The 288358-nt window shown below is 43.6% G+C and overlaps 8 protein-coding genes across 62 annotated transcripts; 6 read left to right on the top strand and 2 right to left on the bottom strand.

The window, feature by feature from the left end:
• Nucleotides 1-37647: 37647 nt before the first annotated feature.
• LOC117049911 (cytosolic 5'-nucleotidase 1A-like) lies at nucleotides 37648-52762 on the bottom strand. Of its 3 annotated transcripts, none has more exons than XM_033155026.1 (7): nucleotides 52702-52762; nucleotides 50308-50361; nucleotides 45206-45373; nucleotides 44431-44560; nucleotides 40005-40127; nucleotides 39055-39233; nucleotides 37648-38268 (listed from the first exon to the last, which is right to left on the bottom strand). In XM_033155026.1, the coding sequence occupies exons 2-7, from the start codon at nucleotides 50350-50352 to the stop codon at nucleotides 37966-37968; spliced, it is 948 nt and encodes a 315-aa protein (XP_033010917.1). In that variant the 5' UTR covers nucleotides 50353-50361; nucleotides 52702-52762; the 3' UTR covers nucleotides 37648-37965. The 3 variants fall into 3 exon arrangements, with proteins under 3 accessions (XP_033010917.1, XP_033010928.1, XP_033010936.1); XM_033155037.1 differs by having other exon boundaries at nucleotides 50308-50366; nucleotides 52702-52739; XM_033155045.1 differs by lacking the exon at nucleotides 52702-52762 and adding an exon at nucleotides 52388-52413.
• A 6384-nt stretch (nucleotides 52763-59146) lies between these two features.
• On the top strand, nucleotides 59147-78643 carry SYT8 (synaptotagmin 8). Its single transcript, XM_033155013.1, has 9 exons — nucleotides 59147-59359; nucleotides 64972-65102; nucleotides 67250-67410; nucleotides 67814-67909; nucleotides 69022-69189; nucleotides 70128-70295; nucleotides 75982-76099; nucleotides 77027-77160; nucleotides 78215-78643. The coding sequence occupies exons 2-9, from the start codon at nucleotides 64994-64996 to the stop codon at nucleotides 78446-78448; spliced, it is 1188 nt and encodes a 395-aa protein (XP_033010904.1). The 5' UTR covers nucleotides 59147-59359; nucleotides 64972-64993; the 3' UTR covers nucleotides 78449-78643.
• Nucleotides 78644-82045: 3402 nt separating this feature from the next.
• LOC117049900 lies at nucleotides 82046-88292 on the top strand. The gene is made up of 5 exons (XM_033155000.1): nucleotides 82046-82249; nucleotides 83798-83872; nucleotides 84907-84978; nucleotides 86909-87090; nucleotides 87243-88292. Exons 2-5 carry the CDS (start codon nucleotides 83809-83811, stop codon nucleotides 88080-88082), a joined length of 1158 nt encoding a protein of 385 aa, XP_033010891.1. The 5' UTR covers nucleotides 82046-82249; nucleotides 83798-83808; the 3' UTR covers nucleotides 88083-88292.
• Nucleotides 88293-94336: 6044 nt separating this feature from the next.
• TNNI2 (troponin I2, fast skeletal type) lies at nucleotides 94337-106466 on the top strand. 2 transcript variants are annotated; one of them, XM_033154986.1, is made up of 8 exons: nucleotides 94337-94454; nucleotides 96269-96297; nucleotides 96750-96760; nucleotides 99451-99492; nucleotides 100684-100812; nucleotides 102913-103002; nucleotides 104087-104263; nucleotides 106030-106166. In XM_033154986.1, the coding sequence occupies exons 5-8, from the start codon at nucleotides 100690-100692 to the stop codon at nucleotides 106123-106125; spliced, it is 486 nt and encodes a 161-aa protein (XP_033010877.1). In that variant the 5' UTR covers nucleotides 94337-94454; nucleotides 96269-96297; nucleotides 96750-96760; nucleotides 99451-99492; nucleotides 100684-100689; the 3' UTR covers nucleotides 106126-106166. The 2 variants fall into 2 exon arrangements, with proteins under 2 accessions (XP_033010877.1, XP_033010869.1); XM_033154978.1 differs by having other exon boundaries at nucleotides 94338-94454; nucleotides 96750-96756; nucleotides 106030-106466.
• Nucleotides 106467-113678: 7212 nt separating this feature from the next.
• LSP1 (lymphocyte specific protein 1) lies at nucleotides 113679-193138 on the top strand. 2 transcript variants are annotated; one of them, XM_033154955.1, is made up of 11 exons: nucleotides 113679-113785; nucleotides 164540-164692; nucleotides 171139-171321; nucleotides 174866-175199; nucleotides 175878-175991; nucleotides 176273-176316; nucleotides 177686-177767; nucleotides 178824-178961; nucleotides 179805-179885; nucleotides 180469-180592; nucleotides 191736-193138. In XM_033154955.1, exons 1-10 carry the CDS (start codon nucleotides 113709-113711, stop codon nucleotides 180565-180567), a joined length of 1305 nt encoding a protein of 434 aa, XP_033010846.1. In that variant the 5' UTR covers nucleotides 113679-113708; the 3' UTR covers nucleotides 180568-180592; nucleotides 191736-193138. The 2 variants fall into 2 exon arrangements, with proteins under 2 accessions (XP_033010846.1, XP_033010856.1); XM_033154965.1 differs by lacking the exon at nucleotides 113679-113785 and adding an exon at nucleotides 141602-142040.
• On the bottom strand, nucleotides 184153-205978 carry LOC117049879 (proline-rich protein 33-like). Its single transcript, XM_033154939.1, has 2 exons — nucleotides 205640-205978; nucleotides 184153-186692 (listed from the first exon to the last, which is right to left on the bottom strand). Exon 2 carries the CDS (start codon nucleotides 186681-186683, stop codon nucleotides 185103-185105), a length of 1581 nt encoding a protein of 526 aa, XP_033010830.1. The 5' UTR covers nucleotides 186684-186692; nucleotides 205640-205978; the 3' UTR covers nucleotides 184153-185102.
• A 2695-nt stretch (nucleotides 205979-208673) lies between these two features.
• On the top strand, nucleotides 208674-260577 carry TNNT3 (troponin T3, fast skeletal type). 50 transcript variants are annotated; one of them, XM_033154492.1, is made up of 20 exons: nucleotides 208674-208826; nucleotides 220578-220609; nucleotides 222092-222105; nucleotides 224849-224866; nucleotides 227562-227579; nucleotides 228355-228372; nucleotides 230392-230403; nucleotides 232531-232542; nucleotides 234023-234034; nucleotides 234418-234429; nucleotides 243660-243684; nucleotides 245291-245336; nucleotides 245595-245711; nucleotides 246394-246471; nucleotides 246909-247022; nucleotides 247560-247669; nucleotides 248861-248951; nucleotides 249955-249995; nucleotides 257522-257562; nucleotides 260186-260577. In XM_033154492.1, the coding sequence occupies exons 2-20, from the start codon at nucleotides 220590-220592 to the stop codon at nucleotides 260281-260283; spliced, it is 897 nt and encodes a 298-aa protein (XP_033010383.1). In that variant the 5' UTR covers nucleotides 208674-208826; nucleotides 220578-220589; the 3' UTR covers nucleotides 260284-260577. The 50 variants fall into 50 exon arrangements, with proteins under 50 accessions (XP_033010383.1, XP_033010454.1, XP_033010463.1 ...); XM_033154563.1 differs by lacking the exon at nucleotides 224849-224866; XM_033154572.1 differs by lacking the exon at nucleotides 227562-227579 and having other exon boundaries at nucleotides 228358-228372.
• Nucleotides 260578-264507: 3930 nt separating this feature from the next.
• Nucleotides 264508-275941, top strand: MRPL23 (mitochondrial ribosomal protein L23). 2 transcript variants are annotated; one of them, XM_033154472.1, is made up of 5 exons: nucleotides 264508-264582; nucleotides 265416-265538; nucleotides 267114-267196; nucleotides 268753-268826; nucleotides 275022-275941. In XM_033154472.1, the coding sequence occupies exons 1-5, from the start codon at nucleotides 264566-264568 to the stop codon at nucleotides 275184-275186; spliced, it is 462 nt and encodes a 153-aa protein (XP_033010363.1). In that variant the 5' UTR covers nucleotides 264508-264565; the 3' UTR covers nucleotides 275187-275941. The 2 variants fall into 2 exon arrangements, with proteins under 2 accessions (XP_033010363.1, XP_033010371.1); XM_033154480.1 differs by lacking the exon at nucleotides 275022-275941 and adding an exon at nucleotides 271208-271340.
• Nucleotides 275942-288358: the final 12417 nt, after the last annotated feature.

Below are 288358 nucleotides of genomic sequence, written 5' to 3'. Positions count from 1 at the left end.
GACAGCTATGGTGGGGAGACTTGGCCACTTCATCTATAAAGTGAGGTATACCCCCTTCATTTCTTAGAAAAATGCCCACCAGCAGCATGAGATACCAAAAAAGAAAAGAAAAAAGTATTTGGCTTATCTCTAGAGAATACACTAACTAAGCCATTCATTAATTGGTAGTGGTGGTAGGTATAGTTACTAGCGAAATAGATGAACCAAAAACAAGATGATATTGATTTCAGTATAGAGACTGTCTGTGGCAACTGATGATGGTGATGAAGAGCTGCAAGAAGCATCATGAGACTCCGGTCTAATGCTTTCAAAAGATAGTTAGGTTATTTCATTATAAGTGCCATTAATTCACGAATTTGCACTGAAAAGGGCCAGGTAAAAAGAGAATGCTTTAAAGTGAATTTATAAAATGCTTGCAGCTATGTTTGTCTATTATAATAAAAAAATTAAACACATCAAAAGAACTATATGTTTCTTAGGACCAACCAAAAAGTGACAATACAGCCAGCAAACTTTGTAAGACTCTTCTTCAGGCCGAATGTTATGTTAACAACAACAGCCTAAAAGTGCTAGGTAGTTTGGAACATGAAAGAAAAGCCCAGGTGTGATTTTGAAAATGTAGAAAATGAAATTTCAAAACGAAAAGAGAACATTTTCTTTCACAACAAAATCGAAAATTCTTTCTAGTAGCACCTTAGAGACCAACTGAGTTTGTTCCTGGTATGAGCTTTCGTGTGCATGCACACTTCTTCAGATACCTGAAGAAGTGTGCATGCACACGAAAGCTCATACCAGGAACAAACTCAGTTGGTCTCTAAGGTGCTACTAGAAAGAATTTTCGATTTTGTTTTGACTATGGCAGACCAACACGGCTACCCACCTGTAACATTTTCTTTCACATGTTTGTATGAATGGAATTCCATGTATGTGTCTAGGAGAAGGTATGTGGTACATGTTTTTACCTGGCCTTGAAAATAACGCTTGGGCCCACCCCAGATACCATGGAAGCAAATTCTGAAAGCCATTCCTTCTCCAGTACTCTACTGTATATGAAAATAATCTGAATGGCTCAATGCTGGAAGGCTTCCCTAAGGATTTCAAAACATCAGGATCATATTATTCTTCATAGTAATGGTGCTCAATGGAGCATATTGTTCATCTTCTGATAATAGGTGATTAAGCCTTGCTAATTGTCCAAGGGATGACACACCATGCCTATGGGGCATTCTGTAAACATCCGAGCTATAATTTGGGTGCAGTGTGTGCTCACAATAAGGCAGGTCACCCAGGATATTGCAAAGACTTCCCTTAAACAGAGACCCAGTTACTTGATTGAGCACCTTCTCTCATACAGACCTGCCTGCATGTGAAAATCTATCAGAGAAGAGTAGTAGTATTTGGCTGATATTTGATCGACTGCTACACAAGAGAGGTGGTAGCAGATGCTGAGTTGGGGTGGCAACACTTACCTGATCTGGCAGCGGAGTCGCTGTGGCTTGCTGGGAGAAAGGATGGGAGGGAAAGGCGGCAGGGTGGTTAGCACTGTTAGCACCAGCAGGAGCACCGTATTGGCTCCTTGTCCACTCTTGGAGAGAGGGTCTTCTCTGTGTTGGCCCCCTGAATGTTGAATTCCTTTCAGATATGGTTGGCATCAACTTCTTTGAGTTTTCAAAGAACAGAGGCCAGTTGAGGGACACCTCCTATTCATCCAAACTCATTCTACCCCATTGAATTGGGGGTTTGGACTGCTGCTCTGTGTGTTATATGGGCAGTATACAAATGCAATAAGTAAAAAAAAAAATACCTGAAAGTAAGTACTACTGAATTCAATGGTTTTAGACGACTTTAGACAAACTATTATCTCAGTGTGTCGTCTCCCCACCCCGACCGCCCACCCACCATCAGCAATATAGGGAATAATAATACTGACTTAACTTACAGGGTTGTTTAAAGGCTTAAAACTAAATAATGCACGTTAAGTGTTATGAATATTTGAAAGCAGTATGCAAATGTTTATTATTATTAATTGATAGTTAAGGCATAACTGTACTCCACGCTCTGGTAACTTCCAGATTGGGCAATTGCAATGCGCTTTACTCGGAGCTGTCCTTGAAGAAGACTTGGAAACTGCAATTGGTACAAAATGCAGCAGTTAGTTTTCGTTCAGGCTCCATACAATTCCTGTTTTGAAAAAGCTGCATTGGTTGCCAGTTCATTTCCAGCCCAGTTTGAGCTGCTCATGTTAATGTTTAAAGCCCTCAACAACTCAGGCCTAAAACATCTGAAAGACGACCTCCTTCCCTACAGACCTTCTTGGGTACTGAGATCAACAGAGGGGCCCCCCCTTAGTAGTTCCTCTGCCCTCAGAGGTTGGGGGTACCTTTTCTATGATGGCCCCTAAGCTGTGGAACACCCTCCTCACAGAGGTGCATCTGGCACCTTCATTGTACAGCTTTTGGTGAATGCTGAAGGCACATCTCTAAACTCTGGGTTTTGACACTTGATGTGTACATTTATATGACCCACCTTATTTTTGTGATTGTTTTGAACTGTTTTTAGCATTGTGGTGTAATGTTGTAACTTGCTCTGGAACCTTAGGGCAAAGGGAAGGTAATTCATCACCATCGCCATCTATGCTAATGATACCAAGTATGCACTTCTGCTTAAAAACACAAGAAGGCCCATAGCTCAATGTTAGATTACATTTTCTGCTGGCAAATGAAAATGATCGAATATATGGAGCTCGCAGGACTGACCAGGAAACTCCGAGACCAGAGGGACGAAGCGGTACAGAAAGATCAGAAGAAATTTAAAGATTGTTTGAAAATTTATGCTAAGATTAATATTTGAGAATTGAATTAGAAGATATGTTAGGCTACAGTCATAGAAAATAGATAAGATTAAGAAAGATAGAGGATTGATAAGGAAATTAGATTGTGAATAAGATAAGGTGTTATTAATGATTTACAATGTTAAGAATTTACTAACAATGTTATACAATGAACACAGAAGAAGAGGACGTGAGGAAGTCAGTTAACAATGTTAAGAAATGAATGATTATAGTTATAATAGTTGTTTTGTGGTTATTGTTATTTTTTGTATTTTTGTCAATTTTTGTTATATTATGTAGTGTTAGTTTTTATGTAGGTGTAATATTGTTGAAAATTCAATAAAATTTTATTTTTTAAAAAATAGATTACATTTTCTGCATTAAAAGCTCTCAAGTGGTGCCAGGAAAAGAATTCTTGCCCAAGACTCTGGAGAACTTCCTCCAGTAGACAACATTGAGGTATATGGGCCAAGGGTCTGAATTGGTAAAAGACAAGAAGTACAAAGGTCCACTTCATCCAACAGCAGGTAGTAGGTGGTCCATCGCCCTGCTCTATCTTTTACCTATCTCTGCTGCAGACATGCCTTCTCTTGGCAGGTATCCCACATTCTGTAAATGAGTAGAGCGCTATGTGTCAACTGTGCCAATCACCTTGCAAAAACTCACAGGATGTAGCTTTTATGAAACCCAGCTCTTACACACTTTGCCTTTCGATATTCGGACTACTCCCAGCTCTTTTGCTATCAGTGTTGCTAGTGAATCAGCAAAACACCTACCTACATATCCCTTTCTGAGCTTAATTAACAAATGCTAAGGGCTGTTTCAGGCATACAATGCCATCTCTTGTGATGATCCTGTTTCTGCATGCTCACCCCAATTGAACCTCCTGCTCATGGGCACACCTGCCCTCCTCTCTGTGATCATTCAAAAGAAACTTCTATTCCATCAGCTGAAACTACCCATCTATCCATTGCCCATGGCTGCAAGCATTTCTCAGCATTATGTAAAGAAAAACCCCAAAACAACAACAACAAGTTATTTATATGCCACCCATCTGACTGGGTTGCCCCAACCACTCTGGGCAGCTTCCATCAAATTAAAACACAGTATGACATAAAACATTAAAAACTCGAAAATGGCACCCCCTCCCTGCAAGAACAAGGGAGGAACATCAGGAATAAGTAGTGGGGGTGGAAGATCGACATTGGTGTCTGCTGCCACCTGAGGTGGTCACCTTACCTTGACTCATGCGTTGGCCGGCTCTGGGACCATTCTTGGTAGCTGCCATTTCCTATTCCCCAGAATCCCTAGACAAAGTGTAACCCCAGGGCATTTTGCAGGGGCAAAGAGTGGATGCTGGATAAAACAGAGGTTCCCCCAATGCTGCCTGCAGATGTCTGCTGTGCTGCCACCACAGACACCAGCAGAGAGGAGAGACCAAAAATGAATGCAAGTACTGAAATGAAACAAAGGTAAATGAGTAAAACATAATGCAAATGCAAATGAATGAACCATGAAACAAACAGTTTTCAGCAATGAAAATGAACAGAATAATCCTGAAACAAAAGGCAATTTATTGTAAACCTCTACTGGGAAATGGACTGAGAATTATTTTCCATAGAGCATTCAGGTTGTCAACTTTTTTTTACTGGACTCTGCTCATGATCCTTCTACTGAACTGCAGGCGTTAGTAGCTGATGCGCAGAATGAGTAGCTCATTTGGAGACAAAATGCTGGACTAGATATCTTTTGTCTGATTTGGTACAGCAATATTTAGGTTGTACTCCTACAGTCACATCCTCGAGGTGTGAACTGAATCTAATTTCTTCCTCATCACTTCTTCTGATTGGACATGTGCACTGATAGGTTCTTAAAATGTATTTAGTCCTACAGAACTCCTTTTCGAAAGAAACTGAGCAGTCTCTTGGAGATGTTTAGCTTCTGCAGGCAAGCCAAATCATATTGTTCATATTTAGCTAGGACTCCTTCAACACTAGGTGTACTGTCCTATACATTTTTTTAAGCAGATGGATCCCCCTGTCCTGTGCACAGTGCCTATCTTATTCTGCTCCTGTTTAATATGTGGGCCATATTTCATGCTACTGAGGACTTGCAGAGGCATCATATTATTGATAACTTCAGTTCAATGCACCAATCATCCAGATAAGGATAAGCCATTCAAAGGAAACCCAGATAGCAGACTAGAAACCGTTGGTGTTGGTTACCACAAATTGATAGATCTTAAATCTGAAAAGTCAGTCATTTGCTTCAGTCACAAGACTGAGATATGCAGGTTTCACCAAAATATAAAGTTTCTAGCCCTGTTTGATGTAAAGACTAAAAATGAGAGCAAATTGTGCCCTAAGGGCTCAAAAATATGAGTCAAACAATAATAACCCCAACTTCCTTTTTTTATTGTTCCCTGACACTGTTCCCAGCAATCTTCACAAAGTTAGCTGTCAGATACACCTGTGAATCATCTTTGATGCAGCCTTGTGAGCTAGGTGTGCTTGGTATCTGATTTCTCAGGATTAAAAACATCTGGGTCAGTCAAGCCTAAGATTGCCACCTTTTTTCCTGGCAGAGACTCTGTGCATTAAAAGCTTCACACCAGGCAAAAATGTAACAGGTGTCGTTTTCATGTTTCCCGCCTGAGGTAACATCAGATGAAATGAAGGCTCTGCTGATAGTTTTTGATCTATGATGGCAGCTTCATGCGTGCAAGCTGCTATTGCTGAAGATGAATTCAGCCTCTAAGTAACTTCTCTCAAGGCTTCCCAAAGGTCAAGAAATAAGACTGAGAGAGGAGTCTGAAGGGGAAACAAGAAGTGAGGAATATGGTAATAAAACACCAGTCTGAATATGGTACCTTCAGACTGGTGTTTTATTCCAGGTGTATTCTGCAACATGTTATTGACACATAGTGCATCAGCAGTAGACTTACTTTACTCTTTCTGTTGTTGTGCAACGTTTTCACCAGGCTACCACATCACTGCTGATGTACAACAAAAGTGTCACAACAAAACAAAACCCAGAACATTTGTGGTATGAAAAGTTGCAGAGCTTCAGCAGGAAATTATACACTATGCACTGTTGGAAATGAAGCAGTATGAACATCCCAAAACGTTTGCAGGTTCAAACAGTATCATCATGAATGTGGAATAAGAAGAGTGGGGTGTGTTTGTAAAAATACAGGGAGAGGCAAGGAGAGAACAGTGGGCTCCATAACTGCTCTGTATGAAATGATATTAATGCAGCGTGAGGTTCCTTTGATGACACAAACACTGTTGCATGAAACACTTCATATAAGAAACAGGAATGCTACTAGCATGTCCTTATTTTCATCTGAAATGTTGGTCAAGGTTACCATAGCCATAGGAACCAGAGAACATTGAAGGTGACAACTGAACTGTCATCAAGTAATTTCTGGGAAGGCACTGGAAGTGAGAACAGCAAACCAAGAAGGGATTGGTGGCAATCCATGATAAAGATGCATGGACTGCAAGTTGGATCTTCTTTGAGTGGCTTACAATGGGCTGAGCAGCATTTACGAATGGTGCAAGTCATCAGCTGCATGAAATATTGTCCAAATGTTATAGAGCAGGGGTCTGCAACCTTTAAGACAAAAAGAGCCACTTGGACCCGTTTCCGAAGGAAAAAAACAACAACTGGGAGCCGCAAAACCATTGCGACATTTAAAACAAATATAACACTGCACATATTGTTTCTTATCTTAATGCTATATATACAGGATTATATGAAGAATGAAATTTGAATTTGTTTATTTATTTATTTTAAATTGTGAAAACAAGTCATGAAACAATTTCTGATTTATTTTCTCAAACAGAACACAGTGCTAGAGTCAGGATTTAGGAAGCTCAGTTGCTCCCAATCACTGACATCATGGTGACTAGCGCTACGTGCCTCAGAAAAGCCACAATGAAGAACCTACTTCCAGCTTCTTACTTTCTGTGAGGATTCTGTGTCACTGGGTTTTACAGATCACCTTTAACACCAGCAACATCTCTGGCCTTTAGCTGTTATATCAATGAAAAATATGAGCATGTCTGATCTGTGACTTTTGATGGCTAGTCCCAGTTATTATTCTCTAATGAGGGGGGAGAGATGCACCCCATATGGTCCCAAATGCATGTATGCTTTGCTGCTTTTGATGCCCCACATACAAAACCCTCTCATATTCAGAGCAAGCTTGGGCTTGCTCTCCTGGGTGTTGAATCAAGTCAAGGTGTGCATGTGTGTGTTTGTAGGGGTGTGTGTGTGTTTGTTTTGAATCAAATAAAGGGGGTGTTGAATAAACTCAGGGGGTGTGTATGTGTGTTGAATCAAGTCAAGGTGTGCATGTGTGTACAGGGGTGTTGAATCAAAGGGGCGGGGGTGTTGAATAAACTCAAGAGCTGTGCTGTGTGTGTATGTTCAATCAAGTCAAGGGCTGTGTGTGTGTGTGTGTGTGTGTGTGTGTTGAATCAAGCCAGAGGGTGTTTTTGTGTGTGTGTGTGTGGGCCAGTAAAGGGGTGTTGAAGAGAAGCTCAAGGGCTCTGCCTGCGTGTGTGTGTTGGGGTTGGGGCAGCCCTCTGCCCCTTGCCGACGTCGCGTTCTGCTCTTTGCTCTCCCCCCCCCTACGGAAAAGCGGAGCGCTCTGGCAGCAGCTTCAGAGGAGGAAGAGCAGCCCTCTTTCCTCCCCCCCCATGGAAAAGTGGAGCGCTCTGGCTGCAGCTTCAGAGGAGGAAGAGCAGCCCTCTTTCCTCCCCCCCCCGGAAAAGTGGAGCGCTCTGGCTGCAGCTTCAGAGGAGGAAGAGCAGCCCTCTTTCCTCCCCCCCCACGGAAAACTGGAGCGCTCTGGCTGCAGCTTCAGAGGAGGAAGAGCAGCCCTCTTTCCTCCCCCCCCCCACGGAAAAGCGGAGCGCTCTGACAGCAGCTTCGGAGGAGAAAGAGCAGCTCAGGCTGCTCTTTCCTCCCCCCCCCCACGGAAAAGCGGAGCGCTCTGGCAGCAGCCCGTCCACTTCTGCGCTGGCAGACGCATGAGCAGAGCAGCACACCAGCAGCCCCTCAGCCTCTGGAGGGCGGGCGCCGGCCAGCTGGAGAAGTGGACGGGCGCAGGCGGGCCACGGGCGCAGTGCCCCCACCATTTCCCCGCCCCGGAGCCGCGGCAAAGGCATTAAAGAGCCACATGCGGCTCCGGAGCCGCGGGTTGCCGACCCCCGTTATAGAGGAACATAAGATATGCACTGTAGGTGGGACGTCCATGTTACTGAAGGTAAAGGGACCCCTGACCATTAGGTCCAGTCGCAGACGACTCTGGGGTTGCGGCGCTCATCTCGCTTTACTGGCCGAGGGTGTTGGAATGATGCTCTCTCGGAGACAGTGAACTCCAAGACCCCTGAGCATCTCCCAGGAGGCCCCCTCTGGAATGGCATGTCCCCTTCACTCCAGAGTGCCTATCTGCGACACTTCTCTTATGAAAAGTGCACACAAGTCTTCTAGCATCACGCAGCTAGAAGAGAGACACATCCGTAGATCTAAACTACATTTTATTTACAGTCTATACAGAGAATCCACAATCCATGTCTGTGTTCTCCAAGCTCTGGCAGAACAAGCAATGCACACAGCAGAAGTGAAAGTAACTTACAATAACACTCTCAGGCGGAAGAGCCAAGATGATGCAGCAGAGGCTACGCAAAATCCTAACAACCTCCCCCATTTTAGGTAACCGATGCTGTGTAAGTGAGGGCAGCATTAAGTGACACAAACAAACAGTTGTCATACACATAGTATACCCCTGTTGTACCAGTTCCACATTTGGAACTAGCTGCAACTGGATTGACCAGTTCATACCTCTGGTTACTTTTCTTCCATGGGACTAGAGTTTGGTTTTGTGTCCCTTGTGGACAAACCCTGTACCTCCTTCAAGACCTCAGGTTCTGAAACCTGGTTTGAGATGCAAGCCACAGCTATATTCACAACAGCTCTGTTAGCAAACTCCTGAGAATACCTTTTGGGTGGTATTCCCTTTGTGACTCTCTCAGATCTGTGTATCAGGTGCAGGTCTTCCTTACTGGCTGGTTCCTCTTTGGGAGAACAACGACCTACAGTGAACAGTGGCTCCTGCAATTCCAGTTCAGCCTCAAGTGATGGTCTGAACATAGCTTGTGCACCCATTTCAATAACTGTGTCACCTGTATCAGAACTCTCAGTGGTGCTTTCACTAGTACCTTCCCTGTCACTTTCAATGCCAAAATCTACAACTGAAGTGGCATTAATGGGATAACTGTGAAGAATCTCTCTCTCATGTCTAGCAGTGCGTTCTACTTCCCTAGTAAGAATTACTGTGTTAGTATCAGAGAATAGTACTCTGTACTGACCTTTCTCATAACCCATAAAAATGCCTCATGCACCTCGTGTGCTTTGTGGTGTCTCCACCCACATGTCAGACCCCCAAACCCCAAGGTGTTTGACATAAGGTTTTCTCTGAAACAGCTTCTCATAGGGTGTACGTTTCATATCTGTGGAGATCCTTCTATTCCAAGAATAAAAAAAAAAACATTCAGCGAATCAGCCCAAAGCTCTTTTGGCAAACCTGCACTTAACAGTTGTGCTTTCATGCCCTTTTGCAACTCCACGCTTACCTTCACACATACATCATTGTTCCATGAAGACTCCTGGACCTTGTGCTTTATCACTTGTTCACCTAGGAAATGCTGAAATTCCTGTGAAACAAAAACCTGCTTCTCATCAGTGAAAAGACACTAAATTTTCACATCATGAACAAATTGCACCCTATCACAAAATTCTCTGAACTTTGTGAAAGCCTGATGCTGTTTTTCTAGCATATAGACCCATGCAGACTGGGGGGGAAACCAACCATAATCAGGTAATACTTCTGGTGATGGATGTTGTACATATATGGTTACTTTTTGATAAAATTGCTACTACATTACTACTACACTGAATCTGGAGCATTGTGTTGAAGACAACACTTAACACAGTGTAAAGTACCTTCCATTAAAAAAACAACAACTCACTACCGTACTTTCTTCCTCTCAGTGACCCTCCCTTCTCTCTCCCATGTCACAGCCACTGCCTTTGGTTCCCTTACCCTGCCCTGACCTCATGCAAATTGAGGATTGTGATCAGGTGCAACAAATCCTCCAACACAGATTGCATGATGACACTCTTACATTTTTATTATATATAAGATATACACCAGTGTTGAAGGAGGCATAGCAAAATGAGAATTACCAGTAACTGGCTTGCCTCCAGCAGCTAAATGATCTTCAACAGTGGACAGTCTTGTAAGAGCCTGAGTCCAATTTGAATTAGGGAAGACACAGCCCATCTGAAGACAACAGTACCTTTGGAATTTGACTGAGGGCCAGCCAAATTGTAACATGCGACTAAAACAGCATTTAAACATTGACATATTTAAATAACGAGTTTGTATCTCATTTAATATGTAGGTTTTAAAAGAATGAAATAGCAGCAGTTGGGGGTGCTGATAGACGGATTGGATCATAGCAGGCATGGTGGGAGTATTTAACCCTTTCATCCTCTTCCAGTCCTGAGGAAAAGCCTTCTCTTGAATCTGGATGTTGTTTTATGGGAAACTGCTTCTGGTTGTTTGTCTCCACAGAAAGGATAGAGGCTAAATTGTTTGCTGCACTCTGAGCAAGTGGAATGTGTATTGTAGGGGTGGATTGATGAGTGATTAACTTAAGCAGCAATTAAATAGCAATTGTTAATTTACTGCCACCCATGATGAAGGAATGTCATGGTCACATTTGTTGTCAGTCACATGAACATCAGCAGAGTAGTTATTTTTGGTTTATGCAAGTGGGAAATAACTACAATTCAAACACTACAATGCTAACATCCATAGTACTTTTCACTGGGTCATATTCTTCTCTCCAGTGTGGTGTAGTGGTTAAGAGCGGTACACTTGTAATCTGGGGAACCAGGTTTACGTCTCCACTCCTCCACATGCAGCTGCTGGGTGACCTTGGGCTAGTCACACTTCTTTGAAGTCTCTCAGCCCCACTCACCTCACGGAGTGTTTGTTGTGGGGGAGGAAGGGAAAGGACAATGTTAGCTGCTTTGAGACTCTTTCAGGTAGTGATAAAGCGGGATATCAAATCCAAATTCTTCTTCCTCCTCCTCCTCCTCCTCTTCTTCTTCTTCTTCTTCTTCTTCTTCTTCTTCTTCTTCTTCTTCTTCTTCTTCTCCCCCCCCAAAAAAGACAATGAATCTTTAACAATTGTGTGACAGGCAGAAATTCAACACAACCTTTTCCTAACTGATAACAAGTGGTGTCTCTTAAATCAGTTGTTAAAAGACACAGAGCCCCTAAGGCAGGAAAATGTGGCAACAGTAACTTTAAAATAATTGAACAGAGCCCCACATTATTTTGGTAACTCTTCTTAAATATTTGCTCCATGCCTCTAAAACTACAGTCCTACACATCTGTAACTCAGAATAAAAGAACACACTAGTAAGAAACCATGCCTAGTGCTGATTTTAGTTCAAGAGGAATATTGCAGTGACATACAGTATCTTGGATGCGCAGTTGTGAGCTGCAATCAACAGCAGCCTTCATTGAGCAGCAGCTGTGGAAGGGGACACAGGGCTTTTCATCAAGCTAGAACAGGGGTTGGCAAGATTTACCTCGCCTAGGCCGGTTCACTCCAGCGGAGATCCCTCCGTGGACCGGATCACACATGCGCCTGCGATTTCCGGCATCTGCATCTGCGCAGATGCGATTTCCGGTGCCGCAGAAGAGAGTCCCCACGCCATGCTGTGTTGGTTTAGCGCAGCTCGCGGGGACTTGCCAAGTGGGCGGCTCAGTTCAGGGGTGGCTTGTGGGCCGGTAAAACGACCCCCCTGGGCTGCTTGTGGCCCATGGGCCTTAGGTTGCCAACCCCTGAGCTAGAACAGTGTTCTATCTTGCCCAATATTGTCTACATCACATGTCCTAACCTAGTGTCCTTCAGATGTTAGGAAGTAGAGCTCCCATCATCCCTGGCTATTGGCAATGCTAGCTGGGGCAGACAGGAGTGGTAGTCCAAAACACCTGGAGGACATTAAGTTGGGGAAGGCTGGTCTGCACAGGCTACCTTCAGCAATTCTTTGTTTCAGACAGACATTTGTTACCTTGAAATTATTATTTGTCCAGATGGCCAGATTATTATTTGTCCTGCCCTTTCTCCAATGGGTCAAAACAACAACAACAACAACAACAACAACAACATACATGCCTTGCCCCATTTTATCCTTACATTGCAAGGCTTACAACAACTGTGCAAGGTAGGTTAGGCTGAGAGATAGCATCTAGCCCAGTTAGCTTCATAGATGAGTAAGGAATGTGAACCTAGGTCTTCCTGATCCAAATCCTACATACTAACTGGTACACCACACTGGTGTTCAATGTCCTGTATTATTTTGTGACTGGTAATGTGGCAATCTAGCTTGTGTGTGTGTGTGTGTGTGTGTGTATGAGAGAGGGAGGGAGGGAATATACATATTCAAATATCAGTGTTTGTACAGTAAACAAAACTGTACATTGTATTGAAGCAGAATTGTTAAATATTTGGAATGGCTTCAGGCTAGTATGGGGCATAAAAATGAAAACTAGCACATTTACACTCAAGCAACAACAACAACAACAACAACAACAACAACAACAATTTTCTTATTTATAACACACACACACACACACACCCAATCCGGTTGCATTTCCCTAGCCACTCTGGGCAACTTACAGAATATATAAAACATAATAAAGCATCAAACATTAAAAACTTCTTGATACAGGGCTGCCTTCAGATGTCTTCAAAAGAGGTGTGTGTGTGTGTGTGTGTGTGTGTGTGTGTGCGCTTTGTCACAGTTGCAATCTCAGGAATTATAAGATAATTGTATATGTCAGGAAGATACATTGCAGAGTATTCTTGGGAGTTCTGAATTAACAAGGTTCTTATGGGATCAGCCAGGAACAGAATTAAGGTGCAACCAGCAGATACCGGTATTTGTTTCAGTAGATATTTACAAGAAAAACATCAATGGGGAACTAGTGGAATCGAGGACCACCAGCTGACCAAAAAGAAACAAGCAAACCATGGTCTGGCCTGCTCTTTGGACCAGATTCAGCTACCCTCTTATACTAGTGGAAGCCAGTGGAAGGACTTTGGCAGTAAAACAGGACTACCCCACTCCCCAAAATGCTTTCTGGAAGGTTGGGAGACCTCCCCCCCCCCTCGGAGAAGAGGAGAGGTTGTTCCATCAGTGGAAGCATTTATGTTTGCCTGATGGAACAATCTCCTTAGCACTACATTGAATTCCATCCAGTGCCTTTCATAGTACCTTCATCTGTTGAAATCAGCCCTGGCAACTTCTCACAGCCTAAAGGTAAAGGTAAAGGGACCCCTGACCATTAGGCCCAGTCGTGGACGACTCTTGGGTTGCGGCACTCATCTCGCTTTATTGGCCAGCTGCTTCTGGGTCTTGTGGCCAGCATGACTAAGCTGTTTCTGACGAACCAGAGCAACTCACGGAAACGCTGTTTACCATCCCGCCAGAGCAGTACCTATTTATCTACTTGCACTTTGACGTGCTTTCGAACTGCTAGGTTGGCAGGAGCTGGGACCGAGCAACGGGAGCTCACCCCGTCGTGGGGATTCAAACCACCAACATGATCAGCAAGCCCTAGGCTCTGTGGTTTAGACCACATCGCCACCTATGTCCCTAGTTCTCACAGCCTACAGATGTGCTAATGTCTGCAGGTCTGGCAACTGTTAAAAACTTGGGAGCAGAAGCAGCCCTAATGGAACTACTCCAGTGTACATATGGTCTGATTGCGAAGTAGCTAAAAAAATTGTCAAAGTGTTTTAGGATAAAAGTGTGGGTAACTTTAATCCTTTACTCACTGGTACTCACATCATTCACACACCTCTCCATACGCACGCACCCCCTGCACATTGCACCCTCTCACAGAAGATTTCTCTGTCCAATTTTAGGTCATTCGGAGGACCTTTCCTGACTCTCTCAGGAAGTTTTACAGGCGTCAGAGGAGGAAACAAGAAATATTGATTGTGCAGGTGACCTTAGATGCAACCTAATGAGAGGTACAACAACGTTAAGGGAATAATATTAAATAATTTCTGGGCATGTGACTACAAAGCAGCTGGCTTTGGACCTCTACTCTGTTGAATACTGAGTGCACATGTGCAGAATCTCTTTTAACCTTTTGAGAAGAACTTCTCACCAGATGATTTGTAATTATCATTCATTCTTTTGATGATTATTTATACTCCACTTTTAAAAAGGTATGTTTTCCTGAAGATGGCTGACTGGATGAAAGCAACAACACAATCATAAAAAACATTTAGAATATGCAACCACAAGCAGTTAAAACTTATTAGCATAGGGAAAAAATATTCTAAACAATAATACAGCCAAGTATTATGAGTTGGACAAATTTGTATGCCCAACTAATTATGAACTTTGGCGCCATCATTAATTATAATGAGTAAACCATGTGCTTTTTTTTGTTTGTTTTTCTAAGCTGCGATGCCAAAAAGTAACACAGTCCTTTTCAAAGTGTGGAAAGAGACAATCATTTCCAGACTCATGATTTCAGCAAGTTTGATCCTGGGACAATCTGTTTGTTAAAGGTCTATCTCAGGGGTCCCTAAACTAAGGCCTGCGGGCCGGATATGGCCCATGCAAGCCAATTATCCGGCCCCCCGCCACCCACCCTTACCGGCGTGGCGTGACGCAGCTGCCCATCTCTGGGTTGGTGTGGCACTGGAAATAGCTTGTGTGCATGCACAAGTGTCATTTCTGGTGTGGCCCAGCACAAGAAATAGCTTTTGCGCATGCGCAAAGCGTCATTTCTGGTGCACTTCCGGGTTTGTGGAGGCCCGTGTGCACTTGCACACGCTATTTCCAGTGCTGTGCCACACCAGAAGTGCACCGGAAATGACGCTTGCGCATGCGCAAAAGCTATTTCCGGTGCCGTGCTGGCCTGGAAAAAGTGAGCGTGCGCGCATATGGGCGCACGCTCCCCCACCCTCTGGCCCACCGTGCGATCGGCGCCAGAGGAACCAGCCCAAGGCCAGGTAAGTTTTGGGACCCCTGGTCTATCTGAATCAATGCTACACTTTTATTTGGTGCAAAACAACACACACACACACATAGGGATGCCAAGTTTAGCAATGTCTCTCTTTCCTAATTCTAGTTGCAATTAAAGTTAGGATGCTGCATTTGCTGCTACTTGTGGAATAGCCAACAAAGTGAGCAGATAAAGCGGACTTCTGTGTTAAAAACCATTCTCCTGTTCATCCGTCTGCTGAGGATGATAATACTGATCCTCTGGCCCATGGCAGCACATTCACATTCATATGCTTCTTGATGGCTCTATTTTACCTGCCCATTAAGCAGGGGAGCGGGACCATCTGCATAGCGGATACTCAGATTAAGACTATTGTTTGAGGAATAATGATGAGCTCTTTCTTCAGAGTTTCCTGTGCTGTCAGAAAGATTTATTTCACCAGAGCAAATGGGAAGGCTATGCTAATATGCACAACTGGTGCCAACAGGTTGGATATGCTATGCCTGATGTGTTGACTGGATCAATTTTAATAGAAGCCAAGTGATGTTTAATGCAGTGGTGGTGGGAAACCTCTGGGTCATGGACCAAGAGTGGTTCCCCAGGCCTCTTTACCGGGACTCTCTCCAAGCCACTCTCCCCACCTCACCAGTTCTGTTCTGTATCCTACTTGAATGCTTTTCATGTCCTTGGAACTGTGATAACCCCTGCCCCCTGCTTGCCTGGATGAGTGTGTGGGCATGTAGAATGAAGTCTACTATAGAAAAGGCAAGAGTTCCGTCATTTACTCCATCCACTTCTACCTTTGGCCCTGTTATGTGATTCCCTCTCACCCCAAAGGTTGTCCACAATCTATATACTGTGTGATACTGTAGTTGCCAAGTGGTGTTCACTGAGGTTACAAAACAGATACAACAGAGTTAAAATCATTAAACATAATATCAGAGAAGCTAGTTTAAAATGCCTGGTTGGTTGGTTTTTTTTTTTTTTTTTAAGTCTTCACCAAGTGCCTGAACAACAGAACCGGGCTATGTTATTAAGTTCACAGCTCCTGTTGGCACAAGCTATGTGTCTAAGCCATTTGGGGGGACCAGGACCATTAATCATGACCCCCCCCCCCGAGGACCTCAATGATCGAACATGGATATAAGGAATCAGGCAGTTCTTACGGTATCCCGGTCCCAAGTTGTTAACAGCCTTTTAAATTAATACAGTGGTACCTCGGTTCTCAAACGTAATCCATTCTGGAAGACTGTTCAACTTCCAAAACTTTCAAAAACCGAGGCACAAAGGGCTGGCTGCAAGTTCAATTGGAAAAATGGAAAAACATGCAGTGGAAGCTGTTCGACTTCTGAGGCACGTTCAAAAACGGAAGGAATTACTTCCAGGTTTTCGGTGTTCAAAAACCGAAACATTCGGCTTCCGAGATGCTCGAAAACCGAGGTACCACTGTACAAGAATTAATTTAGAATCCTGCAGCTCCTGCACCTTCTATTCAGAGTGCGGAGAGAGCTTCTATTGGTGCCAGCTTGTATTAACATAACTGGATATTCATTTTAAACCGTTCTTTGAAAACATTATTAGTTTGGCTTTCTGAATTACCACCCGCAGGGTGTTACACATTTTCGATGGGGCTGCTGTCATCTGTTTGGCAGAAGTGGTCTGTTCATTTAAAGCAAAGCAAAATAAACACCAGAGCAGAGACTAGTTCTTTTCTGTTGCGTGTGTCCAAGTGAGTTGGCTGTGACATATGAAGTGTGCATGCACACGAAAGCTCATACCAAGAACAAACTTAGTTGGTCTCTAAGGTGCTACTGGAAGGAATTATTTTATTTTATTTTGTTTTTACCTGTGATAAAGGCACTGATAGTACAAGACGGATAGCACAAAAGAAGATACTGAGAGCACCCAAGAGGGACTAGAACAAGCTGCAGAGCGGAGTGCTAGAGATTCAGGGCTGGTTTATGCGACAGTAGCAAGTTTGAGCAAAGTCTGTAGATATGTTACTCCCTCCAACGCAGCCCACCAGGGACTTCAAGTGCATAGAATCAGTGTTGTGTGTCACAAAGCTTAGGCCAGCATGCAGGATTCCAGCTGCATGCTGTTGCCTCCAGCAAGTTAAGCAGCTGTCAGGAAGGTGGATAATCCAGATACAGGTAATAACATTTTGTAGCAAAACCACATCTGCCAATGAATTTAGGTGAGCGAATTGTGCTTTTGGAAAAGTGCTAGAGAATCACTTCTCATCTTTCTTACTTTTTTTTTTTATCAAATCAAGTGTGGAGAGAGAGAAATGCAAAACAGCAAGCAAAGAATAACATCCAACCATCAGTTCTTCAGCTTGTACGTTAAAGAAGTTATGCTGATTTCTACTAACAGAAAAGCTGCTCCTTGAAATGTTGTCACCTGTTTATAGTTCCCTTGTGAAAAAAAGATCCCATTAAGCAGACTGCACAGCCATACAGACACATTAATTGCACAGAGAGCAAGCTGAGACACGTGTAGGAATGCTGAGCAACATGTGCAGCAGCAAGCACCAAGCTGAAGGCACAACATAGATCTCATGATAGATTTTCAGGGTGAGGTTAAGAAGCAGCACATAAAATTGAGTTGATGCTACTAGGCAATTTAATGCCGTTGAACGTTTACACCAATGTTTTAATGCAGAACCCAAATTCAGCTAAAGAAAGAAAAGGTGGAGGGGTCTTGACAGTCATCTTTCTTCAGCATCTCTCTTCTTCCAATTCCATGGTTCTTCAAAACAAAACATATCAGGACTGAGGCCCTCTGGCCTAGAAGCTCTTTCCCTTAAGCCTAGGTGTGTGAGAGAGGTGTGTGGTCTGTTAGTCCAAACATGCACAAACTCTCACTTCTTAATATTGGCCCATACATTCAAGAGCTGAAAATCTGAATTCAAGGTAATATGTGGAACTGAGCCCTATCTCCAATTAAGCTTTGGAATAATTTGCTATGAAATATAATGTTCCTGTTTAATAACTGACCAGTTAAAGCAGTCGTTTCCATCAAATGCTTCCTCCAATTCAATATGTGTTACTCAACAGTTGTTTTACTACAGAATCCTGTTATGGATAAATATTATGAATTAGGGCTGCAATATTTTCATTGTTTGGAGATCGTTTTCAAAGGAAGCATTAAATAGTTGTACCGGTATTTCCATTGCAGGGGATGTCTTGCAGCTGAGCTGTAGCTGTTTTTACAATGCAGTAATGACATGACTCCAATGATTGACTGAAACGTCTAAGCTCTACTATGGCAAAATAAATGACACACTTTTGCAATGATGTGACATGACAGCATCTACATGATATTGACACTACTCATTTGTTGTTGTCGTTCAGTCGTGTCCGACTCTTCATGACCCCATGGAACAGAGCACGCCAGATACTACTCATAGTCTACCCATTTGACAGCATCCAAGCTGCCATCACCTGTGTAATGTTGATATACTGTACCAGAGAGCAGGGGCGTACCCAGGATGAAAACTGGGGGGGGGCAAGCCATGGTTCCCCCCCCCCCCCAGTTTCAGGAGCCGATTACAGCAAGGGAGAGCCGCTTTAGAATTAGGCTACGGTCCTCCCCTCCCTGGCTTGCGTGCTCAGCCCTCAGAGCGCAACAGGGTCCTAGCGCCTCCAGAGAGGCGCTGGAGGCGCGAAGGCACCAAACCCCTCCTCCGCCTCACTTACCTCCCCGCTCTCCCCTCCCCAGACTCTGCTTCTAGGGGGGGCAGCTGCCCCCCTGCCCCACCCTGGGTACGCCCATGCCAGAGAGCGGATTGAAAATTCTATTGTCAAAACTTGTTGCCAGAAACTAAATTTTAAAAGTAACCAGAACTGTGTTGCAAAACAAATTCCTTCCTCACAGTCCTATTTACACCTGATTCTAAGTCATGCAGATAGACCATTTGTATTGATCATAAAAGTTCTGAGTTCAAATCTTTGTTGAGCCACAGAATCACTAAATAGCCTATATGGGAATTTTACCCACCTTCTTTGAGCAGCATCAGCAAATGAGTGTTTTGTAAGGTGGCTAGTGAAGTTCCTCCTAATTATAAATTACAATTACGGTAGATGTATTCCTGCAGAACCCGCAGGCCCTTCGCTGTCCTATCCACATCTAGGCACACAGGTATTTTTGTACCTGTGCTTGTGCACCTTTAAAAAATCCCATCCAAATTATGCAATAACAAATGTTATCAGACCTTAGTTATCATATTTTACAATGCGCTCATGATAGGATTTTAGGGTGAGTGAGGCTCACATGCATTTCCATTTGGTATTGCTTTTAAAAATAAATAAATACTACTGCACAGTTTTTAACACGGAAATCCTGCACATGGAAATCTTGTATTAAAGAGGTCTTTTAAAGTCCCAACTTATATACTAGAAATATAAAGGTAAAGGTAAATGACCCCTGGACGGTTAAGTCCAATCAAAGCCAACTGTGGGATTGTGGCGTTCATCTTGCTTTCAGGCCAAGGGAGCCAGTGTTTGTCCACAGACAGCTTTCCAGGTCATGTGGCCAGCATTACTAAACCACTTTTGGCACAATGGAACACCGTGATGGAAACCAGAGCGCACGGAAACGCCATTTACCTTCCTGCCGCAGCTGTACCTATTTATCTACTTGCACTGATGTGCCTTCAAACTGTTAGGTTGGCAGGAGCTGGGACAGAGCAATGGGAGCTCACCCCATCACAGGGATTCGAACCACCGACCTGAGCAAGCCCAAGAAACTCAGTGGTTTAGACCACAGCGCCACCCGCATCCCACTAGAAATATAGGCTCTGGGGGAATCCCCCACATGTAATGTGCAGAGAGATCTTGAGATCATAATTCCTCGGAACTGTGTTGCTGAAATTCGGACATGCCTTCAGTATGCCGCAATTAGTTAACATTGGCACACTGCATCACTGGGGTTCCCAGAAGCAAAATGGCAAGGTTGTGCTCATGTGATGTGAGGAGCAAACGGAAGTAGGGGTGTGGTAATAGAGGCCACCCACCAAAATATCCCCACACACCTGTCAAACCACCCACTGCAAAAATGTGCTAATGAGCTTCCATGTTGGCAGTGACCCTGGATGTGTAATGGGTTATTTTTACTTCTTGGTGGTTGTTGTTGTTTTTGCAGGAAGGGGAAATCCAAGTTAAATGGGAGATGATATGGGTTGGTTGGTGTGTTGTTGTTTTTATGCCAAGCATGAGAAAACTTGCACCAATTTCAGAATATGCTCTTCTCTGGAAGCATCCTCTAGTTAAGACCCTTTTCTAATGACACAAGGAAGGCACCTCAATCTCATTTAGAGTGACCAGGTGCAAGAACCACGACTGGGTTCAGAATAGTTGGGCAGTTTTGGTGGGTGCAGCTTGTTGTCATGCAAGGTTGCAAAAAGCAGCAGTTGCTGAAATTTCTTCTTTTACCCAGTTAGTAAAGATACAAGAATAGTCAGTGACATAGGAAGGGCGGGACATAGGGGGAGGGCCGCCCCATGTTCCAGGGGAGGGGGGTAACATTCCCCGGTCCCTCCCGCCACTCCCCCACCGCCTGGCACCCTGTCCGTGCTTCTTTATGGACGGACGGGGCAGCCCCACTCGCTGGCTCACTGCAGGAGCAACAGCGCTGGCCCGGATGCACTACGCATGCCCGGAAATTCCGGGCATGCGCAGTGCATCCGATGTGCGTCGTGACGCCCCGCCCCCAGGGGGGTGCCTCCGCTCCGCTGCCCCGGGCAGTGAAGAGGCTTCCTCCGCCACTGACAATTGTGAAGTTAATTTTAGAGTCCCCCTGCTTGCTTCTTCTTCCTGTTAAATTCAGTGTAGAATATGATGAAACTCTTCTCACTAGTCGACAAGATGCTAAAGGCAACCAGCTTGCTAAGTAGGTACAGGCAGTGTATGTGAAAAAGTCTGTTTTCACTTAGCCTTTGCATATAGAAGGGAACTTCATCATCCTTCTGGTGAAACATGAACAGGACAAGTTTATCATAGGGTATAGGAAGGAATGGATGTATAAGCTGCAAAATTAAACACATTTTAAACTAGTTCAAGAGCCATGACTGCTAAAAAAAACAACAGTAATGCTGGGAGCTAAGCAGTTTCTATGGAGACACTCCCACATTTGCTAAAGATCCCTCCCCTCATCTCACAGATCTACAATTCCTAAGATTCCTTGGGACAATGGAGTCAGTCTGCTTGTAAAAATAGTACATTGTGCTCTTTGGGTGCATGTCATTTGATCACCTTTCTTGTAATCTCCAAGAAGCCACTAGGTACTTCTGGAAGTATTGCAACACACACCCTGAATGTAACAATGCCCTCACTTATCTGCACATGTTATGGGCAACTCATTTCTGCACTTAAGCTTGCAACACCCAACTCTAATTAAGTCTGAAATTAATTCAAATTGCATGTAGTCATATTATTCCAGTTTTAAGGCTCTCAGGGGCTTCACTCATCTCCCTGAAACAGGCCCAATGCACTTTCTTCCCCAGTTCTATAACAGCTGTCCGAGATCTAGATACTGCCTTAATAGGAATACACCGGGAGTTTTAAAAGGATGGTATTTGAGAGGGTTCTAGTTCATGGATCATTTTGTCATGAAATCACTCTGTAGTTTAGGCTCCATTGTATCATCTGCATATTCACGTCTTCTCCCATTAACTTACATGTCTTTCCATATATATTATTCCAAGGGAATTGTATCTCCTGATATGACCCCAGCTGTTCATTAAATTGTGATCTGATGGTTCTTTCTAAAAAAATAATAATTACATCCTACATGGCTTGCCCAAAGGTATGCTGATCATTTGTGTTTGTTTGGTTGTTCAGGATTAATCACTCAAGAATAAATCTTGTTATGCTCTCCCCACTTCCCTAAATTCGAAGAACTTCTGAGGCAACACTACAGGATTTAGGCTCTAGTCCTGGCCCCATCTACCTGGGAGTAAGACCCACTTAATTCAGTGGGATTTACTTCTGAATAAACATAATTAGATTGCTGACTTAGTATACTAGCTATAAAAAAGCAGTGGAGAGTTTTGTGAAGTCCATGCTAGGCTAGTAAGAAGATGGATGGCAGGAGTGAAACCACTGCTCCTACAAATATCTTAGAAATAGTATGTTTATGTTAATATTAAAGGCATGGGTGATATACTCTGGGTCAATGACTGGTGCCCCACTTTTGATTAAATTTAATTACTGCAGATTAAGAGTCTCATGTTCTACCAACTGAGCCATCCCAGTGTTTTATGTCGGAAAATAAATGACAACTCTTGCTAAAACGCTTGGCCTCTCTCCCTTTGTGCTTTCCAACATGGGGCAGGTTAGGGGTGATCCTAATCAGGAATATGGCATGGGGGAAAGGCACATAACAGCTTTTACCAGCACTATTATCCTGAACTGATTTGCCATCCGTGCAATGGCTACTGTTAACTTTTAAATAAATCACAGGACATCCTGATCCTGGTTCACTTGACCCTTAGACCAGTGTTTTTCAACCTTTTTTGGGCAAAGGCACACTTGTTTCATGAAAAAAATCACGAGGCACACCACCATTAGAAAATGTTAAAAAATTTAACTCTGTGCCTATATTGACTATATATAAAGTAATTCTCTTGAATAGGAATCAAATAAACACAAAGAAAGTATTTTATAATTACTTTATTATGAAATAGTAAGTAAACAGAAATATGAAAAATTATAAAATACTTTATTCAGTGCGCAACCAGGGCCTGTTTGGCTGAACACAAAGCTGATATTCTGGCTGGAATTTTTCCCACGGCACACCAGGCAACATCTCGCGGCACACTAGTGTGCCGCGGAACAGTGGTTGAAAAACACTGCCTTAGACCCTTAGACTGAGGCTCCTCTGACATCCCTTGCTTACTCTTGAACATTGTTTTATACCGTGGTACAGAGTTGGGGATTGGAGGTGGGAATATGTCCCATCCTTTTGGTTCTCTGTCCATTGTGGGCTAACAACAACAACAACAACAACAACAACAACAACAACAACAACAACACTCATATGCATTTTGACACCTCCATATTCACTCTTCATTCTTGGAGGTTATGGATACAGAACCAAGCCTACCTGTATAATAAATCTTGGGATTTTTATTTTATTTTATTTTTTTGCAAAAGACCCAGTTATCCCATAGAGGCCAGGGTATGGGACCTAATGGCACGATCCCATTTCTTTTCTCCACATTTTTATCCTCCATGTTTGCTATGTGAAAAGGGTCAGAGTTTTGGTTTTCTGAAGGTCTAGAGTTCTCACTCTGTTGAGCATTATTGGCAAATCTGCACTTAAAAATGCAGAGTCATAGAACAGCCGAAAACAGAATCTAAGCATTTCCAACTTCCTCATGATGGTGTTCCATTCTTTATTCTTCTTCTGCTGTGTCATGCTTCTTAAAGAGCTGCCATGCAATTTTTGTCATGTGTTTTTACTTTGGTAATAGGAACAAAAATGACAAAGCGGCTTGACTGTAGGTCTGAATCATGTTTTTTTTTCTAAAGCAAGTTCATGGAAGAGAGTAAAACCATCAAAAAGAAAGTGGGTTATAGTGAACCAGGGAGTGGGTGGCTGTGTGTGGGGGGGGGGATAGTGCTGTTGGTTAGGACTTAATTATTGATTTGCATAACAATTCACTAGCCAAATCTGCAGAGACTACAAACTAAAAATGTGCTAAAAGCTCAAAATTATCACCTGATAAAAAGCAGTATTATTGGGCTAGGAATAGAACTGACTTTCAACATAATCAGATTTCACAGAGCAAGTTGTATGTTCAAAGAGTTTCACCTGTGCAAAGGAATCAATGCAAGGTGAAAGCTAAGAGGCTGGATGCCAGCATTGCTGACTGTGGTTAGAGGTAAATATGGCAGAATAATTATTTATTTACCATATTTATAGATCACCTTTTACCTGATGGTCCCATGGCTAAAATACATAAAATTAAAAATAAAAGTTAAACTATAATATTAAATATAATATTAAAACAAGCCAACATAAATTCCACTTAAAACAGCAACAGCAGTACAAATATGATCCAATGTCTATCCTTTTCCAAAAGCCTGAGCAAAGAGCTGTATCTTCATCCAATAATGAAACAACAGCAATGTCATTTCAATATGTGAGGTCGAGGCACAAAAGGCCAAAGTGATACCTGAAGGCAGCCCTTTTTAGGGAAGTTTTTAATGTGTGATATTTTTGTATCTGATTTTTGTTGGAAGCCGCCCAGAGTGGCTGGGGAAATCCAGCCAGATGGGTGGGGTACAAATAATAATAATAATAATAATAATTATTATTATTATTATTTCATATTAAATTCTGTTATTCATTGAGACATTATGCAGAAGTGAGAATATTTCTCCAGCAGCCTTTTTATACACACCTTTCCTGTACATTGATTCCACAATTGAGATTGCAACCTAACCTAAGACACAAGGCTTAAAAAATAACCTATGACCTACCCAGGGTAGAATCATAGGGTAAAGTCACAGAACTGTAGAGTTGGACCCACGAGGGTAGCTCAACCCCCTACCCAAGGTGGGACTCGCACCCACAACCCTGACCCACATTCCCATGCTCTACAGACTGAGCTATCCCAGGTACTTCTGTGTATTTATATTTATATTATTTAAATTCATATTGTTACATTGGAGGCCTTAATCAACTGAGACCTTCATAAAGTTGGGATAAAGTTACATGGCCTATAATTTTCTCTTACAAAAGATCAAAGACCAGAAGCTGGGGAATAATGGACATAATTATTACTAACACCAACGTAGGCTCCATAATCCAACACAGGCTTAAGTCCATTGAAATTGGTGCTTTTAATTAGATTTAATTCAGCATGGAATTATGACCATGTATAACTTCTGAGCAGGGAGCTAATGAAAATCTTCCTTAATAAATACCTGATTTTGTCCCCTCAAAGTCTGGTGTTTACATTTTCTGGTATAATAAAGCATTTTCTGGTATAATAAAGCATTGAGTCATGTGTTATTTATATTACTATTATTATGGCACAAAACCATCAGGTGGGCATGGTTTTGGGGAACTGCCCTCATGGGCCAAGTTGAGACCCATGCTGGGCCTAGTTCGGCTCACAGACTGGCAGCTTCCCACCTCTGCTCTATCTTAAGGCTGCCTATTCTGACTGGCAGCAGCTCTTCAGTGTCCAAGGAGGGTAAAACATTCTTGGATGATGGAGATGGTTTAGATCCATTCCAATCTGGGTTCAGGCCTGGCCGTGGGACTGAGCTGCCCTTGGTTCCCCTTGGCTGCTCTGATGGAGGACATCTGCAGAGAGTGGGAATTTGGGGGAACCATGTCACAGTGGTGCCATGCCTACCTCGGGGCCAGTGTTCAGAGAGTAGCATTGGGATTGGTTATGTTATGCTCACCTCCAATGGCGCAATCAGTATGCTGATGACACTTGGTTCTGATTCTCTATAACATCTGAATTAGGAGAGGCTGTGCAGTCCCTGGACTGGTGCCTGGACACAGTGGTGAAATGGACGAGGAAAAACAAGCTGAGTGTGAATCCTGGCAAGATTGTGAGTGAGCTAAATCCCTTGAATGGGGTTGCAGTCTCTCTGAAGGAGCAGGTTCTCAGCCTAGGGGTGCTTCTCAATCCTGTTTTGTCACTGGAAGCCCAAATGTTAAGAAATGAATGGACTAAAGAATTGGAGGTTTCTAATATTGCCTAGAGTCTAGACAATGGGATCGTGTTTTCACTTCTATAGCAAGGGTGTCAGTGGACCTTAATTTACGACTTAGACGATAGAAAAAAATATTTAGAATTTATTGGAAAAGTAATAAGAACAATGCTTCTTTAAGCACACGTTTTTACCTATACTTAACTAAGTTTCGCGAGAAAGTAGTAGATTATATAAATATGATTGTGTGAAAAAAGGTAAGATTTTCAGAGGGTAATAATATTATAATAAACATACCTACTGTATGGAATTTGACAGCTGGACAGTTGGTGCAGAATGCTGTGGCACAACTGCTGACAGGAGTGAGACCTTGTCAGCATATGACAACTCTGTTCAGAGAGCTGGTTGCCGGTTTTCTACTGGGCCAAGTTCAGGGTGTTACTATTGGTACAGTGGTGCCTCGCAAGACGAAATTAATTCGTTCTGCGAGTGCTGTCGTATAGCGAAAATTTCGTCTTGCAAAGCACCAACAGGGGAAGAGCAGTTTGACGGGGGGGGGGGGAATCAGAATTTTTTTCGTCTTGCGAGATAAGCCCATTGACAAATTCGTCTTGCGAGACAGCCTTCCGCTAGCGAATGCCTTTCGTCTAGCGAGTTTTTCGTCTAGCGAGGCATTCGTCTATCGGGGTACCACTGTATATGAAGTCTTTGACAGCTTGGGACCAGTTTACTTACGAGATCACCATATATGCCCACTCAACCTCTTTGCTCAGCAGGACTGGCACTGTTATGCTTGCCACATAATACTTGCTCTGCATTTATAAGAAATTGATCTTTTAGTGTGACAACACCCCCATTTTGGAACTCCCTGCCTATGGCCATCAAGCAGGCACCTTCACTGTGCTCTTTTTGGTGCCTGTTTAAAACTTTTTTTGCTTAGAAAAGTATATCCAGACATGTGTTTTAATCTGGTTCTTAGCTTATCGCTAATTTCAATTATTTTAAAATGTTTTAAATGGTTGGTTTTAACTGCTTTTTACTGTTAATTTTACTGCTTTTCGTAAACCACATTATTATTGTTATTGTTATGTCATTTTATACCCTGCCTTGTTTCCTAATGGGACTCAAGGCAGCATACAGATAAAAACAAGAACTGCAAAAAACATAGAAAAATTAATCATTAAAAAACAATTAAACATTGATAGAATTACAACTATATACACATATAAAATCTGTTTAAAACATACCAATCATAGAATCATAGAGTTGGAAGAGACCACAAGGGCCATCCAGTCCAACCCCCTGCCAAGCAGGAAACACCATCAAAGCATTCCTGACAGATGGCTGTCAAGCCTCCGCTTAAAGACCTCCAAAGAAGGAGACTCCACCACACTCCTTGGCAGCAAATTCCACTGTTCCAATCATTACAATTCCAATCATTACAATAAAAATAGCACGGCTTTGAGGTCTTATTACAATCAAGTGGTATATAAATATTGTGAAATATATATATTTTAAATTACCCTCTGTTACTCTAATTCTGGCCCTGGTTGTCAGTTTTTGGGAGATTACAGAGAAAGGGGCTGCTTTGGGCTTGCCAGGCTTCTCATCCTCTCTTGAGAGGTGTAGTTTCTGTCCAAGGTTGACTCATCGAGGCATGATTGGTATGGGATTGACTCCAGCAAGTTCTCCTTACACAAGAAGAGCAATGCTTGAAACCCCTGGTACAAATGGCCCTGCTGAACTTCCTGCTTGAACACCTTAACCGGGATACTAGCCAACTACTAATTACTAGTACGCTGGGAAACAACATTGACTGAGGAATACACAGCCCTGAAGATGTTGTGTAACAAAGGCTGTGTACACATTGCAGACTTAAAACGCAGCAAGGTTGTATTTTCTCGATTCAGATCGAAGCTGGCTTGGGAGGAAAGACCTCAAAATGTAGTATTTCATAAGAAACAACAAGATAAATACAGGATCATCATCATCGTTTTATTTGTATGCCGCCTTTCCATAGTTGAAACTATGCTCAAGGCGGCTTACAACATGACAAGATTTACATAACTGCAAACATAGCAGAAGTCATAAACAGTAAATAAAACACTTCAAAACGCGCACAACCAAATGTAAACAATTTCCACGTAAATCATAATATCTAAGACTAAAGATACAGCAATAATATCAATAACAGCAAAAAGCTCTCTCAACTCCCCATAAACAATACTGCAGCCCAAGAATCTGTTCAACAGCCTCAGTTTTTGTAGCTGGAGTCAGTCAGCACTCCACTCTCCCAGGCCAGATGAGAAAAGGCCAGCAAGGCAGGGTGCAGGATAGAAATGGATTATAGTTGATGTCATGTGTACACTACTTCCTGAAACAGCATCAGAGTTAAATGGCAGTTTGTACACAGCCCTAGTGTCGGGAAACGCTGGATCTGAATGCAGCTGCCCCATGTGGTGAACTACTGAACTGCAGCTGGCAACCATCTTGATGAAGAACCTTCTGTCCTTGGACCAGTTCCACCCACCCAGGCTGGCCCTTGGCTCCTCCCAGGCAGGAAGGATGATAAAGAGGTTCCTGTTGCAGCTCTGCTTGGCTTGAGCAATGCTGTGATGCGTTCCTGTATCTCTTGTTGTTCTTTGGTCTTGCATTCCTGTGTGCTTCTTGACCCGGTCTTCTCTTTGGGTTTATTCTCTGGTGTGAACTATGGAAAAATGCCAGACTTTTCTTATCTCAGGCTACCAGAAGGCACAATAGAGTTTACTCCACACTGTTGTAAAGAGAGTACTAGAAGGATGACTTAAAGTTGTTGTTACAAAGACAATTAGGTGCAGGCCAGTTTGTGAGAGACCGGAGCCACAACATTTGGCCCTGGTTTGCCCTTTGGTCTTTACTTCTCCTTCAGTCCTGACTACTGCCTTGTCCTGTGGCCTCTGGCTTGCTTCCGACTGCTGCCTGTGGTCCAGCCTTGATACCTAACTCCCAAGTTTGTGCTTTCACTTTCCATGGGAAATTCAGGGAGGTGTGTGGACAGAGAAGAGAGACCAGGGAATTGCCCTTGACCTTTTCTATAAAGTAGGCTTTAGGCCAGGAGTGGGGAACTCATGGTTTTTCAGAAGTTGTTGGACTCCCAACTCCCATCAGCCCCAGCTACTGCATATAATGCATGTGCTCTACCACTGAGCTATGCGCCTTCCCTATAGGAGGCAGCTGTAGCCTTCACACTAGAGATATTTTGCTAGAAATTGTTGGAGAGACAATACTGAACCAGACCTATCCTGTGTGATACAGCAGCAACCTCATGTTCTTATGAATTGACTGAAAAATATTGTGTTTGAGGAAGAAGAAGAAGAAGAAGAAGAAGAAGAAGAAGAGGAGGAGGTTTGGATTTGATATCCCGCTTTTCACTACCCGAAGGAGTCTCAAAGCGGCTAACATTCTCCTTTCCCTTCCTCCCCCACAACAAACACTCTGACGTGAGTGGGGCTGAGAGACTTCAGAGAAGTGTGACTAGCCCAAGGTCACCCAGCAGCTGCATGTGGAGGAGCGGAGACGCGAACCCGGTTCCCCAGATAACGAGTCTACCACTCTTAACCACTACACCACACTGGCTCTCGCCAGGAAATAATACAATTTCTGTCTGTGACATTAGATGACCTATTTGCATTTGCAAGTTACCATTTCATGTTATGATAATCATCTGTTGAATATCTGTGTGACTGCTTCATTCTCAACTGAGCTTTCTTCATTCCAGCTCACACCACATTGGTTTTCTTCTCTGCTGAATAAATTCCATTGTGTAACTATTCCTGCCTCCTTCATTTCTGAGTTTGTCACCAGGAACCACCCTGCCATGCTACTCCATTCTCAACTACACATGAGCATACATGTCCACACACATACAAGCACCCACTGCTTCTTTGATGGGGATTGCCATCAAAGAATGACGTGGGCCAGAAAATGGCCTTTAGGCACATGACACAGTTCTACAGAACAGGTCTGGCATGAATGGGAGAGACTGCCTGGAAGCTGTAGGCGAGCTGCTCATTGATGAAGAGCTGGGAATCAATGGGAAAAGTTAGTAAGGAACAAAACAAGTTTCACCGGAACTGCAACACTGTTTTCTGGGATGCCAGATTTTGCCATACTCTGTACCTGTCCTTTCTTGCCCATTTTCGACACTGCTCTTTTTACATGGCAGAATTACATTCGATTGTTGCTGACAATGGTATAACATGTAGTAAATGGTGTAGTAAAACTTACCTGCACCCTGACACCATCGGGAAATTGCCCCAGGAAGAAGAGGGGGGATTGCAGGGACTAAGGAGGACTTTTAAAAAAAATGGGGGAATCCTCTCTTGTTCCTGAAGAAAGGGAGAAAGCTCTTGCATGCATGAAAAACACATCTTCCCATCCCATTCCATCCCTGGCGCGCGCACACACTCTGTCATTCTCATCTCCCACCCTGCCAGTTTTCAAAATAGTCGCAAGTTTCTGCCAAAAGTTAATAAAGCAAACATATTTTGGACAGCATCTATATTGCTATCATTGACCATAAAAATACTTGGTGCATTGCCAAGCCCCCACAGCACTGCAGGGATTTTTTTTCTTTCAGTATGTGATTCTGGAAAGACAACAATCCTTCTTTGGCATTAACTTTTCCATAGTCCTGGCATTTCTTCGTGATTCCTGACCTGCTGTCCAATAGATAGATAGACAGACAGACAGACAGACCTAACCCCAGACCTAAATCCAGAACATACTATGAAAGTTGCATGCATTTGGGGGGTGCCCTGTCCAGTGCTCCATATTTTAAGGAGGACACAGACAAACTGTTCTTACTCGTGAGGAAGGCAACAAGAATGACAAAGGGTTTTGGAAAGCAAGTCCTTTGAGAAACAGGTAAAAGAAGTGGGTGTGTTTAACCTGGAGAAGACTTTGTGTGAAACAAACACTCTTTGTAGAGATAATGAAGAACTTTGTTAACTTCTCAACCTGTCTCCTAGAATCACTATTGGTCTTACACTACCAGTAAATCACTCCCAGCCCCTTCTAGGATCTTTACCTTCCCCTCAGGGAAACAATGTAGGTTGCCTTGCCTAGCTAACCACTAATTTGGCCCTAACTGGGCTCTAAATTGATTCTTATCTAGGTACTTTTCAAGCCCTAACTAACACTTACTGACAAACAAGCCCTATCACACAGTTTGACTGCCAGTTTCTAACTTTTTTAATATTTCTCTCTCTCTCCTGATTGGATAACACTCCATACGGCTCTGATTGGTTACTGGGTCACCAGGAGGCTGACCCAGGGTCTGTCCATCACACCCCCAGTTAAAAGAATTCTAAGTAGCAAGGGTGTGTTACTAACAATCTGTTGTGTGCTGGGCTACATGAATGAAAAAAACAGCAAGTGTTACAAGAAATCATGAAATTGGTAGTACTGAATTGGAAAAGGATTGATGTTATGAAGTTATGCAAAATTAATATTAAGGCCCCTGCTATGTACTGAGTTGAATAGGATCCAAAATGCAGCAGTCTGATTGGTCCTAGAACAATAGGATTGAGATTGCAGCAGTCTGACTGGTCCCAGAACAATAGGATTGAGATTGCAGCAGTCTGATTGGTCCCAGAACAATAGGATTGAGATTGCAGCAGTCTGATTGGTCCCAGAACAATAGGACTGAGATTGCAGCAGTCTGATTGGTCCACAGGAGCCACCCAATCCAGCTCGATTGGCATACAGGAGTATCCCGGAATTAGCCAATCACATGGGGCCCATTGTGTAAATAGTGTATATAAAGCAAACGTTTTGGGGAAACTGCATTCCTCACTACTATGAGCTGAATAAAGAGCATGAAATTCACACTTGACTCTGAGTATATTTCAGCCCCCACTTTCAAATATTTTGTCTAAAGCAACTTCCTCTGGGTTATATGCAATGAAGTCATCCCATTCATGCAAGGACTTCTACTTGTGCAACAAAACTCTACCCCCGCCCTCTTTCCCCAACATACCCCTCCAAAATCCATTCTGGAAGGTTTCCTCCCCAATCCTCTAGAGCAGATTGTGAAGGTAGGCAAGGGGAAAGGGAGAGGAAGTTCTGCTGCAGAAGTCCTTGCCTGAACAGGGCAAGTGCATTGGATGCAACCCACTGACTTTAATTGGACAACTTTGACAAAAAATAAATAAATGTCATGGGCTTTTATGGATTTATTTTTTTTAAAAAACGGTCTAAAGCTCAAAAGACTGGGTTTTTAAAAGGCATCTGATTCAGCTCAGGAAGGAAGCCACAGCACAACACAGCAAACATTTTACTGGAGCATTCCATCCATCATTTTCAGGACCTTCCTAAGCTTTTGACGATAAGGAGATTCAATCTTGTAGGGTGACTTAATCCTCCCCAGTACAAAGCTTCAAGGAGAGAAAATGTCAGCTTGTAGACAATGTAAGCAGAGCAAGGAACCAATGGCGAGACTATACTGGGACCATGGCTCCGGTGTGGCAGCTATGTGGGTCTTGCCATCTGCTTGTGAGTGTAATAAGCGGCTGTAGGGTGGAAAGAACCGAGCCTCTGATTCCGCCCTAGGAAGAATGCCAGGTTCACTTGTGGTGAGGCAATGGACCATACTTGTTACAACTGTCTTTAATTTAGGCACCTGGCTGGTAGCCATCGGTGATAAGGGATTCTGTGCAGGTGGGCATGGATGCTGCCAGGGGAGGGATCACTCGGTTCCCCCTCTTTGCCCAGCATGGCAACCAAGAGAGCTGCCAGAGGAGGGAATCCTCTTTCTTTACACCAAGTCTCGGAGCTCATCATTTTCTTTGCCAGCCCACAGTAGGCATTTTTTTTTTAAAGCCACGTTAGTAACTTTTGTGGACTTCTTTCAAAGTCTGTCTTTAAAAAACAATCCCACACTCTTGGACTCTTGTCAATAATGGAAAGGAAATGCCAAAACGGTTGACAAAAATCGGGAGATGCAGGGCAATTGTGCTCAGAGTGGCAACTTGAATGACATAATGAAAAGGACTCTATTCCAGTCTTTAATGACTTCATAAACCTATTCAGTAACGCTAGCTTTTCTACGTTCTCCTCAGGGCAAGGTGCCCAGCTGGTGTGCATCAAACCCACAGCTTCAGCAAGTCCAGTCAAGCTACGCCGGTGACATCTGCTGGGGATCTATCCTTGTACTTGGAAACAGTTCAGTTCTACTTTGGTCTTGGTCAGCTTCCCAGGGCTTGTCAGGCAGCTGGATAATAAGGTCTCAGCTGCACCACAAAACAGCTTTAGCCAGAAAGCTCGCCGTTTCCTTTCAAAGTGTATTACAACCCTTTCGGTTCGTTACTAGTGGCCAGCAACCTCGGCGGTCCAAAGGCCCGCTCTGCCATCCATTCATGAAGCGCGAAAATTCACCTCATGCGGCTGCTTGTTCAAACAACAGCACTTACAGAAAGATAATTTCGCTTGAGCCCTAGAGGAAACTGCATAGCTGAGTCACATTGGGGAGGAGATGGTTGAGGACAGTGCTCTGGAAAAAAAAAATATCTGGGGAAATCTGGAAGAGGAAGCCAGAAGCCCAAATACTGCACTGAATAGAGCTGGGGAGGTATAGACTCACATCTCTACTTGCCTATTCAGTTCCCAAGGTGACCTTGGGAAAGGCACAGGTGCTACCAGCGTAATTTACCTACTTTTATTCTTAGGCAATTCTGTGAGAGAAGAGCTGTATATATACCAGCTGGAGCTGTTTGGTGGAAGAGCAAGCTATAAACGCAATTAATAATAATTTTGGAGTTACTGGTAAGAACGAGACAAACCCTTCCCTTTCTCTCTTTAGGCAGATTTTGCATAGTGTGTGATTACCTTATATGCTGATGGAACTTGATGGCACAGAGACGGCTCATTATTTCCTCAGCAATTACACACTTGAGCATTCCTGTTTGTCCAGGTGACAGAGACACCCTAGGCCTGTGGGTGGTTGTTTCCCTCTTCCCATCATGCATCTGGATAATCTCATCATGTCTTTCCCACCTGCAAGTCTTTCATTTCTGCACCACTTTTTTTTTGGCCTTGCTTAATCCCCTTTCGCTCAGATATTTGACTGAGTCAGCCTTTAACGTGACTGTCAGGAAAGCCAAGGGAATAGGTCTTAATTAAGAGAGTTCATTTGATGTCGCTATGCTGGCTTATTTCCTGCAGTGGATTCTCTCCCAGATCCAGAGCAGAGCCATTGAATTGGCAATGTTGATGTAGCTACGATGGGATGGTCTCAGGTTAGCTTCCTCCTTGAAAATTGTGTGTGTGTCAAATTCATGAATCACCATGGTTGCAAATGGTTCTACGTTAAAGGGAAGGACCGTGATGTTACACCTTGTTTTCTAACCCAGTCTGCAATGTTTTCTATGGCTTCTTAATTGATTCCAAAGAGTAGCTGCCACCACAATAAAGCCCCCCCCCCCGACCCTGCATTGTGCAGAAGGGACCTCATTATAAGATGGTATCTGCAGGAAGCCCTCACCTGCAGAGCACAATGATTGTTGGGTTTATAAAGGGGTGAGACAATCTTTCAGGTGTCCTGGTCCCAAGCTCTATGCAGCATGGCAACAAGGATTCAGCTGATATAAATGTGATGGTTGTGCAGCAAGTGGCAGGTAACTAATTTGAACAAAATAGTGCGTCGCAGCCAAATGCAAACTCTGATTTCTGCAGGCTAATCAAGAAATAACTCAGGTCGGCTAAAGCTGATAAGAATATTAAGCTGAAACCTGTTTGACTGCTTCCTGAGAGGAAACAAAAATTTAAAAAAAACAACCCTTGATGATGCCAAGGAAAACTGCTTTAGCCAAGATTCCTCCCTGGTGTGTTAGCTTCATTCACGCAGAATGAATCGGATTCCAGCAAGCAGTTGCCCCACCTGCCTTCTAAAGTGCTGCACCATCCAGTTTGCAGGTTCCCTAGCTCAGTGGTAGAGCACATGGTTTATATGCAAAAAGTCCTGGGTTCAATTTCCTGCATCTTAAGGTTGGACTGAGAAAGACTCCTGTCTGAAACTCTGGATAGCTGCTGAGAATCGCTGTTGACAATACCCCAATGGGTTGGGCCAATGGTCTGATGCTGGTATAAGCTAGTTTTCTGTGTTCTTTGTTCTTTTTGTGTGTGTGTGAGTGGAAAGTCTAAGGAGTAGTCAAACTTGCAAATGCTAAAATATATACTGTAACTGAAACAGAAATCCAATGCACTCCACCATAGGGGAAGAAACTGTGATCAGGTAATCTGAATGCCTGCTGAGCCTGCTGTCCAGGTGTTCATAGGAACTTCAGGGCACCTGCTCTCCCTTCTTTCGGAAGGGTTCTTTATATGAACAAATCCTTTTATTTGAAGGGCTGTCCAGTTTAAAGATAAAGAACTGCCCTCTGTAAAGGTGGACGCATTGTCCTGTAATGTTCTGTGAGCTGGGTCTCAGGCTGTTACCCATGGAGAGTCACCCCAAGCACACTCCTCTTCTCCGATGGCTACTATGTCATGCTGCCGTCTGTAGACTCAAATCTGATCTGGTCCTACATCACACTAAATGGGGAGACCATGTTGGAGGGGCAGATGATACACTTGCTCTGCCTTCCCACACAGCAACTGAACAGGAAGTGACTACATGCTCTGCCCATTTCACAGCGTTCTTCTGCTTTGCCAGTTAATAGTACAGCAGAGTACTGTACTATTGTGCAGGTGTAGAACAATTCACTCCATCCTTAAAATTCATAACATAATGCCGATTTCGAGCTCCGCAGGAGAAACCCATGATGTCCGTATTGTCAGGGTCGAGTCAGATGAGGAGGAGTGGTGGCAAGCCCCCCCTGACAAGGCAGCACCCACAGAGGAATCTGGGGAAAGACTGGTGGCGGCATTCCTCAGAAGAGGAGGAATCTGACAGGGAGGAGGGAAGACCAGAGCTAGAGGAAGAAGTGGGGCCAGGAGCAGGTCCCAGTCAGGAGGGGAATCAGCCGATCCCCTCTCCTCTTCCCTTCTCAGCTGTAGAACGCCGAGCTGAGAAGCGAAGGCGGCAATTAGAGACAGCTGTAGCTCATAGGAAGCGTGGGAGTGAACCGGCTTCTTAAACAAAGCTAGCTGCCCTATTCCACAGCGTCTGCAACGATTGTGCTGGGCGCGTGGTTGCTTTTGCTCATCTTGTTCCTGTGTTCCTGGTTCGTACCTGACTGACTTGGTTTGTTCTGACTTGGACTGTCTCTGACTTCGGCTTCTCTTGACCCCAATACTGACACCTGACTTCGGCTGGCTTCTGACCTGGACTGTTGACCTTGGCTTATCTCATCCTGACTGCTGCGCTGCAGCACACCAACTTGTTGGCGCCCTAACACGTATTACATATGAATAGTAGCATACTTCTTTTTAGTAAAGATTCCATACAGGGTATTTTTTTAATTAAAAAAAATAGACCTATCACAGACATTGACATGTTGTTTTGAGGTCAGAGGGGGAAAAGGAGTGTTATATTCACAAGCAAGCAAGCAAAGAATAATCTTGACTGTACTAGAAAGAGCAGGGATAGGCTATACCAGTGGTTTTCAACCAGTGTGCCGTGGCACCCTGGGGTGCACTGAATGATAGTCTGGGGTGCCGCAGGCAACACTGGCCTCTGTCCCTCTTTCCTTCCCTCCCTCCTCTGATGCCTCTGCCTCCCAAAGGCTTGCACAGCTGTTTATTGCAGTAACCCTGGCTATAAGCTCTGCAAGCAGCACCTCTCTTTGGAGCGGGGAGGGGGGCAGCTTAGAGACCAGGGATGGCAGCAGCAGCTGCCCAAAGGACTCCCAAGGAGAGAGGAGAGAGGAGAGGAGGCTGAGGAAACACTCCACAAGGGAGAGTGTTCGAGAAAGGGCGAGAGGCTGCCAGCTCTGCAGGCGAGGGGTGACATAACTGGGCTCCTGAGCCCCACAGGGGTGCCGCAGAAAGAATGTAGTTGGTGAAGGGAGCCGTGGACTCAAAAAGGTTGAAAACCTCTGGGCTAAACCATGCCTGCTTTGGTAGAGAGCTCTGTGCTGCCCTCGTGTGGATACCATTGGTATAAACAGGTTGGCCAGTTTTACATTCTGTATTCTAGCAGGGCATCAGTTGCCCCACTTAAAGTCAACATTCCAATGACCTCAGCAGAATTCTGGACATGGCTGAAATAGGCACTCATGTACGCACTCTCTAATTGATGAACCTTTGATGCTTCTGTTTGTAGTTCCTTCTAGGCTGTAATAATAAACCTAATGTAATACTTGGTAATATTTTATTTGTCCCTAGGGGCAAACAGCTTCTTTCCCCCCATTAAAGCTGCATTGGAGGCTTTGTACCATTGCATGTTATTGAGCTTTTTAGGCCCTTAATAACCCTAATGTATTTATTTTTAAAAATCTATTTCCATGTGCACTAACAGAAACTTTCTTCCCAGGATAAATAGCAGGTGCTTTTTTGGGAGGTGGGTGGATTTTCACTGGGACGGTAGTGTGGAACTGCCTTGTCGCCTCCGCCTCTGTGCACCCAGAAAATCTGCTCCAGATGTTTGAAGAACCTTCTGGATCTTGGGGAGAGGCGAGGGGGAGGTCCTATTGCATGAGTGGAAGCAGAAAATTCAACATTTTAGGAAAGAGTGCAACAATCACCACAAGTGTAGACTACCTTAGAGCCACCCTTCCCTCCTTTCTCAGAGGTGTGGTTCCGATGGTAGTTATTATTGTTTTTGCTGTGTTATTATGAATTTGGTTTTGTGGAAAAGTGGCATACAAATAAAATGAATGAATAAAGGATGAGTTCAGTGAAATTCTGGGGAGATTAGCTTATCTCCTGCATCTATACCTTAGGACAACTTCACCATTATGTTTCTGATCAGTGCTATTTTAGCTTTGTATTTTTAAAAACCCAATATTTTTATTTCTGCTTTTTTGTATACACATATATAAAACATTAGAGGAACAGCATTAAAATGAAAAGTGCAATAAAAAAGGCTTTAAAAAAACCCAGCAATCACTCTGGTTTTTTTTCTAGTCACCATTTTCTCAAGGTGTTCATTTAGCTATCAAGTCAATTAGTTATACTTCAGTCGTTGTTCCTTTATGAGCTTTCTGCTGATCAAGTTAAATGGGTCCATATATTTGGATTTGTTCACAATATATCGCAGCAAAGCAGCCAACACTGTGTTTTCATGCAACAGTTTTGTTCCCTTGGTCCCTAAATGTAGTCAATGCCGTTTCAACTTTGTCTTGTCAGTCTGAAGATTTGCCCAGCCATCCTTCAATTCGTTCAACCACCACAATACTGGGGCCATGATGTGGTCCCTGTTAGCAGTCACAAGGAACCAAGGCAGAAGGTATGCCAACATCCTGGGCACCCTGGATATTGTGAAGACCATCGTCAAAGAAGATGTGGGGCTGAATCTTGGAGAGTATGGGGCCTTTAGGTGCTCCATCCATGAAGAAGGCCTCATCAATTGCCAGGCCCCATTCCCGAAGCGTTTTTATGGCCCGGATGCCCATGTCACGGCCACTGCGGGCAGTTACCAAGTAAATGCGGATGGGAGAGTCCTCTTTGCCAAATTTTTGGCGCATCTTGCCAAGATGCAAAGCAAATGCTTTCAGTGGGCCCTATAAAATACAGTAGGCAAAAGAGGGAGGCATTATATTATTCCATAGAACAGTAAATTATAAACCAAACAATTCTATTCAGAGGGGGACAATAGGATTCTTGGGAACTTGTTTTTTATTTTATTTTTAAAGCATAATGTAAACCACATGGGTTTATCTTACTTTATCCAAGTGACAACATTCAAGGAGTGATTATTAAAACGGCAAGTTTTTAAAGAAGTCACTATATATGTGATCATTTCATCAGGGCATGGGAGAAGAGTTTTAAAGTGTACGCCGTCTGTCTGACTTTAGCATTCACTAGATCAAAGTACAGAAACCAGAGAAGATTTGCTTTGTAAAGATCGATCAATGCAGCAAAGCCCCATCAAAAGAATCGCCTTCCTGGCCACTTCAATCCTTTGAATTGGGTGGGGGACTGTGGCATTTCAAAGGGTCCACTGACAGGTGAATATGTGCCATTTGATGACTTGCAGTTGAACATATTCATCGCCTCCATTGAAAAGAATCAGGTTTGAGATAATGCCAGGTGATAGGAAAACTGTCAGACACATCACCCGTAGTCATCAGGTGATGAACATGCCTGTGTGAATTCATCCGTCATCTCTCAGGCCTCTGCCAGTCATGACCCATCATGCCTCTAATGCAGCCTCCCCACTTCCACTAGCCATACAGATATGAGCCTTGCTGCTCTTATCCACACTCTGGTAACCTGGTAGTTGAATTACTGCAATGCATTACATACATGAAGCTGCTTTAGGGAATGGTTTGGAAACTTCACCTCACCTCTCCCATGGGCACACTTTCCATCTTTTTCTCATACTCTACAGCCCCCTCCAGCCCCTTCTCACGAAAGACCCGCTCCGTCTCGTCTGAAAAGAGTACAGCATCACCATCAAAGACGACGCGCAGCTGGGTGCTGGGAGCCTGTATCTCCTGCTGGAAGATGAGTGCTGCTGAAACTCCTGTATGACAGAGAGGTGGTTACATTGCCTGTTTGGGAATGGTTCAGCAGAGGATGCATGACAGACACAGCTTGGGCTGAGGCCCAATTTAAATATCCTATTCTCTGGCATGAAATGATCTCCCGAGGTTAAGCAGACACAGATGTGGTGTATCTCTGGAAGCGACAGATGTGGTTTGAGGCATGCTCTGTTGGTTCGCAGCCTGCTCATGACTATTAAAGCTTTTAGATGTCACAACTGACTGTTTTATTTTTTGTTTTATTTTGCTGTCAGCCTTCAAAGGGAGGAGGACAGGTTGTCTTTGATGCAGCTGCCTTGTCACAACAACAGGCTCCAGGGGAAAGCAGAAGAGACGAAGCAGTCTTGCTTAGGGTTGAAGCCTCTCCCCCACTTTCCCCGTGCACTAGCTGAACAGGTCAGTGTTTCCTCAAGATGTCTGTTCAGAAGTGTGAGGAACATGGCAGGAAAACGCTATTCCTCTTCAGCAGCGAATGCGACTTTCCTCACAATCACGCTGGTAGAGGAACTTTTATCCCACTAAACAATGACACCAACCGGGATTTATCCTGGGTACAAACCCACAAACAGCATTTCGGAGTGAGAGAGCAAGCACATTTCTCTGTTGTTTGAACTTAATGATGCACAGATGAATTTGAGAGGGCATATGGAAGGAGAGATGGTAGGCCCAGGACATACCGTAAAATCAAAGCAATGTCAACAAACTGTAACAGGAAATATTTAGGCGAAAGAAATGAAGAACCAGAAACAAACCTCTCTGAAGCGCATTGCACACATCTGTCATGTCAGCTGAGAGGAAAAGCATCACATTGTGGGTTTTCAAGTACTGGGTAGAATCTTCATCACTGACAAAACAAAACTTGGAGATCTCCAGACCTTTAATCCAGGGACAAATAAATATTGTGCAGTCAGTTGTAAAGGGGGGACTACAAGCAGTTTAAGCACATTAGAAGAAAATATACCATACTACAAGGTCTGATTTGCAGGGCTGAACTAGGCAACCTCTTCTTAATCTTGGTTGTGTAACACTTAGAAATTGTCACCAGGTGTCACTACAGCGCTATTTGCACAGCTAGAACAAAAAGTATCAAGTCTTTCATTCTGGACCAAACTGGATACAATGTCAATGGCATGTAGGCAATTCATGGGCACAGTGTTCTTTTTAAAATGCCAATGTGGGGAGGCCCAAGCAGGATCAGGACTGTGATGCACAGGGAGGGGCATCATCAATCATTTCCCCGGTCACCACCTTGACAAAAATCACCCCTGAAGTTGGCATTAGCCTTTGGAAGGAAGCTCCCATTGGTGCCCTAGAGCCGACACCTCACAGACTCAGTCAAATCTATGCCCAGTCACAGCACCAGTGTTGGAGTGCAACTCTGATGGGGTAAACATATGGGTTTTTTTAGCCCCATCCTAATATTAAGCAGTTTTGACTCTCTGTTGTAATAGAAATGAAGAAAATCATAGGCATTGACCTAGCATTCAATCAGTTGCTTATCCTGTTTAGATATATGAAGGTTAAAATGCCAGATTAGAATGTGGAAATGGTCTCTTTTAATAGCAACTCAATTGATTATTGATTGTTGATTAGTCAGCATTGCAAAAAGATTACCCCACTTTCTATAGAAGGCCAGTGTCTGCAGGTATGAGATATGGCTTACTCAATCCAACTTTGTAAGAGTCGGAGAAGGGAGGTGCCAAAATAATATAATTATTGAGAAATTGAACTTCTTCACACAGTATTGGAACAATAGAGTACAGGACACAATACAGCCTTGCTCTGTTTTGGGATGGATATAAGCAACAGTACTAATTACAAAAACAGAACAGCAGCACTGTTAGAATCTATGATTATATTATTCTAACAGCGCTGCTGTTCTGTTTTTATAAACACTGCCAAGCATAGCATAACAATTAAAGTAGCCATACACCCGCAAACTATTCTGCATCTTTTATTGTTGTAAGGTTCTCGGTTAGTTGCTCATGAGTAAGCAGCCAGGACTCCGCTGTTTCCTTTATTGATTTTATTGTGCAAACTATATACAGTGCAGAGCAAAAAAATTCATGTCTGTATCAAGCAGTGTCAGAATCCGGGAATTGGCCTCTTCCGGTTCTGACCCCAACAAGAGAGTTTCGTTATGCGAAAACCCCGCCTTCCATCCTTTCTTTTCACCCCACAACGTCTCTGGGGCAACGGAAATTGCGTTCCCCCTGTATCGCCCTTGGGACTTGGGGGAGTGCTGGGTCTCTCTTGCATCCCCAGAGCCTCTACTCCTTTTCCCCTGTGAACTCTGCCCCTCCTCGCTGGACGTCTCGCCGCTCTTTTCACTACCAGAGGAGGTGCTGTTGGCAAGGTGGGACTGGGGCTCTCTGTAGCATCCGGAGAGCCCTTCCACCACCTTGCGCTGCATCGGGGACAGTTCCCTGACAATTGTTTTTTTTCTTTCATTCTTTCATTTTCACTAATAAAGAAAGAGGAAGGAACTACAGAAAGTTGTGGTCTTCAAAAGGTGGGTTTTTCTACATTTGATGCACTTACAGGGATGGGAGTGTTCTTGGTATGAGCTTTCGTGTGCATGCACACTTCTTCAGATAGTGGTTATCTAAAGCACATACCCAGGCCCTGAGATAAGGGGTTGGGGCCCAAGGGCAAGACAGTATTTAGGGTCCACAGCCATGTCTGACTCCTCATATCCACACCTATCAGCTGATCACCCATTCCCACCACCCTTCTGAGCAATACCCCTCCCCACTCCCTCACTATATTTAAGGATCTGGTGACTTCTGTTTCAGTGTATCTGAAGAAGTGTGCATGCACACGAAAGCTCATACCAGGAACAAACTCAGTTGGTCTCTAAGGTGCTACTAGAAAGAATTTTCGATTTTGTTTTCCTCATATCGTTAGTTCTCATATTAAGCACTGCAGTAGTAAAAACTGCATTGAAGAGAATGGTGCTCCTGCTGTTGGAATTCCATGAGACATGCTGATAGTTTGAGGCAGTCTCAGGCTCACATGCCCTTGCATTGTGAATCTGAAAGTCCCTGTCTTGGTTCCAGGCACCTTCCTCCCTCAGTACTCGCACTGTGGTATGCCCTCAAGGGTACCTGTTCCACCCATACAAGTCTTGGGAAATAAGTACAGCTGGTTAAACTGTACCTAGGTGAGTCAGAGCTTGAGACCACACCTTGGCTGCTTCCAGGTAGCCTTGTGTTTCTTCTCACATACCTTCACAGTGTCCCCAGCTCACATCATCCTCGCACAATGGGGAATAAGCACCACAGGAAAAGCAATAACCTTGCCAACATGCAAATACGGCACTTGCTCTCTGCTCTTCCCCATTGCATCCTTTGTGGAAATTTCCCTCCATACTTTTAAGCTTGTAGCATGTACCCTTTGCTTGCAAGTTGTGGGGAGGCTGCAAAGTCTCAGAGCTCATATTCACAGCTATAACCCAGATGATTCTTAAATGTGTCATCTCCTTCTTGGAGTACATCATAGCTGTCAACTTTCCCCTTTTTTGCGGGAAATTCCCTTATTCCAGCGCCATTTCCCACTGCAAAAAAGTGAAGGTTCACAGCTATGGATTACATGCCTGGTTCTGATTTTTTTTTTGGAATGTGGACCTACCACAGGCAGATTGGGCTGCATGGAAACCATCTCCCTCCCACAGTGGTGAAGCAGGGGTACATATAGACACTAGCCTTCAAGGAAGCCAGTTAACATGTGGGATAAGTATAGACTGAACTATTTGCAATACGAGACACTGCCATGTGTGTTCATTCATGAGTCTGTTCCATCCCATCTCCACATTTACCTGTGTGTGTGTTTTTAAAAGCCTGAAAATTCATAGTTAAATGTGGATTTAAGCACATATTTTATCACAAACAATGCATTTCAGTACATATTTCATTGCAATGTGGGCAGTCCTAAACATACTTTATATAATGCACAAATTTCAACAGATTTTTATACATTCTTTGAGCCAACGCAATGACTGTTTCGCAACATTTGGAGAGGTGTGAAATCCAAAAGATAATTTCAGTGCAGACTTGGTCAGCGCACTGAAATATGTGGACCAAACAATATTATCCTCCGTCCTGTCACTAAATTTTGGAGCCAAACAATATTGTCCTGTTCATATATATCATGATCATAAAACCAAGTTGGTGTCTTAGGCTGCAGTCCAAACCATATTTATTCAGAAGTAAGTCCCCCACTGAATGCAATGGGCTTACTCCCAGTCCCTGGTGGGATTCCACCATAAGTTACTTACTAGTGCTATTTGTTCCTCCCCCACTCCCTGGCATGTATATTGTTGTTGGTTTCCCGTCCCTCTTGGACAATTGTAGTGAGTTGTTTCACACTTAAAGTGACCTCCATGTGTGCACAGGGACTATTTGTGCTCTAAGATCAGCAGGATGAACTGTGTGTGTGAGGGCCCAGGGAAGTGCATTTTCATTGGTGATTCTATGGAACTTCCTTCTCTTTCAAGGTGTGTACAGTCCTGCCTTTATGTAGTGTTAGGTGGTTGGTCAAAATGCACCTTTTTGGTGTGCATTTGGAAGACAGACTTGACTAGAAAAAAGGTCTAATTTGCTGGTGGTGGTACCGTTAGTAAATTGCTACATAAATCAAATCATTATGAGCTGCTGTGCTTTACATTTTAAATGAGTGTGTGTGGTTTTCTAAAGAGTTTACTTCTTTTTAATTCTTTGACCTTTTACCAAAGTGCCCTGTGGCTTCTGCAAAGGGCAGGATATATATCACTGAAACAAACTAATAAATGAAACCACATCTATGGAGGAGCTTTGCCAGTGACTGCCTGATTTGTGCAAATGCATGAGCCTTTTTCTAGATGACTACACCAGTTATGGGTCTCCCAAGACACTCAGAAGTGGTCCTCTGTAAGCATGAACTAGCCTCCTATTCCATACTAAGTGCTGCCTTCCTAGCTCAGGGTTGGATGGCTTTGTATCCTGTCCAGTGTCCTTACCTCTTTTAGTTTCTCGATTCACAATACATATGGACTCGTCATTGTAATGTGCATAAATGCAAACGAGGTCAAGAGGAAATCAAAATTACCCCCAGAAAGAATGAAATTTACAATGAATGGAAAAAATGAAATCTAGAGGTTCCTGGAAAATAACTTAACAATCTTATGTCTAGGACACCTACCGTGTTGCTTAGCACTGTTGATGACCCGTACACCACTCTCTGGACTGTTATTGGAGAGGACAATCATGTCAAAGAGCTCCTTCTCCTCTGGGTCTCTTTCAAGAAGTTTCTTGTTCACAAACTGTGCTGCCTGGGAGAGAGGGGGAAGTGTCCAGAGGTGTATTACCATTCATTACTATAAACTCTGGCCTTTAAGGCTGTAAGTGGTGAAGGCAGGTGTGTTAGCATTTTAAATATAGCTCAGGTGGTTTGAAAGCATCTTCACTACTCTGAAAGCATAGGTGCATATTACTGTGTGAGAGGGAGTTGTGAAGAAGAAAAACCAGACCCACAAGTTTCCAGTAGCTTCAGGGAACTGCTTCTGTCACAGGCAGAACTGTGATTGTATTTGCACTGCTTATGATGCTCTTACACACCCACTCCCCAGTTGTGGAACAGAGCAATTTTACAACCATATATATGTGTGTGTGTGTGTGTGTGTGTGTGTGTGATTATTTTTTTTTTGCAAGGCAAAGTATGAAGGTGCATGCAAAAGAACACTTATACATTCATTTAAAACATTTTTACAGTCTGATTGAAACACGAGGGGGGCAAGATTGTCTATTTACATACGCATGGGTGTAAAGCATATTGCAACGCCAGATTAACACTGCAAGTGAAAAATCCACTGCCACCCATTTCAACAGCAAAAGTTAATTCTGAGATGAGAATTCTAAAAGACACAGAGGGTCTGTATTTCACACATGCCTTGACCAAGCTGTTCTGGGCACTTTACCTGGATAAAAGCAAAGGCTGTCCCTGGCTCCAAAGGGTTGTTCTCGTTCGTTTGCTGATGCTTCACGTACTCCTCCTTTCCCTTTGTCAAAAAGATCTCGTGCTCCTTTTCCAGGTTGAAAATAGCCCTTGTTGTCACAGCAATGACCAGAGCTTCCTTGGGATCTTTCTGAAGAGGAGAAGCCCGAGAACAAGGTCGAGGTTTGGCAACCAATATTGGTCAAGAGGGAAAACTGTGCTTAAGGAAACCTGAACCAACATTTGCGTCCCTCCTGTACATTTGCAACTTCTCCCCACTCAAAGCCACACTATTTGCATTTAAGGCATTTAAGACTATTTCACTGCTATATGTTTTGGCCACCTCTCCCTACATAAACTGACTTGGACACAGTAATCATCATCCAAGCCCTTCTTCATGAGCCCCTTTCATAAGAGGTCTGAAGGGTGGCATCCCTGCTTGTACAATGCTCTCTCCAGGAAGGCTTCCCTGGCACCATCTCCATCTATCTTTAGATCAAACAACAAAACAAAACATGGTTTTAATATTTAAGATTTGGATTGCTTTTGTGAATATAAAGAACAGCAGCAGCAATAACAACAACAATATGCTTATAGCACATACCTCTACCTTCTTGGGAAACTAATTCTCAGAAACATGTATATCCTGGCAAGCTTAAGGCAAGCTATCCCTGCAGAGAGCACAGATGTGATGAAGCAGAACTTGAACTCCAGTGTCAGGACTCCAGCCCATGACTTCAATCTGTGCACTGGCAAAGGAACTACAGAAAGCAGCCAGACTAGTTTGAGGCATGTTTGAACAGCAATAGGCCAGATTACATCTTCTGGTACCCATCCAGCAGCTTGCATGTTAGGCTTGCTCATTTGACTTGAGTAACGAGAGGACTATTATTAGTCCTTGTGAGGTAAGTGCAAGTCCGCAACCTTGTGGTGGTAAAAGCAGCTGTGGGTGTAGTTTTAGGAACCAAATTACTGAAAGGATAAAGGCAGCATTCCTTCTCGTTGTCATCCTTGGATAGAAACCCCTCACCAATAATTCACAACAGAGAAATGACCTTTAGGATTCCCAGGGAGCATTCTGCCTTTGAGTTAGAGCCTAATGGGAAGCACCCTGCTTTGTTTCGGAGGAACTTTCTGATCATTCCAGACCCAGAAAGGGTTCAGTGCTAGAGAACATGCTTTTTCATGAAAAGCACCCCAGGTTCAAACCCTGATATCTCCAGATAGGGGAGAGACAATGACAATCAGTGTTGACAGTATTGAGCTAGATGGACCGATGGTCTGACTCGGTATCTTCTTCTTTTTTGGGTAAATAAATTTGTATTAGTTTTCCAATATTCCCCCAATAATAGCCAGATTATAACAATATGAATATCTGACTCAGTATCCAAGGCAACTTCCTATATTCCCATGGTCTCTGAATCACAGAATATGCCCAACCAATCTGGTGTTCTAAGTTTGGGACCAAATTTTGAATCACTTGGTTTTCATTTGCCCATAACAGGCATAGGCAAACTCGGCCCTCCAGATGTTTTGGGACTACAACTCCCATCATCCCTAGCCAACAGGACCAGTGGTCAGGGATGATGGGAATTGTAGTCCCAAAACATCTGGAGGGCCACGTTTGCCTATGCCTGGCCCATAACAGTGGCACTGTACTGTTCACATATCTCCAGACTGTATTTGTCTGGAAAACAAGACTCCTCAGTGTCTTAGTGTATACTGAAGGGGAAACCAGTTTCATTATGTTTAGAACCCTATTGCGCTTAATTGAAAGAAAGCAAAATATAGTTCCTCCTTTAATATGCTGACTATAAACTACTATATGCCTGTTGTCTTTGTCCATGGAGTTTTCTTGGCAGGGATACTGGAGTGGCTTGCCAGTTCCTACTCCAGGTGGATCACGTTTGGTCCAAACTCTCCACTATGACCTGTCCATCTTGACCTGTCCATAGCTTCCTGAGTAATTCAAGCCCCTTCGCCACGACAAGGCAGTGATCCATGAAGGGGCAGTGATCCATGAAGGGGAGGCATATAAAAGATATGACGCTGGAAGATGAGCCCCTCAGGTCGGAAGGCGTCCAACATGCTACTGGGGAAGAGCGGAGGACAAGTACAAGTAGATCCAGAGCTGATGAAACGGCTGGGCCAAAGCCGAAAGGACGCACAGTTGCTGATATGCCTGGAAGCGAAAGGAAAGTCCAATGCTGTAAAGAAAAGTATTGCATAGGAACCTGGAATGTAAGAACCATGAACCTTGGAAAGCTGGATGTGGTAAAAAATGAGATGGCAAGAATAAACATTGACATCCTAGGCATCAGTGAACTAAAATGGACAGGAATGGGCGAATTCAGTTCGGATGACTATCATATCTACTACTGTGGGCAGGAATCCCGTAAAAGAAATGGAGTGGCCCTCATAGTCAACAAAAGAGTGGCGAAAGCTGTACTGGGATGCAATTTCAAAAATGATAGAATGATCTCGATACGAATCCAAGGCAGACCTTTTAACATCACAGTAATCCAAGTTTATGCACCAACTACCAGTGCTGAAGAAACTGAAATTGATCAATTCTATGAAGACTTACAACACCTTATAGAAATGACAGCAAAGAAGGATGTTCTTCTCATTATAGGGGATTGGAATGCTAAAGTAGGGAGTCAAGAGATAAAAGGAACAACTGGCAAGTTTGGCCTTGGAGTTCAAAATGAAGCAGGGCAAAGGCTAATAGAGTTCTGTCAAGAGAACAAGCTGGTCATCACAAACACTCTTTTCCAACAACACAAGAGACGACTCTACACATGGACATCACCAGATGGGCAACATCGAAACCAGATTGATTATATTCTCTGCAGCCAAAGATGGAGAAGCTCTATACACTCAGCAAAAACAAGACCTGGAGCTGACTGTGGCTCAGATCATCAGCTTCTTATAGCAAAATTCCAGCTTAAACTGAAGAAAGTAGGAAAAACCACTGGGCCAGTAAGATACAATCTAAATCAAATTCCTTATGAATACACAGTTGAAGTGAAGAACAGGTTTAAGGATTTAGATTTGGTGGATAGAGTGCCTGAAGAACTGTGGATGGAGGCTCGTAACATTATACAGGAGACAGCAACGAAAACCATCCCAATGAAAAAGAAATGCAAGAAAGCAAAGTGGCTGTCCAATGAGGCCTTACAAATAGCGGGGGAGAGAAGGCAAGCAAAATGCGAGGGAGATCGTGAAAGATACAGGAAATTGAATGCAGATTTCCAAAGAATAGCAAGGAGAGACAAGAGGGCCTTTCTAAACGAGCAATGCAAAGAAATAGAGGAAAATAACAGAATGGGAAAAACCAGAGATTTGTTCAAGAAAATTGGAGATATGAAAGGAAGATTTCGTACAAAGATTACCACAATTAAGGACAAAAGTGGAAAGGACCTAACAGAAGCAGAAGACATCAAGAAGAGGTGGCAAGAATACACAGAGGAATTATACCAGAAAGATATGGAGGTCTCATACACCCCATGTAATGTGGTTGCTGACCTTGAGCCAGACATCCTGGAGAGGGAAGTCAAATGGGCCTTAGAAAGCCTCGCTAACAACAAGGCCAGTGGAAGTGATGATATTCCAGCTGAACTATTTAAAATTTTAAAAGATGATGCTGTTAAGGTGCTACACTCAATATGCCAGCAAATTTGGAAAACTCAGCAGTGGCCAGAGGATTGGAGAAGATCAGTCTATATCCCAATCCCAAAGAAGGGCAGTGCCAAAGAATGCTCCAACCACCGCACAATTGCACTCATTTCACACGCTAGCAAGGTTATGCTTAAAATTCTACAAGGCAGGCTTAAGCAGTATGTGGACCGAGAACTCCCAGAAGTGCAAGCTGGATTTCGAAGGGGCAGAGGAACCAGAGACCAAATTGCAAACATGCGCTGGATTATGGAGAAAGCTAGAGAGTTCCAGAAAAACATCTACTTCTGCTTCATTGATTACGCAAAAGCATTTGACTGTGTCGACCACAGCAAACTATGGCAAGTTCTTAAAGAAATGGGAGTGCCGGATCACCTCATTTGTCTCCTGAGAAATCTCTATGTGGGACAAGAAGCTACAGTTAGAACTGGATATGGAGCAACTGATTGGTTCAAAATTGGGAAAGGAGTACGACAAGGCTGTATATTGTCTCCCTGCTTATTTAACTTATATGCAGAATTCATCATGCGAAAGGCTGGACTGGATGAATCCCAAACCGGAATTAAGATTGCCGGAAAAAATATCAACAACCTCAGATATGCTGATGATACTACCCTGATGGCAGAAAGTGAGGAGGAATTAAAGAACCTTTTAATGAGGGTGAAAGAGGAGAGCGCTAAATATGGTCTGAAGCTCAACATCAAAAAACTAAGATCATGGCCACTGGTCCCATCACCTCCTGGCAAATAGAAGGGGAAGAAATGGAGGCAGTGAGAGATTTCACTTTCTTGGGTTCCATGATCACTGCAGATGGTGACAGCAGTCACGAAATTAGAAGACGCCTGCTTCTTGGGAGAAAAGCAATGACAAACCTAGATAACATCTTAAAAAGCAAAGACATCACCTTGCCGACAAAGGTCCGTATAGTTAAAGCTATGGTTTTCCCAGTAGTAATGTATGGAAGTGAGAGCTGGACCATAAAGAAGGCTGATCGCCGAAGAATTGATGCTTTTGAATTATGGTGCTGGAGGAGACTCTTGAGAGTCCCATGGACTGCAAGAAGATCAAACCTATCCATTCTCAAAGAAATCAGCCCTGAGTGCTCACTAGAAGGACAGATCCTGAAGTTGAGGCTCCAGTACTTTGGCCACCTCATGAGAAGAGAAGACTCCCTAGAAAAGACCCTGATGTTGGGAAAGATGGAGGGCACAAGGAGAAGGGGACGACAGAGGATGAGATGGTTGGACAGTGTTCTCGAAGCTACTAACATGAGTTTGGCCAAACTGCGGGAGGCAGTGAAAGATAGGCATGCCTGGCGTGCTCTGGTCCATGGGGTCACGAAGAGTCGGACACGACTGAACGACTGAACAACAACAAAATAAACTACTATAGCTATGAATGCCATACCTGGGTCACACTGGTGTTTATGACTGTGCTTTCGAGGTCTGCCATCTTCCACTTCTGACCTTGAAGGAGGAGAAATAGCTGAGGCACCAAGCATCACATTACATTCTATCTACTGGCAGGAAAGGGAGCATTTATCAACCGTGAGAAAGATTGCATATGACACCTATGCCACACTATCTCTTTCCATAATTTGTGGGAACAGACCTGCAAACCTCTGTGGTACAAACATAACTTTTCAGAGGTTTATGCAAAACATTGTCAGAGCCAAACTGAAGATAACACAAAAGCCAGGAAATAGCAACAGATTAGTCACTGAGACAAACAATATAAAACACAGAACAATATAAAAGCACCCGCAGAGAGAGCAACAGAGAGAATCAGAAATGAAAGGCTACCCTGCTAGCATTCTCTCCAAACTGATCTCACCTCCAGGGAGCGCACCACAGCCATCGTTGCCACCACAGCAGCAGCAGGTGATGCATTCTTTGGAGGCAAGATCTGGTGCCCCTGTGGATTTTGCCGCCTGAGGCAGTTTTCTCAGTTTGCCTCTGGGTGGGCAGGCCCTGCATATGAGGATTTTTTAAAAAAGCAACTAAGCAGCCACTCATGAAAGAGAGAGCCTCTGATCACCTCCAGGTTAGACTTTTGCAATGCATTGTGGGGCTGGCAGGGGTTGCCTCTAGAGACTGCATAGTTAACAACAGCCACTTGGCTACTAAAATAGCAGTCCTAACCCCACTTTCATAAGAGTAAGCTGCACTGAATTCAACATGGCTTGCTTCTTCTGAGAAGACATGGTTACAGAAGACTGTTTACAGAAAAATCCTACAGTCTACTTAAGTTATCTGCATGAAAGGAAGACCAACTGGAATTAATGGGAGATACTTCTAGGTAAGCAAGACTAGTGGTCTTGAATGCAAAACATTGTTTCTTTGCTTGATTGTAAAATGAAACAAAACCCTGAAAGCGGTTTACAGAAAAGATAAAACTAGTAAGAAGATTTAACCATAATAATTTATGACTTTTGAAAAGTTAAAATAACAAACTTAAAATGGATTAAAACTCATATCAACTTTCTAAATATCTGGGTAGCCTTGTCTAAACAAAAATGTTTTCAGCAGGTGCTGAAAAGAGTGAAGGCGTCTGTCTGATATCAATAGGCAGGGAGTTCCAAAGTGTAGGGTGCTGCCACACTAAACTATCAAGTTCTTACACATGTAGAACAGGTATTATGTGGCACCTTTAACAGTGCCAGTTCTGCAGATCAAAGCAGCCGAGTGGGTGTATATGAGGTAAGGTGATCTCACAGGTAAACTGGTCCCAAGTTGTTAAGGGCTTTATATACTAACACCTTGAACTTGGCCCGGTAGCAAATCAGCAACCAGTGCAGATACCTGAGCACAGGTGCTTAATCCTGTCAGCAATTGTGCTGCAGTATTCTGCACTAACTTCAGCTTCCGGATCAAGAACAAGGGAAGCTCCACATAGAATCCAGTCTTGAAGTAGCCAATGCACAAACTACCCTGACAAGGAATTCCCAGCCCAGGAATGGCTGTAGTTGTTGAACAAATCGCCACTGGTAAAAGGTACTTCTTGCCACTGTGGTTACCTGAGCCTCCAGTGACAGAGCCGGATCCAAAAGCACGTCCCCAAATTTCTTGGACACGGGAACAACTCGCCCACAGTGTCTCTGTCTTGCCAGGATTCAAGCTCATATTACAGATCTCTTTTTCTAAACGCCTGCTTGGTTGGTGGTAGGTACCAGTAGTTAGGAAGTTACCCAACAACTTCCTGTTTTGTTTCTAAATTCTGGTAAACTTCTGCACATTCTTTTCTAACTCCTGGCCTGGCTCGTCAAAGATCAAATGTGTGCAAAGGTGGGAAGTTTTGTTAGCATATCTGATGGGTTCAACACACAGGAGCCCGAGAAGACCTGGTAGTCATTGGCTCCAAATCCCGTTGTTCATAGCAGACCCCTACAAGCTCAGAGGTAAGCCAGAGCTATAAACTAACATTTTGACCTGTGATCCCATCATTGTACCTACAATCACGCGCAACTCCGGTGTGGAGCCGAGCTCACCCCAGCGGATCTCCTTCTTTTAGCACGTCCCAAAGTTTGATAGGGAATGCTTGGCTAAAGAGCAGCGGCAGCAGGGCGGCGGGGATCATCTCTGATTCCTTTCTGCAGGATCCCTGCACCTCCTTTTAAGGTCTGAGTCCGAAAAGAAAAAGAGAACGGGAAGGATCGTCCCCGGGGGGGGGGGGGGATAGCAACTTCGGCAGCTTCCCGCCTGACTTCTAAAAAGTGAGCGAACAGCAAGGATGTCGTGGGTTCCTTTTCACTATCTGCAACACACACCCATACACAATAAATTCAAAAAGACAGAAACTCACCAATCGCAAATGCAACTTGTCTCAACACAACACAGGCATCCAAAACACCCAGTATTTGAAAAAGATGCTGCCTCTATCCGGCAGAAGTAGAGGCGCCAGGCATCCTGGGACTTGTAGTCTACGCCGCTGCCTTTCTTCCCTCTTCCGACGACGACAAAGAAGGCGGCAGACTCGCTTTCCCAGCGTGCTTTGCGCTAGCGCACTGTCAAAATACCAGAGCGGTGGGGTGAGGATGAGGAAGAGTCTGGCGATGGGTGGAACCATCACGGCAATGACAGGGCATCTCTGAGCAGCGCTGCTAAGGGGCAAAGAGAGACAAGCCCAGAATTAAATTTCAGGGTTGCCCTAGGCTAGGCTTTCATTTTGGGATAGGCTGCGCATTCACCAGCCGTAAGCCTACCAAAAGCACTTTTCTTCTCACTGCTTATAATTTTACTACAACCCTTTAATTTTATGGGCTGTAAAAGGCAGCTGTTAAATATAGTCCTGCCACAAACCTCATGAAATTACAGGCTACTTAGAATTTGTAAAAACTGATTTCTTTACCAAGTGCTTGTCTTTGCTCTCTCCTTCATTTCTGTTTTATTTTATTTATATATTTCAAGATAGATTTAGGGTTGATATTATTATTATTATTATTATTATTATTATTATTATTATTATTATTAATTCAGATGCCTCTGTACATGTGCAGAGCACCTTTGCCCTGAACAAAGCAATTTATTTTTTTAAAAAAAATCAAAACAAAAACCTAAGGAGGGGAAATGCACTCCACTGAATTTCCTCTTTTGACAAGAAACTGCTTTAAAAATACTAACATGCAAATATCAAAAGCATTGGCCACAATGTTTCCATTCTGCTTTTTATGACAACTGGTCAGGAGGACAGAATTCTGGTAGGCCAGTAAAATTCAGGCTGGTTGGTAATGGTATTTAAACTGTTTACCGAAGGCTGTGCTCAACTCTCACCCTGTTTATATTTCCTGTAAATTCCAGAGCAGCTGAAATGGATAGGAACTTTGACATGGCAATGCCACCCAACTCAATGAGCTGTTCAGTTTCCGCCAAATGAGTTAGAGTTATTTAATTTTAAAATGTCTAGGCTTCATGCTGATGAAATCAGTGTGAAAGAAAGCACACTTGTAAGAAAGCCCCACCTCAGCATCATGCATACTTCATACACTTCAGACACTTTAAGATCTAATTCACAGGGAAAGGCTGTAGCTCAGTAGTGTGTATGCTTTGTATGCAGATAGTCCCAAGTTCAATCACTGGCTTCTCCACACAACTCTCACTATAGCAAAGGACACAATGGCTGGGGAGAGAACCACATTTTCCCAGTAAGAGGACACTGTCCTTTGAAGCCTTGGGAAACACAATACCCCTGCAACAGAGGTACAGTGTTACCTCGGTTTTTGAAAGTAATCTGTTCCGGAAGACTGTCCAAGTTCTGAAATGTTCAAAAACTGAGGTGCAACAGGGAAATTGAGAAAAATAACATATACACTCAGCAGAAGCCGTTCGACTTCTGAGGCGTGTTCGAAAATGGAAGCATTTACAGCGTTCGAGTTCTGAAACGTTCATCAATGGAGATGTTCGAAAACCGAAGTACCACTGTACTGTGTTTTAAGGAGAATATATTTGAGCAGCACACAACAAAGGCACAACAGCTGCACAAGGAATGAGTATTACAGTACAAATTGTCTGGTCAGTGAACACCTCTGACTTTTTGAAAAAGGATGTGGTACAAATATCTCTCACTAAGGTACAGTGGTACCTCTGGTTACGAACTTAATTCGTTCCAGAGGTCCGTTCTTAACCTGAGGTACCACTTTAGCTAATGGGGCTTCCCGCTTCCACCATGCCGCTGCCAGCACATGATTTCTGTTCTCATCCTGAGGTAAAGTTCTTAACCCAAGGTACTACTTCCGGGTTGGCAGAGTCTATAACCTGAAGTGTTTATAACCCGAGGTGTTTGTAACCTGAGGTACCACTGTATTGCTCAGCTACTCTGGAGCTTGCCAAGCTTTGTTTGAGCTGCTGTTGCTATGCCCAAGCAAAACAAAACCCGGAGGCCTTTAACCTGCAATGCCGTTTGCGTGACACACTCCGTTCATTGCCAAACAAACAGGGCAGACCTGCTCCTGAGGAGATGGGACACCGTCAGAGAACACTCTGATTGACAGCCTTCATAAACATGGCAGCCCTTCAGGCATGCTTGTTGCTTCTTAGGAATTTATTACTTCTTCCTTACAGGGTGGAGTGAAAAAGTATCTCAATTTAGGTGAGATCAAAAATATACAACCATAGTGTATGCGAGATGTATTGGGTTTCTGTAACCCTTTGCTGTGGCACATTTCAGTGCATCAAGGTAGACCTGTTCCCACGCAGACCTGTTTTATAAAGGGTATGTGATTCCATTTTTATTTTTCAAAGTTAATCTCCAAAAGCTCCCTGTTGACTAGTTCATTTTATTGTATATACATATTTTCTTAGACTATTACCTCTTGTGTTCTGGTATCTCTGTTAGAGGAGAGACATGTAAACTGTTTTACTCCAGATGAAGATTGGGCTGTATATATGACACATGCACTCCTCATTTCAATGTCCCTTTGATTAGTAATGGTTGAGAACTCTATCCCTCCCCTCCCCAGATATTATGGATTACTGTACATTTGGGATGGGGGATAAATTTGTTTCAGTTCACATTTAAAGACAAACCTGCCTAAATTGCACTTTCTGAAGCAATATGCATGCAGAAACACAGAATTCACATTTTCCCAAATTTTGCAGTGCAGCTCTCCAGCTGTGTAATGTGTTTAAAACTGCCTAGAGCCTGTCACCTCGCCTGTATGCCAGCTGTATGTCATCTATCCCTCCCTCTGAACTGGATTTAAGCCAGGTTCCTTGGCATGCAGCAGCACCAGTAGCAGAAACTTATTGTTGCTTAACTTGCACATTTGCTTTGTATGTATGTTCTTATTCTTAGAGTGGGCTTTTTTGTAATGTAGAATTTATTCTGTGTTTGCTAAATTGTTGATTTTTGTTATTTTGAATTTACTGTCATATTCTGTATTTTATATATTTGTTTTTCCAATGTTCTCTGTTTTGATGTTTTGAATGTTCCACAGCTCATTGTGGAAAAGCAGTATGTAAGTGAAATCAACCAATGAATCAATATACTGAGGTAAAGTGTGCACAGAAAGCATTATTAAGTGAAAACAACACACAAAACGAATTCCAAAAATGTGTATATTAGAAAAAAAAGTTGCATTAAGATATGGATAAATTTTCATGAATACTTTTTTATTGCAAACTGATGTGGAAAGTGGAGAACTAAACTTAATATTACAAAAATGAGAAACCAAGTGAAACCAAAATTGTCAGATTCTCCCTATCCCTACTGTAAATTCACACAAACAGGTGTCCCCCCCCCCCCACATAAATACTTTAAGATTGATAATGAAACCACTGTTTTCAGGCAGTTATTAGGGGATCACGTTGGGAATATTGCAGAACAGCATCGTGGAATCATATAAGACTGATTTGATTGTGAAGTTGGGTTCATACAGATACATTTGCAAATATGTTTGTATTAGATAATTCTACAGGAATTACCCTGAGATCTTCCAGATGGAAAACACACACACTACCAATGAACTATAGTCCCTCTTCCTTGAAATCTTGGCTGTACCAAAAGGTAAAAAAGAAGAAAATAAAAGAAAGCATGCTAAGGACATAGCCGTTGTTTGAATCCAGTGCAGAAATGTATATGTGTACTTAGATTCATTCATTCATTTCAATATTTATAAACAAGCTTTGTTTATATAACATAACACTTGGTTCACATGAGAGGGTCCACACTTAGGAATGCCTGAGCGTGAGGACAATTGCATGGAGGGAACTCGGTGGCACTACCAAATGGGTGAATTCATCCATCCATCATTCTGCTTCTCTCAGATGAGTTTTATTTCTTATTGATTTTCTATTCTCCAGAAGAATGAATTTCAATTAGAATTGTCCTGGCCACAGCACAAGCATCACGGAAGATAGATTTATTTATTTATTTATTGCGGCTATAAGCCCATATAAACATATAAACATAAAAACGGAAGTAAACATTCTGCACCTGACTGTGGCTCGCGGCTGGCTTTCAACTGTTGAAGGGTATGTCTCATGCAAAGCAAACCATGGCATGGAGTTAATGATTAAACTGCCTATCCCTGAGCTCTGCATATGGAAATAGAAGATTGGGTGGAGCATTACACAGAGCAAATCTCGGAGAGGCAAGAGACTGACTGGCATGTATACACCATTCCACCAGATTACTGATTTGGGTGTTGTGATCTTTATTCAGCATTAATTTTGCTTGAAAGGAGCACCTCACTAGTCAGAACATGGGTAGGCAAACTAAGGCCCAGGGGCCAGATCCGGCCCAATCGCCTTCTAAATCCGGCCCGTGGACGGTCTGGTAATCAGCATGTTTTTACATGAGTAGAATGTGTGCTTTTATTTAAAATGCATCTCTGGGTTATTTGTGGGGCATAGGAATTTGTTCATATATATTTTTTCAAAATATAGTCTGGCCCCCAACAAGGTCTGAGGGACAGTAGACCGGCCCCCTGCTGAAAACATTTGCTGACCCCTGAGTCAGAAACTTGCTATGAGTATGAGTGCACACATGCATGTATATTATTTAGTGAATATGCAACATCAGATGATTATGATTATGATTTATTAAATATGTATACCACCCTTCATCTGTAGATCATAGGGCGGTTCACAACATAAAGCTACAAAATGAAAAGGCAAAATAGATAAGACAAAAGCAAACCAACCAACCAACCAACCAATGACTCCCTCCCACAGACACATTTTAAAAGGCCCTAGAATGTTAATCAGCCAAATGCCTGGTTGAAGAGAAATGTTTTCACCTGGTGCATATAGATAGGTAATGAATGTGGGAGAACATTCCACAAATGGGGAGCCACCACAGAAAAGGCCCGTTCTTCTTTTACCACTTTTGTGGAGTAGGCCCATGAAAAAGGGCCTCAAATGGTGATCGTAGTCTCTGGGTTGGTTCAAATGGGGCGGTCCTTGAGGTATTGTGGTCCCGAGTCATTAAAGACTTTAAAGGGTAAAATCAGCACTTTTAATTGGACCTGGAAACTAATTGGCAGCTAGTGCAGTCTGGGCAGGATCGATGCCTTATACTCAAACTATCTTGCCCTGTGAGCAACCTGGCTGTTGAGTTCTGTACCAGCTGAATTTTCCAAGCTGTCTTCAGAGGCACATTTCAGTAATATAACCAAGAGTATCAGAGCATAGAGAAAGTAGTTGGGCTATCCTTGCCCATATAGGGACACAACTGGGGCACCATCCAAAGCTGATGGAAGGCACTCTCTGCCACCGAGGCCACCTGAGCCTCAAACAACAGTAAAGGATCCAGAAGTACATACCCACTCCTTCAACTGATGGAAATGTAAACCCCTCAAGAGCAGGCAATCTCCCATCCATCTGGTGTAGGGAACCATCCAATAACAGTGCCTCAGTCTTATCTGGATTGAGCTTCAGTTTGTTGGCTCTCATTCAGTCCATTGCCAAGGCAACACGATGGTCCAGCACATCTATTACTATGCCTGCAGATGTAAAGGAGAAGTAGAGTTGTGTGTCATCAGCATATTGCTGAAAACATACTCTTAGCCTCCAGATAACCCCACTCAGCAGTTTCATGTAGATGTTAAACAGCACAGGTGATAAAACTGAACCCAGGGGAACCCCACATGGAAGGCTCCATGGGGCTGAAGTGCATTCCCCAAGCATCACCCTCTGGAAACAAACATCCAAGTAGGACTGGAACCACCGCAAAGCGCTGCTACCCACCACCAGCTCAGACAGCTGCTCCAGAAGAATACCATGGTCAATGCTATTGAAAGCTGCTGAGATGATGACTTGCATATCTCAAACATATCTCTCAGTCTGTTAGAGTGGAATACAATGAAATTAATTTAAGGTGAGTCTTTCCTGTCTGGAACTGTCTGGGTATTTCCTTCCACATGGGTATTTATTGTGGGATTGGTGCTCCTTATGTATGCAACTTTTTATTCTATCTGACATGTCCACACAACATTTCCCTCAGAATACCAGCCTGTTCCTTCTCCCATCCAATCTGCAATCAGTTTCAAAAAAGACCTGTAACAGAAAGCAGTGGAAACTCAAGAAAATATTAAACTCTAAAGACTAACTTTCCCCCTCCAGCAGGTCCTTTTCCATTGATGCAAACTAACACATGAATGCAGATGCCCATTAACTCAAGTTTATGCAGTATGTTATAATATTAACATCTCACTGGGGAGTGCCCAGAGTTCCTGTGTAAAGGTACATACCGGTAGTTTAACAACTGAGGTGGAGCTGACCAGAGCCATTCCTATCAGCTTTCTGGTTTCTCAGCTAACAAAGAAGAATTTCTGGTTTAGCTTCTGCTTTACACAGAAAAGGTAGCCAATTCCTGCGGTTGGGGATTAAATTCAGTGCATTGAGTTGAGGGTCAACAAGTTTTGCCACAATGTGCTCCATTCAAGCTCGGAGATAGGAAGAGGAATGGCTAAACACCAGGAAGAAGGATTCTGTTAAGCTATGATGAAGAGAAACTTAAAAAAGTAAGTGGTCTTGCTTCTGTTTCCAATTAATACTTGCATTAAAAAAAAATCAAAGCTGTCTGCCTTACCTTGATGGCTGTAAAGTTATTGCACACAGGGTTGGGGGTATTTTTTTAAAGGAATTATATATTACAAATTATTTTTGAAAAACAAAATACCGGTACACCAAGAAATGTATTCTGAGGATTTAAGATATGCGTTACATACCGGCCCCCTTTCTGGATTTCAGAAGTGAAGCTCAAATTGGCATTGTTGTATGAATGCAACCAATATTGCAAAGGAATTAAGTGGATGTGAAGATGATTTCCCATGTATTTGTTAATTATTTGGTGGCTTAGGCAGATGTGTGACTCCCCAGCCTCCTAAAATGTCATCATCTGTATGCTTAGGAGCTGCCTATGGTTGTTGTTTTGTTTTGTTTTTTGAAAAAAATGGATTTCTGCAGCAGCTCGTTTCTAATTCCCTTGAGATCTCTGATCGGTTTTCGTACAAGAGTAACTGTAACTGTTTCAACTTGTAATAGTTTCCTGCCTTTTAAGACTGAAGGTGATTTGTGGTGAAGCCAACTGAAGGAAATGTAATCCCAGGTGTTTTTTAAGGGTCCATAGGTGGGAGGATCCAGGAAATTATAGCCCAGTTATCTGCTATGAAAAAAACTCTAAATTTTTAGAGTTAAAATTACCAAGTAAAGGGTAAAGGGACCCATGACCATTAGGTCCAGTCACAGATGACTCTGGGGTTGCGGCGCTCATCTCGCTTTACTGGCTGAGGGAGCCAGCGTACAGCTTCCGGGTCATGTGGCCAGCATGACAAAGCTGCTTCTGGCGAACCAGAGCAGTGCATGGAAATGCCGTTTACCTTCCTGCTGGAGTGGTACATATTTATCTACTTGCACTTTGACATGCTTTCGAACTGCTAGGTTGGCAGGAGCAGGGACCGAGCAACAGGAGCTCACCCCGTCGCGGGGATTCGAACCGCCAACCTTCTGATCGGCAAGCCCCAGGCTCTGTGGATTAACCCACAGCTCCACCCGCGTCCCAAAATTACCAAGTACAGAAGCACAATTCTTCCTGAAGAAACATCATCATGGCTTCTGCAAAAGTAACCCTCCTGTCCTCACCAAACTTTTAGCATTCTGAGAGTGTCAAGAAACATTTGGAACAGGAATGGAAGATACTGCATCTCAGAAAAGTCTCCTGAGTCAGCTTAGTTGCCATGGCATAAGAGTAGGGGGTCCTCTTATAGAAGTGTAACTGGCTACAGGAAGCAGGAAGTAGAAATAAATTGTTAGTTTTCAGAATGGTGGTATGTAAGAAGTAGGGCTCCAAAGGATCAGTGGAACCAGTGCTTTCTAACTTGTTCATAAACCTAGAGTTAGACTTGAACAGTGAGGTGGCCAACTTTGCTGACAACATCAAGTTATTTCTATGGAATTTGGAGAATGAGGGCAGTTCACAGTCAAGTGAAATCTGTTTGAACCAAAACGAATGAGTGTGCATACTATCAAAAATGATGCATCTGTCATACCACCTTCAGCACTCTCTTAGAAATTAATGTCTTCTTCCAGCCTGTGCATCTTCTCCAGGCCTGGGAGGAGAATTATATTAGAAAACAATTTTCTGCTTTGTTTAATAGTGGCATGTTTAATGGGGGCACATTCATTTCTGATCTTTCACAGCGCCTCATAGAGTAATGTGCAATCAATATTTCATTGGAAAGGACATTTTCATGCACTTGTTACCCACCGTCAGATGTAAACGCTCTTACATTTCAGTACTACCCAGAGATAGAATCACTGAAGCAAAAGCTTCTGTTTGAGCTTCAGCAGCTAAAGCTACAGCCTATTCAAGCAAGTGGGTTTGGGCTAGCCAGAGCTGTATGTTGCTGTTCCCCTACGGAATTGGCAACCTGCACCTGCAACTGCCGTCATCCATGACCATGCTGGCTCGGGCTGATGGAATTGGAGTTCAAAAGCACCTGGTGGGCTTCACCATCCCTGCCCTAGAATGCCCTACTCACACCTGTTATTGCTCTTCCATTATAGTGACACTGTTTCTAGAGACCTCACAATGTCAGAGCAGGAGCTGCAGAGGCTGGCTTCCTCTCCATTCTTGTTCTCATCTCAACCACCAAAAGTCTACGGCGAGGTGCTCTTGGGACATGTTAAGGAATTTCCACCAAGCTGGTGCAGCAGGGCTGATGGCTGCTGCTGCTGCCTTGCCACCGGATGAAAGGCAACAGCAGAGGGACAAAAATTGCCCTTAAGGCAGTACGGGGATGCCAGAGTATAAAATGGAGAGCAGAAGATTAGGTAGATAATAGATTCAAAAAGTGAGAACTGCCACAAAACATTTCAGTGAGGAGTTGTCCAGTTTGGGGTTCTAACCAGACAGTAGCATTTGCGCAGGTGTGGCTGTGTTGCTTGACTCATTTTGCAATTCTGCAAGTCACTGCCAGTTACTGGGAGGGCATGGGGTAAGGCAGGGCAAGGCAGGGAGCCCAGCTCAGCATGGTGCAGGGCACAGTGTGGGGAGCACTGGAATGACTCTGCTGCTGCATTGCCCCCCCCTCCCTCTCAGTAACTGGCAGTGATGTGCGGTACTAAGAAGTCAGTAAAGCGATGCAGCCTGCACAGCCCCGCCAGCTACTACTGCAATTAACTCGCAAGCCCTTTCCAAGGATACTCCTTTCTGCCCACTCCTGCAACAATTAGTCAGCATTCTGTGGCTATTGAACATGTTCAGTACCCATTGGGTGTTTTGGGGGTCTGCCCATCCCCTGCCTTAGGGTTTTCCATTTTTTATACTTCCTTAAGGTTTCTCTGAGCCTCCTGATACCTCCCTCTGCTGCCATTTAGGTTACATAGGAATCCACCCTTCTCTGAGTTTGCTATTATTGCATAGGATATTATTAGTATTATATGGCTATTATTATATAGGCTGTATTATTTAGGAGTATAGCGTGCCTTATCTTGGGGAATCACAATACATATAAAAATGTGCATTCTTGGTGCATTTTTGTTCTGGTTGCTATCTGCTCTTGTTAACACTAAAAGTTGTTTATTTTGGTTCTTCACAGTGTACAATATCCTTTGAGAGTTTCCCCTATTCCCCAGGGATGGAGAGGTACAAATATGTGTTGGGAGTTGTGCCCTTTGTTGTTGTTGTTCAGTCGTGTCCGACTCTTCATGACCCTGTGGACCAGAGCACTCCAGGCACGCCTATCTTTCACTGCCTCCCACAGTTTGTGCCCTTACAGATCATTATTTCCAACTACCTCCACCAGAGCAAAACACACAGTTCAGTTTCAAAGATGTGCTTTGTTACATAGTCAGAGGGGAAACAAGTCACATTTTCTTATAGTGGAAGTGGTGAACAGCACTGTCCCAAAGGCCCAAGTATTTTTTTCAAGGGGGAGGGACAGGGCCCAGGGACCAACTACCACTTCTGTCTGTGGTGGAGTGGCAGTAAAGGTATCTGCTGTAGTGGTGAGAATAATGATCCAAACAGAGCTGCATCCAAGTCGCATTACTGGGAAACTTGGGGGACAGACTTAGATCTATATGCATATGCATATATTATATTATATTGGCTTGGATAGTGAAATACTGCAGCTAAGAACTAGGAATCAAGACACTGCCTATCCTGGAGTGTGCCTGAAATGCAAGAAGACTGGATAGGGTTTGGGGAAATAAAATTCAGCCCACAACTGAAGTGAGTGGAAAGATGGGTGAGAGGCAGGGGAGCAGTGGTCTGAAGTCATGGGTGAAGAGAAAAAACCCTTTACACACTTATGCACCTCAGGAAGGCATTAGTGAATGGGGCCAGGTTTCTGCAGCTGATGGTTCCAGAGGCAGCCCCACAGCCTTTGGGACTGATTTAAAAGCCTGTGAGTTATGGTGTGTATTTGCCTCCACTAGTATGAAAGGAATAGGTTTAAGCCACCCACTGGTCCTTTTTTCCTTCTCTTAACACATCCTGGCTGATTTTTAGCACTTGGTCCCTACTTATTTTAGTGGATGATGCTTTGGAAACAAACCCAGCTGCTAGAATACATTGTAGTCTGTGGATCAGATGAGCTAAGACTGTGTATCCAGACTCTGGCAAAAGAAACCCCTTTGCTTATATTAGGTCAAACCTGGGTCAGCACAGTTCTTTTCTGAACCCCCCCCCCCCTCCCATCCTGGCCAAAAGTGGAAGCCAATGCAGTCTGTGGCTGCTGGGCTTAAATGAATCACATGTAATGCGTAGTCTCTTGTGATTTGGCTTCTTTCCCTTCTGTTTTTTAACCTTCTGGATGTCTAATACATTTCAAGGGGAGGAAGCACCATCTTGTTCTATGCCTCAGGCAACAAAATGTCTTGGGCTGGGCCTGTCAAGGATAGTCCCTGTGTACTTAGTAATGTTATGCTAGCGAGAAGCCTGGAAACATCAGCTTTTCACTATCATGAGTGAAGCTGAACTTGCTGATGATCATGTCTGTTTCATGCAGTTATGAATACGTAGGAGCATTCTGGAGGCCATACTGCAGGGGCAGCTAACCTGTGGCCCTCCAGGTGTTGTTGGACTCCAGCTCCCATCAGCCCTAGCCAGCATAGACAATGGATAATGGAAGTTGTAGTCCAGCAACGTTCAGAGGGCTACAGGGTCTCCAACCCTAGCACAGAGCATCTATCAAGAAAAAGGTGTCAACCTTAGACATAGGGCAAGCCCAAATGGATGGTGTGTACAATGCTCACGATCTGTGTTTACAATTTTTTAAAATCTTCACCTGCTGAAAAGAAAGTTGAAGAGGCAATCTCCAGTAAGGAATGTTGTTTTTAAAAACCATCTTTCCATTGATTGGAAAGCATGGCTTGCTATTTCCAGCTGTGTTTCTTGCTCGCTTACAGAAATGTTAACTCTCAGTATGAGTGGGTGCGGGACAGGAGCCAAGATAAATAAGCAAATACATTGACTCATCTGCCGCCCTGATTTGACGTGCCTCTTGTGAGTGTGTTCCCAGGGCGGAGTTTGAGTTTCACACCTTGTTCTGATTACAGAATAGGTAACAGGCAATATGCAGGCAGGTAGAAGGGAAGGGAAAAGTCCATGTGTCTTACTCGTTCCTTGTGTATTATTAGCTAGAACTTGGCTAAGTAATGTGAAAATAATGAAAAAACCCATATTTTAAAAGTCCCCTTCTCAAATTTGGAAATATTCCCACTTCCATCAATATACCGTAATTTACCAGTTAAATCAGTTCAAAGAAATACATACATTCTGTTGGGGTGTGCCATTTTGGGGTGCATCAGGAAAGGGGACAAATGAGTCTTCCACAAGAGATAATCTGCTTATTCCTCCCTTACTGGATCTTAGGATGGCGCCCCTCCACTCTGCACATGCTCAGAGGAGGAGATTTCTATGATTACTTCACACTTTAGAAAGCTAGGTGTAGCTACAAAATGATTGTTTGTGGTACTTGTTTTTTTCTTTTCTTAAGGAGGTGGTATTAAAAATGCCTTCTGAATTCTGGTTCAAATTAGGCCCTTGTTATGAACTGTAACCTGCATAGGTGAGGTTGGAAGACCATAAACTTTTTTAAGGAAATAACTATTCCATTTGTTTTTCCAGCTTGCTTTCCTGAGCCAGAACAATGTCTAATACCAGCACTACACCCAGCAGCCCCAGTAACCTTACGGCAACCACTGCCGTGGCAACTACTCAGCCGAGCATCATTGAAGAATTTCTTAACAAAATTCCATGTGAGTGCATGAAAGGGTGGATGGAGTGGATTCAAATGTGATGTTTAAAGGATTGCTGAAAGCCCTTGTCATGGGCCTCACTTTGACTTTATAAGTTAGAGTCGTTGTTTCCTCTGTTTTAGCTTCCAAAGTATGTGTACATGCTTTATCTGAAATTCACTTGACTTTTTCCAGAACTTCTGCACGTTGTACAGCTCATTAAGGAAATTCACTGTAGCCCATAAGGACAGTAATTCCGTTGGCTAGTTCAAACCAACTCAGCATCGGCAAATCCACCCCATTCCTCTCTACATTGACTTGCTATATTTGCTCTCGAGGCACTTAACAATGGAGTACCATTTTGTGTAGGTCTGCACACAATACAAGAATACAAGAAGAGGAAAATCTTCTCCACAAGCTCAATTGAAATGAATAGGAGTTACTCAATGTGTTCTTGAGCAGCTTCTGTTCACTTCAATGGTTGTTGTGCAGCTGATCATTGTGTAACATTTTGCCTCAGGAGTTATTGACAACTTGAACCCTTCAGATGGTCAGATTCCTGCCTCATCTTCACTCTTTTCACTTCTCTTCCCTCATGCCTTCTCCCCATTTCCCTGAAAGTATGTGAGGTACCAAATAAGAATAATAAAGAGAATTGTGATGTTATCATCTAAAAAGAAAAAAAATAGAAGATGTTTGGCAAGAAGAGACACAGGTGTTATCCACACTTACCTTTTGCCCTGCCTTTCCAGACACAGGTCCATACTTTAAAGCTCTCTCTTTTTTCTTTTTCTTTTTTTTGGTCCCAGAGCTTTCCCTGCAAAAACCCACTATTTAAAGCTGAGGGCATCAAATGGCAATTTGGATTTTCTGTGGATTGCCATTTGCTCCAATTCAGCTTTAGAGAGTGAGTTTTAACAGGGAAAGCTACAGAGCGAAAAAAAATCCCCAATGCTTGGACACAGAACTTTAAATTGTGGACCTTGCCTGGAAAGAGCAGAGGAAAGATACCGGTAAATGTGACTAAGCTCACAGTAAAGTTGAACATACAAATCACTGATAGCCATTAATAAGCTATGGCCACCACTGTGTTCCCATTGGTTGGTTTCTTTCCATTTCCTTTTCAGTCTCTTACAAACTGACTTTGACAACATAAAGTGGGAGAAGAAATTATTTGGCTGTTTTCGTGAGGGAGACTGCATTACACATTTTGCACAAATGAATTTCCTCTACTTCTCCCAGAACAGTTTCCTCTAAGGGGAACTAGCATGGGGAGTAACTATGCCACCTGGTGGTTATCATTACAAGAATTAAAAACAAAAGGGATTAGCTCAGGAACTGGGTTTTCCCCCCCTTGAAGAAGTGCAGAAATTAAAAGGATACACAAAAGCACCATAAAAAATAGTTTCTATTTTCCTGGTGGCTATATGGATAGGACTGTAAAGGCTTGGCTTTCAACATTCCTATCTGATCAATTTATAATTTGCCATTTTATATTGATTATTCTGATAAATTGTGTTAATTGAGTTGTTTGCTAGTTGCTGCTTTTTGCAGGACCTAAAAGCAGAAGGATATAAGCCAGTAAGTGAAATGAAATGAATGAAATAATTTGCTTGCTGTTAGGAGGTGATACTAGAATTCCCAAAGATATTGACTGCATTTGGATGAGCATATCTTGGCTTAATAAACAAAGGTATGAAAAAGCCTGTTGTTTGTGCACAATTAAACCAGGAAGTCTCTTAATCATACTTTCCCATTTTGTCCTGATTTGGAAACCATGGTTATCAGTTTTGGAACAAGCTAACATATTAAGTCAACTTCAAACCATGGTTCAACATCCTGGCTTGTTCTGAATGAGGAAGCTATGGTTTCCAGCTTCAGATGAAACAGTAAACCATGGTTAATTTAAGACTTCCTGGCTTGTTTGCTCATGATGTGAAGGAAAGGGCAAAGAGGCTGCTTGCTAATCTAAGATGTGAATGCAAATATTGCTTTTGGGCAAGGATGCTATATTAATGTGCATTACACAGAAAGTAAGAGAGCACCTTTCTTTCTTTCTTTCTTTCTTTCTTTCTTTCTTTTCTTTTCTTTCTTTCTTTTCTTCTTTCTTTCTTTCTTCTTTCTTTCTTTCTTTCTTTCTTTCTTTCTTTCTCCCAATGCTGGAACAGTACCCAGATGGGCTCTCATAGCTATTGCTGTTGCAGTGGGCCTGGTCCTCCTCCTCTTACTCATCTGCATCATCAAGTGCTGTTGTTGTAGGAAGAAACGCAAGAAGAAAGAGAAAGTCGCCTTTCCCAGCACCAATGGCTCACCCACCCAAGCCACTCTGGTAGGTCTTATTGCTGCCCCATTGTTCCCTGGTGGGCTATGCTAGGCACAAAGCAGAGGCAAGTTGGTGTGGGGCGAATTAAGAAAACTTAAGAGATCTTGTCAGAGCTTGATATTTGGGGAAAGCCAACTTGAAAGAGCAGTCTACTTGTTTGGTTTGTTTGCGTTTGCTATTGCTATTGCCACTCTAGTTTTCACTACTTGGTTCCAAAATGGCTGTTCCTTAATGCTCACTCACAGCAACTACGGTATATTTTTGATTGGTACCATTAATGTATAAACTATGGATTTTAAACTGATATTTTGCCTCCAAGTGAATATAGAGAGGTACAATGTGCTTAGCAAACTGCCTCTTCTGTCTTAAAATTGTCCATAAAGAGAGGGTGCTGCTGTCTTGACAATAGATCCAACCTGATATCGACGACCTGGAGGGTGGACTGCAGAATGAGAAACGAGGACAGCTGCAATATTCTCTGGAGTATGACTTCCGTAGCCAGGAGGTATGATTCTCAAATCCCAGGGTGAAATATTTGTGACCCTCTTTTATTATAAAGCTGTATTATCACAACCTCTTCCTTTCCCCCTCCTTCCAGCATTCAAAATCTTTCATTTTCACATAACCAGATTTATATCCCCCCCCACTCCACAACAGAGCAATCCTAAAATGGTAGTAGGGAGATTTCATGCTAGAGAAACACCCTAATGGCACTGCTCCTCAGCTGCCTTTCCTGGGAGTCCCAGCCATTGTCAGTATAGCTGACCTTCTTTCATTCTCACCCAGCCCATATGTTCAAAGCTGGAGTCCGGAACTCAGCAATAAAACAATAAGCACTTGATGTCAGTGAGGTTAACTCCTTATTCAAAACAACCCAATCCTAGTGGTCATAGCAACCCTTCCCAGTAGGTCTTTTCCCAATGAAGCAGTTGTGAGGATTGAAGGTCCCCACCTGCCCACCACTCTCTAAGTCTCTTCCTCTCCTGGTTCCTTCCGCAGCAGCCTAAGGCTCCATCATCTTGTCTCTCTTTGCTCCACCCTCTTCATACCTCTTCAGGTTCTGGGAGTCCAGAAGGGAGGGGAGCTGGTTGCAGCAGGAGGGGGAGACTCCATGTCTTCTTTAGCAGCCTGCCTCATCTCTGCCTCTTGGCTGCCTCCACTTCTGCCTCTGATTCTGGGTTGCCATCTGCCACAGCCTCTTCCTGCTCACTAAACCCTGTTTTCTTTTCAGCTTCTGACACCTCTTCCTCTTCCCAGTCTGCTCCCTCTTCTCCCTCTGACCATGCATTGTCATCCCACCACCAATCTCCAGACTCTGAGCCTTCTTCCCCATGGGGTTCCCTTGGGGGTTCACCAGCTGGTGCCTCCCCCCACTCCTTTGCATCCAGCCAATCCATGACACCATAGTTTACGTCAGTTATACGTCCTAATAGCAATTTTTTCATCTGATTCCTTCCTATCTTCTGCAACTCTGAGCAGTTTTTTCTAACTTTCCTGCTTTTCCATACCATATGTAGCCTTGGTTTCCCCACTCCAGCTGTATCCTATTTCTGCAGTGTCCAAGGGTATGTAAGCCATTCTATGATGTTAAATGCTTTGGTGTTGATTCTCTTTAAGATGAAGGTTGGAGTGAAGCAGGCGGCAGATCTTAAGGCTATGGACAGCGGAGGCACTTCTGATCCCTATGTGATTGCCTACTTGACATCTGATATGAGGAAGAAGTATGAGACAAAGGTTTACCGTAAGACACTGAACCCTGTTTTCAACGAGAGCTTTGTTTTTAAGGTAGGAGGTAGTCACCTCTATCAATCAGTTCATTGCTCCACTTATATCCATTTTAGCATTGCAGTGTGTAGATTTGTTTATATTATGCAGAAAATCAATTAGAAGACTTTGGGTAAAAAGAAAAAAATCAACATTACCAATCTGGTGTAGTTTAATTGACTTGAGTGAGATTACACCCCCTTAAATGGCCACAAGGAGAAGGGGACGACAGAGGATAAGATGGTTGGACAGTGTTCTTGAAGCAACTAGCATGAGTTTGGCCAAACTGCGGGAGGCAGTGAAAGATAGGCGTGCTCTGGTCCATGGGGTCACCAAGAGTCAGACACGACTGAACAACAAAAACAAATGGCCAGCAAATTGTCACGTTGAGACTAATATCCCTAGCTCAAGTGATAGCAAGCATAGTGTCTTCCACCAGACAATAGGCAGGGCAGGGTGGCATTGCTTACTTGGCTTCCCAACACTGGGGTCATGGCCTGTTCCTGAGAGGGTCAGGGGTGAAGTGGGAGGCAGGTTGGTGCCACGTTGGCACAGTGGCAGGAGCTGAGTACCAGTTGGTGTGAACAAATGGCAGTAGATAGTTATTTCCATCATACTCTGCTAATAAGCTTCCTTGGGTTATCTTTCTGTCCATTGTTGGAGAAAGTGCTATACACTGTGGACTTTCAGCCCAAATTGTTATGCTGAAGTATGACATTCCTGTATCAAACACAATAATTCTTGCATTAAACCGATAAAATAGCTGTGGGGAACCTTTGGTCCTCAAGATGTTGCTGAACTACAACTCCCATCAGCTCCAGCAAGCATGGCCAGAGGCTAGGGATTCAGCAGCATCTGGATGGCTACACCCACCATACAACTTTAGGCAGGTCTTCAATTTGGGCCTACTGGAAAAAGCTGGAAATCAATTTGCTTTCTCCCTCTTTCTTCCTTGCCAGGTACCCCAGGCAGATATAGCGGAATCCACACTGGTGATGCAGGTGTACGATTTCAACCGCTTCTCCAAGCATGACATCATTGGTGAGACGAGGATCCCTCTTGGTGATGTTGATTTGCAGCATGTCATTGAGCAATGGCAGGAGCTCACTGCAGCCAGCAAGATGGAGGTTGGTATTATCAAGCAGTGTGGCAAATCCTCTGGGCATTGCAAGTGTCTCCCAGAGTGGGTTACCAAAAATAATAAAACAAAATGTGAATATAAAATAAAATAAGTTAAACGTCACAGTGGTAAAAGCAGCACAAAATGGTAAGCGGTGTTAAAGTTGCATATAAAAAAGTTCTGCAAAATAATTTTAAGGAGTCTTTGCCAGGCACTGAAACGACAATACAGTAAAGCAAACAGCAGGTGAGTCTTTCTGGGGAGAGTGTTCCACAGGTAGGATACTACCACTGAGAAGGCCCTTTCAGGTCCTTAGATGATAGGCAGACACAGGATGCCCTCTACTGAAGATCTGTAAGTTTGATTAGGTTCAAGAGGAGATAGCACACTTATCCTATGCCATGAAGTGCTTTAAAGGTCAAAAACAGCATTATAAATTGGGAAACAGGCTGGGAGCCTATGTAGTTGGCTTAGCATAGCATAGGTGCAATTCTGTGATTCTGAACATGGTATGGACAACACAACAGTGCTTTTTGATGTTGTGACTTAGTCCTATGCTGTGCAGCAACACCCGCCTTTGCCAAGGATGCCAATTTAGCTAGTTTAGCACAGGTTTTCACTTCTGCTGTGCCAGCTGAAGCAGCAACGTAGGGCCAGGCTGCACAATGTTCAGAGGGGAGTTATTGCTCATTCCCCCATGCCCTTGCAAAACCTGCTGGAGCAAGCCCACACATCAATGTACAGTATAAAGAAACTTCTTCCATCAAAATATCACATCACAAAAAGGGTATGTTGTTAGCTTGAAATTCTGTGAAAAGAAAATGCCAAATGGATCCATTTAGTCACAATATCAACTGATTTGACCAATGACGTCCAATCAAAAAATGCTGTAATTATACACGCTTCATTATATAAGTTGATTATATAAGGAGTTTGCCATACTGGAAGTTATATAATTTCTGCCACTTGCAGGGTGGCATATGTTGAATTTTGTGGGTTGGAATGCAAACCCTTTGCAGTCTGAGAACAGTGTGCCAAAACACCAATTCTAATTTTGGTTCTGATAAAACCAAAGTCTTTTTTCCATTCTGTTTTGTAGAGGTTTTGAAAAACAAAGTATGACATAGCATGTTTGCTGCATATTCAACTTTTGTGAGGCAGCAAAATAGTATGCAAGGCAAAGCCAGGGGTGAAGGAGAGGCTATGGTCAGAAACAAAGCAGCATAGGCTATAACTGTTAAACACTTTCTAAAATACCTTGTCAAAAAGGGGTGTACCCATCAGTTTTAAGTATATGAGGACAAACAGAAGTTGCTCAGTGACTGTACATACGTTTATGTATTTTTCTGTATTATATAATATTTCAAATCTGTTTCTTTAAATACGAGGCTTTGCCAAGCATGGAAGGGGATGTAATGAATGGATGTTGTTAAAAGGAATGTCTGCATGGCTGCAGGATTGCCAACAGCAGCAAGAGATTTCTTCTGCTTAAGCTGCTGGGATAAAGCCAGGCTCTAACTTTATATCCGGCTACTTATTGTCATAAGGGTTTGGGAACAGGCACACACTATATAGTTTTTATTTAAATCAAAATATTTTTTTTTACAAAACTCGTTTCTGCTTTCATTCTGTTATAGAACTAACTAATTAAGAAATGCCCAGATTGACAACTGGATCACTTCTAGCTCAGACAAATAGCCAGAGAGCCATTTTCAGTTGTAACGGTGCTGCTAATATTGGTCTTATCTGGTATATCTGGATGATGAAGTCTGGAAGAAAAGCCTGTTCATTAATCCTAAGTACATACAGACAAGCTGAAGTTGTCCAGAATGCACAGCTTCCTTGACACACACCTGTGCCTGCCACAGGCTGAGCTGGCCATATAAAGTCAATCTGAGGTCCCTTTGAGTCACAGGAGCAAGGTGACTCCTAGGAACTGGTACGTTCTAGAGGGAACTGTCTTATCAATAGTTCTCTGCCTACCGGTAGAAGCTATAGAGGAACAAGGAAGGGCTAGATCAGGGATGGTGCACTGGGGCCCTCCAGAAGTTGTTTGGCTCCTGCTTCTGTCAGTCACAGCCAGCGCATGGCCAATGGTAGGAGATGATGCAACATCTGGAGAGCCACAGGTTCTCCATCCTTGGGCTAAATAAGGGCATACCAACAACAAGGGAGAGAATGTGCCAGCAAGTAGCCCATTGAATGCAGAGGCAGATGTAAGCAGGATGCGTGAATCAACCTAGAGTAGCTATTTCCCTCTGGGTCCATATGCCCCACCTCTGCCATGGTCATGCATCCTGCATTCATACTATTTCGGACTATGAAATGTAGTTTAATTGTATTTAACACATAACTAATCTATAGTAAGTGAACATGAATAGGTGTATCCCAAACAGTGGAACATTAGGCACTCTGAAGGGTTGTAAGAAGCAATGCCCACAGGCGTTTCATTAACATTTACCATTTTGTCCAAAGAGTAGCAGTCATGTCATCTATTGCTCATGACATTCCTTCAGACAACTGAGTTTCAATGATTAATCCCTATTGTTTGGTGATAGCAAATGCCAATGTGCCTCAGGATAAAACTGGCTTTCTCAATCAATCAATCAAACAATTTATTGTGTATAGCCAAAGGCGTTTACAATGAACAGCAGAGGGCAAAAGCAAGGCTGAAATCACACTGGCTTTCTGAAGCACATCTTTATTATCCCGAACCGTTGAGGAAAGGCTAAGGAAGCTTTAATTGAAAAAAATGATCATGTGCTGCTTGTGAATTCCCCATGGTTCCTGGCTGGTAGCTACTGTAGGCAGAGAAAAGAGTTTCATAGTATCTTGGCCCTAGCAAGGCAATTCTTATTTTCTCATTACAGCTGTGGAACTTGTATATTCCTCTTGAGCAGAGTTGGGAATGTTATTCAGCCCAAGGGCCACATTCCCTTCTGAGCAACCTTCTGGGATCCACAGACCAATGGTGGCTGGGGCCAGAGGCAAAAGTGGGCAGTACAATAAACATGAATGCTATCCTTGCACAGTAGCCTTGTTTACACACACACACACACACACACACACACACACACCCTTCCATCCTGTCGAGCAAGCAGGATCGTCAGAGTTGAAGGACACTTTCCAGCCAGCCCAAAGCACTCAAAGAGCAGTGCTCTGGTGAGAGTCTTGAGGGCTAGATAAAACAGACTAGAGCAGGCACATCCAACAGGTAGATCGTGATCTACTGGTAGATCACTGGACGTCTGTGGTAAATCTCTGGCTCCCCCAATGAAGCTCAACAACTTTGGCTCCCCTAAGAAAAACTCAATTTTCTTGCCCTGCACCACCCAAAAACAGAGATTTCCTTCTCCCCAAAAATCTCAACAACTTTTACCTGAACCCCCCCAAAAGGGGTAGATCACTGCCAGTTTTTAACTCTGTAAGTAGATCACAGTCTCTTAGGAGTTGGCCACCCCTGGACTAGAGGGTCACATTTGACCCCAGACCTGGGGTTCCCCATCCCTGGTCTAGAGAGCACTACGTAGCAATGAATATAGCAAATAAGATTAGGTTGTGCAAAGACCTAACATAATTAGAAAGCTGAGGCCAATGTACTCTTTTCACAAACCATTGTGTTTTGGGGGTGGGTGCATTCTGCAACATGACCACTAGGGGTGGGTTTATACTGGGCCATACACATGCCATTCCTGTTTATCAGTTGTTCCATTATACTTCCCCAATGTTATTGCAGTACAGTCGTACCTTGGTTTTCGAACAGCTTATTTCATGAACAACTTGGAACTCAAACGCCGCAAACCTGGAAGTAGGTGTTCCAGTTTGCAAACTTTGCCTCGGAAGCCGAACATCTGGCGCAGCTTCTGAGGCTTCTGATTGGCTGCAGGACACTCCTACAGTCAATCGGAAGCCACACCTTGGTTTCTGAACATTTTGGAAGTTGGACGGACTTTCAGAACGCATTCTGTTCGAAAACCAAGGTATGACTGTATTGCCATCTGGAGGGGCACTGTACCACTATATCACAACAACAATGGGACACCCCACCCCCAAATGGATTTTTTCTGCTGTGAAAAGCTACTTGTATGCCAACAGAAAGCTATGCTACATGCTTGAAAATGAAGCAAAACATTTACAGGAGCAAACAGCATTAAAAGCAGAATCACACCCTGATCTCATCCTCAATGCACAACAAAAAGGATGCCTGGAGGGGTCCTTGTTTCCTCTAGAATCAAATTCTGAGAACGGTGATTCTCTTGGTCTGTAGCAGAAGCAGCTTGTGCACAGTGGTGATTATTGGTTGATTCCTGTGACATCACAAACCCATATTCCCAAGAAAGCGTTTCAACTTAAAAATATATATTGTGGTTTGTTTAAATAAAGTAAAATCAAAGCAATCAAAGAACATTCCATCAAATAAATTAGCAGGTGGTACAATATTGATATAATAGGCAGGCAGGCTTCTTGCCTGGGGGTGGGGAATGACAAGACAGATGGTTGAATCAGCATTCAAATTGCTCTGAAGTACAGGGGGGCAGAATCATTTTCATCCTGTTGGAGAAAACTATATGGTAACCCCTGTTTTTTTCACCCCTTAAAGGTATGCTTGTACATGCCCTTAGAACAGAAGCAGTATTATTCTCTAAATGCCCACACTGAATAGTGTTTCCAGCCCATACAGATGTCATGTGAGCGATCCCTCCCAACTTTTAAATAGCCATGGGCTGCTCCAGTTTTGATCAGAGTTAGTAGTGCTGCCAAAGGGGAATCCATGACATTTTCTAGAACTAAACCACCCCCTTAGCCAAAACTGCTATCAGCCCTCCCTGAGGTAGTGGATAGAGACAAGTACATGTTTGGCTCCTTCCTGTAATTTCCCCCCTAGCATGGCTAATAACAGATTCATAGGAGGGTCCATTTAGATTAGGGGGAAATGGTGTGGAAGAGGGTTAAGCACCCCTTCTCCAGTGCTATTGCTCCAATCAATGTTCGACACCCAATGGCTGATTTAAAACAAATAAACAAATATTGAAGTATAGACATCTGATCATAGTTCTCCTCCATCACATTTGCTTGGCTCCATGTTCTACTGAGATCCAGCACCGAGGGCTTTCTGGTGGTTCCCTCGCTGCGAGAAGCCAGGATACAGGGAACCAGGCAGAGGGCTTTCTCACTAGTGGCACCCACACTGTGGAACACCCTCCCATCAGATGTCAAAGAGATAAACAACTACCTGATGTTTAGAAGACATCTGAAGGCAGCCCTGTTTAGGGAAGTTTTTAATGACTGATGTCTTAAATCTCACTCTGGAAACCCAGCCAGATGGGCGGGGTACAAATAATAAATTCTTTTTCTTATTCTTATTAACAAGTTTGGGGAACTGGAGTCTGAAAGTTATACCCTTCCTAAGCAGCAGCAACAATTCTCCAGTATAATCAATTTGATTTGAGAGGAGAGAATCTCTGTGCATAGTTGGAGAGCCCTTCTTTCGTCTCCGTCTCGTCACAACTGTCCTATCTTCTTCTGAGGTCAGGGAAAGGACTTTGGAGGACAGTAATCATGACTTCCAGGCAGTTTTGTGACTTGGACACTCCACAAGTGGGCCTTCAGTTTGTGCTCTTAGTTTGTCAGTGGGTTGTAAAATGTTATGTTTAATCTTCCTCCTTCTTCCTGCCTTTTTCTTCTTGTAACAGCAAGAGCGCCTTGGGGAGATTTGTATCTCACTCCGATATGTTCCCAGCACCAGCAAATTAACTGTGGTCATCCTGGAAGCCAAAAAGCTCAAGCGGATGGATGCACATGGCCTGTCAGGTAATGGGAAAAGATAGCTGGAGCTCACTGTTCAAAGTGAAGGGGTGTGAAATAGATGTAGGGGCCCATCAAATGAAGTCTGAAAGTCTAGGATCATCTTTGACCTACTACAACCTGGAGGACACCATGCCAGCTATCTAGCCCTGACTTCCCACTGCCCTTGAAAATAGGAAAGATGCCTTGATCATAAGAGCTGCATACCTATCTCTTGTGCCATGACAGAGAATGTGCTTGTCTGCTGCTGCTGATATTCAGATCACACTGCTGGAACAATACTTTAGGGCAAAGATTCACATCTTAAGATAAGGGAACTCTGTCAAATCTAAGTGAGTCTTATTTTTTAGAAACTAGCAAGGAATTATCCCTGCCTCCTCCAAAGGATATCAGAACAGCAGTTTAGTCTCAGGATGACCCTTTAAGGAAGGACAGGCTGCATCCAAGGCTCAACAAGACCATTCAGCACGTTTCACGAGCAAGAGATTTGAACCTGGGTTCCCACTCCAAACCCAACACCGAGTCCTAGACACTGTACCACTAGTTGCTGGCAAAGCTAAGTGGCGATGAAGGAGCTAGGAGAGGGGTGGGGAAACTTGTATGATGTTGCTGGGCTACAACTCCCATCATCTCTTGCTGCGTTGGCTGGGGTTGATGGGCATTGGAGTCCAGCAACATCTGGAGAGCCACAGGTTCCCTGCTCCTGAGTTAGGATGTGTGATGAAAGTCCAAAAGCCTGGGATGTGGTGATAGGAAACACTTTGTAAGGTTGGGGTCTTGTGGGAAATGGTTCCATTTTGAATTAACTTGGTTTATAAAGACCTCACAAAGAGACCTTATTCAGTACAGCCCCCTTATGTTGTAGGAATATATAGATTCCTTCTTCAGACTGTCAACAGTTTCTGACTTTCTCCTCTCCCTCCTCCATCCCAGATCCCTATGTCAAAGTGCAGCTTATTCTGAACAAAAAGAAATGGAAGAAGAAGAAGACAAGTGTAAAGAAAAACACATTACATCCCTACTTCAATGAGGCATTTGTTTTTGAAGTGCCCTTCAGCTTGATCCAGGTATGTTTCCTCTGTCCAGTGGGCACCATTTCATGACAGACACATGTTTCTAGGGAATTAGCATTAACCTAGACATCTTTGCTTGTTGCCTGTGCAGAGGACTACAGCTGTCCTTGCTATTGCATATCTGTTACTGAGCCTCTCCTTCTCTACCAATGGCTAATAATTGTTTTGCACATGGGAAAACTTACACAAAACTTACAAATAAAAGAATCTCAACACCATATTCATATCTAGCCACACAACACCTGCATTAATTGTGCGAAGCTGTAGCTCAGTGGTGGAGCATCTGCTTTGCATGCAGGCTAGGACAGACCCATATGAAACTCTGAAGAGCTGCTGCCAATCAGCATACTGAGCTAGATGGACCTAGGGCCTGACCAATGGCAAGACAGCTTTCTATGTAAAGGAGATGCCCTTTAGATTTCTGCAACATCATGGGGACTACTTTCCCATGGATTCAACCCATGGCATTGATGCAAAGTTTAAAGGCCTACCACCATGGGGACATGGCCAATGGCACAGGTCCTTATGACACAGTTGTTTCCTGTTTTGGGTTGGGGCTGACAATTGGATGGTAACTGATATGTCCAACGTCCTGGAACAGTTGGGTGATAACTGGTACTGATGACGTGATGGTGGCCTTTAAACATTTCCTGTAGTGCAAATAGATAAATTCCATGCCACTACTATAACATCTAAAGCAGGGGTGGGGAACCTGTGGCCCTCCAGATGTTGCTGGACTACAACTCCCATCGTTCCTCTTGCCATACTGGCTGGAGTTGATGGGCGTTAGAGGGCTACAGGTTCCTGATCCCTGATCTAGAAAGCATAACAGTACAGAGGCAACCTTATGGGAAGAGGAGGATATGTGGTACATCGTGTCTGCAATGTGATAAAGCTCTCACCGCTCATTGTTAAAACTGCTTTAATGTACTTGGAGGTCCACACTGGGAATATGCTTCCTGAAAAGAATACATATTCCTCAAATCTTCCATACTGTCCCCTGCTTCTTTCTATCCTCTCATCTCATTGCTTTGTGTCTTCTTTCCAGAATGTAGACCTGGTGATTTCTGTCTGGGATCGTGACAAAGTGTCCAAAGATGACCAGATTGGGAAGCTGTTTCTCAGCTGCCGAGCAACAGGCAACCAACTACGCCACTGGTCAGATATGCTGGCCAATCCTCGCAGGCCTGTGGCACAGTGGCACAGCTTGCAGCCCGTGGAAGACATTGACAAAACCCTGGGACTGAAGACTCGCTTCAAGCTGCCACTACCAAACAGCTAAGAACAAAACAAACCTCTCCACTGGAGAACATAACCCTAATGTGCTTGGTTGGTAGGAAAAGTGTGCAAAGGAGCAGCTGGTAGCAGTAATCACAGTGTAGCATCATGATAACTTAGTCAAAAGTGTTCTGAAGGAGAATATTGATCGCTCTTTGCTTGAACTCAGACTCTAAAGGATATTTATCTTGGATGAGTGGGAATCTATGCATCTACGACCCGTCACCATGGAATGCAGTCACTGTTTCATCATGATGAAGAGAAGCACACAAGATTCGCAAGGCTGTTCTAGCTTGGATTTAAAGTGGTGCTACTACCGGTAACAGGATGTGCAGAAGGCCACGTGCGGACATGTGTGGAGCAGGAATTTCCACCAGGCCTATAAACATATTTGCAATCATTGCTCATTGCCCATGTTAAAAATCTTAAAATTCAGGGAACATACCCACACATGCCCACACATGTGCGCATACACACACACACACACACACACACAAACAAACAAACAAACAGCTTGCTAAATAAAAAGAGACAGGTTAAATCAAAAGAATCAAATAAATTCTCCTTTCAACATTGCTGTTAGGTATTTTTGACAGGTTTTTCAGAGGACCTAAGAGCCTGCTGGATCGGGCCAATGGCCCATCTAGTCCAGCATCCTGTTCTCACATTGGCCAACCACATGCTTAAGGGAAACCCACAAGAAGGTCCCAAGCACAAGAGCACTCTTCCTTCCCTGCGGTTTCCAGCAACTGGTATCCAGAGGCATTATTGTGTCTGCCTGTGGAGGCAGAACATAGCCATTATGGTTAGTAGACACTGATAACCCTCTCCTCCATGATTTGTCTAATCCTCTTTTAAAACCATCCAAGTTGGTGGTCATCACTGCCTCCTGTGGGAGCGAGTTCACAGTTCAATGATGAGCTGCATGGAGTACTTTCTTTTCTGTAATAATGAAGTGTATGTGTATATATAGAGTGCCTGCTCTAAGGTATGCTGGGCTTCGGCCATTTAGGGTTTTAAGTCAACACCATTCCCTCAAGTTGAGCCCGAGAGACCCAAACTAGCCACGGCCAATGCTGCACCTATGCTGTAATATAATCCTCATCTGCCAGCTATCAGGACTCAAGCATCCAACATTATGGGGATCCGAAACAAGATCTGTGTGTGAATTCTCAGCAACAAAAGAAAGCAAGCCGGGAGGGACAAATAAATCTTTATGGTTTCAGTTTATTATGTTTGGGGCCAGCAAAGAATAAATATGCTCAGTGTGACACAAAGGAGCATATTATATCATTATTTTGTTCCATCTGGGTAAATTTGCTGCTTACGTTGCCAGAGACATGTATGGATTGCAATTGCCACCTGCCACTACTATCAAGTGTGTCAATAAATGCCGCTATAACTAGGAGAAGATCTTGATTCCTCCTGCTGCTAACCTCTTTGGAAGTCAAGTGTAGCTTAGCATTATGCCACTCTATCTTGTACTTCTTCTCAGCTATCCCTGCAGGGTTTATTGTCCACGAATTGATTTGTGAGATTATATTAAAAACAGGTTCTTCCTCTTATTTGTGGAACAAGCAAGCAAAGACTTTCTGTTTCTGGATCTCAGGCAGTGACGTCTGCCATCATATAGAGAGCAGTATCTTGGATACCCAAAATGAGCAGTGGCCCACCAATCGCAATTGGCTCTGTGGAGGAGTAGACTCTTCATAAATGATGGGGGCTGCTTGGCTGTTTGATTTATTCAAGCAGCCCCAGCAGGAGCTGCAAACTGGCAGGGTTTGTTTAGCAACAAGGAACCACAAATAAAAACCAGTTCATCACTCTCGGACACTCCTGGTTTTAAAGCTAGGTAAGTGCCATTATGTATATTTTCTTTTAGCAATTCTCAGAAGGAGTCCTGAAGAAGAAGGAGGAAACTGTGGTCTGCATCATTGTAATGCTGCCTCCTACTTGTTTAGCCGACCTTGAAATATGGCCAAGGATCAAACTGAATGTTTTTGCTTGGCCATCAAACTGAACTGCAGGATTCCTGTGTATTTTAGAGCATAATCCTGTACTTAGAAGTATTCCCAGGTCAGTGGGTCTAGGACTGCAGCATAAGGCTAGTAGCTGAATTAAGCCTACAAATCTATACACACACTTAGAGACCTTGAACTCAACAAGGCTTACTTTTAATGCAATACAGCAGTAAGAGAGACTATTTACCATGAAGGACAGTTATCTGTGTAAAATAAATGTGGTACCAAATAAATCATTCTAAAAATACATTTCCCTACAACTCAGAAAGCATACTTTTACATTTATTTGTAATGAATGCACATATTTTATGTAATGAATGCACATATTTTATCACACAATAAGACAGAATAACATTCAGAATTTCCACATGGAGAAAGTTGTGAGATTGAGCTTTCAAATGTGATAGCAACCTTTTGTTGCTCAGGTTGATACCATGGCCAAATATGCCTTGATTTTAAAAAATGGCATGCTCTTTATTTGCAATCTGTATATGTAGGGAGAAACGAGATCCTTCATCTAGTAAACAGCCCTACTAAATAGCCCATTTGGCTATTTAACCATGCTATATGGATACCCCAGCTTTTCACTCAACTAGTGAAAATCAGTAAAAACATTAACGGTTTTGTTGCAATTATATGTACTGTAAGTAAGAGTATCTGGCCCCGATACTTTAATTACCTGCAATACACAGAACTAGGAAACGTCACCAGCAACCTGCTCAGCAACTGGGTTGTCAGAGTGGCTATATAACTCTTGTTATCTTTCCACCAAAGAATCCTTAAGGCTAGTACTGTAGCATCTTAAAGACTAACAAATTTGTTATGGAAAAAGTTTTCATGGACCAGCTGCATAAATGTTATTCTCAATTGGTGAGAATAGCACCAGATGCATGAAATGTTATTCTCAGTTGGCAAATGATTGCGTGTGCACACACAGTATATACGTGTGAAAAAATGGAGATAGAGTCAAATGACAATGATATGCAAAAATTACAGGATGAAAATACAATTAAAGTTTAAATACATGTGCAATAAGCACAGTGATTATTCACAGGAGCCATAATTAGTGTGTGGGGGGGTGGAAATCCCCCTCCATACAAACACACAAACACACACACCACCTAAAGGCAGTACTGTCAATCTTAGTCGAACACCCATCTGCTCTCAGGAGATTGATACAGCAGCACCCTCACTCGGCATTTTTAAAATCATCTCAGAGTTACAAGAGACAAACCAATAAGATCCACCCACAGGACGCTTTACAAATGCACAGTGTGTTCTTTGGATTTATTAAAATACGAGCGACAGATGATTCCGAGATGATCTCCAACCCCCCCCCCCCTAGCCCCCAACTACAGCCTTGTCTCTGAACTAGAGAAAAGATCTGCCTGCCAAGCACTTCGTGGCAAGCGCTGAAAGCGATATAGACACGGGACACGACCACGGGGCGGGCCAATTTCGCCGCCCACCGCGGGCAGGCGAGGAGCGTTTCTGGGAGGGCGGAGGCGCCCCGCTTGTGCCTCGCAGACTACATTTCCCATCCTGCCCTTGTACGGTCCTCGCGCCCCCCCCCTTTCCCTCGCGAAGAGATGGCTAGGAAGCGCCGTGAGTCCGGCGTGGATCTCGGGGCGCGGAGCTCCTTCTTCCTGGCAGGTGCAGCGCAGGGCGATCCTCGAGGGCTGCGTCTGGAAGCGCAGCCAGAACTTTAGCCCGAAGTTCTGCTGAAGAGCGCGGCGCCACTTCCCGTCGAGGCGGAGAAAGGAAGCTGCGAGCCCCGGCTCCGCGTATGTGGGGCTGCCTGGTGGACGGAGACGGGCGCGCTGGGGACCCGGCGGGCAAAACTTGTAGCGTGGCCTCTGCCACGGAAGTGGGCTATGGGGTCAGGGAGGGGGAGCTGCCCGACCCCGGAGTCTTTTATTCCTGGTTTTGCTTTGTTTGTTTTACGTCTGATGTCTCATAATCTTTCCCTTTCTTTCCCTTGGTGAGCTTTATTGTGTGCGATCGTAAACTTCCTCCTTTGTGGTGCTCTGGGAAAGGACCGGGGCACCACCGTTGCCATTTTTCCTTTAAGACCCCAGTGCCTCTGAATACCAGTCGCTGGGGAGTGAATTGGGGGCGGGGGACAACCGTGGTAGCCAGGGTACTATTGCCCTCATATCCTGCTTCCCAGGAGGTATCTGGTTGGCCACTGTGGCCGATAGGAAGCTGGAGGAGATTGGTCCTTGGTCTGATCCATTAGGGTTCATTTTATGCCCTTCTCTTCTGGATGAGACCAAGATGTGGGTAGCCCAGCCCCAAGGGTCAAGTGGGGCGGTCTCAAGCAAGCAATGACCTCCCGTCCTTCTGCTTCCTGCGTGTGTGCCAATATCAAGTAATCAGAGATTGCCTCCGGTTTTTGTGGGAATGTGTAAACATCATTTACAACACGGTGCCAGTTTGCGCATTTGATGTTGGGCGATTAATCTCATTGTGGAACATATATAACATCATGCCGGATGGTGGTTAAATATACAAGACAGAGAAGCTGACATTGTGTAATGAAAGCTGGAGCAGAGGGGGCCGGGGAGATAACTCGGGAAAGAAGACATTATATTGATTCTGGATCATTGCTTGATATTCTCTTGCCCGCCTACACAACATCCGCTTCTGTGCTGCCAGAGTTCCTCTTTCTAATGCTTTGGAGCAACATGCTGACTCTTAGAAGGCAGCTACAGCTGCACCCTGAACTGATGGGGACTCTCCACAGCCAGAGATACAGCATTGTCTACAAGTGATGTTAGGGATTTGAATTATTTAAATTATTGAATAATTATTCAAGAACTCCAAAGGGGCTACAGCTCACAAACTACTTTGTCGTTTTCCATGGATGAGGCCTTCCTCTTGCAAGCACTTAAAGCTACTTTTAATAATCAGACAGCTCCTTTCTCATCCTGGGTGCAAAGTTCTCAACTCGAGGTAACTCTTCCAGGTTAGCAGAGTTTGTAACCTGAAGCGTTTGTAACCTGAGGCATTTGTAACTCAAGGTACCACTGTAATAGATTACTTACGCCCTTCTAATTTTGGTAAGAATAACAATTCGGTCCAGTTTTCCATTCAGATTTGGTTTGACACCTCTGGAGCATGCAAGCTTGCTTCTGTTCAGCATGCACACTTGAATGGTTTCATTACCACCCTTCAAAGGATTTTGCATATGATTTTGCATATGAAAAAGGCGTCTGCCTTTTTTTCTTCTCCCAGTAGGCTACCGGTAGATCTTCTATGCCCTGCTGTAAATCTGAGCTGTCCTGCTGCGGGTTTAGAGTCTAGAACCCATCTATTCTTACATATTTCAGATTTGGATGCCATGGAGTCAACGGCAGGCATAATGATGAACAAAGGACCAGATTCTAGGAAAAGTGGGATTACGGGTAGTAAGAGAAGAGAGACAGACCCAGTTCTAAAGGTACCCTCAAAGGGCTTCTATTGCACAAAGACGTGCTGAAACACACCAGCACACCCAATCTGCATCCTATTGTTCAGATAACTTGCCTGGATCTGTGGCAATAGCCTGTTTCCCCGTGTCCATTTCTTGTTCTCCCTTTCTCTGTCCCTGCCCCATGGAGGCCCATGGACTCGTGGGTCTTCAAGATGAAGCCTCCTAATACTAAGTAAGGTCACTGGTCCACAGAGCCAAGAGGAAGGCCGTAACTCATTGACATGCAAAGATTCAATCCCTGGCATCTCTAGCTCAGATGGAGAAGGACACTTGTGCAAAGTATTTCATTTCATTTATTGAATTTATATACCACCCCATACCCAGAGGTCTCAGGGCAGTTCACAAAAAAGATCACAATATAGAAAATAAAAATAAAAACATTAATCCAATAACACCCTCCCCAACACACAAAGAGCCACATTTTAAAGGGTATAGGTTGTTGATTAGGTCAGCCGAAGGCCTGGTTAAAAAGGAACATTTTTGTCTGGCGCCTAAAGGTGTATAATGAGAGTGCCAGGTGAACTTCCATGGGAAGAGCATTCCACAGATGGGGAGCCACTGCAGAGAAGGCCCATTCTCGTGTTGCCACCCTCTGGACCTCTCAAGGAGGAGGCACACAAAGGAACATCTCACAGTACAGTATCTGGAATATCTTCCCTGGTGCAACACCCCACGTGTTTTGCTGCATTAATGCAACACCGTGGCCACTACCGGTACATTGCTGTGGCGAAATGTCCCTTGCACAGCAGACATAGGACTCATTTGCACAGCTCTTAGATTTTTTAGGTGTTTCAGTATGTGCTAAATGGTAATAGTACTGTCAACCATAAGCATTGCACTAGATTGGGGTGGTGGCAGCAGCTCACATGTTGCATGCATCAGCTTTAACATGTGCTTTTATTTTGGCTTTTGATGTTATCTGATAAGCCATTCCTTGCTAACGTGCATTTTTATCTCAATTTCCAGGCTTGCTTACAAAGCACCTTTGGAAGGCCTTGCGCCTGTCTTCCCCCATAGCACTTTCCCAACACTGTACAGGTAGGTGAAGTATGCGACGCATTCCAATATACTATCTGCTTTTGTATTCTGCTCCTGTGGAACGAATACTGAAATTGAATCTGGATGGTAAGAAAGAATTGGAACATTTGAACAATGGTGACACCATTTGTTGTGACTGTGAGAACAAATCATGCACATCAAGGAAATATATGCACATCTCTATACTCCACATGAATGAGACAGGTTGGACAAAAAAATACTTTTTCAGGGTACATAATTTGTTCACAACTCTTAGTGCAGAATCCAATGAATAGGGCAAAAGTAGCTATTGTCTTTGATGGAGAGATGCTGGCCACACAGCAAAACACTGAATTCTTACTGGGAGGAAAGATGGTAGCCTGTGCATGTTCAGTGGCTAGAATTTGTTGTTATGGGTTGAATCCCCTTGTGGCTTTCTCCTTGGGCTTTTGATTCAGCAGACTAGTGAAAGGTGAAGGTGATTTTTGTGGATTCCCCGTTTCTAACCCATGCCACCTTCCATGTTGTTCTAGTGGATCCAGATTTTTCTAGGGCTGCAGGAAGGATTGGTGAGAATTGCTTCTTTCCCACCTTCTCTTAGTGGAAGCGTCCGCTGGATCAAAAGCCTTTCTGCAAGCAGTGGAAGAGCACAATTGGACTCAACCCTATTTACTTCATTTATTTCCTGCTTTTCTGCAGCAGATTTCACTCAAAGTAGCAACCTTATGATATAAGTGCTGCTTTACCTAGAATAATCTGTGTTGTATAAGTATGTAGAAAAGAGCATCTTCCAAATGAACAAAAAATTGCTTGATTTGAAGCACAAAATACGTAGCCTAGCTGTGCATGTTTGGCTGTGGATTTTTGTAACTGGATTGCAATGGATTAGCAGCCTAGCAGGGTGGATTTGTGCTACTGGGAAAAGCTTTGGGTGCTGCAGGAGTTGCTTTGGCATAAGCCATTTTGTCCTCTTGTCACAGCTATGCTCATTTGTAGGATCAAGGTATTCTCGGGCTTTCAGTGTGAACAGATACTGCTATTTACTAATGAATTTTAATGTGTAAACAAGTTAAGGCCTAGAGCCTCTAATAACTGTCACCCATGTTAACAACACTCAGTGGTGGTTCTTTTCCCATGTTGCCTCTGGAAGGGAAGTGGCACATCATACAGTTATTAACTGTGTGCTCTTTGCTGAAGGCACAGGCAATGTGCATGTAAACCAGCCTTGCAGGTGCATTTAAACCAGCCTTGCAAATAAGCCCACAAAAGTTACTAGCCTGCAAGCAAACCTGCCAGCTTGCAGAGGATGACAGTCTCTCCTACAGCAGCTTGCTGCACTTCTATGCTGGGTACAGTTGAGGGGAGCTTCCCTCTTCCAGCAGCCAGCTTAGGTTCTGTGCTGGGTGTAGTAGAGCAATGGATCGCTCCATCTTTCTGCCAGCTTCCTTACTCACCTGAATGGAATTCCTCATCACCTATGACTGCCAAGCTAGTGCTTAAATATCAGGCTGATTCAAAACACATAGGGTTGTTAGAATGGGCCCATTGAAATTAATGGGCATGGCTCACTAAAATCCATTAAGTTCAGCAGCTGTACTGTAAATAGAACATACAAAGGATACAGCTCACACATGTTAAGGAGTAGGTGAATCATTTTAATTTGTTTTCGTTAGTGGTCTATTAGCATATTTTACGTTTATACGCTGAGACAGAGGGAATGCTTAAAGAAACGGATGTGACAGCTACCTTCCAGTGAAAGGCTCTGCTTAAAGCTGTGTGTGTGCTCATGGCAAACTATAATCTAAAAGCAATGGCAATGGGAGTTGTGTGAAAGGAATTGCCTCTTCCCAGAGGCACAATTCATTAGCATTCATGATACATTCTAGGTCTGTGCTAAGGGGAGCTATTTCATGAGCATCTGTTCTTGGGGGGAACCATCCTGTTCTTGCAGGTTCTTGCCCAGACTTGATAATGAGCAGGAATGAAGTGCCGGAAGAAAAGATAGTCCACAGAGAAGCTTCATCTAGGCCTCGGTCACCCACAAAGACTCACCAGACACTCTGCTTATCCCTCTCATCAGACAACGCCAGGCAATACAGTGGCTTGGCCTCTCTGGAGAATCTTGATACTCAGGTGAGTGATGATCTAAGTGTGCCTGCGCTGAGACATTTGTTGGGGAATACGCAGTATGTTGTCTGTCATTGCTGCTGCATCAGTTTGTGAATCTAGTAGCAGTCTACAGTGGCAGGAACTTAACTGATACCTTTCTCCTCTTTTTCAAATAGATGAAACAAGCCCACAGTGGTGGGGCAGCCAGCAGCACTGGTTCCCTGGAACGGGCATCCTTGTTTTGTGCCTCTGTACCCAGTTCCTCGTCCAAATCCATCATCTCCAAGCCAACGGGATCTCCATCCAAGCCCAAGTCTTCCAACTCTTTGTTTTCTCCCTTGCTGCCAAAGGGCAGCTTTGAATTCAATCCTAATCCGTCATTTGTTTCTAGCTCCAAGAAGCGCCGCAATGGGAGTCTCAAATCCAGGGAGGCCAGTGACCCAAAGCCAAGGGAACTACAGGCAGGCTTTGGTTTCTTGGACCCGGTCATCGCCAGGGTAACAGACTTCATCTACGTGGGGAACCTCCGTGGGGCTTACAGTGGGCAGGCGCTGTGCAAGAACCAGATTGACAGCATCATTGACGTGAGCAGCTTGCCCAGGGACTGCAGGCTGAGCTTCATCCCCTGCACCTGCAGCCGAGGGCCCCAGCATAGCTGGTCCCGCCTCAAGGTGCACGTCCAGGGGCCTTTGGAGGAGGAGCGCCTTTCTCTGCAGCAGCCATGCTTCTGGGACATCAACCGGTGCCTTGAGGCCTCTCTGGAGAAAAGGAAGCGGGTTCTGATTCACTGCAGGGATGGCTACTCCCTGGCTCCTACCTGCGTCATCCAGTACCTGATGGTCAAACACCACATGAGGCTGCTGGCTGCTTATGAGTTTGTCAGAGCAAGGTACCCAGTGAACATCCGGGAGTGTCACCAAGACCTGCTGGTGGACCTAGAGAGGTCTCTGTGGCCTGGCGAGGTGGACATGGAGTGCTCTAAACAAGCCATGTCAAGGAAGATGGCATGGACATAGGGTCAGGCTAGATGGTGAGGGCAGCAGTTTTATCTCGCACATGTAGAAAGGTGGGGAGGAATGTGGTTCATGGTGACTGAAGCTTCTCCCCTTGCCTGTCCCTTCTCTCCTAGCGCCCTCCCAGTATCTAGGAGAGGGAGCAGGTCTTGCATTGTACACACTCTTTTCAACCACCTCCTTTTTCCGCAGCAGGGATGGCTAAACTTTTTCTACTGCCATGTTCAAATATATAAAAGGATGTCATATAGAGGAGGGTGAAAGGTTGTTTTCTGCTGCTCCAGAGAAGCAGACATGGAGCAATGGATTCAAACTACAAGAAAGAAGATTCCACCTAAACATTAGGAAGAACTTCCTGACAGTGAGAGCTGTTTGGCAGTGGAATTTGCTGCCAAGGAGTGTGGTGGAGTCTCCTTCTTTGGAGGTCTTTAAGCAGAGGCTTGACTGCCATCTGTCAGGAATGCTTTGATGGTGTTTCCTGCTTGGCAGGGGGTTGGACTGGATGGCCCTTGTGGTCTCTTCCAACTCTATGATTCTAGGATGCCATTACAATGCTTCTGTTATGAAGAAGCTGCCTTAAATTGAGCTGCCTTAAACCATCCTCCCCTAGTAGATCCTTTTGCAGCCCATCTAAATCCTTCAATGGAAGATGCCAAGGACTAAGTTTATGTATGCAAGTATCTGCTTTGTCACTGAGCTGTGGACCAGGGCTATGTTTACTCTGCTCTAAAAAATACTTTGCCGGGTGTGTGTGTGTGTCTTTTTCTTTAACTTGATTTGGCCAGTAATGAGGAACTATTCAGGGGACCGAAAATATTCGGAGGACTGCCACCACTGGAAATCTTAGTTAGCAATTCTTCTGCTTTCTGAAGTTGACCAGGGCATTGCCCAGACACATTCAAGCAAATACTGGTAATCATAAGACTAAAAAGAATATATGCTTTTTTAAAAAAGTGAAAACAGAGTTTCCTAGGAAACGAAATTATGCATCTAGTACCACAATCTGTGATTTGGGAGGGTTTTAAAAAAAATTTTTTTAATGCTCCTGTGAAATTTAGAGTTTGCATACATCCCTGATCCTTGCTTTTGTGCTGAGATACACCAACAAGCTCTTTAATTTGATGAGGTAAATGGCTCTCCACAGCAGCTATGCCTATTTCCATAACTCTGTAAATGCGATAATTCAGCCCTTTCTTAGCAGAGCCACCGTGGGCCTCTTTTATTGTCAGGGAAATTATAACACTGGAGCAGAACGTTCAAAGTGGAGGTTGTCTTGACAGCACTTTCCAGCTCCTACAAGATGAGAGTTTGTAACATTTGCATAAAAGACTTATAAATCAGGGGTGAATGTGGCATTGGAAAGCAGGTGTGTTGTCAGCAGTGGAATTTAAATCTGGTGCTTAAAATCCTAGATTCTGTGATTGGAATAAAGTAGGTATTTATTCTTTTTTCATATATTCTGGTTGTATTTTTTTCTTGTTCTTTCAGATTTTGTATTGTGGTTGCAGATTTTGAACATTTTTATGAAGAACACTGGCCAGTTTCATCCCTAGCAAACTGAAGCAGATGGGCGGGAGAGGGGGGGATGTCTGTAGAGACTGGGGTGGTTGGGATGTGAGATGGCCCTTGATCCTTGGTCTATTGCACCTGTAAAATGCTATGGATGCTTTGACTCTACCAGTCAGTAGCCTATAGGAATTCTAACGCAACAAGCACAACAGGCAGCAAGAAAACCTGGGAGTTCCTATGGTTCCTCCAACTCTGTTTTAGCATCCTGAGCAGCAATGAAAACAGAATCCTTCCTTTGCTATACCTTCCCCACCCTGAGCATTACCCAGGTCACATGCACCCACTTTTAAAAATCCAGTACAAAATGTGGCTCAGAACATTATGGTAGTTTTGGACCTCCCCTCCAGGTAGCTTGGGCAGTATTCAAGGTGCTGGAGGAGCAAACCAGCCCTTTTGTGCTCTACCTCTCATTTGAATAAGAACCAGTGAAGGCGGTGAATGTCCTGTGCGAGTGTCAGGAGGCGGTTGGAGAATGGATGGCAGCTAATAGATTGAAGTTGAATCCCAACAAGACAGAAATATTGTTTCTGGCGGATGGGGCAGGCAGGTGTGGGGGACTCCCTGGTCCCGAATGGGTTAACTGTGCCCCTGAAGGACCAGGTGCGCAGCCTGGTAGTCATTTTGGACTCACAGCTGTCCATGGAGGCGGAGGTCAACTCCGTGTCCAGGGCAGCTGTCAACCAGCTCCACCTGGTAACGCAGGCTGAGACCCTACCTGCCTGCAGACTGTCTTGCCAGAGTGGTGCATGCTCTAGTTATCTCCCGCTTGGACTACTGCAATGCGCTCTATGTGGAGCTACCTTTGAAGGTGACTCGGAAACTACAATTAATCCAGAACATGGAGGCTAGACTGGTGACCGGGAGCAGCCACCGAGACCATAAAATACCGGTCCTGAAAAACCTAAACTGGCTCCCAATACATTTCCGAGCACAATATAAAGTGTTGGTGCTGACCTTTAAAGCCCTAAACGGCCTCGGCCCTGTATACCTGAAAGAGCATATACTCCCATCATTCAGCCTGAACATTGAGATCTAGCTCTGGGGGCCTTCTGGCGGTTCCCTCACTGCGAGAAGTGAAACTACAGGGAACCAGGCAGAGGGCGTATCGGTAGTGGCACCCACCCTGTGGAATGAGTAATTATATAACATTTAGGAAACATCTGAAGGCAACCCTGTATAGGGAAGCTTTTTAAGGTTTAATGTTTTGCTGTGTTTTTATATATGCTGGAAGCTGCCTAGAGTGGCTGGGGCACTGCAGCCAGATGGGCAGGATACAAATATTATTATTATTATTATTATTATTATTATTATTATTATTATTATGACAGAAATGACATTATTATCGGTTCTACCAGTTTGTGATTCAAAGCAGTCCAGCATGCCTAAAACTTATCCCAGTGATAAAATGGACACTTGAATACTTAATCCTTTATAAAGCGTTCTGATTGTTTGGCTTCAAATGTGTCATATGTGAGTAATCTATAATTTTCTATAATATGAGAAAATATGTTAAATTAAAGAACATTGTGACCCTATGTGGACCTGACATTAATAGAGATGTATTTAATAGGTGTTTGATTGAGACTACCCAACTGAAAAGTATAGGCAGAGAAGTATAGGCATATATACTTGATGCACATACATTCTGATTCACAGGGGCTGCCAGCATTCAGGAATCATGAGCCCTGTGCATTTTGAGCTCTTCGGTAGGGTCAGAAGATTTATAGCCTTTTTTCTTATTCTAACTGACTCTATATGATAGCTGATCTTCGTGTAAAGTCCTGTTAGCATTCTTTCTCTCTACAAGGATAGCCCTTTCAGTTTTCTGGGTGTCTTACACTCAGCCCTACTGCAATAAGTTAGTTGTTTGGTTCAGCCCTGCCTGTCCTGTTAGCTTTCAGCAAGGCTCTGTTGCAATTGACTTGCTGCATTTTACCTTTTGAATGTTGCTTTCGCTGTGCTTCTACCAGCAGGTGGCAGAAGGAAGCTGTATTCCGAAGCAAGACGCAGGATATGAAAGCTGGACACTTGAGGTTAATGAAATGAAGTCCGATTCCACCTTGATCGTGCCCATGTGACACACGCTTTTCTCACCAGGCTATGCCAGAGTGCATTCATTACTGAGACGAGTTGTTCTCCTTTCTCTGGCACTGCAATCTCTATGACAGTGCAGGCAGCCCTTTCCTGAGTTGCCCAGGTGCCAGAACAGGAAGCCAGAGCTGTAGTGCTCTCTGACTGTTTGCAGCTAGCAGGGTGGTTACTGATTAACAGAGAGGCTTGAGGTGCCATTGTGTTTTGCCTTTATAATCTAGCTGAATCAGAGTGGGCATTTTATACCGGAATCAAATGTGAAAGTGGACTTACAGCAGCCTGGATTCAAAGCATGAAGTTGGAATTTCAGGCTCCTGATTTGTTCCAGAGTTCTGTGCAGGACTGGCTATCTTGTGGCCCTCAAAAGGTTGGACTACAACTCCCATTAGCCCCACTAGGTAGGGGTGATGGGAGTTGTAGTTCAGCAACATCTGGAGGTTCAGAGGTCTGCCCTCTCCCACTCTGTAGCAGGGAGTGCCTTCTATCAGTGTGCCCCCAAACAGCTGGACTACAATCCCCATCATCTCTGACCACTGGTCCTGCTAGCTAAGGATGATGAGAGTTGTAGTCCAAAAGCACTCTGTACTCTACTCCGGGTTTGCTCCTTAGCCTTTTCTTCTCCCAAAGATATCCCACAATGCAGCAGAGGCTTAGAATAAGAGTTTTCCTTCTCCTAGGCAGGTTCCCTTTCCAGGTTGATGAGCCTCATCTGCCCCTGACTTCCCTCTACAGCACGTGGAGAAACTGCCTTCTGCACTTGGGGTTATTTCTATATAAATTGCCCTGATTAATGTCACATTTATAATTAAAGCAAACTATCTTCCTGTGTAATGTCTCGATAATGCAGCCAACCCAGTTTTTGTACATAATTATCTCTATGATCAATACATGGCAAACCCATTGCTTGCATTTAGAAATAGCATGTATTTTGGGTCCCAAAGAAGAGAGGCTATCATACCAAAAAGGCAGGTGTGGGCTCCTCCTCCTCCTCCTCCTCCTCCTCCTCCTCCTCCTCCTCCTCCTCCTCTTCTTCTTCATATTAGCCATTCAGCACCTTTCAAGATCAGCATTCCAGTGCTATACTAGCCCTGCTTGCTGCAGTCAGGGAAATGAGATTTGCTGGAAGCTGTGAGGAGAATTTATACTGCAGTATTGCCTTGGGTGCTGTAATCCTTCTTTAGTATCTCTTTGAACTTAAGATCTGTACCTGCACAGCGTGTCAAACGTGGATGTATTCAGTTTGCGGGAAGCATTGAAAAACGAGAGGAGGAGCAGGAAGGAAGAGAACATCCAAAATCCACCAAACTACTGAGAAGCCTTAAAATCCATCTTCCTTGGATATAAACTTGAAAAGCCAGTTTTCATGGACCGTGCAGCTTAAAGCTTCAGCTGATGAATGTGATTATTTCCTTGGTATTGACTTCTTAAACGATACCCAGTGAGAGTCTTTGGTACAGTGGGAACGTGGTGGATTTGGGCTGTAGGATGCTGGCCCTTCTCTTAGCCAGTGGTGGCTAAACTTGGCCCTCTAGCTGTTTTTGGACTACAACTCCCATCATCCCTAGCTAACAGGACCTGTGGCCAGGGATGATGGGAATTGTAGTCCTAAAACAGCTGGTGGGCCAAGTTTGGCCACCACTGTCTTAGACAGAGTGGGGTGGCCATGGTGGCAACAGATTTGGAGGCAGCAAATGGGGAGTTGTGGTGAGGCCCTCTGTGCTGCCTGCTTCCCTCAGGTGTGGTGGAGGTTGATGCCCCAGTGCAATTTCTGAAGTAAAATTCAAATGTAAGTTCCGTCAGCTTCTGCATGTGAAATGGGGCCAGTAGGGAGGACCTTTGCTTCATGCTGCAAAATGTATTGGACTAGCCCTTATGTAAAAAGTTTGCTTCAAGTTCCTGCTTGGTTGAGAAATTTGCTGAGTAGCCTCAGGCAATTTGTTCAGTGGCACAGTGGCAACGAAACTGAGCTGCGAATCAGGAAGTCCTATGTTCAAATTCTGCTTCTGCAATGAATTTGCTAGGCGGTGTTAGACAAGCTACTGTTTCTGAACCACGGCTCCTCCCCGCTCCCCATCATGAACTGCCGACATTTTCTTTACCTTGCCTTCTGTGAAGCACTTTGAACACACTAACATGCTATATAGATTATTATCACATCACCTAGCCTACCTCATAGGGTTGTTGTAAGGGTAAAATAGGAGAATCCAATGTGTCCTTGGAGAAAAGGTGTGGTATAAATACAAAAAGATCAATAAGGTAGTATGTACCTGAATTGGGTGCACACAAGATATTAGGGTGGGCCCTGTAGATGTTAAAAATGAACTGAAGTTCTGAGCATGTGTATATGTATATTTTTCATATGTGTCTTTCACTGGATTCATTTTACCTGTTTACCATGTAAAATATATGACTGTGCTCCCAACACTCTGCAAAATACACTTCCTCTTCTGTTATTCTCCCTGGTGCCTGACTTCTCCAAGACTACTTGACTGCTTCCCAAATTGATTGCTTTAGCCGAGGGGGGTGGTTTGTATTTCTGGACCCTAACACACCATTGGTCTGAGGAAGACTCCATGCCCTTAAAGAGAGAATGAGTTTTTTTGCTGAGCTGTTTAAGAAACACATTTATACCTCCTCAGTAAGCCAGCTGCTCGTGGCTTGCCAGTTGATCCAGTCCTCCCACCAGCGCTGTGTGTTTTTCTTCTTGGGACTTAGGTGAGCCCTTTGCATGTCTCCTATTGACCCCCCCCACTTGCTGTTCTAAGAGGCTGAAAGAAAGTAGAAACTCTGTGATTCCTAGATTAATGATTCTTGACTTGGGGGGAAAGGATCTAAGCCCCAGTGTTGGAGTCAAAGTCTGTCCTCTGAGCACCCATCCGTCTTTTCTCTCTTTAGCCTGTTACAGCAATCAATTTCATCGGACTTTGTTGCTGGTCCCACTCCATAAAAGTGGCTTTAGCTCTCATGATTCAAGAGCTGGGAAGCTCAGATTTACTCCATCCTCAGATTTAATTCCCATGATGTTAAGGAATCTGCAGTGTAAATTTGCAGTGCGGAACCTGAGCTTGAGAATGCAGTCAAATTTCCCTGCTGAAAACATGGCCTGTTTCTACATTAAAACTTGCTCGGTAGAGAAAGCCTAACCAGATAAAGAAAAAGAAGAAAGCATACGATTTTGCCTTTCAGGAAAGAAAAGCATAACTAATTTGAGTAAGCTTGCTCTCTGTTCAATGAGCAATTTTGGGGCGGTAGGGAGCAGATGGAAAAGCCACTTGTTGAAGTAGAAAGGGGAAGATGTAATGCTTGACCGCGTGACCTTTTTCACACTTGCTGCTAAGAAAATGATTAAAATAGAGTGCTTTGTTTTCAGTGAGTCTGAGTGGCACTGCTTTCACAAGTAGCATGCTGACATTTCTGCAAAAAAGGCAACTGACAAGTTGGGATATAGAAAATATGGAAAGGATACAAAACTGCAAATGACACAAACGTCTGTTTTGATGATTGGCGTGATTTCCCTCTGTTGTTCCTTATTTGTATTTTGTTTTATTTCTAGTATGTGTCACGCCCACTGTCATTTTCACCTTTGCCACCTGCGGTTACCACAATGACACCCCTTATTGGCCTTCCTGAGTCACTAGGAAAGGCGTCCATAACCCAAGGAGACAGCTGCAGCTCCTTTGCAAGCCATTTTTAGAAGCACTTTCTTCTCCATTATGTGATAGGCCCTACACATTTTTCAGGATAAGGTTTCTTTCGGGAGGTCAGCCATGGCCTCCGGGGTGTCCTTTCTGGCCATCTTTTAACTCTTCCTTGCCTCATTCTGAGTATAATGGCCATCCATGTGCTATCGAAAGATAGCAAAGTAGTTTGTTCACACACTGGTGGGAGCGGGGGCGAGGCACCTACCTTTTAAATAATCAATTTGAAAGAATACAAAAATACAGGAAACCTTAAAGTTTAATGCAACTTGTTCCAGAGAAGCCGCTGAAATAGAAGCAAATTCCTAAATGTATAGCTATGTACTTCTCTGGTTACCACCATTATGTCAGTCAGTAGAATACATACATATACTGATAAGAATCACTTATAATAAAATGTAAGCTATTGACTAAGTAGCAAAGCGTGCTTTGTCTCCTCACACGAGCTGCAATAAGAGTTTATTGCACAGGTTTCAGCACACAGTGTTTCTACAAGGGTTAAAACTTGCAAGTTTTCTGGAAGGCTTGGTATAGATAGGTTTTTCCCATTGCGACTGAGCAAAGAGTATATTTGTTTGTTATTGTAAGGTTGGATTTGTTGTGTTATAAAAGGAAAAATTAATAAAAATTATACCTGGGGGGAGGGGAGAGAGAGACAATGTATTTGGCAGCCTTCCATAAATTTGGCAACTACTTCCTCACTCAGCAGATGGGGAGCAGTTGGGCAATAAGTACAAACCAATTTCTATTTTCTAGTAGTGACCAATGTTGTTTAAGCCAAACAATACACTTATATTAAATTTATATATATATGCCTTTGTTTTGTTGCAGGTGCTCATCAACAAAACCAAGATGTCTGAGTAAGTTACTGTTGTGTTTATCTTGTGGAACACATTTTCAAAAACACAATTCTAGAGCTTCAATTTTTTCTTTCAATCCTATCAACAAGAAGTTATACTTTTCTGCACTCCCATCTGCCTAGCGCATGTGCCGCATCGGCTTCTCTATGCATATCGTCAGCTGGATGGAGAGACACACGTGCAAATAGATCGTGTGTTGTCCCCAATGCCACCCAGCGGCTGGAGCTGTGTGCAAAGAGCTCTTTCAAAAAGTTACAATTCTTCTGGTTTTTTTAATTCTCTTTCCCCTCCCCTCCCCCCCGCCAAATTCAAAAATGCTTCACCCACTATTGCCCCAATTGCTCCATGCTCAGTCTTTTGGATCAGAGAATCTGTCTTTTTATTCTTGAAACTAACCATCTGTTTTTCCTTCCCTGCTTTCTGCTTGTGTCTATTTCTTTCTCCCAAACCAGTGAAGAAGTAAGTTTCCCTTTCTATTTTGGCTGGGGTGGATGGGAGTGAGGTTCATGGGCAGAACTTTGGATCAGACTAGCAATGGCATGGTAATGCTATCAGTCTGGGATAAACCATGCCCTCTTGGAGAAGATCTTGTAGGGCAGTGAAGATTACTCCTCAACCAAAATGCATTGTCTTTCCTCCTCCTCCTCCTCCTCTATAAGCGAGTTTCAAACATTCCATTCCACCCTCCCAACATTCCATCACAAGAATGGTGCTATGGAAATGAAGAGACAACTGTGGGTGTGTGTGGGTGTGTGTGCACGCACGCGCACGCACACACACACACACACACACACACAAACACACCTGTCAGTATACATGCAAATTTAGGCTCTCCTGAGTGGCACCTTTTAGTGCAACCGTTTCATTTTTCTTGCATAAATGAAAGGTTCTAACTAGAAGAAGTGAAATGCTGTCCCACTTGGGAACGATGCCATAGGAAAGCTTGCACCCCCATCTTTGATACTGGGTTGCCTTGCACCGCCCCGTCAAAAAACTTCCAAGGTGTGCAATGATAATAATAATATTATAATAATTTATTACTTATACCCCCCCCCATCTGGCCGGGCCTCCCCAACCACTCTGGGCAGCTTCCAACAATGATCCTCCATGCAAATCTCACAACTATGTTTCACTCAAAGCCACCACCCCCGAACACTACTTCTGCTATAATAGGTGGTTCAATAGTAGTATTTTAAAAAATCCAACAAGAGGATGAAGTGCTCTTTGGGGGCTCTTTTTCTCCTGTTTGCCATAAGGAAATATGGACACCAGGCTGACTTAGAAATTATGTTAGCAGCTTCTGTGGGTATTAATAGATTACTCACAGAAGAGCTATTAGAAGGGAGCTCTAGGGACTGGCGTTGACCAGAAGGCTGATCCCTGCCTCTTTAAGCTGCCAATATGTTTGTCCACATTTATCATCTAATCTCATCCTGATGGAAGGCAGTGAAAGCAGAGACACTAGAAGTTGAGATTAGCAACAATGGTCTACTTAGGGCATTAAAGAGTACCTTGTGCACCTTCAGAAAGTTTTAGCAGGGCAAGGCATGTGTTACTTCTGCTCTGCCCAAACTTTAGAGAAGATTGTGCAGTCTGGAATGCCCTCTGGGGATCTGCAGAGAGGCCTAATGCAGCCTGGTTATGCAGGTGAAGCTGAGCATTGCTGTGTATTCTCTGAAGTCTATGACATAGCAAGGGGTCAAGGGCATCACTGACCCTACTTGACTGGATGCTTCTGTGCATGTGAAGTAGCATGTTCAGGCAACAGCAGGCCTTTCCTCACAAGCATAGAGGCCTTTGGCAAGATGCAGTCAGTGATCTCACTGCCCCCTTGCCATGCCAGAGGCCTGCAGGCATACATGATTATGCCATGATAAATCCTGGATGCCATTCCAGAAGCTGCTGAAATGGAGTAGGTGAGGTCCCTGTCCTGCTCCAAAAAACTTACTGTTGTAACTGGAACATTTGTTAGCCCAAATTTTGATTGTAGCAGAATATGTCACACTTGGTCTGCCTCTGTGATGGTTTTGGACTGTTCAGTGTTAGGTTGTTGTGGTGGTGGTTGACAGCATGTACGCCTTCATTCATTCATTCATTCGTTCGTTTGTTTGTTTGTTTCCCATCCCTCCTATTTATCTAAAAGGATCCCTAAAGTAGCTTACACATAAAATAGCAAACTGCCGTCAGAACTATTAAAAACCATTAAAGCCACCCAATTAAGACCACTAATCAAAATTGAGCAACTAATACAAGAGAACAAACAGACATTAGTTTTGCAGTCTTAACAAGTAGGTAACCCCCCTCAAGGGCTTTATGGGGAATGTTTTTTATTTTTATTTTACCAGATCCCTAACAGTCAGAAGAGAGGTGTCTTGGTGGGCTTCCTTGGATGGATAGTTTCATAGTGAAGGGGAAACTACTAAAAAGGCCCTGAGTTTTGTAACCACCTTCTAGGCCTCAGAAATCTAGAGCAGCTGAAGAAGGGCCCATCTAAGCATACAGGAATTACCATATGGGTTCCTTTTCTTACTGGTGTATTTGGTTTCTCTTCTTTTCACTTGGGAGCAAACTTTCCCTCTCTTTTGCTTAGTCCCCACCACATTTATTGAAATGGAGTTTCCCATGGGGATAAATTGCACAAGAAAGAGTTACAAAATGGGCTTATGGAAGAAGCATCTCATAGCATATGTAGGAATACTAATGATAGATTTTGACCAAAGCCTACTGCAGTAGAGCCAAGTTTTTCCATTGCCTTTAAAAGTCACTTTTAAAAGGCCAAATTCTGGTCTGGCTGCCCCCATACTGTGGTGACCTTATCAGATTTCTTAAACATTCATGACTTGGATGGGATGCCCTCAAATGAAAGTACAGCAAGCGGGTCAGGGAGCTATTCAAAACATGAATGGCTATTCCCTCTGCCCCAAAGCACCAGAGATAGAATGTGCTGTTGTTATGAGGAGCCAGCTTGCAGAAGCAAAGGGTCCAATTAGCATCATTTGAGGGCAAATCTTGACATCTATACCCAATTGCCTCTTGAAGCAATGTCAAAAGACATGCCTGGGGGAGGGGGAGAAATCCCGTGGCTGTGACTGTGAGAAGGACAAAACACTTAAGTAACCCACTTCTTTCTCATTTTGCTTCTTGCCATTTCAGAAAAGGAAGAGGGCAATCACTGCCCGCCGGCAGCATCTCAAGGTACCTTTTCTCTCTGGTCGTTCCTAACAAAACAATTTCTGTTTCCTTCTTACTTTTCCCCTTTGATAAGAGATGTGGATGGTAAAAAGCTCTAAGCCTCACAGCACTGAACTCTGGCTGAGTGGCCCCTTTTCCAAAGGGCTTCTTGACATCTACAGAAAATTGGCCAGACTATTCCACACTAAGACCCCTTTCTATTGTTGCTATTCATCTACAAGAGCACTTTTAAAATGTCAGACGCTTGACGGTATGGATAGGGAACTGGTGGCCTTCCAGATATTGCTTAATTACAGCTCTCGCCATTCCTGACCACTGACAATGCTGGAGGGGAGGTGTAGCTCAACAACAGTGGTGGGGCACAGCGTCTGCCATGTTTAACTTTTCAAGTACAACAGCCCCACACTTGCCATGGCAGTGGCAGAAATGATGGCAGTTTAGACACAGAGCTGCCACCGTCATGTGGAAGAGGCCCCCTCACCTATATGTCAACAGGGAAGGGGGCAGATGGATAGATGGTGTTGAGACTTCTCCACCACACCTTTCCCCCCAAGGTTGTTTTTTTTTTTTTTTTTTTTTGCCAAGCTGAGGCAACTTGTGGTACTGGAGCTGATCTGAGGAGAAAGGCGCTCAGGGAGAGAAACTGCATGGACATAATCCACAAGTGTGTGTGTTGAGGGTTTTGAACCTCTCACATATGAACCCTTTTCATTGCTAAAATCAGTGCCTACCCTCTCTTTCTACACGATTGGTGCAGCTGCATGTTTAAGCAAACAGAACATCTGCTGTTACAACTAGCTTGACTGATTCCAATCATTATAGTATTCATTTTACGCAGGATACTGAAGCTATGGGGCAGTGGCTTTCCCAAGACCACCCAGTGAAGTCATGGCAGAGCCTGACTTGGGGAGCCTGACACCAGAAATGAGGAGCCTGTGAACCTCTAGATATTGTTAGCCTACAGCTCTCAGCAGCCCTGACTGTTGGCTATCCAGATTGGGGTTAATAGGAGTTGGGAGTTCAATAAAATCTGGAGGGCCACAGCAGACCCATGCTGGCTCTGCCCAGTCCATTTCTCTATGCCCAGCACTTCACCCTGGTGGGTGTTTGTGTATCATTGTGTATGATGACGATTGCCTTGAGAAGTCGTTCTGCTCCCCCAGTCATTGTGCTTGTCCCAACTTTATCCTCCAGAGTGTTATGCTCCAGATTGCTGCGGGTGAACTTGAAAAAGAAGCTGTAGCCAAAGAACAAGAAAAGGCCAACTACCTTGCAGAGCACTGTCCACCTCTGTCACTCCCCAGTTCCATGCAAGAGTTGCAGGTAATAATTTAATCTCCTCCATTCACTGCTGCACAAGAACTGCAACATAGGATGTCAGCTCTAAGGTGTAATTTCATTCACCTCTAGTTTGGTCTCAGTCCATTGCCTGCTCCAAACAATCTTCAAAGCCAGAGGTCTGGACATGCCTGTGTAAATGATAAATCTCCTTTCACACTAGGTCTTCACAGAGCACGTGAGTTAATGCATATTGGTTCAGACAGTGATTTTTATTTTATTTTTTAGAACACATCTGTGCTTAACAACTTTTCCTGTTCATACATGATGCAACGGCTTTGGTAGAAACAACTACATAGAACAAGGGTGGGGAAGTGTTGCCCTCCATATGTTGTTGGACTCCAACTCCCATCAGCCCCAGCCAGTTTAGCCAATGTTTTGGAATAATGGGAGTTGGATGTCATAAACAGCTGGAGAGCACCAGGTTCCTTTCAAATCTGACATAGGACATTTTATCAGAATCCATAGTGTTGTTTAGTGATCAAGGTTGAGATATTGAGTTGCAACATTTGTTATTGTATTTTTTATGGATTATTTGCTCCTATGTTGCTTTTGAAGCAAAGGCATCATTTAAGTAAGGTTGGACTGTATTTCTAGGGCTGTACACACACACTCCCTGTCATGTTCAGCTCCCATGTGATCCCCCCCCCCCTCAGAATTGCCTGGTCATTGCTTCTGCACATTGAGTGACTGTGCGTGCTTATTAAAAAGTAAGCCCTATAGTGTTCAGTAGGGCTTACAACTGTTAATGGAGAAATCTGAGGGCTCCCTTGGACAAGAAAACAAGGACACCAGCCAGGAATACCAGAGCAAAACAGCAGCCAGTAGGCTTGGTCTTTATTGAAGACTGTCGCGACAGGACTCCCACCTGCCACCAGGTGTGAAACAAGATGGAAGCCCCGTACAAAAGAGAACCCAAACTTTTATTAGCTGCTAATTCCCATGTTACACCCCCAAACTACATCACTAATACATCATGGTTACATCATGGAAGGGGAGGTCTGGTGGCAGTAATCTGAGCATCCTGGACCCTGCCCCATTCCTCCCCTTGCCCTCCACCACACACCCATCACGTGAAACAAAGGAGATATTTACATTTCCCTGTTCCCCAGCCAAGTTAATCACACCCCTTTGTCTTTATCTGGGTTTGTTATTTCTGGAATGGCTACCTGTTGGGCACTCAGGCATCAGGATGCCAGGGATTATCATTCAGGCAGTATGTAACCAGAATTAAGTATGTAACCAGAGGTACCACTGTATCAGGTTTCTTGTACTGCAATGAAATCTGGTTCAGTGAAGGAGGTGGCTGAGAGTGCAATCCTAGGGACACATCTATGAACTAAGGACAGTATTCAGCTAAGTGGTTGTAATAGGGCAAGATTAGCACTAGTTCAATGGGATACCCCCCCATCCAGCCCTGTTCATGCCCCTACAACATCCCCAAATCTGCTCTGGAGGGTTAGGGGAACCCACAGAACAGATTGAAGGGTCATTTGGGGCAGAAAGAGGGGAGGGTGAGCATTCCATCATGCAATGACAAATTTTGTGCTCATGGAACGTTCTCCTTAGCTCTACTTTGACAACAAACCCAAGTGCCACAGAAGTACCGGTAAGTAAAGAAAAAGAATTAAGCTGTAAATTATATCAGGTGTGAATCAGGATTCCTTGGCTGCAGTCCAGGGCACACTTTAATGCAAAACTAGCCATTCAGTAACACACACACACGAGAATCCCACTTATTTATTATATTTATACTCGGCAATCCTATGCATACATTTGCCAGAGAAGTAGGTAAAGGTAAAGGACCCCCGGATGGGTAAGTCCCACTAAATTCAGTGAGACTTACTTCTGAGCAGACAGGCACAGGATTGAATTGTGAAAATGCTCTCCACTTGATTTAGGTTCTCAGATTTTCAAAAAAGCAGCTGGACTGAAGAACTCACTGTGACCACTTCTGAAAATGTGTATCCAGACCTCTGTACTGAAAACACATAAAATATAGATTTCCCTACAGAAAGACTGGGGAGGAAATGCCATATAGGTTTGAGCAACCCTCTTCAATAAACTCTCCTTGTTTCTCAACAGGATTTTTGCAAAAAACTTCATGCTAAGGTAGAGGAGGTTGATGAGGAAAGATACGACACAGAGGTTAAGTTACAGAAAACTACTAAGGAGGTAACCCAGCTCTGTGCTGTATTGAGTGTGTGTTTCAATTTCTGGGCTTCATTGTCCTACTTTTGTTTCCAAAGAGTGGGTTGGGTCCAGAAGGATACAATACTGTAACTTCTTGTGTATAGCTCTTGAACAAAGGCAAACTTCCACAAATGGATTCAAAATTACATTTCTAGACTGTTGGGGGTCTCAATTTCTGCATTAAGGGTGTTCATGTAAAGCAAGGGTCCCCAAACTAAGGCCTGGGGGCCAGATGCAGCCCAATTGCCTTCTAAATCCGGCCCACAGATGGTATGGGAATCAGCATGTTTTTACATGAGTAGAATGTGTCCTTTTATTTAAAATGCATCTCTGGGCTATTTGTGGGGCCTGGTGTTTTTGCATGAGTAGAATGTGTGCTTTTATTTAAAATGCATCTCTGGGTTATTTGTGGGTCATAGGAATTCGTTCATTTTTTTTCAAAATATAGTCTGGCCCCCCACAAGGTCTGAGGGACAGTGGACCGGCCCCCTGCTGAAAAAGTTTGCTGACCCCTGATATATAGGGTCATACCTGAAATATACGATGTGTGTTCAGTAGGATAAGAAACCACCAAGAAAATATGCAAGGCTGGCACCTCCCACCTAGAAGAAAGTGTTTACTTGTTACTAGGGGTAGTTGCATTGGTACATTGACACCAATTTTCTAAAAAGTGTAAAAAGGAGGAAGAAGACATGGAACAAATTACGTTTTGTAATGTTCAAATTAGCTGTGGGAGGGTTAGTTCCTCTTTTGTGAGAACAGAAGCAGAGCAATAGGAGACAACGTTTGGGATTAAATGCAGTCTTTGCCATATATTTGTAGTACATATTTGTAGTATATCACACAAAAAGAGTAGGTACAGACATACCCTCAGTGTAACTCCTAGAACTACTTTCCCTTTGTATCCTTCCCTCAAGTGCCTGCTTCTGTCCTGTAATTTCTATATACTTTACTTTGTCAGGCTGTGTCCTATAATTGAGTAGTGCTTTGTGCTGTATCCCTCTAATCTAATTTCAGCCACCTTTCCCACCCTTGCACTTTTTTCTTCCTCTGCCTCTCACTCTAGCTTGAAGATCTGAGCCAGAAACTGTTTGACCTGAGGGGCAAGTTCAAGAGGCCACCTCTGAAGAGAGTCCGTATGTCTGCAGACGCTATGCTACGTGCCCTTCTGGGCTCCAAACACAAGGTCTGCATGGATCTTAGAGCCAACCTGAAGCAAGTCAAGAAGGAAGACACTGAAAAGGTATCTAAAGGGGGTTAAAAGAAGCATCCACTATGACTTTGCTGTGTAATTTAGCAAAGCTGTCTACCCAAATCCTGATTTGTAATGAAACTACCGTACATGTCAAAGACATGGACACATTGTGTTTAGGTCTGGTATCTACTGCCCTGAAAGTTTTTCTCCCCTTAGTGCCCCAGTTACTCAGTTTAGCATTTAACAATGTTCCTTTACTTCATAGGTAGGCAAACTAAGGCCTGGGGACCGGATCTGGCCCAATCGCCTTCTAAATCCGGCCTGTGGATGGTCTGGGAATCAGCATGTTTTTACATGAGTAGAATGTGTCCTTTTATTTAAAATGCATCTCTGGGTTATTTGTGGGGCATAGGAATTTGTTCATTCCCCCCCCCAAAAAAAAATAGTCCGGCCCCCCACAAGGTCTGAGGGACAGTAGACAGGCCCCTTGCTGAAAAAGTTTGCTGACCCCTGCTTACTTCTTCTTTGCATTCATTTCCTTGTCACTAGCAACTAGCCTCAGGTTCTTTCTTTTGTTTCACCTGGTAATTGTCTAAAGTAGCTCAGTGGGGGGAAAGCCTGCTGTGCTTTTTATACTTTTTTTTTTTTTTGCTACTACATATTTCATTTTACTTAAGAAAATTACGTCAGTTTTTTTTTTTCATTTTACCTCTTGGAGGCATGTAGCTATTAGTACTATACTTGCAGATGCAAAAATACAGGCAATGACTTTTCAGTCCAATCTAGACTGCAGTCCTGTACAAACATATCTGGGGATAAGTCTGACTGAACATAGTGGGGCTTGCTTCTGAATAGGGTTGTGCATTAATTTAAAGCCACAGATCACAAGTAAAATAACATAAATTGATTCTTCTGTTTTACCTCCCCCCTCCTCCAAATGGAGTCTTGAGGCAACTTACGGCATTGGTTAAAAAAACATAAAAAATATTAAAGCCAAAATAAAATACGAAGCTTTAAGACAAGCAGTGCACAGTAAAAGGAAGAACTGTCAACTATTCATAGCCCTGCAATTTTTTCCTGTGTCCCTAACCACTCCCACTAAAACCTGTCAGAGTGAAAACCTACCAATTTGCTTCCTATGAATCAGCAAGAAACATGCCGTGTGGGTTTCTTAAAGGAGAACATCTCCAAGAAGCACACTGATAACAATGGTAATAAAGAACCATTACTGAGATAATGGTGAATTTAAAAAAGGCCACAATTAGACAACAGTTAGTTTTTAAAAATTGCAGTTTAAGTCAACCGGAAGATGACAGGAACCAGGAAGGGCATCCAGCTTAACCAAGCAGTAGGTGACTGCAAAAGCAGTACTGTACAGTCAGTTGACTTCCAGGGTTTTCTGATCATGAGGTTGTACCCAACTCTGTTTTACTTAGAGCAGACACATAACAGTTAATGGACTCAAGTTAGTAATGTCTATTAATTTTGGTGGGTCTGCTCACAGTATGACCAACACTGGGTGCAACCCATAGTGTCCAAGACTCTGAATTGTGTCTGGAAGAGTAATCAGTTTTCATGTCTTGCTGTGTTTTGTGTTGAGTTTTATGCTGTTTTGGGATTCATAGATGCCAACACCTACCTTTCCGGCTGAGAGCTTGTGAACCAGCCCCATATAACAGACACTCTGTGTTCATACACAAGTGCTTGTAGCATTCTGTCTGTCAAACAAGGCTGTGTAAGGAAAAGCAAATGGATGTGGCCCTTCATTCAAGGACATTGACCAAGCTCGAATGTTTCTCCCCTTCCTCCCATAGGAGAAGGATCTTCGTGACGTGGGTGACTGGAGGAAGAACATTGAGGAGAAGTCTGGCATGGAGGGCAGGAAGAAGATGTTTGAAGGTGGCGAGTAATAGGAACCATGCAGCTGTTCAGTCCAATCCTCATCCCCCATCCAAGTCCCATTGCTCCTTTTCCACCTATCCTGCCACCTCATTTTCTGCTAATCCTTTACAGCGCTGTTTTTGGGATGACTTTCCTCAGGCCACCATTGCATTTCATAGAGCAATCCACCTTACAGACCCTACCCGTGTTGTTGCTGGAAAGACAATTGTCTTGAGCTGTGAAATGTCTTAAAACCCATTTTCCAACAATGGTAGCTGCATGACCTGAAACAATCCAGTCATTAAATCCTGTAATTTGGTAGGACCTGTTGTTACAACTAAACTGATGTAAATAAAGCTTTGGAAGTGTGGCCGAATTTGTAAGCCTTGGGAGGCTGAGGCGCAAAATGACTTTGTGTCGTGACTGCGTTGCATTTTCCTGACATGGAAACTGCAGATAGATCTCTCTCAGATACAAACTGCAGTTGCTGTTTTGCAATGCATACATAGAGGATTTCCTTGTGGTGTTTTTGTATTATGTGTGCCGTGGAATTAACTCTTGCCTTTGAGAAGAGTTCACAGAGTTTGAATGTAAGCAAGTTTGCAGCTGCACTCCAAATTATTTTTTGCCTCATAGCCACCTGCTTCTGGAGCACTAGGGACAATTTTAGGAGGCACTTGTATGATCACAAAACAGCAATAGCTATTACTGAATGGGTGAACAAGCTACTCAGCTGCAGATCAAATGTCCATAAAAGCTTCTATCTTCAGGACCTTGCTCTGTCCACAGGCCGAAAGGAAGAGAGGCTTTTTGGGTGCTGCCGCTGAATAGAGCAAAATGCTTCTGGTGCCAGTTGAAGAGAGTAGCTTGTTTTTAAGGTATTAGCAGGCAAAGGATTAAGCAGGATTATCCATGTTCTCACTGCAAGGACATTTTCTTTTAGCATAGTCATCATTATTGACATCAGGGAGGGTTACTCGAAAAACTACTCTGCCTGCCTCACACCTACAAAATCTGAGCAGCTGCATGTGACTTGTTCTCAGTGTGTCTGCCGGGCAGGCTAATGAGATGCTCCATCCCAACTATGGCAGTGAGAAACCTTATTAGATGCTGAACATAATGATTGACTGGCCTTCCAGTCACCTGTGAGACTCAATCTATTATTATTATTATTATTATTATTATTATTATTATTATTATTAATTAAATTTGTATAGCCCTTCATCTGAACATCACAGGGCAGTTCACAACAATCGGCTGCTTCAGTTAGATCAAGCTTACATGTGGGATCTCAACAACAAAACGTTGCAGTGTGGAGTGTCATTCATTCCATTCCAGGCCGCCTTAGTTTTTCATTACGCACCACTGCCTCACTCAAGACTCAGTCAGCATTTGATGGTCACAGAGCATGCTCAGTCCTCAAAGCTCTCTTATGTTCTCCTCCCTTCCTTAGGCTTTTTACTGTTTTGGCTTCATAAGCAATAGCACTCACAACCTGAACTTTGAAACCAAGAGAATGATACAGTATGTCCTTAATGTTGAACAGGCCTCACTGGAGTTCATGCATGGGACTGGGCAGTCAAAGTTTGATAATAGGCATAATGGATCAGAACCTTTATTGCATTGCCACTATGATGACCATCACTTCAGTTCTCCATTTCCAAATGGACTGCAAACCCCAATCAGATTTATTATTATTATTATTATTATTATTATTATTATTATTATTATTATTAAAATAAAATCCAAATTAAACTACAATTATAAAAACCAAACAGAATTACAAATTTAGTGAAGAGCTTCATATCAAAATATGCACAAATGTAAATACCACAAGAGAACAAGAGAGCACATATAAATACCGGTACCAAAGATTCACTGTGATTTGCAAGACATTTCCTAGAAACGAGTAAAATACAAAAATAAGTACAGTATCTTAAAATTATGGCCATGCACTCCAACAAAACAATAAAGCATCTATTAGCAGAACTTCTCATGCTTTATGAACCCACTAATCTAACTCAGCTACCATTAACCTCAATTAGCTAATGTACTACTTTTTGGAATGCAGCTATTATTTGGGCTGTTATCAGCAAATTGACTATAATTTTAGTTTCGTTCCAAAGGATTAGAGAATGATGGTTTTGAATGGTATATCCCAATATTTGACTGAGCATGCTGAGAACTCCTGCTGAGGGAGCTAGAAGTACTTGTTCTTCATCATCGCTTTGCAAGTAAGCTGGGGAAACTGCTGAACTATTGAAACAACAATTCAGTGAGCTATGTCCGAAGGAATGTATCTGTATTTCCAGAAGTGGAATGTGTGCAAAAGGAGTGTGGAGGCCAGCTGAGCTAGATCCTGAAGTGAGAGGTGAAAGGAAGGAAGTCCAAGACTAAGCAGGAGCCTGAATGGTGAGAAAGAGATGCAAGAAACATGCCCTAGATGCTCACATCTAGGGCATGTTTCTTGCATCTCTTAGGGGGCCGCTTAGCCTGGAGGCTTAGGGAAGGTTCAGCAGTGAGGTGTGTCACTCTGCAGGGAGACCATGGCAAGAACTTTAATGGCAGCATACTGTCAACCATCAACATGGCCTTGAAGCTGGAAACAATAAAAGGAGCTGGAAACAACATTTAGGTATAACCCTGATCTTTACAACAGGCCTATGGAGGATTATGACACCTCTTGGGATGCTGAGTGGCTCACTGTCCCTGGTAAGCACTGCGGGGGCAATTTATAGAAAACTCAAGTGCCCGCCTGCAGGTTCCAACTCTTAAAAATGCAGGCAGGTACGTGGAGAGGGGAGTTGGAGGGGAAGGGGAAGGGCGGGGCTTGCATGAGACAGATGGCAGAGGCTTTGGAGCAGTGGTGGCATTCCTTCCCCCCTGCTGCTGCTTCTGAGCCCCTTGCTATAACCTTCTATTGGAGGACAGAACAATGTGTGCAACGTGGCCTGATCAGAACCTCCCTAACTAGCTAGCTGCCTTCAGGTACTGTGGAGAACATCATTGTCAGGGTTGAAAAAAAAGATTCAGCTGATGGTCCATTCAGCTTCTGTACACAGAACAAGGTTGGGTGGTGGGAGACCATTTTGTTCTTTTGTCTCAGTCCTTTGTTCTTGGGCTGGCCTATGGGAGAAATAGCGCTTAATGAGCTGTGGAGTCTAGAAATGTGAATAGCTTCAGCATGTATGGGTCTTCTTCATTCTACATGGGTGAGAACTGTGAACTGGGTCTGTGCCAGGTGAAATAAAATATGTTTCCATGAGTGTTGATGGTGGAACAGCCTGCTGGAAGCATAAAGGAAGTACCGCATTAAAGAGTCACTTCCTGTTCACAGAGGAGTAGAGCAACTGTTGTTCCATTCACCCAACAGTGTCGCTTGCTGGTTCTGACAACCCTTTATCTTTAAATTTTGTTTAAGGTTTAAAAATTGTTTGGAAGTGCCCCAACTTCCTTCTTCTTAGAGCCCACTTTATTCCAAGGATTTTTCTTCAGGTACATGACATGGCTTACCTATGAAAGCCAAGATGGCCTAGCCCTGAGCTGTGTCATCTCAATGAGCTAGTAGCACCCAATAAATATGACACTCCTTGGATGCAGAAGGGGAGGAAAAGGGAGAGACGGACACCCTGTAAACAGGAATCAACCTGGGCCAATGGGATAAGTTTTCTGGGAGGTTGACATTTATTGATTAGGGAACGGGGAGGCAGACTGCAAGTTTATGCCTGGTATTATTTTGACAGAGCCAAATGCCCCCACCCTTAATAACAGGCACTTTCCTGCTTGGTGTTACATTGTTTTATGTATCATGCAGTATGTCACAGATAGGGGTGGAATAAGCTGTCAGTTTCGGTTTTCTCAGCTTCTCATTTTACCAGTCTTAAATTCAGTTCTCTGCATCTTTGCAGCAAACTGTGATTTTTTAATAACTAAATTGAAATTCTTCAGCATTTTAGTTCAAATTTTTCCTAATAAATATGTTTTACATACATTTTATGTACACGTTTCTGCAATCATTTTTCCCTAATGCATTTTTGTATGTGAGATTACACACACACACACACACACACATTTTAAAGCACTTTCCCTTATTATATGCATTTTCGTGAAGAGTGGTTGGGGAACTGCATCGTAAAATTTGGATAACTGTGAATTTCGAAGGATGGCTGTGCTTAGGTTCTCATATTGTTTTGGGGAAAGTGCACATTTGATAAATTTGGTTTTAAAGGCAACTGGAATTGACTTTCTCCCCTATCCCTAGCTGTGGAAGCTGTTCTGTTGGGCCAGACCTGTGATATACTGCACAATGGGAAGAACAAAGTAAATGAAGGTTAGGAGAAGTGACTCAGTTATTAAGTCCTGCAGGAACTTTCTCCACAGAAAGATAATTTACTGCCCTATGAAACAAACATCTTCACAGCTGAATTCCTCCCAACAGCATCTCTGACAGCATCATCTGGGGGGAAATATCCAAAGGCATAACAATGAGGCAAAAGCTCTCATGTTCAGAGATCTGGCAGATCTGCAAATGTGAGGCAGAAAAGCAAAGCTGGCCACCTGTGCTAGCCCCCTAAGGCGGAAGAATTCTTTGCAAGCATCTCAGACTGTGGGGAGGGATATGTAGATTTGTTGGCATGGAGACGGAAACAGGTGTCCCTAACAAAGGATGGAGCACACATCAGATGAGGGGTTGCCCAGAATTAGAAATACTATAAATTACATATTTCTCGTATGGTTGTTGTCCAGAATCGTTGGATTTCTCCCCCTCCCCTTTTCTTCCTAATATCTCAAGAAACAAAATTGATGTGTAAAAATGTTACATGCAAAAAACACGAGAGAGACATCGCACCTTTGTAAATCAAGAAAATCTCTAATAAAAAATACTTAAGAAAAAAAGAAATACTATAAATTGACTGGAAACATTTCCCAAAAATTGAAAATAGATTGGTGCAAATGCACAAGCAGTAAATGTCATGCATCTGTTTCACACTGCTTCCGTGGAGAGCGTATCCCTTTTAGAAATACTTGCCCCAGTCAGCATGGGCAATCCACACGTGGAAACAAGTGTTGGTGTGTGCCAACTGTTCTCACAGCAATCATTACCTGTGTGAGGTGTGGGTGATTGACTCCAGAGGCTCACCCCCCCCCTTAACAAGGTGAGCAACGCTGGCAGGACTTGACAGTGCTGATCATCTGTGCAGCAGGAGAACTGGCTCACAGTGGCAGCTGTATAGCATCCTGGTGTGCAGGAGGCTCGCTGGATGAAGGCATTGTCTTTGAATTATAGACTGCCTGTTCTTTAAAAATCAAGAGAATTGCTACAAAGCCTATGTAACAGAAAAGATTAGTTTCTCCAGCATAAATATTCTGATTTATTAATTCAGCAGAGTATTAACTCAGTAACAATGAGGTCTACACACAATTATTTTAATAAATGTGAAAAAATATTGAAAGCCCCATTAAACTCAACAGGACTTTGCACTAAGTCTTCAAAGCACTGCACATACCGGTACATTATCTCAGTCATCAGGGAGCCTAAATGCCCTAAATGTAACTCCCATCTCTCCTTTCATCACCTTTATTCAGCTCTTGTGCAAGGGATTTGAGAACCTGTGTCCTCTTGTCCAAACTATTTCGGAAGGAGTTGCTTCATCCATGAGCAGGATTCAGAAACACAGAAAATGTAGCAACACAGAGGAAAGGAGGGCACAGGAAGGAAGTGGTGGACTGCTTGGTGAGGTTACCCCACCATCTCTCATTTCATCTGCCACAGTAGAGACCAATCTATGTACAAATCATTCTGAGGCCTTTCATTAACTCCCCCACCCCACCCAGATGCTTCAGTTTGTTGTCCTCTGAGCTGTCTGGATAAATAACTTGTTAGAAGCCTTGGACCTGCAGATTAAAATATTCACTGATACTCAACAAATGTGTTTTGCTTAAGGTGGGAGAATGAACTGATTCCTCACAACAATTCAAATGCCAATTATGAACCAATTATATATGGTGATTTTGAAGTACATTTGCCTCTGTGAAGGGGACTAACAACCTCGTCTTAAATTAAATGCATCTTTTAATCCATATAATGTGATCAAAGGGACTTTCTAAATTAAAATATATGTGCTATTTAATCAAAATAAATTGTTAATTTTATTAAATATATTGAAAAATTACCTGTAATTGAAATGCAACATATACATATTTAATTGATTCATTTTTTAGCAAGCTGATGAAAGACTCAAACCAGTTAATAAAAACCAGTTAATAAAAAAGGCAGGATTTAAAAGATAACTCTTCAAGTTTATTTTTATATACACTAGAGATTTACTGAAGAGAATAACTTTAAACTGTTAATACTACTTGAGATCGTTCTTTTTTTTATCACAAACTCCAGTTCTGGGCTGACTGATTTGCAAGCTAAGCCAAGAGCATTAAGCAGGTTTTTTTGTATTCCTTTTAAATTGGCTTAAATCGGAGTATGTGCACATCAATACTGAATACATTTACTTGGAAGTAAATCCATTGTTCATATTTGAAGAGCTCAGAATAACAAATCCACTTTACTTGCTATGGCACATCTGCATATTGGGGCCATCAGCAGCCCCCTCTTTTTGTATTAAGGCTGTGTTTCGAAGGCAATACAGAACAACACAATTACTAAGGTAGTTAGCAATAGATTATGAGTGGCATAGTGGTTAGAGTGTTGGACTAGGACCTGGGAGACCAGGGTTCAAATCTCCACTTGGCCATGTTTAGGGAAGCTTTTAATGTATGATATTTTAATGTATTTGATTTTTGTTGGAAGCCGCCCAGAGTGGCTGGGGAAATCCAGCCAGATGGGCAGGGTACAAATAATAAATATTATTATCTGACTTGGGGGCCAGTCACTGCCACTTAGCCTAACCTACCTCACAGGGTTGTTGTGGGAATTAAATATGATGGAGGAGTGACGTGTAGAAATGCATTAAACAAATCAATAACTTTTGGGGTGTCATGGCGGCTGCTTGACTGCCATGAGGCATTTTACAACCAACCCTCCAACTGACTTAAGTGGCTCTCTCTGCTCTCCTGTGTAACCCTTTCTGGTATTCCTTTGGCTCCATATTTGCCAGGCAGTGGACTTTGGCCCTCCTTCCATCCCTTCAAATATGCTGCTTGTCGATACTTGCTGAAGCAGTGTTGCAACTGCCCAATCTCCCAGCCCTGCTATTTGCTCTAAGGATCCTAACATAGACAAAACACAGATAAGAGAGAGAGAGAGAGAGAATACGAGTTATCCATACATGTAGCAACAGAGGCTGCTGATGCAAAATTTGTGAGGTTCAGCTTGATTTAAGGACAAAGACTCTTATTCAAACTGCTATCATTCTTTCTTCCCCTTTGTGGCCTGCATCTTAGGGTGGGTGGGGAAATTTGTTCCTCTTTTTTTGTTGTTGCTGTTCTTTCTGAGTGAAAAACAAACTCGCACCTTCAGCCCTTACATGATATCCGGTGCTGCTGGCTTTAGAGTCAATACAGGAAGAGTGGAGAGAGCTCAATTGCCTGCTCGGTGTTCTTACAAAACCATCTACAGAGCCAGTTGACTGAATTGCACCCTTCGCAAGCAAAGAAAATGGCTGATGCGGAATGTGTGAGGGACGTCGAGTGTGAGATTGAGGTAGAAGAAGGGGCTGAAGGCGAGACACAAAGGTAAGGAAGGGCCTTGATGCATGTCTCGGCTTCAACAGGACACATTTCGGCTTCTCATTCTCCTCATGTCTTGTGACAGTTTCAAGGTTAGCAAAATATAAAAAGAAAGATAGGAAAGGGGAGGGGCTTATCTAAAAAGAGATCAGTCGGTGGGAGATCTGGAGACCAGGTTTGCTGATTACTTTGGGGGAACTTCTTCATGCTTCACTCGGATGAGTTTCTGAGTCATTGTTGTTCATGCAAAAATAATAATAAACAAAATGGTTTTAGCGTAGAAATGGTGAGAAGTGTGAGCTGGGATGCTCTTGTTGAAGTATAGCTTCGCCATGTGAATGTGCTTGGGTGTGGTAGGATGGTTAAGTGCTTTGAACGCACTTAAGGTGCTATATAAATGCTGAGTATTAGGCCTAAGATTGATGTGATGAGAGTAGATATTAAATCTTGACCTGCCTCAGCTATGTGAAAAGGTGGGAAGTCTAGCTTAAGGAGCAAAATGGGACAAGTGAGCAAGGAGTGCAGAACCCTTCCCTCATCCATGGCTTACCTCATCATAATCTATAGCGGCAACTCAAAGCATTTTGTTGCCTTAAGCATAGCCCCAATGGAAATCACCCTCTGCTGCCAAGGCTTTGTTGTGCCATTCATGTTTTGTAGTGCCATTTAAAGGTTTTGTTGTGCCACTCAGGCACCAAATGCCTGCTCCCCCCCCAAAAAGCAGGCCACTTCACCCCACTGCATAGCAGGACCCACCCCAAAAATCTGTTCCCTCTTGATGCTGCATCGCCGCCGCCGCCCAAGCAGAACTCTTAATACTGGGAAGCATGAAAGACTTGTGGAAAAGTAGCTGGGGGAGGGCAGGAGCTGCAGATACGTTATGTTGTTGGAAGGGGAAGGGTTCTGTACTCCACACCCAAGCACTGATGGAGCTGCTGCCATCAGATCTAGGTTGGCTCTAATAATAATGGGGATGAGAAGATGGAAATCTGTGCATGTCAGAGCACATCTGAAGTGCCAAAGTGATGTGGCCATGCATCTCCACTCTTCTAAATGCTTCCTATCAGCTACTGAGTTCAGACTCCAGAACTCCAGAGATGCCCCTGACATTACCTGCACATTTGGGGACACTAGGCTGTGACTTCCTTCCTTCCTTCCTTTTACAAAAAAACAGTATTGTTCAGCGTTAAGTATTAACCTGAATAAAAAAAAGGTTGTATCTTCTCAGCATAAAAAAGGGAGCCATGTGGTGGCAGTGGGATGGTGGAGGAGGTAAAATAGCACACAGGTAAGGGGAGCAGATCAGGATTGAGACTGTGGCATGCAGAGGGGGGTTTTTATTTTACAGTTTCCCCTTGCACTGTGGTCTTGATGAAAGCCGCTCCTCTCCTTCCACACTGCAAGCCCTGGAAGCAATGCTACTGTTTGCGCCAACAGCATTGAGGGATAAAAAGGCTATGCTTGGTTCATGTTTTGCAAGGGATAGGGGAAATTGCATATTTCCCTCCATCATAAAAGTGAAAATCACTGCATATCGATGAAAGTCTGTTCACATGATCTGTGGGCATGCAGCCAGTTTATTCTTTAACCATGTTGGCACTTCTTTCAGTTTTGATTTGGGGTTGCTTTTGGTGACATGCTAATGTCATAGGCACAGACCTATGGCTCACTGCAAACACATGTAAGGTGACATTTTAGGACAGACAGTTAGTGGAGACAGCACTGTGCCCACAGCTGCTTTAACCTTGCTATAAAATTTTCCATGAAGTTAGACCTCTTAGAAAATTTGGAATCAGGGACAAAAATCAGCACAGAATTATAAGCACACTCCTATAAGCCTCAGTGCAAATAGTAGAAAATGGTCTTCCCCGTTGATTGATGTTTTAAATTGATGGATTTGAGTGAACAAAATAGCGGTTGAGGCCTGTTAAAGATGAATGGGTCCATGTAATCTTGAGAACATTTGCCAAAATGAAAAGTGACAACCTTAATCTATTTTAAAGGTGGTGAGTAGCTCAAGGAATGAGTTATTTTAACTGCCTCTGACTTCTGCTTCTTATGTTGCATTTCGCCTCTGCATCCACGGCCACCCCTTGCATTTTGAAAATGTGATGTAGGGAATTGGTCACAGAGCCTCACTTTTGCAATACACTTAGGAATTATCCCCGAGGAAGTCTTTGCAGGACTCAGACATGCACCTAGCCACTCCCTTGATTGCAAAGACTCAAGGGTCTTTTCTAGTCACTCACTTCCCTCTAGCACAAAATGCCAAGAAAGGATCTGCAAGGATGAAAATGGCTCTTCGTTATAACCTCCTCCTCCTCTTCTTTCTTGAAACTGAATCTGTGAGCAGCATATTTCCTCTTAGGGTAACCACAAGGCTTGCTTAGTGCAGTTCCTCTTTCCCCTTGAATTGCTGCTATAAAGTATTGTTGAAGCAAATAACAGTGCTGTGCTCCTCAACATACTTGCATTTTGTCACAGACAGCTTTACAGGAGTAGGCAAGGATAATTTATGGAAACTCATATGTGATATCCCTACTTCCCCCTCCCCTGGCACTATATGGGGTCATTCCTGCATGTTGATATCTCACCACAAAAAACACCAAAAGCCCTTCACATTTCTCTCAGAATATGCCTTTCCATTATCTCCTTGATATCGTCAATTAAAAACTTTCGGGTGTAGCGCAGGAGCTTATATGATGCTGGCTACTTATGGAATATTTGTTCTGATTTGTTTTCTGGGGGAATATTATGGTTGTGTCACACAATTTTATGCCATGCTTTCCTGTGCATTTCCCCATGCATTTGGCCAACACAAAACACTGCAAGGAAGGTGCCAGCTAGACCTTTCCAGGGATGGCATTCTATAAGCAGGGCGCCACCACCCCAAAAGTCCTCACTGAAGTCACCCAGAAAAGGAGCTCTGACAAAGAGCTTAATGCCCAGACACATTTGTAAGGTAGACGGTCCTTTGGACAACACCTAAGCGGCTTCAAAGCTTAAATTCAGCACTCTGGATTCTTCTTGAAACCAGTGGCAAGATGCATTTCCTGCAGCTGCTACCAACCTATAACCAGCCACTTCATTTTGCACCCATTGAAGCTGGTACAGTAAGAGAACATGCACATTGTGTTGACATAAGTACAGGCCAATATCTTACGAGGCAGGCTGTCACCTCTCTTGTTGTGAAGCTGGGTGGTACATCACTAGAAAATAGCTTCTTACAGACACAATCAACTATCCTTGCACAACCTTCAAGGTTGCCTTCCTACTCAGGCTTCTCGTTTCCAGTGCGCTACAAAGCTCAGAGGCTGCCCATGTATGGTCATCGATTAAGGCAAGCTTTGCTGTGCCAGCAGGCTCCATCCCTTCCTTTGCCACGTTCATCCTCAGCTGTCCTGAATTCTCTAGATCCCTTAGAGGAGACTTGGAGAGTCGTAAGTAAGATTACAGCAATTGCTAAGAATATCCAGCACTGGAAGGAGATTGTCTGGGAAAGCTGATATCTAGTGAGGTATCTCTGGACCCCTGGAACTGCATTCCAGAGGGTGGGGCAAAGGAGTTGCAGCTCTATGTATAACTCAAGTGTGCATGGCTGTACTAAAAACCTGGTGAAAATTTGGTGAAAAATATGGTGCACTTGAATGAACAAAAGCTGAAATACAGCTTGACTGTTGCAGTGAGACGGAATTTAAGACGACAGCTTACAAGGAAACCAGTTATCAGTCCATTTAAAGCATGCAGTTTCCCACTCTTTATTTGCTTTAGATTCTCCCATCATTTTTTAAAAAAAATCTTTTCTTTGTGCAGTCAAAATTCCAGTCATGTCTCGGTTAACAATTAGCATGATAGTGATTTTATAAGTGCCTGACAAGGGGATGTGGGCGCTCCTGAGAATCAGTCTAACGCTCTCTGTAAAAAAACTATTTAGTTACAGTCACAAAAACTTTTGATCACTTTGATCAATCTTCTGGAGCTTTCCCCCGAAAGCAAAGAGAAAAGAATTCTCATTATCAAGCTTCTGAAAAATGTCTGACTTATGTAGTTCAGGTCCTTTGAGAAACACACTGAGATAAGTGTTGCTTTGTTAAGCCTGAAGTATTTCCTGGAAATTGCAACAGCACTAGACTAACAAAGGCAGGGAGATAGTAGCAACTAATGAGAATGTGAATTTTGATTCATTTCTCTTGCTTCGATCAGACTCTGATGTGAAAGATACCTACCAAATCCAAACCTTCATTGTTGTTGCTTTACCAAAGGCCATCATAACTCACACAACAGTACAACGAAGAAGTGTGACACAGCTCAAAGCACTATAAAATATAAACTAATAGCATAACCCACTGTGATATTCAATATATGTCCAATATCTTTTGCAATTAAAAAGAAAAACACTCATTACAAAAAGAAATCTGAAACAGGATTCTACCAACTTGGGATACAACACAACATTTTAAACAATAGACTTGATAGTTCCCTACAATCTGGCATTCTTCGTCCTCCTTAATAAGGATACCTACCAGAAATGCAAGGCTCGGTGGACTTATTTTTGAGTAAACATGCATAGTCTGGTGCTGCATGTAATTTTGCATGCCCTGCAGATCTTCAAGAGAGTTTCACATGGAGATATGCAGAACATGCATATAAATCACACAGATAACCACTTCAGTGTTGAAATGAACCATGCACAAGTATTTGTCCAAGCAACGCACTGGGTGGATTGCTTCCCAGATGAAGGTTATGAAGACAACTGAAGTTCAGGGGGAACAGTATTTTTCCATGGCTTCAGGAAAGGAGTGTGTTTTCATGAAACCTTTGTTAAAATAATCAAACAATTGAAACTGAAACAATTGAAATAGAGGAGATCAAGAGGAGATATGATAGCCATCTTCAGAGATCTAAAGGACCATTACATGGAAGATGGAGCAAACTTCTGGTCAGATCTCACCTGGAATACTGTGTCCAGTTCTGGGCACCACAGTTCAAGAAGGATACTGACAAGCTGGAACGTGTCCAGAAGAGGGCAACCAAAATGGTCAAAGGCCTGGAAACAACGCCTTATGAGGAACAGCTTAGGGAGCTGGGTATGTTTAGCCTGGAGAAGAGAAGGTTAAGGGGTGATATGATAGCCATGTTCAAATATATCAAAGGATGTCATATAGAGGCGGGAGAAAGGTTGTTTTCTGCTGCTCCAGAGAAGCGGACACGGGGCAATGGATTCAAACTACAAGAAAGAAGATTCCACCTAAACTTCCTGACAGTGAGAGCTGTTCGGCAGTGGAATTTGCTGCCAAGGAGTGTGGTGGAGTCTCCTTCTTTGGAGGTCTTTAAGCAGAGGCTTGACAGACATCTGTCAGGAATGCTTTGATGGTGTTTCCTGCTTGGCAGGGGGTTGGACTGGATGGCCCTTGTGGTCTCTTCCAACTCTATGATTCTATGATTCCTGCTCTAGAGGGTAGGACCCATACCAATGGATTCAAGTTACAAGAAGGGAGATTCCAACTAAACATCAGGAATAACTTTCTGATGGTAATTGCTGTTCGACAGTGGAATGGACTTCCTCAGGCGGTGGTGGACTCTCCATTTAATGGTTTCAAGCAGTGGTTGGATGGCCAACTGTCATGGATGCTTTAGTTGAGATTCCTGCATTGCAGAGGGTTGGACTCAATGAATGTCAGGATCCCTTCCAAGTGGGAGAGATACCACTGGAGAGTGAGAGAGCAAAAAGAAAAGAAAAATTCATTGAGCATAATCGCTATGAAAACATGCAGAAGAACACAGAAACATCAACACTGAACTCATTACTATTATCATTATCATTTATATGGTTTCACTGATGTACATGGAGCTTACAATCTAAATTAAAAAAAGGAGAATCCACCAAGGGAGTGGAAGGGAGAAGAGGCAGGGCATGCAGGAAGAGGATATGAGATTGTTTCAAACCACAATCTCGTCTAAAACAACTGCAAGCACTTTCCTGTTTGATGTGAATGCAGAATAGTTTTGTTCAGCATATCATTTGAGTGATCTAAATTAGGTACGGTACCTATTCCCTGTTCTTCAAAGCAAAAACATTTTCACTAAGTGGCTTACAGTATCACACTGCTACAATACAATTCAAAAGCAATTTTAAAACAGGGCTACATTAAGACAAAACAGTTAAGTTGGTCTTCTGAGCACACTTGAAAGCCACAAGGAAGGGGACTTGGCTAATGTCCCTGGGCAGTGAGTTGTGCCAGTGTCAGGGCCACCACTGAGAAGGTCCTGCTTCTGGACTCTGATAATTGCTGGCAGCGTAAGCCTCACCTCTCCCACATGCTTGTGGCCGTATATGAAACAACCCTATGCTGAATGGTACAGGTAAAATCCTAGCCATTTTCTAAACAGGAAATGACTGCTTAGTATTGAGTAGTAGAATTCTAACCGCTGGGGAACCATAGCAGGAAAGTGGTTGCAGTTTCTGCTGTGAGTACTCATACATTTGCATATTCATGTTTACCCATGGTTTGACTTAGCGCAAGGGTGGGGAATCTTTGGCTCTCAAAATGTAGCCAGACTCCAACTTCCATCATCCTTAGCCAGCATGGCCAATGGTCAGGGCTGATGGGAGTCGTTCAGCAACATCTGGAGGCCAAATGTTCTCCACTCATGGCTTAGCATTACGGGCAAACCAGGCTGCTGTGTTTTATTGCAGTAGCACAAAGGGGTGCAGATTATGAACACCACACTGTAGAACAGAACTCTTTTCTGGAACAGATTGTTCCTGCTTTGATTAAACTAGACAGTCATAGCAACTACTTTCTTTTTTTAAAAAATCTAGTGTGTTGGCTTTAGAAAAGTTAATAAACAGCACAGGAGATCAGCCATATGCAGTCATATGGTGGATGTGATTTTAAACACTCTTCCCTGTTAGAAATCTCCATTGCACTCAGTGGAACAAACTTCTCAGTTATGCATAGGATTTTGCTAGCTCTTGCACCCCAGTCTGATTTCATGTTTTGCTTCTCGACATACATCAAATAGCATGTGCACAACTATACAGGCTACAGTTATGCCAAAATATGTGTATTTAGAGGAATCTGCGCCATGGCTATAAATCTTTGAGACTGTTCTGTTTCACACATGGGGGAAAACCATTCATTCTGCCTGAGGGACATGTACATTTTAAACAGTCAGAAATCATACGTCTTTTCTTGCTTGCCCTCAAGGGGGCAGGCTCTGCTTTGCCATTTTCTACCTCTTCAAAAGACTGCTAAAATGTTTTATTTTCTGGATACAGTTTAGATAGAGCTGCCATATTTCAAACAGTGAAAATCTGTACAGAAAAGTTGTTGAGCTATGCTGGTTCTGAGCTATTTTTATGGGAAAGCGGCAAAAATGGCACTGCTGCCGTGGGCTGCCACACGTCCAGATTTTCCTTGGATATTTAATCCTGATTTCCACCTGGACACTGGTGCTGACTGCAGTATTCTGGATATGTCCAGGAAAATCTGGACATATGACAACCCTAGAGAGCTGTTAATAGAATGACAAGAGAACATTAAGTCCATAGAATATGAAGGCTCCTTGTCTAGCCTGATATTAAAACATAGTGGGTTTCATACTGTTTTAACACCCCTATGGGAACCATACCAAGGCCTGTTTGCTTGTTACAAAATGTGTGGAATATTGCCATCCTCTGGCATGTATATGGCTGAACCTTTCTGCACACTGGCCCAGAGTATTTAAGGTACGAATATGGCACATCCAGAGATAGACAAGGGGCAATGTTGGCCACATACTCAATTCCGAAGAAGATAACTGTTTAGTATTGTGAATTCTGAAATGAAAACAGATTCATTTTGCTGGGGGGTGGGGAGGGTCTAGATTAAAGAAAGCTACAGCTGGGCTCTGATTCACATATCCCTCCCCCCTCCCAGTGTGGTCAACATTAACTGACAATTTTGGGCATGATGAAAGAGCTTTCTAAATGTACCCTTATGTGGCAGGCGACATCCTTCCATGCAGTACTTTCCAATGTACTCAAAGATATACACTGAGTATATTTGAATGTCAGTAACACTGCATGGTTGTTGCTAGGTAGAGGGTTAATGATTTGTGATGGATTTACACGGATCTGAGAAGGGGCCTTCCATATCCACCTCCACACCTAATTCTTAGGACTGCTTTACACATCATGCTGCCGCAAACCTGGGGCTGCTATCTTGTGCTCTCAACAGGGAGCCACAGTCAATCCTGGTTCACTGAGGAGCATCCCTGATGTAGATGCATGTATTTTTTTACACCATTATGTTTTTTTTTAAGTGTATGACTTTAGATTTTAAGATGTGCACTTTAAAAATAAAAAAGCATAATAGGTGAAGAATTCTCTCTGTACGTGCTGGTTACATCCTGGAAAACATTCCAAGGCTGCTTTGAGTGGAGCCAGCAGCTATCTCATCACATGCCAGAGAAATTACCAGACTGAATAATGGCATAAAAATTAAAGGGAAAGTCCAGTTATGGTGGCCTTGCGAGCTTCCAAAATGGTAGCACAAATTAGCCTCCTGAAACTACCTTGATGTATTGGTTAGAGAGTTAGGCCACAAAGATCTAAATTCAAAGCCACACTTATCTGCATGACCTTGGGGCCAGTCACCATTTCTTGGTCTAGCCTACCTGACAGGGTTGTTGTAAGGCAGGGATAGGATACCTAATCCTGTCAGCCCCAGTCAGCATGGCCAATCACCAGGGGTTATAGGCATAGCTGTCAACTTTTCCTTTTTTAAAGGGAAATTCCCTTATTCCAAATAGGATTCCTCGCAAGAAAAAGGAAAAGTTGACAGCTATGGTTATAGGAACTGCAGTCCAACAGCACTGGGAAAGCCACTGGTTCTCCATTGCTGTTGTAAGGATAAAAACAGGAGAGAACCATATCAATCACACAGAACTCCTTAGAAGAATGGTAGGATTTAAACTTAATAAAATGAAGAGTTGCCATCTCACCCAGATGGAGGCGGCGGTGGGGGAATCTCTACAATGTGTGAAGCCACTAAGTGAGTTCAGATAACTAGAAGTTTTGAGACTTAGGTTTGATATATTCAGCAAACCCATTCAGTGTTGGGGAGAACAGCTAGAAGCTGAAGGTCGGCTTCCCCATTCCCAGCTCACTGCCTTCACCATAAGGCTAGGATTGTTCCCTCTGACATGCCATTCTCAGCCCCGAAGGGAAGGGGTTAACCCCATTCTTGCTTCAGATTGGAGTATATTTTCTTTGTCAACGTATCCATCTTAATGCACACCAGATGTGCAAGGCAGTTCCTTGAGCATCTTAATCCTGGGCTTCAGTAGTTGGAGTTGTCTTTCTCACAACGGGTAGGGCTGCTGGGGGCTCTCTGGAGATTTGATGTGATTAAAGGGGGGGGGAGTCATGATGAGCAAAAGTCCCGTCCCCTACCTGGCCCCCTCTTCCCACACAGGAAAAAAGCTGCCCCCAGCTACTAATAGGAAAGTATCAATAAACAAACTAAAAGTCAAATCTGTTTTTTCGTCTACTGGCTGCATTAGGCAGTGACAAGAGCCTGCCTTCACCATGCCATCATTTCTCATTTTAAAAGTAGCCACACCAGGGCCAAGAGGCATTAATTGCACCTAATCAGCACAACGGGCATTTCATCATCGTGTCAGATTGTGAAGACTGAGCATGCAGAGATCTATGGCAAAGCTGTGGTGCGATCACTCCTCATTAATTGCATGACAAATAATATTCAAGAGATGGCCGGTGCAAATTGCACAACCGCACTCCACACAGCAGAACCCATAATAGCGACAATTGCACTATCTGGAGAGAGGGCTGCATTTTCCCAGCGTTGAGATCTTGAAAATATGTTATCTTCGTAATAGAAGCACAACCTTGAGGGGAGACGTGAGGACACAGCAAAATGAGAAACAAAATGTGCATTTCTTGCACAATAAACAGAGTGCTGCTGATTTGCGGTTGCTGCTAATTCTTTTTTACTATTCTTTGGATGAATGAAGGCAAAATGCTTTAGTCACCTCAGTAGGGATTCATGAGGAGCAGCTGCCTTATTTCTGAAGTATTTGCACACATTTTACATAAAGTTGTATTTTATACTGCTGTCGCTGTCCCCTACACACACACACACACACTTCAGAACCAATGAAGTTACATGAGGATAGCCCAGCGGTGTACCTTAGTTCTTGCATCTTTAAAACGTAAATCTGGTTAATTGTGTATCTGTGTTTATGCCCATTTGTGCAAGCAGACACAGGAACAGGTTGCAGGTTTGCCTTGGGTTTGCACCCCTCAGTATCACAGAAGCCATGTGCAATGGTGCATGTATCTCTTGCATGCGCAGTCTTTTAAAGGAAGGGTGGGCCAAGGGTAGATATCACATGTGATATCCTGCACTCAGGGTGTGGGGCCGTTTGCAAGCCTGAAATTCAGTCCCATCTTCACTATGTTAGAGCTCACATGTTGAGGAACTGTGCAGATCTAAACTGCAACAGGCATTAAAGTATATTAAGGAACTAGACTTCCGGCGGCGACGCCATTGCAGGTGGTCGTGGGCTGCTTCGGCTGCGAAGCGCCCAGTCCATCCCGGGGGTTGGAGCCCCGCTACCGCAAAGCGGGGCTCCGGTGGGGTGCGGGAAGAGCGTCCCGCACCCTGGGCTCCCCGGCTGTGCCCGTTGTGGCTCCGAACCCTTCCCTCGCTCCCCCTGTAAAGGGGGGGTGGGGGTGAAGGGACAACGGAGCCGGGCTATAGGGGACATGCCCCAACCGGGATGTAAATGCGGCGACAAATCCCGTGACGAGCGTCTAAGTTCTACCTGGCTTTAACGATCTGAAAGAACCCGGTGGTTGTGAGTATTTGACTGACTTTTATATTTTTGCAACGATCCGGGGAAAGAGGAAAGGGAGCCTGCCTCTTTCCCTTCGGGAGAAAGAAAGAAAATAACCAGTTTAAGTGACTGCTGCTACAATAATGATACAAAGTGTTTGAGATTTGAAGACTGAGACTGCTGAGATTTCCCTCTGGGGATTAAGTGGGCAGAAAATATCTCCGTTTAAAGTTTTGGTCTTTATGCTCTGGCTTCAGAAAAATGGCGATGGAAAATTTGGACTGACGTGGGAAACAATTGAAACAAAGGAAGGAAGAGACAGGAACTGAAATTTGACACTCACCCCTTCCCCAAACATGCTGGACTTTGTGTTTAAACTTGCTTTGAACTCTGGACTAACGGAGGAAGAAATGCTTACTGTCTTGAGACTGGAACTGCTTAATCGGAAATTGAAAGTCTTGAGTGGGATAATAAATAAAAAAAATCTACTTTCCACAGAGGAGGCTTTTCAAAAGTTTTACACAATGGAAGAAAACCTTGGCAAAGAGTTAGAAGGGATGCTTGAAGGATGGTCTGAAATGGCTGGGCGACTCCGGGAAAAAGATCCGTTCTTTGGGGGTGGCAGCCCCGGAACGGTAAAATTTGCAATATCCAGACCCCGAGGTGGGAGCTCGGGGGCAAGGGACATGGAATTAAGACATTCACAAGAAGAAGAAGTATGGTACAAAGAAGCGGAGGAGCCCAGAAAAGAGGTGATGTGTATCCTGATGCTCGACGCAAGGTTGGTGGTGAACGCTGTCTGGATCTGTGGGCAATTGAGAAAAGAAGATAAATGGAAGATCGGTTCCGGCGAAAGACAGAGAAAGACAATGGACAGAGGGGGTGTGGGGTGATGTATTAAATGTAAAATTTAAATGGTCTGCTATGGTATCTGAAATCGGAGGGTGAAGGTTGTTAATTATAAGTTTATTTTGAATAAATAAGGAGATATTGAGATTTTATGTTAAAAGCAGCACGATTAAGGACAGAAGAAATAAGTCGAGATTTTATAAGAAATTTTTTGTTAAGGTTTATGATAGAACATGATGATTAAGATAAGTGTGTTATCTTTAATGGAAGTTAATATTTTTGGTTTTATTAGAAAAAAGTTGTTAAGAAAGTAAAATATGGATTTAAAACCGAAGGTGAAAAGACAGGGGAAGTCAAACGTCAAGATTCGGAAATAGAAATTTTTTTTCTTTAGGTATACAAACAAGAAGAAGAATCCTGGCAATATATGTATTTGTATTTGTTTAATATTTGTAGGTGTGGGTTTGGGTGTTTGTTGTGTTATGAAAATGCTAATAAATTCTTCATAAAAAAAATAAAATAAAGTATATTAAGGAACTAAAGGATTGTTGCGAGTTGGGGTGGGTAGGCTATAAGCCTGTGTCCCTTCGAATTCCTGGATCTGGCAAGGGTTAAAATCTCATGAAGGATTCAGTTACTGGAATAGGTATGCCAGCTTATACTTACCCACTAATTATGAGCTGTTAAGGTAACAAAGGATGTGGCTCTGTGCTAGGGAGGAAATGGGTGGGCCCCTATCCCTCAACTTTCTGGTAGTTAGAAGGACAAAGATCAGAGTGGTGTGAGCTAGAAGTTAGAAGCAGGCTGCAGGCTGGGCAGCTGAGGGACAGAGCCATGCCTGATTCCTGCTGGAATCCGAGGCTGTGGCTAGCGAAGAAGCAAGACCTTCTTGGGATGTTAATAATGTGAGCCTGCCCAGCTTAGGTTCAGGTTATATATATGTGTGTGTAAATAAGCCATATATCCTCAAGACATAGCAGTCTCTTCTGCCCCTCATTCCAGGGAAACTAAAACCTGGTTAAACACCAGTAACCCCTGAAATCTTGCACCACTCAGAGATTGGGGTGGCATTTAACAGTAAAATAAGGTGTATGGGGGGGCAGAATCTGTCAGCAGTTGATCACTGCAGCATCCAACACAATACAGAGAATTGATGGGACACTTGGCAATTTTCCAGTGCAGCGTCCCAGATTCCAGTTTCCCAACGCAACACTATTTTTTTGTTTGTTGATAGCTTACCGTTTTATTGATCAGAAAGCACGAAACAAAAGTCCCTCCCTACAAATAACAGCAATAATTTCCTTACCCAGCTTCTCACTTTTATTTTGGTTCACTTCATGTAAAAATGAAAGAAAGAAAGAAAGAGAAGAAAGAAAGATTGTTCTGAGAAAATTAGCATACTAACATATACTGTCCACTTTCACAACATATGGTCACTGGCACCAGATTCCATCACTTTGGTCCTGCCATGGGGAAGAACATCTCTTAGGGCAGGGGTCCAAAACTGTTCTCAGTCCAAGGGTCAAATTTCCCCACGGACAACTTTCCATGGGCTGCATGCCAGTGGTGGGTAGAACCAGAGTCAAAACTGGGTGCAGCAACAGCTGTAACTCTTACTCTCACTCTTTCCCCAGCCCCTGCTAACCTGGGTTAAGCCATTGTTTGGCTTAGCAATATTTCTTGAACCCAGACTCGCAGTTCATCTGAAGTGAGACAAACCCTGAGGCCAGGCTCAGACATCATGCTAAGCCAAACCATGGCTTAGCCCCAGGTAGCGTAGTAGCAGGTGTACTGGGGGAAGAGTGAAGCTGCCATGATCTTTGTTCCAACAACCTGCATGTTTGTTCGTTTGTGGTTTGTGTCAGTATATAGATACAGCAATCTGTGTGTATAAATGCTAATATCACATAAATTTTCTGTGATCCATAAGCTTCTAGTTTGTTTTTTTCTGGTCTGTTTCTAAACACCCATATGTGTGATTCATTTTATAACACTCCAGACCAGGCTTCCTCAACCTCGGCCCTCCAGATGTTTTTGGCCTACAACTCCCATGATCCCTAGCTAGCAGGACCAGTGGCCAGGGATGATGGGAATTATAGTCTCAAAACATCTGGAGGGCTGAGGTTGAGGAAGCCTGCTCCAGACCATGTGGAAAATATGTTCTTTCCCCTTTTCATACATGGGGTGATTTGGGGGGGGGGGAGAGAAATGGTAGCTCTTGTCCCACAGATGAGAGTTTTCAATAAAGACAGAGTATGTGGTGGCTGCTCTGGATCTCTGGAGAAAAATGATAGCTTGTTGGCATACTCTCCATAGGCCTAATTTCTGACTCACTTCTAAAGGGGAATCTTAATTTCAGAAAGCACTATTTGTGGCTGTGCTGTTATATCTGTCATCAAGCGGTTCCTGTTTTCCTAAAGAAAGAAAGAACGAAAGCAGTTTCCTATCTCCTGCATTGTACTCTTGAGGTCTTGTTGACAAGTTCACTTAATGTGGATTAGATAACTTTTAGCACTTTTCAAGTTCTATGCTGTTCAGCTACAATGGCTGAAACTTGGTAAAAGTGGGTGGATCTTCCCTCTACTTTTTCAGGGCATATGAGTAAAATCATTCTTTAAAACGGATGGATACCTCTCCCCCCCTCTCCTACTTTTTCAGAGCACATTCATGGAATTATTCAGTAACAAGGTATTCCACACCTTCCTTGGAATATTTTAGGAAAGACACATGGAAAGAGTAGGCAGCCTGCCCTGTCCCATACCTGAATCACCCACAAGGAATTAACAAGGATGGATTAGGACAGGGCTAGGCAACCTAAGGCCCATGGGCCACAGGCGGCCCACAGGGGTTGTTTAACCGTCCCACAAGCCGCCCCCGAACCAAGCTGCCCACTTGGCGAGTCCCCATGCGCTGCGCTAGACCGTACAGCGCGGTGCGGGGACTTGCTCCCACAATGCCGAAAATCATGTCTGCGCATGCTGAGATGCCGAAAATCGCATCTGCGCAGACACCGGAAATCGCAGCTGCGCGTGCGATCCAAACCCACAAAGGGATCTCTGCTGGAGTGAACTGACCCAGCTGAGGTAAACCTTGCCGACCCCTGGATTAGGACATTAAGGAGGCTTGCAGCAGCTGCTTAAGAATTTACCTTGTGTTACTTGCTGAGCCAAGGTAGTGGTTGCATCTAGCTGTCAACAATGTGATTAAGCTGACTGTTTGCAGGGGGTTGGACTAGATGATCCTCAAGGTCCCTTCCAACCTTATGATTCTATGCTGCTCCTGTACATTTGCCCCAATAGCGGTGGTAATGCTTGGGCTGAATGCAAGTTTGGAAGCTCCTGAGGGACACTGTCCTCACTAAAGTTACAGCAACTCCCTGGTAACCTTATGCCACCTTAATCTTAACCTAACTTTGAAAAAATGGGGTCTAAAGGAGTGACTCATCTGCAGGATGATCTTTCGAAACTAAATCAACAGGATGACTTCTGAGGTTCAAGGACAATGTGGCCCTCCAAGTAAATAGAAGGGTTTCCTCACCCCAGCATGATAAAGATCAAGCTGTGAGCCTAATTTGCTTTGCAAACTCTTCATGAGATCTCTTTCTGAGCATGTTCAGTACATCATATAATGATATTGCTACCATTACCATTTATCATAGAATTATTGAAAGCGTGCTCGGTGCTGCACAGAACACAGAGCCAAACAGAACCCATGCCTCAAAAGTGTGCACTCTAAAACAAGTTTAGACAAGCATTTTTTCTGCTGGTAGCCACATTTCCTCAGGGGGTCATCAGTCTGGGGGTGCATGTTGGCAGTGGGTGGAGCCTGACCTGATGATGAGCAGTACCAGAGACAAAAATGCTCTTGATTAATTTATCCAGAATAAAGGCCACTGATTCAATTTTCACTGTGATGACCTCACATTAAAAATCCCAATTCTGCATAGAAGAAAAGTCCATCGGTTTTGATAGGGTTACTCAGAAATGACTATACAGAGGATTATTGTGTTCATTTTTTGAGTACAAAAGACCAGTACAGTCTCTGTTCTGGAAAGCAAGTGATAGCAATTCTTTTCTGACTTTCATGTATCACATACACATAACATAGATAGCAGAAGCATACCAATTATCTTTCAGACTTCTGAAAGGAAAGCTTTTTCTCTCTAAAAACCAGGCAATCAGAAAAAAACACTATAAACATCTGTTTGTTTTTATCAACTAAAATGCTACCTCTTCCAACTGTTCTGAAAATACAAATAAAGAGAGGAAAACACAAAATACTTTAAAACACTTTCAAAAGCAAAGTAAAAAAAAAAAAGGAAGCAAACAAGAAGGAACTTTGACCATTGGCCAGCTTGGCTTAGGGGGGTGGAAGTTGAAGTTCACAACATCTGATGGGTCCACATTGACCACCATATAACAGACCTTTATGCCTGCATAAGATAGAAAATCTTGTAAGGGACACTTAACTTTTCAGTTAAATGAAAACCATATATTTCTAGATAAATTAAGTGTTGTGCAGATGGCAAAGCAAGGAGAATGAATGCATGGACCACACCAAATGGCCCCAACCCTGATTGATGTGTGCTTATCTGAGCTTTTGTACAGACCCTACAGTCTCTTAATTCCCAACCATTGGTCTCATGCTGGCTGGGGCTGATGGCAATTGTAGTCCAAAAACTCCTGCCACAAGTTAGCCGCCCCTAATCTTGATGAAAGATGGCGAGGGCAAGAATGAGGAGAAGCCTACAAAGAGAGAATATTGAGGTGATGATTGATTGACTGTCAGCGAGGCAATGAGTACTGTAATAAAAACTTTAAACCATAGTGGATAGAGATTATTTTCAGTTCAATGCTGAAGAAGTGTGCATGCACACGAAAGCTCATACCAAGAACAAACTCAGCTGGTCTCTAAGGTGCTACTGGAAAGAATTTTCTATTTAGTTCAATGCTGTTTGTCTTATATAAGTTGACTATATCACACACTCTTCCAAGAGTCCTTCTTTATAGTGTCTTTCCTCCCACCATCTGTTCTTCAAAGTCAACATCTCTCTTGTGAGAATTTTTAACATTTCATAAGGAAGAAGGGGCCTGTCAGAAATTAAATGTAATGTGTTGCTTCACCATGAGATGGATGAGGTACTGTACCAGGAGCTTTATTCCAGAATTCCAAAGATGGATGTTGGGCTAGGGATGGGCATGGCAGGCAAAGTTTGATGGAGTAGAGGTTGTGGAAAGAGGAAGGAAATGTCTGAGGGGGTGAGAAATATATGCCTTGAAATCCTAATTCTCCACTTCTCATGCCTCTCACCCAGTTCTAAAGGAGAGCTGAGGGACAAATTGATTCTCATCTCACAGGCCGCACAAAGCTGTTCAGACTTGCTATGAAAATATTTACATTGCGTTTTCCTGACTGCCTGGGCAGTGGCCACAAGTATGCATTTTTTCCCTATACCTCAATTTGTCACAGACCCAAACTAAAGTCACTTGCAGTAATTTAGCCAATGCAAACTCTCAAAGGGGGTTCATTTTTTAAAAAAAAAATCTCCACATTAGCAAGCCTCAGTGGCACCAAGGCTCTTTGATAAACCTTTCCTTATCTTTCCTCCTCTCCCTGCTCCTGTTTCTCTTCACATTCTCCAGGCTTTTCCATAATTAAGACCTAATGTAGCTGCTGAATGCAGAACTCTTTGTAGGAGGCAAGCATCTGAGCTGGGCACAGGAACACCTTGCTCCCAGCAATTCTCCTGCCTACTGCTCCATATCTGTACCCCAACAATTGCTAATTAATCAATTAAGAAATATTTTTATCCCACTATATCATAAAATATGAAAATGGTTCGCCAAGTGAAAATTTCAAATCAGAGACCACCTGCTACCTCTTATGGAAGATGTTTTTTTTAAATTGCTTGTATAAGTTTGATGCCACAGAAAAGTTTTCACCAGGCATTCAAAGGTTAAAGCAGAAGCTGCCCACTGGATATCATATTAATAAATACAGAGGCTTTTAAGGGCACACCCATATTTTGTACACATGGGGACTGTTATGTCATACACACAAGGATTACATTCACAACAGCAGTGGCAACAAAAGGCGCTGGAATACTAAGTAGCATTTGGAGGAGGTCATACCCAAATCGTTCCAGTAGTTTGTGTCTTTTTATCATCTGGGACTAACATAACACACCTGTGTATACCTGGTCATTGCAAGATGATGCAGCGCAGGGACTGCAAGGGGCTTGTTTCATTACCACAGCCAAAGGGGAATTCCTGAACCTTCTGGACAGGCTCTTCACTCTCTTCTTGACAATCATCGGTTCTTCGCAATCAGAGATCAGCTTCAACCTAATGATCTCTTGGTGGTTTGCAAACACTGCTGTTCTTCCTCCACCTTACACATCGAAACACGTGTGGGCAACCAGTCGTCCATTGTCCAAAGGAGCCGAGTCACTGAGTGCTCCAGGGACAACACTATGCATCCAAGTATGAAACAAAAATCAGATTCAGGACGACCCCACAGCATCTGCTTGAGCTACAAACCCACCTTTCTATGCTGATACAAACATATCATATGCGCACTACAGTGTTGAAGTAGGATTCAGCTGCTGGTCTAGTCCACTTTTATACATGGCATGAAGTGGGGAAGAAGGCACTATTTTGCATCAGGCAGAAAACTCTTGTGCACCAATCCTGCTTGGAGTCCGAAGTGGTACAATGTGTGATACCTGCACATTTAAATTTACTCCTAGATTATGTGTTTGAGGCATATTTTGCTGGCACATCTGTCATGCTATACCTCACTCATACCTGCTGTGTTCCTCTCCCCTTTGCTATGAACTGACTAACCGGACTTTATTTTATTAAGCTTTTTCCTTTCAAAGCATGATGTCCCTGTGTAGCTTTGTAGATACAGAGTAATCTGCTAGGATTATGGGTATCAAGAAACACATCTCAGTGTAATGAGTTGAGATACTTTCCACTTTTGCAATCCTATGACTATGTGAATTTGTTCATGTGATTGTGCCCTTGGTTAGTAACAGTTTGTTTGGAACTTGCCCCCAGTACCAAGCTGTTCTGCCGGAGAATTGCAACAGTATTTGCAAACAAGTGCTATTGAAAGAATGAGGATGGGATACAGCTCTTAAAGCTCTGGTTTCATGGGGATTATCATTTAAAGCACTCAGCCCTTTAACCTAATGCCCTAGTTAAATGAAAGGGATTGTATTTAATGGGATCCTACCCCCTGACGATAGACACCGTAATTAGCAATTTTTTACAACACGTCCAATCTTTAGGAAAAGATACAATTCCCAAACCTCAGTTTCTGCCAAACTTCCTTAAGGGGATGTAGATTTCAGAAGCCAAATATTCGAATATAGATGATTTCAGTGGAGAGAAAAAAGAAAAGCTGTCCACCGTGCCAAAGGCTCTGCTGCTCTCAGTGATACAGATATTTTGAGCATCCAATCTTGTATGGCAGCCTTAGCTGATTTGCAAGTGGCCTCTTGCAAAGTATGTCCTCATCTTAACTTGCTTGCAGAGGGATTCTGCTCTAGCAAGGTGCCATGGGTTTCTTTAAAGAAATCTTAATTTACCAATAACAAGACAGTCTGGTATGGTTTGTCTGAGCCAAAAATGGGGAACTCCAGGTCTGGGGGTGGCAGGGAGTCACATGTGGCCCTTCAGGCCTTTCTCATTTGTCCCTCAGAACTCTCCTCAGTCCACATTTCTTATCAGCCTTTCTTGCACCATTCTTCAATGCTTTTGGCTGGATGGAGGGAAGGGGCACTTGTGTAGAAACTAGCCTAATGTACAAAGGTAAAATTCATATTCATTATTATGCCCACTTTTGCCTCTGGCCACACCCAACATAGTCAAATGGCCCTTTGAAGGTTGTTTAGGATGGAATGTGGCCCTTGGGCTTAAAAACTTCCCCCGGCTGTGGTTTAATACACGAGTCACGCAAGAGCTATCTTACAGGTGATCAGAGTTTGGTTTGCTTCCCAGCTGCTCTAAGCTCATGCCTTTGTAGTTGGATGATCATCTGGTGCCTGTCTGGTGAAGCAAACCCTGGTTAAGAAAAAACAAAAAAAAAAAACAAAAAAAAAAACTCCTTCCAGTAGCACCTTAGAGACCAACTAAGTTTGTTCTTGGTATGAGCTTTTGTGTGCATGCACACTTCTTCAGATACACTGAAATAGAAGTCACCAGACCCTTATATATAGTGAGAGAGTGGGGAGGGGTATTACTCAGAAGGGTGGTGGGAATGGGTGATTGGCTGATGGGTGTGGAAAACCTGTTGATGACTGTTAACGACTGCAATTAGTCCTAAAGGAAAAAGCAAGGGGTGAGGTGGCTAAAGATAGCTTTGCCATGTATAATGAGATAAGAATCCAATGTCTTTGTTCAGACCAGGTCTTTCCGTGGTTTTGAGTTTGGTAATGAGTTGCAATTCAGCAACTTCTCTTTCCAGTCTATTTCTGAAATTCCTTTGTATTAAGACAGCTACTTTGAGATCTTGTATAGAATGTCCTGGGAGATTGAAGTGTTCTCCTACTGGTTTCTCTGTCTTGTGATTCCTGATATCAGATTTATGTCCATTTATCTTTTGGTGTAGGGTTTGGCCTGTTTGTTCAATATAGAGAGCTGAAGGGCACTGTTGGCATTTGATTGCATACACAATGTTAGAAGCTGAGCAATTAAATAGACCTGAGATGGTATGTTTGATGTTGTTGGGCCAGTAATGGTGTTGTCTGGGTGTATGTGACAGCAAAGTTGGCATCTGGGTTTATTGCAGGCTCTGGTACCAGTGTCCATGTTGAGTCCTGTTGTTGTATTATTGTGGGTGAGGAGTTGTTTAAGATTGGATGGCTGTCTGTAGGCAATGAAAGGTCTTCCTCCCAGAGCTTGAGAAAGAGAACTGTCATTGTCTAGGAGAGGTTGTAGATCTCTGATGATGCGTTGTACTGTTTTAACTTGTGAGCTGTATGTGATTACTAGTGGTGTTCTGTTGTTTTCTTTTTTGGGTCTGTCTTGCAGCAGGTTCTCTCTGGGTATCAGTCTGGCTCTGTTGATCTGTTGTTTAACTTCATCAGGCGGATATTTTACTTCTAAAAAGGTTTGCTGTAGATCTCTTAAGTGAGAGTCTCTGTCTGTAGAGTTGGAACAGCTGCGGCTATAATGTAGGGCCTGGCTATATACAATGGGTTGTTTGGTATGTTTGGGATGGTAGCTAGAAGCATGTAGATATGTTTGTCGGTCAGTTGGTTTACGGTATAAGGTGGTGCCTATGTGTCCATGCTGTATTTTTATAGTGGTGTCCAGAAAGTGTGCTAGCTTTATATTTGACACTAAATCATAGTTAAAACAAACCAAGGTTTGTAAGCCAAAAACAAATGATGGGTTCATGTGATTTACTTAGTGGCAGTAAACAAATCACAGCTAAGGTACTGGTACTGAGCAGTGTTTTTACACACCACTAAGTCCGTTTATTAAGCCATGGTGCATCTTTGTGTGTGAATCAGGCAAGTTTCTTCATCAACAAAATGGCAAGAACCTTTTGAAAACAATGAAAGGAAAGGAAAGTAGAAGGAAGTTTGCACATATTCATTCCATTACCCTCATTCTTTTCGTTTGCTGTCTACTGCTCCATTGTGGAAGCTGAGATGATAAGCAGGGACTTGCCTTCTTTTGTTGTTTGCAAATCATAGGGTACAGTGGTAGATCCATCTACAGTAGTACCATTTTCATTTTTGCTTCACGAACTGTGCAGAGCCTGCAGATATATTGGTAGAATTATAAACAGAGAACAGATTAGCAAATTAAATAGAAGAGAAAATGTCCTTGAAAAGGAATAGATATCAACTGGTATGGAAAACACAGAAAAGTTAAATATTAGCCAGAAGAATGTGATGGCTTCAAAGTGTATCTGAAAAGGACCACCATACAGGTTGAAGAAATACCTAGCACTTCTTGGGATTCCTAAAGGAGGTAAATAGACTAAGATTTTGGATTTCCCATGCAGTATCTGTCCTTGCCATGGACTCTTTCCCTATTTTCACGTTCTGTGACTGGCTGATTGTCAGTCTCCAACTCAGTGCACTGAAGCCACAGAAATACATAAAAGCGTTATTAGTAAAAATTATAATAGTTAAAGGCACATGACGTTTGTAGCATTTCTACATATAGAGAGAACAGAGATAAACCTTTCCCGAAGAGATTTGGAAGTGAGTCATTTGTTTTGTTTTCATAAATAATAATAACAACAATAATATTAATATTTGTATCTTGTCCTTCCTCTCAAAGGAGCCCAGGGCAGCAGTGTGGTATACCGGTACATTCTTGAGTGAATGTGAATTTATGTAAGCCCATTCAACTTTTATAATTCAAGATACTGGCTGGAGAGAAAAAGCTATGAAGTCTACCAGTCCATACAGTGAGTTCTGCAGAACCTTTCCCCTGCTCCAGAAAGCCATTGCTCAGCCAGATGAAGCTGAATATCTCCTCTTTTCCCCTGGAGTAATTTGTCAGCTCTGTTCAGAGCAGGGTTGGGGAATGTGTAGTCTTCCTCCCATCATCCCTGGCATGCTGGCAGAGGCTGATGGCAGCTGGAGTCCAACATCTGGAGGAGCCACACATTCTCCATTGCTGCCAAGCTAACCAAATCACCACACATGGCACATATACATCTGTTAATTATTCCAGAACATTTACTCTTTCTAGTCCCATACAAACAACACTTACGGTAATATGAATTATAATTGTCACTCCACCTCATTGAAACATTGGGGAGACGGGGACGACTCACTATTTTAGCCATTTGTTAGCCACTCAATGTCAAAACTATTTCCCCAGCCCCATGTGGAGGCCATTGCAAATAACAACCTCGCTGTGTTGTCATTTTTATGGCATTTTTATGGCACCATCACTGTGTATTGAAATTTACAGAGCACAGGAGGAGAGGTGCCTACCCCATGGAGCTTACAATCTTAAAATTATCATAGGGGAGTGAACAGATGAATGGGAAGGGTAAATGTGTGGAAACTAACTTGCACACAGAAAAATAATATATGAACAACCCGTTAGCAATAGAACAAAATTTGCTTCCATCAGAAGCACCCTAAATGTATTTGTTTCCTTTACAGGTGACAGATGTGCTACCACCAGGCTGCTTTGCTATCCCTTTATACTGGGATCATTCATATATCATTCATATATCTGCTCCATCCTGCTCTGTGAGAAGGCCCAGCCAGAATTGATTTTTGCTAGAACTTTTTCCTCTCTTCTTGCCAAACATGTTTTAGCTTTCTGATGATTTTGCAACCAGCCCCACATAGCAAAAGGATTGTGTAATTAATGAAGGCTGGTGTGCTTTTCCCTCTCTGGGGCTCTCTCCCTCCCACCCACCACAAAGACTGATTCACTTCCTCCCTTGAAATTTCTCTTACCTTTAAACCCTTCCTCTTTCGCTGTGAGCTGATAACTGCCCCCCTTCTCAGTTCGGCTGTGTTTGCACTGCATGGTTTACTGTGCAACATAACCCTGCTTTGGAGTTCATTCTCATTGTACCCCTGTTTTGGAGTAGGTTTGTGTGGGGTACACTTAGGCAGTGTTATTTCAATGGGTCTACTTCAAGTAAACATTAGCTGAATGCAAACCTAAATCTACTACTGCTTCTTGTCCTAATCCTGAAATCTGTAGCATGATGCCTGTGTGTGTATCATAGCCCCATCACCCATCACATGATTTTTTTAAAGCTTTTTCATAGGGTTGTTTAGTTGTGGGGGTTGCCTGATTATTATAAAGTTTTCCCGTCATTTGTTTTTGAGGTGTGTTTTGCCTGTTTGAGGGGCTTCTGTGCATTACTAGTTTGGGACATTTTTGTGGTGATCATGACAGTTGTTTAGATTCCCAAATAATACATGACTGGGTCCAGAGAGAGGACAATGGGATGTTTTAGCAGGAGATGGTAGCTCAGTGTAGGAGAAGGATATTATTTTATTTTGTATTATTTGAAAGTATTTCTAAGCAGCTTAATATGTGAAATCTCTAAGCGGTACATAAGCATACGATCAGTAAACTGTATCGTCTTATGGGTCAGGGAAAGCTAAGGTGAATACCTGGTTAGCCTTGTGGGATGGAGGGTAACAGCAGAGAGACATTCATGGCAATGGTGATGCACTGTAGGGTCCAATCCTTCACCACTGCCCTTCTTGGCTGCTGGGAGAATGCAGTCTTGATTCCCTTCTGCATGTCGCAATATTGTGATGGTAGTCTTCTCTTGGTGGTCATGAGGCAGGACTTTTTTTTTTTTTTAATAGCAGCCAGACCCCAAGAGGGAAGTTACAGGGGGAAAAGATCAATTTAAAAATTCTGATCATGTAAACATTGCATTATGCTAGGTGATGTGAAAAGTGACTGATAACAATGTGAAATGTACTTCATTCCAGGCTTCCTTAGAGCCCTAGACCATGATCAGATGGACCAGTTTCTCTTCCCCCACCACCAAAGACACTCCCTGAAGACTCCTCTGCAGAGTATTCATCAATGTTTCTAACATGAAAGTAACACAGCACTCTTCCTCATTAGTGCTGTCAAATTTCCAGCTCTGAAGATTTTTTCCCAATCCTTGGCTTCTAAATATCATGCATTTTCCTCGTGTGTGTAACACAAGGAAAATGCACATTTGTGTGGGTTAGTGGCACATGATGTGCACACAAATTATAACCCCATATTACTGGGCAGTTCTAACTTTTCCTTTTAAAAAGCCCTGTTAGGAGGGCCTCACAGTGGTAGGATTTGTATGGCAGAGGATAAATAGGGTCTCTTTTTCCCCATCTCCCTCTTTCCTATGTAACAATAGTTTCTGCCAGTCATATAGGAAGTCACAGTGGTACTACTGCAAGTGTAATACTTGTGTAATATTTGGGACCAGCAATCCATTGTCAAATGGCTATGACATTTAAGTATTTGCTGCTCGGGCCAGGGCATCTTTCATCCAACGTTTGGACTAAAACAACTCCATTTGTTGCAGCATCCACTCACCTAAATGACTGACTCATTCCTCAAAAATTCCAGAAGAACTTATCTTTTCTCTCCTTTCATCTGCTTTCACCATTGCCCGCCCCTCCCTACTGCCAACCAGACTGATCCTTCTCCTTGATCCTAACTGCCCTATTAGCTTTGGAAACTCATCTGCTAGCATACAAGCATTCACATATCATATTGTTGTGGACTGAGACTTACATGATGCATGAGGAATGAGGGTGGAGGCAGAGGAAGGAGAAGTTGTGAGGTGTTGGAGGGTGCAGTCACAGAGAAAGGCATGTGCAGTGCTCATGCAGGGAGCTGATTTTCTTTTATAAACATCCAGTCGCTGCAATCCATGTAAATCAGGGATTTCAACATGCAGTCTTCCCCTGCATCAGCACAGGTAGTGGGGACAATGCTGCTACCCAGATGGGCAATTGTTTTGGTAAAGGCCACTGAGCTGAGTGGTCTTGTCCTGCCCCATGCTTACCCTGTCCCATATGACAACCATGCTCCCAGCCTCCCTCTTGTCACCAAAGTCAGCTTTTCACATTCCTTTCTGCCCCTCCTCAGTTTGCTATGAATTGTGCCGCATACCAGGCTATAATAAGAGCATGGTGACCAACCACTGGACCATTTCCCCCCAATTTAGCTCCAGTCCTGGCTGGTGACTCTGTGGCCTCAGCCTTTAAATTGCTCACTCCAGATTAACTCATTTAAAACCCATGGGAATGCTTTCCTTTAGGGACCAGAGGACTTCAGATATATCTACAAACAAACAAACTTGCTGCCCAAATAACTGTCCTGGCTTCTCTAAAGGATTGTTGGAGTTCAGTTCGATGAGGGTGCTGAGAATTTGTTTCAAGATGTCCAGCCTCTCTTCACAGAACTACTACGACTCCAAAGATTCACATGGGGAGAATGGGGAAACGATGGGTAAAGCGTTTTACAGTCTAGAACCACTCATCTCACATGATGGATCCTAAAGTATCTGAACACAGAGGACCTACGTAACGCTTCTTCACTGATGTCAATGCATAGTTAGCTTGATTGGCCAATATAATCTAGCTAAAGACTTCCTTGCAATAGAAATCAGCAAGAGATTATTCTTATTGAAAGGCTGTTTTCCTTCTTTGCAACTTCACCATGGCACCTGTCAACACAGAGCCACCATTGTCTTGGCCTGGCTCAATCTTCCTCTTGCTTTTGCCCAATCTTCATCTGAGTGGATCGGGTCAAGACAAGAGCCCAGACAGGACTTTTTCTTTATGCAGCAGGTGAACAACATGGGAAATGATGGATACTCCCTTCTCTTCCGTTCCCAGTAGCACAATTTATCTGCACCGAGGAAGTGCACTGCTTCTTGCAGTGACCAGTTGGGGGCCTCCAGGAAGCTTATATAAATGTGGGCATAAATGTGACAGTCCTCCCCAGTTGGATGCTCTCATCATGGTTGGGCAACAAAAGGGTACCAGATTTGATGCAGTGTCTACACTATTGTGGGGATGGGCCCTCGATGTATGGCTGGCTCACTGTAATATAGAAAAGGTGCCCAGTCTAAGTTCACAGTCCCTGAATGAGCTACTGTGTCTCTGCTATCTATGCCTGCAAATTTGTAAGTGGAGGTGCTTGCCTTTCCACTCCAAAGTTTTCTGATGACCCTGTCTTTTTTTCACCATCCCTATCAAATTGATTGCACTGGAAAGATTTGATTTGTGGGGAGAGGGTATTTTATAATTTCCTATAGCTTTTTCATTACACAGTAATGCAAATTGCCCCATCTCACAAGTTAGGGCAACTTCCCTGTAGCTGATGTGCACACTTGGGTTTTTCCACTTTGTGAGCAGACTCTGGGGAACCATGAGTAGCAGTGGCTTCTCATCACACATGCACTAGATGAACACGTAGCAGAACTCTCTCCTATGTTGTCACCTCAAAAAATGGTATCATAGAGCTGGAAAAGAGTAAGAAAAGGGTCAAGGGGATGGAGCAACTCCCCTGTGAGGAAAGAAAGAATATAACATCTGGGGCTTTTAAGTTCAGAGAAAAAGCAAGTAGGAGGAGACATGATAGGGACTTACAAAATTATGCATGGTGGAGAAAGTCAATTCATCTCTCATAACACTCAGAACTCTGGGACACCCAAGTAAGCTCAGCATTGGACAAATTCAGGGCACATCAAAGAAAGCACTTCTTAACACCTAGTTAAGCTATGCAACTTGCTCCCAGTGGTGGCCATCAACTTGGATGGCTTAAAAAAGACGATGATGAGACAAATTCAAGAAGGATAAGAGTATCAACAGCTACTTTGCCACAAGGGCTGTGTTCTACCTCCACTGCTGGAGGCAGGATGCCTCTGAATAGCCATTGGGAGAGCACTGTTGCACTCCGGTTCTGTTTATGGGATTCCCTTTAAGGATCTGGTTTGGCTGCTATGGGTTGTTGAACAAGATGGGCCACTGGCTTAATCCAGAAGGCTCTTCTTATCATCCGCAACAATTTACACACCAGTTGCACACTTAATCCTACATGGATGTGCCTTCTGTGGGGGTATTTGATAACCCTGATTCCATGGGGGTTTACTGGACTACAATGGATCAGCAGACTTGGCCCATAGTTTCACTGTTTTTTTTTCAATGGAGCCCAGTTGGATTGCCACTTAATTGTTTTAACAGCCACATAAATTTATCTTCAGCCACTTGCTCACCTCTTATTAAGAAATGCCTTCAGCCTGGCTTCATACTATCGATTTGCAAACATTTGCTTTGTGATTACATAATAGGGAAACAGCTAGGGGTCATTGAATGGATCAGAAAGGGAAGGGAAGACAAATGGGAAGAGGAAGTGAAAGAGAAAGACCAAAAGATGAATGAGGAAAGGAATGAGAGCCAGTGTGGTGTAGTGGGTAGAGTGTTAGACTAGGAGCTGGGAGACCAGGGTTCCAATCCCCACTTGGCCAGGAAGCTGATTGGGTGACCTTGGTCCAGTGACTGCATCTCAGCCTAACCTACCTCACAGGGTTGTTGTGGGGATTAAATACAGAGCGGAGAGGACCACGCTCCTTGGAGGAAATGGTGGGCTGGAAATGCAATGAATTAAATTAACGAAGCAGGGAAGTATCCCAGACAGTTTAAACTCCCCCCTGAGTTTATTCTGCAATCAGATGGGAGAAAGGGAGGGGATTCTCCCCTGCTAGCTAGCCGAAAGCTTTTCTTCTCCCTGACATTTCCAGTAGTCTGAGAAGGAGAACGTGGAGGTGGAAGAGACCAGGGGCTGGGGGGGTGGGGAGACGCGGATAGGGGGGCTTAGAGAAACAAAAGGAAACCAGCTGCAGAACTTCCTGGACAGGGAAAGAGAGAGGGAGAGCGCGCACACTATCTAACGAGATTATTAAAAAGCAAGGGAGAGAAGGGAGGAGGAGCAGGCGGCTTTCCGCGCAGGCAGGAGTTCAGCGCCTGCCCCGGGTTCATTTCCCCAACCATGACCAGCGCGATCCTGAGGCGGAATTCCAGCAAGCAGGGCTTGCAGAACCTCATAAGGTAAGCCTCTGTTTACCTGCCCACGGGCGAGATGGGGGATACAGAGATGGAGCCCTTTCTTTGTTTACACGGTGCTCGCGCCACGGACGGGGCTGGTTCATCTCCCCGAGGGCTTTTCCCGCCCCCCAAGTGGCCGAGATTTTTGTGGGGAGAAGCCGATTCTTGATCCTACGTGAGTCCGCACGGCGTTGGTTTTTCTGTTGCGAGGGCAGCGACACCCGTTTGCTGGCTGGGGATTTCAGACAGCGAAAAAGGCTCTTCCGTTCAGGGAGTGATGGAATTTGGAGCGGGGGGAGCCCCGGATCTATGGATCGCTTCCCCAGATAATCGCACCCTACCCAAGGTTGCACCTTAGGGCTTTACCTGAGCCTACTGGGCTCTGGCATTTTTTGGGTGGGGGCGGCGGAGAGCGACTTGGCACTGAAGGCAGTTGCCTCTGGGGATCTGCTTTTTGGGGGTGTGTGTGTGAGAGATGGGATTGGCAGCTAATATAATTTGCAGGGTAATTAACTTGAATAAGGAGAAATTTAAACGGTGAGGTCCTTAAAAGGGACAGGGTATTAATTAACTAGTAAAAATGACCGAACTTCTGACCAAGATGCTAGAATCTTTCTTTACTGTGAGCAGTGTGGTGGGAAAGCGATTGTTTTCTTTTTGTCAGTGAAAAGGAAAATGTGCACTGAAAATCTCATTTGGAGAGCTAAGGCTGCGATCCCATGCACACTTATGACAAAGTACATCCTATTGACTATTATGGGGGTTACTTCTGAGTAAGCATACACAGGACCGCACTGTTAAGTCTGCAGCGTTATACAGTGGGAGTAAGTCCCAATGAACGCAATAGGACTTACTCCTGAGTAGACATGTGTAGGCTCACACTGTAAACATCTTTGGAAAAGAGGACAGTGGAGCTCTGAGAAAGGCATTGACTAATTCCCTTTAAAAATAAAAATAAAAATAAGACCATCTCCAGGCTGTAGAATAATGAGGTTAATGAAATAATGTTACCAACTGAAAGGCAAGTTGGGCATTAAACTTGACCCTCCAAAGAAGACAGATTTCACTGACAAGATATTCTTGGATAGTTTGCCAATGATAGTTTGTGGTTGTCTATTCAAATTTTGAAACATTCCATTGTCTAAAACTGAGAATGGGTGAAGGTGGAAGGCTGATTGGGCAGATGGAGATGTCTTTCAACAGAGTTCATAGGGCAGTTTCCATGGGATCTCTGCCTATTCAGGCATTGCTCTATGCCCTTGATCTTCAACTGGTGGGTCAGGACCTGCTGCTGGGTCACAGCAGCCTGGTCTAAGGTGTGTTGCAGCAGCATCACTACAACCATACCAATATATGGTTATGAAATAAATAAATTAGAAATGGATCCTCAAATGCATGTTGAAGGAGGATCCTGGGTCTAAAAAAGTTGGAAGACTGCTGCTCTTTTGCTATGGCTGGCCAATGCTATTAATTAATGCTGATACAGCAATAACTAAATACCACAGGGGAAAATTAAATCTATGTATTGGTTAGAATAGCTCCAGTTCCCAAATATGGGAAAAACAGATGATCATATATTCTGTGGTCACTGCTTAAAAATGTTCCATGTGGCAGCTCTAATCCCAGGTGGGACAGAGCCCATTGTCTGCAAACTTTGGCCATATACTGTAGTAAAACATGTTATGCACCCCAATTCCACATATTTCTAGGGGTGTGGTATAACTCCTGACAGGTGATCAGCTGCTCCTTGCATTAGAACCATTAGGTGCCAGGAAAAAAACATTGCTCTTCTCCCAGGCTTTTGGTTAATCTACGGCCTTTGAAACTGTGTGATGTGTGTCTGTGTGCATGTGCTTGTTTTGTTTCCACGTTACGTATTTTTGCGTTTATATATTGTAAATTGTCCCGTGTTCCTCGGATGAAGGGTGGTTCAGAAATTTAATAAATAATAAATCATCACCCTCAATTTGGATTCTGCTCCCACCCCCCAAAAATGTAGTGACATGAAGTAAATGGCTATCTGTTTTAACATATAGACCTTCACACACACGAGCCTATACTGTTAATATACCACCACAGAATATTGATTTTTATCAGTTACCAATGTGAAGGCTAGAGAGATAACATTGCATTGCAAAGGTTATTGAGAAAGTAGCATCACATCTGTGCAAATCAGAAGAAATAGCTCTGAAATTATGTAGTAACACCCACAAAAATTACTACAGGAGAAATGTTATTCCTGGTATTGTGATTCCTGGAAGTAAGTACCCCTTTATTGTCTTACACGTGGTTCTTGTACTTTCAAATATGCAGTCTCTTGAAACCCTTTCTCTATAGAGTCACAATGAAATAATTGGAGCCACTTTTAGAGAATAGGACTGGAGGGTTTCAGCCCTTTGGGCTATAGATTTCTAGGATGTTGATACATTCATTCACTATGTTCAGTTTAGATTTCCCTTTCTACCTCAAGGGGTGCCTCCCTTCTATAGATAACTTCTCTCTTAAGTGCAAAGGAAGGTTGTCTCCCTTGTCCAGTCTATGCAGAGTCTGCCTTGTACAACTCTTGTCTTGAAGATCAGGGACGGACCAATTGCAGTGGTAATTCTCAAGCTGACTTCAACCATATATTCAATGGATACTTGGCTTGGTGATTTGTCCCCCACTCCCCACCCCGCTAAGATGGATTCTTAATCTTGTTTGAGTTAATGAGTTTTAACAAAGTAGAGTGGGTATTTTTAAAAAAGTTGAGACTCCCACAGAAATCAATGAACCTGACAGCACTTCTTACTCAGAAGTAAACCCCAATGAGTTCAATGAGACTTAACTTCTGTGTAGGGGCATATAAAGCCTAAATCCCATTCTCACCTAGGAATAAGTCCATTGAACTCAGTGGGGCTTACTGCTGAATAGACATGCACAGAATTGTATTGTTTAAGCACCTACCTATATGTTAACAGCACAATCAAAGCATTTTCCACTGTTTTTATTCTGATAGACATGTGCATTGGATTGCAGGCTACAATATTCACTGGAATATTGGCATACTCCCTTTTCTTTGGATTGCTCCCAAATGTTATGTTTTTTAAGAGCTTTTGTTTTAATCTGCCTTATGGGGTTAAAAGAATCTAAACCGAGAAAGAGAAGCCCCCTTCTCAGCATGGGGCACAATAAGTTGTTATATTGCATGGAATCTCATTTTGGAATAATTCCACTTGCAGTTGGCTTGGGTATGTAAATAATTTCACGTGTAATGGAGCTGTCAAATACAATTCCAACACTCTTAAAAATCTGGGGTTCCACGTTTGGGAAACTAAACAAGATTGGGTGGTGGCAATATAAGACCAGTGAAGGTAAATGACACACTGTCCCATTTTTACCCAAATACAAAGCTGAACAAAAATGTCTTGCTAAAGTGGGGAGAGCAGCAAAGTCTTCCAAAATAAATGATGAATTGTGGGGCTGGAGGGGGTAAACCAGATACAAACACTGAATCCTTCAAGCATCTTTAACAGGTTTGCAAATATCACCTAGTTCATAGTAGGAGAAATAAAGGTGTAGCACAGGGGTCAGCAAACTTTTTCAGCAGGGGGCCGGTCCACTGTCCCTCAGACCTTGTGGGGGCCGGACTATATTTTGAAAAAAAATATAAATGAATTCCTATGCCCCACAAATAACCCAGAGATGCATTTTAAATAAAAGCACACATTCTATTCATGTAAAAACACGCTGATTCCCAGACCGTCCGCGGGCCGCATTTAGAAGGCGATTGGGCCGCATCTGGCCCCCTGGCCTTAGTTTGGGGACCCATGGTGTAGCATGTTTGATGGTCATTCACTGTTGGATGTGGCAAATCCTGATAGCTCAGGCAACACCTTCAGAAACATCACATCTGGGTTTTAATAAACTGTTGGGAAAGAGAACTTCAAGCAGAACCACCAGAATAATAATAATAATAAAAATCCTTCCCCAAACAAGAGTGCCCTTGCTTGCACCTGTGATGCTTCCTTTATCCCTTCCTCTGGATCTTATGAATACCTGAGATGGTGGAGCAGGAATCACACCAGAGCTAGGATTCCACTTGGTGAAACATTCAGAACCCACTAGTTCAGGATTTCTTTAGTTTAAGCAGTAGCCATGCTTCTCAGGTTTCGCCTGGGTAAAAATTCTTCTTGAATGTTCCACATTACCAGTTCATACACATTCCAGAGCCAGTGTGATCTGGAGGTTAGAGTGTTGGACCTGGAAGACAACAAAAATGAAACCTGCCTGTCCCAGAGTCATAAAGCTACCATAAACAAAGAAGACTTAAAAGGTTCAATAGTTAACTGAGCAGCTAAAGTTAATGGGATCAAAAAAATTATTTTCCCCAATAGAGTTCTGACTACATATTAAAATTTCACCTGCCCAGCTTCCAGTAAAACAGATAGAGGGACTGAATAACATACAGTTACCTTGAGTTCGAAAGCACATGAAGTGAAAGTGCACCGCTCCAGCGGGAAGGTAAACGGCATTTCCGTGCGCTGCTCTGGTTCGCCAGAAGCAGTTTAGTCATGCTGGCCACATGACCTGGAAGCTGTCTGTGGACAAACACCGGCTCCCTCAGCCAATACTTAAATCTTCTTTTGACTTTTCAGACATCTAAAATGTTTCATGTAAAGTTTACATTGGTCAGAATTTGGTTTTTAAAACAGCCCCTTTTCCACTTTGATCCCATGTTAGTGTGAGCCTTCAAAAGTGGTATATTTCAACTACTCGACTCTCCTTGCCACTGAAGTCACTGAGGCCAACTCAAGAGTCCTTACATGTCAATGAAGGCTAGGAAGCCAGTGAATGTGTCCCCAAAGTCAGGGGAAGCTGTGTCTATGGCAAGTCTGGTAAACAAAACTGAAAGAAAGGGTGGGGGGGAGATAATGTTGGGGACAAAGTGATGGGACGGGGAGAAAAGGATAAACAGAATTATTTTGTTTTGTAAAACCTTACGTGCATTAAACTTGAGTGTGCTAATGTCAGTGTACAAGCCTGAGATTTGAGTAAACGTAAAGGCAGGCTTGGACAGTACTGTAGTGGCAGACATCTTCTCAGAAGTGCCAGGCATTGTTGTCATTGTTTACTTATTATAATCTGGGATAAAGCAACTTGAAGCAATGCTGCATCTAACAAAGGCTCTGTTTAACAACCCTGGCAGGCACTGGAAGGGAAGGCGAGAGTTAGATAAGATGGTAATTGTCCATTCTTTCCCAATGTCATTCCTAGTTAATTACACAGTCCCTGGCAATAAGGTCTCCCAGCAATCACCCTGGGCTCCCTCAGCTTGATGGGCACTTCCCAAATGCCAGGCTTTTCAGATGCAAATGGTGTACTCCTGGCAAGTGTTTTCATGCAAAGCTCTGCTTGTTATCTCTTTTCATAGGTCAGGGAAGAGGCAAAGGAGACAAAGCTCACCTTTTTAAGGCTATGTTTGGGACACTTTTTATGGGTTCTCCACAGCTACACAGGATTTTGTTATGAGGGGGGAGGGACCTTTTCCAGGCCAGGGGCCGCGTTCCCATCCGAAATATTCTCCTGGGGCCAAATACCTGTGGTGGGTGGGGCGGGAGGCAAAAGTAGGTGGAGCAATGAGTGTAATTTTTACATTTGTACTGTAAGCTAGTTTCTACAAAGACTCGAAATAGTGTGGCCTGGGAAGAATTCTGAGGGCTAAATAGAGATGAGCAGATGGGCGCTTTTGCCCCCCAGGCCTGAGGTTCCCCACCACTGAGCCACAGTAAAATGTGTTGGGGAGACACGTCTCCAAACACACTGCTGGTGTGCACCAAGCAACAATGGGCAATGATTACTCCCGTCACGCATCTCCACCATGGGCTTGGAAGTGTGTGCCTCTCTTCCACACCTCATACGTTTCCTGCAGAAAACATCAAACTGACCACAGCGAACAAAGCTGCTGGCTGTCATTCTTGGTGCTAAACAGAATGCAGCTAAAAGTTCACTCCTAATCATGACCACTCAGAAGTATGACCTATTGAATTCAATGGGGGCAGGCATTCAGTTGTGTAGGGTTAGAACTGCAGCCTCAGTTCTAGAAGCATGGGGCAGGAGTGCATGACACTGTAAGAACCTAGCTCCTGTCAAATTGTGTGGGGAGGATAGGCAAAACAGGTATAGGCAAAAGTTAAGTCATAGCTAGTCCGGGAAAAGCATTGGTGGAGCCCAGTTCATTAGTGTAAATGGGGAACTGCCCACCAACCTCAGCCAGTCCCCACCAATCTTTCTTCTTACTGACAACCATGCATGGGGTGGAGCTGGCTGTCAGTTTCCTCCTCCGCTTTGTCCCAGAGTTGACTTTGTACAATTTGACAGGGAAGAGCATGGCAGTGAAACTAGAGCTAGTTGGCTCCACCAGTCATTGGTTCTGACTCCCATCTACTGTTGACCTCCCTCCTTTCTGCCCCAATGAGCACCAGCCACCATTGGTGGAGTACAGTGGTACCTCTGGTTACGTACTTAATTCGTTCCAGAGGTCCGTTCTTAACCTGAAACTGTTCTTAACCTGAAGCACCACTTTAGCTAATGGGACCTCCCGCTGCCGCTGTGCCACCAGAGCACAATTTCTGTTCTTATCCTGAAGCAAAGTTCTTAACCTGAAGCATTATTTCTGGGTTAGTGGAGTCTGTAACCTGAAGCGTATGTAACCTGAAGCGTATGTAACCCGAGGTACCACTGTATCTGAGTTGTTCCAGGGAATATGAATATGTGAATACAGGAAGCTGCTTGGTACTGAGCCAGACCAATGATACCTCCAGCTCAGTATTGTCTACACTGACTGGCAGCAGCTCTCCAGGGTTTCAAGGAGGGGTCTTTCGCAGCTCTACCAAGAGATGCTGGGGACCTTCTGCACGCAGAATTCATATGGTCCAATTCTTTTGTTAGTTGTGAACATCCTTTCAGACCGCAGATAGGAAAACGGTCTCTAGCCTCCTGCATAAAAGGGTGTTTGTTAAATATATGAATGACAGTAATCATAAATACTGTAATTCAATTAGCAACATTTGGTCAAGTCATGGGTTAGATGTATAAATTAAAACACTTTGATTAAAAATATTTGTGCCCCCAGTTAATTGGACAACACATTTTTGGGGGGGAAATATTACCGTATTGGCCCAAATATAAGCCGCACCCAAATATAAGCTGCATCTTTAAAATTCAAGGGGGGGGGGAAGACAATACCTGAATATAAGCCGCTCCCTTAAAATTCAGCAGGCACTCATACTTGTTGCATTTTACTGTACGTGTTTCAGCAGCAATATTGTAAAATCCAATTTTTGTAAGGTCGTGAATTTAAGCCGCATGTTAACTTTTCACGGTCAGAATTTGGAAAAAAAAGTGAGGATTATATTCAGGCCAATACGGTATTATTTTTACTATAATAACATTGACAAGGACAGGGGCCCATTGTAGAAGAATTTCCTGTTCTGTCTCAAATTGAAGGCTGCTTGGTGATGATGCCTGCTGTGACACAGACTAGTATCATCAAAAAGCAAAGAACTTGTGCTTTTGCACTTAAAGCATAACTATTGCTTTGTTCATGTGCTAAGTTATACAGATGCAATCCATTACCTAGTGAAAGAATTATATGATTTATCAACTAAGATGTTGAAATGGGGTGTGGGGTGTGGGGAATCCTAATGGTTATCCATGGTGGAGTATACAGTAGCATCCTTTTGGCTACAATCCTCTTCACACTTACCTGGGATTCATGAGACTTACGGTACTTCTGAAATGTAGATATGCACTAGACTGCACTGTGTATTAGTGATCATAGCAAGCTCAGTGGCTTTTACTCTCTTCCACTTACAGAGGGCAATACTGAGGCACAGGGGAAGCTTTTTAGTGTGGGGAGCATGCCGAACACTCTCTGCTTGAGAACCCTGACCCTCTCACAGAACTGCAGTTCCCAGGTTTTCCTGGGGAGAGGGAATAGCTATTTAAACCAGTTAAAATCTTTGACCTGTAACTTTGACCTACACCAAATCATGGGCAATGCCAGGAACAGAACAAGGAGCCCTGAGACTCATGGACAAAGCACTCTTTTACATCTGAACAAGTTAGCAAATGATAGGAAAACAGTTTGGTGCTGGACACATCTAAAGCTGGTGTGCTGCCTGCCTCTGGGGTTGCAAGATGGAAAGAACCCTGAACCGAGCTTAGCTCAAGCTGCTATTTAAATGGCCGGATTCCTCTTCAGCTGGGCATTCATGAGATACTCCCATTCCACTCCTGATGCCCACCTGTCCCTTGGAAGCCTGATAGCTAAGTCCCCTCTTGTCAATGTAAGAATATGAGCTGTCCCCCTCTCTGAATACTGTATGTGTTCATTCCCAGAATTTCCAAACACTGTGGGTTGCTGTATCCCTAGTGCTGCAGCTGCCTTCTACCCAGCCCTTAGCTGTGTGTCACACCTCTAACTATGTGCAAGGACTCCTCATGGCATGTCTGGTGTCAATAGACTGCAGTATCACTATGTCGGTTACCTCCTGAATCAGAGGGATCTCCAATGGACACAAGCCGTCTTGGACTCAAGTGGGGCTTCTTGACAGAGAACTCAATGAAATCCAGCCTGGGTACTGGAAAGATGCTTGAGTGATGGCTCTGGGAGAGTGAGGCTGGTTTACACATGCAGTTCAGCGAGTGGGCAGAATGGACTGTACCATTTCAGATTGCAGGTGGGGGGTGCCAATTTTGAATGTTTCACCTTTAAAGGATCTCATGGGGGTTGGAAATCCAGCACAAGGGGAAAGGGTTTATCCTGCTTGGTGGGGGATAACCTTGAGCTCTTTGAAGGAAAGGATATAAATGCAATAAAAAAAGAAGTGTGGCAAGAGATACAATGGGGGCATCTCCCTTCATTGCATCCGTATGATTGAGGGTATGTGGGTAGATTATCCAGGCTGGCAACCCTACCCCTCTGAAAGAACTTATAATTTTTCAATCTCTGAGTCAGCATACAAATCTAGACTTGTGAAGTTGTGTCCGAGGCATTAATGCACACATTCTTAAGCATTGCCTTCAGCCATTCTAGACTCTTTGTGTTGTAGAAAAAGTTGATTCACTGCAATCCACTCTGAATTGCATGGTGCCACAGTGGCTATAATCCGTGACCTACTAAGTTGTTCAGTGTCTGCAGCCCCCTTGCTCACCGAAGAACTATGGAATCTGGGCATGCTGCCAGCTGGACAAGTTTAACATCTGATCCCCAAGTGATAGGGATTTTTCCACCCTAGTGGTCTTTGCATGAGGGCTACCAATATCTTCAAAAATGCATCCAATGCTAGACAGCTTCAGAGTGCAAGTACCAAATGAATCACAACTTCTTTTTAAATATCCTTTGAACTGGCTCTTGGTTTCCCCGTAGTACGTACGCTAACCAGGGACTTAGCTTTAATCCTCAGTGTCCCACTAAGCAGCTTGTGCCCTATTATATCAGGAAGCCTGCTAGTCTGGGAAGGCTCTCCAGGGGTCTTTCCTCTGAGCCTCCTTTCATCATTCATATTTTGCATTCTGAAATATGTCTCATCTTGCCTTGCAGGCTTGTGGAACGTGTAAATCAACTGTTTCAGGCTGTCACTGCCCATCACTTTGTCAATTGACAGCTTCTCTTGTTAGAAGAATCTAATGTTGTGGCTGGCAGGATGTCTTTAATTGTTGAGGGTTTTGTTCTTTCCTTCTTTTAAAAAAAAAGAAAATCAAATATTTAGCATGACATATGTTATTCCTTGCATTTCAATTTTCCAGCTAGCTTGTACTGCGATTTCACGTTGCTCCTCTTACGCAGACCCTGCATTCCTTGCGCGCGACTTATGCTCAGTTTTCTACCACTCACTAGCCAGTGGGGAAAATGAATAAATCTAGATGCCACAATTCCCAAGCTGGGATCCTACAATATACGCAGGCATGAGCTGAATCATGTATGAGAAGGATTCTGATATCTGTGGAGAACAAACACTGTTTGGCAAACGCGGGAGAGGCGAATGATTGACGAGAGACCATTATAGCGGCTAAGGAGTGAATGCAGGTAAACATTGGGGGGGGGGGGATGGAGCAAAAAGTACTGTATTCACAACTGGCTTATTAAAATGGTCGTCAGCCACCTTCTACCTGACAAATATGTTAACTGTCCCATTAAGGGAGTCATGGGGCAAATAACGCCTGCCTCTTTCTTTGTGCCCTTGATATCAAAGAGACCACCCCAGATATTATATTCCATTTGGAAATTGAGCTAGTGCTGCAACCCACATAGGGATGCCAACAGTTTGCTAGACAGCTTCAGAGTGCAAGTACCATGCACACGAAAGCTCACACCAAGAACAAACTTAGTTGCTCTCTAAGGTGCTACTGGAAGGATTTTATTATTTTTTATTTTGTTTTGACTATTTTGTTTGACTATTTTTTATTTTGTTTTGACTATGGCAGACCAACATGGCTACCTACCTGTAGTTTGTTGCCTTTTACACTGTGAATCAGGGGTGGGGTGAGGCTTTTCCATTCTAAGAGCTACTTTCCCTTCTGAGGGCCACATGCCAGTTCAGGGCTGGGCAAAAATGGGTAGCAAAAGAGGTAACCAATCTTTGTCCTCAGAAGAGTTTCAGGGACCAAGCTGGAGAGGCCAGGGCTGTCCCTTGTGCCCTCGGTTCCACACTCTTGTAGGGCTCTGGCTACTCTGGGAAGTAGCAAGTATCTGAAAAGCTGGTCTCCCTACCTCTGAACCAATCAGACACTCAGTGGTGGACCTTGGGATCTCAAATTTCAGCAGCACCCTGTGTGATGCTGAAATTCCCCCCTGCCTCTCATCTTCCATTCTACAACATACCTGTGGTGCTCCCAAGGCTCTGTGCCCAGTGCCACTGAACCGGTCACACTCCCCCAAATCCGCCTCTGAGGTGAGGCTCTGTCCACGATGTATCACATCTCACTTACAATTGGTCAGTTTCTGCTAGGTAGCTTGTGGCGAGCTTCCTCTTCCTGGCTCCAGTGGCGTAGCAAGGGAGGGGCGTAGGGGGCGGGGCGCCCCGGGTTCCAGGGGAGGGGGTGACACTCCCCAGCCCCTCCCACCACTCCCCACCGCCCGGCCCTCCGTCCGTGCTGCTCCACGGATGGCCGGGGCAGCCCCACGAGCCGCCGCTCGCCCGGCGGTTCACTCGCCATGGGAGCTGCAGCGCCAGGCTGGATGCACTGCGCATGCGCATCATTTCCACGCATGCGCACCCTGTCATGATGCCCCACCCTCCGCCACTGCCTGGCTCTATCCTTGTGTTGGCAATATTTTAGTTAGAAACAGTTTGATTTAGAATGTTTTCAGGCAATTCCATTTGGGGGGGGGGTCTCCTTTCCATCTTCCCTTCAGTCACTCTTAATCCTGCAGTTCATTAACTCAGCCCACTGAGGTCCACAGAAGACATGCTCCAATTCATTCTCGAGCCATCCAGCGAGACATGCTATGTAAGAGACCCCTGTTTTCAGCTCATATCCAAGGCCTGAAAGAAGGCCCACATTTGTCTCTCGTCCTTTTGTGTGAAAGGTGTGGGCAGACAAGCAAGTAAAAGTGGGTGGGCGTGGAATGGGGTCAGAGGAAATGGCTGTTGGCTCTATTTTTAGCAGGACAGACAGAGCTATGCTAGAGGAAGATGCTCCCTGTGGAGGTTCTTTTGGGGGGCAGGGTGGGGGAATGCTCTGTTTTGTTCTACATAACAATGCGACTGTCATCTTGTGAGATGTACAGAACTAGAAATGCAAAAGGGTCATACAGTTAAGCTTGCACCATAAATATCTGAGCACATTCCGACACAGTTAATGGTGCTTGGTAATAAATTCATGCCTTCAGAGACACAATGTTTGGTCTGAGTCCCTAAAAACATAACCTATCGTTGTTTCCTTTATCCATACCAGGAAATCACTGCCAGGAGCTTGCAACGCATGAACAGTGTGACATTTTAATGTGACATTAGGACACTGGGGAAGTTGTCAGAGCAAGGGGCTGGAGTCAGACTATGAAAGGTGGACACAAATTGTGGCGAAAGAGCAGAGGACGTCAAGGTTAAATTATTCCCAGTGTCTGCACAGCACCACTGGATTCTTGCACATTCGCTGGGAAACATTTGGTGTATCAAATACATTTAGCCATCCATTTAAAAAGGAAATGATATACTAGAGGGGGTTATTTATTTCAGGAATTTAATATATGGAACTAATTCTACTATGCCGGTTAGCTAATGAGTGTAAAATGCCCAAGTAACTGTTGTAATCTATTCATTTGGTTTCCTCACCAAAGAGGCCTCTCTACAAAGCATTTACTTGAGGAAATCATTTATAGCATTGCAATAGCAATGAGTGTGGAGATTATAGAACACCCTAAAGGTAAACTAGCAGAATTGTCTCTATGGAGCTTTTGAAGTGCTTGCTTGGGTTAAACCTGCATATAATTGCATTTTTCTCATTTACATAGACACTAAAATTCAAAAAGATGTATTAAAATACAGTAAAAATACACATGCAAGGAAAGCAAGTGCTTGATGAATTCTGAAACATGTTTATACAAAGAATCTATAAGTCTTCAGACATTATTATCTCAGGATTATTTGATCCTGCACCAACCTCTGTCTACATAGACAAGGAATTACAGCGTGTTTCAAGCAGGACTATATGTAAAATTAGGGTTGATCCAAGCCAGCATGGTATAGTGGTTAGAGCAGGCATAGGCAAACTCCGGCCCTCCATATGTTTGGGACTACAATTCCCATCATCCCTAGCTAACAGGACCAGTGGTCAGGGGTAATGGGAATTGTAGTCCCAAACATCTGGAGGGCCAGAGTTTGCCTATGCCTGGGTTAGAGTGTCAGACTAGGAGCTGGGAGACCAGGGTTCAAATCCCCACTCAGCCATGAAGCTCACTGAGTGAACTTGGGCCAGTCACTCTCCCTCTCAGCCTAAGCTACCTCACAGGGTTGTTGTGGGGATTAAATAAGAAGGGGTGAACCACCTTGAGCCCCTTGGAGAAAAAGGTGGAATATAAATACAATAAAGGAATAAATAAAATTTGCTGCCTTATTACTGAGCAGCAAATCCCCACTCCTGCATCAAGGTGCATAGTAACCAAGCATAGTAACCCTTGCAGAAAAAATGCATTGATAAATAAAGTAAATAAGTAGCAATTTGCTGTCTTTTTGTAACATCTACACTTTGTCCAATGGCAGGGCTAGGCTGATATTCTGGTTTGACAGTTCCATACAAAATATGTACACCACATGGATTGCATTTGAACTTCGTAAGCACTTGTCTCTTTAAAGTGAATAAAATATCTTTTCTTAATCATCTCTCTAGCATGTTTTAAAGAGAGAAGTGAATGAAAGGCCCATGCCCACAGTTCAGATATGCCACTCAGTGAATGTGTTTGGTAGCATATTTGTCTTCTGCCACAAATCAACCAACCAACCAAAACACGGGCCATGTTACATTACACACGGTGGGGAGGCACATTGAGTCCTGGAGTTCTACATTTTACAACAAAAAGCTGGGTCAGGGTGAGGGGAGCAGAACCTGGCCTCTCCCATCTTACCTCCATGGGCCCTTTTGCTCCCAGACTGGATGCCAAAAGTGTGCTGAGCTGGGGAGGAGCAGGCATTAACTGATAAGGGTGCAGACAGGCAAAGTGAGATAAAGAAGGGAGCAGGGTTCGATTCCCCACATCCATGGGTGCATATTGTGTGTGTGTGTGTGAGAGAGAGAGAGAGGGTGAGAGAGAGAGAGAATTAGACCCCCTATTTGCCCATACCTCTTTATCAGAATAAACAGAGGAGGATGCCTTGTTATGTCTAGGTAAGCCCCAGGTCTCTAGATTACTCTGTATTCCATTCCCATTTGTGCATCAGAGACTGCAATCCTGCTAAAGTTTCCACCATCTCTTATCACTGAAAAGAGAAGTGAATCAAGACTCAAGAAGCTGTTTGTGTGTGTGTGTGTGTGTGTGCGTGTGTGCGCGCGCATGTGGGCTCAGGCGTTGATTGCTTTCTTTCAGCTCTTTCTCCTGCCTCTGATTCACCAGGAAGTGCAAACAACTGAGAAACTCAAGTGGATCAAGAAGGATAACTAATTGTGCAAAGGGGGCCAAATAAAAAGAAAACATGTTTTTGATGTAATTCTTTTTCTTGGCTTTTCACTTGATCATCCCTTACAATGCAGACATAATACATATATGGCATAGTCCATAGGTGATTTTTTTTTGGCATACAGAATGCCAAACTATATATTATGCTTAATGTTTATTATGCTTTTGTTTATATGATTACAGGCTTGGGGGGGGGGTTGTTACTGTGTCTGCAGCACATATTTCTTCCCTCTCCAGCAGCCGTGACACCCCCACATCCCTTGTGCACAGAACATAGGAAACTTTAGGGTCCACACCCAGAATATCTCTGGCTGAAACTGTGCATTATGGGGAAAAATGTGTTTGGATTTCTGGAAATGAAGAAGAAAGCTATGGCGTGATGTCATGGTGTTAGCATTTTCCCACTTGGCCTCTTCTGTGGGTGCTGGGGAAACACTAATGTGGTGAGATCATGCCACAACTGCTTAATACTGGGGTAACTTGGAGGAGAGGTCTTTCCATAATGTGTAGTGTGTGCCTGATAACAGCAGTCAGATGTGTTTATGTGCCCAGCCAATGCCACGTGATTTTCAGAACCGCAGACAATTGCACCCGCCAGCCAATAGACAAATCCTATGCAAAAATATATATTCCAGGAAAAATATATGGAGAAAAATTAACTTCCTTTGAATAAAGTCCTAATGAGGTGTTCCTATATCAGCGTGATGCAGGTAGTAGGGTCGAGTGCCCTTACCCTGCACTCTCTGCCATTTCTGTTGCCCTCCACAAGTTGCCATGGGAGCCAGCTCTTCTCATGTTGTAGACTCCCCACTCATTATCGAACCCTGGTTTTCAAGGGTTCTAAAATCACAGGGAGCCTGTAAGAGGAGAACAGGCTCCTTGTTGCAGCCAGAACACCCCCAAAAGAGGAAGGAAGAGCACTGAATGCAGGAATATATCAGACCTGTTTTATCCCTCTTGCAAGCAGTCACCTTCCAGCTTGTGGAGGGGGATGGGGGTGAGAGAGCTTTCCCCCACTTCCTTTTCCGTGGAGTGTTAATCACATGGAGTAGGAACACCTGAAGAGGGCTTAAAATGGCTTCATCGCAGAGGAAGCACAATTTCCTGTCCAGCTGTAGCTGTAATGCTTCGCTCTGACTCATCTCACCCATGATGGAAACAGAGGACCATTTCTGTCAAGACAACGATGCCACTTTAAGGATCTTGAGCAAGTTTTAAAACCCATACATCTCCACATAAAATGATCTGTCTTGGTGGTTTTTGAGGAGAATTGCTGTCTTGAATTGATGTAGTGAGTTGAGTCAGCTGATGTGGACAAGGTTGCAACTTCTCCAAACTGGCAACAATTGGTGGTTCGTTCATATAAATAATGCAAACATGTATACATCTACTTTCTGCTACTGAAGCTGAACTAAAAGGAAGAACTTGATAATGGAGAGACAGGTGGAAGCCGTAGGAGTGAGCTTGTTGCCAGGAGGATGCCATTTGGCAGAGCACTAGAGCAGCCTATCTTTCAAGTATGTAGCTGTATCTTTTTTTCTTTTTGGCCTTTTTGTATGCGATGTCGCTGGGTTACTGTTGCTCTTGAAGTAATTGTCCTTCAATTAAATTCCATGCAGCCAGAGCAAAAGAAAGAGCAACAGATCATGAGCTTCTGAGGTCACAGAGAGAAAATTAGTCACATCCAGCTGAAAAACAAAGGGAGCGGTGAAAGGAGGCTACAATGGCAATATAAATGCCTGTCACAATGTTCCTAATGGACTCCCAGTGGTCTAATCCAGAGCAAGGATGCAAGCTAGATCTGGGAGGGGTGTTGCAATTCCCATTTTAAACCCTTTGGTTTGACATTCTGGAAAAAGCACAGTTTAAACAAAATGAGGATCCCAAAAACATCTACCAAAATTGTGACCTACTCTTCCTACTGGAACGGGCCAAGCTGGAAAATTTTGGATGAACAGTGTTTCTGAATCAGGCCTTTTGTCAAGTATTCTCACACACATATGGGACAGAGGTCATGATGGAGAGTCATGAATGACTTCATTTAGATTATTTGGGGGGGGGGGAAGCACACCACTTTGGCTTTCTGCCAGAGCCTAGACAACTATTTCCATGGAAACTGTGGAGAAAACAGTAAATATGAGTGCAGAATGAATTAAGATAGAGGTTTCTCAGGTCTTTGCATCTGACAGTTTTGCTATCTTCTTGGGTCTATATGCCCAAGCTCAAAGTTATGGGGTGAAGCTAGAAAGCAGAATGGGGAAAAGAAAGTGTCAGTGTACCCTGAAATACGTGTGTGTGTGTGTGTGTGTGTGTGTGTCTATCTATCTAATCTATATATAGAGTTGCATCCAATTGTGCCCCTCCTCTGATTGTATCTATTTATTTAAATATTTTCATTCAGAAAAAGATCACGATGTGGTTTCCAAAAACCCAATAACAAAATTAAGCAACACAATACAAATGATAAAATTTGAATAATTGAAATAGAAACAAAAACATATCCTAGAATATGATTACAGCATCATAAAACTAGAGAACCAGACAGCAGTAAAACGTAGATATTCAGAAATGAGAGTAGCTAACCAGATGCACCATAAGCTTCCATGGACAAGAATGTGCTTAGGTGGTGACAGAAACTCAAGGATGTAGTTGGCCATGTTACTAGGAGAAAGGAGTTCCCCCACGGCCTCCCATACTTGGCACCCCTGTTTTGTTATATGAATTACTTGATGTGGTTTTTGTGCTTGTTGTGTATTTAAACTGCTTTGAGATCTTGTAGACAGAACAGCAGTCTATAAATGGTAATGATAATTAAATAATAAACACATAAATTTGACTGCGTTTGACCTGTAGAAGCTGGTATTTGATAGCTGTTATGATGTGGCATGCATCAATCAACATTTGACAGTCTCTAGCAGCGGACTTACAGTAGCAGTTATCGTTTGGCCACAGCTGACAGTTGACATGTAGTAGCACACGTTATCTGACAATATTGGATAGATGGTTTGCGATAGGATTTAATAAATTAACTTCGCTTTGCATTTACGTTTGGATTTCAAATTTCAGTCTTGAAAATGACATTTATATTTGGCCCACTGATGTTGATGCCGAAATCCAGATTTCAAAATGTCACCATGTCTGTTTCACACCTTCCTTCTGAGAGGGGAGGAAGGAGAAGCAACAGAAGGGGGAGGGAAGAGGGGGCAGACACAGAGAGGGGCAGTTGAAGGAAGAGAAAAGAGGTAGCAGAAAAAGAGAGAAAAGGAGTGCCCCACCCATTTTGGGCTCTGACCCATCCCATGCTTGTGCCAGCTCTGTTTCACACACGCGTAAGCACACATGTTGCCCCACCCACATTTTAATGTAAAGAGCATTGGGCAACAGTCAGGCTTTTGGTGTGATAAATGAGAAGGATTACAGCCCAGTACTACAGCAGACATAGGGACGCAGGTGGCGCTGTGGCCTAGGGCTTGTGGCGGGGTGAGCTCCCGTTGCTCGGTCCCAGCTCCTGCCAACCTAGCAGTTCTAAAGCACATCAAAGTGCAAGTAGATAAATAGGTACCGCTTCGGCGGGAAGGTAAATGGCATTTCCATGCGCATCTCTGGTTCGCCAGAAGTGGCTTAGTCATGCTGGCCACATGACCCGGAAGCTGTACGTCGGCTCCCTCGGCCAGTAACTCGAGATGAGCACCACAACCCCAGAGTCATCCGCGACTGGACCTAATGGTCAGGGGTCCCTTTACCTTTTTACTACAGCAGACAGAGTCCTGCTGATGAAGAGCACTGTGTCCTGGGTTGCCTTCTTTAAGCTGTTATCTGCAGGCAGCAACTGGGTTGAGTCCTATTTTACCCAGGCCAAGAGTCTCATGGATAGGACTTCTGCTTTCCCCCTGCTGAAGTCAGAGACAATCAGTGGATCCATACCCATCAGCTGAACCTATTCCCCTGCCCCCCAAATCCTGCCAAGGGGCACTGGAAAAATAAGTGTGCCCCTTTGGTAGGGATGCTGTGTGTTTTTGATCCTATACTCCTTACTTATGGGCAGATAGCAATACATAGGGGAGGCTGGGGATTAAGGGAGGACTGGCATTTGCACAGCACTCCTGCCATACAGGTGTGGGATTTTGCTTCCATGTCCCTTTCACATTGAAACAATGTGAGATGTAGCCCTCAACAGTTGCCGATAGCAGGGTGTGTGTGTGGCAGTGCTCATCTGGCCCTGAGTCAGTCGTGTTGCTGCTGCTTTTGGGAAGGGGTGTGTGAGGCAGAGGTGAAGTGGTTCAAAGTTGCTGGATTGACTGCACAATTGCATTTGGAGCACTTTGGAACTCCCTGCCTTCGCTGTACTCTTTTCACCACCTGCTTAAAACATTTTTGTTTAGGCAAGCGCGGGTGGCGCTGTGGTCTAAACCACAGAGCCTAGGGCTTGTTGACCAGAAGGTCGGTGGTTCGAATTCCCGTGACGGGGTGAGCTCCCATTGCTTGGTCCCAGCTGCTGCCAACCTAGCAGTTCGAAAGCACATCAAAGTGCAAGTAGATAAATAGGTACCACTCTGGCAGGAAGGCAAACGGCGTTTCTGTGTGCTGCTCTGGTTCGCCAGAAATGGCTTAGTCATGCTGGCCACATGACCCGGAAATGGTACACCAGCTCCCCCGGCCAATAAAGCGAAATGAGCGTCGCAACCCCAGAGTTGTCCACAGCTGGACCTAATGGTCAGGGGTCCCTTTACCTTTACCTATCCAGACACGTGTTATAACTTATTTTACTGTTCATTTTAATTATCTTTAAATGTTTTTAAACTGTTTTAATAGGAAAACTGGTAGTTTTAGTATCTTTTGTAAACCGCTTAGAGGCTTTGCTACAATCAAGTGGTGTATCAACTTTGTTAAATAAATGAAATGAAGTAAATTTGTGCTGCACCGACCTCGCCACTGCCTTGCCCCTCTATCTCCTGGTAAGCAGCACCACTGCAAAACCCTTCTCTGCTGGCCCTCATCTTAAAAATTAAAATATGTGAACCTGCACTTTTATTGCTTTTTTGGGCTGAGAAGTGCTGGTTGGTTCATGGGCTTCGCATGCAGGCATTCATCCTGCTGGTATATTTTGCAGAAACCAGAACAGGGTTGGCACCAAAACCTATGTTATCACCCGTGTTGGAATGTTATGGAAACCTTATCTTTTCCTCTGGGATCTGAGGGGTAGTTCTGCTGACAGAGAATTTTATTATCTGGTGGCTGGGACGTTCTGAGAGGAGTTTTATGTCAAAATTTTAATCTTCTGTTGGGGAGGAAGGAAAAACAGCATGTAGCAGAGTTGGTCGGGGGAAGCCTGCAGGACGATAGCACTGGGTGTCCTCCTCCAACTTTCTCAACCCACCCCGCCCCACTCCATTTGTAGCAAGGGTACAGCTCGGCTCAGGAATTCTGACTAAATTACTATGTTTCTAAGAAAACATGTCAAAGTCCCTCACCATTCACAATTCTCCCTCCTTCCCTCATGGAGAATGAATGGGCGGCCCAGGCTTTTCAGCTCTTTTCTTGGCCTCTCTCCCTGTCAGAATCGGCATTTTCAGAGTGTCGTTTATTTCACTTAGTTTCAATTTACTTTGTTCTCGTTTAATCTCAGTTTAAGTCTGCCTCTAATGGCCCAAACGGCTGAATTCACTTGTACAGTGATGCAACAGGGATGTGAAACCAAGTCTCACCTCATCCCTTCTGTGAAATCTAGATGACATCATCTGCCATAACTGATGGAATTTCCTTGCTCTGGCAAGTGAATGAGGTGATGAGGAGGCTTTCAAGTTTATTTGTGACAGGTGTGCCATGGCTCCACACAAATGCACAGGCTCCTAGGGAGGAGATTGTGGTTGCGTTGTGCTTTCCCACTCATTTTGCTGCTGTGCTACACTGAGCTAAGCCATGATTTGACTTAGATTGTTGTTCGAACCCAGGCTTGTGATTTAGCTTTCTCTAACTATAAACTGTAACCAATGTTTGCTCTTGGTTTACAGTTCTTGGCTTGCCCAGGAGAGCTATTAAAATATAAGCCCAGGTTTGTGCAACACACTAATCCAAAAACATGGCTTATCTCAATGAGACACAGCAGCAAAAGACCAGGGAGAAGCAACGTGGCTGAAGTCTCTTCCACAGTAGCCTGCGCACTCATGCATGTGCTCTGTGCCATGTTTGGCTTAGTGTGATATGTGAACCAGACCATATGCTAGAATAAATTGGAGAATGAGGAAGACTATCAAGCAGAGACTGGATACTTCTTTCCTTTTCTTTGATAGGGTTCCTGCTTCCACACTGGCACTTTAAATGGTAACAGTGCTTTGTGAGATTGTTTGAATTGTTAACAAAATGCCAAATTTCATTTGGCTAAATATGATGTACATGTTGAATGTATGCAGTCACAAGTAAGCTGCAGTGAGTTCTATGACATGTACTCCTATCATAGGCTGCTTCCTTTATATTTAATTAATTGAATTATGCATTTACTTTAATTGTGTAGTTGGTAATGTTTTACGGTTTGGTGTGATTCTCTTTTATGCAAGCTGCTTTGAACTCTTGAAAGGGGGCATAAATATATCACTTAGAACAAACCAAGTAATTCGTCAAACCGAACTACACAAAGCATACTTTAGCTGAGCATGCTATTGGTTTGGGCATGCCTTATATTTCAAAGGGATGGTGGTGAGGCCCACCCAGCAAACTTGGCCTGTGCCCCAGGTAAAGGGAGTGCTGGTGCAAGAGTTCCATTGAAAATATTGTTTGAAAGGTAACAAGGTTGATCTCCACTACATTAGAGGTAGGAATACTTCAGCTAGCTGTGCATAGAGTTGCTAGAGTAGAAGTTAAGCTTCCACTACAGGTAAATTTATGATCAACACAATTGCTGTGCAGCACAGCACCTCAAAAGCAATATAGCACACAAAGCGGATTGTTGGGGGGTGGGAGTGGGGCTACTGTGCTAGGTTCCTGTCAGGTAATTGCTGTTATTTACCAAGTAGGGGAGGGAAGGTTTATGCTGGGCAGATGCTCCACCAGGAGGGCTGGATTGGCTCCGCTGGTGCATTTGCCACCGCACAGCTGAGACAATATAACACCAGTCTTGAAAGACCTACATTGGCTCCCAGTACGTTTCTGAGCACAATTCAAAGTGTCGGTGCTGGCCTTTAAAGCCCTAAACTACCTCAGCCCAGTATACTTGAAGGAGCGTCGCCACCCCCATCATTCAGCCCAGACACAGAGGTCCAGCTCCGAGGGTCTTATGGCCAGGGGCGTTCCTAGCCCCTTGGCTGCCCGGGGCGGGAAGCCAAGAGGCACCCCTGGGGGACGGGGCATCGCGGCGCGTGCGTGTGTCATGACGTCATAACGCACGCACGCGCGGCGACGACGGCCCGCCCCCGGGGTATGCCGGGCTGCCGCTTCGGGAGCCTCGTCCGTGCAGCGCTGCTGCTCCCGGGGTGACGGAGGGAGCGGCGGCGCGTGGGAGTGGTGGGAGGGGCCGCCGCTTGTCACCCCACGCGCCGCCGCTCCCTCCGTCACCCCGGGAGCAGCAGCACCGCACACACCCGCCTAGGGGCGGCACGAGGGGCGGCCCGCCCCCACCCTACGACGCCCCTGCTTATGGCGGTTCCCTCACTGTGAGAAATGAGGTTACAGGGAACCAGGCAGAGGGCCTTCTTGGCAGTGGCACCTGCCCTGTGGAATGCCCTCCCACCAGATGTCAAGGAAAGAAACAACTACCTGACTTTTAGAAGACATCTGAAGGCAGCCCTGTTTAGGGAAGTTTTTGATGTTTGATGTTTTATCGTGTTTTTAATATTCTGTTGGGAGCTGCCCAGAGTGCCTGGGGAAACCCAACCAAATGGGCAGGGTATGTATGTATGTATGTATGTATGTATGTATGTATGTTGTATGTATGTATGAATGAATGAATGAATAAATAAATAAATAAATAAATAAATATTATTACCAAACTCCTTATCCCTTCTTGGGCTCTGCTCCACCCAGCAAGCCCTTTCTGTCAGCCTGAGTTCACCAAGTGTTCTTTCATACTAGCTTTCATTCTAGAAAGCTGCTTTATACTGCCTTGGACTACCTAGCTCAGTACTGTCCGCCCTGATTGGCACTGGAGGCTCTCCAGGGCTTCAGGTGGGGTCTTTTTCTCCTACCTGGAGATGCTGGGGACTGAAGCTTCGGCTTGCAGAGCAGATGCTCTTCCACTGAGCTATGACAGTTGAGGATCTGTGCCACTCATGGTGGTTCGGGCTTTGTATTTTCTCCATGCCACATAGCAACGTACCTCTGCTTCACCTGACTTCACTTTCTCTGCGATCGATAGGCTGACGGCACAATGGAGTGTGGAGGACGAGGAGGAAGCAGCCAGAGAGCGGCGCCGAAGGGAGCGTGAGAGACAGCTGAGGTCCCAGGCGGAAGAAGGCCCGACCACCACCAGCAGTTCTTCCGAGAGTGGGGTGGCAGTGCAAGAAAGCCGGTGAGAAGCAACTGAGCATAAAATCACACACACACTATTCCAGTCCACTGTTAAAACACAAAATAAAATCTCACAGTTGTCTCCAGAACTCAACAGTATGTCCTCAAATAGAAGTTAATTCAATAAAAGTGACAAGGAATTGCTTTATTTGTGATGCATTTATATATGTATATATAGTTTTGCTTTGTTTTTATTTCATTTTAAGGAAATATTATTTGCAGTTTTATTATTTTATGTAATACAATAATATAACATTTTTCAACCAACCAACCAATATAGTTACAATAATACTGAAGAAAACATGATTATTATCTGGCACTGTGTGCAGGCCAAATGAATCAGCTCCCATGTGGTTGGCTGCAATCTCATTATTTCAGGGAGAACAATAATTTCCTCTAGTGTTTGAGGTGGCAGTAATTGGGCTCTCCTCATTTAATCCCCACAACAACCCTGCGAGGTAGGTAGGTAGGTTAGGTTGAGAGGCGGGAACTGGTCGCAGGTCACCCAGAAGAAGCCCCATGTTTTCCTCCCTTGTAAGTCAAAGGCAGGGGGAATTCAGCTGGTAGGAGAGGGGAGGTGAATCATTCTCTTGCTTGCCAGTTTTCTCCTGCAAATGTTTTCCCAAGCTATCTATAATATGTTCTCTCTCTCCTGGTCAGGCTCCAAAACTGAAAGTGTAAATGGGATGAAAATGTGTTTTTTTTTGGTGGGGGGGGGGGGGAATCGGGAGCAATTGCTGGAGAAAATTGGGTGGCACAGTAAATGGCTAAGCATCCATCCCTGCAGCTTCCCTCCTCTCTCTCTCTCTCTCTCTCTCTCTCTCTCTCTCTCTCTCTCACACACACACACACACACACACACACACACACACACACACACTGTTCTCTCAGCAAATGCAGGGTTGAGACCATGTGTTTGCTAGTGAAATGCCCCATTAGAAAGTGACCCCTTTTTAGTGTTGCATCTGAAGACTGGATATTGGAGGAGAAGTTAATACAAAGAGAGAGAAACTATGCTTCGAGTTATTTTTCTATAAAAGAAAGGTTTTCATTTTCACTTAAAAAAAATAGTTGGCTTGATGGTTTCACGCCGCTCCCCAGCCATTTCTCAGCCTTTTCTGCAGCTGTTGATCTGGCTGCAAAGGTCAACATATGAATACTGTCTTTCTCTTAAGTAAACTCAGCTCGCACTTATGGTGACTCACCCTCTTCTTGTACCTTGCTGCACCAATCCCTCATTTCCAGGAAGGAAGGGGGCTTCTTGCAGCCACTTTCAACAAGCAGCTGTGATAACTTCCCTGTAGGTCCAGATTATGTTTGCTGGACATCCTTTATTGTGTTCCTTACTCCAGAGCATCGGAACCTAACAGAATGTCTTGGGCACACTGACTTATAAAAATGTCCCATGAAAAAAATACAGGAGAGACATTGCACATACCTTTGTAAATCAAGAAAATCTTTAATAAAAATACTTTTTTAAAAAAGAGAATGTCTTGGACACCTCTCCACCTTCAGAGAGCCTGCACTTCTGAATATGATGAGTATACAGGACTGAGGGTGGGGGAATGGCAATGGCCAATGCCATCACCACCATGCCATGCTTGGCTTCCAGAGGCATCTAGCTGGTCACTATAATGAGAAACAGACTAGGGTGGAATCTTAGATTCTTACTTCAGTACACTAGAATTATCCATGCAGCCTCAACCAAAAGACCAAGTCCAGGAAATACAGTATTTTGTGAGCTCATTTGCAAATCGTACCAATGATAGTCTCTCTTCGATACAGTATTTTACCAACTCAAGCTCCCATTTAAATTCTCCTAGCTTTTTACAGTGGTCTATGAGTTGTGCAATATTTCACACAGTGGATTCAAGTTGTCACCATCCTGTAATGCTTGCAGACTTGCTACTATAACAGTATTGTCTCTTTCCTTGAATCTGTTTTCCAATTCATTGAGTGCAATGGTCAAGAACAATGTCATCAGGTCTTCTGAGCTCTAGTTTTCTTTCATTCCTTCCTTCAAAACTGACACCCCCACTGTCAATAATACTGTCAGAAAGCTTTTAAGTGAGCTTACAAAGAGGTTTTGATGATGCTTCATGGTCAGATTTCCATGCTTTCCTTGGCTGCTCCCGAAGTGTTACTGAAAACAATATCCTTTTGCATTTCTTGCAACTGCCTCGCAAAACAATAAGTTTCAATGCTGCCTCAGTATCCGGAGTCTTCTGCTAGAGCAGTGATGTTGTATGTTAAAGATGTCCCAGTTATTTTAGCATAATTTCAGTAAGAATGGAGGGCAGATAGACGACTATTCTAACTGAGCAATTCAATAGCTCCAGTTTTTAGATGACCAATTTTTCACAAGGGAAAGATGCACTGATGCATTTGTGCGTGGAAATAAATAATTATTTATCTGAATGTATAATCATAAATGAATCCAAATGTCCAGTCCATTGTTGAACCAACAGGCATTTAAAAAAGCTACCTTTATAAATCTGAGCAACGCACCCATTCTTAAGAAAAAGACATACAACTGTTTACATAAGTCAAAATATTCCTTCATCTAAGGTAGAACCTCAGTTACGTGCACTATTGCCAAATGGAGTTGGTGATCAAAGCAATGAAGAAACAAAATGTTTCAGTCAAGTTCTTTTGAGATCAAAGCTTGAACACCACCAGATGTGCATTTCAAGACAGATGCTTCGTCATGCGATTGAGTAATTAGTTTGTCAAAATCTGACTGTAAGCCAGCTAACGTGAACAAAATTTCAGATGATATACTTCAGTACTTTGTGAATGAAGCTCTTAAAAAAACTGTCTTTCTATTGGCTTCATGCTTATAAGATATAGCAGAGTGATTGCAACATCTTCAATGACTTGTTTCGGCAGGTCCACATAACAGCAGGGTCACTTTTATATGTTTGTTGTTGTTCAGTCGTTCAGTCGTGTCCGACTCTTCGTGACCCCATGGACCAGAGCACGCCAGGCACGCCTATCCTTCACTGCCTCCCGCAGTTTGGCCAAACACATGCTAATCACTTCAAGAACACTGTTCAACCATCTCATCCTCTGTCGTCCCCTTCTCCTTGTGCCCTGCATCTTTCCCAACATCAGGGTCTTTTCTAGGGACTCTTCTCTTCTCATGAGGTGGCCAAAGTACTGGAGCCTCAACTTCAGGATCTGTCCTTCTAGTGAGTACTCAGGGCTGATTTCTTTGAGAATGGATAGGTTTGATCTTCTTGCAGTCCACGGGACTCTCAAGAGTCTCCTCCAGCACCATAATTCAAAAGCATCAATTCTTCGACGATCAGCCTTCTTGATGGTCCAGCTCTCACTTCCGTACATTACTACTGGGAAAACCATAGCTTTAACTATACGGACCTTTGTTGGCAAGGTGATGTCTTTGCTTTTTAAGATGCTGTCTAGGTTTGTCATTGCTTTTCTCCCAAGAAGCAGGCGTCTTCTAATTTCATGACTGCTGTCACCATCTGCAGTGATCATGGAACCCAAGAAAGTAAAATCTCTCACTGCCTCCATTTCTTCCCCTTCTATTTGCCAGGAGGTGATGGGACCAGTGGCCATGATCTTAGTTTTTTGGATGTTGAGCTTCAGACCATATTTTGCGCTCTCCTCTTTCACCCTCATTAAAAGGTTCTTTAATTCCTCCTCACTTTCTGCCATCAAGGTTTTTATGTTAAGCGGTATATAAATAGTCTACATAAATAAAAGTAAAGATTGCTTTATCCAGAGTCATGAAAAAGGAACATTTGTACCATTTTCATACGTGAAAATGTACGCAGAAGGAAATGTACAGTGGTACCTCGATTTATGAACTTAAACCGTTCCGGAGGTCTGTTCTTATACCAAAGCCATTCTTAATCTGAGGCACGCTTTCCCTAATGAGGCCTCCCACTGCTGATGCCCTTCCACTGTTTGGCTTCCGTTCGTAGACAGAGGTAAAGTTCGCTAACCGGAACACTACTTCCACTTTTGCGGAGTTCTTATACCAAATAGTTCATAAACAAGGCTGTTCTTAAACCAAGGTACCACTGTACATAGAAAAATTTATTTATTGATTCTCTGTTGATTCTCCTTTCCCTTTTCTCTGTCATGTCAAATGTACAATATATGACATTTATTTCGTGATCAATGTTGCAACTTGCGAGTGTGTGCTGCTTGAGCATTCTATGATATCCAGTTCAGAAGCCCCAGGAGGACCTGGCATTGTGGGACAGAAAGAGCATCATCTCAACTACAGAATCATTTTGCATTTCCATAACTGTTTCGATAACTCACAGGCAGTGTGAGTGCTTTAAATTGTGCCTGTCTGCTGTTGGTAGATCTTTCATTCTAAAAGCAGTTGGGCTCAGGCAGTGAAGGAAGCCTGTGAAAAAGAAAAACAGCGTAAGAGGTTCTGAGCAACTCTCTCACATCCCCGTTTACTTATTTTCCTTTTAGTTAACTATGGCCTAGGAGTTTGTGCATCTTTGTATTAAATTGCAGCCGCTGTGTTCGATCATAGCTTTGGAATGCAGTCTGTATACTCCGAAGGCCAAATGACGGACTCTTGCCAGTTGGGTATAAGTGCTCCTTTCCCTCTCTTCCTTTATTAATGAATGGAAGAGATTATATTCTCTGTGTTAACACACACAGCCCTTAACATTAAAAGCATAAGAAATATCTAAAGTTCAGATCCCCACCCTCAAGTCTCCCCCCCAAAAAAAGAATGTAGGATGCTTTATATTGTTTCAGACTGTATTCTTGGTGTGAATCACCTCAATACTTATTGCTGGTGCTGCAGTGGGACATTTGTCTGCCAGCTAATTAGGAATCACTTGGATAAAATGTTGGAATATATTTTAATGACAACTTTCTGCACACTGAAGCCAACAGGAAACTCTCACTGATTTTTTTAAAATAATCCTTGAGTCAGATGATCTAGACCCAGTTTGCTGATAAACTATATTGTATTTGTGGAACTTCTGCCATCACATGAGCTCTCAAAAGAACAGAGCAATTTTCTCCTGTGCCAGCAAATAACTGTTGTGACCAATAAACACATAGCAACAGCCCAACTTATATATTTCAAACTCCTACTGGTATCAATTGGAGACTTAAGATGCATTTCTCTCTGCAGTTTCCCGAGAATAAACCCCAGTGAAGACAGTGGGACATGCACTGAGTAAACATGTACAGAACTGTGCTGCTTATCACTCCCACTGAAACCAACAGGATTGATCAGAGCCTAGTTTTGACTGTACACAAACCTTATAGCCAGCAGCAAATTACCAAGCACCAAGCATAGGCAGAGTCTTATAAATTAATCTATACCAAATCACATTGATACTTTATAAGGGCCTTTGTAAACAATCAGCGAAAACATCCTCCAGTTACTGTACCTTTAAACTTTTAGGCTTTTTTTTTTTAGGAGGACCCCAAAATTGTTAAGCTTTTTTCAAAAGAAAACCCAGAAGTTTGTGCATCTTAGACAAACCCCAAACTTGTTATCAATGGCAGGTGTGTGAGTCCCAACATAAGTCATGGGGAGAAGGGACAGTAGCTTGGCTGCAGCAGATACTAGACCACTATTTCATGACTTAAACAAAACCCACTGACTAAATCTGTACTGCAGTGGTGGGGAGGACACAGTCTCTAAAGAATTAATAAGAATACCACATAACTCTAAATAAATATTCAGAAATAGTGCAGCATTGCTATGGATGCTTTTGTATAGATGGTTAACCCCCCTATCTCTCCCCCACCCCTCATGTGTGTGTGTGTGTTGACATCCTGAAAAAGAGAGTGCATAGTCTTCAAAGAGCTAAAAACCAAAATTTCACAAAATGGCATGAGCTTGAGAGTGGAATGGTTGTGTTTCTTGTCACTAATCAGGACCCCATCTGCACTATAGATTTAAAGCAGTATCATACCACTTTAAGCAGTCACAGCTCATCGGAGGAACTGTAATTTGTAAAAGGTGCTGAGGAAAGAGACCCCTACTCCCCTTGCAGGAATTATTATTATTTATTGAATTTATATACCCTTTTATCAATCCCCCTGGAAATTTCACCCCTGTGAGGGGAATGGTGGTATGAAGGCTTAGTGGTGGTGCAGTTGGGGCTGAGTGGGTGTACCAGCCGAGCCAATGCGTCCACCCAATCACAGTGCCCCCACAGCTCTGTCCAGGTAAGCGGCAGTGATTCCAGAGTCAGGAGGTTGGAGTTTCCCTAACTCACTAGCCGCTTCTGGTTTCACTCCAGCTCCCATCAGCCTGACCATTGGCCACAGGGGCTGGGACTAAGGGGAGTTAGGAGTTTGCAACATCTGAAGGGCCCACAGGTACAGTAGCTAAAATGAGAACAGTCAACAAAGGCAATGACCAGAACACTGTGTGTGTTATTCTGAACTTGCCTTGTGTTAAACATCTTTCTTTCTCCCGCGTTTCAGGATTGATGGTAAGCCTTCTGGGACTACAGAATTGGAAGAGGATGAAGGCTTTAGCGATTGGTCCCAGAAACTTGAGCAGCGCAAGCAGAGATGGGCAGGGGAAGGAGTGCCAGAAGCAGAGCAGACATGCCAGGGCGACTGGAGAGAAGCCCAGCCGGCGGCACCTGTATGCTGTGAAGAAAGGTAGAGATGCTTTTTCGCTGCTCTGAAAGAAGTGGCAAACTCTTACGCACAAACCAGAAGAACCGATGTCAAACCAGAGACACCGGAAGAATGGTAACAATTCAGTGCAGGTGAACATGGAAGTAAGGCCCACCAACTGAATGGGGCTTACTTCTAGGTAAGGGGATGTAGCCTGGCCACTCTCAGGACAAAACGATCCGATTTACTGCAAGCCATTTCCGTTATCAAGAAATTTTCCAGTCCAGGCAGATTTTTATTTGACATTCCTGCATTAGTTCCACTGAGTAAACACATGTATGGTGGGTTTATTGTTTGCTTTAAATATATGACTGGGATATGTAGGCTGTTTCAGCTGGGAGAAAGAAAAATATGGAACACCTGCAGCAGGACAGTGCAAAGGAAAGGAAAGGAAAGGGAGGGTGTGTCCTGAAAACCTTAATTAGGAAAACACATTTAGGTGAGATGACCCTGCTTTGCTTCCTGTTTTCCTGGAGGTTGAGGGAGAACCACAGCTCCAGTGTAAGTAGACTCTTGATAGTGGGCCTTTTACCTGACTCTGGGTGGAGTAAAATCTTTCTTTTGTGTTCTTTAAAAGAGTTGCTCCAGACTCTGAAGTGCATCGTGAGGTTTCATTATATCTGTTGTAGGTCATATGTACTCTGAGAAGCTATTACTGCCTTAACACGGGGAGACTGTAAATTCTTTATAAATTTCCTGGGAATTTGTTCTTTCCAACGGTTGGTTAGCTTTCCCCATTGGATTTTAGGATTGTTAGGATTATTGGGCCTTGGGTGGGTCCACACAAGGATATACATAGAGATCTCCTACTTGCAAGTTGAGAGTAGGCTTCATATCACAGGGAGCTTCCCAAGAGTAGAGTGCCTAATGAACTTGGGTGCTATTTGGTCACAAATATGAGGTTGCTAACTCTGTAAATGGCTTTTGGCACGTGTCTCTTAACACCAGCTTATTGTGCTGACCTTAAGCTGGTCGCTTCAACTCAAAAAGGATATTGTGGAGTTGGAAAAGTCCATCAATGGCTACCAACCACAGTGACTGTTTTGCCTCAACACTCGGAGGCAGTAATGCTTCTGAATACCAGCTGCTGAAAACAAAAGGAGGGGCGAGTGCTGTTTTGCTCAGATCCTGGTTGCAGGATCTCTCAGGCATATGGATGACTACTGTGAGAATAGGATGCTGAATTAGATGGGTCATTGGCCTGATCCAGCGGGCTGCTATTATGTTCTTATGATGAGGCTTTTTCTGTCCTTTCAAAAGCTTCATCCAATCCTCGTGTGCCAAGCTGCTGCCAACTCTCATCTTACTTTGGTTGGCAACCCTATACAAACACAATGTTGTTGGTTCTTCGTTGGTTTGGGGGTGGTGTTTAGGGAAATGGCCCCACATTTTAACTGAATTATAAACCAGTGTGCACATTTTTATTTTCATCGCAATGGGGGCACCTTATAAGTAATGAATGCAATGCTCATCTTTATACAGCAATCATCGTAAACCCCCCCCCCCGCCCTGCGTGGAGATTCCAGGTACATCACAGATGCACCTGGGGCCTTCTGAATGCAAAGCAGGTGCTCTGCCACAGAGCTGTGGTCTCCCCACCCCTCAATTAATTAAAGTAGTGACTTTGGAATTAAAGTTATCCTGACTGGTGAGGAAAAGGATGGAGCAGAATGGATGCTGCCTATATGACTACTGTTTATACGAAACGTAGTGAGAGGTACATGCCAAGAAAAGTGTGGAAATTCAGTTGGAATTTTGCTTGTAGCTCATAGCAGGAAAGCAATGAGTAGCATGCTGAGAGGCACCTGGGGTGAGCAACACTGTATAAAATGATTATTCATAAGCATAGGACCTATAGGTAAGCCTTGGGTACTTTTTACTGGCAACAGGACTCTTTGCATAAATAACTTTATTTGCGTAGCCGATTCAACTTTATTTGCGTAGCCGACTGGCCATAGCATACAATGAAATGATGTTTTAATTGTTTACATTTCTAGTATTTTGAAGTTTAATGGGGAGGGAGAACCCTTAAGAAAAGTTTCTGTAATTTGATGGGACAGGCGTAGCAACCAGTCACCACTTTGTGCTAACCACAGTTGCCTGCATAGGCTTTCCACATATTAGGTAAACGTCTTCTTTTTATAAGAAATAATCTGTAGCTCAATGCAGTTGCTTCCATCTGGCTTATATAAGGTATGAAAAGTGGCCTTCTGATGTTTGTGGTTAACACCTGGTCCCAAATCCACATAATGAAGATACAGATTTGCCTTGCGTTCCATGGGAAATGCAGGGAGGGGTTGCCTGAGATACAACCAGCGTTTATGGGGTTAATTTGGAATGCCCGTCCACCTTCCATGCTCATACTTTGCACTGCTTGAGTAGGAACATCTGCTCTGCCTCAGAGCCCAGCAATGGAACTGTGTAAACACAACTTCTCGTGGTGCCTACACACATTCCCATATGTTTTTGGTCTGGACATTGTGGGTCAGTGGAAGGTTAAATCAACTTCAGCTTGGCATTTACATCCAGGAGAGTCATAATATAGACAAGTGCCGCCATGCAATAGCGCTTCGGTTTAGGAGATGAAGAGGAAAGAGGATCTAAGGGAAAAGATACATGGTGCTGAGGTTCTGTGGGGTTTTTCCTTGAGGGATTTTGAGCGCAACTGTGACCCAGGGGGTCAAGCATTCTCTCTCCCAGTACTGCTGCTGCCATCATACTTGCAGCCTGACATTTCTCCCCTGCCACCACCGCAAAAGGCAAGATATGGATCGCAAAGCATCACATGCCATTTCCCCCTTGTTTTTCATTGAAGGACCACAAAGCAGGAAGTACCTTTGCTCTGGGATGTATTGCACAAGTATCCCACCGGTAACCTGAATAACTTCTGCTTCACCAGATTCTGGTTATTCTGAATGCCCTTATCTATTTTGCCCTGGGTTTTTCAGATAGTTCCTTGTTTCGAACAATATATCAGGAGCACCACTGGACTAACTATCTTTACTTTTGATACAGGACAGTTTAGAACCTGGTAGAGTCAGCCTACTCAGTCTAACCATTAGGCAGAGGGGGACATTTGGACCAGGCAGCAGTTTTTGGAGACTCTCAGTGACAGTGGGTTTCACTTGCATTTGTGTGTCAAAGTGGCTTGGGCTAAATCTGGAATGTAGACTTTGTTAACAGAATACAAGGCTCCCATATATGTGCTTTGCTGGGTGCTCCACAAAGCCTTTCTCCTATATATACTCTCCCATTCTGGCCCCTACTTTGGGGGAGTACTAAGGAAATGCAAACAAGTGTCTCGCCATATTAATGGTTATGTGGCAGCTCATTGGCACAATGCTGTATTTTGTTTTTCACATAGAAGTCAAATTGGTGGCGTCATTTGAACTAGTAGACTTCCTTTCCAGTGAACATTGTAATTCTGCTCATCATCTTAAAGATATTAAAAGCTGGTGCTTCGCTTTTAAAAGAAAAGAAAGTTAACTGATATCTCTTATCCTTTCCTCCCATTGCCAATTTTCAGTCCTAGGTCACCAAGGCGTTCCTATGAGGAGGAAGAAGAAGGCAATCTGATGGAAGCAGAAGCCAAGCTAGGGCAGATTCACCTGGATCAGGAGTCTCCCATCTTCATCCGGTTTGCGCCTGGGCCTTCAAACTTCCTGAAGTTTTCCTCTGGCTCCATCTCACAAGATCAGCTTGAAGCAGAAGCAGAGCTGGATCAGCAACAAAAGCTTAGTGAAGATGTGGGTATCAGAGAAGAGAATCAGGATGTCAGAGAGGAGCTCCAAGATGCTGAAGAGGAGCCACAGCATGTCGCAGAAGAGAATCGGCATGAAGAAGAGAGAAAAATGCAAGAGGTCAGATGTGATCTGTCATCATATGCCTACAAATTAGTAGGCTAAAACCGAAATGGAGGCAACAGGACCACAAGGGAAATGGGCAAAATAAGGACATAAAGAAAGACAAAAATCTGCTTGGAAACTTTTGTTGGCCCTCAGTGTCTTGTAGTTGTACACACTACTGCTGATGGCACTGCAAGCCATGGGGATGGGATGAGGTCAAATATGAAGTTCAAAATTACCTTGAGAGAATGGGAAACTCATCTGAATCTGACAAAATTAATTTTAACAGACATAAATGCAAAGTTATGCATTGAGGCAAAAAATAAAATAAAAATGAAATTCACAGATATAGGATGGGCGAATATCTGGTTAGGCATCAGGCCATGTGAAAAGGGTTTGAGGAATGCAGTTGACTACAACTGTTGAATCAGCAGCATGATGTGCTTGCAAAAAAGAGAGGGGGGCTAATGTAATTTTAGGCTGCAATAATAGAACTGTAGTATTGAAATCCTGGGAAATTCTGCACTAGTCAGAGGTCATCTATCTGGAGCACTGTGTCTAGTTCTGCACTTGGAGAAGGGAATGGGGCAACTGGAAGAGCAGAGAAGGTAGTCAGGGGTGCGGAAAACAACTCCTAGAGGAAATGTTGCATAAGCTCGCTTTGCTAAATCGCCACCAATTCTTTCTCTTCAGGAGAAGAAAAGGAGGAGGAATGAGGAGGAAGAGGCACCAGAAAAACGGCAAAGAACTCCAAGCACTTCCAGCCAAGAGGAAGAGTCTCAGCCTCCTTCAAGCCCTACAGTAAAGGTATGCATTGTACTCCTTAGGTAGAAAATGGAAATCCTGGTAAACAAAGGTTGGGTCTCCCCCCCCCCCAGCTTCCCCCCCCCCCAATTTGGGGAACTATACAATGACCTGGAACAGAAAGGTACAGAATTGTGCAGATCAGGTGGGGGGGGGGAAGGCAGTCATTACACACTTTTTCTTCTTTTCCTAGCCTTAGCTTGGCATTTTGGGGTGGAATCAGGAAAGTTCTATCTATCTTCTAGACCACTGACTAAGCCGGTGTGTTGTCATTTCTTATTTAGATCACTGAAAGAACTGAATCCCTGAACCGCTCCATACAGAAAAGGTAACTCCCGTCCGAGGACTGAATATTCTTAAGTTGTGCAATGCGGGTACTGTGTTTCACTTGGTTAAAGGCAGCTATGCTGAAAGCATTTCATTTTACTCCCTTCCCATGTTACATGCTGCCTTTCAGAACAAAGTCATCCCAAGGTAGCTTTATAAATAGTAAAATAATTTTTAAAAAAGCCTAATTATATTTGCAAAATTAAAAGCAGCAGTTTAAAATGATATAAAACCCAAGCCGTTAAAAGTAGATTGAAATAAGTACAACAAATTAAGGTCCCTTTAAAAGCAAATAAATATGGGGATGGTGGGGCAATAGTCTATATTATTAATATCTGTAGATCTTCCCAGATAGAACTTCCCATGCATATTGGGCCACCACTGAAAAAGCCTCATCAGAAGTGCCCACAAATCTAATTATTCTTGACATTTGGCCTGCATGCAGGACCTCTGAGGGTGATCTTAAGGCCTAGGCACGTTCAAGTGGGTGCTGAGGGGTCCTTCACAACACCTGACCCCAGACCATCTATTCTTCTTGATACTGTGGGCAAAGAAATGGGCTGTATATCTCTTTCTTGGGCATAACACTTAAAACTTGCTCAGACTTGTGATCCTTTATTCAGACAAAGAACTGAAACTTGGTTAGATATTTAGCCAGAAAGACTGGCCACAAACCAGGATGTGCAACTAAAGTTTGTGCTAGACAAGGTTAAATATTGGTATGGTTCACATATCATGCTAAGCTAAATCATGTGCAGGTTGCTAGGCAGGAGATTGTGGCCACTTTGCTCTTGCTTGGTAGTTTTGCTCCTGCACTGAGCAGGTTAGTCTCACCCAGACTAACCACAGGCTGTAACCAAGATTTGTCCTATCACTTATGGCTTGTCTGTGAGATCTATACTACAAGGAGAAACAAAACCATTCAGGAGGAGCAGAACAGCCTTGATCTCCTCTCTAGGAACCCACACATTCACACTAAAGCAAAGTTTGGCTTGGTATGATGTGTGAGCCAGGCCACTATTTATCGTGAACAAACCATGGTTAAACTTTGGTTCAGGCAATCTCCCCAGTCTTTCTGCATGCACAATGACAAGCAGGTATTACTGGTGTCTCCTTTATACAAGTCCTCTGCAGGGGCAGAACTTATTAAGCAAGCTAAACCATGGTTTCCTTGAATTCTCAGGATCTTAACCCAGGGTTACTGCAACAAATCATGGTTAAGTAATTTCTTCAATTAGTTCTTAATGTATTCCAAAAACCACTGGCAAGTGGGAAGATGGTGCTATGAACATGTTGGGCTGGATTAGTTTTGAAATGCCCAGGTTTGTGAGAAATCCTCTTTCCATTGGCCTCTTCTGTTCTCCTTCCAGTAACAGTGTGAAGAAGACACAGCCACCTCTTCCAGTTTCAAAGATTGATGACAAACTTGAGCAGTACACTCATGCCATTGAGGTAAGGTGAAGCATCTTGACTATGTTAATGAAGTTGTCCAAAACTGTGCTGAGGGTGCAGGCTGGTTTCCTTCCGCTCCTGATTGAGTTAGGGAATGTTGCTTTGAAGAACCTGCCTTGGTTGGTTCTAAACAGATGGCAAGCTGGTTAGGTGCTTCTGCTGTTGCACATTATAGGATTCATTTTCTGGCAAGCAAAGTCCTATGTGTGATGCTGTGCATGTGCTACCAGCTTGGTGTAGGCTAGGAATCAGCATGTGCAGGTGCTTCCTCTGCCCTCCTATCCAGTTATCACATTTGTGGGTTGCGGCTGACTTCTGTTGGGCCTATTGAGATGCTTTCTTGCTACAATGTTCTGTTGCTCCTCTCCTGTAGGATGGGAAACATGTAGTGCATGAGATGATGTAGAATTACATCAACCCTCCTGCAGCCAAGCTGGTGCCAGATGTATTGCTCTGCTTTCCTTTGGACCACAAAGTCTGAGCAGCCCAGGACCTCCATACATACTGCTCAGCCTTGCACCCTGGGGAGGTTACTTTGGTGCTACTAACGTAGCAGTTTGACTTCACCCCTGGTGGTGCACTCCCATTGTCTTTTGAGACAGACAACATCAACCCTAACCATTGGCCATGGAGACTGAGTCTGCCTATTCCTGCCCTGCTGGCTACAGATTTTCCACCCTTGTCTTACCAGCTATGGTATAGTTTGGCTGGCTGGTTTGGGTGTGTGTTTTCATTATGTGAGTCTCTGAAATGATGGCAGTGTCTGCACTAGAGCCGTTTAGGAGCTGGCCTGCACCTTGCCTGCCTGTCCTGCCATCAGCAGGAGCTCTGTTGGCACAAAGTGGTTGTGCATTGCAATTCCTGTGTTTGAGAGGAACACATCCACCTTCCATCAGAGCTTACTGAAGCAGAACATCAGATTCTGCCTCATGTAGGTACCTGGAGATGGGAGTCAATTGAATGTGTTTAGAAAGAGCCCGATAGACACATGATTGTAAAAGAGGCGAGTTGGTTCAGAGTAAGAAGCTCTTTCAGATTTATGTATGTCCCTTCCAGACATCCATCAAGTCTCCGAAGCCAGTGCGTCAGCTTTCCATTGACCTTCCTTCCACTAGTGCTGCAGTGGCCAGCACGAAAAACCTCTGGGAGACGGGGGAAGTGGCTCAAACTTCTGTGAAGACAACCCCCTGTAAGGTAGGGCTTCCGTTGTGCTTTGTGTTTAAAGAGCCTACCGCTGGAAAAGGTTGATGCTGTTCTAGAAAAAATGAAAATGCACCTTATTTCAGGAAGCATTTACATGGACATGATTTAATGTGCAAAAATGCACTCAATCAAATGGTGTCAGAATATAGGGCTCCCATACTGGTACATTGCAGCAAAGTTCTGTCGTTCTAGTAAAGCCTCTTGCATGGAGGTACCTGTGGTATAGGTTGTTATACGCTTCTGAGCACAATTCAAAGTGTTGGTGCTGACCTTTAAAGCCCTAAATGGCTTTGGCCCAGTGTACCTGAAGGAGCGTCTCCACCCCCACCGTTCAGCACAGACAGAATTCCAGCTCCGAGGGCCTTCTGGCAGTTCCCTCACTGCAAGAAGTGAAATTACGGGGAACCAGGCAGAGGGCCTTCTCGGTAGTGGTGCCCGCCCTGTGGAACGCCCTCCCGCCAGATATGAAACCAGTAAGCAACTACACAACTTTAAGAAGACACCTGAAGGCATCCCTGTATCAGGAAATGTTTAATGTTTGACATTTGCTTTGTTTTTATTATGCTGGAAGCTGCCCAGAATGTCTGGGACAACCAGAAGAAGTGCACATGAAAGCTCATACCAAGAACAAAGAGCACACAAAAGCTCATACTAAGAACAACTGTAGTTGGTCTCTAAGGTGCTACTGGAAGGAATTTTTTATTTTGTTTTGTTTTGACTGGGGCAACCCAGTCAGATGGGCAGGGTATAAATAAAAGCACCATCATCATTATCAAATGAGCTGGAAGAAAAGCAGCTCAAAATCCTACCAACTGTGTCCATGCTTTTTTCTAGGACATTGTGGCTGGAGACATTGTGAATAAGAGAAGCCTGTGGGAGCAGAAAGAGAGCCCAAGGACAGATGAAAATGTCAAGGTGAGAGATCCACTTGTTTTTGGAGATACTCGGGGTTTGAACTGGTGAAGAGAATCTTGGGGGCAACCTGGAGCCTGTTTTGGCTACTCCTTTGGAAAGGCATTGCTTATTCATATGGTGCTATACTAAATGTGTGAAATTTGCTTTTAATATTGCTTCTTACAAATTGTGGGAAAGCAGTGCCTCAGCAGCATGAAAGGGCTCTAGTAGGGAAGCACTCTGGAATAATCACCTATAAATGGAAACGTGTTTGGCGTCTTTAACACCTTTTGGTCGCTAACTGTTCAAGTGCTCTTTCAGGGCTCTTACTTAACACTCCTTTATGACATGAGCTCATCTGTGGCAGAATGACCATCTGTGTACAGTTTCACTTCTCCTATAACTTGCTTTGTTACAATAAAAAACCCCTTACTCCCTCCTCGGGTGTAAAAGGAGAAGTGTAATAACTGGATCAAAGTCCGACCACTTTGAAAATACTGGAAGTTGGATAAGCACACAAAACACTCGGAAAGCAGGTGATATGGGACGAGGAGTAGGTACCTTAGCCTCTGAAGCTTCTTCCGTTTCCTCCCCTCACGTTTAGCTTCCTCACAAGCTTCCTGGCAAGAAGTACAAGTACGTGGCAACAGGACACGGCCAATACAAAAAGGTCTTGATAGAAGATGGGGCAACAGAAAAATAGCCTGCTTTGGCACCAAAACACACAGGTAGGTGCAATGGGTCACGCAACAGATTAACTACTAGTGATTTTTTTCTCAGTGCTCGAAAGACCACCTTGCATGCAATACTTCAGTAATCTTCACATAATTTACTGTTGCCATATTAAAGGTGACGAGTGAAGCAGAGCAATATGGGGGGCAGGTTGTAAGTGACCCCCTTTGTAGTTCAAACTCACTCACTTTACTGGTTCTCATCCAATCTGAATCTGACTTGTGTACACACAGCTGCTTGTGTACAGTTCTTAAGTGACCTTGTCTTGAGCCACAGTGACATTACCTCTTCTTCATGTAGGGAGAAGGATTTCTCTGGTAGCAGTGGAAAGTCTTATGTCTCTCTGGCAGCAATGCCATGGCATTTATTTAGTCATGAAAGACAGCACTTACTTTTTTCCCATACAAACACTTTATTCAATCTATATATACAAAGGTAATTAAAAAATAAAGCCTTGATTCAGGTAGCTGGGTTTTGCAGGAACTGCATCTAGGAGGTAGACCATGCAAAGCTGTGGAAGGAAATCTTAAAAAGGTTTCCACGGGAGTCTTGTGAAGAATTGTAGTGTGAACTATAGGCTCAGAAAAAGCCCCACAGAGGCACCATCTTACCAATTACTTTCCCCCTTCTTACGACATCCCACCTGACACTTCTGTTTCCAAATATGCCTGCTTCCTTTTTACTTAACACTTTTCTGTGTTCCATATTAACACTTTACTTGTCTGTGTTCCTGATATCCCTACGTACTTTCTTGGTTCAAAATCCCCTTGCGTCTAAACTATCATTGGAGAAAGAGCATTTATGAAGACTGACTCAAACTGAACTTTGACTTTCACATCCACTTTTCAAGGACAGCTGATAGGCAAGACAGCTCGGAACCTATTTATCGGTTTTGTGCATTACCCTTTACGTCTGAAAGACCTCATAATTCTCCAAACCTTGGCTTATTTCCTGGTTCTGTAATGAAGCACACAATGCCTTCTGATCCTTCTATTTACTCATGCATTAACGCTCCTTTCCTTAAAAGTGCATGAAGGGATTTTGGGTCCCACAGCCCAAAATTAAAATGCAGGAAGTTTTCACCTGTGAGCCATATTGTGTTTTAAGAGCAGGATGACTCAATATGAACACTGCTCGTGTTAGTGGAACACACTAACTGGGAAGGAAAACATACCTGTCAGCCAGATGTTGGCTCTGCAACTGGGTGAGGAAGAAAGGGCCCTTCATGCTTGTTGCAGAATCCTTACCCTTAAAGGCTGCTGAAAACAGGAGGGAGGTGACCAGAATGTAGCCGGAATCGCCAACTTTTGGCAAACTGAGGCTCTTCCAAGGATCATTCTCCCTGTGCAAAGGATTGAACATTACAGCTATGTTTTTGCACATGGCAGGGGAGAATTAAGCTAGCTAGCCCTTGTTCCATCACTAGTGCCATATCTTATCCATCATCCATTTTACTCTTGGCAACATTCCCTATTGGCAACTCTTGAGCAGGCAAAGTGGAAGTGCATTTCAATCCTATTAATAAAGACCTATTGAATCTTACCTAAGAAGAGATTCCAAAACTTTTGCTTGTCGCCAGAGCTATCTTTCAAAGCCTTAACTGCATATGATGCTCAGCAATATATAAACTGTATCTGACACTTTTTACTTCTCAAAATGCAGCCATGGAGGGGCCCATGCTATTTTGGGGTTGAAAATTATTCTGTCTCCTAATCTACTTTTTGCTTTACAGGGGAAAATATATGGGTGCCTATATCTATTGTGGGGCAAAGGTGGCATAAGCGGAAATAATTAAGAAGCCCCCTCCTTCCTCCTCCTCGTCTTCTGGCTTTAGATTGCAGCTTCTGTGGTGGCATTTTTAAATACATTTTTTAAAGACGTGTGGGGGACAAGTTACACATGACTGGATTTAAATGTTTTGGCCTTTGTTTGCTGCCACTGAAAAGCAGAACATTAGATGACTGCACACTATGATAAAGCACAAGAAACTGTAGAGGAGCTGCAGAATATTAGAAATCACTATTCACTTCACACTTTTCAGAACCATTAGTGCAAAAACAAAAGCTTAAGGGTGCAACTGTGTGGCTATAAAATGGCAATAATATCCAACACCTCATCTTTTAGGCAACCATCCTAGCAAATCTGAGCTTGGAGCACCCCTGGAAGGAGCTAGGCCTTATAGTTCCCTTTACACTTAAGAAAATTCAGGCAGCTGACTCCCTTAAGCTCTCTTGCAAATTCCATCCGAAATGCTTAAATGGTTACACTTGCACTGGGAAGAACACTCTCCTTAGAGCTATAGTGTCTGCATTGGTGATGCTGCTGTGGTAAGTTTGTGATTCGCTGTGGCAGCAATACCTCAACTGAATGGCAGTATTAAGCAGTGTGATGGGTCCTTGCGGAAACTATGGGGAATTTGTTTTGCATGGTACAAGTGGGGGTGGGTGGGTAGAATATCAAACCCCCCCCCCATAAAAAGCTCTAAGGCTGCAGCACAAGGTCACCCCAAAACAGATTGTCCCAAGTATTCTGCTAGAACTGCTTTAAAATAGCGGACAAAAGCTCTAAAGCTAGTATGGGAACTGCAAAAAAAGAAGCATGAGTGAGGGCAAGGAACAGCAATCTGTGCTCCTGATGATGCTCCCAGTCCAAAGGGCCACATTAGCATCCTAGTGTCCAGAACTGACTCTGGATCATTCACTGCTAAAATGCTGGGGTTAAGCAAACAAAACTCCAAACCAATAACTGTGTATACTCTTTCGAGCAGATAGTGCATTAAGCAACTCACTTGATTCTCGGTGCAAACAATCCACTCCCAATCCATGATTGTGTGCTCATGTGAGGAAACAGAGTGTGAATTGGGTGCTACGTGGATCCTAAAGTAGTTGGAACAAAGTGTCATGCACACCAGTGGTAGAAATTGCTGTATACTTTTTCCACGTGTGTAGACATGTGGCAAAGGATAGTTTGGCTGTGCTTTGGGGTAGAGGAACGTGGCTGCGAATTGGCCTTAAGTGTGAATCAGCAGCAGTGCACTTGGATTATGGAGGACTTCAGCCTACCATCTTCTCAAGGTTGCTTTCAATACTGTATCTGTAGCAAAAGTGGCCAGAAGTGCCTTTAATGCCAGGGTGGGCATGCTTGGTTGTAGTCATGTATGAATTGCATGAACCCCTGGCTGATTTTTGTGCTGCATCTATAGCCATATTCTCTTGGTAAATAAGTGAATGCAAATGTGGAAGCAGCCCTAGAGTGAGCTGGTTAAGATTTATTGGAGGAAGATGTACAAAGCTAAAGTCCTTCGGTGCCCTTGCACAGTGGACTTACTGCTAGCTTAGTAGTGGTGTCCTGGAAATAAATCATGCAAGTTGGCAGCCAATGCACTTTTACTTGCCTGGCTGCCCAGGTATAAAAAGGATACCTTTTGTCACAAATCTCCCTAACCTGGTTATCTCAAGGCAATGAGAAAACTGCCAGTGACCTTTTACAAGCTAGGCTCAGTATGACAAATGATGGCAGAGCATTTTTATTATATATTCCTGTAGTACCGGTATATAACATATTTTGTCTCATACTGTGCCACTTCCTAGTGGACAAAGATCTTGACATGGTCGGTCATCTTATGTCTCAGCTAACACCACAAATGGATCTATTGCAATGTGTTTTTGCATGGCATCACCCTTGAAGAGTGCGTAGAACCTGCAGCTGCTGTGGAATACCCCTGCCCATTTCTGGGGCTCAGGGAAGATATTACAGACCAGTTCTTGTGGTATCTACACCGCCTGCCTGTGTGAATGCAATTCATCGTGTTGGTTCTGACCTGGGAACCTCTGAATGTCTTGGATCCTTGGGTGCCTTAAGGAGACCCTGTTTGTATGAACTTGCCAGTGCCATTAGGATCTGCAAGGGAGGCTGTTGAGATCAGTGTTTGAGAGGCTGAATCTATGAATGGGCAGAGCAGAGCACAATTCCAGGTGATGGAATTATGAAATGCAGTCTCTGAGGAGGGCTGCCAGGCAACATCATTCTGTGTATCAGTCCTTTGTAATCTCCAGGACTTTGGGCTCTGAATCTAGTTTGAACTCCTTGTGATGGTTTGAAGTTGTGGTTTGAGTGTATTTTGCCTAAAGACTATATGGCAGCCTTAAACGCACATTGCTGAGTGCTGCCTTGTTATTAAGAAATATTACACAGTTGATTCAACTGTATAAAACTGCCTTTGAGAGCCTTTAAAACTATTGGTCTTTGCTTTTAATTTGCTGCTCAACTTGAAACTGAATGCCTTACGAAAATAAGACTTGAGGGGAAAGAGGTGTCCACCTCATGTTCCTTTCTCACTTACTTATGGCCACTACACGCAGGTACACAAACAGCAACCCTGTGACGGATTTTATTAATTTTCCTTTTGCGCGATTCCTCCTTTGGCAAACTCGTGTATTTATTTCAGCTCCTCCCAGCTCAGGATGCATCCTCCAAAAGAAGCCTTTAAGGGGAATGCAGATTCATTCATTGTTTCCCTTCGAGTTGCCACCCCGATGGAGCCCTGTTGAAACTCATCAGTGCTTCGGGCGGCTGGCCTTGGATTCGGCGCACCTCAAACAGGGTAGTGATCTTTGTCATGGGTTTGGAAGCAAGCTCTTTCAGCTTCCGGGCGTCAAAGCGCGGCCTGTGGAGGAGAAGGGGCAGACGCCGCCGGAACGAGAACATTCCTTCTCTCCTGACTTCCTTTTCCTCTGCTGCCTGCTTTTTCTCTTTGCTGATGGTCATCTGATACAAGATGGCATCCCACATCTTGACAGCTCTGGACTTGGTTGCTCTCTGGCCAGGGCCCTCTTGAGAGGCTTCTGTCGCTTTCTTTTCTCCCACCTGCTCAGGCTTGGCTGGCTCGGCCTCTGAGACTGGAAACTGGGGCTCTTCTGACTCCACGACCAGGTGCTTTTTGAGGCGAGACCAGCCACTAAGTTTGCTTCTGGGAGGGACTGGTGGCTTAGGCTTTGGTAAGGGGCCTGCGGTGCTTGGAGAAACCGCAGGTGCCTGTGGCAATACAGTCTGCTTGTCAGCCCTGTTTTCTGGCGAGAGAGCATGGGTGCCAACAGCTGGTGGAGCAAATGTAACTACCTCTGGCATGGTGGGCTTCTGGGGGGCGCTGGGACTTGGCTGCCTCTGGGCCTCACCGTGTGGTTCAAGGTCTCTGTTGCTTCCTGGAGTCACAGGCCTTGTGAACTGAGGAGTTGGGGATGTGACCACTATGTGCTGTCTGGGGACATGCAGTATTGCAGTTTTCACTGTCGTGACGGGAGGCTCAGGGGCTGGAGTCATCTCTAGTCTAGGAGTAATTGGCCTGGCTTGGCTTGCAAAGGGCGTGGCTGGCGCCTGGCTTGGTGGCGGGTGCGAGTGATTTGTCTGCAAATGGGTAGGTGTGGTGGGCCTCTGGGGAGACTCTGCTGACTGTTCCAACACGGGGGTCTTCGCCCGCGGTGCCTGCATGCTGTGAATGTAGGCGTGTGTTTCAGTTACATGGGTGACTGCCGCTGGGGTCTCCACCACCACAGGTGTGGGGGAAATGGGGTGCTCGGGGAAAATGAACACAGAATGTGTGGCACTCGAAGAGGGCAAGTGTGTGTCTCCTCTGGGTTGCCACAAAGGCTCAGGAGTGCTCTGTCTATGAAATGGCGACGGGACGGGCGAGATGGTGAGTTTGAGATGCTCCGAGATGCTCCTCTGCTCTGCAGCGGTGAATGTGAAGGGTTTTCCTTTAGGGAAGGGAGACGAGACATGGTGGGTGACGGGCTTGATGGAAAAGCGGGGAGGGAGGTTGATGGTGATCTGTGTCGTGGTTTCTGTATGCTTCCGTGGGGAAGAGCGGTCGTTGTGCTCCAAGTCTGGGCTGGCTTCACTCACAGGGGAGAGGCTGGTCCGGAATGATGCGGCTTGCTGTGCTGATAACGTTGCTTTCTTCTTGGCTGCTTTTTTCAAGAGTCTCTGTAATTTAAGATTGTCCATTCCAGGCTTTGGTAGAATAGGAGGGGGCGGAGCCTGTGAGTGAAGGGAGGCCGGCTCGTGGGGTGGCGTCACAGTTATCAGCATCTTGACCCCCTGAAACAAAAAGTGGGCATTTTTCAGGTGATGATATAAACTTCCTCACTGTTCATTATGAGTTTGCCCCCATAAATGTGCAAATGAGTCTTTACTAATGTATGTAGGGAAGACCAAAACATATTCATTAGCCAAGTACTTAAGACTACAAACTGGGTGAGAACAATTCTGCTCCACCTACAATTCTGCTTTGGATAATTAAACTGGCACAGTGTTGAGACTGGGTCATGTTTTATCACACCAGTGAGCCATCCTAGATGAAACACCCCAGCTAGAACTTTTGAACTGGTTCGTGGCACCTGAGAGAACTTGGTTCACACCATCCATCAACTGAGGTGATGCATGTACAAGGCAGGTCTTAAGATCTCATCCATTAAGTATCTGTATGGATTTCAACAATCTCCCTGATCCCTTTTACTTGTTAGCTTGTGTGAAGGAGGTCCGCATGCAGAAAGGGGCCATGTTGCTGACCCCATTCCTGAGGTCCTGCACCTTCCTTGCCCTGATCTTTTTAATTCTTTTTAAGCCACCCTCCCACTTTATATTTGAATGGGGCAGATTTGGGTCAAAAGATGCTGGCCTGCTACTGTCTTATATAGCATTTATTCGATCTGTGACAACAACATTGATTCCTGACGTGATCCTTTGCATGCTGACTCCCCCAACTTCGCTACGCTATGAACAGAGAGTCAGCTAAAGGTGAGCTGTGCAACATGAGAGCTTAAGAAAGCTGATGTACAAGCTGCAGGTTCCAGCAATAGACGGTGTTGAGTATCACTCGTAAAAGTTCACTGGGGCTATCGGGTCCTCCGTGCTTCTCCTTGGTGATCCGTGTGCTTATTTCAGCTGCTGTGGTGTGCTAGCCAAAACACATTGCTCAGCTGATAGCAGGTCCTCCGGGAGCTGGAAAGCATCTACCGAGATGGAAAAGCCCTCTTTGCTTATCCTGAGCCTTTGATATGGAGAACAGATGTTTCCACTTCAGGGTACACAAGTGGCTCAAGCAGCATTTTGCCTAGGTTGCAGTTTGTCCTTCAGCACAAGCTAATTTCTCCTCTGGAAGGCTGACTTTTTTTCCCTCTTACCAAAGGGGCCTAGAAAACGCTGTCTGCAGAACCACGTCTCCAAGTGTCATTTTAAGGGTGATTTGCACTTGGAATCTAGGGACTGGGAGCTGACTGAAAACATAGCTCTGGTGAATACTTGTACAGCAAACTACCAGTTGGTGGAGCTCATCTTTAACCCAAATGGCAGCACAAAATATTTATATTGCACAAATTGCTACATATGCGCATAGGGCTGAAACTCCCTAATACGGATTTTGGGTTTTCTCGAGGGTCAACATGATTACCCTTAGTTTTTTTCCTTTTTTAAAAATAGTTATTGCATGTTCTGAGGAGTGTGAATTGTTGCTTCTGTAACACTCAAAAGAGGTATGTGCCACATTTCTCTCTCCTTGTTTCTCCAGGGCAGGGCCTGCATAAATCACCCTGAAGGAGAGGCATGAGCTCCCTTTTTCAAATACTCCCTGTTGAAAACAGAAACCGTGGTTGATTTGTGCTTCCTCTTTCTCAGGATGCTCAAAATCTTAATCCATCCAAATCCACAAGCTCTTCTGATCATGATATGGAACAGGAAGAAGCATAGCATATTATGCTAGAGCAGACATGGGCAGACTTCAGGCCTGTGGGATCTGCTTTTGGGTTGTTTTTTCCTAGGACCACCCCTCCTCCTCAATGCCCCCCCCAATTGTAGTTTGGGAGCAAACTGCAATTCAAATACACACTCTTGAACCAAGTAGACTGCCAGAGAGGGCAAATGGTCAGAATTGCGCAATCATGATAGACCTCTCCAACTCTGCCTTCTCACCACTCAGATATTGCCTGTTGCTATACAGAGAATCTCAGTAGGCAAAACAGAGAGAGGCTTAAGCCTCTCACATTCATCCAACTAGGTCTCTGTAACACAAATCAGGTCAGCATCCTCATCCAGGATGAAGTCCTGGATAAGTTGTTTTGTCGCTCACCTACCTGGATTTTTAAAGATGGAGAAGGGACAGGTGTTGGACTGTAGGTCCATTTTGGTAAATTAATACACCAAATGCTATCTCCAAAAATAATTTGAAAGGATGTGAGGTCACCTTTAAATGCTTTTCTTGCTTCTTACAAGTCAGTAATAACATAGGAAGTTGGCTTCTCTTCACCTTTATTCCAAATAATAATCTCTACCAGTGCTTTTTTTCCTAGAAAAATGTTTAGGGGTACACTCATTTTCCTACTCAGATTGAAATACTGCCCCTCAATGAGGCCAAACTTAGATTCACAAAATGTTTAGGGGTATGTGTACCCCTGCGTCCCCCCAGAAAAAAAGGACTGATCTTTACACTTGCCAACAGGAAGCAAAAATTGATGCGAGTTTTTTCGAGGGCACCAGTATTTAAAAACTTTGCTGTTCTTCCCCACTCCCCAAGCGTGGTGGTTTTATTTGTATCCTGACATCTTCCAATCTATAAAACCCTTATTGTGATTGCTCTGAGAATGTGTTTACATTTTCCACTTCTAACCATGCCAAAACCTTTTCCAGCTCCAAATTTTTGCTTAATATCATTTTTCATGTTTGGAGCCAGGGATGGTAGAAGCTCTCGTTAACCTTTCTTTGGGATCATTTGACATACTTGGAAACCTGGTGTGGCCCACCACTCTCTCCTCCCTTGCCCCCACCTCAGTTCCTGCTTTGAATTCTTCACATATGCTTGAACAATAAGTGCAGGGACCCGGTGGTATTTTGTGTGGTCTTACTGAACAGTCATTTTTATAACTGATCGTGACTGTGCAGTTGAGTAACTTTTCAAGGACCTCTGATAGTTTGGGACACTTGCAAGTCGAAACTTAACTAAAGCAAGAGAAGCGTGAAAAGGCCAGGGATTAACAAGCATTTCCTTTAAGATGGTGCCAAATCACTTTGCTCCTTGAGAGACCTCTACTGTTCTCCGGTGTGTCACTTTATATTTAAGCCTTCAATCAACTGCATACCTCTAGCTTCAGCAGAACAGAATAGCTTCCAAGATGGAAAAGTAATTTGCAATCCCCGAGTCGAATATAGAACCAGCTGTTCAGCTTGGAGAGAAGAGTGAGATGTGAGGAAACTTGATACTTGTGCCACAGTCACTGAACTGCTAAGGTAAAACTGTAGTCCCTCTACTTTTGCAAGGGCTGTTATTATGCTTGACCAAGTCCTCTTCATTTTCTCTTGGCTCAAAGAAGAATGGCAGAGCCTGGCTGATTGGCATGCACTGGTACCAGTATGGTTTGCTGAAAAATGCACATGATCTCTCTCCCAGGCACAATAGGTTTTAGACCTCAGTTCACAGTGCTTCATTCTTCATTGCTATTATAGCAACAAAAGAAGGGGAGTGTGCTGGTGTTAATCATCCTACAGTCTAGTAGAGTAGAGAACTTGTAATAGTGAGCTTCCAGATGGATGCTGTTTTGGGGTGGCATTCAGTCGCACACTGGCAAATTCAGGTTGTGCAGTTAAAATTTTCATGGAACTTTTTGCACAGCAAAGCCATTTCCCCCTAAAACTGGACTTCCTGCAATCAGAAAAGAGTTGGGAAAATGCACTGGAAAGTCTGGAATAACATTTGCTTGACACAACATAGTCTAACCTCCCTGCAAACAAATTGTAATGAATGCTCAATAAACAGGTATTCTGGAAGTAACCTCAGTGCTGTAGTTCCTTTTTATTTATTTATTTTTTGTGCCAGAAGATGTGCACTTCCTTTCTTAGATGAACCAGTCCTACCTGTCGAAACAAAATTTAAAAAATTCCTTCCAGTAGCACCTTAGAGACCAACTAAGTTTGTTATTGGTATGAGCTTTCGTGTGCATGCACACTTCTTCAGATACACTTTAACTGAAGAAGTGTGCATGCACACGAAAGCTCATACCAATAACAAACTTAGTTGGTCTCTAAAGTGCTATTGGAAGGAATTTTTTAAATTTTGTTTCGACTACGGCAGACCAACACGGCTACCTATCTGTAACCAGTCCTACCTGGTCACTGACGGATGTCTCAACACACTCGGAAGTCTCCATGCCTACTTGATCACAGAAAAGCAATCTCGCCAATACTGTTTTGGGCAATGGAAAAGAAGTTAAAATGGGAGACTGTAAAATTTCCTAAACTGGCTCTGAGACTGGACTCCAGCCGTGACTTTGGGACTCTCCAGCAGGGAGACCTTGCTTCAGGCAAGGACCAGACACTGCTGGCATCTGCGTGGGCAGAAAATAGCTGTTGCGAGGCTCCACCTGTGTGTTGCTTGTGGGTGGTAAGAGGCAAGAATAGACATTGGTAGTAAAGAACAGGGAGCACCCAGCATGGATTCTCAGCCGTGTAAGGGATGACTTGGCTGCACACCATATCCTATCCACAAGCCGCCTCTAGTCCCCCAGGCCAACAAAGTGATGGGGAATTTGCATTATGCTCTAAAAGCCGGTTTGCTTTCAATGCATCTTGCTTCAGGCTTAACTACGGAAGGTAAAAATAGCTGTGTTGGCACCACACCTTTGTCTCTTTGCTCCCTCTCACTTGACAATGCATTCCCCAACCATCTATAGGCAATGTGATGGCTCTTTCCTAGTGTGAAGGTTTCTTGGACGCAAACACCTGATGTTCATTGGCTGCTGTGGCCACATTCTCGGAGCGAGGGCTGCAGGGGAAATGCCCTCTGGGGTCAGGAGGGTGCACAAGTGTGTTCCTGCAACAAGTGCTTATCTGCAGCATAAACTTCCTTTACTACAGGAATGAGGACCTCTAGATGCTGTCCGAATGCAACTCTCATCATCCTTAACCACTGACCATGATGGCTGGGGCTATGGTTGCCATATTTCAGAGAGTAAAATTCCTGACACCTGCAAGCCTAGCTGAGGAAGATGGTACTTGGGAATCCAACAGAATCACGGGACAGCTGTTCTGGGGGCATTTTTCTACCTACAGCTGCATGATGCCATTTTGTGGTTTTCTTTATTTCTTTCTTTACAGGCTGGCTTGTTCCGTGATTGATGGACACCTGAGGCAATACTTCTATGCAGTGCTGATGTTCCCCCTGCTAAAAAGGAACTGTGTTCAAAGGATGACTTCACTTCCCAGCCTGCTTCAAAACCCAGCTACTGATTTCTTCACAAATGGGAGCATCTCTCCAAGTCTGACTTCATTTAGACTTGGACACAGCATCAACTCAAGTGGCAATAATCTAGTTGTTGTTTTTTAAGCTATCTCTAGATTGGCTTTTCATTCTTTTTTTGGGAAATTAACTCGCGTGCTCTTCTGTACCCTTCTAATTTCTTAATTTAGTAAAAAGAGAGGCTTGACTAGTTCTCCTGGCCAAGCCTAGGGCCTATCAAGGAGGAATGTTTAATTTTCCTTAACTACTTTTGAGTTGTGAGCAAGAAAGTGAAAGCAGTGGGAAAACGTAGGAGTTTATGGCTGAGTCTAAGGCTCTTTCTACCACCTAAGCCTTCAAAATGGCAAAGCATACTAGTGTCTCACCTCTTGACTAACAGGGATGCTTTTGATGGTGCGTAACTTTTCTAAACTTCTTAAATAAGGGGCAGATAGTATACAACTATAGATACATTATGTTTTAGTCACATTGGTCCATTCTACTTGCAATCCAACCATAGTTTTTTCTTGTCTTTATTCAAGATGATGCTCTCATTGAGAGATGTATCATGAAGTATGTGATGGATGTTCTCTCCCTTTTCTTTTGGGCAATCATCCCATGGCTAAAAAGCACTTCAGGAAATATTTCCCCCAAAGTGCCTGCCTGACTCTCAATGAAGTGCTAATTCTCTATTTCCATTGATTTTCCCCGTGACACCTCCTTCATGCACACAAACCCTACATCTTCCTTCTCTTTCTTGGTCATAGGCTTTCCTTCTGTAAGGCGTAAGCTTCAAGATGAGCACTAGGTACGGGTTTGAGAGATGATACAGGATTGAATCTTGAGCATGAATTGGTGCCCAGTGCACCTAGGAGGCCTCTTCCCTGTTCTGGCAAAGTTACCAGATGGGTGTATCAGTTCAGATGAAGGCCTGCTCCCAGAAGACAGCCAAATGGGTTCTCAGAGGACCCACGGCTGCTAATACTTTGCAAGGAGTGCCTGACTTGGTGCAAAGGGTGCAACACCTTGCAGTATAAATGCATCTCTTAGCTTGCCAACTTCAAACACTTTTTGCCTCTCCCTCATTATACAAAAAGGGGGGGAGGGCACAATATCCTGCTTCTAGCCTCCCAAGACTAGCAACTCAAGGGCTTAGATCATCTTATACATATCCCCACCTCACCTCCTCTCACCTCCTCTGTTGCTTCTACTTGGTACCATTCTGTGTGACCTGGACTTTTTTTTTTTTTGTAAGCCTTTAATAAAAATTCTGAGAAACAAAGGTTTGGCTCTTATAGTGTCACTTAGCCCCAAAGCCTTCGGCTCTGTTTGCCTAATCTGGAAGTGACACTAAGCAAGAACTTTTAACAATGGTATTCTCCAAATTGCTAGAGAGCAGAGTGGGAGCAAGAAAAGACCACGCACCATGAGGATGATGAATTGTTGCAGCCCTTTCAACTCTAGGAGGGTTCATGAGGTGATGCAGCCCCATGTCTAGCAGGTGTGCCCCCATCTATGTGCGTGGCATGCATGAGAGGGGCTTGACTTGCAGTGAAGGCTGGTGCCCATTGGGGCCAGTAGGTTAGAAGATGGGGAGGTCAACAGTAGATGGACCCAGCGCCAATGATGGACCCTGTGGTGGACCCAATGGTGAAGAATAACGGTAGGTGAACCCAGATGGAGCTGAACCCAGATGTATCAGCAGAGCTATCGGATTATGCTTTGGTCCCATTCTCCTCCCTGTTGAATTCTACAAAGGCAACGCTGAGATTAAGGCGGAGGAGGCTGACAGCCAGTGTCATCAACTGGACTGGTTGTAAGTAAGGAGGCAGGCAATGAAGATAGCCTGAGCTTGGTGAGACAGTGGCCCATTTGCTCTTATGCACCAATCTCCACTATATCTTGGTGCGCCAGCATGTTGTATAGAGCTCCTTGTGTTGCATGGAACAACTTTATGTGTGTGGAGCCCTTTGTGATGTTCACCAATGTGCAGATGGTCAGGTTAATCCATTAGTGAAATGGAGTAGGGCAGCTGGACCGCCAAAGCCCTTTGAGTTCTGGATTCCTGTACTTCACAGCTGGTTGTAGGCACCAGGCTGGCGCCTTCTCTACATTTCTTGCTGCTGTGCATGACTCAGAACTAGTTTTAAATCAATATAGCTTTGTTAATGTTGCCACATTAAACCTTACACATTTATTTGAAAATAAATCCCATTGTTTTATAAATAAAGGATGTCTTACACGTTACACAGCAACAAACCCAAGCTTGCCATAGGTGTGGAGTGCACACATAACTAGAGGCTGCAGCCAAACCCAGCACTGAGTGTATCTGTGTAAAAATCTCCCACCTGTATTCTGTTCCATTTCATATTTTAGGCAAATGCAAGCTTAAGCATACAACTAAAAATGGAATGTGTGAAGAAATTGCTATTTCTTCCTAGAATACTCCATGCCCTTGCAGCAGTCCTAAATATTTAGATTACTGGAGAATGTGACTTGTAGAACTGAAGGCCAAAAGAGTATATAAAATGGCAACAGGAAGACTTGATTTACAGCCAGTATTCTTTGTCCTGTAATGATGTACAATGCTAGTCATGCTTGGAATAGACCTGTTGAAATCAATGTGACATGCCAGAGGTTTTAATAGGTTACAGTGGATCTACTTTGAATATGAATAACATTGGCTACCACCCACAGTATATTTCAGGTGATTACTTCATGGGCAGTATTCAACTGACTTTTACCTAGAGTAGGCATCTTGAAATTAATAAAGTTAGATTTATTAATTTCAGTGGGCCTGCTCTGAATGAAACTTGGTTGACTGCTGCCCAATGTATGTGATATATTGCTTAGGGATGGATTCAGCTAATGAGTCCTGCTAGTGGAAGTTTGTGTGAGGACTTCCACTAGCACAATGGGGCTTCCACCTTTCCTCCCTCTGGGCTCTGGCAGGACCGGGAGAGCCCCCAGAACAACCTGCCGGGGGAGGAGAGGGTAGGTTGTTCTGTCAGGCAAGCAGAAATGCTTGCGCTGAGGGAATGATCGCCATAGCGCTACGTTAAATTCCTCCCTTGGTGTGGATTTTCAGCACTCCATTAACATCAGTGTCTTAAACCTGAAACCACTCTTCCAATTCCAGAATTTTACTGACTTAATTTCTCAGCTATGCAACAAACAGTGTCTTAACTGTAAAAAATATTCCCCTCATTAAAATTCTGCCTGCTGAAGTAAACGGATGAGATTTTCCTCTCTCCCTCCATAATTCATAGGCAATAAACGTCTTGTGGGTTTCTCCAATCCTAGAAAATATTCAAACATATCAGTGATGATCCCAGGAGAATAACTGGCCAGTTAACAGGACAGCAATATCTATGTTATCCTACTGATGATCTGTCCCTCTGTAAGTGCTTCAGTTGGGAGCTCGAGATGATCAAAGTTTAGCAACACTCCACATTTTAAGAAACTTAATGAAGTAAGTCATTGCATCTGTTTCACCTTTGGATATCCTGAGCGGTTTTCTAATGCATCCGGACAAAATAGCCTGATTTGCATATCCTGGCAAGCTGCCTTATGGCTGACTTGGGACCGTGTGAATGTGTGGGCCCTTGGATGCTTTGTTCTTCTCTGGTCTTTTAAAATTCCACACAGAGCAAAGTCAAAGTGTTGTCTGAACAATGGCTCGTAGTTGAACACACTTCTCTATACCCTTGAGTTGTAACCAAGGTCTGTTCTTGGCTATTGCTCATGGGCTGTGAGAAAGAGTGCTTATGTCTATGAGTTCAGGAAAAAGTGCCAAACCAAACCTTGGGTTTATCCACACTTACGGCAACAAATGGCAATTTGGGGTTTTCATGCATTGCCGTTAGCTCTGATTCAGTGGTAAAGAATGGGCTTTCGTGGGGAAAGCTCTGGAGCAAAAAAACAGAGAGTGCTTTGACACAGAGGTTTAAAGCTCAGACCATGCCTGCAAAGTGTGAAGGAAAGGTAAGAGTGGTTACTGGGTGGAACACTGGCCCAGGCTACAACAACAGTTTAAAACTCACTAATACTTCACTTCTATTCACATGGCTGCTTAACAGCGGGTTGCATTACTGATATGGCATTTTTCTCCCATGCTAGGAAGAAAACTGGCAGCTGCCTTCCATGCCAGAGGTTCTCAAACTCTATAGTTTTCAGAAAGGTGGTAGAACAGGAGACAATATCTGTACTTGTCTCTGTGCTTCATTTCTCTCTTCCAGAGCCCACCCCTTCTCCCTGCAAAAAAAATTGCTTTTCCTAGGGCTGGATTTATCAAAACAGGCCAACAGATCAAGTCTATTATGTTTTCCTAGAAATTGATCAACTAAAGGGATACACACACACACACACACACACACACACACAAACACAGGTTCATGGGTGTTCCATTAGGCTGAGGCCAGGAATACACATCAATGAACATACAAGAATAATACAATAAAGCAGCTACAATACATTTTAACTGCCTATGAATTGCTCTTAGGTACACTGATAGGAATATGCACGCAATTAATTTTTTTAAAAAGTATTTTTTTAAAAAAACAACAACCCAACATTCATACTTCTAAACAAAAGGATTTAGCAGAAGGCAAAAAGTACAGAGGAATCATGCTCCACTGTGCAAACATGAAAGGCTCTAGTCCAGGGAAGGGGAACCACTGGCCTTCCACATGTTAATGAACTATGACACTCATCAGCCCCAGCAAGCAGAGTTCAGTAACATCGGGGGGGGGGGAGGTCAAAGGTTCCTTGCCCCTGCTCTGTTCTGGTGTTGGACCACAACACCACAAGAAGGGCACCCACAGATGACCTCAGTGATCAGGCAGGTATATGGGGAATAGCATGATCCCTTTGATATCCTGGTCCCAAGTTGTTTAGGACTGCCCACCCCTCAACTACTACAACAACCCAGGATTAAGCCAACAAATGAAAGGAGCTTCAACCCACCACCTCAATCTTCCAACAATTCATGGACAGCCCTCTGCCTCTCTTCCAGATTCCTTTGCCCCTCACACTGGCAGTTTCCCTCCCCACTACCTGCAACATGGGAGACAATCAAACCACCCGGGGCTCAGCTATACAGCTGTAAATAAAACATTTTAAGTGTGTTTTAAGTGCAATATACAATGTGACACTAGATGGTGATGGTGAGCTTTATGGAAAATTCAATGTATTTTTTTAAATGCCTTTTTAAAAATTCAGAACGTTTTTTATATGTGTGTAGATTCCACCCTGGTCACACACTGTCTCTCCATACAAATCTCTCTTTCTCTCTCTCTCTGGATTCTGTTTCCCTGCTTCTGCTTCTCCATCCCTGCCCTCTCCTTCTAGGGTCTTCAGAGATTCGGAGTAGGGAAATAAAAGACTTCCTTAGTTAAGCTTCTTAACCTCAAAATGCTGTGTCAATGGCAAGACCTTAGTGGCCTACAGAAAGTGACAGCAGATTGATAAAAATAAGTCACACTGAAGTTCAGCCCAGTAACATTAGGTGTGAAACAGAGCCTCCATCTTCCTTATGCTTTAAAGGCCAGGCAGGTGACAGCAGAAAACAAAGGAACAGAACAGCTGCAAATTTCCTTAGTGGTAGCTGGGGAAACTGAATGCCATAATCCTGTTGGCAAAAGGGGGCACATTCAATTTCTCTATAGGACCAATATTTGAAGTACATTTTCATGAAAACTATGGAATAGTGAGAGCTAATCTGCTTTGTTTTTCGGTAACAGTTTGCAACACTGAATTCTGATATTGTGGAGATTACTTGCTATTTCTAGGAGGGAAAAAGAGCCAGGTGACTGGCACTTCTATAAAAACCCATCTCCATTAACACATGGAAAGTTCCATGGCCTAATTATAGCATGGAGATACTATTTGGGAATTCAGGTTGCTTCGACAGTACAGCTCTTTAGTGCTGCTGAAGTAGTGTTTTTCGGCAATGAGCTAGAAGTGGAATTAAAATGGTGATTCCGTACCATTAATTGTGCTATATTATTCAGCAACACCACCCTCATGGCCAAGAAATTTCCATAATGCTTATGCAGCTGTAAGTCCCAGTCAGCGAAAATCCCCTGCAATGTTAATTAGCAGCTTCCTCCTTGCAGCTTCAATCCCTTTTTGCTGTCTGTTGAGGGTTCAGCAGCAATACTGAGAGATAGCCTCTTAACTGCACATCAGATGAGAGGAAGCCCTGAGTGTGCCCCCTCCAGTTGCTGAAAGTTTCACCTTACTAATTTCAGCCTTGCTTGGCTGGTAACAGGGAAAGGAAGGAAATAGGAGAGAGGCTTGTGTCCCCACTGTATTGCTAGTCACCAAGATCTGCTGATAGGGATGAACCTGGCCGGTTCCTTCCAGTTTTCAGGCCGAAAAGGAAGTTCAGTCGTGTTTCTGCAAGACTCATAAAGTTGCATCTTTGTTTTAAGTTCTTATGGTGGCAACGTCTACCATACAATGGATGAGATAGGAAAAACAGGAAGCTACTGAAATGGGTGTACGAACACACTGACCCACAGTTGCATGTGTTTATGAGTAGGTTGCACCTGTGGTCCAGATCCTATCACCCATGGTGAGGGGGGGGGTTCATTTCCCATAGGCCTGCATCCTTTGCATCTCCTACTGAGCATTATGAGAACAAAAAGAGAGAGGGCAGCAGTTTGAGGAACTGCATTGATGCTTGCCAGGAACAGTGCAGATAAATTTCCAGTGTGTTCCAGAAAGGATGCTTGAAGATTCACATGGCAAGAAGTTTTGGCCTCTTCTGACCTAGTCTGAGTGCCATCAACCTCCGTATCTTATTACTAGTCCCTTAGCTCTCCTGTCTATCTAGTTATTCTAGGGCATGTGAAATACGGATCTAAAAATAAGGTACAGTTGAGGAATATGAGGGCCAATGGTAAGGGTGGATGGTTCCCAGTCTCAGTGATAGGAAGTGATAACAAACATAGAGTTAATGACAAGACGGGTGTTGGTAACTGGTGTAGATACGGCTCAAAAGATGGAAGGAACCATTGAGTTCTTTCCCACAAAATTTAATTTAGTAGAACAGGTTCTGCTAGAATTCCAAAATGAGTTCGGGATTCCAGTTGTCCACTTCTAATGATGAACTTATCAGAATTCAGTAAGGTCCAGAAGATGGATCCAGATGCTGAAATTGCATCCCCTCTATGACAGTACAATCTAAGATTTTTACATATCAGCAAAGCCTCCCTGCCATTGACAGGACCCAAACGTGTTCCAGCAAAGACCAGCAAACAAAAACACATTTGTTATGGGCAGCCCTTCAAACCTGAAGGTTATAGTTATTTCTAGAATTCACCAGCATCTCTATTAAGGCTCTGAATAATTGGGCTGAGCGTTTGGGTAGAATCATAAGAACACATATTGAATGATTTTGCATCTGTAAAAGAAATGTCAGTAAGTACCAATGCTATCCTATCCATGTCTACTCAGAAGTTCAAGGTGGTTTACTCCCATATAACTTTGTAGGACTTCCACGCAAATGGAAGCCTGTTAATTACATCTATTGCAATCTTGCATCACAGTGAACTCAGACAGAGTTGCTCTTCTGTGTTCCCAAATTACAGTCCTAAGTAGTGAAGGTTATATTTCTAGCAGGTACTTCTTTGGGGTATGTCTGAACCTACACTCATGTTTCTTCTCACTTCCTTATTCCCTTGGTGCCTTGGAATAAATCCTCACAGGATTCTTGTGTTTATGTGCTTCCTCCCACTTGCATTGCAGGTCTCGGAGATACACACACACACCCCCACACCCCTCTATTAGACTATTAGATTATGGATTTGCAAAACTGCATGTTGATGCTAAAACATCTGATGCAGCGTGTACCAGAAAAGCAGGGGATTTAAAGATGGCATTGTGAAAAAGCCAGATATTCAGATTCTTCTAGCATTTGAAACCATCAAGGTGCATTGATGAAGACAGAGGTGCATTCAGTGAAATAACATTGGAGGTCCTGAAGGGTCAAACTAGATGTGGCATGGGAGATATGTAAGGAGAATATTCTGGGGCTGTTATTTTGCTAGAGTTAGAGAAGGGGTGCTCTGGGAGATGGTGTTTAACCTTCCCCCCCCTCTTCCTTTCTCCCTGACCTAATTCTTTCCTAGTTGCTTTCAGGAGACTGCAATTTAGATTGCAAGGAAGATAAGGGTTAGAAGGCCACTCTCAGAGCCCTCTTTCCCTGATCTTGAAAGCAGATAAGCTATGTGAGGCTGCTAATATGTGTGAGTGAGAGAGGACTAGCATAGCTCAGCCTATCAAGAGCCTAATCATGGATAGTTCATATCACATAAAGGGCTCATCCACACTTCTCTTTTGCCCCAGCTTTCTAGGCACAGATCTGGCCTTTAAAACAACATGTACGAATACTTTTCTTCTTCTTTTTGCCCTGGTGCTTTCCCTGTGGAAACCCACTCTTTAATGCTGAATCAACCCACTCTTTCCGGGGATTGCCATTTGCTCCAATTCAGCGGTAAAGAACAGGTTTTCACAGGGAAAGTGCTGCTGCTTTAAAGCACAGACCTGTGCCTAGAAACACAGCACAAAAGGAAGCCTGCAGGAGCCCCTAGTTTAGTCAGAAAACAAGAAACAGTACAACTGGCAGTGTGCAGAAAAAGCATGTACCAATTCCCAACAGAAAACTTGGAAACAATGTGCAACCACAAGTCACACGATCCAGTGTGGACCTCTTTTCAACAGCACATATCAGTAAGACAAGTGAAAACAATTCATGTGGATATCCATTTGATTAAAATAGTATAAAAATTTAGATGTGCTTATTAAAAAACCAAAACAAGAAAAGTAGCATCCTTCTACCTGTTGCATTGTGGGGGGGCACTGAAATAGTGTTCCTCTAGTCGGGCCATCATTACATCACTGTGAGGTAAATACTGTGTCCTTGAAAGTTTCACAATGCATTGGCACCTAGAGACAAAAAGGCCTTTTTTCTCCCATTATGTTCATGACACAACCTTAGCCTATCAAGGATGACTGGTGTGCTCACTTTCAGGTGACCTTGGCGGTAACCGCTTGATGTTGTTGCCAAAACAATGGCTGGCCCTTACTGAGGCCAGCAGGGGGAAGTAGGATTTGTTCTGGATAAGGGAGTAAGTGGGGGAAGAAGCACATGATCACCCAAGTCCATTCCTCATCCCTCAGCTATAGTTCAAAGTGCCCCATCGTTAAAGCTGCACTGAGGCATAGTTTCAGACTTAAAAGGGTTTAGTGTGTAGAACTCGTATTTTTATACACATTTTTGCAAGCACTATTCGCAAAAATAGCATTTTAATCCACACTTGCCCTAAAATATGGTCCCAAGTACGCATTTTTGGTTGGAGAATTGCATGCAAGATTCGAGGAAGTGTGAATTTTCAAGGATAGCTGCTTTGGGCTGTGTATATTTTGAAGAAGTGCAAATTACCGGTAGGTAGGATTGCATTCAAATGCAAACTAAGCAAATTTCTTCCCCATCTCTAGGTGGGAGTTTCGAGTCATAGCAAGGTTTGTAGGTCAGTTGTTGATCTTAACTGAAAATTAAATTGCAAAAGGACAGCAACAACAAAACCGCAAATATGTTGTTGCTACTTCGTAACATGCCAGAAGAATTATCGCTATGTTTTGTCAGCAGGGGTCAAACATATGCACAGCTCACGGAAAACAAAATTTGTGCACGCAGAACATTATTATTATTAATTATTATTATTATTATTATTGCTGTGGATGAAATTATTACCTGCCCTTCACCAACAAATCCCAGGGTGGGTTACAACAATTTAAAATTCAGCATTAAAAATAGTTAAATCAGTTTACGGACACAAGAATACGGTAGGCCCTGACACCACTAATTTCAGGTGTCAAAATCCAAGGTAAAGAGATGGTGCTTAGGTCATGAGTATAAAGGGAAAAGAACTCATTCAAGGTAAAAGGTACAGAGCAGAGAGATGAGCTAGACAAAGCAAAGTGATGCTGAAGCAGAGAAAATGCCTACATCTGCTCCTCAAGAGTGAACAGCTATTAAGATCAAGGAGAAGGACTATAGTAGCTGTTATGCAGGTTGCTAAAACAAACCCAGAAGGTGTACCTGACCCAGTGATATTCCATGAATTAGGACAGTGATGCATGCATACAATTCACATGGGTCATGGATCAGGCATCTAGCAGGTGAGGCAGGTACTGCGGCTGGTTTTATGAGGGATCTGAAGTGTGCACACCATGAAACACGATAGGAATCCGGCTCGGACTGTTGGTCTTCTTGGCCCAGAGCTGCCTTCTCCAAGTGACAGCAGCTTTTTAGGCAGAGGTCTTTCCTAGCTCAGTTGCCTGTAGTCAGTTACCTGGAAGAGATGGTAGGGGCTGAAACAGGACCCCTCTCCATGCAAGCATGTGCTGTGCTGGTAGCTACTGGCTCTTTGCTATGTAGGCGATGCTCCTCCCGGATGAACCTGCTTAGGAATTCAAGTCTGCTGTGCAGTCTCAGGTTCTGTCCAGCCTTCGCCAGTCCGGTGCCCTCCAGATGTTTTGGACTACAATGGGATGAGAGTTGTGGTACAAAACATCTGGAAGATGTCAGGATGATGAAGGCTTTCGTATGTTTATGCAAACTGCTTAGGGATCAAGCAGGTTGGCAGGAGAGCTGCACAGCTGTGCCTCCCAGATTGTGGAACATCCTGCCTCAGTGGCGGAGTAACGCTCCGCGGTACCCGGGGCGGCAAAGGAAACGCCCCGGGGGCGGGGCGTCGTGACATCACATTGTGACGTCATGACGCTCCGCCCCCAGGGCGTTTCCGGGGGTGCCGGCGCCGCTTCTGCAGCCCTCTTTTAAGCCGAAGAGCTCGCTTTTAAGCTCTCCGGCTCAAAAGGAGGCTGTGGAAGCGGCGATCCGATGACAGAGTGCGCCTGCGCGCGCAGGCGCACTCCGTCGTCGGGCCGTGCGCTGCCGCTCCCAGGGTGACGGATGGAGCGGCAGCGCGTGGGAACGGCGGGAGGGGCTGCCTCTTGTCCCCCCCACGTGCCGCCGTTCGCTCCGTTGCCCCAGGAGCAGCAGCACCGCACACACCGTGCGCTGCTGCTCCCGGGGGGACGGAGCCAGCGGCAGCGCGTGGGGCTGACAAGCGCCGGCCCCTCCTGCCACTCCCCACGCTGCCGGTCACCCCGGGAGCAGCAGCGCTGCACGGACGGGGTGCTCCCTCGGCCGTGCGCTGTTGCTCCTGGGGTGACGGAGGGAGCGACAGCGCTTGGGAATGGCGGGAGGGGCTGCCGCTTGTCACCCCCATGCGCCGCCGCTCGCTCCGGTCGCCCCAGGAGCAACAGCGCACGGCCGAGGGAGCACCCCATCCGTGCAGCGCTGCTGCTCCCGGGGTGACCGGCGTTGCCTGGGGAGTGGCGGGAGGGGCGCCGCTTGTCGCCCCCACCCGCCGCTTGTCGCCCCCACCCGCCGCTTGTGGCCCCTGTCGCCCGGGGGCGTACCGCCCCCAGCGCCCCCCCTAGTGACGCCCCTGTCCTGCCTAGAAGGGTTTGCCTGTCCCTGTTCACCTTCCAGGGAGCAGGGAAGACAATTCCATTGCAGCAAACATTTTTTCAAACTGCTGCTTTGTATTGTTTTACTTTCTGTTTTATTCACCTGGGAGTAAGTCCCATTGCACTCAACAGAGCTTACTTCCAAGTAGACTTGCCTAGGATTGCTCCACAAGTGTCCCCGTAATGGGGAACCAGGTGGCTTCCAGATGTTGTGGGACAACTTCTCGCATCACTCCCAACCACTGGCCTTGCTGGCTGGGGCTGATGAGAACGGGAATCCAATAAAATCTGGAAGCTCACAGGTTCCCCATCTGGGAGCTAAACGGAGGTGCAGCATTTTATACAATATTTTATACGAGTCTTTTTGTACAGAGTCACTAGATGCAATACTGCGAAGGTGCAAGGATGCACCCCTTTTCTTGCCACAAATGTTCATAGGGCAGACTTAAACAGTGCTTGGGGTCTGTAGAGACCCCAATTAAAAATAAATGTTTTGGAAATGGGCAGAGGTTGGAAGACAAGAATACAAAGAACCAAGCCAAATCTTTGTAAAGATTGATTACAGAGACCTCAGTGCTGCCTGTGGTTGTTTTGCCATAAACAGGCAATCTGAGCTGAATCAAGACGAACACACAGGAATGGATGGCAAGAAACAAGAGAGGAATGGAATGCAATGAAGGAGCACAATGCCCACAAATGGCGTGAGAAGCAGAATTTGTACTAAGAAACTAGGCATCAAATAAGAGCTTGTTATGGCAGACAATAAATGTGACAGTCTGCATGGTGCCATAGGACTCTCAGGCTGTGTGTGTATTACCAGTTTAAAACACAGCTAGGTTGGGGTTGTTTTTCCCCCCCATTCGGACCTAAGCTGGTTTGGAGGGAAACATCAAAATCATAAGAAATTACAGGATAGATTATGGGCAGATACTCTGTTATGTGCACATTGCTTCCCAAACCACCAACAGCAGCAGCACTGGATACAGAGCAAAAGGGAGTGTGTACACAGCCTTAGGTGTCAATGCTACAAAAAAACTCACTGTGAAATCCTATACATGCCAACTTTTGAGCCCCACTGAGTCCACTGAGGCTCACTCCCAAGTAAGTGGGTATAGGGCTGCAAATCAAACATGTCCAGCAACACAGCAATCCCTCTGGTAATCACCAAAAGATCCTGAATACCCCAATGAACTGTTTCAGTCGTATCCTTCAGCAGCAAAAATAAACGCTACTGCAGCAGTAGTAGTACTGCTTGTGATACAGATCTTTCTGGAGAGAGCTTGCTGGGGTGGTGTGGTGTGGGGAGGGGGGAGGAAAATGACAAGAAAAACGAGAAAGGTTGCATCTGAAGCCAATCTGATAAATTCATCAAATTTCTCAAGACACTAATTCATGTGTGCAGCGTTAAGGAGGTGACATGATACTTGCAATCTAAGTTTCAATATTTCGTCCTTTCTCCATAATACTTCTTTACTTTTCTTTCTTTCTTTCTTTCTTTCTTTCTTTCTTTCTTTCTTTCTTTCTTTTCTTTTCTTTTCTTTTCTTTTCTTTTCTTTTCTTTTATTGCAGACTACTGTCCAAATAAGAAACCAGCTGATCTGTCTGGAAAGGAGCCTCTCATCAGCCAGCTAGCTGGGTATAAGTTTCTCCTGTATGCATAACTGTGCCAATGCACAGACCTCATCTCTCCAGCAAATCCCTTGTACTGTACAGTGTTATATCAGCTCCAAAGGCTGCCTAGAGTAGGCAGCGAGTTCGGCGTTGTTGGGGATGCCATTTCTTTTCCTTTCAAACGCTGCAGGGCGCCTTGTGCAGCTTGTGTTTTTAAAAGCAGTCAACAACAACAACAGCCTTATTCACGTCCTGATTCCTGCCTGACTTTCCATTGCTTTGGAAAGTGACCGTGGTAAATAAAGCAGTTTCTCAAACAAGGGGGTTGGGGGAAAGCGTGGCAAATACATTCATGCATGCAGAGAAATAGACATGATAGCAAAGTGCGTATTTGCACTCGACAGAGCCGTGTTTCAAACCGAATCGAAGCACTAAAATCGGTTCTTTAATGCATGCGCCTCCCACCTCCTTTCAAACCCAGAATGTGAAGAAAGATGGAATCTCTAGTATAAGTGAACAGAATTTGCTCCCTTGGGCGTTCATTCATTCCAAAGGGGAGGGATTCTACAATAAAGACGAGCAAATCGGAGGAGGGACAGGGGTGGCGGATAGGTTTTTGTTTCATTACCTGTTGAATGTTGCTGAATGGTTAAAGGCTGCAGCTTGTTGCTCTCAGCTCCGCGTGTTTAAAAACCAGTCTCTGCATCCTTGCCTGGACTCTTCCCTTCCAAGGGAGGGAGGGAGTGGGAGAGACTGATGCTCCCTGCCCAAAATAAAACATGCCCCGCTACAGCTCCAGTCCTAAAGGTCTCCTCTGTGTCTCAGAGGCTGTTAAAGCACAAAAGCTCTGCTGGAGGGGTCTCTGTGTTTGTGTGTGTCGACCCCTCTGGATGGCATAGGGTTACACAGCAAAGGAGCCGTGCCAAAGTGGTCTATCTTGGAGAAGAGGCGGGGGGTGGTGCTGGTGATGGAACAGACAAGGCAATGGAGAAGGCGTTATATACCTATGCGCGGTGGAAACAGGGTTTGCAACTGAATGGTTGCGCTCTGCCCCCTACTGGCAGAACGGAGCAGCTGCGTTCTCGCGCAAAAATCGTCCAAGTGTGCCTGCAAAATATTTGGTATGTACTTCTCCTGCTGATCTAAATCAAGGGGCTTCTTCCCTCGCCTCCCCGCCCCCCCCACTCCCTGAGTCTCGAATTCGTGCTCCAGAAAGAACCCAGATTCTCATATTTATCTCGGGGAGAAATAAATGCATTATTTGTTTGAAACCCCCTCCCAGGCCTGTCCTTTAAAATTCTACTTCTTGCAACCAAGGAAGCGTGAAATGCTTGTCAAGAAGTCATTTCCCATCCTGCATTTACAGCTCTTTGTGCTAACCACGGTTACTGCACACCTCTTAATATCAGAGGGTTTGCATATTTTAAAGAAGTGTCCCTTCTTCCAAGCAATCAAGGGTAACATGAGGAGATTCATGCTTTAAATTGTGATTCCAGTGCGATGGGTAGCATATGGGAAAAGGTAAAGGTAAAGGGACCCCTGACCATTAGTTTCAGTCGTGGACGACTCTGGGGTTGCGGCGCTCATCTCACTTTACTGGCCGAGGGTGCCGGCATACAGCTTCCGGGTCATGTGGCCAGCATGACTAAGCCACTTCTGGCGAACCAGAGCAGCGCATGGAAACGCCGTTTACCTTCCTGCTGGAGTGGTACGTATTTATCTGCTTGCACTTTGATGTGCTTTTTAACTGCTAGGTGGGCAGGAGCTGGGACCGAGCAATGGGAGCTCACCTCGTCATGGGGATGCGAACCGCCGACCTTCTGATCAGCAAGCCCTAGGCTCAGTGGTTTAGACCACAGCGCCTCCCACGTCCCTCAGCATGTAGGAAACCAGGGTTCAAATCTCCATTCTGTGAGATCAGGATGCTGGGCCTGATCCAGCAGGCTCTTCTTACATTCTCAGTCTTGAAGCTCCCTGGTTGAACATGAGCTAGTCACTGCCTCTCAGCCTAACCTACCTCACAGGGTTGTTGTGTGGGTAAAATGAGGAGGGGGAGCGAGAGAAGCATGTATGCTTACCTTGTGTTCCTTGATGAAATATGGGGTACAGATACAATTTATTTTTTTTTGAATTTTATTTTATATAATATTTTGAAAGAAAGACAGCGAGTAAAACAGTGAAGTGAGCAACTGCCACTGGCCACTAACAGGTCTTTGTGGCTATAAAAGCAATAAGACATCTCAAACGTGAATCATAGAATCATAGAATCATAGAGTTGGAAGAGACCACAAGGGCCATCCAGTCCAACCCCCTGCCAAGCAGGAAACACCATCAAAGCATTCCTGACAGATGGCTGTCAAACCTCTCCTTGGTAGCAAATTCCACTGCCGAACAGCTCTCACTGTCAGGAAGAGACAGTATGTCCAGAGCGTCAGTTAGACGTAGTAGCGACCATTTTAGGTCAGAAGCCAAGCTTCAGAATGTCTCTGTTGTTGATATTTTGATCTGGAAAGCTGAACTGTGTCTCTCTGGCAGGGCTGGTGCTACTACTATGAGGCAAAGTGAAACAGTCATAATGGGCAGCATATTTGGGGGGCAGTGGGGGGGGGGCAAACTGTGGTGCTGAAGAACAGAGCTACGGGACCCACCCTGCACTCCCTAAGCTTATTGGCTGCCTTCAGGTGCAGTTTAGGATACTGTCCTCTTGTCAATGCTATACAGTACATACATTTAAAGTGCCCCCAGCAATCATGGGAACTGTAGTTTACCCCCTGAGAGAGCTGCAATTCACAGCACTTTTAGCCAATTAGAGTTCCTGAGTTTCTTTGGGTGGGTGGGAATAACCTTTAAATGTATGGTGGGTACAATCAATTGCCAGTCTAATCAGCTTCTGTAAGTGGAACAGGAGAGGCAATGGGACAGGATAGGTGCCAGTGTATCCTTCGCCTCAGTCAGGCAGCAAAATTATTTTGGGCTGGCTCTGCTGCTACCCTACCCCTATTTCCACCGAGCTTGTGATACGGTTTGCAAATCCCTAGCTTGCTAGACCAGTGTTTCTCATGTAGTTCAAGCACTGGGACTCCTCTAGTTTGTCATGGAAACTATGTATCCCAGCAACATCCCTTCCTGAGTCTGCACACTATACCTTTAATGCCCATTCTTTTCCTCGAAGAATTCTGGGCATTGTAGTTTACCCCTCACAGAGGTACAATTCCCAGCAACCCTTAACAAACTACAGCCCCCAGAATTCTTTGAGGGATACGAACGCGCTTGAAAGGCACACAGTCTTTTGCCTCGGACCTTTGCGAAGAAAGCATCTGCGTGGCTTCTTATGTGCGCAGCCTGTAGCATGGTCAAGAGAGGAACAATTAATGGGCTTTAAAATAGCGTAGACAACTGAAGAGCACCAGGCTCCGCTCTTCACCACACCAGCCACCAGCTCCTTGGCGCTGGACCTCCTTCTTTAAATTGTGCTTGCCTGGTTGGGTTTATAAATATAGAAACCTAAGCTATACGATGCCCCCCCCCCTCTCCAAACATGTCCCTCCCATCTCAGCCTGATGCAGTTCCTTCAGCTGCTCCTATACTTGGTATGACCTTTTCCCATCTCTTCCCCACCCCCTTCCCGGCCCTCTCCCTTTCCTTGCTCTTTTTCTCCCCAGTGTTGTGAGCCTGGTGGCCAATGAGCTTCTCCAGAAGATCAAATGTCCCTATAACAGGAGGACTTAATCGCCTGGTGGAGTTTGCAGACCCTGCAGCCTTTCTCCCATTCGGCAGAAAGCTCCTTGCTTCTCACAGCAGCTCCCCCCTCTCAGGTAAGGAGGAGATTCAGGCAAAGGGCGCAGCTCTATGTGAAGGGGACCCAAAAGGAAGAGCAGGTGCAAACCTCCGAGAAAGGAGTTCAGGGAGTCGTGGGCCTAGCATAAGGCTGCGTGTGCACTTGCGTTCTTTTCTGCAAAACATTCTGGGTCCTGTGGTTTAAGGCAGAGGTTGTAGCTACAGGGTGGGACAAGCCAGGTTTTTTGCCCCTTGTGAAGCCTCCATAGGGGCGCCACTGAGGCTCCCCACCTGTGTGTGTGCGCGCGCAAATGCGCATGGGTTGTGTGTGTCTAACAGGGTCTTTGACCTAGGTGAAGTAAAGCCTAGTTTTGCCCCTAGTTAAGGGCAGCTGGGAATTGTAGCTTTGTGAGGCGGGAACCGCAGTGCTCAGAATTCTTTGAGGGCGTGGAAAGTGTGTTAAAGGTTATAGTATGTACACAGCCTAAGTCCATGTCTTCCGGTCATTTCCCTGTTGGGTCTACCATTTTCCTTACCTCTTTTGAGGGGGGGGGGCTTGCTTCAAGGTTGTACTAATAAAACACCGGCAGTCCATTATAGATAGATAGATAGATAGATAGATAGATAGATAGATAGATAGATAGATAGACAGACAGCGGAGGGAGGGGGGCATTTCAAAAGTGGAGCCTGAAAGTGAGCACTATGGGGCCTTGGAAGTTGTCAAGCAAAGTATATCTTACATACACCAGGCTTCCCCAACCTGTCGCCCTCCTGATGTTTTGGAGCATAATGCCTGTCAGCTCCAGTTTGTATGGCCATGGTGGCTGCAGCATGATGGCTGTTGTAGTTCGAAACATCAGGATAGCACCACTAGGTTGCTATACACAAAGCTCTCAAAATCTTCCAGTGGTTGTATTAATCTCTGCTGGAAATGCTGCTCCAGGTGCAGTTCCCCCCCCCCCCACAGCTTGAATTTAGTTACAAAGGGGAGATAGAAGTTAGGGTAGAGATAGATAAAAGTAATCCTTTTATGTCAAATGAGGTAGCCGTTGAAAAGGAGGGCAGTCTCAGAAGGCTGTGGAAATAAAAGTGAATACTAATTAGTACAGCTTTTTGGCAAAATCCCATTGGCTTCAAAGAGTTATAGTTGGCATGGTTTGGGATTGTTTTAGTTGTGGACTCAGTGTGTCAAACGTGCTGGGAGTTCAGTTGAGAGATGAAGTGATATTGAGTGTCATGGCCTGGCAGCTGTTCACACATTGCGTGCATTGGTTATTCCCAAGTCTGCTGGTGGAAATGTAATAAATATAATTCACTTCCTTGAAAAGTAATGCTGGACTCCAGGAATGCAAAGTATATGGTTTATAAGGAAAGATGTTGCACATATCATGCAATTCCCACAAACTGGATGAAAAAGTGTGAATCTGAATAGTTTGGGGCTGACTAGGATTTGTTAGGATTCTTCAGTTTGCATATGCCTGTCAAGCTCCTACAAGCAGATCAAACCTGATAGGGATTGCAAGGCACTATATTAAATATATAGTTGCCATATTGGAAAACAGTGGCATAAAAGGTCTTTGACAGGAAACAGGCCTGAGCATAAAATGACTGAGGAATCAATGAATGACCTCTTTTGAATAGAAGCTTATCAGTAGCATGTTTGTTGTCATGGCTGAGGCTACAAGCTTACCTGGGAGTAAACCTCATTGAAATCTCTGGGACTTACTTCTGAGCAGATGCATAGAATTAGGTTGTTTTTCAATCTTCGCAGATGTTGGGGTCATTTTGATTAAGAGCATACCAACAGTTAATTAGTGTATTGTTTTATTTATTCACCATATACGGAGAAAGACACACTTGCTGCCATAGCTGTCAACTTTTCCCTTTTCTTGTGAGGAATCCTATTCGGAATAAGGGAATTTCCCTTAAAAAAGGGAAAAGTTGACAGCTATGCTTGCTGCTCCCAAAAAGGAACGGGTGGGGGAAATGAATCCAAAGCTCTGCTTTCCTACACTGAGATATGATTGTGGTCAGTGAAGAAGTTGCCTGAAAATAGCCAGGGTGTGTGACGACACAGGACGAAGAATCAGTGCTTCCTTGTAGAGGCTGCTCCGGGCCACTCTGCATGGCAGCCTCTGCCCCCCAGATGGCAAGTCATTTTGTGCACAGCAGCTCACAAGGTGGATTGGATAACTTTCTCCATGCCACTGCAGGCCATTTTTGGCTGTTTGAGCTGCGGTGGAGAACATTGCCACACGAGGACTGCCACGTGTGGCAGCCATAATCTGGGAACCAGACCACAATAAGTGGACTAGAATTTCTCTCTTGTTTTTTTCCAGAATGTGATAGCATGGAAAGGTCCAGTGCACCACCCCTGGTGTCCCCTGCCACTCCCACCTTCTGAAGCATTAGCGATCAAACTGTGTGTGTTTGGGCTACACTGACTGGCTACTCTTGAATATAAGCAGCAACTTTTTCTATGGGCTCGGGTGCAGCAATCTTGTGTCCGTGTCTGAACATGTTATTCATCTCACAGACACCAGTAGCTTTTTTCACTTTAGACTGGGGAAGGCCTTCGGGATCTCCTTTTTTTCACCCCTCACTAGACTCTCAAATCTACCAACTGGAGCCTGGTGCAAAATATGTATATTTAGAATTGGAGAATTTGTTTTGAATACCAGAACGGAACACAAAAATTCCACACAAAATCCACTCAAACTTCCAGTATAATTTTGGATGGTGTGGTGGTATTGGGGAGTATTCATGTTGCTGCGATTGTGAAATAATTGGGAGTCAGAAATCCTTGCTGACTGATTGTGACTTTCCAGGAGATCTACATCTACCCTTTGCCCCACTTTGCATAGACCAACCAACCTGTTTTTTTTCTTGCATTATTACTATGAGCTAACGTGTCATTGGACTATTTTTTTCCCCATATGGAAGATTCTGCTTTCCTGACCAGATCTTTGGGTTGAAATCCTTTGCACATTGAGAGTAAGCCTCATTGATTTTAATGGGACTTACTTCTGAGCAGATACACAGAGGATAATGCTGCAAACCTGCAGTTATTTTTATTCAAAGCTTCATGTTTTAAAGGGAAAATTCTGTGGCTCGCGGATGTTTAATGATGAAACGGTCACATTGAGACGGAGTTTGGCTGCTGTTTGGTTTATGTAACCTTTAGCGTATAGCCATCCATAATGTGTTTTCCTGATACATTTATTTGCGTGGAGAGAAAGTTTGAACAACATCTGCGACGCCTTCTGCTGTCAGATCCTTAACAGAAATGTCACAAAGCAGTCCAGCAGAGGGTGCAGCTGTGTGAAAGGGGATCGATAGGCCAGGTTTCTGAGTCTTTCTTATTCTTAGCTGTCTTTGCTAGCTTTGGAAATGAGTAGAGGCATGAGAGACCAGCAGCACAGATGGATGGGATTAGGAACAAGCAACTTGGGCTGTTGCTTCTTACTCTCAGGGCTTCTTCTTTTTTTTTTTTTTTTTTTTTAACTCCGGCTGTTGGAGTCTTGGTCCCAAATATAGAATCACATTGCCACCATCTAAATGGCTACAAAGAATTTCTACTGAGACAGGGCAAGGAAGAAAATGCAGGGAGTGTAAAGAAATATGTCCTATTGGATAAGTCAGATTGACTAGATATTCTGCCAGGGGAGTGGATCTATCTGCCATATGATAGATGGTTGCCCTGACAGTTGCTTCGTGATTTTCTCGTGCCAGCAACCCCCACCCCCGCCTCAGACTTCTAGCTTTACCTGCCAGGTCTGCTCTCCAGTGCCTGCCCATTTTCTTTCTCTATCTTCCTCTCATCATCTTGCCGCCTCACCTCCCTTGTATGGCCAAGGAGAGGGAATGATTGATAGGAGGAAGGCTATTTTCATAAATGGCTTCTGAGGTGTGAGGGAGTGAATTCAATCTATCAAGGGGAAGATGGGTACATTCTCAGCTGTTAAGAAGCTCCGGAGGAGATGGGGACTGTGCTTTTAGAGCCAAGAGTTGGAATAGATTTAGGCCGAAAGGAACATATAGTTCAGAGCAGGAAGCAGAGACGGGCCTGGGGATTTATGTGACAGAATCATGATCTACTTTGTCTCATTCGATTTGGCTCCGTTTCGAGCATTTATTTATAACTTCTGCAGTTCTGCACCAGGGATAGGGATGGGGTGGGGGGCTTACAGAGGGTTTTTTTTGGGGTGGGGAGTTCCTTTGAACTGCAAGTAAGGTATGCCTGCCTGGAAACTATTGTAGTATTGGTTCCTTTTGCTATTGACAGAATCATTGAATGTTTTAAAGTCATGCAAAACTGGCATGTACTACAGTGGTACCTCGGGTTACATACGCTTCAGGTTACATACTCCGCTAACCCAGAAATAACGCTTCAGGTTAAGAATTTTGCTTCAGGATAAGAACAGAAATTGTGCTCTGACAGCGCAGCGGCAGCGGGAGGCCTATTACCTAAAGTGGTACCTCAGGTTAAGAACAGTTTCAGGTTAAGAACGGACCTCCAGAACGAATTGAGTACGTAACCAGAGGTACCACTGTACTGCTAATACTACTACTACTACTACTACTACTACTACTACAGCAAACTACTAAAAGGATAAAGGCAATGGGATGAGAAATCTGTGATTTCGCCTTTTGTATGCAGCTTTTTCTCCCCCCCCCCAATAATTCAAAGCAGCTTTTGTGGGCTCAGATACATATGAGAGCTTGGAGAGAGAAAAATGCAGGTATAATACAAATCTCTCTCTCTTTCTCTCTGTTCCCCTCCCCTCTTTCTGGTGTGGCAAGAATAGTAGCTTGAGAAGGCAGTTTAGTTTAGGTGGTGGTTTAAATATCCTCTCCTATCAAAGTGGGAATTCTTTTGTAACTATTACTGTTCTTTGAAAAAATATGAGGGTCCATTCATGAAACTTCCATATCTCATCTAGTTTTGGCTCCAAGTCTTCTACTGTCTCCTGAAGACCAGCAAATTGGGATATCTGATAGATCAGGATATGGAATACATTCCAAAGGCTGTCCTACTACAAGTTGTCTAAAAGATGAAATATCAGGAGAAGGTTAAAAACAGAGTTTATTTTGAACCAGGCTCCTTAGGACTTTGAAAAGAAGGCAGTTCTACCTTATATGTTGAAACTGGTCCCTCTCAGGAGCCCTGATAATTGAGGGCAGCACTATCTCAGGAGGTACCAGAATGCAATTCTCAGATTCTGCATGGGCATGCATGATCCGAAAACTATATCCAGGCAGCACTGGAAAGGAATACAGTACTTGAGCTGCATCTCTGGGATTGTATACTGCTTCAGTGGCGCAATATACTGAAGCACTAAAATAGTGCTGCCACAGACAAATGATTAGGTTGATACCACTGGGGAACAGCAGGGAGGGTTGACAGCTATGCTGCTTGTGCATTTGGGTCAGACTCAGTTTTGATGCGAGGATTCTTTTGAGGGGTAGGTATTTCTAGCCCTTTCACAGCACTTCCCCCGATTCCTGGGTCAGTACTTGTTATAGCTGAACAGGTTTGAGTATTATTTAAATGCACAGTGTTGATATGTACGTTTCCGAGCACAATTCAAAGTGTTGGTGCTGACCTTTAAAGCCCTAAACGGCCTCGGTCCAGTATGTATATCTGAAGGAGCAGCTCCACCCCCATTGATCTACCCGGACTGAGTTCCAGCGCCGAGGGCTTTCTGGTGGTTCCCTCATTACGAGAAGCCAAGTTACAGGGAACCAGACAGAGGGCCTTCTCGGTAGTGGCACCCGCCCTGTGGAATACCCTCCCACCAGATGTCAAAGAGAACAACAACTACCAGACTTTTAGAAGACATCTTAAGGCAGCCCTGTTTAGAGAAGCTTTTAATGTCTGATGAATTATTGTATTTTAATATTGTGTTGGAAGCCTCCCAGAGTGGCTGGGGAGGCCCAGCCAGATGGGCGGGGTATAAATAAATAAATAAAAATTATATGCCATTGGGACCACTTTTCAGTAGCAGAAGTCAGTTGTGGTACATGTGATACACTCATCAAGAAGCGAGTGCCTCTGAACACGCAAGTGAACATTTGGGGGTAAAGGAGAAAACTGAACCCTGGGTCTTCTCCTTTTTAGCTATCAACCACAGGATATCAGAGGAAGGGAAGCTGGTCCTTAATTCCCATGATGCTGTTTACGAGGTGATCTCCCAAACTGCCATGTCCCAGAGTGCATAAAGCCTAGGAGAAACAGTTTGAAAGTGTTAAAAGAGACCAGCTTTGAGACAACTTTAGAATATATGGGTCTCTTCTTGACAAAGTGAAAATACTTTGACACTCAGATTTAAGAACCAGTTGAATGAACAGCCAACCCCCCCCCCATGTATTCCCCCTAACATTATGAATATTCCATGTCAGTTTTTCCATGTTTTCCATGTTATTTCATGTCAGTGCAGGGTGTAACCTAGTTATCATAAATGGTAATGATCCATATCGCCTGAATATTTCCAGGTCATTTAGATTATTTTGTTCAAGTATTTGAGTTGTGTCATGATATTGTTGCTTATTTTTTTATCAGATGCAAACCCTCATTACAATTTAGCCCCCTCCCTCCTTTTTTACAAACAATTCACCAAACATGTGTATGTTCATATACCAAGAAGCACGTATTCAAAATCTGTATACCATTTAAAAAAAGCAGAGTTCGGATAATAGGGCCTTTCCACATCATGGTTTAGTGTGTGTGCAATTTTTTTTTGCAGGGTCCACATAACATCGTCGTTTTCAGAATGCCATCTCAGATTTCCACCCGCCCGTTTGATACATATTCACCATTTTTGGGTTGTTTTTTGTTTTATTTATTGGATTTTCTGCAGAATTAAATAAACTGCTGTGTAGAAGCAGAATGCATGACTTAAAAAAAAACTTGCTTCAGTGCATTTGTTTTTTAAAAAAACTTATCAGCCATTTTGATAAATGATAAATTTATCTTTCTTTCATTTGATAAATGAAATAAAAGAAAACAAGACCATCTGGAAACAATGCCAGAATAGGAATGAACCAGATTTTCTGGAATAAACGTTTATGACACAAAAAGGAGCTTTTGGGAGAATGAGATGTTCTTGAAAGATACCAACCCCCCCCCCCGCCCACAGCCCTTTACCTTTTTTTCATAGTAGTTCACAGCTGTTTGCCCTTGCTCTCCATTAGCTTTATTTGCCTGGAGTTCCATCCACACGTTGACAGATTCACTCATCAGAACATAAAAATGAGCCCCAATGGATCAGATCAAAGGCCTGTCTGAGGTAAGCCCAGATGCCTCTGGGAAGCCCACAGAGAGGAGGCAAGCAATGGCATTCGGTGGTATGCTGCCTCTGATACTCTGCCATTGTCACTGTTGAAAAGGAAGAAGGGTGACTTTTAAAAAAAAAGATGTTTCAAAGTTGACCAGGACTGCAAAGAGCATTCTATGCTGTGCTGCTTCCTCAGACGGTGCTCTGAATGATTGTTAGAGGGCACACTGCATGGGCACTTGGGGAAGACAGTAGTGGATGTCGTGGGGGGCCTGCAATGCTCACCTGACCTCCTTCCAGTTGCACAGATGCTGCATACCTGGTCAGGGAGCGAATGGTGAGGTGAGGCAATGGTGAGGTCAGTGCAACGCAGATGCACCAACGGGGAACAGTGCATTGGCCCCATAGATGTTTTTCTCACTGACCTCGCCACCACCTTGCCCCTCCATCTCAATAGGTAGCAGCAACACCTTGCCCCTCCATCTCAATAGGTAGCAGCTGGAGGGAGGTCAGGTGAGTGGCATAGCTCTGCCATTATTGTGGGGAAGGCATGTCTTGCAGGGGGAGTAGACGTCCCATGGACTGTGTACTACTTTCCTTTGGCTCAGCCCTATATCTGAATGAATTTATACACAGAATTTGGTGGTTCTGACCCAGTCAAGCTCTGCCATCTCTTGTATCGAGTGCCTACTTTTATCTGAGTCACTCATGTATTGTCAGGTTTTGTTTTAAAGCCCGACTAATTCTATGCAAAATTCTATGCCCCCAAATACATATAGCATATGTATAAAAGAGTCAAGCTCCATGTGGTACCCTAGTTCTTCAGCATAGTTTATTAATACATAATGATCAGTTATAGGCATTGCTGCATGTATCTGTTTCAGTGCTGGTTATTTTAGGAATATGCCCATATTACAAACATAATAATGTATGCAATTATTGAGATTTTCTGAAAGTTACATCCCTATCTGGCTAAAAATCTGTCCAGGGAGCAAATCACTTATCAAGTCCGGTTCGCAAACTTTTACTCAATAAGTCATAAGGACCCATTCTGTCACTGCCTAGAAGCTCCTGTTATTTTCAACCCCTATCCTGGAAATGAAATATCTTCTTTTGCCACATTCCCAGGACCCAGTACTTACTGGCAGTCTACCCACAAGACTCTCATGACCATTATGAAATCCCTAGTCAGTAGGGACCTTTTCTCAAAGTGTCAGCAGCAGAAGAATATATATATATGAAAGGGCAACAGAATGAACCCATTTTCAGAACCTTTTTTTTAACTTAAAAGCTTACACATCTTTTAAAGATGTGTAAAAACGACCATGTCTTTCCTATTAAAATGTATTCTGTGATTGACTGCCATAATTATAAATTACTAAAAAAGTTGGAGTTCTTGATAGAGGCGATGCAGAAAATTGTAGAGAAACAAGAACTCGGGCCACAACGATGATTTAAATGATTCAAGTTTTTCAAGTCTCTTAAGGATAGTTTTATTTCTTAAAGTTTATATGCCAGGTGAGATTATTGCGCCAGGGCAAGGCCCTGTTTCGGAGATTCTTCTTCAGCTTCTTCAGAGAACTCTAAGCAACCAGTACACGTCGGCCTTAAAACTTTAAGACTCTATTAGCTGAAGAAGAATCTCCGAAACAGGGCCTTGTCCTGGCGCATTAATTTCACCTGGCATATAAACTTTAAGAAATAAAACTATCCTTAAGAGACTTGAAAAACTTGAGTCATTATAAATTAGCCTTGAAGTTAGTCTTTCCAATCTGGTGGCCTCCAGATGTTACTGGATTACTGATCCCACTGTCCCTGACCATTGGACATGCTGGCTGGGGTTGATTGGATTTATAGTCCAAAACATCTAGAGGGCTTCATGATGGGGAAGACTGCTATAATTTTTTTATAGCATACTCACAGACATTTTTGCAGTTGTTGGTCCAATGGATGACTTGTCAGTTGGGGTCCCATTGGCAGGGCAGAGTGGGGGGAGTTATTCGCCAATTTCTACCATTAGCAGCAACCACCCTACAGATTCATGATGCACCTAAAATGCCCCCCACTTCCTTGGAATTGCATTAGCAAATAAATCGTTTTTTTAAAAAAATTGCCTGTGCTCGTGCATCTTTATTTCTAAGCTCAGAACAACGTTAAAATAGGCGTGTTGGACAAAAGCTGCTCCAACACCTCTCAGGTGGGCACCATTGCCATTCTAAGAGAATGAAGGAGGTGTTCATGGTGAGTTCCAGCACCACTTTTTCTAGAAAAAATAGCACTGGCCAAAACTATTTTGGGAACAGTTAGACTGGAAGGGGACTTTGGTGACTCTTCTGTGTTTTCCTCTTTGCTATGGAGAGCCTGTACCGCGCCATCCTCAAAACCAAAATATTTTCTGCCTGTTGTTAGGGGTTTATCACTGGAACGCTTAAAGCCTCACGACGCAGCGGAACGGGTGGGGTTCGGGGCAGTGTTAAGTGCACACCCTTTGGAGTGTTTACGTTGTATCATTATGTGTTGTCACTGGGAGCTGGGCAGGACCCCTTATATGGCAGGACTCTTGCCTCCAGGATTATTAGACCCTTCTGAAATAGAAACCTTGTGAGCCGCAGATGTTCCTTTAGGACGCACATCCATCTGCCTGCTCCTTCAAGACTCCTCTCATATATCAGCTGAGTAATGAACTCAAGTCGGGGCTTGGGTTTCCTGGGGAGGAGCCTCTGTTTTCTAATTAAAGCTCCGTCCATCATGAATTTTGCTGGATGTTGGACGAAATCCTTCTTGCAGAGCTCATCGTCCCTGACCTCTCCAAGGTTTTCTAACCCTTTAAAAATAGTTCTGCAAAGGCGTTGCTAACCGTCACCAAAAAAGTTGTTGCTGTGCTTTCAGTTCTCCTCTGAGGCTGCTCCTCCTCCTCTGGAGGTAGGAAGGCCTGCATTGTGCAGCGCAAGCAGCAAACGCAAGGCCAGGTTGACCAGGCACTTACCTTAGCTGCTTGGGCGAAACAGTGGTAGCATCTCTGCCGCCTTGAGCACCGCTTGCTACAGCTGGGGACTGAGAAGGCCATATGCTGCGGAAGCGGGAACCCGAATCCCTCATGATCCCAGGTTTTTCTGGAGCTTACCCAGTGGTATTAAAGCTGGCTGTAGTAAATACAAGAGCTAGCCAGATAACGTTACCCAAATAACCTTGTTAATTCTGGCCCTTTTCCATCCACCCTTTAACAAATGAGCCTGCAGCTGATCTTGTCGTAGTTGTCTTTGGAATGAATAGAAGCCCTGTAACCGCAGCAAATGGTGTGTGTGTTTGTGTGTGTGTGTGTGTGTGTGTGTGTGTGTTTGTGTGCGTGCGTTTTATTTTATTCATTCAATTTATATCCCACCCTTCCTCCCAGAGGAGATCAGGGTGGCAAACGTAGCAAAGCAAATGATAAATATATCTAAAAACTGTTTAAAAACATTCCAGGGGGGGAAACCCCTCAGCGAAAACGTTTTCTCAAGCAGTGATTGCCGGGCTGCCAGGAACATTGTCTTTCAGCCATCATGCCTGGGTAAACAGGAATGCTTTTAAATTTACCCTGAATATCAGCAAAGTGGAAGACGGATACACCTCACAAACGGGAAACTGCCACTGAAAACGCCCCATCACCGGCCACTGCCAACTGGGCAACCCCTGTGGTAGTACCACAGCAAAGCCTTACCTGCCAATTGTAGGTTCCAAGAAGGTGCTCTTTGGGGTATTTAGGACTTAGGCTAGTACTAAGTCCCTGAATTTGGCCTGGTACCTCACTGGCAACCAGTGCAGTGCTTTCAGGAATAGTGACACATGGCCCCATTGGGCTGCCCCACTTAACTAGCCTAGCAGTTGCATCCTGCACTAGCTGAAGTCGCCAAACCATCTTCGAGAGCAGCCCCACAAACAGTGCATTACAGTAGTCCAGACAGGATTGCGGCATTCCTCTCCCAGTGGTATTTCCGTGCTGGTTGCTGAGAAAGAGATATGGACCCAGTGGCGTCAGTGGGTGGGGTGGGGTGTCATAGGCTAGACTGCAGACTAGATCCAGCCCATGGGCCAGCGACTTTCCATCTCTGATCTAGGGGAATGTTTCTCACTACCAGGTATTAGGTTGACATGCCTGAAGTTGCCCATTCACATACATCACACAGTGAGGGCCTGATTGTGTTCCATCTAGTGCTCATAATAAAGTGAGTGGACTTGAACACCACAGTGTTTGACATCTAATTTCAACTTGGAGTTAAGTGCATGAATTATTGTGGTTTATAAGGTTCGGCTCAGACAAGTGTCAGGCTAGCTTCCCATTTGATGATTAATTTTACTGTAGGGTTTATGAAGTCTATTGCTACAATAATCCCTTCTTCAGCTCATTTAATTGCCATTGCTCCACATCTCAAGTGTCATGGGATTATTATTTTTTACATCTATAGAAAGATCAGGTGTGCATGGATGATATGTCACATACTTATTCTGCTCTTCACTTGTTCTTTCGTCTAGAAACCTGCCAACATGTCTGACAACGAAGAAGTGTAAGTAGAAGCATATCAATATTACCATTGGTTTTAAAGGGCATTCTGGGGGGGGGCAGAGAGAGATTTTCTGGTAGTATGAAACAACTGGCCACCACAGGTACAAAGTCAATGACCTGTTCCAAAATCAATGAGGAGAAGCAACACCTAATTTTACTTTTATTCATTTATTCATATTCATTCATTCATTCATTTATTTATGAATGAATGAATGAATGAATGAATTCATATGACCTAGGGCCAAATCCACAACCCTAAATAGCCAGTGCTATTTGCTGCTTGCACAGATCATGGTCAGAATGTAACTTCTTAACTGTTTAGTTTGGAATTAAGGTGAAGAAAATGAGGAGGTTAGTGGTGAAATACCCAGGAAACAGAGCACATATTATGTATTTATTATATATTTTAAAAATCCAGGTTGTTCTGCACCACACAGGCCTGGTTTGCACTCAACACTAATTCAAACTATGGTTTAGCTTGAATGAGGAAGTGTGCTGGTGCACAGAGAGCATATTGTGGCTGCTTTGCTCACCTGCTGTTGCCATACTATCTGGAGCGAAACCATGGTTTAGTTTAGCAAAGTTTAGCCTGGGGTTGCGATTTGTAACTGAGGTTTGTTCTTATTAACAGCCATTGTTTGTTTGTGGAGACCAAACCACAAACCTTGGTTCGGATATAATGCCAAGCCAAATCTTGACTTCGTTCCTTGTGTGGCTTTGTGGCAGCAGTACAAACAGGGAAGGAGTAAAGTAGCCACAATGTTTTCCTTGTGTGCAAGCATGCTTCCCCAGTCATGCTGAGCCATGGTTTGGTTTGTGTCATGTGCAAGTGAAGCCATGATCACAGAGCAGTTTCCAACCTGATATAATATAATAACATGCAGCATTAAATGACATTAGTATGCATTAATTAATAAAACCAATCATTGATAAAGCGGTGCAGAAATACCTGCAGCCTCAGACAACTTTAACTAATTTAATCCAAACATGCAGGATAAAATAAAAAAAAGGTTCTATAGTACATCCCCAGGGGACTTAGATTTGTCATTGGTAAAAACACTGAAAGATGATAAGGTGATAGTTTAGTGGAGCTGAAGCTAGAATGCTTCATAGAGAAAGCTTACTACGAAATTTAGTTTTCAAGGGAGTCTTGAAGTCATGATGGAGTGTCTTGACAAACAGAGAGAGGGATGCAGTGCTCACATGCATAAAACTTCCAGCCTCCAGCCAGACTAGTGATGCTCTACCTTTTTTTTTATTCTGACAATGACTTGGAGCTGAAAGATGATAGCACAAATAAGGGAGGATCTATGAATTATACTTACAAGCAGCAAGTACATCACATGATAGCTATGATTTAGTCTGCAATACTGTGCACATTCACCAGACTGTGAGCCCATTGAACACATAGGATTGCTCTGTTCATTAATTTGAATACGGTCTCATCTTCTGTGTTTCCTTTTCTGTCTTTCTTTTGTAACAGGGAGCAAGTAGAGGGTGAGTATGGACAGCTTTTCTTAATTGCATATCAGCGTTGTAAAGTGTCTAATTTTTTTATATACCTTTCCAATGCATATTAGGGTTTTTTTTTAAAGCATCTTAGTTTTTTAAAAATGTACTCAGCATATATATAAATATTCAGAAGCCAGAATCCTAAGAGGATATCTGTTTCTATTATTCTTGTGATGGTTTCATACTGTGAAAGTCTCGTAACTCAAGTCATTCTTTTCTTCATACCAAATTCCACCCCTTTGCCATCTGTAATCCATCATACACAAGCATTCTGAGTTCTGGCTGACCATGAGCATAGGATCATGGTATCTCATTTTATAAAATTCTGACCAGTGTTGACCTTGCTTACATGGTCAATGCCCATTTCACATGGTTGGATTTCCTGTTCACTCAAATCATATCTATCTTCTCTCCTCCACCTCCTATTTTTGATTTCTTGCCATGCAGCTGCTGCCATCTGTTGGTGACGGATTTGACAATCACAGAGCCCATAAATATGTGTCTTTTTGTAGCTTATTCATTTCAAGATTATCTTATTGCTGCTTGTTACCCTGTGGAATTTTGAAAGTCATTAGCAAGGATGGCCTAAAAATGAACGAAATTGTTATCTTTATTAAATGAAAAACGAAACACAAAACGTGTTTGCAGACTGTCTCCAACCTATGCATTTTGAAAGATGCCTTTTGCCTTTTAAAGATAACACAATTGTAGACTGGGGAACAAGTACTATGTAACTTTGTATCCCGTGTCCATTTCCATTGTGCAAGATTACATATCCAAACATATCAGCTGTTTCAAAATATATGAACTTGTGCATTGTAGTTCATTACTGTTCTCTGTATTTGTTCACGCTCTCAGAATATGTTCCATGTCAGAAAGCATCGTACTATCAGTGCAGACTTTTGTTGTCTTGCAGTCGCATGTGGAAGTGAATTTTCTCCGCAGGGTGCTTGGCCATGTGTATGAAGCATATCTTCTTTTTGGACTGAAGACAGATGACTCTCTTTTTAAATAGTCTTTCCTCAAGCTGATGCCATTTAAAAGGAAGCTGACTCACAAAACTGTAAAGCTGGAATGGAACTGAAGATCACACAGCTGCAGATAAATATTTCAGCCTTTTGAGGCAGCATCTTCTGGGAACAATTTAAGCATAGCATCTGTGGTCAAGAGGAGAGTGTTTGACCTGTCCTTGTTTTTGTCTGAAAAAATTGGCTTCTCCAATCTCCCCAACCTCTCCTGGTGATGCTCCAAGATCAGAAACAACCCTGCCAGGAGAAAAATTAGCTGAGTAGAAGCAGTTGTTGGGGGCAGGGGGGAAGCATGGAGTGGGAAGAAGAGTCATCCATTTTTCCTCCCATACATGTGGCACTTTAAATTACCCCACACCCCACTTTGTAGGATCTTGGCATGACCTGTACATGGGCTGGGCTGCCGTTATGTCTAGTTCTTCCCTAAATTGCACTTAGAAGCTGGTTTGATCTTCCCCGAGGATGACTTTCACAGCAGCAGCATGTCATATGACCACCTGGTGGAGACCTCTTTAAAGTGGGTTGGCACATCAGCAACATAACAGGATGGTGCCAGCTTGCTGTACAAGATTTGCCTGGCTCCCACCATGAGGTTTCTAGTGCCTGAGACTGCTGAAAGATGCCACTGTGAATATTTGGTAGGGGCTGATCTACAAGGTGAGCCAATGCAAGAAATGCTGGCCACTGCATGGAGCACTTCCAAGGTGGAGGTAGTTTTGTGAGCAGCCTCCACATTGTGGCTGTGTCATGTGGAATTGCTCCAAAAGCAAAAGGCAGCATTTTGTGCATTGCTCACTCATTCCACTACCAAACGTGAGCAGGGCTGCTGAATAGTATATTCCATATTGGAAGTGTGCATTGGATATGAAATACGTTCAGTAAAATAAATCCAGATTGTTACAACAGTAACCCTAAATATCTTGATTCAAAACCTTTCACTGATTTTAGTAGCCTCTAGTTATACATTAATGAAGCAGGAACATTTAATGGAGGGAATTGCATTGTTGTTTCATTAACTACTGAGGCTTATCGACCAATACCATAGCTATAAACAGAATCAGGGGGGGGAAATTATGGTTGTAATTCACTCTTAGATTGAAGTACAACCCTCTCTAGCATTTACTTCTTGGTATTAAATTAGTGGATTCTGAAGCTACCATTCCACCTACAAGAGATCACTGGAGTGAATTGGAGGAGGCAGCGAGCTACCTATGACCACTTGTGTGAACTGCACAACAGTATCCTATAGAAATCATTTGGAGGGAAGAATTACTCCCGCTGAAAGTTCATTTATGCAATATGCCCTTCCTTTACAGAAATGCAATGGAATCTCAATCAAATTTTTACATCGGGACATGCTACTAGAACAATATAATTACATCGGGACATGCTATTAGAACAATATAATTTACTCATGCCAACTCAGTTGAAAACTCTTATTCTTGAAAGGAAACAATGGCCAGTTCATTATTTTTTGTACTTGATTAGCTCCAGACTTTTGACTGAGAAGAACCATGGAAATAGGTTTGGGTGTTTTGTTTTGTTTTGGCTTTTTATAAATAAAGGGTGTTTTTATTTTCAGTGAGTTTTTATCTTTTGTGTCGGTCCTTGTGGTCCATGTATTGCAATTGCTATGCTTTTTTGTTGATTCTGTTGCTTTTCTCGTTTTCTTTTTCTTTCTTTCTTTTATCTCAATACAGAGGAATACGAAGAAGAAGGTAACCAAAACCTGGAATGTGCCTTCTCTCTCCTGGATGATCCCTTGATCTTCAGCTCTTTAGCTGCCTGTCATTCACCCATCTCTTTGTTATTGTCTGCTAAAGATGATCTGAAATGCTAGATGAATAACCAGCCCAGTGACTTTAGAATTAAAACTGGAGGCCATTTCACAAGGCCAAAGGGGAGATCTTGACAGCCACCAGATTAAATGCATATTACACAGCTAGCCTTTAACCCAAGCAATTATATGATTGCTCAGTTGTGCATCTTGCTGTATTCACATTCTGGCCCCCATAATTAGATTTGAATTTGTGGTGGCAGAAACTCCCATTATAATATTTAAGTCCCCAAACAAACTGTCATTAGCACAACAAGTTAAATGTGCAGGTTGATAATATAAAATTGGGAAATGTACATCATCTTTAGCTGACTAAAGGTTTGACAAGTTACAGTAGTGTATATTGATACAGGCACGTTTTGAAGATGGAGTGGAGAAGATTCCCTTCCACACAGTTCCATCAGTGCTGAACTTATTGTTTGTACTGTAGACTCTTGGCAGTGATTCAGAAAAGCTTACATGATCAAATTGTTGAGTGAGACCACACATTATATAGCCTTTTAGGTACTGCTACTTGGATGTGAAAGTGCTAATACGTTTTTCTAGTGCAAGAGTCTTCTTTGTTTTGCTGTACTCCATATCAGGATACCCCTCAAATATTTTGAAACAGGCTACTTTGGACTCAGCTACATTGGCAAAGAAAAAGTGCCTTATATGCGTTGCTTATCCCTTATAACACTGTGACACCAGATAGCGCTGTGGAGTTCCATTTTTGCCAACTCGATTTCTCACACAGTTTACAACGCATTTAACTGAAACGCTTCTTTGATGTGTCTAGATCCAGCCTTACAATCCCTTGGCATTTGATGATAAAACTTTGTTGTTGTTTTTTTATAAGGAATTTATTAGGTTTTACAAAATAACAAAAAAATAACAGAAAAAACAATACAAACAAATACAAAGTAAAAAACAGAAAAAGAGCATAAAAACACAATAATTATCAAATGCCTTAATCTTATGCTATATCTTCTTTAGGGGGGGACCTCCCCCGTCCTCTCTTCAGCGTTCAGTTCTAATTTACTTTAGTAACTTTGTAACTATTTATTAATCATTCACCTTAACTCTTCAAATTCAATATATCATCTTATCTTATCTCAATAAAAATAATTATATATTCAAAACATTAATTACATTAGTTGCAAACAACCATATCTTACTTTCTTATTTACTATTCTACTTTAACATTAACTAGCTATCACCTATTATCTTTCTCTGATTTCACTTCAAAAAACCAATTTTTCACGATGTTTCAAATAGTCCTTAAATTTCTTCCAGTCTTCTTCCACCTTCTCCTCCCTCTGGTCCCGGATCTTCGCGGTCAGTTCTGCGAGTTCCATAAAATTGATGATAAAACTTTGTTCTTGGGTTATAAAGAGAGAGAGAGAAACCATTTTGGAAGAATATTGATTTTGTGGTTGTTGTTCAGTGATATATAAAGGATTTGTTTTATTTTAAAGCATTTCTAAACTGCTTAATATTTAAACTCTAAGCGGTGTACAAACATAAAAAGAGCAGAGCAATTGAATAAAACTGAACTCTAGTAACACCAGGGACCAGTTGTGTGGATCAGGGAAACCGTGGGCAAGCAGAAATGCCTTTACAATATGCATTTCTTCTCCCACCAGGAAACAGAGGCCTGCCCCATAGGGCTGGATTGTGTGTGTTAGTCAGACCTTCTGGGCTAGCCTGCTCTCCCATGTACCGCAGTCATTCCCTTCCTATATGCATGTGATACCGTGGATAGCCTGGTTCAGTTGTTAACACTTTTAGTAGTACCAGAAGAGAATGCTGGGATTGGAGCAGGAATGCAACAGTGTTTAAAATGCAGTGCGGTGTAGCCCTTGAGGCTCTGGATATACTAATATGTCTGGTGTTGGAATAATAATAATAAAAAAAGACTATGGAGCAACCGACTCCAACACAGAAACTCCATAAAATCACAATTGGAGGCTCAATGCTAAATGTATTATTCTTAGCTCCTGAGTACGATGCTGCTGAGAAGAAGTTCATTTCCTTATTGTAACAACAGCTTTTAAGCCAGTATCCCAATTGAAGAGCAAAGAAAAAACAGTGCTTTGCTTAGGGTTATTGTGAGTGAAGGTCCTTTTCAAACTCCATCTTCAGCCACTTGTCAAACCTAACAAAGAAATAGTCTAGGGTGCTAACCTAATACAGGCAGCTTCTTCTGGGAAAAATGAATTTCCTTTTCCTTTTCTTCCTCCCTTCCTTCTTCCTCCTTCTTTTCCTATCTTCCTTCCTTTCTGCTGGACAGGGGGGAAACCCCACATTGATTTCCGTGTGTGATTGCTAGGCTTGGCGTTTCTCTTCTCTTTAAACTGCATGCTCCCTCCCCGCTCTCCTGAATTATGTCTTTCTGGTTTCTGAATTGACCATCTTTGTTTGATCTGTAACTGTCTTCTTCTGGTTGCTTCCTGTTTTGTACATTCTCTTTTTTTCTAACCACTTATTTCTCCAGCAGTAGTTCACAAAAAGAGTTTTTAAAGGGTTTGGGCCGCTATCTTAACGCTATTATCTTGTTTGTCTTTGCCTCTTGTTCCCATGATGTCTCCTATCAGAGGAAGCACAAGAAGAAGGTATGTGTGTGTGTGTGTATGTATGTATGTGTGTGTGTGATGTTGCCCTTTGGATTTCTCTCTCTTCCTTTTCAGAAGAGTGGCTTGTCTGCACAAAGGAATCCTAGGGTGCCAGAAGAAAAAGAATGAGAGAAAAGAGAATATTAACTCCAAAGGCTAGATCCCATGGCATTAATGTGTATGCATGGGGGAGTTGATGAAACTGAGTTGAAGTTGCAGTCTTCATGACAACTCAGTTTTGAATCCCCTATACACTAAAAGAAGTGTTATTTGTTTGTCGTGGTAAATAACAGAATTGGTTGCAATTTTTTCAAACTTCTATTATTATTATTATTATTTTCAGAATAAGACTCTGTCATAGCATCCCTCTTTGGAGAAATATAGTCATTTTGGGTTCATTTTCTCCACAAATTGCAGGATTTGAAATGTGACATATTATATAAACAACCTCTGTCTAACGGAATATGGGATTTTAGGATTCAACTCAACTCTGATCTATATGCATGCTTTAAAAACAAACAAAGAAAGCCAAAAACTGCCCATGTTCTTACTATCCAAGTAACATTTCAAATCACTGCTCAATGTGTTGTGTCCATTCAATGTGTATGTGATTCATTGTTCCCTGCTTGACTTGCAATATTGTTATTTCTAACTTTACCCCTACAACCTCACGTTCTTCACACAGTTTGGGTGGGCTCATTTCATTTTTATTGTTTAACTCTTTTTCTTTTCTTTCTCTCGCTGTTTCCTTCTCTTTTTTCTATTCTTCCACCAGAAGAAGCTCAGGAAGAAGGTATGTGTTGAGGCATCTCAATTCTGACCATTTAAATGGAAGTTGGAGCACTGCATTTCTTAAGGCTGTGGAAGGGAAGGTGTGATTATAGTACTGTACTGTCCTTGCTAATTGAATGCAAAAGGGCACTGACTATAGGCACGGACTATACCTAAATAGACCCTTTGAAAAACGTACAGCCACTGACACGCCCTAAGCCATCTGATTTTCTGTTGACTTCAGCTGAATTACCTATGGCATAAGAGACTGGATAGTTGGAATGAATGGGATATTATATAGGTGGCTAAGACTTTCATTCCACAGCCCTGCCTTGGAGCAAGCAACTATATCCTTGGGGTGTGTGTTGCTGCTACTGGTAATTCCAATATAATGGCTTCTTTCCCACCCTCACAGAGAAATTAAGGCAGAAGAATACAATTGGGAAAACATTGCATTGGAATTCAAAATCCACACCTGCTTTTCTTTCTGGCACAACAGCTTCCATATATGCTTACTGGGTGAAAATATGTAGTCAAAAATCAACTCTTAGAAGTTGGCATTGTTATTAGTATTAGTATTAATAAGGCAAGATTTAGGATTAGCTGCTTGATGAAAGCCCTGCATGAGCCTTCAGCAAAATGCAGCCCGAACATTGAACTCATGAATATGAACTCATACAGATGACCAAATTACCCTGGCATGAGATTACTTGCCTGGGGCAGCTTCCTTCCTTCAATAAAGGAAGACTTTACCACACTTCTGTGCAGATATGAGGGTAAAAATGTGGTGAAATTGACAAACGCTCTACCCTAATCTACAGAACTCACTGTTGAATTTGCCCTGCTGTGTTTCTTAATATCATCCTATACTTGTGTAAGATACTTTCTGTCTGCTTGAGTACATATACACCTTTAATTCAGCTCCAAAGCTTTAGTTTGGCTCTTTAAAGAAAAGTAAGGAACGGTTATCTGCTTTTAATGCCCTCTTGAGACTTGATGTCTGCAGCCATGATTCAATTCAGGATTTAGTGGAATAGAGAGTAAATTTGTTTCTGCGCTCCTGCTTCTTCCTGAATTGACAGTGCATTGCATTGGCCTCAGGCTGATCCATCCATTACCCAGAAGTCTGTGCTGCAGTCCCATGCTGAAGAATTCATACAATAGACAAGCATGGCAAGATGTGAATGCATATTCCCGACATGTGCCTGCCTGTTGGCAACAGCAACACTGGCACTAGCCTGCCTCACATAGTTCCACAACAGGTTTTTGAGCACTGGTTCTTCATGGCCTTCTTCTTCCTGCCCTGTTTAAATGGCTGGAAAGGGTCAGAAGCAACCTAAACTTTGTGCTGTTTTGGCCCTGTAAGCATATTCAGGGCTTAACCACATGTGGTGCTAACAATGTGATTAGCAATAAAATTGAGAAACCGTATTGCCTCCTATTAGTGAATGAAACCAGTGCGTCTACTATCTGCTTGCGAGGCTCAAGGGAGAAATATGCACATGACATCAGCTCTGTTTCTGGCTGGGAGAATAGGCAGGTAGCTTTCCTTGTTGGGGATACAAAGGAGCCGACTGGAAATCCAGTTGTGCCAATTTTGCTTGCCATACTGATGCCACTACAGTCCTCCATGGCATCTGCAAGGACAAAGCGTGTGGTGAGAGAGAGCGGCACAGGCCGAGGCACACTTTGATTGTGGGGCTGGATGGTCTCTGTGAGTTTGTTCCTGATGTAGATGTGCCCCAGAAGGAAAGGAACAGCTTCATAAACAAAGCCATCGGCGATTCTTGGCTTACAATTCATTTGCAGAGTCTGAACTCTTTACATTTCCTCCTCTGCATTTGCATGAGCTGCATTTGTCTATGTGCATTTTACCATCCCTGTCTTAACTGCATTAATTTGCTTTCCTATAATGAGCTGACTTACTTATCAACACTGTCTTGAATTACTTTAAGCCTCTTGTAATTGTGTTGTCCTTTTTCTAATATTCTTGTTTTCTATTGCCTTAATCTTGTTCCATGATACTTCCCACCTGGTGAAGTTCATGAACCAGGTATGTGACTTGACTTCTAATTCTTCTCCTTCCATCTCATATCAGTGTGTGCAAGAATATGAAAGTGATGGAAGAGAACAGGAGAGCAACACATTACCTTAATATCTATGTTGGTTTCCCCGGAGACAATCTCTCTTTCCCTCTATCTCATTTTCATTAACAAATGGTGATATTTATTGTGGATTAGAAGAGTGAAACCTTGTCATATAGGACAGACACTCAGCATACATGATCTAGGGCAGGGGTTAGCAAACTTTTTCAGCAGGGGGCTGGTCCACTGTCCCTCAGACCTTGTGGGGGGCTGGACTACGGTATATATATATATATATTTGGGGGGGTGAACAAATTCCTATGAACGAATAACCCAGAGATGCATTTTAAATAAAAGCACACATTTTACTCATGTAAAAACACGCTGATTCCCGGACCATCTGCGGGCCGGATTGAGAAGGCGATTGGGCCGGATCCGGCCCGCGGGCCTTAGTATGCCTACCCATGACCTAGGGTTTATCTATTGACTGCAGTGCTCTTGTGGATATAAGCCAACTGAGACTCTGCTAAGAATGCAATGAAGTACAGGATTCTTAGCTGCACAACACTTTAGACATTCCCAGGGAAATACCTTTATATAATATTTGGTTAGTGTACCCATCTCTATGATCCAAGCATTCCCCTAATTGCTAGCCTTCCTTCATATTTCTATAGCACTACCTTTTGCATTTCCCTACACATGTTCCAAAAGACTGGGAAAATTAAAATGCCCTCTTTAGTCCACTTTCTTTTCATTCCCTGGATAAGCTGCAGGATATAAGTTTGCTCACACTGTCCACCAATAGCTGATGGACTTTGGTGGAACCCTTCATAGACAACTAGAAGCAGGTCTGAGGTCATTTGGGGAGGGAAGCGGGGAGGTAGGAGGCTGAGAGAATCATCACAGGAGCTGCTGAAGCCCCTTCAAAGTACAAAGGGGCAGGCTATCTTGTCCTCTTCTCCTGCAACTTGGCCCAGCACTTCCACATGCTTGCCTCTCTAAAACAAAGGTGAGAATTTATGTAAAGTCCAGTACAGATAACACAAGTAATACATCCTTTAAAAAATGGCATAGTTTATCTGATTCGTAAGGGCTTCGGTTTTCTGAAGCACTTGTCAAAATAAAATAAAATAATTGCTCTTCCACAGGCGAAGTTCACAACAGACATGAATCTTCTGTGCGTTATGAATAGTGCATTTTGGTTTTTTTAATAATTGGAAAACCATGTCATGTTTATTAAATTGTGAGCCTGCAGGCAGGGATCTGCTTGTTTTATAACTGTACAATGGGTAGTATAGTATAGATACTTTTGTAAATATTAAATATGAAATAGCGGTATGTTGTTTTTACACCTAACAATCGCAGGTGTACTATGGTTAGATTCAAACATGCACACAGACACAACAGCCATGGTCCATATCAGAAGGATATATAGCTTTTAGGAAGTGCTGCTTCCTATGCTACTTTTTTGAAATGGAGAAATGTGATCCATGCTCAGAAAAGCAACATGTGTAGTGATCCTGAATTCTATATATGCAGACAATATGTGCATATTTCATATTCCACATTTGCAAATCACCATAGGGTGATATCCAACTAAGCCATGTTCAGAGCAGACCCATTAAAAACAATGGCTTAAGTGCATAGATTTCATTCGGTCTGTTCTGTGCATGACTTAGCTGGCTATCATCCCTATGTATTTAAGAAAAGTACAAATAGACTCCAAAGGTTTCTATTCACATTTGTAAATCAACTTAGGCTGCAATCCTATACCTACTTACCTGTGAGTAAGCTCAGTTGAACTCAATGGGACATACTTCTGAGTAAACATGTATAGGACTGCACTGTTTAACTAACATTATACAAGAGACACCATGTTAATTTGCCTGTCTCTCCACCTCTTTTCCTTCTTTTCCCATTCATGTTTGTCTCCTTTTTTATTTTAAACAGGTTATTAATTTGTGTTCCACTTTAATCCCCTTTAATCAATTACTTATTTCAACCTTGACTTGCAAGAGTCAAAGGTTGCAGTCACCCTGTATTTATTACTTGTCTTGTCTTCCTTTTTCTCTAATGGCACGCCCCACCTCACGAAGTCCATGAACCAGGTATGTGACATGACTTCTGAATTCCACTGATTATCTGAAAGGGTGTTGTGTACAGGAATTCAAAGGTGGAGCAAGGAAACAGGAGATAACAGTTTCAATAACTCTTAACACTTGCTTGATTTTAATTTCTTTTCCTGCAACCTTCTTGATTTGAAAATAATGCATTTCCCCATCATTCACATGTAAGTATCTGGGGGAAAGAAAACATTTGCAGGTGCTTGAAATAGAAAAGGTAGCAAAGACATTGGGTTTTCTTAAATGGGCAGCTACTGGGGGAACTAGGCAGAATCAGGGAAGACCTGAGTCCTCTTCATGCATTATAATGGGCACAGGTAGAGGGGGGAGCAGGATCCCACCCACTGTCTTTCCTTCAATACAACACACAGCTAACTTAAGTCCCATTGATTTAATCTAAGTCTGGATCCAACCTATTGGCCATTTCATAAGTCATGCTGAAAGTGCTCCTCCCTCAACACGTTTTCATTGTAGTGCGTGAAGAAAGCTAGAGACTAAAGAGTTCCTTTTAAATGGCTTCAGTTTATTAAACAGTAATGGCTTTGTGTAGACAAGAGCAACTATGGATAAGCTGCTGTATTCATGAGTGAATATTCTTTGTAAAAGGGCATGGTTGCAAAGATCCATTTTTTGGTTTTGGAATTCTGCATGTATAGCTTCGTTCTCCCCAGAGACGCAGATGGAATCAGAGTTGGTTTCCATCTTTGGGAGTGGAATGGAAGCCACTGATGTGCAAAGAACCTAACCACACGACAGATCAAATTTATTCTTGTAACAAGAATAGATTTAAATCAAACCTTTGCTAGATAACCATGGGACTTCCTTGCTTACTCATATTCTTGCACGCCTAGGTACTAAAATGTTACAATGAAGATCATAGCAACCCTGAAATTGACCGTGCAACTTTTTCTTATTATTCAAAATATGAAAGCTTACCGTGGTGCAAATTGCCATGAACAAAGCATGCAGATGCAAATTTTGGACCATACATGTGGTTCTAAAATGGGCTGACGAGACTATCTACCCAGAAACAGAAATAAGTGTGCTCATTTCTGGTTTTGTGGAGATGATTCCATGCAAGCTCTTTAGAACTGCTGCACTCCAGATGAATGGAATGATACTTGCATTTATTCTGGATCAGCCAAGATAACATTTTTGTAAAGCCTAACAGTGAACTCCTCTTGGCCCGGGCTATGCTGACAAGTGAATGACAAAACATGTGGCATTTTTCTATGTGCCTGTTTATCTGGTATTTGCCATTCACCTTCATTGACTCCCCATTGGGCTGCTTTCATGTGATTTTTTCAATGTTATTAATTTTCTTTCCCTCTACTCCTCTCCCCCTCCCCCACTCCTCTCGAAGCTCATAGAAGCGCCCAAAGACCTTGTAATAACATGTTCCTCTTGTTTCCGTTCTCTTGCTGTCCGTTACATCTTGTTCCATGACACTTCTCCCCTGATGAAGTTCATGAGCCAGGTATGCAACACGACTCCCACATTCTCATGTTGATTCTGATATGTTCACAGAATGTACATAATGTGTTTGAATGGGATGTTGGAAGAGAAGAAACAAGATAAACAAGATTAACAAACTGTCACTTACAGACTAGTGGGTTGTTTCTTGAATGTTCCACACTTACACCAGCAATAACCTAGTTTTTCCCTCCCTCCCCACATTCCTACAGCTTCCTTCAGTGCCTCTTCTGCACTAGATGTTTATATTTAACCAGTGTTCTTCTATTCCCTTTCACCCATTCCTTGATCACCTGATGAAGCTCAAGAGTGCTTACATGCGTATTCTTTCTTCCTTTATTCTCTCCTTCCCATCACTGCTTGCTTCCACCTTGACACCTCCGGCAGAAGTCCAAGAAGGTATGTGCTTTCCACTTAAGGAACTGTTTGTCTTCCTTTTCTTTTCTAGGGTGGTGCAGAATAGCGTTTGAAGATTTGCAGCGCAATCTGATGCATGTTTAGTTGGAAGTAAGGGCGCTGTCAGATGGTTGCAATTTTTCGGTGGCACAACCGCACAAATTCAGGCTGCACAACTGTAGTTGATTGGAAGGTCTTGCGCAATGAACACGCTTCTCCAAAAGATCAGATTTTTGGCTATGAGCAAAGGGACAGGAAAATGCACTCTCCTTCTTTGGAGGTCTTTAAGCGGAGGCTTGACAGCCATCTGTCAGGAATGCTTTGATGGTGTTTCCTGCTTGGCAGGGGGTTGGACTGGATGGCCCTTGTGGTCTCTTCCAACTCTATGATTCTATGATTCTAAGTGTGGGATGACACTTGCTTTGATGTAAGGTCATCTCATCTGCCTGGCAACAAATTCTACGGGAATGATGGTTAAATAGCCAGCATTGTCTAATCTCCCTACAAACAGATCAGGATGAATGTTCAATAAACATACAGTATTGCCTGGAAGTCCACTTCATCATACTGATTTCAGTGGCCCTTACTCCTAGGGAAAGTGTGCATAGGATTGCAACCTTAGGTTTCATGTAGTGAGGAAGGATGGGCAAATTCCTTGCATAGGAGTTTTCTTCGCAGATTTTCATAGGAGGTTCCAGATATTCACACACACTTTCAATTCCATCTACCTCACAGGTTTGTCGCAAATATAAAACATAGATTGCCTTGAACAGCCTTTGAGGAAAGGTGGGATGTACTGTACATGGAATTCAATACAAAATGGAAAGTTTTCATTGATAAATCTTTACAATATGAAAAGGGGCCTTAGAAGTTCTAACTGAAGAGTGCCACTCTAGTTTTTTGAAAGAGAATTTCGCCTGCTGTGCCTTAATACTAGAGGATATTATGCTTCTGAAAGGCATCCTTACTTTCAGAGGGTTAATATATTATGCCTTTGCATTATGGGATGGTGAAGTTTTAGAGGCCAGAAGGATCATGTTGAAGTTTCCACTAACTCATTTATTTGTTGGATGACATTAGAAGAAGAAGAGTTTGGATTTGATATACCGCTTAAACACTACCCGGTGGAGTCTCAAAGCGGCTAACATTCTCCTTTCCCTTCCTCCCCCACAACAAACACTCTGTGAGGTGAATGGGGCTGAGAGACTTCAAAGAAGTGTGACTAGCCCAAGGTCACCCATCAGCTGCATGTGGAGGAGCGGAGACGCAAACCCGGTTCACCAGATTACGAGTCTACCGCTCTTAACCACTACACCACACTGGCATTAGTCATCAGGGCTGGTTATAGACTGAATGCTGCCCCAGCCAAAGAGTGGCCTTGGCCTCCACCTTCTGTTTATTCAGCTTTTGAACACCTAACTTAAGATATCACTTGCAGCAGTGCTTTTTTTCTGGGGGGGGGGACGCAGGGGGACGCATACCCCTAAACATTTTGTGAATCTAAGTTTGGCCTTATTGAGGGGCAGTATTTCAATATAAGTAGGAAATTGAGAGTACCTCTAAACATTTTTTTTTTTTAGAAAAAAGAGCACTGATTTGCAGCCTATTTCATAGCCTTAATGCACAGTTTGCATATAGGATCTGTATCTTTGGCATATAAATTGACAAATTCAAACATTAGGATCTGTAAATATGAACTGTATATATTTTTTCTTTCAGCTACTGAACACATTTATTTAATGCATTTCTACCCCATCTTACAGGCTGCAGTACCCTTGCACAAAAACCACAACAAAACTATGAAATACATTTTCAAAAATCAGTAAAAGTTAAAATTTCCCAAAGCAGCAAATTAGCCAGCCACAGACCTCTCATTGTTGTTGTTGTTCAGTCGTTCAGTCGTGTCCGACTCTTCGTGACCCCATGGACCAGAGCACGCCAGGCACGCCTATCCTTCACTGCCTCCCGCAGTTTGGCCAAACTCATGTTAGTAGCTTCGAGAATACTGTCCAACCATCTCATCCTCTGTCGTCCCCTTCTCCTTGTGCCCTCAATCTTTCCCAACATCAGGGTCTTTTCTAAGGAGTCTTCTCTTCTCATGAGGTGGCCAAAGTACTGGAGCCTCAACTTCAGGATCTGTCCTTCTAGTGAGCACTCAGGGCCGATTTCCTTGAGAATGGATAGGTTTGATCTTCTTGCAGTCCATGGGACTCTCAAGAGTCTCCTCCAGCACCATAATTCAAAAGCATCAATTCTTCGGCGATCAGCCTTCTTGATGGTCCAGCTCTCACTTCCGTACATTACTACTGGAAAAACCATAGCTTTAACTATACGGACCTTTGTCGGCAAGGTGATGTCTTTGCTTTTTAAGATGCTGTCTAGGTTTGTCATTGCTTTTCTCCCAAGAAGCAGGCGTCTTCTAATTTCGTGACTGCTGTCACCATCTGCAGTGATCATGGAACCCAAGAAAGTGAAATCTCTCACTGCCTCCATTTCTTCCCCTTCTATTTGCCAGGAGGTGATGGGACCAGTGGCCATGATCTTAGTTTTTTTGATGTTGAGCTTCAGACCATATTTTGCGCTTTCCTCTTTCACCCTCATTAAAAGGTTCTTCAATCCCTCCTCACTTTCTGCCATCAAGGTTGTATCATCAGCATATCTGAGGTTGTTGATATTTTTTCCGGCAATCTTAATTCCGGTTTGGGATTCATCCAGCCCAGCCTTTCGCATGATGAATTCTGCATATAAGTTAAATAAGCAGGGGGACAATATACAGCCTTGTCGTACTCCTTTCCCAATTTTGAACCAATCAGTTATTCCACATCCAGTTCTAACTGTAGCTTCTTGTCCCACATACAGATTTCTCAGGAGATGGATGAGGTGATCAGGCACTCCCATTTCTTTAAGAACTTGCCATAGTTTGCTGTGGTCGACACAGTCAAATGCTTTTGCGTAGTCAATGAAGCAGAAGTAGATGTTTTTCTGGAACTCTCTAGCTTTCTCCATAATCCAGCGCATGTTTGCAATTTGGTCTCTGGTTCCTCTGCCCCTTCGAAATCCAGCTTGCACTTCTGGGAGTTCTCGGTCCACGTACTGCTTAAGCCTGCCTTGTAGAATTTTAAGCATAACCTTGCTAGCGTGTGAAATGAGTGCAATTGTGCGGTAGTTAGAGCATTCTTTGGCACTGCCCTTCTTTGGGATTGGGATGTAAACTGATCTTCTCCAATCCTCTGGCCACTGCTGAGTTTTCCAAACTTGTTGGCATATTGAGTGTAGCACCTTAACAGCATCATCTTTTAGGATTTTAAATAGTTCAGCTGGAATATCATCACTTCCACTGGCCTTGTTGTTAGCAAGGCTTTCTAAGGCCCATTTGACTTCACTCTCCAGGATGTCTGGCTCAAGGTCAGCAACCACACTACCTGGGGTGTATGAGACCTCTATATCTTTCTGGTATAGTTCCTCTGTGTATTCTTGCCACCTCTTCTTGATGTCTTCTGCTTCTGTTAGGTCCTTTCCACTTTTGTCCTTAATTGTGGTAATCTTTGTACGAAATGTTCCTTTCATATCTCCAATTTTCTTGAACAGATCTCTGGTTTTTCCCATTCTGTTATTTTCCTCTATTTCTTTGCATTGTTCATTTAGAAAGGCCCTCTTGTCTCTCCTTGCTATTCTTTGGAAATCTGCATTCAATTTCCTGTATCTTTCACTATCTCCCTCGCATTTTGCTTGCCTTCTCTCCCCCGCTATTTTTAAGGCCTCATTGGACAGCCACTTTGCTTTCTTGCATTTCTTTTTCATTGGGATGGTTTTCGTTGCTGCCTCCTGTATAATGTTACGAGCCTCCATCCACAGTTCTTCAGGCACTCTATCCACCAAATCTAAGTCCTTAAACCTGTTTTTCACTTCAACTGTGTATTCATAAGGAATTTGATTTAGATTGTATCTTACTGGCCCAGTGGTTTTTCCTACTTTCTTCAGTTTAAGCTGGAATTTTGCTATAAGAAGCTGATGATCAGAGCCACAGTCAGCTCCAGGTCTTGTTTTTGCTGAGTGTATAGAGCTTCTCCATCTTTGGCTGCAGAGAATATAATCAATCTGATTTCGATGTTGCCCATCTGGTGATGTCCATGTGTAGAGTCGTCTCTTGTGTTGTTGGAAAAGAGTGTTTGTGATGACCAGCTTGTTCTCTTGACAGAACTCTATTAGCCTTTGCCCTGCTTCATTTTGAACTCCAAGGCTAAACTTGCCAGTTGTTCCTTTTATCTCTTGACTCCCTACTTTAGCATTCCAATCCCCTATAATGAGAAGAACATCCTTCTTTGGTGTCATTTCTATAAGGTGTTGTAAGTCTTCATAGAATTGGTCAATTTCAGTTTCTTCAGCACTGGAAGTTGGTGCATAAACTTGGATTACTGTGATGTTAAAAGGACTGCCTTGGATTCGTATCGAGATCAATCTATCATTTTTGAAATTGCATCCCAGTACAGCTTTCGCCACTCTTTTGTTGACTATGAGAGCCACTCCATTTCTTTTACGGGATTCCTGCCCGCAGTAGTAGATATGATAGTCATCTGAACTGAATTCGCCCATTCCCGTCCATTTTAGTTCACTGATGCCTAGGATGTCAATGTTTATTCTTGCCATCTCATTTTTGACCACATCCAGCTTACCAAGGTTCATGGTTCTTACATTCCAGGTTCCTATGCAATACTTTTCTTTACAGCATTGGACTTTCCTTTCGCTTCCAGGCATATCCGCAACCAAGCGTCCTTTCGGCTTTGGCCCAGCCGCTTCATCAGCTCTGGATCTACTTGTACTTGTCCTCCACTCTTCCCCAGTAGCATGTTGGACGCCTTCCGACCTGAGGGGCTCATCTTCCAGCATCATAACTTTTATATGCCTGTTGTCTTTGTCCATGGAGTTTTCTTGGCAGGGATACTGGAGTGGGTTGCCAGTTCCTCCTCCAGGTGGATCACGTTTGGTCCAAACTCTCCACTATGACCTGTCCATCTTGGGTGGCCCTGCACGGCATAGCTCATAGCTTCCCTGAGTAATTCAAGCCCCTTCGCCACGACAAGGCAGTGATCCATGAACGGGGACCTCTCATTACTTTGTATGATTGCCACTCAAATCCATTTCTGGAAGTTATATACTCAACTTCCAGAATGTTACAGGAATACCTGGAGCCCTGCACTCCTTAAATGTGACGCCCCAGGTTGCTTGTCCTAAATAAACCCTGTTAGTTATTGTATTTCAGAAGTATACTAAGGAGTCTAAAGCATGAGGACTAGGATCTCAAGATACAGGCAACAGGGCAACCCATTTGGCAATTTTTATCTATTCTATGACAAGCTAACTACCACAATAACTATTACTGTAGGCAGACCTATATACAGTACTTGGGATCCTTGTGGTTGAAGACAAGCCCTTTGCCATATATTGCCAGCTTAACAAATACCCAGTTTCCACAGTCATGAACAAAATCAAGAGGTACATCTCAAGGTACACTGGTAGGACTTCCCATATATGGTTTGTGGGCTGTATTCAACCTGGTGGGCCATTGGGTTGTAATCCACCACCAGACATTTTTGCAGCTTTGATGTTGGTCTTTGACTTGAGACACAACATCACAGTTGGTGACCGAGCCAACATTCCATTATTCTGTCCTATTAGAAAGATGTCACAGGGCAAGATCTTGTAAAATAGCTTTCCTGCTACCATGTAATCAGTCTTCGCTATTTTGAGGTGGATCCAGTCCATGAATAGACAGAAAGTTGGAAGTGTTTCATATCTGGGATAGCTCTGTCGATAGAGAATGACACTCTTAATCTCAGGGTTGTGGGTTTGAGCCCCATGTTGGGCAATATATATATATATATCTAGGGATGATGTTGATGTTGATGATAATTATTATTTATATGCTGCCCATCTGACTGGGTTGCACATCTGAAAGACTGTCTCCTGCCCTACAGACCCTCTTTGATGTTAAGATTGGAAGGAAGGGCTTTCTTGGTCATTCCACAACCTTCCAGATTTTGGGATGTTGCAGTGGCCTGGGAGAAGACATTCTCTGTGGTGATCCCTAAAGCTGTGGAATCCCCTTCCCACAGAAGTGTGCCTGACACCTTCAGTATATTGTTTTTTGCTGTATGATGGAGATGTCATCATCATCATCATCATTATAAAATCAAGCTGTTCCCTGCTCCAAGGACCTCACAGTTTACACAGTAAACATGGCATCTGTCCACCCATGAGGCCGCACAGGACTGCTTGGGTGGAGAAAAATATGTCTTGTATATATGACCTGGCCCTCAGAAATTGACATTTTTTGACAGTCCTATCGCCTATTTCAGTCATAGGACACAATGTATTGCTCTTCTTTGTTTCAACTGCACAGGAAGAACAAATGATTTTTAGAAAACGGAAAGTGGGAAGGGGATAGACAAAGAAGGGTGTTGTGGAAAATAGGAGGAGGAAAATTCGAGCACCTTGACCCAGTTCCTTTTTTTCCTTTGCTTTTCATCTGCAGCTGGAGCCGAAGGAGAATATTGTGATGGTATTTTGGTGACATTTGGAGATCCGCACACTGTCTTTTCTAACACCTTCCCCCCCCTTCCCGCCTTTCTGCTTCTAATCTTCCTGTAAAACCAGGAACTGGGCCAAATCATCACAGTTGCAAATGTACAACCTTTCATGCCTCCGGACTGTTAGAGATAAAAGCCATCAGCAACCCTTCCTCTTCCCCCAATCTGTTGTCATTCCCAACAGAAGTAAAATAGCATTGAAGTCCAAACAACGCAAGACATGTCTTTAGAGCGGTCCCTTTGCATATACTGTGCAGGTTTCTAAAAAGAAAATCAATAGCATCTGGTGGCAGATGGACAATTTTCAGGATTGCAGTAGATGAGGAGGGGAATTTAATCCTTTCCTCTCCTGCTGTGGTCCTTAGAAAAAAAATTCCTCTTCTGAAGGGATTTACTTTGGGAGGAAATCCCCCACAGTTTGCCCCCCCCTTCAGACCATTAATGGGTTCTTCTCATAGTGATTTGGGGTTTTAGAGTAGAGACCAATAAGGACCTTGGGATAGAACAACAACATTCCTTACTGATGTGTTTTGATCCTTTCTAGATTTCAGATTCTGAAGGGAGAGTGTAAACTGTTTTTTTTTACATGAGATTACTTCAATTCCCTTTCCCCTTTTAAAATCTCATGCTTACTTTCCAGCTTTCTTTCTCTTTATTTTCAAGCAAAGCGCTGAAGGACTCTTTTCTTTTGGCAGGATCATTTTAGGGATTTATGCCTTGTATCTCTTGTGTGTAAGAATCAGAACAATCAAAACCTCAGATAAAGTAAGGGGCAATTGAAGAAAGGGTTTTGCCATGATGATTGGGTTTGTTTGTTTGTTTGATCCAGTTCCTTAAAAGAAGAAGAAGAAATGCTATCTTGAAGATACAACAGTAACCTTGAGACTAGTCTCTGTGCATACACTACATCTTGTTTTGTCATGTGTTTTCTGTTAATTAAAAAGAGAGAAAGTAGAATAGACTTTTTGTTTTTTTGTTTTACTCTTATCCTGAAAGTACAGAAATGTTACTTTTTATTCCAGGATCAGAAAACTAACCTTTTTTAAAACTACATGTTCATGGAATTATTCCTGTATAATCAACAGGTGCTCAGACCTATGGGGTGATATTCCACTTTAGCCATACTCAGGGAAGAGTGGACTTAAGAAACTAAAGTCCATTGATTTCAGTAGGTCTTCTCTGAGTTTGGCTTAGTTGGATATCACGTGGGGTGGTTATATTGGCCAACAGCACATGTATTTCAAGGCCAGTTTTGAGGAACAGATGAACAATAAAAATGATATGAATGGGGGGAGGGGGTTTAAAATAAAATAAAAATAAAAATATGTGATGACATTCTTGTAATCTGTTCTGATATGGTAAAATAGGAGTATATATATATATATATATATATATATATATATATATATATATAATCAATCATGTACAAGGAAGGAATGAGGAACCATTGGCCCTCCAGATGTTTTTGGATCCCAATTCCAATTAGCTGCAGTCAGCTTGGATAGCGGTCAGGAATGATGGGAGTAATAGTCTAGCAAGATCTGGAAGGTCACAAGTTCCCCACTTCTGATGTAAGGGGGTTGAGGCAAACAGAACTTAGTGGATCTCTGAATAACATCCATGAAATAATGTTTGGTGTGATTTGTATTCTGTTCCCTAGGTTTTAAAAAAGCTATTTCAGATCAAAAAGCTCACTGCTTACCACATGAGAAATATAAAGGCCTCCAAAAAAATTACACTCCTTCTCATATATCAACTTCACTGAGAACATCTTCCTATTCACATTTTATGTAGCAGTACACAACACTAATTAAGTACCTAAAGGATGGGTTAAGAACAAGAAGATTTGGATAGTTCCAGTGCTGAAATAATCAGCAATTCCCAATGTTTTTTTACCTTTACTGGCTTAGAAAAATCCCAGGCGATTCTTTTCCAGCCTTATCACTTTCCAAAGCAGAAATTTACAATATCTCCATTTAAGACTGATACTTTAAAACCTTGCTGTGAGTTGGAGAGTGGGGAAAAGAAGAGTCTTGCTTCAGAGTTTATTTTACCTAAACATTATTGCTGTAAAAACAAATAGCCCTGCTTTAGCCGGGGGGTGACACTTTAAACTTGATTCTTCTTATTATTTGCCTTGTAAAATTCAGAATCTGAATGTTTGGAGTTCCTCAAATTAGTCTGCATTCACGATACACTGACCAAATAGGCTTTGAGCTTTTTATTGCTGAAATCTCACTGCAAAAGTGACAAAGGTGGCACAGAAAGAGCATTGTATGACAGAATTCTTTGAATTCATACATAGCATGTGGTCATAAAAGACATTCAAGCTTCGAGGATCAGCACTCAATATGGAGAAGGAAGTTGTTCACTTCCTAATGCTATGTTGGAGCTTTCATGCAAGCTCTTGTTTCGTTTTTCTATACTGTTTTACTTCCAAGTAAAACTGGTCTGCCAAGGAGTGTGTCTCTGTGAAGTGTCAAAGATATGATTCAAGTGCCCTTGGGATGATTCCATGAGGATGGACATCCCTTTTGATTCTGTTGCTTTAGCAGACCAGACTAGGATATATTGTTGTTCTAATATTGTCTTTCTCCATCTTTCCTTTCCTTGCTTTCTCTTTTCTTCCTGAATTGCTCTATTTAGAGAAGAAGCCCAGAGTTGTACCACCGTAAGTGTGCACTTCCAGATATTGGAAATACCGCTTGTTCTAAATAATCATGTTAAAACTTGAAGGTGTCTTCAGCCAGATGTGCAGTGACTTTCGTATTTAGCTGGCTGAACTTCTCTTCCCCTTGTGATGAAATGCGAAGATCTCCTTGGAATATGGCAGGGAAGTTCTGCCAACTGAATGCAGAAATGCGCATCCAACTGGTTGCACTTATTTAGAACATGGGGACCCTGTGACCCATCAGCTGTTGTTGGACTCAGCTCTCATCAGCTCCAGCTGGCACAGCACAGCCAGAAGTCAGCAACATCTGGAGGACCATAGGTTCTCTACCCTGGTTTAGAATGTCCAAAGCCGTTCTTCTGGTACCAACTGTGTGCTATGCCCTCAACAGGGTATAGTGCCACAGTTCATGTCTGGAGTGGCATGGAATGAAGAAAGAAGAGGAACAAAGCCAGAGTTAGATAAAGAAACTGTGATGGTGGTGCTGATGGGGTACTTGGGGATTAACTAGTCATGTACAGTGCAAAGTACAGTGCACTGGTCCAAGAAAACATTTATGGAAAAGATAGACTTTGAGAAGGGATTGAATGGAGGAGAGGGAGAAGGGTGGAAGGACAGAGAAGGAAGGATATTCCAAGTGTATTGAGGCCTGGAGGAAGGTAAGAAGGACAATGCAGGGCAAGGGATAAAAGGGGGCACGGAGCAGTGGGAGTTAAAAAGGGACTGTGGTGTTACGTACATTAGTGGCAATGCCATCAAGGCATATAAGGATGCAAGTATTGGGGCTAGGGAATGAGTCGCATACATTAAAGCAGATGACCTTTGACTGAGAGGAAGTCAGTGATTGCTTAAGAGTGGTGGCTGTGGACCAGTAGCCCTTCAGATGTTGTTGAACTTCCATCATTGCTATCCAGGGATGATGGTTCAGCAGCATCAGGAGGGCCACAGGTTCCCCATCTGGCTTAGATACTAGATGGGTTATAGTAGCATGTGTTTACATATGGAAAAACTAGTATTTCTCTGTTGCATACAAAGACTGACACAGTAAATCAACTATTCCGTAAAGCCAGAGTGTCCAACATATTGATTAAGGGCCTAATCTAGACTTTTTGAGATCTCCAATCCAGCCTGCAGCATCTCTGTCATACTTCATCCAAACTGACCCATCCACATCTCTATGGTGCTAGCATAGAAAAAAAAAAAAAAACCAAACCCAAATATGCCATGATTATTATATTTATGCTGCAATCTTCAAAGGATAGATATTTTATCAGATCTGAAGGAACAATATTTTCAATTTAACTTATAATTGAGATGCAGTAGATCACTTGGTGTTGAAATCAGGTGGAACTGACATTTTGTAGCCCTGAAATATTTGAGAGTGCTGCCATTGGACATCTGTTGGGAGGTGAAATTGGTCCGTCAACATTTTTTTAGTTTGACACCTCAGCTCTCAGTTGTCATTGTCCTTAAGCTTTCCCAATTAGTGTTCATACAACCTTAATTTCAATTACATTTTCTGCTGAACAGTTCTTTCGAATAGCATACCTCTCCTTGGAATGTTTACCTTTGATGTTTATATGCTTTACTTTCTCTTTCTCCAAAGGCTGACTGCTCCTAAAATCCCAGAGGGGGAGAAAGTAGACTTTGATGTAAGTATTGTTGGCTCCTTTCAACACTATTGACTCCTGTAAATTTTCATTATATTTTAGACAAGAGGGTTAAAAACAGGACCTTCACCTCAAACCTAAAAACGTATTCCTAATCCTGAGAGGAAATTGAGTGTTTGGGGCTTTAATTAATGGGGATGTAGAAGGATTCTTTGAGTGGGAAAATCCAAATAATCCAAATAGTTCCATTGTCACTGTTGGCATCATAGCCACCATTCCATCTTCTTTTTCTTACTCCAGGACATCCAAAAGAAGAGGCAGAACAAAGACTTGATTGAGCTTCAAGCCTTGATTGACAGCCACTTTGAAGCTCGGAAGAAGGAAGAAGAGGAAATCCTAGCCCTTAAAGAAAGAATTGTAAGTCTCACTGGTGTGATCTCCACACTAATTTCTTCTCCAAGAAATTCTTCTGCTGCTCAAGAGCCCCACAATTTAGTTTTAATAGAGACACAATACTTAATGGTTACATCCAACCGAGAGTAAAACCACTGAAATCAATTAACATTACTTATTTAAGCCTATTGATTTCAGTGAGGCTAGCTTTGAGTACAACCCAATGAACCATCCCTACTCTGTAACACAAAGGAGTGAATTTTTAAGAGCTGACACTTTTTTTATCTAAGTATAATTGCACCTTTTTGTTTAGGTGGAAGGGTTACCGTCCAACTGAACTTCTAATGAAATTATTGTTATTTTGAGTGAGGGGGAATTTGATCCTTATGCTATTTTCTTATCTGAAAAAAGACATAAAATCTACAATCCAAATGGGCATTGTAGTCTCAACTGTCGTCTGTAACAGAGATACTGCTTTATCCTTTGATTGCCTTAAGTACAAGTGTTTTTGAAGACATACAACAATTTTACCACACCCCAGGTGGAGGGATATTTTGGCTATCTGTATGGGGTCACTGTTGAACCGATTTGGACTGTTTCACTCTGGGGGAAGTTTCTTCTGTCAAATGTTGTTCCAGCCAACAGTACATAAAGAGTCACAATAAAACATCTAATTGCTTCCTCTTCTTTTGTATGAAATGAACAGGAGAAACGTAGAGCGGAAAGGGCTGAACAACAAAGAATCCGGGCTGATAAGGAAAAGGAGCGTCAGACCAGGCTTGCTGTAAGTTGTTGTTGTTGTTGTTTGAATTTATATACCATCCTATACCCAGATGTCTCAAGGTGGTTGACAGAATAAAATCAAGATATAAAACCACAAAATACATAATCAAAATAAAAACAACAACCCAATAACCCCACCCCACCCCCCCAAAACCCCACATTTTAAAAGGGCATAGAGAGACAGAGCATCAATTAATCAAGAATCTTCTTCAGGCAGAGCTATTCTAATACTTTTTGCTCCATTCTGCGGTCTACCGCTGCTAGTCTCCTTTTGGTTCCGTCCCACAATCTACCATGGCCACTCCCAAAACACCTGGAGGGCAGCAGTCCTGGGGAAAGATGGTCTAACCAAAAGAAGTTACGGGTCCTGAACTCCTTGTTCTGCACTTATGATCCCCAAGTCTGATGGTGGCTATTTTCCTCTTGTCCCTTTCATAGGAGGAGAAGGCAAGAAGAGAGGAGGAAGATGCCAAGAGAAGGGCTGAGGATGACATGAAGAAGAAGAAGGCTCTGTCCTCCATGGGTGCCACATACAGCAGCTATTTGGCTAAGGTACATCCGCTGCTTGACTGATGGAATGAAAATGTGGCGAATAGTACACAAGCATAACGACGCTCATCTGAAAAACCCTCTGGTTAAGTGTTCCCTGTATCTCATGGGTGGGTCTAATCAGTTGCTAGGAATTCTCTAACCCCACATTGGCAAGAGCTCTGAAAAGCTCTTCCGCTTTCGAGGGAAGCCAAGGGAGCTTCTGGATCCGCGCAGAGATATTTGGGCTTTGGTTTTCTCCTGTACAAATGCCAGCAACTTAGTTTTGCTTGACATCAGCCCCACTGGGTCCTGAGGCCATGGCATGGGCCCCAGCACTTGCCCCACTGTGCCAGGGGCTGATACTGGGTCTGCAACCAATAGTAAAGACCGAAGAGCAAACCAGAACTGGAGGTCAAACCAGTTCAAGAAGCAATCCAGGAGTTAGTCATGAGCAAAGGACAGAGCTGGAGGCAGAACTGGGCAATAAGGACACAGGAATTCCTACCTACATGCAACCTATGATATACTGAAAGTGTTTGGGTTTTTCCCCCCCCACAGGCTGATCAAAAGAGAGGAAAGAAACAAACTGCAAGGGAGTTGAAGAAGAAGGTCCTGGCAGAGAGGCGCAAACCTCTAAGCATTGACCATCTTAGTGAGGACAAGCTGAGGTAAAATGGAGTTGTACGGAATGGAAGGAGTCAAGTGCATTTATCATTCATTCATTCAGTTTTGATCCTGTCCTTCCTCACAAACGAGCCCAGCAAACAACCAAGTACTAAAACAATTAAATTAAATTCAGTTAATATAATATATATATTTAAATACATTAAGAACATCTAGAAACAGTCACATGACTGCACAGTCCATAATTGCAAGGTTGTCAAAAGGAAAAGGAATGCTTTTAAATTCCTCCTGAATGCTAATAATGTTCATACACCTACAAGGGAGGGCATTTTAAGCTTCTGGATTATGGCAAGATCTCCCATGGTGGTGGGGGGCCGGGACAGCCCTCCCATCAGAACCTAGAAGCCACAGCTGCGCAACTCAGAAAAAACAAGGGGGTGACAAGGGGGTGGCACTTTACCCTTTGGCCATGGGTTCCAAAATAGGACTGGCCACCCTGATTGTACACTCCTATTGATATAGGTAAAGGTAAAGGCGGTAAAGGATCCCGGACGGTTAAGTCCACCCAAAGGCAACTATGTGGTGTGGCGCTCATCTCACTTCAGGACAAGGGAGCTAGCGTTTGTCCACAGACAGCTTTCCGGTCATGTGGCCAGCATGACTAAACCACTTTTGGCACAACAAAACACCATGACAGAAGCCAAAGCACACGGAAATGCCATTTACCTACCCGCCACAGTGGTACATATTTATCTACTTGCACTGGTGTGCTTTCGAACTGCAGGGTTGGTAGGAGCTGGGGCAGAGCAACGGGAGCTCACCCTGTTACGCGGATTCAAACCACCGACCTTCCGATCAGCAAGCTGAAGAGGCTCAGTAGTTTAGACCACCCGCTCCCTGTTATATTCCTATTGATATAAACACCCTTTAACAACCCATGCTTGAAATACTGCTCAAGCATTTCAGTGTTGTCCTAGTTTTGTTTTGTTCTTTTTATGTGAACTACTACAGGTTAATAAAATCTCAAAAGTGTCATATTTGTATAAACAAGATGGTCCTTTACCTTTGCCAACCTGGTGCCCTCTAGATGTTTTGGACTACAACTCCCAACAGCACCAGCTAGTGTGCTGCATAAAACTTTGCCTTATGGCTACTAGTTCTTTGGGATCTACGGAAGATGTGCTATGGGAACTTCAACTGTTATCACCTTTCTCCTCCTCCTCCTCCTTTCACAGGGAAAAAGCCAAGGAGATGTGGGACTGGTTATATCAGCTGGAAACGGAGAAGTATGAGTATTTAGAGAAGATCAAGAGACAGAAATATGATGTGAGTAGAAAATGAGATCTTGGTTATTATTCTGCTTATGTCCAATGCCTAAGTGGAAAAGGGTTGCAATTCTCCTGGGAGAAGCGTAGCGTGTGGACCTTAAAATACCACTCTGAATGCTTATCAATGGGATTTATATTTCATTTGACTCTGAAACTATTCGCCCAGAGTGGATTTTGGTTTTCTAGCAGGAGAAGAGAACTTATGCCTTCATGATGTGCCTGGAAGGAGAGCATGAAAAGCATTTTTAGCCCGATCCATGAATTTACCTGCCTCCATCTTAAAGTGCCTTGAAGAGTAGAATGCCTATTTTCATGGTTTTATTTTCCAGCACAGAAACCAAGAGAGGTACCCTATAGTCTCTATAGGTCTGTCAGCATTTTTCAGCACTGGATTGAAGTATCGAGGGGTATTCTAATGCTGAACTCTGTTCTGATGTCACCTGCTTCTTTCACCCATGGATCATGTCATCTCCCTCACTTGTACTAATGTAGACAGAGAAACCAGCAACATGTCTTCTTTTGTCTTCCTAACCCTACATGACACCTGCCGTGTTTTTTTATTTTGAAAGAACAAACCCATGTGTGTGTGTGTGTGTGTGTGTGTGAATGATCACATTGGATGGGAACATGGAAATATTCCAAATTTCTCTACGAACTGTGAGCATAGCCCCTGCTCTCCTGCCATGTGATAAAAGAGAAACCACTCTGTATTTGTGCAAAATCTAGTGTGACCGATATGCAAAATCTGCCCCACCATGCTTGGACTCTGTTCTTTGACGGTATATAAGAATAGGGCATCTGTTGATGAACTCCCTGTTTAAGCATTTGCCTTGTGCTAGAATGTTAATGCGATCCTTTGTATTTTGCTTACAAGTCACGATATAGAGCAGAGATTTTTAATGTGTTGCTCGGGACTATTTACCTCTTTCTGAGTACATACTGCAAACATCTGGATTTGAGAAGTACCCCAAAGCCAATATATTTATCTTGATCTCTCTTAGATTTTATCACTACGTTGCAGGGTGGAGGCACTGTCCAAGTTGTAAGTACAAAGAGTTTGCCCACATGACAAAAGCAGCAAAAAAAAAGGCTGTTTTACATGCATGAGCCTCCTGCATGCCCTGAGTCCGGGTGCTCCAGGTTCACGCAGGACAAGAGGCTGGCACTCAGTTCCTGGCACAGAGAGCAAGAAGCTGAGCATTGGACATGGCACTGTTCTTTCCTTCCATTCGCTCTCAAAGCAGGTTAAGCAGGTGAACACAGGTGCAGGGTCACACATTGTAGAATATAGTGGTTGGGCCTCTGGACCTCTGGATTTAGGCATCTTGTAGGTTAACTGGATGATGGCAGCAAAACAGGGGGATTGGGAATGAAGGGCAGAATCAGCAGAGAATTCTTGAATCCAGTGGTTATCTCAGGCTTCATAGAATGCAACCACAGAAATACGATGTCAGCCCCTTTCAATAGAATTATATCTGTAGGATCAGAGCTGCAGTCCTCAGTTTAATCCATGGGGTGTATTCCATGGGGAGACTGGTGAGAAGCAGTGGCTGGTTAGGGAGATTCTTATAAGTTTGCCCATGTCCTACAGAGAATCCAGAACCGTGACTGTGTGCAGAGCCAGAGGGACAAGTTTAATGCAGGGTGGCCATCCTCTCCTGGCTCTGCTTGTGAGCTTCCCAGTGGCATCTCTCTGGCTCCTGATGGGAACAGCATGTTGGATAGGGTGGAGCTTGATCGTGATCCAGCAAGCTAGTTCTTCCGACATTTTAATGTTTGAATTAGAAATAGAAAAGGGACAATCCTGACAGTAAGAGCTGTTCAACAGTGGAATTTGCTGCCAAGGAGTGTGGTGGAGTCTCCTTCTTTGGAGGTCTTTAAGCAGAGGCTTGACAGCCATCTGTCAGGAATACTTTGATGGTGTTTCCTGCTTGGCAGGGGGTTGGACTGGATGGCCCTTGTGGTCTCTTCCAACTCTAAGATTCTATTATTCTAATTGCTTTTAACACAGGAACTAGGTAGGGGGCAGGGGCAGGTAGGCGAGTCTATTTTGTTGTTGTTCAGTCGTTCAGTCGTGTCCGACTCTTCGTGACCCCATGGACCAGAGCACGCCAGGCACGCCTATCCTCCACTGCCTCCCGCAGTTTGGCCAAACTCATGCCAGTCGCTTCGAGAACACTGTCCAACCATCTCATCCTCTGTCGTCCCCTTCTCCTTGTGCCCTCCATCTTTCCCAGCATCAGGGTCTTTTCTAGGGAGTCTTCTCTTCTCATGAGGTGGCCAAAGTACTGGAGCCTCAGCTTCAGGATCTGTCCTTCTAGTGAGCACTCAGGGCTGATTTCTTTGAGAATGGATAGGTTTGATCTTCTTGCAGTCCATGGGACTCTCAAGAGTCTCCTCCAGCACCATAATTCAAAAGCATCAATTCTTCGGCGATCAGCCTTCTTGATGGTCCAGCTCTCACTTCCGTACATTACTACTGGGAAAACCATAGCTTTAACTATACGGACCTTTGTCGGCAAGGTGATGTCTTTGCTTTTTAAGATGCTGTCTAGGTTTGTCATTGCTTTTCTCCCAAGAAGCAGGCGTCTTCTAATTTCGTGGCTGCTGTCACCATCTGCAGTGATCATGGAACCCAAGAAAGTGAAATCTCTCACTGCCTCCATTTCTTCCCCTTCTATTTGCCAGGAGGTGATGGGACCAGTGGCCATGATCTTAGTTTTTTTGATGTTGAGCTTCAAACCATATTTTGCGCTCTCCTCTTTCACCCTCATTAAAAGGTTCTTTAATTCCTCCTCACTTTCTGCCATCAAGGTTGTATCATCAGCGTATCTGAGGTTGTTGATATTTTTTCCGGCAATCTTATTTTTTTTTTTTTTTTTTTTTTTTAACAGAATTTATTGGCATTTTCACAAAACAACATAAACCCAACCCCCACACCTACAAATATCAAAACACACACAAATACAAATACACATACACATAATGTCAGGATTCTTCTTCTTATCTGTATATCTTACTATAGAAAAAAAAAAAAAAAAAAAAAAAATTCTAGTTCCGAATCTTGACACTTGACTTCCCCCGCCTATACACCTTCGGTTTTAATACAATACACTTTCTCCTTAACATCTTTTCTCCATAGAAGTTTAACTTATCTTGATATAGAAAGAAAAAACACCTTTGTCTTATCTTTTGCATTATAACCTAAAACTTAACCAAATATTCTTAGAGCTAAACTTATTTCTTCTATCATTTAGCATGCTGCTTTTAACTTAAATTCAATATCTCCTTACTTATTTAAAATAAACTTATTTAACAAACTTCACACTCCGATTTCGGATACCATGGCAGACCATCTATGTTATACAATGATTAATTCAACCCACTCCCCTTTTGTCCATTGTCTTCTCCTGTCTTTCACCAGAACCGAATCCCCTATTGTATGCTTCTGAATGTCCACAGATCCAGGTTACAACCACAACAAACCCTGCATCGAGCTCCAAGATGTTCATCCTCTGCATTCTGAGCTTCTCCGTAGCTTTGTACCAAAATTCTTCTTCTTGTAGAAATCTTAATTCTCTGTCCCTCGACCCCGAGCTGCCACCTCGGAATCTAGATATTAAAAAACTTTCCGTTTCAGGGTTTCTGCCACCCCCTGAAAACAGTCCCTGTTCCAATCGGATTTGCTCTGCCATCTCAGACCATCCTTCCAGCACATCTTCCAGCTCTTTGCAAAAGTCTGTTTCCATTGAGTAGATTTTTTGGAAAGCCTCCTCTGTGGAATACAGATTATTTCCATTTATAATCCCACACAAGACTCTTAATTTTCGATTAGCCAGCTCCAATTGAAAGACAGTGAGCTTTTCCTCTACCTCCCAGTCCTTCTGTGCCAGCATGAGCGCAAAGTCCAACATCTTCGGGGAAGGGAGGTGGGTATCAAATTACATTTCCTGTCTTTTTCCTCCTTTGTCTCAATTTTCTCCTGCGCAATTCCAAATCGCCGCCATTTCTTCCGAAGCCAGAGTATAAAGACCAAAACTTCAAATGGAGATATTTTTCCTCAATTAACCCCTGAGAGGGAATCTCTACAGAGTCAGTTTTCAAATTCCAAGCACTTTCAAGTGATTAGTGTAGCAGCAGTCACTTAAAGAGTTAATTCCTTCCAACCCCCGAAGGGAGAGAGGCGGGCTGCCTTTTCTTTTGATCCCAGAGCTTTTCCCGAAGTACAAAGAGTCAGTCAATTACTCACAGCTTCTGGTTTCTTAGCAACTTCTTAATGACAGGTAGAACAGAGACGCTCCTCACGGACTTTGCCGCCGCATGTAAACATCCCGGTTGGGGCATATCCCCTGAAGCCCGACTCCGTGGTCCCTTCACCCCCACTCCCCCCTTACAGGGGGCGCGGGGGAAGGGTTCGGAGCACAACGGGCATAGCCGGGGAGCCCAGGGCGCGGGACGCTCTTCCCGCTCCCCAACCAGAGCCCTGCATGCGGCTGCAGGGCTCCTAACCCCCGGGATGAACTGGGTGCCTCGCCACCGAAGCAACCCAGGACCATCCGCAATGGCGCCAGCCGCCGGAAGTCATTTTTTCCGGCAATCTTAATTCCTGTTTGGGATTCATCCAGTCCAGCCTTTCGCATTATGAATTCTGCATATAAGTTAAATAAGCAGGGAGACAATATACAGCCTTGTCGTACTCCTTTCCCAATTTTGAACCAATCAGTTGTTCCATATCCAGTTCTAACTGTAGCTTCTTGTCCCACATAGAGATTTCTCAGGAGACAAATGGGGTGATCCGGCACTCCCATTTCTTTAAGAACTTGCCATAGTTTGCTGTGGTCGACACAGTCAAATGCTTTGGCATAGTCAATGAAGCAGAAGTAGATGTTTTTCTGGAACTCTCTAGCTTTCTCCATAATCCAGCGCATGTTTGCAATTTGGTCTCTGGTTCCTCTGCCCCTTCGAAATCCAGCTTGCACTTCTGGGAGTTCTCGGTCCACATACTGCTTAAGCCTGCCTTGTAGAATTTTAAGCATAACCTTGCTAGCGTGTGAAATGAGTGCAATTGTGCGGTAGTTGGAGCATTCTTTGGCACTGCCCTTCTTTGGGATTGGGATGTAGACTGATCTTCTCCAATCCTCTGGCCATTGCTGAGTTTTCCAAACTTGCTGGCATATTGAGTGTAGCACCTTAACAGCATCATCTTTTAAAATTTTAAATAGTTCAGCTGGAATATCATCACTTCCACTGGCCTTGTTGTTAGCAAGGCTTTCTAAGGCCCATTTGACTTCACTCTCCAGGATGTCTGGCTCAAGGTCAGCAACCACATTACCTGGGATGTATGAGACCTCCATATCTTTCTGGTATAATTCCTCTGTGTATTCTTGCCACCTCTTCTTGATGTCTTCTGCTTCTGTTAGGTCCTTTCCACTTTTGTCCTTAATTGTGGTAATCTTTGTACGAAATGTTCCTTTCATATCTCCAATTTTCTTGAACAAATCTCTGGTTTTTCCCATTCTGTTATTTTCCTCTATTTCTTTGCATTGCTCGTTTAGAAAGGCCCTCTTGTCTCTCCTTGCTATTCTTTGGAAATCTGCATTCAATTTCCTGTATCTTTCACGATCTCCCTCACATTTTGCTTGCCTTCTCTCCCCCGCTATTTGTAAGGCCTCATTGGACAGCCACTTTGCTTTCTTGCATTTCTTTTTCATTGGGATGGTTTTTGTTGCTGTCTCCTGTATAATGTTACGAGCCTCCATCCACAGTTCTTCAGGCACTCTATCCACCAAATCTAAATCCTTAAACCTGTTCTTCACTTCAACTGTGTATTCATAAGGAATTTGATTTAGATTGTATCTTACTGGCCCAGTGGTTTTTCCTACTTTCTTCAGTTTAAGCTGGAATTTTGCTATAAGAAGCTGATGATCTGAGCCACAGTCAGCTCCAGGTCTTGTTTTTGCTGAGTGTATAGAGCTTCTCCATCTTTGGCTGCAGAGAATATAATCAATCTGATTTCGATGTTGCCCATCTGGTGATGTCCACGTGTAGAGTCGTCTCTTGTGTTGTTGGAAAAGAGTGTTTGTGATGACTAGCTTGTTCTCTTGACAGAACTCTATTAGCCTTTGCCCTGCTTCATTTTGAACTCCAAGGCCAAACTTGCCAGTTGTTCCTTTTATCTCTTGACTCCCTACTTTAGCATTCCAATCCCCTATAATGAGAAGAACATCCTTCTTTGGTGTCATTTCTATAAGGTGTTGTAAGTCTTCATAGAATTGATCAATTTCAGTTTCTTCAGCACTGGTAGTTGGCGCATAAACTTGGATTACTGTGATGTTAAAAGGTCTGCCTTGGATTCGTATCGAGATCATTCTATCATTTTTGAAATTGCATCCCAGTACAGCTTTTGCCACTCTTTTGTTGACTATGAGGGCCACTCCATTTCTTTTACGGGATTCCTGCCCACAGTAGTAGATGTGATAGTCATCCGAACTGAATTCGCCCATTCCTGTCCATTTTAGTTCACTGATGCCTAGGATAGACTAGGCGAGTCTATAATAGAAGGGAAATAAGCAAGGCAGCAGGACAAAATTCATAAAAACGGAAAAGACAAAATGAGCACAAAAGTAAGGAAGAATGGAAAGAAAGCATTCTTGTTAGAGCAACAGCAAGCCAAGTTGCTGTTCAGTGCTTGCCTGTAGCTTGCTGACTCCCAGGAGATTGAGTGTCATGCCTACTGTCTTCAGCTTACTGCAGGTTTAGCAATGAAGGTAAGTCCTAAACCCTGAGGCTAGGCTGATGAGCAAAGTGAAGTTGGTTCCTTAACAAATACCTGGTTTGAGAGGGAAATCCAAGAGCCATTAGGGAGTTCCACAAGGCAGATTTTGATTGCCTGCAAAGTAAGTATATCCGGTGGCCAAGCTTTTCTTTTTCATGTCGTTCCGTTGCTTCTGGTGTTAGAGTCTCTTTGCTTCTGCTTGCCATGGAGATCCAAGATGGTGGACAACAAAATCCAAAATGGTGGACAAGGATGAAACGTGAACTCTTGCTTTGGTTTAAAGTGTATTTCAAAGGACAAGAAACAATATTGCTGGGTGACCTATTCAAGGACTCCTGAGATCCAGAATAATATAGATATGGCTAATGAAGAATTTTAACTATGCTGAATTTGCCAGGGTCTATTAGGAAAATTGTCTTGTTTTCTCACCTTATTTCTTAGGGGCTGAGGAACCTATGCCACATGGCGACCAGAGTAACTGGAATTATAGGAAAGGCTCATTAACCAAGCACACAATTAATTATAAAGATCCCCCTGACTTCTGTCACAACTCAAAACATAGCACCCCTCCAATAAAAAATGAGACAACCACAGAAATTATCAGAGCCTGGGAGCTGATTTCAAATGTCTGTGGTTGATGCCTATTTCTGATATTTCCTTCCTTTACCCTTTGGGAGCTCTTACTTTGGCTAACAATGTGGAGCATAGCATCAAGTGGATTACTTGATGACAAGTGGTGCATCTGGTGAGGATGCACAAGACTCAGATTTGTGTGTGTACATTTCTGTGGGACCCCCTCACATGTGGCAGAGGAGCATAATAGCGTTTTTCTGTGCATTGGCTTCTTTCCATGCTGTAGCACAGTAATGTTTGGAGCCAATAATATGTTCCACGATATGTCCCAGCCATTGCCTTTCTTACCATGGGGAAGCAGTCATGCTGCTGCTATGGTAACATATGAAGGGGATGTCACAGTCTTGGTTATGTAGCAGGTGGCTTCCTACAATTGACATGGGCAGTTTTTATCATTTCGTTTTTGCATAGGAAAACTTCCATTGCTGTAAGCTTATGGGAGCACCTTAGTTTCTCCTCCCTCCTTTTAAAGGTTCTTTTGAGTCCTGGAGGGTGGAGGGCTGATGTGGGCTTTGCGCTTCCAATGTGGCAGCTCCCAGGAGAAGCATCAGAGTTAAGCTGAGCAAACTAAACTGGTTAAACTTCCAGCTCTGGAGTCCATCCATTTCCAGCTCGTCTTCAACACAGGTCAATCTCTGTGTTCCAAATCAGTGTTTGCTAACTGGCTGGTAAATCTCCAGCAATGTTTATGGGCTGGGGAAGAGGCTACAACTGAACTATGAAGATGGGCAGGGGGAAAGGGGATGACATAACGCATACATAGACAGCTCACTTCAGGAACAGCATCATAATGACTGTATTAAAACAAAAGCTTTCAAACTCTCCAGAGTTCCCAAGAAAGGTCATTTTTGATCTTCCTGTTCATGTTTTCTTGCCACGATTTGACTAGCGACAATGTAGTCAGGTTCCTTGAAATAAACCTGGATAAACACTTTAACAGCATTTCTTGCTCACTGGGGTGCCGTTATAAACATTTAACAACTTTTCTGGTAAGTTTACTGCCGGTTAGCAATGTCTTTGTCTCTCAGCTTTTCATCCCAAAGGGAAGGCTTTAGGATCCCACCCTATCCACATGCAGCAGCCCTGCTGCCAGGTAACCTTCCCTCCACTGTGAGAAGCGAGATCACTTTTAAAAACCTCGTCACGTATGTTGTTTGCAGATCACCACCCTCAGGAACCGGATTGATCAGGCCCAGAAGCAGTGAGTAACCTCCTTGTCTCCCTCTCCCAGCCCAAAGTACAGAAAAATCCGCTCTCAACACTTGTCAGCGGTCACTTCAGTCTTGCTGCCCTTCTTTTCTGCTGCAAAGGGGATTGGGGAGGGGGGGGAGAAGCAGGAATGACAAATTCCACCCCTCTCCCTTCCCTATAGTAAAGATTGGCAAAACTGAAGCGAATCTTACCATGCGAAAGAACCCACCCCTTTCCCCGCAATCTCAGCAAAGCTCACCTGGGGCTGTGCTGCAGTTCCTTTGTGCTTTCTGATATTGCAAGGAACAGGATGTAATAACACTAATCTCATCCACGTTTGCCGGTACCACATGGGCACCATGTGGCCATGGGCCACCAACGGGTTCTTTTGAACTGGTCACCTGACCCTTTAAAAATTCCCCTCCCTCCTAATTCAAATCCCTTCCTGCTTGTTTTGTTCTGTGTCTTCTTTGTTGCATGTGTCCACTAAGAAACCGAATGCATCAGAGATGAAGGCCACTGGGAGGGGAAGTTGTCAAAGATTGGGAATGGGTAGTTGGGGGAAGAGTGGAAGAAAGTAGCAACTCTATGCTTTCTTGTTCTTCGTACACAAGTCTATATTGGAACGCAGGATGAAGATAGAGGGCGGCCTTACATAGATTCAGGCCATTGGTCCATCAAGCTCAGTATAGCCTACACTGATGAAAGGAAAATAGCCAAAATGGCATGTCTCCTTATGCAGAATGGAATTAATTACAGATTTTTGTTTGTCTGAAGTCAATCTGTGTCATTCCAAATGGTTAAAAAAACCTAAGTAATAAGCGCTGGTGCCACTAGCCTCATGCTGAAGCCTCTCATATTAATGAATAAACAATGGCAATTCCAGACAAGGTAAGAAAAGTATCAGCAGCATATTCCATTTGAGCGGACTTGTGTGGTCCAGATTTCAAAGATGAATTGAACTTCAAAATAATTTGCTTTGGAAGGTGTGGCATTCTAAAGTAAGAAGTGGCTCTTCATTGTTAAATCAGAACACTTTAAAAAAAATAAAAGGAATATTTGAAAACTCTGAAGCAAAGTGCTCAGGGCTTCATGCTGTATTTCAGTATAAATTGGGACCCAGTGATAACAATGGCAACAGAACAGCCATTGAGATGGATGCAGAAGTTCTTGGGCTGATCTGAAGCTTTTGCAAAGCAGCAATCCTAACAAGACCTGCTGCAACAATGCAGCGTCATCCTCATAAGCCAGTGCAGGTGGAGATGTCAGCGATAGGATGCCAGTCTCTATTCTCTGAGAAAGCACTTGGCAGCCCCTTGTCTCTCATGTATAAGGTTTAATTTCAGAATAGAGTGTCCACCTGCATTAACTGACAGGTATAGTATGCACTCTGTCTTCTCTGTGTGTATATGCATGTATGTCACTGTGGCAGATCCTCCCATAGGCGAACCTACTGCTGGACAAATCCACTGGTGTTGGTAGCCATGTAAGCATTCAAAAGATACTCCTTGTTGCTGTTGCATCTGAATACCTTCCATGGATGAGTCAGTACTGGAAGTTTCCTAAGGAACCTTTATTCCAGGCAGTTCCTGGCTGCTAATCCAGGATGGTTTGCTGGGCAACTTGCAGTACCATCCAGGTATAAATAGTGTGCAAACTGTCCAGTAACTTCAGGAAGGAGCCTTATCAGGATGTGCATGGGAAGGTCAGGAGTAAGCAATGAACATGCATTGCAAGAGGGATCTGCTGTTGCCACAGTGCGGAGACTCTAACACTAGACTAACTCACTCACCTGGAACTAGACCTAGCTCGTGGCAGAAAGGTAAGTGCTGTGCATGTTTTGGGTGCTGTTTTATCTGCTTGCAAAAACAAAGGAATTTGGAAATCATTTGAACCACCACAGGATAACTCTGGGACTATCTCCTTGTTTCCTGGGTGGGGGGAGGGAGAATAGATGATTAGTTCCAGTAAAGTTTAAAGGCATTTGTGCAATTCCAAAGAAAAAATATTTTTGTGAACAGCCATGGTTCATCAAATAAGTAGTAAGCATGATGCATTGTTTCAATCCATTTCTGCACACTGTTATCATTAATGGTTTAAGTCAAGAATGGGTAACTTCTGCATTCCTGGGGACCACTTTTTTGCCACACAGTGGTCCCGGAGCTGGAAGTGTATTTTGCTGTCAGCATTGCCCTTTCATAAGTCCCCTGGCTACATAATAAACCTGGCACTACCTAGCCACAAGGGCTTCACAGCTGTGGGCTACATGTGCTTAGCAGTGGTCAGGGCATGCTGTACGAAATCCAGAGTGAGGTGCAATGCAATTTTCATTTCTGGAAAATCTGAAACTGTGGGCCTGTTGTTACTTTTTTTTTTACCACTTGGGGTGAGGTAAATTTGCTTGTGAGGCCAGCTCATACCCATAGACTGGCCACTCCTTGTTTCAATGATAAAACGTAATAACCTGGAACTGTGTTTCATGCACTTTAATGCTGATGCACCCAGTTAAAGGGACATTGGATCAGGCCTGTTCTGGTGACGAGAAATGTTGAGCAACTCACCCACCGAAGGGTTGGTAAAGGATGTGGCTGTGGCTGGCGCACTGACGTATTTTTCTCGTGTCTGTATTACAGCAGCAAGAAGGCCGGAGCCAAGGGCAAAGTTGGAGGGCGCTGGAAGTAAAGTTCCGGAAGGTGCCTGCAGGCGGAATCTTCAGCGGTGGCATGGCTAAAGATCGCTGGCCTCCCCTTTCCTCTTTAAACACAAATTCCGTTCCCTCGCCTGAGCAAAACCATAGTTGCAACATCAGCCTGGATTGCCTACTGCTTATTTCAAGGGCTCTCACATCTTCCAGAGCCAGTGCCCTGGAACGGAGATGACTCCCTGCTGACACCTCGTACGACCTGCTGTGTGTGTCCTTTTATTTTCCCAATCCCAGCCCTACACTGACTGCCCAGTAGATTGCAGTGTATGAATCACTTGGTTTTGTAAATAAAAGTGTGACCGATAATGTACTTCAGCCATATAATCCAGACTAGTGTGTTCATTTTCTTCCATTCTGTGATTGTCTTACAATGCACACACACACACCCCTTCCTGGGACCAGAATGTTTATTGGCCCAGACGGTTGGTAGAATTTAGCCACAGACCATGAAATGTGTGCCAATTTACAGCCAGCAAAGGTTATAACAGCAGTGGGGAACCTGAGGCCTTCCATATGTTTCTGGACTCCACAACACCCTCAGGCTCAACAAGTGGGGCTAGGGATGATGGGAGGTTGTAGTCAAACATCTGGAGGTATCAACGGTATAAGTCATACTTGAATCCTATGCCTATTTACTCAGAAGTAACTCCACTGAGCTCATTCTTAGCTATCCACCATGACTACTCTTCTTAAATCCCTGTTAACTTTGTCTCCTTGAGCCTCTAGGACAGGGATGGGGAACCTGTGGCCTTTCAGATGTTGCTGGACTCCAACTCCCACCATTTCTGGTCACTGGACCTGGTGACTTGAGGGCTCACCCACATTTCCATTTTCCCCATGATTTATAGGCAAGGATCCAAAATGTTTTTCCTTTTGTCCAGGAAACTCCACATTTACAGCTGAATTGGAACAAACGTCACTGCAGAAAACCTGACTGATATCCCCCCCTCCCCCGATTCAGCAGTAAGCAGGGGGTTTTCCTGGGAAAAACAGTGGGCCAAAAGATGGACCTACCTAGAAATCACGTGACAAGCAGATGTGTGGGAGCTCATGACCAATAAAATCTGAAGGGCCATAGGATCTTCCACCCTTGCTGTAGATAGAAGAAATGGGGAGAGGTATGCTGAGGGTTACAGCTCCTCTTAACATGATTTGCTATCTCGTACATTGCTTCCTTCACTTTACCACTGCAGAACTACTTGCCGATAAAGGAAAGGTAATTATTTGTTTACTAGCTGTGTAGCTTAGGAATTCTAAGTGACAAGGGCGGAGGGGAACCAGTGAATTTTGAAATCTGGGATTCAAATCAGTGCAATTTTGAAAAGTTCAGCCTGCCATTTTGACTCAAAAGTACTGCCAACCTAGCAGTCCGAAAGCACGTCAGAGTGCAAGTAGATAAATAGGTACCGCTCCGGCGGGAAGGTAAACGGCGTTTCCGTGCGCTGCTCTGGATCACCAGAAGCGGCTTAGTCATGCTGGCCACATGACCCGGAAGTTGTACGCCGGCTCCCTCAGCCAGTAAAGCGAGATGAGCACCGCAACGCCAGAGTCGTCCCTTTACCTTTACCTTAGTGCCCAGTTGTATCCAAACATTGATGAAAACTGGTCCTTGAAATCACAAACCATCAGGCAAAAATTTAGAATATTGTAAGAGGCATCCAAAGGCATCACAAACAAACAACGTTCCAAAATATAAAGCAGAGGCTGGAAAGATGGAACCACGAAAAATCTCATTCCTTTTTCAACACTCTCAGTCACATTCACAGACAAGAACTACACAGCATTGGATTCAGGCAGCAGGGCCCCATTGGTGTGTCATAACTAGCTATTTTGCACACCAGGAAAATAGGAATTTCCTCCAGGCTCCAGCACCACACAAATGCTGTACAGTAAGATGACCACTCCGAAACAAGTTGGGCTCTGCACTCTCCTGACCTGCAAGGTTTGAATAAAAACCATATGGACAAGTCCCTTTACAGAATGTGGCCATAGGGTGAGGGAGCTCCGACCTTTAAAGTTCAACATGCAAAGCACATTGTCAACGATCTTTGGGAATGGCCATGAAAATACATTCAGGTTTGGCTCTGCTAAATAAACAAATAAAGGCTGGCCATTCTGCCTGATCATAGCGAGGCATCAAGAGAGATTTTTCCTTCCTAAATAGCTTGGAGACATCACTATTTGCTGAATCCACTGATTTTTCAAATAGCCACAAGAACAGGTTGAGATAGGGCAGTTCCTACTAAATTGTCCGCAGGCTTCACTGCCTTGTCGTATCCATAAACCGAGCTTGTGAATGGCTATAGGAATACACTGAGTTGATTGCTTTAGCTGCACAGTGTTCTCTAAACAAAGCTGAATGTTGGAAGATTTAGGACACCTAAGGCAAAGTTCCTCTTCACAGAATACATAATTAAAATATGGAACGCATTGCCACAGGAGGCAGGGACAGCGACCAACTTGGGTGGCTTTAAAAGAGGTCTTATTAAACTCATGGAGGACAATGGCTATGAACCAAGATGGAAATGCTCTGCCTGTTTGGAAGAAGAGTTTGGATTTGATATCCCGCTTTATCACTACCCGAAGGAGTCTCAAAGCGGCTAACATTCTCCTTTCCCTTCCTCCCCCACAACAAACACTCTATGAGGTGAGTGGGGCTGGGAGACTTCAGAGAAGTGTGACTAGCCCAAGGTCCCTCAGCAGCTGCATGTGGAGGAGTGGAGGCGCAAACCCGGTTCACCAGATTACAAGACTACTGCTCTTAACCACTACACCACACTGGCTCTTATAAGGAACAGGGGAGTCCCACTGACTGGCATATTTACAAGCCTCTCCCACCTGTCACCATCTTGGAACCACTTATCCCAAGTATCTCAAGGGCTAATAAGGAACCTGCGAAGTAGGTCAGCATCACTTCTCTCAAATGAACCCCAAAGCGGACCAAGTCCAGCTGCAGATGCACAAAAGGTCACCCTTCACCTCCTTCCTTTCCGTAGCTCTGTGGAACAAGCAAGGGTCGCCGCGTCAAACGGGTGCAGCTCATAGAGATAGAAAATAATATGCATGACACTCAACGTTCATTTTCGCATTCCAGTTGAATGCAGCCGCACGCGCGATACAATATGTAGGATCCCCTCCACTTCCAAATCTCTATGGTGCCATGTGCGGTTTCTTTGAATGAGGAGCGTTCCTGAGACTAACAGGGAACGAGAGCAAAGATAAGCTGCTCGTATCCGCACATTTAAATTTCGACGCCCATAAGCAATCAAACTTCCGGGTCCCTTCTGAGAAGTGGGCTCTGCTCGTAGAAAATGACAGGAACCCCCCCCCCCCCAGTATTTTTAAACGTAACTGAAATTAGGCAGTGCGTCTCTCCCAATAGTTTTTAGATATCCCAAGCGCAATGTGGCTGCATGCAGCTGAGCATTGGTTTGGGGCTGGTAGTGCAGCCCAATACGAATACTTGTACGTGCCTACTCCGGGGTAACCCCATGGGAACGGAGTCCAAGGCCGAAAAGGGATCTGAACCAGGCTGGCTTTTGCTGCAACCGGAGGGATGTCTGAGCACGAGGGAATTGACGCTAGAAGGAAACCCTCGCGCCTGCAGCACCGACATCGGCCTACACCACGGGGCAGTCTGTCGCAAGCTGCCCCCCCCTCGACCGCAGCCAGCCACGTGGCCAGAGCGGACCATCTCTGACTGGTGCCTCCAAACGCCCCAAACTTCCAAGTAAAATAAATAAATAAATGCAAACAGAACAGGACCGGATTTAGGTTTGATGAGGCCCTAAGCTACTGAAGGTAATGGGGCCCTTTATATGTCCAGCTGTCCATTGTCAACAACAAATTGTCGCTGTTTTTTTTGTGTTGAATATATGCTATATGGTAATTTACGGACCTAATAGGTATCTAAAGCCATTTGCACGTAACAAAATATGTATTTTATCAAAGTAATTGTTGAACTGAAATACAATTAAGAAGTATATTAATAGTGGGGGGGAAATGGGGCCCCCAAAAGAGTGGGGCCCTAAGCTATAGCTTGTTTAACTAGGAGGCTGGGAGGTGCCGCTACCTAGCCAGAGTAACGTTAAAACATCAGATTCTGCCTTTGCTTCCTATGGGCAACTCATACTGCCTCCGCAGGGGGAGGGGAACAAAGGGGGTGCCAAAGGAACCAACATTTACCCCAAACAACAACCATCATCGCTGTTCTATAAGTTCCTACCTCTATGCTCTTCCCTCTCGTAGCAGGATGTGCCCGCCCCTTCCGGGGTGACGAAAGCGTCGTAGGAGGAGGAGATTGGGAATCATGGCCAGGCGAATTCTGTAAGTGGCCGGTAGCGCGAGGGAGAGAGTTTCCCTCTGGCTCCGCTTCTGCGCCCCGTGCCGGGTGCGACTCTGGCGGCGGCGGCGGCGGCGGCTCCCGCTTCTTTTGAAAGGGCTGCCGGGCTTAGCGAGGACCTCGCAGCCGTGGTGGCGCAGCCCGGAAGGCGCTGCCCCCGCTGACCTCCGGCGGGCGGGAGGCTCCCCGGTTCGAGTCACAAGCGCGGCGGCTCCTTCATAAACGCCACGGAGGGCGAAGCGGGGCAGGCAGAGAGAAGCGGCTTCCTCGCGCAACGGGCAGTGTAGCCAGGCAGGGAGGGAGGCCGGCCGGCAGCCGGCGTGGTCCCCTCCAGACGCTATTGACCCGCAATAAATCCAGCACTGCAGGGGGTTGGACTAGATGACCCTCGGTCCCTTCCAACTCTACCGTTCTAGGAATTCCCGCCATACATGGCCACGCTGATGGGAGTTGCTCAAGGACTATATCCCTATTTCTGTCACTGTTAGGAGGTCATCAAATAGAAAATCCAGTTATATGATTAAAATTAAGCGAATGCAGGCTTTTTGCTGCGTATCAAAGATCGTCTTTGTTTAGTTGGAGTTGCTTGGAATAGAATAAATTCATTTAGAACACCTTTCCTTAAGAGATAGATAGATGTATAAGGAAAAAGAAGCAACTTGTTCTTTAAAACTAAGGTTTCAAAGCAGATTTATTCTTTTATTTATAGCTTGATGGCGAGTTTATGATTCCCACATCCTGTTAATAAATGTACTTGAAATACTTTCTATAAGAATTCCAGTCCCCCCATGGAATTATTTATTACTTCTGTCCATAGATATCCCCTGTACCAGTATGGAAATCCTCAAACAAGGGTTTTCCGGACAGATTACTTCTTGACAATGGTGAGGCCTGGTGTTCCACAGCCAGAAGACACTGTGCAATTCCGCATCCCCATGGAGTAAGTACATACAAGGAAAGGAACGTCTGCTTATCGGGTTAAAATGAAACACTTCAAGAAGACATCTCCCCAGAATGTTGCAAGTATTCTGGGTCCAAAGGACAAAGACAAGGCTTAGAATCATAGACGGGATCCAAGGGTCATCTAGTCTAACCCCCTGCAATGCAGGATACTAAGCTAAAGCGTCCATGACAGATGGCCATCCAACCTCTGCTTAAAAACCTCCAAGGAAGGAGAGTCCACCACCTCTTGTGGGAGTCTGTTCCACTGCTGAACAGCTCTTAACTGTCATATAGTTTTTCCGAATATTTAGTTGGAATCTCCTTTCTTGTAACTTGAAGCCATTGCCTTGAGTCTTACCCTCCAGAGCAGGAGAAAACAAGCATGTTCCCTCTTCCATGTGACAGCCCTTTAGATATTTGAAGATGGCTATCATATCTCCTCTCACTCTCCTTTTTTCCAGGCTAAGCATAGCTAACTCCCCAGTAAGGCTTAGTTTCCAGACCCTTGATCATCTTGGTTGCCCTCCTCTGTACACGTTCCAACTTGTCAACATCCTTCTTAAATTGTGTCCAGAATTGGACACAATATTCCAGGTGTGGCCTGACCAAGGCAGAATAGAGTGGCACTGCTACTTCCCTTGATCTGGACACCACTATGCCAGTGGTGGCATTCCAAACAGGTTGAAATGTCTGGGCTGCCTTCAAGCACAGCCTCACGTAGATCTGGTTTGTAGGTCATGTTAATCCAAACTATGACATAATGTGAATGTGCTGCTTTGCTCCTCCCTAGTTCTCCCGCTGGGTTGGGCTGAGTTGAGTTGGTTGTCTGAACCCAGGTTGTGGGTTAGCTCTCCAGGACAAGCCATGAGCCATAAATCATAGGACAAACCTTGATTGCAGCTCATGATTAGTCTGATGAAAGCTAAATTATGAGCCTGGCTTTGGAGAGCATGCTAAGCCAAACCATGGTTTATCTCGGCGCAGCAACAGAATGACCTGTGGAAGAACAATGCTGCCATGATCTCCTCACACAATGCTGCAATGCTGCCATGATCTCACACAGAGCCTGTACATTTGTGTGTTCCTTTCAAGCCATGGTTAGGCTTAGTTGATGTGCGAACCAGACCAAAGAATGTGTTTCATTCATCTAGTCTGGAGGTGACAAGTGCACAGGCTGGTTTCTCCAGGAAAGGACCCAGTTGGCATATCAGACAAAGGTACTCATGGCCACCCCTGCCACCTGAGCATTCAGGAGCAGGGGGCATTTTGGATCCAAAACGCAGACCTATTGCTTCAGGAAGAATGCAGCTCCATCCATAACAGGCTGAACAGCTACTCCTGGGTGACTAGAATCCACAGCCAACAGTAGCTCTGTTGTGTCTGGGTTAAGCTCCAGGTTTTTTTGTTTTTGTTTTACTCTTGATTTGTGTTAATAAAAGTCATCTCCTGCACCCCCTGCCAAATATATTTCTCCCAAAGACATGGATTGTTATGTTATCTTACCATTTTAAAAAAAAAAGATCTATGCTAGAAGTGTTTCTTTCTGTGTTGTAATTGTTTGCATTTGGTGCAGAATGACAAGAGTGGAATTGAAGGATTACCTTGAAAGTATATATAAAGTGCCTGTGGCTGCTATAAGAACCAGGATACAGCATGGTGAGTCTTCTGTATCCGTTTGGAGGGCATTTGGAGTTCCGTTTTCCAACAGAACTCCTTCAGTTTATTCCTCCCTCCCTGCCCAATTAATTCTCTCTTATTTGGAGAGGCAGTTGTTCGCTATTGATTATTGATGCCCAATACAACAAGATTATATTTCTTTCTAATTGAAACAGTTCCTGTATTGATGATGTTATCATCTCTGTTTCCTTATTCCTGGGAGGATCACAGGTGGATTACACTCTATCCTTAATGATTCATATATAATCCTTAGAATTTATTAATAATCCAGCCATCGTCTAGAGAGATTGTGGTCAAAGCTAAAGATTTGAGAAAGGTGGCCCTGAAACAAATGACTGTTCAGGCCCATCTTTGTAAAGTTCAAAGGCACAAAACAAACTCAATTTTGGACAAGGAAACACCATGGAAAATGTGTTTGCATTTGTCCAAAATTGATTTTTGCCACCTATCCCGGGACTTAGGAATGTTCTGGTCTGAAGGCGCTTGAGGCTGCCACCTTGCTGAAGCTGAGCAGGTCTGCATCTGACCAGTACTTGGGTGGGAGACTCCTTCAGAACCACACACATGCTGTAGTGAGCTCCGTGGCAGAAGAAAGGCAGGAAATCTAAATGGGAAAAAATGCAGTCCTAAAATTCAATCCAGCCCCTTTGTAAGAAAGTCTGAAGTATGGTTTTCCTTCAAGAATATCATTGGCATAGTAGAGAGCAGTAGAGACTTAGGACTGCAAGATTGGTTAGGAAAGTAAATCTTTTTAGATAATAAGCTTCAAATTTATAAGAGAGAAAATGAATATATAAAGGAGATGGATAAGTAAAGGGCAAACATGTGAGGTTTGCTAAAGCATCCTTAGCCAAATAAATGAGACAAACTGCGCTGAGCTTTCTAACCATGCTGAGTGGTTTATTGTCTGAGCACAGTCCACTGGGAGTTTGATTTCTATGAACTTTTCATCTTCCTTATAGAATCCTAAACCACTGGAAACTAGTACATGAGAAGAGAGAAGGGTGAGGGTTGAGGAAATATAATGAACGTGTGGAGATTTAGCTCCGACTGTTCCAAATGTGTATATTTTCTGGGTTCTGTATTAATTGTAAATATTTACATCATTTTAGAAACAGAAATGGCACTTTCTGCGGTGCATAGATAATGCTAAGGATGGCAGGTCAGGCTGAGGCACATGAACTGTGCCAGTGTGGATGCTTCTCTTAGTTCAGTAAAACGTTTTCTCTCTTGTACTGTGACATAATATGTGGTTTGTTTGTTTTTAAATATGTACTGATGCTTTACATTAATTATCTGTGTGTGCTGCTATGACCTACAGTTAATGCAGTTAAATAGAAAGTTGATTACTCTGTAAAACAGCATCACGGGCAGTAAAACTGCATCCTTGGCACTCAGGAAGTGCAGCTGGTGAGACTACAAAACTCATTTCCCCAAAAGATCAGAACCGACTCTAATTGAAAAAAACATTTATTAGGGAAGGGAGGAATTGCTGGTTTGTGGAAAGTGAAGTGAAGCCTTCATATGCTTAACAGGTTCAATGAAGCAGAGGGATCACAAAAACCGACGAATCAAGAAGCCTGATTACAAAGTTGCTTATGTACAGCTGGTGAGTAAATGCATGTCTCAAATGGCTGGGCCCAAACATTCTAAATCTTAGAAATTGTTAAAGGTAATGCAATTTAGGCAGATCTGCATATTGTTCCTTCATTTACACCGTGTAGTTTTTGGCGGATTCTCTTTTTTGCAGTTGCTTGTTTTTATTTGATTTATTTCCCTTTTAAGAACTACTGTAATAGTATTATTATTATTATTATTATTATTATTATTATTATTTACTTTTTATTAAAGATTTTATTGGGTTAGAAAAATGCATGCATTGTCTCTATTTTCAGGTCGCATAGTCTTTCCTACAAATCAGTTACATTCGATGTGAGACATTAATGTTGCACACGGTATAAGGTTGGGGGGGAGGGGGTAAACTTACATTATTTTACTTAGTGTATATGTGGGGGTTTTGTGTCAGTGTCACTTGGGTAGGTTCTCTTTCTATTAATTTTTATTTATTGACATATTTATCTCACATTCTTGAGGGGAGAGGCTGAGCCAGGATGTTACAGTTCTGAGGACTACAAGAAGGTGACTGAGAAATTGTTTAAAGTGCTTTTATCCCCACTCTTCACTGTTTTCTTAGTGCAGCAGTTCATGGACTCAGAATGTTGACTTGTGATGCTAATGACGTGTCCATTCTGCTAGTCTCACAATTGGATTCTCACTTTTTTTTCGCAGAAGGCTGAAGAACACACATTTGAACAGGACAGCTGTAGAGTGAAATGATTTAATCTTACTGGCAATATTAGTAGCCATCCTGTTTTAATTTTTGGTATCCTCAGCGTGTAGCCAAAAATTGTGTTTGCTCCTCTCCCAACTCAGGAACTGGAGGGATTTCATATGCCATGCTGCATTGGGCTTCAGGGATCAAAGTCTTGCTGTTTTGGACCTGTGAAGCTCAGGGAGGCTGCAGAGATCAGCTTCTCCTGCTCCTTTCAGGCTTGAGAGAAGGTCAGAGGAGTCTTGCTGAACTTTGCAGGTGCTCTTTTGATGCAGATAGACAGACCTATAGGTGTGTGCGTGTGTGTGTATCCTCACTCCTTATGTGCCCTGCACACTCTTTGTATCTTTTGGATCCCTGATAATTAACTATTGCATCCTAATGAGTTGCTGATCTGTGAGATGACTCTTCATTCTTTCTCTTCTAAGCCAAATTAGTTAACATTTTCAGAGATAAATGTAGAAGCTCTTCATCAACCTTAACAGGTTTGTCCTTATCTGTGCAGAGTTTCTTGGTTGACCTTAATCTTGCTCTCAACAATGACTAACCTTTAGTTTCTCATGACTGGAAATTCTTTGAACCAATAGTCACATTTTTTAAAAAAAAACAACCCCCACTTCTCATTAGTTTTTAATTAGTGGCTAATCCTGTAGGGCTCCTGTTATGTTTTTCTTGCTTAGTTGTGCGTAACTCAGTATTACATTAGAAATAATATTACTCATGAATGACGTGGGAGGAAAAACATTGCTAAGGTCTGATTTATATGAATTGAGGATAGCATACCGCTTTTCAAATGGATGCATTTGAGGTGGTGGCCATCATAAACCAACTACCTCCCCTAGGCTCTGTTTGCAAAGGTGAGCTTGGATGTTCTAGCTTCCTGCCTTGGTTTGTGATGTGGTATCATTTTCACAAAGAGCTAGTCCAGGATGAAACAGACAAGAAGGGAGTCCTTGGTCATCCCGAGGTTCTTTTCCGTCCTCCTTCCTTTGCTTCAAACCCTGCTTCACCCCTTGATTGGTGTAAACAAGTCCAAGGCTCAAACAAGTTCATGTTTCTTAGACGTTCCGGGTAATCCTGCTAGAAAGCCATCTGTTTTGGAAGGTTTTCATGTTGGCCTCCTGAAAGAGTCAGTAGGTGGCAGCAGCATTCTTCCCTGTTTTCTTTGTCTTTGGTCGCTGGCATTCTTACGCATCTGAGAAATATTGTTTTGTCTTGAAGGCAGCAGTTACGTTTCCCTACTCTGGAAGTCATCAGCTTCTAGTTTCCAGGGCAACTTATGCAATATAATATGCACACATTAATCATTGCATTTCAAGTGTTGGAAGATGAAAACCCTGATGTGTTAGACATCATATAACACATAGCCGTACGGGTGAGAGTAGAGAATTGACTCGCATGCACAAGGACCAGGTTGTCTGGAAGATTGAGGACTCTTTCTCCACACACACACTGAACTTGGCAAGTGAATAGTTCAGTGCAGGTGGTATTTGTCTCCCATTGCAAATGACCTCAAATTAGTGCTTGTGGTCAATATCACCTTCAGGAGTTTCATGCTGTTCTTGGTGTGCTCTCTCCCTTCTTTCCGCGGAGAAAACGTTTTGTAGCCTTGATTATGATGCAGAACTAATGATTGCCTTTTATGCTTCAAAAACTAGAACCAGGTTATATATCAAAATGGAAACTGCTTCTGTGCCTGGAGAACCTCAGCTGCTCTCTGCCCTTCTTCCCTTGCCTCCTCCTATTAGTGAGGTTCAGGCATGCAAGATCTGTGGGTGCATTTACCAGGTTAGCTGATGCCAAATCATTTGAGAAGGGTGTGGCCTAGTGGCTAGCGTAGCCTTTTTGGAACCTTCTAAAAACTCTGAAGCTTGTTGCCTTGAATAGTTCACGGCTGGCACGTGTGATGTGGTTTGGGGGGTCGTGCAAACTATGCCAGCTGTGTTCTTGGTTTTTTCTTTGCAGCCTGCTGATTCTGTTGTAGAGAGTCATCAAATTACAGTGCAGTCAACAACTTCACCTGGTAGAGGGCTAAGGCACTTCTCCCCTGTCCCGTTACAGTCATGTATGCCTTCAGAACTTTAAGGCGAGATTTGCGTAAAGGACCATACATGGAGCTGCCCTTGGATGGCTCTGTGGAAGCTTCAGCTGCTGCAGAACACAGCAGTCCGTCTGACGGGTGTGGGTTTTTGAGATCATAGTAGAACTACCCTGGTTGGAGCAAAGTAGTTTGTGCATAAGGTTCATTGCTCCCATAGCTGTAGTCCTATCCTAAACGAGACCCATAGCAAATGTCCATTGACCCCTGTTGAGAGATTTTGTCCATGGGTCCTAAACAAATGGTTGTAAATATGGCAGAAGTTCAGATTTGACTTTCAGTGAGTAATAAATCACCACCCTTTACACTTGCGGCCTTTGCTATCACAAGGGATAGGGTTTCTGTATGGATATTTAGCCCTCTGCGTGTAGTTATTCCTCTGAATATAGTTGAAATACAAAGTGGTCAAGTTAAACTAGCTACTGAACATGCACAGTAACTATTTTTCATAAAGCTTTCAGCACTCCGGAATCTGACCAGTGCAAAATTACTGCATGGTATTGTAAGGATTTATACGGCTTTCAGTTCTGAGAGTTGAATGTAACATCTTGGCTGTTTCAAATCCTATCTGGCCGCTGGCCAAGATCAGCATTTCTCGGCAAAACAAGAGGTGGAAAGAGCCAACTTGTCTGCACTGACTTCTATTTATTAAAAGGTTCCAGAAACAGATTGACTTCTGCTCAATATTTGATTTTGGAACTGGGAACTGGGAGCACTTTCCATAGATAGCTGGAAGGGTATTGTCTAGTTCTGCTATCGCGCCTGAGCATTTCTCTATGCCCTCTTACTTGAAACAAATGAAGGGAGTGGGAAAGAGATGTAGCATTTCGTGGAAACATCTGCCCTGAGCAATATACTTTCAGCCTCCCAACTCTGTGACTAGGGTTGAGCGTGCAGAAGAAAAGTTCAAGGGCTAGCACCTTGGCTCATCCCACAGGCCATATCCTTGCCCTTTGAGAACAGAAGGTCCATGTCTAACATAAGACAAGGCCTCTCAGTTTTCAGCTTGGCAGTAACCCCAGCCCTGGTATATGTAGAAACATCACTCAATGACGACGTTGTGCAGGCAAGGATAAGGGACAGGTGGCAACCATGCTAATGTTGCTGGGTGACTTTCCAATGCTGCCCGTGGTGTCTGTGTACTATAGTTATTTTTGTTGCTTTATTTTGTTTTTAGACAAAACAAAATAATAATAATAATAAAAATTCCTTCCAGTAGCACCTTAGAGACCAATTTAAGTTTGTTCTTGGTATGAGCTTTTGTGTGCATGCACACTTCTTCAGAGTTTTTAGAGTTTCTTTAGAACCAAGGTGGACAGCAACAACGCACAACCAAAATACTCCCAGGTGTTAAAAAGCCCTTTCTCTCTCTTTCTTGTGTTGTTGCTAGAAAATGTTCAAGCTTGGACTTCAGTAGACCTCCGGAACAGTTATCAGAAACATAGCTGTCAACTTTTCCCTTTCTTGCGAGGAATCCTATATGGAATAAGGGAATTTCCCTTTTAAAAAGGGAAAAGTTGACAGCTATGATCAGAAATGTTTCTGGGATCTTTCCTGAAGGGCAGAATTAGAGGTGCAGGATAGAGAAATTGCATTTGGCAATGGCATGCAGGGGTGGAAATGGTCTCTTATGTATGTAGGGGTCAGACTTCCTATGTTAGAACTTGGAATGACATAGTAGTGTTTCTGCTTTGAGGCCTGGATCTCTGTAAATTGGGACCAAGATCTATCACCTGTGCTGTAGGGTGAAAAGCCATAGATGTGGAAAGCTAAAATTGCACCTTCTTGTGGGCCTAGTTCCCTTGTGCACACATCCAAAATCATTGCATGAGACCGCTATCATTGGCAAAAGCTCAGTTAGCTTGCAAAGCAAAATTTGATTTGTAGAAATGCAGCAAAAATTCTCATGTCTTCTGAGTTTTATATGCTGTTGATTTCCAAGTTCTTTAGGGGTGGGCTAAAGCTGTGAAGATATTTTGGAAAGTAGTTTCAAAATAGCCCCAGACAATATTTTTATAACACCTCTTTCTATGCGATGTTATTGTCTGATAGTTTTATTATACCAAGTCCTGTACTTGAATTGAATGGAAAGCTGACAGGGTCGATTTTAATGAGGTTGTCAACACTGCATACACTATGGAAAAATAAAGAGATAATGTCAACGGAATAGAATGCTGTCCTCGAATAATAGGTTCCTGCTGTTAAATAAAAGCGAAAAGGTCAGCCGATGATTGTTTTCCAAATGGGAGACGTTGAGTCTGTGGCAGCGCTCTCTGTGCTGGCATGGACTCTCTTCATTATGGGGAGTGATTGCTGTAAATGTAATCCTACATTTCAGGAATTACATGTATTTCAAGAATCACTTTTTATTTCCTATCGTTACACAGTTTTGTCTAGCATATCATTTTCCTCGGTCTGTTGTGCAGCAGACATGGAGGCACTCAGTAGCCAAGGTCTGTGCTTTAATGCACACGCTCTCTCTCTCATACACACACACACACACACACACACACACACCTGGACCAAATGCTACCAGACCCAGGGTTGAGAAGATCTTCCCTAATTGATCCACTTCAGTGGCGATTCTGTCCCCACCACTTTTATATCTATCTTAAAGGGGGAAAGTACCCATAAAACTGCTGTTTGCCCCCCCCCCAGCAATTTTAACCACATGGAGGTGCATTAGTCTTCTCTTGATACATTAGTCTGGGAGAAAAGAATGAGTTGAAGAATGTTCTGAGGCAACCCAAGTCCATCTGCTGGGTCAGTGTTGTCACTCACACCTGCTGCAACTGAGAAATTTAATTTTGTAAATGTATACAGTCTTTCAATATGTTCTTTCCAGCAACTGATCTTTTGGCTAGGCAGGAGCATCTTTTGATCTGACCACCTGCTTCCTGAATGGTACCACAAACCCTTGCACCATATTTCCTAAGTCACTGTTTTCTGCATGGACACCTGGGACATTATTGAACCGGTGCTGGATATTTGCCTATCTGTTATTTATGTAGTAAGTGGCACTGAGAGAGCCAGTGTGGTGTGGTCATTTGGGTGTCAAACTAAGGCTGAGGTGTCACAGGTTCAAACCTCCACTTAACAATGAAGCTCACTGGGTGATTTTAGGCCAACAGAGTGACCAGCCCGTCTTGCAGGGTTGCTGTGAGAATAAAAAAGGGGGAGGGATTTATGCCACCCTGCACTCTTTGGAGGAAAGGTAAGATAAAACATATTCTCCATCTAACTTCCTACAAGCTCTGCTGAGTCTCTTGGGGGTTGGCAGTAGCGTTCCGGACCAGCTGAAACTTCCCACAGCTGTCCAAAGAGTTGTAGCTGCTACCGGAACATGAGATTAAGCATTTGTTTTCTATCTTTAGGCTGCGGGACAGACCTTTCAATTTCCAGACTTGTTTCCAGAAAAAGAAGAAGTCATTGAGCCTGGCTCTTTTGAAGATACCCAGAAGAAATTTATGGAAGATGAGAGGCAGAGGCAGAAAGGCGACCCCAGGCAAGCAGACGTTCCTACCTGGTTTGGACTTTGATGGAAGCAGTTTGGAGGGACTCAGACCGTTGCACCCAGTAGGGGTTCTCATCTTGTACTGTCATTATGTGGATGTCCTCCCCACTTCTATAAAGCCTTTTGAAAATACACTGCTCATACTCCTTTTGTGCAGCAGGATCACTTCAGCTCTTTCCATTTCGGTTCATGATGTTTCTTTATGTGGATGGAAATGCTAACTGCTCTATCCACCTCGAAGGCCTTTTCCATTTAGATTGTTGCTCTCCCCTTTTCCTGGTCCGAATAGTTTATGTCAACTCTGTTTACTGGCGTATAGAAAGGCTGAGGCAGCCAATACTGTAACCATGAGGGCCATATGCAAGATTTGGGGTGATCTTTGCTATCTCTGAAATTGCAGACAGCCTCATACTTTAGGCACCTCACACTGTTTCAGGGATGACCCTGTTGGGTGTGTGGGATTGATGTGGGCACCATTAATTAGACACTGGCATGATGGCATATTTGGGAGTGGAGGTGTCGCACAATGTCTTCCTGCAGCCTGAAAGATCATTCTGAATTTTCAAAACATGTATACACAAACTGAGCCCCTGACCCAATAAAAACAACTGCCTTGGCCACTTAGTTATTGTGTGTGTCGTCAGTGTGTTGGCTTTGTCTATCAGGATTCTCATGTCATTGCATAAGGCTGCACTTCTCTCCCCGACTTGAATCAGTTACAGTGACTTGGGAAAAGGTTGCCATTTGCCTCGACTCTTGTTTAAAGAATTCTTTGCGCTTTTGTGTATGCTTAGTCCTGCTTTCCATTTTCTTATCTCTTATTTTTCAAGTTCGTTTTTCAGTTGGCACAACATTAGGCAGCCTGCTCTGTGGAAGCTGAGCTCTGTTGCTTTTTGGGGAAATACTAATTCAGATGTCGTGGTCTGTGGCTGGATATCGCAGAGGCCTATCCTGCTACCTAAACCACCGGTGTGTGCTTCAATAAACACACACCCTTTCCCCTCCCCAGTTCTCTTTAATTCAGCAAACCCTCCGCCACTGTTTAGTAGGAGGGGAAAACATGCTGGATGTGGCAGACAATGAGCATTTTTCTGTTGTTGAGCTCCAGAGCTGCACTGTACCCAGCCAAAGGCTGGGGCTTTGCTGACTTACTCGCTGCAATAGACCTAAGCCCTTGTGACTGGTGCACATAGCCTAACCTGGCTTATAGAGGTTGGCTTGGCTTGCGTACCTTTCTTTATATCCAGACTCCTTTAGAATCCTGAGTGATCAGTGGGTCAGGCTTGCTTAAGCCTGCAGATGACCCACTTTCCCTTGGGATCTTCCTTTCCCTTTTTGCTACCCAGCTATGCAATTATTCCACTGTTACTCAATCCAAAGCAGGAAGCCAAGTTGATAGACCATTGTCTCCCAAGAGGGAATAATATTTGAATCCCAAGGCAAAGCATATTCAGTGCAGCCAACCGGAAGCCCCGTCAGATGTTCAGCTTCCAAAAATAGTTCGCAAACCAGAACACTCACTTCCAGGTTTTCGGTGTTTAGGAGCCAAAACGTTGGAGAACTAAGCGGTTCGAAAACTAAGGTATAACACTCTCTCTCTCTCTCTCTCTCTCTCTCTGTGTGTGTGTGTGTATGCAGAAGCAATTCATACATTCTTTTCTTTAAGCTGACTTGAGCAAATTTTCAGCCTACATATAAGGATACTGTGTTCATCCTATGATACTTACCTGGTTCACACAGCTTCTAGTAGGGCATATCTTCCTGACTCTCTTTTCCACATCAAGGTTTTAGGCAAGGAGAAAGTGATTGCCCAGGGATTCACTTGTGCTAAGCTGCTTCTGGTGAACTTTGGCTTCATTTTTGCGTAACATTGCTGCTCAACTGAATATGCCCCCAGAACAAAAAGATACCAGCAGCAGAAGTTCTTCATATCTGAAGGTGGAAGGTAGTGGAAAGCTAGGAGATGAACAGGGCACAGAGAGAATTAATCCCCACCCAGTTTCTTCTAGCTACACCCATGGGCTCTACACTGGAGCCTGGATGGCTGGACAAAGGAATTGTTTTGGGATGAGGATATTTATTGAATGTGGTGCCAACTTGTCCTCTTGTGTAATTCTTCTACAAATGTACAAAACAACACAGAATGTCAAAGTTTGGTGAGTGCTTTGGCTTCTTCTCAACTGATCTGTCTGGATGGTAGATTATCGATCTTTGGAGTGGTCTTTGGGAGGCAAAGGGTCATGATTCGTGCTTTCTTAACTAGCAACATAGTGAAATCTCTGAATAGTGAAATGGATAAACTAGACTTTAGTCCACAAAAGCTTATACCGTAATAAATGTTAGTCTTTACAATGTCTCCAGCCTTGTGCTTACTGTTTTTAAATTCAAAGTGGGTGATCATTCTGAAGGTATCCCTAGTTTGTTTTTTAATAATTTGCTTGCAGGCTGAACTTCATTCCATTCATCTCTTAATTCTGAAACTCAAGGAGTCAGCCCATGAAACTTAGCAGTACGGTCAGGGCAGATAAAAAAATATTACTGTTTCACTTAGTGAAAAAAAACTAGTTTCAATGCATTTTTCAAAGAGGAGAAGACAACATGTGATGGAGATAATAACAGATTTGGGGTATTGTAGCTGAATTAAATATCTATTTTCAGGAGCAACATACCACTAAATATTGGTTTATGTGGACACAAAATTGTTAGATGCTACCTACATGTAGGCTCTCTGAAGCAATGCCTTCCTGTTTTTTGTTTTGCTTTCTCTATATGATCAACTGAAGCAGCAGCTCAGTTATTAAGGAGGCTTCATGTGAGCATATACAACTTGAATTTTCTGCTTTTGAGAGCCTGTCATTTGGAAAAGCATTGAATCTTCCCCACTGACACCTTCTTTTTCTCTCTCTCCCCCCGCCCTCAAACCTTGGCCACAACAAATGTTTTTCATTCAAACTTGAAATCAGAACAAGTCATAAAATGTTTACAAGGAAACAGCTGTTCCCCTGAGAGGCAATCTAAGTAGGACTTTTACGCACACCCCTCCTGCTCATTAGTTGCCTTTGACACCCCCTCTCCTTTTGAGTGTCCAGCGTGTCGCTTGCTGCTTACAACTGCTAGGAGCTGCCTGCCCCTTTTGTGTACAACTAACCAAAACAAATATTTCTGAGTGCGTCATGATCTACTTAAGCTAGCAGGTTGGTCCAAAACAGAGGGTGATCAGAGAGATTTTTTGCCACACAGTAGTTAATGAGAAAAAGCCCTCCACCTACAGCTGGTCTTAAAAAAGAAAGAAAGAAAAAAAGAATATATGCTGGTTTTCCAAAAGGATACAGTATTGGATTTACAAAGAGATGGCTTACCGTTTTGGATGGAGCTGGTTTGACAGAATAGTTGGCCTCCTGTATTCTATGTAGCACAGCTGCTTTGCAGCCACTATTGAATATTTAGCACCGCATGTGTGCTATACAGGGCAGAAAAGTCAGTGTTCACTGTGGGGTTTGGAATAATGAACAATTATTTAAATGATTAAAAATGGCACATTCATATTTGGAAGCAGCATGGCTCTGATTACCAGATACTGGGAATAAACCGCAGCAGATGAGTGCCTCTGCATTTCACAAGGACATCTGGTTTATCTACTGCTGGAAACAGAGTATTAGATTGTGGTGGGCTTTCATTCTGACTCAGCGAGGTTGGCATCTGTCTGTCTCGAGAGGCAATCGAGTGTGCCTCTGGATGAAGTCAGACTGCTGCATTAAGCAACACCAAAGTGACCTCCCCAGGGCACAAGCCTGGGCAGTGTGTGTATGGAGGTCCCGGACTGTCCAGGCCTCGCTGATGTGGTCCAAAGGAAAGCCAAGAAATACATTTGGCACCAACTTGGCTGCAGGAGTTGCCAGAAGGAGGCATACAAGACACCATCCAACCGTCCTAGGGACTCCACTCTGGATTTGTGTAGGGTTTACTCCTTAGCCTTTTCTGCTCCCTAAGATATCCCAGCAGAGGTTTAGGACCAGAGTTTTCCTTCTCCTAGATGGGCTACCTTCCCAGTTGACAAACCCCAACTACTCCCCATTTCCCTCCACAGCATGTTCAGAAACCGCCTTCTTGACCATTGGAGCCACTATTGGTCTCATCCGCTCAATCCACTGGAGCCTTTCTTTGCATGCAAGGGAAGTCCCTAACTCACCCATTGACTACCCTCACCTGGTTGACCTGGCCAATCAAAGCTACCTTCACCTGGTTTAGTCGGCCAGTTGAAGCTGTTTCTCGGGATGTGGCTGCTGTCGCATGCTGACAGCTTCTAGGAGCCATAGGTGGGTGCTGAGTGCAGGGTGGGGACCAAAGGTGGACAAACTACTCCAAAAGTAGCACAATGTGTCCCCCACCAGAGGTACTACCCTTCCCTTAACACCTCATACAGCAAGGTAGAGCAGCTATGTTATATGAACAATACAATGGGGCCCAGGGTGTTACTAGGGACTTGGGACACAGGCCCACAACACAAATTTACATAAAGCATTTGCTGTTTTATATGTATTCAGGAAAGTGGTGTCTTGCCAGTGCTGCACTTCACAGTGTGTCCACCAGCCATATAAGCAAAGTTTTTTTTTTAAAAAGTTTAAAAAATAATTAAAAGGAAGTATCAGGAAATCTGGGACTCGCCACAAAAAAGCTGGGGGTCAGGCGCCCTGGGCTGCCTCTTAACTGTATGGGTTTAATGGGGCTAGGATGAAAGGCAACAAGAATAGTGAGAATTAGGTAAGGAACATTTGGGTAGCAATGAAAGGTTGTGGGAGGCTAAGGTAGGTGAGAATGGCCTTTGCTAATGGAGAAGGCCTTTGGAAAGAGGGAAGGGAGCAGAACAGCCTTCCTCAACCCAATGCCACCCAAAACATCTGGAGGGGTAACTCCCTTTAGCCCCAGCCAGGGATGGTGGGAATTAGAGTCCAAGACATGTTGAGCGCACCAGCTTGGGAAGGCTGGCGTGAGGAGGTTGCTTGTGGCCTAGGCCATCAGTAACATGGTGGAATTGCTGATGGTAGATATGGAAGGCGAACTTCTTTCTTAGATTCTCCCACTCCTGCTTAAGCCTTCTCCTCTTCAAAGTATCTGAACAGCAGCCTGCAAATGGCACATCTGATCCGGAATGGCGTCTTCAGCTGTTGTGGCCCTTTCAGTGGGTGCATTTTTTTAAAAACAGAAAACATGCAATAATTTGAAGTTAGCCACTGGACTTCAAAGTTAGCCTTCTGCCTCTTTGTACAGTGGACTGCGGAGAGCCAGCATGTCTGCAGTGCCAGCTGGCCCTGAAAAGGTTATCTGGCCAACTTCATTCCTGCCTCCTTCAGCAGTGGTCAGCTAGTCTTGGGCATGTAGCCCAGTGGCTCCTTCCTCTGAAAAGCGCACTGTGAGGTAGCCATGAATGAGCATCCTGTCAGCAGAATCATACAGTAGAAATTCTGCATCGGGCAACAAATGCCATATGTTCGGATAATATATCTCGTGGGAGACCTGGCTAGTGTAATGTAGTGGGTAATAATCTGAGCCGTGCCCCAGGAAGTCCTTGGTTCAAATGTCACCTTTATGACAAGCTCACTAGGTGGCTACAGGCAATTATCTCACAACCTCAGTTCCCCTTTGTACTACTGACCTACCCTGTGGTTGCTGTGTAAAGATCACTGAGAAACTGTATGTGTAGCGCTGCTTTGAGCACTCAAGACTGCTACGTAAATGCTAAGTAGGGTTATTTACTGGATGCAGATTTGACTTTGCACAAAAACACAGACTTTTAAAACTGAAAGTAGATTCTGCCAAGCCCTCTGCAGTGAGACCAGCTCTTACGTTGCATAGGCAGGAGGGGAAAGTAAAGGACACACACTTTTTAGAGAGCTAGACAAATATTGACACTTTCTAGTGCAGACTTTTTAATTTATTGATGGGGCAACATACATGATTAACACAAGAATTGTTAATAGAATAAGAAGCCCATATTCTAGGAATCCTAGCACTCAGATACTGATAAAACCCAACACAAACCAACCCCAAACCCTACTTTTCTCCCCTGTTAAGAGCCCCATTTCCATAGAAATCAGATACACAGGCACAGGCAAAAGAGAGTCATCATTTATATGAACTGCCTGTTGCTTGCTGACATTGGGCACTCCAGATCCATGTGTCACTCTTTTTCCAGATTTAAAGAAAACACACCCAAAAAAATGCAAAACAAAGAACCATGGTAAATGTGAGATTCAATCCCTGGCTCTCTAGCCTTTTGAAGAAACAAAGGGCTCGTGGCCCCACTAGCTTTTGTGGCTAGCAGTCCACTCAGCTGCAGGCATTCCTGATGCATTTTAACTGGGGACTTCTCCTCAAATGCAGCCCCTGCCCCAGCCACCCCAGAAGTCAAAGCTGCCCCTTTTGGGAGGCAAGAAGCATCTCTGGCTGCCAGTTGGTATTTGGCCGCTGCTGGTAGCTCAGGAAGGCAACAGCTGTACCTAGGAGGTCAGGTCCTGGACACAGAAGTGGGTGCATGTCTCCAAGGAGCAAAATGATTATTGGACAAAAGTGCCTGGAATGAAGCAACATCGTTTCTGGAGTGACGCACAAAGCTGTTTCTTACATTTGGCACAGGGAGGGCTGCAGCTGCTGGCCTTTCTGTCAAGTAGCGGAGCTGCAGGATGGATCCTTTCCCCTCTGGCTCTACACAGATCCATGACAGAAAGTGAACCAGGGTGACGGCGAAGGGATTTATGGTGTCTTGCCTCATCTACATGTAAGGGGATGACTGCATCTGCACATCTTCAAGGCCAACAAACGGCACTGAGATTATTAAATTGGCTAGCAGTATTTCATTGTGTAATCCTCACATGAAGCTTCAACGATGTAGGGCACAGCATTCATTTACATGGCAACTTGAACATGTTTGCCCCCTGGTCCTAAATCGAGCTGATGGCTTTATCTGCCGGGAAAGATACATTTGCCACTATTTCACACACACACACACACAAACAGACTGACTTCATGACGCCGTTGTCCCAGTAGATTTGTAGAAAAAACTAGCTATGGTAAGTTCTGAGGTTCAAAGCAGCATTTCAAAAGCCAGCTCAGCTTAAATGGCTTTCAATGAATCTGGGCCAGAGCAGCAGCGCCAGTCCAACATCCTGACAATGTTGAGACTTGCCGGCTTCTGTGTGGTTAAAGGGAGTGTTGGCTATTCTGGATGGAATTAATGTGTTAAGGTACATCATTTCCCTTGGAGAATTCTGATGTGTTCAAGGCAGCAGTTGCCCTGCTATTTATGCACACAGGAGGCAAAACATTCTGTCCAAAACAGGTTTGCCTTCCATGTGGTACATTTGAGAGAGATACACAGGATGGAAGCTGAGATTACATAAAAAGTCGGCTGCAGAATTTGGATCTGAACCCGGTATGTCTGTATGTTTTTGCTTTCCTTTGTTTGTATTGTAATTGTTAACCTCTTGTAAGTTTGCCCTGAAAACCTGTTGAAGAGTAGACTATAATTCAAAAGACAAACCCCAAACCCAGGTCTTTTGACTCCCAGTTTGGGAGCATAGATCATCTCACAGAAGGTGCGGTAAAACTATACATTAAAGTCACATGTCCAGCACAAAGTAAAACGCAGAGCAATAGACTCTAGTTGTCTTTTACTACAACTGCACAAATTGGCTTCTTTTTGTGTCCTAGGAAGAAGATGACATGATTAGGTTAAAAAAAATCAGCCTGAGAATGATTATTTGGCTTTCCCTTGCACGTTACTTATTCTGCTCTGGACATTGGGGACTCAAACTTTCAATATTTTTAACACTAGGTGATTTCAAGTACAGCTATTGCCACCCTGAGGACCTACTGCTTCTCCACTGGGTTTCAAATTTGGTCCACACATCATGTGTGGTGTTTAGCACAGGACACCCTTGGTGTGTCCTATCAACTGCAGAAAGTTGGTCAGCATACTTGGGCAACTTTGTAAACATCTTGTTTGTTCCAGAGAAAGGGAACAGAATGATAATGATGATGACAGTAATAATAAGAATAAGAATAGGTTTCTGCTTTGAGCACTCCCCCCCAAGTTGTTCTAGACAGCAGACAAAAGAAAATAAATACTTGATAGGCATGTGGATTTCCACGCTCCTCTCTGCTCATGTGGGACTTCACTTGAGCACATGTGGTGCCATATGGTGTGGGAGGGGTGTGGCACCAAAAGCATATCCTGATAGCCAAAAGAAAAGAAAAAAAAGAAGAAGAGGGATTGGACCCAAGGCATAGTTTGTTTCACCACAAAAAAACACTGATTGTAAATGAGTTGGAAGGAAAATTGTCTCTCCCAGCCCCCCCCCCCCCCGCAATGCTCCACCAGTTTGCTGTTCATTTGTTGGGACAGGGGAAGTTGTTTACTTTGCTAGGGAGAAGGCCAGATGCAAGAGAAGCTGTTTTGCATGCAAGGTTTTTATGAAAGGGTTGGGAAGAGGAGGAGGGAAGACAAGGAACATTCCAAGTCCTTTGCAACAGATTTTAAAGATCCAGAAGCCTGTTGTTTTGCTTGTTAAAAAGATGTATCAAGACCAAGCTGTAAGTTCTCAGATTCTAGGCAAAGCTAAAAAAATAAATAAAACAGAAATGGGTTTTTTTGTGCATTGCCTAGTGTTGCGTATATACAGTTTTCCTTGGTTGGTATGTTCAGCCTGGACAGAATGACACTGGGATATCTAGGAGAATGCACCTTGATCCAAAGGGTATTCACAGTTCAGATGTTTTGCACATGGGGAATCTCCCGTTCATTTATACAGAAGCAGCCAATGCAAGCACTCGTGGATTGATTATACCCAGTAAAGCAAAAGGGAAGGCTGTTCCTAGATGGTTCTCTCTGTGCCAATTGCATGATCGGAATGACAAATTAGCAGTAAAAATAACCATTGTGCCAGGAGTCTAGTGGGAAGAACATAAATGTTGTCTTTCTTGTGTTATGGGGGAAACAAAGGCTGTGTGGTGTGACATTCATTCTAGAGCTGAAACCAATTTGCACCCAAATTAATCTTCCCCTGCAAACATTCAAATGCTGTACTTATTTGAATATTTGGTGAATATTTGATGTTCAACATTGCATTTGACGCCCAAAGATTTTGCAGTAGCAGTCAGCACTGGGCAATTATGTAACAGCTGGCATCCAGCATCAGTCAGCATTTGATGGTGTCAGTATTTGAAAATATTTCAGCTGGACACACAGCTACCACCAGTATCTGACAGTAGCCAACACGTAACAGCCAGCTGTCGCAGTCAACATCTGACTTGAAGCAGGATGTAGTATTTGACGAATCCGACATACGACTTTCAGCGTTTTGCCAATATATCTGACAACTGATACGCACTATTTGGTAAGTCGTGGCCAATATGTTGTATGTAGCAGTGGATGTCAAAATGTCAGTAGATGTCACCAGTATCTGACAACTGATGTAGCAGAATTTAGGAAACACCATTCATTTAACAAATCAAAACAGGAAGATTTTGAAATGATGATGTGAAATCATGATTTCAGATGCCGGGTGTAAAATTTTTGAGGGCAAATTTCAACATTAAAACTTTCTTTTTTGGAATCTGTAGCTTTGCTGGGTTTTGAAAAAAACAACTGTATTTTGTTTCTTCTCTATTTCTACAACAGATCCCAAGTAAATGTCAATAATACGTAATATTCACAGCTATATCACACTGCCTGAGGCAGATCGGGGCTGTCAACACTTTTTGCCACCATCTGGTGAACCGGGTTCGCGTCTCCGCTCCTCCACATGCAGCTGCTGGGTGACCCTGGGCTACTCACACTTCTTTGAAGTCTCTAGCCCCACTTACCTCACAGAGTGTTTGTTGTGGGGGAGGAAGGGAAAGGAGAATGTTAGCCGCTTTGAGACTCCTTCGGGTAGTTATAAAGCGGGATATCAAATCCAAACTCTTATTCCAAACTCTTATAAGCACATGAGACAGGCAGAGCATTTCCATCTTGGTTCATAGCCATTGTCCTCCATGAGTTTAATAAGACCTCTTTTAAAGCCACCCAAGTTGGTGGCTGTCCCTGCCTCCTGTGGCAATGAGTTCCATATTTTAATTATGTATTCTGTGAAGAGGAACTTTGCCTTAGGTGTCCTAAATCTTCCAACATTCAGCTTTGTTTAGAGAACACTGTGCAGCTAAAGCAATCAACTCAGTGTATTCCTATAGCCATTCACAAGCTCGGTTTATGGATACAGCAAGTATCTTCTTCTTCTTCTTCTTCTTCTTCTTCTTCTTCTTCCAGGATCCCTTCAGATTTGCTGCCTGAGACACATGGCTCAAAAGAGGACCAGCCCTGTAAACATATGAAACAGTCTCAAATTACACTTTCCCCAGGGCTGACGTGAGTGCCAGAGGAAGGAACCCTAAGTGCTCATCAGTTTAGAGCAGAGTTGGGGAAATTGTAGCCCTCCAGATGTTGTTAAAATCACAATTTCTACCACCCCTGAGCATGCTGTCTAAAGCTGATGGAGTCCAATATTATCTGGATGGTCACAGGTTGCCCATCCCTGGTTTTGAACCTACAGTAATGATGCTGTCTTTTGTACCAGTCCCAAATGAGGGAGCTCAGAGGTGGGCAGTAGAACCGGGGTCTCTTTAAGAAACCTAGCAACTGACCCTTGAATTTTAAACACTTTTTACTTGTTAGTCCATGTATAGAGTGAATAATGGAGCTGATAGGAACTTTGGCTTTATTTGGTGCCTGTGCTGAAGATTGCACACCAGGTCTCCAGATGCTTACTAGCAGCCATGAACTACCTGTGCTAGAGGTTATCCTCACTTAGGTGAATTGGCCTGGTCTGTTTATGGCTATTCAAGTAACTCCCACATGCTTAGTCATTAATTTAGATCATTCCTTTGCTTTTTTTTGGGGGGGGGGAGGGAAGGTTCCAAGAACTCAGCAGCCAGACATGGTGGGTGTTATTTTGGAACATTTAGTGAAAGTGACTGCATTACTTTCCTGTGTCTTTCTCTTGTTACTGTAAATATTTTCACCGAACGTTATGTATCAAATACTGCTTTCAGATTATATCTGTGCTAAGAGATCTGGGGGTGACGACAATGAAGTGCATGGCAGTGGATGACTCACACCACAGGGAAGGTAAGGAGATTGTAGGATCTCTTCCTGCCTTTGGCTGAATGGCTCTGATAATATTGGGGGGGGGGGCTGGAAGGAGAGAAGGAAGAGGGGCCTTGGAAAAGAGGAGGCAGAAGGCCAAAGGAAGTGAGGAGGCTAGGGAAGGAGAATTTGAAGAGGTCATGGTTCTGAAAGTCATGTGCACAAAGCAATCGAAAGGAACTAAGGCCTACAACATTTCAGCAAATATTGGTGAGTCAGCAGTAATTTCATTACTATCTTGTTTACAGTAATGTACTGTGGTAAATGTAGAACAAGAAATCTTTGTGAGCACCTCAAGTGACTGTTGTGGGAAAGCCACTGGCAGACCTCCTCTAGAAAGCCACTTCACATTTTCAGTGATGGGGAGTTCTGTCATGGTTCGAATTGGAATACCAAAAGTATTTCCCTCAAAACGCAGGAAAATGCTCCGTTTCTTCCAAGCTCAGTTTGATCAAAACAGACCCTGTTGTGATACCAGTTATGTCTTTTTGGAGTCCAATAAGGTCTGAACACTTCCTCAACTTCCTAGCAAGCCTTGAAAGCTCCTCCCTTCAAATACCCGACCATCTGCTTTACACTCTTTTTTGTGCTTTGGTGAAGGAATGTCTCTTCCAACACTTGCTCTTGGCATACTAGTGAGAAAACTACTTATCCCAGCATTCCTGGCACCTACCCAAGCAGTAAGGAAGGTAATGAAGCAAATGGGAAAAGAGATTTAAAAACTTCAGAAGAGCCTGCGCCCCATCTAGTCCAGCATCCTGTTCTCACAGTGGCCAACAAGATGTTTGTGGGAAGCTTGCAAGCAGAAACTGAGCACAAGAGCACTCTTGCCTCCTGCAGCTTCCAGTGCTGTAGCTATGGGGGGATAGCTGGGTTTTTTTTTGGTCCTGGGTGAAGCCTCCAGAGGGGCACCATTGAGGCTCCCAGCCTGTGTGTGTACACAAATGTGTGTGGGGTGGGTGCCAAACGGGGTCTTTGACCTGGGTGAAATAAAGCCTAGTTTTGCCCCCGTTTCCAACAAATGGTAGGCTATTCAGAAGCCTAGTGCCTCGGAACATGGAGGCAAAGTATAGCCATCATGGCTAGTAGCCACTGGTAGCCTTACCCTCCATGTGTTTATCTAATTGTCTTTTAAAGCCATCCAAACTGGAAGCCATCACTGCCTCAGGTGGGAGTGAGCGCCATAGTTGAACTGTGTGAAGAAGTCCCTTACTTTGTCTGTTCTGAATGTTCCAGCATTCAGCTTCCTGGGATGTCCAAGAGTTCAAGCATTTCGAGACACGGAGAAAAAACTTTTCTCTACCTGCTTTCTCCAAGCCATGTGTAATTTTATAAAATTCTAGCATGCTGCCTCAAACTCGCCTTTTCTCTAAACTTAAAAGCCCTAAATTCTGGAACCTCCCCCCCCCCCCAAGGGAGTTGCTTGGTCATTTTAGTTGCCTCTTCCTGAACCTTTCATTTCTTCTTTGGTTCAGATTAAAATCCAGGCAAGAGAAGAACTTTGGGGCCATAATGATTGCCTAATATTTGGAAATGAGCACTATGAAATGCTGAGATTCATATTGTGGAGCCAGGATATATGAGTTTGGGCAGCGTTACTGGTGAAGATTGGAATGAGATTAGACCGTGCCTATAGGCAATTTTTTTTCCAGGCTGTGTCCGGCTAAAAACAAAACAATGTAAGTGTCTGAGACTTTCCAGTACAAAGCTTTACACATCCATCCCAGGAACTTCAAAAGGCTGCTCAACTGGGAAACTTCAACCTGCCAGGAAAAAAAGTGCTCCATGTTATTAATATATGGGATGCCACTCTGCTCATCCTTCACAGCTTTTTTTGCACAAATGATCCAACTGGTAAAGGCACAAATGTAGTGAACACTGGCTCTCTACAGCAAGTCACAAGAGTCTCTTTAATCCTAGAAGCCTTAATGTCCCATGAAAAATGTGAGAATCCCCCAAAGCAGGCTTGAACCCAAACAGTTTGAAATGGCCTGTTTTGCATTTGCGCTGTGTTTTCT

The sequence above is a fragment of the Lacerta agilis genome, chromosome 1 (genome assembly GCF_009819535.1).
Source record: "Lacerta agilis isolate rLacAgi1 chromosome 1, rLacAgi1.pri, whole genome shotgun sequence".
Taxonomy (NCBI): domain Eukaryota; kingdom Metazoa; phylum Chordata; class Lepidosauria; order Squamata; family Lacertidae; genus Lacerta; species Lacerta agilis.
The sequence above is the reverse complement of the archived record's forward strand: the minus strand, read 5'-3'. Positions and strand labels throughout refer to the sequence as shown.

Excerpts from the sequence above, each read along its gene's own strand:
- LOC117049879 (XM_033154939.1), bottom strand. The coding sequence starts at position 186,683 with ATGCTGATAACTGTGACGCCACCCCACGAGCCGGCCTCCCTTCACTCA.
- TNNT3 (XM_033154492.1), top strand. The coding sequence starts at position 220,590 with ATGTCTGACAACGAAGAAGT. Across the intron at positions 243,685-245,290 it reads AAGCCCAGAGTTGTACCACC|GCTGACTGCTCCTAAAATCC; the intron begins GTAAGTGTGCAC and ends CTTTCTCCAAAG. Across the intron at positions 246,472-246,908 it reads AGCGTCAGACCAGGCTTGCT|GAGGAGAAGGCAAGAAGAGA; the intron begins GTAAGTTGTTGT and ends TCCCTTTCATAG.
- SYT8 (XM_033155013.1), top strand. The coding sequence starts at position 64,994 with ATGTCTAATACCAGCACTACACCCAGCAGCCCCAGTAACCTTACGGCA. Across the intron at positions 67,910-69,021 it reads ATGACTTCCGTAGCCAGGAG|ATGAAGGTTGGAGTGAAGCA; the intron begins GTATGATTCTCA and ends ATTCTCTTTAAG. Across the intron at positions 76,100-77,026 it reads GGATGCACATGGCCTGTCAG|ATCCCTATGTCAAAGTGCAG; the intron begins GTAATGGGAAAA and ends CCTCCATCCCAG.
- TNNI2 (XM_033154978.1), top strand. Across the intron at positions 103,003-104,086 it reads TACAGAAAACTACTAAGGAG|CTTGAAGATCTGAGCCAGAA; the intron begins GTAACCCAGCTC and ends CTCTCACTCTAG. Across the intron at positions 104,264-106,029 it reads AGAAGGAAGACACTGAAAAG|GAGAAGGATCTTCGTGACGT; the intron begins GTATCTAAAGGG and ends TTCCTCCCATAG.
- LOC117049900 (XM_033155000.1), top strand. The coding sequence starts at position 83,809 with ATGGAGTCAACGGCAGGCATAATGATGAACAAAGGACCAGATTCTAGG. Across the intron at positions 83,873-84,906 it reads TAGGAAAAGTGGGATTACGG|GCTTGCTTACAAAGCACCTT; the intron begins GTAGTAAGAGAA and ends CTCAATTTCCAG. Across the intron at positions 84,979-86,908 it reads ACTTTCCCAACACTGTACAG|GTTCTTGCCCAGACTTGATA; the intron begins GTAGGTGAAGTA and ends CTGTTCTTGCAG.
- LSP1 (XM_033154955.1), top strand. The coding sequence starts at position 113,709 with ATGGCTGATGCGGAATGTGTGAGGGACGTCGAGTGTGAGATTGAGGTA. Across the intron at positions 171,322-174,865 it reads CCTGTATGCTGTGAAGAAAG|TCCTAGGTCACCAAGGCGTT; the intron begins GTAGAGATGCTT and ends GCCAATTTTCAG. Across the intron at positions 175,200-175,877 it reads AAGAGAGAAAAATGCAAGAG|GAGAAGAAAAGGAGGAGGAA; the intron begins GTCAGATGTGAT and ends CTTTCTCTTCAG.
- MRPL23 (XM_033154472.1), top strand. Across the intron at positions 265,539-267,113 it reads CAATTCCGCATCCCCATGGA|AATGACAAGAGTGGAATTGA; the intron begins GTAAGTACATAC and ends CATTTGGTGCAG. Across the intron at positions 268,827-275,021 it reads AAGTTGCTTATGTACAGCTG|GCTGCGGGACAGACCTTTCA; the intron begins GTGAGTAAATGC and ends TTCTATCTTTAG.
- LOC117049911 (XM_033155026.1), bottom strand. The coding sequence starts at position 50,352 with ATGGCAGACCTCGAAAGCACAGTCATAAACACCAGTGTGACCCAG. Across the intron at positions 45,374-50,307 it reads TAAACACCAGTGTGACCCAG|AAAGATCCCAAGGAAGCTCT; the intron begins GTATGGCATTCA and ends TCTCCTCTTCAG. Across the intron at positions 40,128-44,430 it reads CAACAGTGCTAAGCAACACG|GTCTGGAGATCTCCAAGTTT; the intron begins GTAGGTGTCCTA and ends CCTGGATTAAAG.